Source organism: Sus scrofa, chromosome 18, assembly GCF_054392235.1.
Source record: "Sus scrofa isolate SSC_HxYL_T2T_F1_AM1 chromosome 18, Sscrofa_HxYL_maternal_Yorkshire_Landrace_v2.0, whole genome shotgun sequence".
NCBI lineage: Eukaryota > Metazoa > Chordata > Mammalia > Artiodactyla > Suidae > Sus > Sus scrofa.
The window spans coordinates 56,942,571-57,186,363 of record NC_139400.1 but is presented as its reverse complement, the minus strand read 5'-3'; the positions used below and the strand labels follow the sequence as shown (position 1 = coordinate 57,186,363).

Below are 243,793 nucleotides of genomic sequence, written 5' to 3'. Positions count from 1 at the left end.
CCCTGGGTCTAAGTCTATCTAACAGCAGGGGAGAGTGATGCTTAATTGGATTTTTGCAATCTTAGAGGCCATGACTGCTCTTTTCTTTAGAAGCTGTCTGTTGAGTTTCAGAGTTGAACCAGCTCAACTCCAGCATTGCGTCTGCCTATTAACTTCACAGGCAGTTAAATAGAGGAATATAAAACCCCGTGACTGCGCTCAGAGGAGCCGAAAGCCTGATAAGGCAATCTCAGAATCCTTTATTTCAGCACGTCCTTGGTGCTAAATACATTTCCAATAATAAGTAATAATGCAGTATTTCCCTTTGTCCGTAGCCTTTAGCTGCTCCTCACGCCCCATGAAAAAGCTCATATTTATTAATTGGAAAGAATCTTGAGAAGGCAATTTTGGAAGGCCTTTTAGAAGGAATTGTCACAGAGAACTTGGGAGGATAGGCCCCAGCAGAGGCCAGAAGAGAGAGCAGGAACATTCCAGACCTCATTAACTAACTTTAACTAACACTGCAGTCAGGGTGCTACTCCAGACTGACTAAACCAGACTCCCTTGGGAACTGGACATTTGTAATTGTCGAAACTCCCCAGCGGACCCTCATGTGCAGCCCAAGTTTGCGAGTTTGGCTGAGAGAGAGGATGATGGCTAGTCAAGGATTTGGGGCATCCGCCAGGCGTCTAGGTCTTTGAAAGCATGAGTGTTGGGGTCCTTGCCAAGGCGAGCGCCTGGAACCCGTGGAACCCCATCTCATGGGTTCCTAGAGCATTGTCTTCAGTTTGGAACTTCACGTCCCGAAGGGCAGCTCTCGCCTTCCCTCCTTCCCTCCTCCATTCCTCAAGCTACACAGCTCATTTTTTTTTTTTTTAACTGAATCGTTATTGGCAAAAAAGAATTATAATTTGCTGGTCCGTGAGCACTGCTGTCCTTGATGGAGTTGCATGACAGTGGGTACTGACGCCCGACCCCCAGTTTTCTCATCTATAAAGTGTAAATAATAATATATCCAAGTTAACTTCCTGAAGCAGGTTGTGAATGACAGTCCCCACCCCTGCCCCGCTGACATTTTTGTCACTGGGTTGTTGTAGGTGTCAACTGGCACACGAACCACTGTTCATTTGGAAATTGTCGTTATCCTGGGAGGTTCTAGCTATAACCTTCATGTCGAAGACCCGTCTGTTGGAGATCCTGAAATCACCGTGGGATTATCCAGGATGTATAAGGGAATGCATAAAGGCTAAAAGCCCATCCCAGTCATCACAGACCTGAGAAAGTCACCGTTGAGAGGGGAATAGAATGATGACTTTGGAAATCGAATAATAGAATAATAATAGAGAGTTTATCAGGTACTCTGTTAAGGACACCAATATAAACCCCCTTGGAATAATGTAATTTAAGGCTGGTAAATATATTCAGCCAGTGGAGGTGTGAGTAGTACGATTATCTAAATATGGATTCAGTTGTCTAGCAGGACTGAAAGAATGGTGCACAGAGGACCATTTGGTTTTGATAGAGAAAAGAGGGGGAAGAAAGGAAAGTGAGGGAGAGTCTGGCATATAGCCCTGCTTAAAAAATGGTGTTGGATGAGTGAAGAACTATGTGTAGGTTCCTAAGTTATTCCGTCACTCTTTTCCATGAATTTGAGCTCAAACAAGAGCAGTTAAAAGGATGTAATAGTATGTTCACAAATAACAGGAAAAATGTGGTTGCAGCTTATGTTATGTCATAATCTCTTCTCATTAAAACACGTTGGTTGGTGGGAGTTCCCCTTGTGGCTCAGCGGAAATGAATCCAACTAGCATCCATGAGGATGTGGGTTCGATCTCTGGCCTCGCTCAGTGGGTGGTGTAAGTCTCAGACGCGGTTCAGATCCTGTGTTGCTGTGGGGTGTGGCCTTAAAAGCAAGCAAGTAAAAGCAAGGCCCCCCCCCGCCCCCCACCACCGCAACCGCATTGGTTGGGTGTGAGCCAAGACAGGTGGCCTTCATCCTATGTGGGGAGGTGGAACCACTTCAAATGCCTTTATGGCTCTTCTTTGCTGCCTTTTGTATCCTCCCTATTTGTTCCCCTCTTCCCCTCCTGCCTCCCTTAGGTACCATAGTAGCTAAATAAAACAGGAAACCAGAGCAAACCAAAAAAGCAGGCATCTAGTGCTGAGTATTAAGAATCTTACTGCTGAGAGCTGAGCGAGTTCTCTCTCTTGGATGGTTTTTTGAGACAAGACAGGACACACAGGAGGTTCAGCCTCCAAGGGTCTTCCATTAACAGCCAACTTCTTACTTGTCATCCAGATTTCTTTATTTATTTTAAATGAATTAGGTCCTTGTCAATGGAGTCACAGGGCTGGCCAATTTTCTCTTGGAAGAGTGGCAGCAAAGGAAAGCCGGCATGCATTAATCATAAATGAGGCCATTAATTACAACTCTCCTTCCCCCCGCGGGGTCAGCACTGGCAAGAGTAGGCTCCAAGTTATTTAGGGAATTAGACACCAAAGATGCCCTGTCTAGCGCCAATTATGGGGAAATAAATTACTCTTTCCGATAACAATATGTTATTCTCTTGGAACACGTCGGGAGGGCTGTCGTTTTTGTCTCTGCACAGTCTGCAGGTAGTTTTCCGTGATAATTAATGCCCTTAAGCCATTTGCAGAAAAGCAAAGGTTTCTTTCTGGCTCTGCTTCTTTGGCTATAAGGATACTACATGCTTAGAAAACCCAGGGGTTTGTTTTCCTGAGTGATGTGTTGACATTTGAGTAGGTTACAAAGAGGTGTGACTGGAACTCCCAGCAGCTCTGGGAGACGCCTGGAAGGCAGGGAAGTGGTGTGAATCACTCCCTGAGCTTTTACTCACCCCAGGAGAACAGCAGGGTGGAACGTCTAAAAAACAGGTTTCAGAACTTACCGCTCTGCTGTAAATGCGGTAACGGGGAGCTGGGGGCGGGGTGGGGTGGGGGGGTGGCAGAAATAGGCGTGACCTGAGCTGGCGGCACCTTGTCCTTGAAGAGGGCTAAGGGAGGAAGCAGCCATCATCAGAAAGAGCCTGGCTGTCTACCCTCCCTCAGAGTCCAGCCTCTTCCTCTCCAGTCCTCAGCGACCCCTATCCTCAGCCCTACCTGAGACCTAACCAGTGTGGGGAGAAGGGAATGGGTCCAGATGTTCAGTGCAGTGTGGTTTGTAATAGTAAAGATTGGGAAGTATCCAGTGTCCCTCCAAAGAGGAGTGTGCAAGGACCACAAGGAGCCTTCTCAGCAGTGAGTATCTACAGCTGCTAGAAAGGAATCAGATGGAGCTCTGACTCCTACCATGGGGAATCTTCTAGGCATGTTGTTAAAGGGAAAAAAAGCTGTAGAATAAGGCATATGGTTTAAAGCATTTATATAAAGCAGCCACTATATTTCTATATATAAAGAACTATATATTTCTCTCTGTGTGTGTATGTGTGTGTTATTATATGTTGTGTGTTTCATGCAGTTTAACTCCAGGCACTGTTGCCATTTGGGGCCAGGTAATTTTTTATTGTGCGTTGCTGGATGTTTAGCAATATCAACTGACCTCTACTCACTGGATGCTAGTTTCATTTCCCAATTGTGATATAGCCAAAAATATCTCCAGATATTGTCAAATATCCCCCAGGAGAAAAAATCCTTTCCCTGCCCTGAGAACCACTTATTTAATTTAATATGTATAAATGGGGACAGGTACAACAAACTGATGAGTGATAACAGTTACTTCTGGGGAGTGGACTGAGCAAGGGGTGTTGCAGCTTTAGCTCATCCGTGTTGCTTTAACTTATTTTACAAGGAGACTACCTTCATGATTAGCTGTGAATGAAAAAAAATCAAACTGTGATTGTGTTTAAATTGCTAAGGAGTGGTGGGAGGGGCCGTCTCACAGGAAGTGGCAGGAGGGAGCAGGAGGTGGAGTTCTGCCCTCTGCTTGCTGCTGGCTTGCTCATAGTCCTTTGCTTTACACTGGAGTTTTGATAAGGACATTAACTGACTCTGCCTGAGGGCTTTCCTCTCCTGGGGCTGGAGGAGGGGTGTTTGGGACCTGAGTTGCTTTAGAGAGAAAGAAGGAAGAATGAAGAGCTTCTAAGACCCTTGGGGGAAAATAAAGGAGTGAGAAAAGCTACCAAAGGCGCAGATGTTCCCAAGTTCCAACAAGTCGGGGCAGGTGCAAAGATGACCCAAGCCGACTGGGTCAGGGGTAGGTATCCAAATTGAGGCAGGAAGGAAATGTGAGGCCAGAGAAGGGAACTTAAGCATAATTCAATCAAAAGGAAACTATGTGTGTGTGTATGTGTGAGTGTGTGTGTGTGTGTGTGTGTGTGTGTGTGTGTGTGTGTTGGTGAATGAACCTAGAACCAGCGTTTGCTATTTGGGACAGTAGTTCTTAAACCTGGCCCCACATCAAAATCACCTAGGGAAAGTTAAGAGAAATAGGTTTCTAGGCCTCACTTCTGACTGATTCAGAACCACTGCATAAGGGCTCTCTGGGACCCCTTTTATAAAGGCACTAACCCCTTTCATGAGGGCTCCACCCTGGTGACCTAGTCACCTCCCAGAGGCTCCACCTCCGAATGCCCTCATGCTGGGAGTTGGGATTTCAACATATGAATTCTGGGGAGACATCAACATTCAGTCTGTAACAGATTGGTTGTGAGGTGAGGCGGATCTTCATATATTTCATTTTTAAAAGTTTGGACAGGGGCCAAACTTACACTGCTAAGTCATAATGAGCTATTCTTCTTGTTCCAAATTGGTGTTTCATGATATTGGAAGTAGGGAGAAGCACAGCTTGACTCATCTGACAGCTATTTGTTGAGCACCTCTGACTATGGACCAAAGTATAAGAATCAAAGATGAATGAGAGTCTGGAGAGTCCCCAAGGAAACAAGTGTCAAACATCTCTTTGTACCTAGAGCAGGAGCTCATTAGGGTTGGGAAGGAGATAGAAGGCCCCTGCTGTGGATCCACCAGGAAGGGCACTGAGCTCCCTGTGTGAAGCTTCAAGAAGAGCTGAGTAGGCAAGTTCTACGTTTTGCTATCATTACTACCCTGCTCAGCTCTGTTTTGTTTCAATTTGATATACAGGTGGCCAGAACATTTATAGAAAAACTGGCCTCCTTCTATGTTTTTGACTTTTTATTATGAAAAATTTCAAGTGTAGAGAGGTTTAAAGAATGGTATAGTGAACACCCAGAGACCATGCATGCAGATCCCACAACTGATAAGTAATATTTTATCACATTTGTTTTGTAAGTGTACAATTTGAATGCATTTTTAAATATTGTAACACTTTATCCCTAAATATTTTTCATCCTTCTCCTAAGAATAAGAACTCTTTACTATTATCTTACTTTAAGTTAACAATTTCGTAATATCATTTGATCTATATAGTTCATATTCATATTTCCGCTATTGCTCCAAAATGAAAGAACCTACAGCTTTTTTTTTTTTTTTTTTGAAATAGGTTTTAGGCTAAATTCAACTTTGCATTTGATTATGTCTTAGTTTTTCTTTGAAGAGTTCAGTTGGATTTTTTTTTTTTTTTGTCTTTTTGCTATTTCTTGGGCCTCTCCTACGGCACATGGAGGTTCCCAGGCTAGGGGTTGAATCGGAGCCGTAGCCACCAGCCTACGCCAGAGCCACAGCAACCGCAGCTCACGGCAATGCCGGATTGTCAACCCACTGAGCAAGGGCAGGGACCGAACCCGCAACCCCATGGCTCCCAGTCGGATTCATCAACCACTGCTCCACGACGGGAACTCCTCAGCTTGATTTTTTTATAGAGTCTTAATTTACCCATTTCCTCATGAAATACCTACCTTGTTCTCTAGTCGTGCTTATTTCCTGCAAACTGGTGGTTAAGTTTAGAGGCTTAACTTGTAGACTCAGGTTAAAAACATTTGATGAGAGAATTTAAAATGGAGACGAGTCAGTTTTTAAATCGTATAACATTAGTTCTTCCAGGTTTTTTTTTCCCCCTGAGTTTTAAGGAAAAGTAGGGATATATAGTCAGTGCCTGAAATCAAAGACCTATTTTGAGGTGTTGGACTCATTTTAGTACAGAAAATTACCAAATGGGAGACCAGTGTATATTGTTACACTCTCTTGGGTTTAGAAAGCAAGGTTGTAGCTGATGGAACACTACTAGATGCGTATTTCATTGTTTGGGTGTCTGTCTATCCTCAGACTAATTGAAGACAGACTAATTGAAGAAAATGTAGCCAGATTCAAACTGGACCATATAGAGACAGACAAATTTCAACGTGCGCTGGAAACCAGCCAAAAACCAGAGTGAACAGAGAGGTCTCTCTTGACTTCTCTGCTCAGAAAGTGGGAAAGAAGGAAGGACCAGAAAAAAAAAAGTTAGAAAAAATAAGTATTAACAGCTGTCATATAAGACTGCTTCTGGGGATTTTATAATTAAGGAAACTTTACTGTTTTTAATTTTTTTTATTACAAAAGACAATTAATAGACAATATTTTATTTGGGGCACTTTGCATTTACAGACCTTTAACTTTGAGGTAGGTTAAATATTAGCATTGTGTTTTACAAACTAACACTCAGGCAGAGATTATATCACTTGCTGCAGACCACAACAGAGGTCCTACCACGGTGAAGAAAAACTTGGTCTCCTTCAGAGTGCTCTTCTCTGAGTGTGAATTTCATGGTGATAGCTCGCACGTGTTCATAAAACGATTAGGCAGTACCGAAATTCTACTTTGGAATATTTTAAAATTCTTAGCTCTACCCCACAATGATTATACATGCTGTGGAATAGCCTGCTTGTTCCCATTACAAATCTATTTGTATATAACGGATCCTTGTAATAACAAATTAGCGCATCACTGTTTTTTTTTTTTTTTTTGTTTTCTACCTTTTGGGGTGGGTGAAGCAGGAAGATAACCAGCAAGCTTTCCTGCCTTTTTAAGTTCAGGTGCTATGCTCAATATACCATCTCTGTTAATGTGGGGTCGTAGGAAAGCACATATGCAAATGGAGCAAAGATCCAGAAAAGGTGCCTGGATCCAGAAGAGTGGAGGCCCTGGGCAAGTCAAAGACGAAGGAAAAAATGTGCTATCATCCCAGGCTACAGATCCTCATTTTCATGCTACAGCATCACAGCAGCTTAAGGGAAAAGCTCCTAAAAGAGCAGTAAACTTGTCCCAGTGGTCTGTTAATTAAAGTTCTTACTAACCAGGTGACCCACAAAGAAAATTATTTTATATTTTATTAAAGTGACATCTATAGCAGCAGAATATCTAAATATTTAATATGAATGTATTCCACCTATCATGTAAATTACTCCAATTGTCACAAGCTTAATTTACTTAGCTCATTATAATTACTTAAAATTCAGCTCATCTTGACATAGATTCCTGAGCCCGTATTTCCAAGCACGTGTTTAATTATCAAGTTCCTTTTATTTAAACAATTGTCAAAAATTAGTAATAATATAGGATTAAGAGTGGTTAATTACCAAGAAATTACAAGGAAAATATCACTATTGTGTTATATAGTTCAGCATTCAGCAGAGCAAATTTCAAGAGAAAGGATATAGACAACTATGCCTCTGAAAAGACTGAACGGCACAGCCCAGTATGGCTTGAGTCAAACAGTCAGGAAGAAAAGGAGGAGGGGCCACAGGAAGCCAAATATTTTATTCTAGTGTCTCCAAAATTGACTGTGGAAGTGAAAAAATTTCTACATTTAGAAAGTCTACATAGGAGTTCCTGCCATGGGGCAGTGGATTAGGAATTCGACGGCAGTGGCTTGGGTCACTGTGGAGGTGCGTGTTTGATCCCTATCCCGGCACAGTGGGTTAAAGTATCTGGCATTGCTATAGCTGTGGTGTAGGTTGTAGCTGTGGCTCAGATTCAGTCCCTGGCTTGGGAACGTCCATATGCTGTGGGTGCAGCCATCAAATATTAAAAAATATTTTTATATAAATTACATGAGTTGTAATTTTCATGAAAGTCAAAACAAAATGTTCTGCATAGCACAGAAGATATGCCTGAGCAGCATATCGTATTTGCACAAAGCCACACTGCATGTCATGAATATTAGGAACGAATGAAAAAGCTTAAGTCTATGGCACACTGAGCAAAGATTTCAGCTTGGTATTCTATAAGCTCATGATTGTAAGCCACTTTTATTATACGAAAGCTCTAAAGACACACAAAGTTTTGTGTAGGAATTCTTGTGCTTCTACTTTTTAATATGTGAAATTATACAGACATTTGTGAGAGGTGCAAAACTATTGGGTGGACAAAAATGGCACAAAAAAGAATTCAGCAGCTAAAGCACGTGCCCACTTCATTCACATTCAGCAGCAAAAGGTCTGCTAACTCTACAGAACTGAGCAAGAGTGCTGACTGCTATGGCAGCTGGTCAGTACCAGGACCACCTAAGTTACACCAGAATGGGAAAGTATAGCCCAGATGAAATTCTATTGTTAAAGCTGAAACAGATTTAAGGCTTTTCAAGTTCAAGCACAGAGATCCAACTCCTGCGGAGCCCCGTCTATTTGTGTTTGAAATATGTAATCTTTCTTCCAACTTGTGGTCTTAAACTTCTGTTTGTAAAATCTGAAAAGAAAATACAGAAGAAATCACTACCATAGAGGTTCCATTAAATAAGAGGAACATGCAAAGCTGTGATTACGATGAATTAAAGACAGCCAAACATTAGAATTATAAAACTTACCTGTTACTTGTAATCAGTCCTACACCAGGAGCTGGGTGTTATACACAATCATTTTTAAGTAGATTACTTCATGTTTTTCTAACATACTCTTTTCATCAGTGTACCATTAAACTAATCAAAGGCATACACATGTATATTCCCTTACGATAACAGTACACACTACTGCTACCTGCAAAGCTGTCATTCTCAAATGACTCAGCGAATGAAAGGAAATAAAGAGTAGAGAAGTAACACATTAAGGAAAAATAACGGGAATTAGGAGTTTCATGCTGGCCAGCTCGTGTAATCAGCCAGCCAGCTTGCTAGCAGCAAGAGAGGGTTTCTGTTGAGGAAGCTCCTGCCAAGTGGGAATGTGGTCACGGGTGGCCTCTGTCTTATCTTGGGTGGCACTGGGAGATTGCTTGTTCTTCGTTTTTGCTTTAGCCACGCTATAATCCCCAGACTCAGAATATTATTGCCCTTTCTGCAACTATTTCCTTAGGAAACCTGAACCTCCAGGCTTTTGTCCCAGATGGGAACACCTTGCTTTAACGTTGCTTCTTCAGTTTTCTCTGGACTCATCACTTTATCTTCCATTTCCTTCTGCTCCTCCGTGGAGGGTGCCTCGGGGGCTCCCACAGACATGCTGCTCCCTCTTACCCCGCTTCTCCACTGTGGGGTTTGATGAACTTTAGAGACAGTTCTTGCATGAAGAAAAAAGTGGAGTATCCGTCATATTACTCCAGTTTGGCTTCACTAGAAAGGCTGGATTGGAGAAGGTGGCTTGTACTGGAGGTGGAAATAGGGCTTTCTGTATAATACTCCCCTTGAACTGAATTGATACAGCCTCTGGGATGGTTAATTATATGTGTCATCTTGACTGGACCACAGGGTGTCCAGATATTTGGTACAACAACATGCTGGATGTGTCTGTGAGGGTATTTTTATGAGATTAATATTTGGATCAATAGACGGAGTAACACAGTCTCCTTCCCTAATGTTTTGGGCTCCCATACAATCCACTGGAGGCTTAAATAGAATAAAAGGCCAAGTAAGAAAGAGTTCTTTCTTTCAGCTTTACTGTCTTTGAGCTAGGACATAGGTCTCTTCCTGCCTTTGGACTCAGACTAGCGCTGAAACTTATATCCTTGACTTTCCTGAGTCTCCACTTGCCAACGACACGTCTTAGAACGTCTCAGCCTCCATAATTGTGTAAGCCAATTCCTTATAATGCACCTCTTCATATTATAAAGATGTTATTATATGATATAGAAAGTATAGGTTATATAATATGTATTGTTTATTACATAATAATGCATAATACTATATATTTCATCAATCCATCAATCTCCTATTGGTTCTTTTTCTCTGGAGAACCCTGAATAATACAGTCTTCCGCCTGCAGGTAGGAAAACGGAAGAGTTTTGCCTGGTCTGTTTCTGCATGGTAGGAAGGGGAGCACAAGCAGGACCAGAGCAGTTGTCCTCAGCCCGTGGGGATCAGAGAATGAGAAGTAACCCCAGAAAATGATAAACGTTCCCTCACCAGCGTCCTCCAAGAGGATAGGAAAATAGGGCATAGGGACCAACGTGAGTGCTCAGAGGGAAGCTGAGGAGAGGGGTTCCGTATGCCAGTTGATGATACTGAGGATTAGAAACCAGAAATCGGGACATCTTCAGTTCTGTCCTAAAAGAGAAGCTGGTCTGAGCTCACTCTAATAAGAAAACTCACTGGGGCTGGATTCGGCCAGTAGACCAAGAAAGACACCAGTTTAAGATACACTAAAAAACATCGAAACTTACAGTTTGTCCTGCATGGACACCTTAAAAGCGTTGACTCAAACTCTGAAAATTGCAAAGAACGTAAACAACATACAAAATAACTTTGGATTAGGATGCATTTGATTCCATTACACATCGTAAAAGCCTGCCTTATTGTGATAAATTGAGTCTATCAGGAAAGTTCAGATTATTAGTGATTCTGCATAAGGGCAGCCTTAAATATGCCTGGCCCTTTCTCTGTTGGAAATAATTAGATAGCTAAGAATCCCTGCAAGGACATTTAGTTTATGGACGCAATATTTTTAAATACAGGTGATAACAATAATAGCAAAAAATCCATATTTTTGTTTCTAGTTCTGAGAATCTTTAAGTAGGGCTAAAGGTTTCAAATGATCTTGTATTTCGGGAGTTCCTGTTGTGGCTCAGCAGATGGCCTCAGCTTTCCTGGGAACTGCATTCTCCCTGTCCTGACTAGGGAAATGATAGGGTCTTATTCACCTTGGTAAAGGACCCTGGTTGACTTACCTAGTAGGAACTGGGCTCAGAGCTCTGTACATCCCCTTGGCTCTTGGCTTTATATTTGATGGACAATTCTTCTAGCTGCAGAGGAGATAATTACACTATGGAGAGAACCACTTATATAGTACTGTGGAATTTACTGTAATTATCAGAAGAAAATTTTAGAAGGTAAAATTTGATGGTTTTTGTTTATGTGCAAGAGGAAATCACCTCGACAAACAAGAAGCTTTAGGGAGGGGTTTATTGAAACAAACAAAACCCACAGTAGTCAAATCCAAATGTATACTGAAGGCAGAAAAGGCTAAATTCATCAGTAGAGAAAATTAAATTAGTGATGAATAACGGTGGTTTTCAGTGCTTTTACAAACACGTTGTCAGCATCTTTCTTTAAGAAAAGCGTGTACACCAAATAAAGGTGATGAATGAGTCTCTGGTTGACGTGCACGTTGGATCTCAGATCTCCATCTATTACGCTTTCATCCTTGACCCAAATACTGGATCAAGGAGTTCTCCCGGACTTCCACCGAAGTTTCTCTAGAGCGCTCAAAACCACTGAGCTAGAGCATAAAACTGAGGAGGCCCTCCCGGAATACATGATAAAATGTTGAAAATGATGAGAGAAGTTGAAAGAGATGGGAGAGGGATCACGCAGTTCTAGCCTGTGACTAATAGACATCACTGGAGGAGAATGCATGATTAACTAAGGTAGAATTAATTTGTAATGTAAGTATAGTGGAAGAAAACTCCCTATTTAAATAACAAAAAACCAAATCAGAATCTAAAGCTTGAGAAAGCTCTTGCATTTAGGGCAAGATTAAGAGATTAAAAGGTCTATGATTGGATATGAATTGAAAGATCCATGAGTCGATATCCGGGTGAAACTTATGAATTTCAAGGTAGGCCACAAAGTCATGGAGCCTTTATTATGTGCAGACTAAACATTAGCATTCGCTACAAGAGTGGTGTAAGATATAAATATACCTTTATTCGGCAATGAAATGAAGTTGGATCTCTGAGAATTTACACAATCTCATCCACATCATACAGCTGAAGTAGTAGAGTTTAGATTTAGACATGGGCATGCAAGAAGATAAAACAAGTTTCCCACCATGGAAAACCATTTCAGGTTGTCCTTAGACTTTTTTGGCAGTCCAGAACACAAGAAAAATGGAAGGAATGCCTAGGACAGTGCTTCTTAGTATTGTCTTCTTATCAGAATAGCTTTGGAGCTTTATAAACATCATAGATGAGTAATAATCACTCTAGTCTGATCAAGCCTGGAAGCAGGATTCCATAGCCAAGTGTTGAGATCTGCTCTTCTGCAGAATTTGTCAGGGAAGAAAAAGACTGTGACACAAAAATTCTAAGCTCACTCAAATTTGTATGTGAAAGCAATAGAACGGCATTTACATATCCTTAAGTTTTTTAAGAAAATGCACCATGTAGGTATTCTTCCTAACAATGAATATTTGTATATGGCCATTAGTTCAATGAGAGAAGAATCCATATGAAATTGTGAGGAGTGCTAATAGAAAGAAAAAGATGTATGGAGAGCCCTGAAACATTGACGTATGCAGAAAGAGGTGTTATAACTGGTGTGAATATGGTTGCAAGGTTGAATGTAAGTAGGTAAAAAAATTTTAAAGAGCATGTTAAAGAGAAAAATGGTCATGGAATTTGGAACCCCAGATTAAATTAACAAAGACCTGGAATTTGCAAAGGATACCAAGGGAAAGCAAAAGCACCTTCCACAGTAGGAAACAAAATTGTTTAATTCTTGATCTTTAATATCTAAATAAATTCAGGTTTAAGAGTGGTTTTGAAAAGCGTAAAAGAAATCACTAAGAGAATTCAAGTCAGGTATATTACGTCAGTGCAGAAAACCAAAGTCAAAGTGGGTCGAGGTGAGAATCCGAGGAGACAACTTTCTCAAGGACTTTTACTGTGAAAATTAGCGGAAAATCGGGGCAGTAGCTGGAGGAGGATGTGGAATCAAGGGGGGATTTTCCTTTCATTGTCAAAGGTGGGTGCTAGGAGGCATAGCATTCGCAGGTCAGCAGAAAGGATGCAATAGGGAAGGAGAAACTCATGGTGCGAGAGGGAGGGAAGACAGTGGCTGGAGTGAAGTCCTTGAGGCGAGGAGGAGTGGTGGGATCCAGGGTAGAAGCAGGAGGAGTGGTGGGATCCAGGGTTGAAGCAGAGCGATCCCCTGACACGAGAGTGTGGACAGTTTGTCCACTGTTGCAGGAGGAGAATTGGAATGTGTGACTGTAACAACTGCCTACTTTGCACCCTGAGGTCATTATTCAGCTTTTCTTGTGCCTTCCTTCTAGTTGTGTGAAATGGAGAAAATGGTATTTACCCCAGGGCCTGGGGGTTGTGAGAATTCAATTAGTCATGTGTAGAAATTTTTCAGAGAAATACTTGGCAAATAGCAATTAATCAATAGAAGTTAGCTATTATTATTTCCTTCTAAAATGTACATGCAGATGGAAAAAGTTCTGGCGATGGATGGTGGTGATGGTTGCCCAACAACGTGAATCTATTTAGTGCCACTGAACTGTACACTTAAAATGGTCAAAGTGGTACATTTTACGTTATGCATGTTTTACATAAAATTATGTATGATTTTTGATAGGTTAAAAAGTGGATTCATTTACAGAGCTACACATTTCACAGGCGGAAGGCAATCTGTCTCAAAAGGTGAGAGCAGCCTGTGTTGTGTGTAATTTATAGTAAAAAATAAATGTAGGTGGGCTAATGGAGTTTGGGATGGCAAGATGAGCTAGATCTGGTCTGATTGCAACCATGTTTTCTTTGCGATGCATCACAGATGAGGTGGGGAAGAGGTCTGAAGAGGAAAGAGATAGATGTGAAATAATCTCTCAGAGACTGAGAATGTGAACTTACTAGGAAGATATAGTAGGACTTTCTTGGAATATAGAGTGCCCATTTGAAATCTGTGGTTATAAGTTGGAAGTAAGTTTTGTCACCAGGTGCTGCTTTGGCACAGGGATGGAGTAAGTGAGCTGTTGGGTTACCCCACCTGCTGTGGCCCCCAGGTGAGTTCAGTAAAGGGAGAAAGGAGCTGGGATGTTTGCAAAGGAGCCGGACCATGGGATTCGCCACTGTATAAGCATACAACACGGCCTCAGGCAGCTATGATCAGAAAGAAGCACGGATTAAGAAATGAGAAATAGGACAAAACAATACCTATTGAGGCCAGTGTTACCATTAATCAAAATCAAATGGCTATGGGATGATTAGATAATTGCTTAAAAATTCAGCTCTCCCAGGTCTGATGTACTTTCGTGTTTGACTGGTTCAGAACCCTAGACTTATGGAAGAAGTTTGAAAAGGGTTTTCTTTTGTTTGTGACAAGAGTCTATTGAACTATTTACTCTTCTCCTTTGCTGTCATATCAAACTTTGAGACCAGTTTGCCATGAGGGCCTCATGAATCTCCATTCTGTCCTGCAGCGGTGGGCAACTTGCAATGCAACCTCCAGTTTTCAGGAAAGTAGATTCAGGGTGACACCTTCTAGTCATACTTGATCTCAAATGTTAGCACTGGATCATGGGTGGCGAGTGCTGGAATGTGGTTAGAAGGACGGCTCTGGGAGTGGGGCTTCTCGGTGCCTGCCAGCTGACGGCTGGATGATGTGTCCTTGTTTCTTCCCAGAACTTGAAGTTAAGCTGAGTTCCTTAGTAATTTTCAGGGACACGACAACTCAGCTGCAGGGACTTGGATGTACTCATAAGCAATCGGTATCCTTAAGTCTTCTGAGGGAGGCAGCTGCTTGCAAAACGGATTGAAAAAATTTTGCATGAGTAAAGACCTCACAGAGGACTGAAGAAGTCACTAGAATCAAGGAACCATCTAGTTAGGAGAGGTCTGCCCTTCTTTATTAGCAAATCTGTCATGTGTCATAGGAGATAAGAAGAACTACAAAAAGTTATAGAGCCTATGGAATCTGACTCAGATTATTTTTTTTCAGATTTGGTGAGAGTGTCATTGACATATAGCATTGTGTAAGTTTAAGGCATCCCACATTTATATATATATATATATATATATGATTATCATAATAAGGTTAACGCATCCATCACCTCATTTTTCTTTAATATGAGAACTTTTTTTCTTAGCGCAATATGTAATCATGTTATTTATTTATGCATTCAATTTCTTCTTCCTGTTTTTTTTTTTTTTTTTTTTTTTTTTAGTCTTTTTAGGGCCGAACCTGCAGCATATGAAAGTTTCCAGACTAGGGGTTGAGTTGGATCTGTAGCTGATGGCCTACACCACAGCTGCAGCAAGGCCAGATCCGAGCCGAGCTTGCAACCTACACCACAGCTCACGGCAGTGCTGGATCCCTGACCCACTGAGCAAGGCCAGGGATCAAACCCGAAACCTCATGGTTCCTAGTCGGATTCGTTTGTGCTGCACCACGACGGGAACTCCTGGTTATAGAAAAACTTTTTTTTTCCGTCCCTTTTCAATCTTTGTTTTTTTTTGTTTTTTTTGTTTTTTTTTTTGTTGTTGTTGCTATTTCTTGGGCCGCTCAAGCGGCATATGGAGGTTCCCAGGCTAGGGGTCCAATCGGAGCTGTAGCCACCGGCCTACGCCAGAGCCACAGCAACTCGGGATCCGAGCCGCGTCTGCAACCTACACCACAGCTCACGGCAACGCCAGATCGTTAACCCACTGAGCAAGGGCAGGAACCGAACCCGCAACCTTGTGGTTCCTAGTCGGATTCGTTTGTGCTGCACCACGACGGGAACTCCTGGTTATAGAAAAACTTTTTTTTCCGTCCCTTTTCAATCTTTATTTTTAAAGGAGCTCTTGTATCAGTTAACTGGAAAATAAAAACTGAAAGCGGAGATTGATTCCTTTTCAGTTCCTCCCCCTCGTCATTCTCTAAGCAATTATTCCTCCTTAGTGAGTCACAGAATCCACGATTTACAACACTTTTCTGCAGAGTGATTTCTGTTACATTAGTACAAATTCTTATATTCCTCCACAGTTGCTTATCTTCAAGAGAGATTATGGTTTTTTTTTTTTAATTGATGGGTTGTTGCTTGGTTTGGGGTAAAGCATTAAAGATTAAAAAAAAAACAAAACAAAACTCAAGGAAAATTACCAAGAAAAAAAAAATGATGGGAAAATGATGAAAGTCTGTTAGTTTTCCTGAAAGATTTCTGGAATAAATTACCTTATAGCAATTATAACTCAATAAAAATTAAGCTACCAATATGTCCCTAAACATAAAGAAAAAAGGTTTGCTACCGTTTCAAGGTAGAATCGCTTTAAAATTTTCCCCTCGAGACACGTTGGCAGCTGCTGGAGAGTGTGTGTCTGTGTGGGTGAGTCCCCTGATGAGCCTGTCAGCCTACTAAGCAGACACAGATGATCCATGAATTTCTATCTTTTTTTTTGCACAGAAATGATGTAGGAAGGAGAAGGTAAAGGCCTGTAACCTGAGATGTGCTGTCCCCTCAAAACAACGGATCATCAGAATGGAATGTGTCTTAGCTTCTCCTGAATAGGGCAGGTTTCAAAGTGACACTATTTTCTTGGTGAGGATGTGATACCTCCGTGGTTGACATAAAATGCCTCTTTCCTGGGGGGCTGTAATGTGTCTCTGAGGCCCCACCACTCTTCCACCAGGTCCCTTCGATTCAGCCCGTGTGTCTGTAAACCCTCTAGCAGTTGCTGCATTCTGGGTGTCTGTCTTGTTGCTGAAGTGCCATCAGATATATGAGTCTTAACAATTTGTTATAGCTCCTCCAGCTATGCAGAATGCAAGAGGGGCTTGAGCCCCCGGCACGATTTATCTGTCTCTGTAATGCCCTTGTTATGGATGTTGTGTTGCTCTAGAACAAATTTCAACAAAGATGCATGTTTCTTTTTGCTTTTTCCATGCACACTGGCTGCTCTCAGGGCATCCTTCAGGAATCTGTATCTTCATGCCATGCCTGGACTCTGCAGCTGGGTGCCTGTGCCTAACTTGGAAAACTGCGGCGTAGCTGTTCCGAGTCCTGACCTTTGAGAATTGCTGGTGGAAGCATGAAAGCCTTGGCACCCCATGAAGCAACTGAACTTTCCTTTGTGTTTTCAAGGTGATTCACCCCATGTAGCTGTCGGGTTAAGTTTTGGGATGACACACGTGATGATTAAATTGCCCTCCCCTGTGGGGTGAGCGGGCTGGTCCCTGAATAGTTCTGCTGTTGCTCTCAGCGGCTGAAGGAAATTGTTTCTCTTCTGAGCCAAGCTTGAGTCTCCTCAGTCAGTCTCTGCATCTGGGGAGATCAAAGAAACCCACAGGGATGGAATGTTTTAGAAAGTCACTAATGGAATGGTTGGAGACTCAAAATAGACATGTGAAGGACACAACACATGCCAATATGTAAGCATGATGTGTAGAAGAGGCAGCTTCAAGCATGGATGGTGGTAGCAGGGAAAAGTATAGAGTAACCGGAGCTTGGAAAGAGAAAAGACGTGGGGTGGTATTTATGGACCAGCCAGAGCAAAGTTGAGAGGCAGGGATACGCAGCCTGCCTTACTGTAACCTGGGGACCGTCGGCATCGGCAGCATCGCCGGGGTCTGCAGTGGAAGGTAATGCAGGGGTGTTACACAGCAGGAGGAGGGACGCCAGATGCCTTTGGGAAGAGAGTTCGTCTCTAGGTAACAAGGGAAACATGATAAGAGAGAGGAAAGAGCAAGGGAACCGAGTGAAAGAGAAAAGATGGCTATGGCAGCGAACAGAAGTAACTCCCTTCCTTCCCCAAGCCCAGCAGGTCTTCAGGCCTTGTGATCTGAGAGTTTCATAGTCAAGGGGCAGCGGGCACTGGGCTGACTAAAGGGAGTCGCGTTCTAAGGAAGGCGCGGCCCAGGGCACCCAGCAGCCGCCCTCCCCGTCCGAGCGCAGGAAGTAAGTGGTGGCCTCGCTGGAGACACTCCCTCCCAGCCCAGTCCAGGCATCACAACAAGGGCAGTCACACGAACGGCCAGCTTCGCCAGCCAGCTACCGAACGAGTGCGTCTTAGGTTAATTCAGCCCATCGCTATAAATATATGCAAGCGTTTCCAACTCATAGCTCATATATTCTCAGGGATCTAGGTAGGGAGAACTATTAAAAATTGCCTCTAAGGAAATTAAATGACTACGGTTCTTCAACTAATGAGTTATAGGTGGATGCTGGGGCCCCATTTTTATGACTGTAAATCTAGTGACCCGTGTGGCCAGGTAAACAGGACAGCTCTGAGGCAAGAGAGTCAGTCTGCAAGCTTTTTCAACAAATGTGGTTGATATTGTTCTGTTTGCCAAATATTTCCAGTTCCTTTTCCCACAGGCACATGGCAGGGTTTTGCTTTCTGGCTCCCTGGTAGTTGGGGTGGGAGGGTGGGGGCACGAGAATAATTCACGTTGTGAGCAGATGTGTGTCACCTCTAGTGAAAGTGGTTGCCTGCCTGCTCGAGGTCCTCCTGAGGCGCTTACCCTCCGCTCGGTGACTGCAGCATATTCTGGACGGTGGCTGCTCCATCTACCGTGGGTCCTGGCCTAGGAGACACGGAGCAGGACCTCTCAGCCAACCCATAATGGACAGGAAACATGAGGGAGAAACCAACCCTTGTCTTGAGAAGCCATTGGGATTTTACGTTGTTTATGATCTGGCAGAACATAGTCTAACCTGGCTGATAGGCCAAGTGTGAGGTGTTGGCCGTCCGGGAAAAAGATGGAGCCAAGTCGGATGGGAAGCAGGAGAGCAAGCCTGAGTGAGACTGTGATGGGGGAACCTCCTGGACTTGGTAACTGATAGAATATGGTTGTGTACGAGAAGTCGGCTTTGAAGATAATGCCAAAGTTTAAACCCCAGATATGCAAAGAATGGCAGTCACTTTGGTTTGAAGAGAACAAATTCAGTATTCCTTCTCTTGAAATGAAAATAGCGCCTGACTAGATTTGAAAAGCAATATATATTGATTCGAAAGATTCAAGTAGTGCAGAAAATTATAAAGAAAACATTGAGAAATTGATACAATTCTAACCCCATCAGCAGTGACTATCTACCCTTTGCTTCACACACATACGTGAATATACTAATGTGGGTTTTACAAACATACTTTAAAAATCCTTAACTGCTGGACATACGAATATAAAACAGAGGTCCCTTTGAGGTACTCATGCATTAAACCACTATTTTTTGAGTATCTAGCATCTAACATGCAGTAGATTAGGTGCTGGAGTACAGATATGAATAAGTTACAGTTCCTTTCCTCAGGAGGCTTATGGACTGGTAGAAAAATTTCCCTTCGAGAAACAGGCAACGGGAAAGGTGGGATGTGGCTTCAGTGTGGTACAGATTCGGGAGTTGCAGGCAGGGAGCAGCAGTGATGGCCGGAGAATGATTGATTTTCGAAGAGAAAGAGGAAGAGGAAGAGAGAGAGGAGGACAGGGATTAGAGAAGCTCCGAGTGGTGAGAGGGGAGCCGGCCCGCGGGGAGGAGAGAAGAAAGGGCGCAGAGCTGCACTTGATCACTGCGCGCCAGATGAAGGCATCACCCAGGAAGTGATGTTCGGAATAGAGAAAAAGAAGTGTGTTTGGGGGATGGAAGGAAGATGCTCCTGGGGGGACGTGAAAGGTGCTAGCGAGGGAAGTTGTAGTGTAGGAAGTGGCTCCCTTAGGGGTTCGCCCGTCGGGAGGTTCAGTCTCCTGAGAGCTGCCTGGTTTTGGTGCCAGGGTGCAGTTGGAATTTAAGGTGCTTAATCCCTGAGGCCTTCCCTTTCCCAGGTTCTCGTCCTTGACTGTGTCTCTTTTAGCTTCTGTACTGAAAATTTCCCCCCATTGTGCGCGCTTAGCTGAAACCACCTCCCACCCGCAGAGACCCTTTTGTCCCCAGTGTCTCGCAGGGCATGGGGCAGGGGGATGGGAGGACATCCTTCTTCTACGCCGTCGTTTTCCGCCTTCCCAGAAGCACGCAGTTCGAACTGATGGCCACTGGGTTAACGATGCTAACACTTTGGGCCGCACAATATTTTATAAACTTTAGCCAATTCTTCATAACTGGGAGAATTCATATAAAAGTGGGGATTTCTGGCTTCCCTTGGAAAAACCAGTTTTGATGGCAGGATTAACCTTCCCGCAGGCAACCGCTGGTTCAAGGTGCGCTGAGGCGGCCACTTTTCACTCACCACAGTCCCCACGGCTCATCCAACACGCTCATATGCACCCCCCGCCTGTCCACCTGTTTATGTCAGCTGCACACTCCTTGTTCCTTTGAAGCTCCTCCTCTCATGAAATCACTGCCACGTCTGGAGCTGTCTGACCGGCTCCTGCTCTTGCATTCATGAATGCATGGGATCCTGTGCCTTGTTAGGGTTAAAACAGTACTTACTATGCCCCAGGCAGTGTTTTCATGGCTTTACAAATATGAGCTTATTTAAACTTCATAATAATTCTCTGGGCGGGTACTAGTATTTCCCTTATTTTCTAGACAGGGAAGCCGAGGCATCGATGTTAATAGCCAAGTCACACAGTTAGGATGAAAAGTGCTTATTTTATTCCAACCTCTTCTAGGAACTTGAGGTACTTCGAGGTCTACATAGACCCACCCCCGCCCAACCCGCACCCCAACCTCACTTACTCGTCTCTAGTGGACGTTTCTGTTCCAGCTCAGTCACTCACACGTGGACACCTTGGACCTTGTCAAAAATCACTAATAGATATGCCTCTGATATTTCAGTGCTGAATCCCATTCTGTGACTTCAGGCACCTGTTTTTCTAAGTCTTGAATATTCAACTGCACAGAAGTCTGCAGCACCTGACACACTCCATTTTTACCTGGTCTGTCTGTTCCTCTTGTGGTTTCATTTTTCCCTCCCACCAAGACGGGTTTCCATGGTGACCACATGAACCACTTTATCACTAATAACCACCCTCTCATATACCCCCCTTTTCCAACATGCTTGTTCAGCAAAACTTCAGTCAATTCCACAATCCCTCTGCCTCAATAAACCAATGAAAAACACGAGGCTGTTTTCAATTTAAGGTTTGTTGTTTCCACGGGACCGTGAACACGTCGTTCATTTGCTCATTCAACAAATATTTATTAAGTGCCTACTGTGTGTTCCCACTAGGATACACTAGTGAATAAACCAGATAAAAATTCCTGCCCATGTGGAGCTAATATTCTACAGGGGACAGATATATAATAGACAAGTAAATGCAATTTACAATAGAAAAGATGATAAATGTAGAAACCAGTGTAGAGAAAATAGGGTGAGAAGGGGTAAAGGGAGGGCTGGGGATGGATAGAAATTTTAAAGAGTGCTGACTGAGAAGGAGTTGCTGGAGTGAAGAACTGAAAGGTAAGTACACCGTGCAGGCCATCCGGGGGAAGAGAAAACCGGCAAGGGGAACATCAGGTGCCAAAGGTCTTGAGGCAGAAGCATGCCTGAAACAGAATGGAGTGACGGGGTGGCTAAGAGCAGCAGGTGGGGTCCGAGAGGTCGTGAGTGTCATTTTGTGCAGCACCTTGGCAGCCGTCGTAAGGAACTTTGATTCAGCTCTGAGATGCAACATCATTTGGAGGGTTTTGAGCAGAGGTATGGTTTGATCTGACTTACTTTTTCATTTTTATTTTTATTTTATTTATTTATTTTTTGGTCTTTTTGTCTTTTTAGGACCGCACCCATGGCATATGGAGGTTCCCAAGCTAGAGGTCTACTCCGAGCTGTCGCTGCCGACCTACACCACAGCTCACAGCAACGCCGGATCCTTAACTCACTGAGCAAGGCCAGGGATAGAACCCACATCCTCATGGATGCTAGTTGGGTTCGTTAACTGCTGAGCCACGATGGGAACTCCTTGACTGACTTTTTTAAATGACTGTTTAGGCTGCTGTGTTGAAACTAGTCTTGGGATATAGGGGCAAAGTTTTGAAAGAAAGAGACCGTTAAGAGGTCATTGCAAAAATCCCAGATAATACTTTTCTAGGTTGAGTGGGGTGAAGGTAGTGAGAAATTTCTAGTTGTGGGTATGTATTAGAGGTAGAGCCAAGAGAATTTTCTCATGTGGGTCTAGGAAAGAAAGAGGACTCCAGAATGAAGCCAAGGATTTTGGCCTGAGAACCAGGAAGAGTGGAGTTACATGAACTGAGATGGGGAAGGCTGAGGAAGAGCAGGGTTTGGTGGAGACCTCAGGAGTTGGGTTTTAGATCTGTAGTCTGACAATTTTAGACTTTCCAGTGGACTTCTTGGGCCTAGAAGAGAGGTTCTCATGAGAAGTACAATTCTGGGGGTTTTTAGCATGTGAGCTGTAGTTTAGAACGACAAGACTGCATGTGAAGCCTAAGGGAACAAAGAGGCGAGAAGAGAAGAGATCCAAGGATTGAGCTTATGGGCACTGGGCCATTTAGAAAACAGGAGGTTAAGTGGGAACCTTCAAAGGATCCCAGAAGGAGTGATCAGTGAAGTCGAAGGAAAACCAGGAGAATGCGGGGTCCTGGAAACCAAGCAAAAAAAGGACTTCAGGGAGGAGGATGACCTGTGTCAAATACTGCTCGCAGGTGAGGTAAGACGAGGCCTGAGATGCTGTCACGGGATGTGGGATAAGAAGAGGACTGACGGATCACAGCAGTTTCAGTACAGGCAAAAGCCGGACTGTAGCAGTCTCAAGTGTAGACTGGGAACTAAAGTACTGAGGTTTGCTACAACGTAGAGAGGTCCCCAAAACATTACACTAAGGAGCCAGACTTCAAAGGCCTCATGTTATATGATTCTGTTTATATTTAATGTCCAGAATTTACAAATCTACACGAAGGTAGATTAGTGTTTGTCAAAGTCTAGGAGGAGAAAGAAATGAGGGGTGACTGCTAACGGGTATGAGTTTTTTAAAAAAAATTCCAAAATGTTTTGGAGTTAGATAATGTGATGGTTATACAACCTTATCAATATACTAAAACCACTGAACTGTACACTTTAAAGTGGTGAATTTTATGGTCAGTGATCGTATCTCAAAAAGATAATAGGAGTTCCCGTCGTGGCACAGTGGTTAACGAATCCGACTAGGAACCATGAGGTTGCGGGTTCGGTCCCTGCCCTTGCTCAGTGGGTTAAGGATCCAGCATTGCCGTGAGCTGTGGTGTAGGTTGCAGACATGGCCTGGATCCCGCGTTGCTGTGGCTCTGGCGTAGGCCGGTGGCTATGGCTCCGATTCGACCCCGAGTCTGGGAACCTGCATATGCCGCAGGGGCGGCCCAAGAAATAGCAAAAAGACAAAAAAAAAAAAAAAAAAGATAATAAGAGGAATTGGAGATAATGTGTATAGATTATTCCTTCTAAGAATTATCTTAGAAGGAGAGGGGGAACAAAGAAGCAGATGTTGGATTGAAAAAGATATGGAGTCAAGAGTGATGGAAATTACAGTACATGTCTTTTTGGAATGATTCAGCAGAGGGGGAGATTGGTGATGCAGCAGAAGGAGGCATAGTCGTTTTGATAATGTCCTTGGGCAGGCAAGAGCGGGTAGGCTCCAGGGAATAATAAGTGGAGGAGCTGACCTTGGATAAGAGCAGGAGCAGTTCATCTAGGAACAAAAGGGAAGGTGCAACATGTGCTGCAGGTACTGATAGCTGAGTAGATGTGGTGGCAAGAAGGCGTGGAGGTTCTCTTTAACTGGCTTCCGTTAAGACTGAGAGTAAGGCTAAGAAGAAATATGGGAGACTTGAGAAGAGAGGTGAAGGTATTAAATATTCATCTAGGAGACTGGGAAATTGAATGGACTCAGTAAGGAGCATAGTATTATTGGGTAATACACAACAGCTGCTTAAGGTTTGTGGTCACGTGTTTATAGTCCGGTCTGCAGGATCATGTGGTTTTCTCCATCAAGACTTAGTTTGCAGAAGAAAGGGTGGGGGAAAAACTGTAATTGCAATGTATACTTGTAAGGATAACCTGACCCCCTTGCTGTACAGTGGGAAAATTAAAAAAAAAAAAAAAAGATTAAAAAAAAAAAAAAAAGACTTAGTTGGCTGGCATGCAGGCATAAAGTGAGTGGGAACTTGGATTTAACCAGGGTAAGGTTTTTTCCAGGTGCATGACGAGAAGCTGAAGGTACGTACAAGGACGTGATTATGATGGTGGACTAAGAAAGTTAAACGGCTGTCCTAGTCCATTCAGGCTGCACAAAATACCAGAGACTGGGTGCCTTAAAAACAGAGTTATAAACAGCAGAAATTTATTTATTTGTTTGTTTATTTCTTATAGTTCTGAAGCATAGTCAGGGGAGGCCCTCTTCTGGCTTGCAGGCTTCTGGTTGTGTCTTCACGTGGCAGAAGGGAAGAGGGCGCTCTGTGGGGTTTCTTTTACAAGAACTTAATCCCACTTGTGAAATTAAGCACCTCGCAAAGGCTCACCTCCTAATACCGTTCCATCGGGCATTAAGATTTCAACATATGAAAAAAAAAGATTGCAACATAAGGAGTTCCTGTTGTGGCTCAGTGGTTAACGAATCCAACTAGGAACCATGAGGTTGCAGGTTCGGTCCCTGCCCTTGATCAATGGGATAAGGATCTGGCATTGCCATGAGCTGTGGTGTAGGTTGCAGACGCGGCTCTGATCTGGCGTTGCTGTGGCTCTGGCGTGGGCCGGTGGCTACAGTTCCGATTCGACCCTTAGCCTGGGAATCTCCATATGCCTCAGGTGTGGCCCTAGAAGAGGCAAAAAGACAAAAAAAAAAAAAAAAATGAAGTCTGGGGAGACACAGATGTATTCAGACCGTAGTACTGAGTATGGAGGAAGGCGAGGGCATGAAGATACAGAAAATAAGATCTGGGCGTGGTCCTGGGGGATGGGAATGCTGTTGGGGTTGGGTTTCCTAGTGAGCAGGAAAGTGAGGGGTGATGGTCAGGGAGGGGGATGGTTGAGGCTGGGATAATGGAACGATATCTGTTATCAGTATTGCCAAGGTCCAGGCTATGACCTTGGCCGTGGATGACTAAGGTGGGGGAGAACGGGGAAGGTCATGGAGGGATGAAGTAGCAAAGCACCAGGCGTTAGTACATTGACCACGTGGAAAATGAGAAAATGAATTGCAGTAAGATTGGCTTAGAGGGAGCGGTAGTGAGCGAGGAACCAGAATCTTAAAAGACTGAGAAAGAATGACCTAGAAGGGAGGTGATAGTCTATTGACAAGAGAGCAAAGATCAAAAGATGCTGGTTTTTGTCTGTGTGTTTGTTTTAGGGAAGAGGGAGAATTGTGGTCTTGAGGCAGCAAGAGGAGAAAAGAGAACTGACGGAGGGCAGGGGCGTGAGAGGGCAGCCGGGCTGGAGCGGGTTGGAGGAGCAGCTCTTCAGGGGAGAGCCGGTTGCAGTAGAGCAAGTGGTGAAAGAAATGCTGGGATTTTGATGATGACTGAGCGTGGGTGAAAAGTCAGGGAAGGCGCAGCGACACATTGGAGATGGAGTCGGAGCGGGGGTACTGAGAGCTGTGTGGGGCATGAGAGTTCAGAGCCTGAGGGATGGCTTGAGTGTCCCGGATGGACTTTTGTGGCACCAGCTGCAATCAGGCAAAGTGAGCATACCTGCCAGTCAGGGCTGTGTGTTTGTGGGTATGGTCTTACCTAGAGCTCTGCAGTTTTTTAAGTAATTCTGTTTTTGCCCATGCTGCTTTTTCTTTCTCATCTGTCTGTTACAGCCTTCCTCACTGGGTCAGTTCCTGTTCATCCTTCAGCTACAGGAGATCTGTAGGAACCCCTTCAGTGCTCCTGTAATACTTTGTAAATAACTCTCTTAAAACTCTTACCACTTTATTCAATTTTCTTTTTTAGGGCTGCACCTGTGGCATATGAAGTTCCTGGGCCAGAGGTCAAATTGGAGCTGCAGCTGCTGGCCTAGCCACAACCACAGCAACGCTGGATCCTTTAACTCACTAGGCGAGGCCAGGGATCAAACCTGCATTTTCATGGATACTAGTTGGGTTCTTAACCCACTAAGCTATGATAGGAGCTCCAAAGGTGACTGTTTTTTAATTTTAATTTTTTTTTTTGTCTTTTTGCCTTTTCTAGGGCACATGGCATATGGCAGTTCCCAGGATAGGGGTCCAATTGGAGCTGCAGCCGCCGGCCTACGTCACAACCACAGCAATGCCAGATCTGAGCTGTGTCTGTGACCTACACCACAGCTTATGGCAATGCCAGATCCTTAACCCACTGATCGAGGCCAGGGATGGAACCTGCAGCCTCATGGTTCCTAGTTGGATTCTTTAACCACTGAGCCACGTCGGGCTCCTATTTTTAATTTTTGGATATACTTGCAGCATACAGAAGTTCCTGGGCTAGGGATCAAACCTGCACCACAGCTGTAACCAGAGCTACAGAATGGCAATGCCAGGTCCTTAACCTCCTGAGCCACAAGGGAACTCCCACTTACCACTTAACTGTTTATTTATTTATATATGTCTCCATAAACAGACTCTATGCTTCCTGGAGTCAGAGCTGGTCACTTTTACCCTTACGTCCTCTGTATGCTTCTTGGGGTCAGAGCCGGTCACATTCATGCTTATGTCCTCTGTACCTAGAACAGCACATAGCACAGGGTAGGTGAAAGGCACCTGCTTATTGAACTGTTCTCTGCATCCTTGGGAAGAGGTGTGGTTAGAGAGGAAGAGGGGAGAAGAGTGGAAAGAGAACGAGGTGGACACGTGGTAAGGAAAAGATGAAAATAAATGAGAGACTGGGCCAGATGATGAATCACTTTAATATTCTCACTAACGCAGGAGGCAGCGCCATCCATTTGGAGACTAAAGGGGGCCTTGGGAAGAAGGAGCACATCTGACGTCGGCACCATGGAGAGTTGGCTTGGGGGTTAGAGACAATAAATAGCAGGTGGACTAGATCTGCATAAGTGGCATTTTATGGCCTGAAGGAGAAGCAGAGAGCTCTTTGCCCAAGATGGAGATAAGCGTTCGAGACACTGACTCATGAGACCTCATGTGATCAGGGAATCGGAATCAAATTGAAGCCTGTCAGAGCTGTTAAAAATAGGGGGCTTCCTAATTGAATCACAGAGCTCAGGCAATTAAGGCCCTGAAGGGGGTGGCCCAGGTTCCCACAGCTTGTCGGTAGCAGACCAGGTTCTAATGTTGACGGCGTGTCAGAGTTCTATTGGAGCAACGGGAATGGACTCTGGCTTTGCCTAAGCGAAAGGAGCAGACCGGATGCTGGGAACACTAAGAATCAAAGGGAAACCTGCAGAACCAGAGCAGAGCAGACTCTGATTATTTAGATGCCACTTTGTGGTTTTGTCTCTTTTTTTTTTTTTACATTTTAAAAATTAAAGTATAGTTGATTTACAATTTTGTGCCAGTTTCTGCTGTAGGAAAAGTGACCCAGTCACATATAGCCATATATACATACATATACACACGTGTATGTATATGTATGTATATATATACACATTCTTAAAGAAAACTTTGATAGGTGGTCTTACCAAAACTGCATACGATGTAGGAGAGGCATTTTTTTCCCCCAGAATGGCGCTATTTTCGGAAGGTGATAAATGCAGAGCTGTGAAACTAGCAGGTATGCTGTTCTTGACAGTCATGACCGCGCTACAGCATAGCAGCTAAGATAAAGGACTCTAGAGCCAGACTCCTTCTTCTTCCTTAAGGAGCTTGGGGAAAGTACCCAAAACGCTCCATCCCTCAGTTTTTCCTTTTTCTTTAAAAAGGGTATTGTGGAATCTTACCCAAAAGGGTTGTTGAGATTAAATGAGTTAATACATGTGAAGTGCAGAGAGCCTACCCATTGAATTACAGTCGTGTTTAACTGAACACATACTCTTCCCACCCTGCCACGCAGTCGCAGTCACCATAGTGGACAGAGTGTGGAGGCTACTTCTATGGCCACTGCCCTTTCCAGATGCTTGTGCTCATGTAGCTTTTCATTCATCACCTGCTCCTTCCCCTACTCTCCCACCCCATCATGAGCAAGATGGTTGGTGCAGGCTAACGCCCAATGTTTGGCTAATGACAGTATTTCCTTCCTTCCTCCCTCTGTCCCTCCCTCCCTCTCTCTTTCCCTATCTTCCTTCTCTTTTCTTTCTTTCTTTCTTTCTTTCTTTCTTTCTTTCTTTCTTTCTTTCTTTCTTTCTTTCTTTCTTTCTTTCTTTCTTTCTTTCTTTCTTCCTTCCTTCCTCTCTCTCTCTCTCTCTCTTTCTTTCTTTCTCTTTTCTTTCTCTCCCCTTCCATTCTTCAACCTCGTAGCAAAGAATATCCCTTAGGCAACTGTGGTTTAGAGCTGTGATGGGAAAATATATAGATCTTAGAGTTTGAGGTTCCCTGGTATTTAATTATCCTTCCATGAGATCGTTCCCACCGGAGAAGCCAATTCTGCTCAGCCATAGGAGATGCAGGTGGTGGGGCCTGCATGCCAACTGGATACATCCCTGGAAGCTGGTATTTTTGGTGGCCTCCGCAGAGGAGAAAACAAGAAAGGTCTTGCTGGTCAGAATGTGCTCACCGTCGTGGTCAGTTAACAAGCAGCAGTCTGCGTTTGCACATGGGCTAGGTAAACGAAAGCAGCCGATGGTCACAGTGCCCGGGACCCTGACCGCGCTCCGTGTACTGGGCAGTTACAAAGGAATTACATTAGAATGTCATTGTGACATTTCCTAAGAATATTTCTATAATGTGTGAATCAGGACTATGAATAATTTGGTTTATAATAATAGTCTGTATTTGGATGAAATGTTTTTTAAAGTGAAGTATAGTTGATTTACACTATTAGTTTCAGATGTAGCTCATAGCGCTGTAGTAATTTTCACAGGTAATACTCCATTAAAAGTTGTTTCAAGATAATGGCTATAATTACCTCTTCTTTACATATCTCGATTATTTTATATGCAGTAGTTTGTATCTCATACACTTATGCACCTGTCTTGTAAGCCCATACACCTATCTTGCTCCTCCCTCTTCCCTCTCCCTTTTGGTAACCACTTGTTTGTTTATCTATGAGTCTGTTTCTGTTTTGCATACACATTCATTTGTAATATTTATTGAGATTTCACATATAAGTGATAGCATATGGTATTTATTTTTCTCTGTCTTATTTCACTAAGTATAATATTCTCTAAGTCCATCTATGTAGCCAATGGCAGAATTTCATTCTTTGTATGTGGCTGAGTAGTATTCCATTGTGAATGTGTATATATATAATATATATATTTTGATTGCTTCCATGTCTTAGCTATTGTAGATAGCACTGCTATGAACATTAGGGTGCATGTATCTTTTCCAATTAGTGTTTTCGTTTTTTGGGGGAATATACACATATACCAGGAGTGGAATTGCTGGATCATATAGTAGTTCTATGTTTAGCTTTTTGAGCAACTTCACCTGGAGGGCTTGTTAAACCACAGATTGCTGGCCCATCCCCAGAGTTTCTGGTTTAGGAGGTGTGGGTTAGAGCTGAAAATGGGCAGTTCTCACAAGTTCTCAGGTGTTGCTAATGCTGCTAATCTGGGGATCACACTTTGCAAACCAGCGTCCAAGACAGTTGCTGGCGGACGGTAAGTGCACAGTAGGTGCTTTGGATGCATGAATTCATGAATGAAGGGGAGGCAGATTCTCTTTTATATGACCCTGGGAAACTGGGGGAGGAAAAGGGGATTGTTTATCTGCCCCTTCTGCTTCCCTAGGATGAGGAGAAAGTGAGATTTTTACTGAAAGCACGTGGAAAGCTGCCGCACCTTTGCTGCTGCACCTTTGCTGGTCATGGCACTGCCTATTCCTTAGTCCTGAGGCTGTCGGGGAAGCAGGTTCAGGGCTTCCTTCATATGGGAACAGAGGAGACCAAACTTCAGTTTCCCTACTTGCTGTTTCGGGGCAAAAACAGTTAAAACTTTGTATTTCCTATTCCAGAGAGAGCTGTAAAGCTAGTTTTCTGTTCTCTATTACCGGCACAAGTCTTTAAGTTCAGTCTAGCCATTTTAAGGGGAGAAATGACTTCTCAGGTATTTTTCTAGTCTAACAAAATCAATCATAAATTAAAAAAACCATAAGCCAAGGGGAATAAATTAGTAGCTGGTTGAAAAAAATTTAAACTCTTTGCTTAAAGCCATATTGAATTAAAAAATTACATTCATGCAGTCATGTGTTCTATAGAGTTTTCCATGATAGCTTCTGATTAATTTCATGGACCAATAGAAATATGGTCTGTTTCAAACACATTATCAAATGTATATTGATTACTGTAACTGTAACATTGTTGTGTTAGCAATTTGTTTGCAACACATGGGTTTTTTTTTGTTTTGTTTTTAAGTTTCCTGGAGTCTGTGATGAGCCATCAGCTCTCTTATACCTGTTTTTCCAAACCGCTTGAAAAACCGGGGTGGTTGCAAATGGATCAGATGCAAAAGAAGGGGCATTGAGTCAGTGAGAAACCTACTAACTGAATTGTGGAGAAGGAAAGCAGTTGTTGGTTGGTCCTTAACAGTGAATTGGTAGTTGGGCTTTTGGTAGAAAACAGAAAGAAATTAATGGGGAAAAAATGATCAACGTGTCCAGAGAAAGAGCTACATGTTGATCAAAGCCGCGAAGGGGGAACTCAGAATCTCAAGTGGAAGGGAGGGTATTTGGATGTAGAAGGAACCCTTCTTTTGAGTCAAGAGGAAGTGAAAGTGGGCAAGGAAGATGGCAACGGACTGTTTACCTTGTAAAAGTTGAGAGACCTCATCTTAACCTCATTTTATGGCAGAGGAAACCAAAGCCCAGAGAGGGGAAGTGACCTGTGCAAGGTCACCTCATACAAGGTCGGTCCCAGGTTTAGTCCCAGGTCACAGTGCTCCTTCTTCACCCCTCTTAAAATTTCTGAGTCTGGCTAAAGGTTTATCAATTTTGTTTATCTTTTCAAAGAAACAGCTATTAGTTTCACTGATCTTTTCTATTGTTTTCTAGTCTCGAGTTCATTTATTTCTGCTCTGATCTTTATGATTTATTTCCTTCTACTAACTTTGGGTTTTGTTTATTCTTTTTCTAGTTCCTTTAGGTGTAAGGTTGGGTTGGTTGTTTGAGATCTTTCATGTTTCCCGAGGTGGGCTTTTATTGCTATAAACTTCCCTCTTGGAACTGTGTTCATTTCTGACTGTGTGCGTATTTTTTTTTAATATTTTCTATTTCCTGAAATTATTCAGTGTTAAATCAGTTCTTTCCCCTAATTCAGTCGACATTTTTATTACCAATGTTTTGAATTCTTTATCTAGTAAACTGCTTATTTCTGTTTTTTTCTTATTTATTTTCCCAGGTGTTTTCTCTTGCTTTTTCATTTGCGAGTAGTTCTGCCTTTTCATTTTTCTTAACTTTCTCTACCTCTGTGACTTTAGGTAAAGTAGTTACCTATCGTGGTCTTGAAAAGATGTCCTTATGTAGGAGAGAATCTGTACAGTCTGCATGTGCCCAGTGCTTTTGGTGGAAGAGCTGGATTTGATGTGGATACAAGTCCCATCTTTTTCAGGATGTGTTGGCAGCTAACACTGGTGGGGAGTGGGGCTGGAGATGGAAGGGCTGGAGCTGGCGTGGGGTGTGAGGGGTGGGTGTCCTCTGCTCAGGGCCATCCCTGTCCGTAGAGTTTGATCCCAAGTTGCTGGAGCAGAAGCCCTGAGGGTTGTTGTCAAGATGGCTCTGTTTGCTTTAAGCATGTGTTCTTCCTTCTCTCTGTACCAGGACGTTTGCCCCAGAGGAGGGCAGTGTGAAGCCAGCAGGGTCTGTGTGCAGACAGAGATCCCGTGGGCTGTCTGTGTGCGCATCTGTGGCTCTGCTCAGATGCAGCCTCTGGTGCAGGTTCCACCTGTCTCCACCTGTCTCTCGGCTGATCGCCGCCTGCCCCTCTGCTGCCCCCACCCACTGTGGAACTTCTCTGCAGGGCTGGTGGGCTCTGGGTGTGTGTTGGGAGACTGGCTGTGGTAGAGCAGCTGCCCTCAAAGATCTGGGCTGCTTCTGAAGTGCCACTCCAGTAAGTGCCAGCAATAGCCACTGCTTCCCTACCCAAGTTCTGCCTGAGGACTGGCTCACCTCTGTGTCCCATGGTTAAGTCTTTTCCCCCGTTGTGGCGCCCCCAGATCTAGTGCCATGCTGTGTGTGGTGCGGATTGAGTGGGGCTGGGGTGTGTGTGTGAGGTGGTCCCTGGAAACCCAGCAGCCGCTAGATTATACCTCTCTTTGCCGTGTCTCCAGGGCTAGCCAGCCTTGAACACACCTCACAAGTAGGGTCCAGGCTTCCCCAGTCCTTCCCTTTGCCCCAGCAGTCCTCCAACCAGCCCCGGGGTTTGTCTCCTCTGAGGACTGGGATGCCCAGTTTGTGGCTTGACCGGCTCACTCCTCCGGGTGGAGTCACCTGTACCCGGGTCATCTCCCTTTTCCTCTGAGTCTCCTCCAGGGACACAGAGCCTGACTTGACTGCTTTTCTTTTTTATGTGTGTGTACTTCTTACAGCCTTGGTTGCACAGGAATCCGCTGCCAGCTTCCAGTCAGTTTTCAGGGAGAATTTTTCCACATGTGGATGTATTTTTGATGTGTTCACGGGGAGAAGTGGGCTCCATGTCCCCTTTACTCCACCATCTTGTTCTCTCTTTGGATCGAATGTAGTTTCGATGCATTTCCTTACTTCTCCAATGAGGAGATTGGATGGGGTTGTATGTCCTTGGGTGAGTCATTCCACTGCTGAAAACACATTTCCTGATCTGTAGAGAAGAGGGGGACCAAGCATCTATACGCTTCTTCTGATTTCTGAACCTCTTCCTTGTCCCTTTTGAGGTACTCATGGTTATTTTGTTTTCTTTCTTTCTTTAATTTTTGGATTATCACACTCACTTGAATGTAAGTTCTGTGGAAATTAGGACCATGACTTTTTTGGTCCGCATTCTATCTAGCCAATGCTTCTCACATAGTAGATGCTCAATTATTATTTCATGAATAATATTTTTGGGGGCTAATGAAGAGGAGCTATAAATTTTCTGGAGGTTGGTGGGTTTATGACTATTTCGTGCTCATGGTCTTGATATTTTCTGGTACACATGGTACTGCTCAGCAATGGTATTCACTTGATATCTTAAAAAATACCCAGCCCTGAGTCTGTGAAGATACACCATGATTCAGTGGTACATTTGTAGAAGGCCCGTATTAAAGATAAAGACATGGAAATATACATGTCTTAGCCTGGGTGCACTTTGCTGAGCACATGTATGTCAGAACACTTGGCTTCTGCACCTGCGCTCAACCACTAATATTTGAGAATGTTATATTCAGCTTTTATATTTGGCATTTGATGTATGTGTGAGTACTTGAGCTTGTGCCATTGCGTGGTCTGTAAGAGGAAAATGAAATATAAATACATTGACTCTGACCTTGAGTTCATCAATGAAGCCTAAACAGGTTTGCAAAAGAAGCTTTTAGTTTCTTAAAGATATTAAGCTTGCTTAAAGCACTAAAACAACAGAGGCCCAGACCAATTACATCTTATTTTATGAGTCCTGGCAAAGATATATATTTGATTTTTGTTGTTTGTCCTCACAGAGTCCTTTTTTTCTCATAAATTAAGACTGATCAGTCATAGGAACATGAAATTCCATTTATATTCTTAGAATGGCTTGGCTTTTGGTCTTTTAGTTCAAGTTCTGGTGAAATAGAATGGTAGCTATATATAATTAGCAAGTGGACCTTGTCAGGTCTGGTCACATGCACACCCACAGGGGCTGAACCTGAGCCCCAGCCACCACTTTACTTTTTAAAGGAGCTAATAATAACCCTGGCCATGACTGGGGGAGACTGGGAGGCTGTCCCTGACTTCCTAAGGTGCACCCCAAGCCAGCAGAATAAGAGTCTCTGATGCAGAGTGACAGCGGTGGGACTCTGGTAGTCTATAGTTTGTAGAATAGACTTTTTCCAAAGGAGGGAAATGTCTATTGATGTTCTGTCTGATGTCTTAAAGCCTATATCCTTCTTTTCAATACCCCTCATTCCAACGTCAACGTTTGTGTAATGGGTTTCTTAATATAATTTGTGTAGATGGATTCCAAACCTGGAATATTCCAGATAGACCTTTTGAGCCCAGGGAGGAAAAACAGGAAATACGTAGTAAGATGAAAAGACAAATCGGTTGCAGGGCATTAAAGGTTAACATGAGAAAACAATCATCTGGAAGTAAACCCATACTTTGTTGTTGGGTAGTCAAGGCAACAGAATTGCATTTTTTGAGGTTAACCATTCAGTCATAACAGCTTTCTAAATTGTCACAGTCGGAGTTTCCTGTCGTGGCGCAGTGGTTAACGAATCCAACTAGGAACCATGAGGTTGCAGGTTCGATCCCTGCCCTTGCTCAGTGGGTTGCCGTGGCTCTGGCATAGGCTGGTGGCTACAGCTCCGACTGGACCCCTAGCCTGGGAACCTCCATATGCCGCGGGAGCGGCCCAAGAAATGGCAAAAAGACAAAAATAAATACATAAATAAATTGTCACAGTCTAGGAACCTCCAATCCCAGCTCTATTTCTTCTGCTCTCTCTTGGCAGGAAACTTTCTTTAGGATGAGAACAGAAAGGCCCTGGCTCCCGGGGCTGTACACTGACCAAACAGAGCTGGCTGGCGGTGGGTGTTAGCAGAAGAGATGTAAACATTCTTTCCTATACTTTACAACCCAGTACCTACAACGTACTTACGACTTCTTAGGTTCTAAATGTTCTCCTTACACTTGCTTGTGAGGATAGGTCAAGCTAATTTGTCATATTTATTGAACACCCTCTAGGCATAAAACAGTTTGTGGGAGGAGGAGATGACATGAGGAAGTTCTCTAGAAATGATCCATTTTGTTGAGTGAAACCGATACGTAAGCCTGAGTAGGTCTACATTTCAGAAAGGTCACCCTGGAATAGAGGTGAGTTCAGAAGCATGAAGACTATGTCAGAGGCAAGAATTAAAGGTGATTTGAATGAACTCGGCAGCACAAGGGTAGATGGTGGAGCAGCCTGATGAGAGGCTTTTGGGATGGACTCACCAGATGTGATTCAGTGAAAGTGAATCAAAGAGAGGAGTCAACTGAGCTTTCTAGCCATGGAGCCGTATTCCAAAAGGATGAGCATGGAGCCGGTTTAGGAGAGGGGACTTGAATTTTGATTTCAACATGACTGCGGGACATCCAGGTGGTGCCAGAAAGGCAGATGGAAACAACTATTCAGAGCACAGAAGAAAGTTAGAGGTAAGAGAGAAAGATTTAGGAGTCATCAGAGCAGTGGCAGAGCAATGAAATAACCATGCTTAAAATGGTTGTCACTGGAGTGTTTTCCCCAAATGGTGGCTGTGCTCATAAATTTTTCCCTTTGTCACTAGCTACTTCTCGCTAAAAGATTATGAAAAGGGGGGACACAGAAACAAATAAGCCAAAACAATCAACAGCAGAAGTTGGAGTTGTGATTATTATCCATGCATGATGGCACTGGAACTGATTCAGCAAGCGTAGCCTCTGGCTGATGAGGACACTGCAAAGTGTATGCTATGCTGGAATCTGCTCTGGATTAAGCCCACATCTGTGGAATAAGTGTCTTGTAAAAAATGCTGCTGCTTTGACCATAGTCTCTATTATTCCAGGAAGCTAAGGCATTGGGAACTCAACTGGTGAGAGCCATTTCCCTCCTCCTGCTTGGGGCTCTATTGTCCTTCTCGGGAATGCAAACAGGTGCTGAGATTCAGTGCTGATGTGCTTGTGGGGCATTCGGGCATAGGGTGTCAAAGCATTTCTACATGCAGCAACTTTCTGGAGGTGGGAATGCTATCAAAATTTTAATAACCCACAACACTGGACCCCAGTTGAAAGTGAACAGTCCTCTCCTATGTACCAGGGACAAACAGCTGAATTCCCTCTCCATCTTAGACTTGAAGTTCTCTCAATATGTTTTCAAAAGAAAGTAAAAGATTGCTTTGGGGTCTGTTAGGATTTTCAGGTCTTCAAACCTATTTTCTGAGATTCATATGATGTGAGGTTTATTTTAAAGGAGTCTTGGCAAAAGGGTCCTGCTATTCTGACAATACACAGTGCCCTGAAACTTGCCATGCAGCAATCCCTTGCTGCTGCTGCTGACCTTGAGGGACACCTTGGATGAATGCATAGAATGATGGACCATGCATCCCTCAAAATCGTAAGCATTGTTTGGGGTTTAAGCGACTGCTTTGAAGGATTCACTGATGAAGGTAGCATACCACCTAAAGTTCCTGAAGTGGTTCTCCAGTAGGACTGAACGGGACTCTCAGGGGGGCCTCCCAAATGACACTGCTCTCCTCAACAAGAGGGCATCTTCATGTACTGCAGAAACTCAGGGGCACTTCTAATCCAAAGGCTGTCCACCCTATACAGCTTACAAAGCCAGAGGACTTTGGAAGTACTGCTGCCGATCAGGTTCCACGAAGTACACTTGGTGACTCTCGGGGCTGCCTTAGGGCTCTGGGTGAAGGTGACTTGGTTCCAGGGAACTGGGGCTGAGGAGCACATTTCAGCGTTGTTTCCTCTGAGGGACCCAGGCAGGGCTGCCTCAAGGGTGACCTTTCTGAGACTGCAGACAGCAGAGAATCTGTGTGGCTCCCAGACCCTGGCTCTCTTCAAAGGTTAAAGAAGAAACAGGAGACGGGGATCAATGTTTATAGGGTAGAGCGCGTCCTGTTTAGGAGGGGCATCAGAAATCTCCTTGTCTTAACCTTTTCATTAACCAGAGAGATAAAGTGACTTGCCTGATACTGTCTAGACAGTGGCAGGCCTGAGACTAGAAGTGTAAGCGGCTCCTTTGTCAGCTGAAGCTCGCCTGCTCTTCTAAACCTGATTACAGCAAGAGAGTAAAGATGAAGGCGTATAGGATTGGAACTGGGAAACGTGCATAAAGTTCTGAGTTACTTCTAGCTAGACCTGCTGTAAAAGTGGGTCTCATTTGACTTGCGGAGTTTGTACCTCGTAGATTCACCAAATGGGGACAAGGGGCTTATTTTGGAGGTGCCATTTGCTGAATCTCTCTCAGACCACTTGTCATGGGCATTATAACAAAGTGTTACACTGATGGTATCAAACTGCTTGCTGCCAAGAGCCAGGGTACCACTGCCCAAGCAGCTTCCAAGGGCTGGCAGGGATGAGGTGGTAGGATCTGCTTGGAGTCTTCTGTCAGGTGGATGCTGCTCTTACTGGGAGGACCAAAAAACCAAATGATTGTTCTGACTCAGTCACTCTTGCTGCAGGGTGTTTCGGTTTGTTTGTTTTGTAATTAACCCTTAGGAAATGATCAAAAAAGTTCTAGAAAGAAAACCAAATGTTTTCCTCTTTCACACTGCATTTGTTTGGAATAGTTGGAGAGACTGAACTATGGTAAAAATAATTCAAAGTATTTTATTTATTTTCCTTCTTTCTTCTTAGGGTTGTACCTGCAGCACTTGGAGGTTCCCGGGCTAGGGGTCGAATCGGAGCTGTAGCCATTGGCCTACACCACAGTCACAGAAACACCAGATCCAAGCCGTGTCTGCGACCTACAACACAGCTTACAGCAATGCTAGATCCTTAACCCACTGAGCGAGGCCAGGGATTGAACGTGCATCCTCATGGATGCCAGTCAGGTTCGTTTCTGCTGAGCCATGACGGGAACTCCAGAATCAGAATATTTTAATGCACTAGGTCCTTAGGGGACCCTCCAGGATACCTCTGAACATGACATCAATGGTTTTGCGTTTTTTGTGTCTCCACATGATCTGCTTTCGCTCTCCCAACAGGCTTCGTCAAAAGCTGTCCTTTGTTACAGGGGCTGAATGCTTGTTTCTGAATGATATCTTTTCCCCCCACCTTATCCATGCTGACTATGGCTATGCTTGCATGACAACACTTGTGCCAAGTTCGGATGTGCTACTTACCAAGCTACTTAGGAAAGCCCATCCGTTATCTCCATGGATGCAGCCTGAACACAGAATCCCTTAAAAACCTGTGTTTTTGTGCTCAACTTGCCATAAGACAGCTGCCCAGATCTGTGCTGCTTCTGATGGTGGGTCAGTTGCACCAGTCTGCAGCCGGAGAGAGGCTGGCTCTTGGGACACAAGGACCTTGTGTTGAATTGCACCTGGACCTTTATGAATTCACGTTATTGGAACCGAAGTAGTTCTACCGCTGTTCTAGAAATCATGTTTTCATTCTTGCCTAATGAAACAAGCTCTCAATTGCCATTATTTTTCAGCTTTAGGTTTTGAGGTATTTTATGGTAGTCTTTAAGGTGTATTTAGAATTTATAGCAGCAAAAGGGAAGGAAACTAAAAATCATTGTCTGTCATTTGCTAGTTCACAGCTGTTTAATATAGGGCATAACTACTACTGCTTTCTTTAACTTTTCCTTGGCAGACATTGCTAATCGATCCTAGCACTCTTTCACTGAACCTGAATAAGACTTCACAGTCTTTCTCAGACCAGGAAACCACTGGTCTGAATTGAACATAAAATGAAACCCTTTGTTATTCCAGTGTGAGGTATTTAGTATGTATTTCATTTTGTTCTTGCCACAAAGATTCAAGCAGCCCATATTACTCCATACAGTTGTACAAATTGAAGCTAAAGTTATTTATGTCACTCAATCACATTTATCTTATCTAAATCTAGGTTTCTTAGACAAATTCCATGTTGTCTGTACTACACTATACAGATTCTCATCCAAAGACATGGTTTATGGGGCTTCTGGATCAAAACATATTATCAAATACAGACATCCCCTAACTTTTGAGGAGGTTTTGTTCCAAAAGTTCAGGTAGTAATGGTAAAAATCAACTCCTGTACCCCACTTGGTATCTGCTTTCCCCGAGCTCTGGGAACAGGCAGTTGCAGAAGAAATCAGCCACATCTCAGCCTCTTGCTCCTTGGCTTGTCTGTTCATTTATTCCATAAATATTTACCGAGTGCTTAGCGCCATGGCAGGTGTTAAGTAGAGAGTAGTGAATGAAATAAGTATGATCTGAACTTGCACAGAACTTACAAGCTAGTAGGGCAGACTGACATTAAAACAAACAAACAAATATATAATTTCTAACCATTGCGTATTGCAAGAAGATGAACAGACCTGTGATAGAATATACAGAAGAGAAACTTAAGTTTCATGGAATGACGGCTTAAAATAGCTCCATGGCAAACACATTTAAGCTGATCCCCAAAGGACTGGCAGGAGTTAACGAGAAGAAAAACGGGGGACACGTATTCCTGAAGAGGCAACTGCATGTGGGAAGACCCTGAATTGGCAAAGAGTTTGGCTTCGTCAGGAGGGTCTTGTTTGTTTCTCTAGGAATCTTGCCTTCGTCTTGCTAGTCCTTGGCCAGGGAGAAAGTGATAAATCTACTCAGATATTTTCACAGATGTTGGCAGAAAATGTCAAAGGTAGCCATGCTTAGAAAACACCCATGACTTCACGTAACACTCATAGCCTGCGGAGGTTTTCTATAGAATGACTTCTCAGGAATGTGGTCAGATAATCCAAACTGAAGAAGATGTTTTGAGCCAGGCTGCAGTCTATCTGGTGCCCCTTTGTAAATAACAGGGTACTCTGTTCCAGATTTTCAGGAGCAGATCCTATAAAGTGGTTCAACAAAATCAGAGAGAAAAAGTAACTCTGACTGTCCACAGCCTCTGTTCTCTGTTCATTCTGCTTCGTGTACCAAATGGATGGAGCAAACAAACCCTCTCTAGCCCTCCACAATAAAGACCAAGGGGTGGGATGGATGATGCCCTAATTAGCAGGGAGGAAAGCTAGAGAGCCAACCAATGCCATCTTTTTGTGTGAGGGGAGGTGCTAGTAACAGACCTTCCTCTGAGCACGTGTGAGTTAAAAGAGGGCAAATATAAAATATATGCTAGATATTTGAAAACAGTCGATGACGGCATACTTTTGAAGACTCATGCCATGAAACAGAATGAAATCAGAGGGAAGAGCTAGAAAGAATCCCATAGGCAATGCAATAAGGCAATTAAATAAGAGGTAAGCTAACTAAATACTTCAGCTAAGTCATTAAATAAAATATAAAAAACTGATAAAACTAGAGATATAGATACAAAGGAAGCCTTCAGGGCTTAGAAAATCATCTAAGGAAGCAGTACCATTTGTAGAATTTAAAATGGCAGCAGAAGCAATAGAGAAAACAAACTCTGATCTTCTAGAAAACTATACGCGGATACTAAGTTTATGCCCAGGGACGTATTTATCACTTGGATGCTGCCAGTTAAGGAGTGGTGCCCGGGAGAGTACCAGGTATGTGGAGGTGGGAGAGAGGCTTCTCTAAAGATGGAAATATCCAGAGCCTCAGAGACTCTGGGCTCAGAAAGTGAAGGATTGCTCAATCTGTGTTTATTAGCGAGCATCACACGACAAATATTACGTTAATAACCATGTGGGTAAAGTGGATTTTAGCTCGTTGAAATTTTTACTTAGATAATCCATACGCAACTGTTAAAAAAAAAAAAAAAAAAAAAAAAAAAAAAAAAAAGGTAGTACAGAGAAACTTTGTGTCCCCAGTTCTCCCCATTGGTAGCATCTTATAAAGTTCAACCAAATATTGACTTCGATACAATACACTGATCTTCCCTGTGCTAATGTGGATTTAAAGGTTCTGGAAGCAACACATAAAAATGAGGCTCCCTTCCTTGGACTGGCTTCAGATCTAAGAACCTCCACTGAGTTGAGCATCAAACAATCCTGTCAATATACAGATTCATGATTGTGAAAGTGCTTTGGACAACACCGGCTTGGAGAAGGAACTTCATGTGTATCAGCTCAATCTCAGTCTGAAAACCCCTTGGGCATGAAAAATATGCTTGATAACAGTTGTCAGCAAGGGTTCCTCGAGCCTCGAAACCGTACACATTGTCCAAAACACTGAGACCGTTGTGTTCTGTTCCCTATTCAAAGTAGATCATGGGATGGAAAACAGGGTAGCATAATTTTTCCATTCCTCAGAGAGTAACTAGCTGTTTAGTATGGCCCAAAGCAAGGTATAAACACTGATCCAAGACTAATTACCCTCACCTTCGAGGGGCATTAAATCATTGTAATCAAAGGGCACAACAAGAACAGAGTGGTCAGCTGCTTAGTCGTATCACACAAACAGGGTTAAGTGGTAGCTCGAGACACAGTGTGCAGTATCGGGAGCTCTTTACGACGTTCTGCTGTGGCCCCACCAAGAAGAGAGATGGAAATTGAATGTTCGCAAATGGCCTTAATTCAGGTGCTCAGTATGACTCGTTCTGAACGTTGAAAGGAAGGGAACATTGAAAATAAATTTCCAACGCAGGAAATCGCAAATATGCTGGGGAATTCACGGATTCTGCATACAGGATGGCATTGTTAGCAACCAAGCCCTTGATTCATGTTCTTGTGAGTTGATTCACTGGTTACCAAGGTGCATCTCTGCTTGGTTGAGGGACCCCTTTTGAGAGTTGCACATACTGAGTGTGGGCTGTTTTTCAGTGTTGGGTCTGTGACTGGTAAAAAATGCCAAGCCAAGTTTAACCGAAAGCCTTTAAGGAATAGTTTCTCTCTCAAAAGTATTGTTTCTCTCAACGGTTGATTTCACCGTCCCTTGTGATAATCACAAAAAGCCTCGCTTCCGACGGCATCCACCTAAATCTGATGGGAACCCCCTCCTGCTTTTCCCCTTTCCCTGCCAGTCAAGAAGATTCTAATTGCTGTTTGTATTATAAAAAAATAGTAATTTTTTTTTCATTTTTAGACCAAAAAATTACATTATGATATTGCCTGTGCTCCTTGACTCAGTTCCAAAATTATGGTTTAGGCTTTTGAATTCTGGGTTTTGTGGTAGCCTACAGGAACACAAGCACAAGCTGAGCACTCCAGGGAAAACTTAAGCAGGCTGTTTCCACTTGCCTTGTTTGGCTGAGCTAAATGGTAATATTTCAGCTCACATCATCTCACTGCATTTCCCAGGAGCCCCTCTCTGATCAATAGGCAGTTCCTTGACAACAAGGTTTAATGTAATATCTCACTGTGGCCATTATTCTGGTGTCAAAGAAAATATGACAAAAAAATACAACCCACTGTGGTTTTTTCTGGTCTTTTTTAGGGCCGCACCTGCAGCATATGGGGTCAAATCAGAGCTGCATCCACCACCCTACTGCAATGAGGGATCTGAGCCGTGTCTGCGACCTGCACCACTGCTCACAGCAATACTGGCTCCTTTACCCGCTGAGCAGGGCCAGGGATCCAGCCCTTGTCCCCATGGATACTAGTGGGGTTCGTTACTGCTGAGCCGCAACGGAAACACCGGAACCTACTATTTTCATTCATCTGCATAAATTTTCTCTCTGGCTGGCACTAACACAAAACAAAAACTGCAGTATCAGCTTCAGGTCTATAGTCCATGTGGGTAGACTCAGAGGGTTAGTCTTGGAAGGGCCTTAGGAATCTATTTGAGTTTCCTCATTTGACTGATGAATAAATGAAATTAGAACCCATGTTTTCCTGACTGCCAGTCCAAAAATATTTCCAATATATCAAGGATTTCCATGTGTATTTTTGATGGTTCATTTTATTTAATAAACAGATAAAATTGGAGTTCCTGTCGTGGCGCAGCGGTTAACGAATCCAACTAGGAACCATGAGGTTTCAGGTTCGGTCCCTGGCCTTGCTCAGTGGGTTAATGATCCGGCGTTGCCGTGAGCTGTGGTGTAGGTCACAGACTCGGCTCGGATCCCGAGTTGCTGTGGCTCTGGTGTAGGCCGGTGGCTACAGCTCCGATTGGACCCCTGGCCTGGGAACCTCCATATGCCTCGGGAGCGGCCCCAGAAAAGGCAAAAAAAAAAAAAAAAAAAAAAGACAAAAAACAAAAACAGATAAAATTGAAATGGATACATAACATTTCAAAACATGTCCATAAAAGTGCTTCACGAGAACTCTGTAAGGTAGAGACTATCATTTCCCTCATTTTAAAAATAAGAAAATGAGGCTTAGATGGTTTATGAGACTCTCCAGGAGGTGGCAAAGCTGAGACTGACCTGAGGTTTTTGACTCCAAAAACCTTAGTCTCTCCACTGGAATGTGCAGGAGAAAAATCAAGCAGATCGTTTCAGGCATCTTGGAACACGGTGTCTGTTTTCATTTGCAAACCATTTGCATTTGTCCACGAAGTAAGCAGCAGGTCTTGTTGTCCATGAAGGCAGCAACATGACTTTGTAGGCAATTCCACCTCGTATTATCACTACAGGTTGCGAAGTTGCCATAGACTCAGTGCTGTCACTTACTAGGTCTGTGATCTTGAGCAAGATCTTTAGGCCTCAATTTCCTAATTTGACAAAGTGGGACACTAACATCCAGTGCACAGGGTTTTTATAAGGACAAAGGAGATGACACGTTTAAAGAACTGGCACAGTGCCTGCCCCGCAGCAGACCGCAGCAAACGGGACTTATTTCCGATTCTAAGGGAGGGAGGGAAAGGCAGTACTTCCGGAGTTTCAGGCTGAAACTGTGCTTTGGAGCAAACTTTTTCTGAGGTTATGAATTCTTAGTTACTAACCCGAGTGGTAAAAGGGCCAAGAGCAACCACCCTAAGAATGTAAACAGGACTTGTAAACATTACATCAGCAGACTAAAGGTTGATGATCCACCAAAGGCAAGCAGGTATAGCAAATGGAAAATATGAGGACAGCACATTCAGGAAAGTGGAATAAACGGAAACTATGATGCTAGAAAGGAGGAATAGTAGGATGGTGATTAAAATCAGTACAGTTGGGTTAAACTCACGGTGGTGGGGTGAAAATTGTACCATGAAGATATTCACATCCTAATGCCTGGAACCTGTGAATTTTACCTTGTATAGGAAAAAAAAAAAAAAAAGATTTTTGCAGATGTGGTCAAGGATTTTTCAGAAGGGATTACTGTTCTGGATTATCAGGTGAGCCCTAGGTGCAATCATAAGGGTGCTCTTATAAGAGAGAGGTAAAGGGGGAATTGATGCAGAGAGAAGGGGAGAAGGCAGTGTGACCAGGAGGCAGAAATTGGAAGAGTATGGCCATAAGCCAAGGAATGCCAGCAGCCCCCAGAAGCTGAAGGAGGCAGGGACCATCTTAAGAACCTTGATTTTGAGTCAATGAAATTGATTTCAGACTTCTAGCCTCCTAAACTGTGAGATAATAAGTTACCACGTTAAACCACCAAGTTTTTGGTAATTTGTTCTAACAACCATCAGAAATGAAAACACTCACAAATTAGAAAAGAGTGTATCTTAGCAAAAAGTTAAAAGTTTGAATTCATAAAAATAATTTTCAAATTTGAGAGTATAATAGACTTGATAAAAGTCAAAGAATCAACATTGTGCAGTCTATTTTTGTTGATTGCAATGCAACAAGAATAGAAACTAATCAGACAGATATGGCTAAAAATATTTCCTTTATCTGGAAACTAAAGAACCTATCCCCAAATAAGCCTTGGGTTAAAAAGGAATTATAAGAAAAATGACAGAATAGTTTGAACTGAAAGACAATAAAAATATTGCATGCTAGCTTTTGTAGAACATGACTAAAGGAATCCTTACAGAGTAATCTATAGTTCTAAACATTTTTATCAGTAAGAAAAACATTAAGCTAATCTAAGCTGAAAATTCAAGAATTTTTTGAAAAGAATGAAACCCCCAAACCAAAAAAGAAAACAAGGGTAAAAAATGATGAACAAGAAAATAGTAACAAAAATAAAAATAGAGGAGTTCCCATAGTGGCTCACTGGTAATGAACCCAACTAGTATCCATGAAGACACAGGTTTGATCCCTGGCTCCGCTCATTGGGTTAAGGATTCTGTGTTGCTGTGAGCTGTGGTGTAGGTTGCAGATGCGGCTGTGGCATAGGCTGGCAACTATAGTTCTGATTCAGTTCCTAGCTTGGAAACTTTCATATGTCATGGGTGCAGCCCTAAAAAGAAAAAAAAAAATAGAGAAGATTATCAAAATCAAAAGCTGTTTCTTTGAAAGAATTAGTGAGTGAATGGATATGGCAACTTCGATCAAAGAAAACAGAAAGTAAAGTTGAGGTCTGGAATGTTCCAGGGAAAATAACCACAGACAGAACAGACAGTAGAAAAATAATAAAAGAATTATGGACAACAAAGTCAATAGAGAAAAAATCAATTGTTTAATAAATCATGTTAGGAAGCTTGGCTTACTATTCGGAAAAAAAACAACACCAACCAGATCTCTCCTGACACGTTTGGACTCCGTGTTTCTCTGACTTCACATTAAGGTAAAACTGTGAAGAGAATACAGATTATGTTTTTATAACCTAAGGATGGGAGAAGGACGTCTCAAACCCCCAGGAGGTAATTCATAAAGCAAAATTCCCATAGGTCTGATTATATTTTTAAAAATAAGGATTTCTAAGGAGGAAACTATGGCCAGTGTTAACAAAGGACAGATTTGGAGACGATATTCGCAGTTTCATCAATTGACAAGCAAAGGCAGTAACCTCAAAGGAAAAACGGGCAAAGGTAATACACATGCACTTCACAGGAGATGAACTGCTAATGGCTGAGATGCTTACAAGGAGATGCTCAAACGTCGTGTTTAGGGAAATGCGAGGGAAGGTAGAATGAAATACTGCTTTACCGTGTATCAGAGGGGCAATAACTAGAAAGTTGGATTATGTTAAACATGGGAAGGAATGCGGAGCTATAGGACCCCTTGTACACCACACCAAGGGGTGTACACCCCTTGTACACCCCTTGTACACCTTGTACACCACCCCTTGTGGCTGTGTGAGCGCAACCTGGCAGACTGAGCCGCGGTAAGACGTGTATCCTCTGTGACCCAGGGGTGCTCTTTCTGATTAGACAGCACTCCGGGAAGTGCGAGGTAGTCTAGTGTTACTGCATCAGGTCTGGCTGCTGGCCACTTGGAAATCAGGGGAGAGGGGGAGAGGGGGAGGGGAGGGGGGAGATGTTGGTAGAAAGGAAAGTTGCTTTTAATCAGAATGCTGGCCATCTGGGGAGACGGTGGAGTCTCTGTGCCCCAGAAACCACCTCTGAAGTTGCCGCTCGGCTGTGGAAGTTTTTAAAGGGAACAAGGGCAGTGATCTCACTTGATCGTTGAGCTATAGGGGGTCAGAGTCATCGCCGACCCTCTCTGTGTCCAGGCTCACGTGCAGGCTTGTGGACTTGTGATTTTTCTTTAGATGCTGTCTCATTCACAGTTTGTTCATGAGCTTCCTGAAGGGGAAGCTGGGGAAGAGACCGGTCCTCTGTTGGTCATTTATGCTTCATTTCTACTACTTTGATCTGCAGGAAGAGCCGTCAGGTTAGGCAAGATATTGTGTAATCGAAGGATCTGAAGAGTGTGCTAAGAGCTGAGGGTGAGTAGAGTACGCTGTGTGTGTGTGTGTGTGTGTGTGTGTGCGCACACGTGCGCCTGGGTTACAGTTATAGCGACAAGACCAAAGGGGTGTCCTGCAGAGAGCGCTTTCCCACAAAGAGCTCCTTCCTGCCCAAAGCTGCTTCCACCCCGTAGCCCTCCCTGGGGTGACAGGCGAGTAAAATGTGCCTCGTGGGCAGTAGCTGCACATGCGCAGACCAGACGCCGGCGCAGAAACGCGGATAAGCCTTCCACCGAATTCGCTCTCCCTGGTGTCTTCACGGCTGGCTGCCTCTCCTGGTTGGGATTCAGTATAAATCCTGCCCCCTCAGAGAGGCCTGCTGCGGTGGATTGAACACGGCCACGAATGCTCTGCTTCTCCCCTCCCCGAGCCGGGGAGCTGCTGAGTAACAGGTCCCACTCGGCGGGAACACATGCTGGGGGGGAGCCCGCCGTCTGTCCATCATCTCGGAGGAGCTCCCGCCTCACCGGCCAGCCCCCGCTGCGCTCTCATTGCAGCCACAGCGGGAGCCTTGCTGAGCCCATGAAATACAATAATGCCGCCTTCTAGGCTGCTGACGTGGGGCGTTTGTTGTGCAGCCACATCCAGCGGGATACGCTTCCATAGTCTTTACTTAAATGTACACCCAGGGCCTGGCAGGGCGTCTGCTTCTGATATAACATTTGTTCAATAATTGAGAAAGGTTAGTTGGCCAAAATTGTCTCGAACCTTCTTCTCTGATCTCCCAGTTCTGAGGTCTGACTCTCACCTACAACATCGGCCACTTCAGACACAGAGGGAGCACTAGCCACATGCATTCTGGAAACTCAGGGTTTTCTGCAGTGTGGTCACATCCGTGCAACTTGGGGTCAGGATACTACCAGTTCTCCTAGCGATTTGCCATTGCCCCCCTTCTCCCCACTCACCCTCCTCCCAAGGCCCATCATTCTTTTGCTGCCAGAAGCTGAGGAGAGGCTTCCCTTGCTTGAGGTGTCTCGTGGATGCCATGCATGGTCTCTGATGGCAGGGTCACTCACTGTGCTGTCTGCAGCTGGTGGATGCGCCTCAGCTACGGGCAGTTAAGGGACAGTTTGTCGGGAGGAGTTGGTGATGACTCCTCACCATTTTGGTGGACCCCTCTCTTGCTTGACGTGTATTTTATTGAGTGAAATCCCTTGCATTCATGGGAACAAATGTAAATTCCATTGTTCTCATCATTTGGTGACAGGCAGTTTCCTGCTGAACTGAAAAGTTATTTAGAAGACTCAGAATGTCTCTAGGCGTGACTCATCCCTCGCTTTGGTTTTGCACATCCCTGACATGCACTGTGCTTGTGTGTGCACATTTAGTCTCTGCTGGATGACAGAATCTTGAGGGCAGATTCCAGGTTTTATTTCTTTTTTTTTTTTTGTCTTTTGTCTTTTGTCTTTTGTTGTTGTTGTTGTTATTTCTTGGGCCGCTCCCGCGGCATATGGAGGTTCCCAGGCTAGGGGTTGAATCGGAGCTGTAGCCACCGGCCTACGCCAGAGCCACAGCAATGCGGGATCCGAGCTGCGTCTGCAGCATACACCACAACTCACAGCAACGCCAGATCGTTAACCCACTGAGCAAGGGCAGGGACCGAACCCGCAACCTCATGGTTCCTAGTCGGATTTGTTAACCACTGCGCCACGACGGGAACTCCCCAGGTTTTATTTCTTTTTGCAATCCTCAGAGCACCAGCGAGCCCTGTCAACATAGTGGGTACTCTACAAATATTTGTGGATTTCAAAAGCATAGCTTATCTTTCATCTTTTGATGTCTTTCACATCTATGGATACAGGGAGTGGTTTTCCTTTTTTTTTTTTTAATGAGAGTTTTGAAGAAAGAGAATTATGGAGGCATTTCTGGTATGTATGAGAAGGTGATGGGAGAGGAAAGAGGATTTCAGGGTTTGCTGAGGGCTCTGCCTTCTTTGCAATTGAAAGGAAAACTCAGAATGTAAACAAAAAAGTATTCTGAAATTACCTTTTTCTTACAGCACATTTTCTCTTGACCCTCTAAGATGGGGTTAAAAGATGTAACTTAGTTTTAAAAATTAATTTACTTATTTTTATTAAAGTATAGTTGATTGGCAATGTTTCATCAAGTTCTGTTGTACAACAGTGACCCAATCTTGCTCATTTCCCTGGGATTCCATTGCTCATCCATCCCAAATATAACAGTTTGCATCCTTAAAACCCCAAAGATGCCCATCCATCCCTCTCCCTACCCTTTCCACCCGGGAACCCCAAGTTTGCTCTTCTTGGGCATAATCTGTTTCTGGTTTTTTTTGCTTGTTTTTTATTTTTAGATAGGATCATCTGTTCCATATTTTAGATTCCACAAATAAGTGATAATTGTCTTTTTCTTTCTGGCTTGCTTTACTTAGTATGAGAGTCTCTAGATCCATCCATGTTGCTGCAAATGGCATTGATTTGTCTTTTTCATGGCTGTGTAAGATTCCATTGTGTGTATATACCACATCTGCTTAATCCATTCCTCTGGCGATGGACATTTAGGTTGTTTCCTTTTCTTGGATATTGCGAATAGTGCTGCTGTGAATATAGGGGTGCGTGTATCTAAAAAAAATGTAACTTAAATGTTAACAGAGTTTGCTAGAGTGGTGTGTGAAATGAATGACTTAGTTTTGAGGGGAACCTGTGGGGCTGTGCTATGCACTAAGTCATGTGAAAAAATCCCATGAAAAAGTTCATTGACTTTTTGTCATCCGTTTTAGCTTTTAAAGAAAACTTACATCCAACTTATGGGTAGTGTTCTAGGTAAGTTTCTGGATAAAACCTTACGGAGAAGTTATTGTATCATAGTTTTCCATTGCTCCTGAAAGAAGTTTCTTTTCCAGATGGGTAAGACTTTTTGTTGTCACATGGAACCACTGGTGAGTTCTCAGTGTGTGGCAGGACCTGCACTGCTGTTGTAGTAGGTGAAGGCTCTCCCTCCCCGCTTCCTTTTTTTTTTTTTTTTTTTTTGTCTTTTTGCTATTTCTTTGGGCCGCTCCTGCGGAATATGGAGGTTCCCAGGCTAGGGGTCGAATCGGAGCTGTAGCCGCCGGCCTACACCAGAGCCACAGCAACGCGGGATCCGAGCCGCGTCTGCAACCTACACCACAGCTCATGGCAACGCCAGATCGTTAACCCACTGAGCAAAGGCAGGGATCGAACCTGCAACCTCATAGTTCCTAGTCGGATTCGTTAACCACTGCGCCACGACGGGTACTCCCCTCCCCGCTTCTGATTGGCCCTGGCATACGGTGTGGAGAGAACTAAAGGTGCAGAGTTAAGAGCTGAGTTTTACTCCTGTAACATAATATCCATGTTGTGTGCAGGGAATCACTCTTTTTCCCCTAGTGTTGCGGGAACTCAGCCTCTGCTCACTGGTGCTGAATAGAAATGCGGAGACAGAGTTTTGGGTGAAAGAGGAAAAAATAGCTTTATTGCTTTGCCAGGCAAAGGAGGGTCACAGCAGGCTAATGACTTAAAGACTGTGCCCCCACCCCTCTTAGGAGAGCTTGGAGGTGGTTTTATAGTTTTGGGAGTGAATAGGGCTGCCGATGATAGGGATGAGTAGGCACAGGTCGTTGTCAAAGTCCCAGTAAGGGACCGTAGATAAAGAGGGGAGCCTGGGGGACTTGGGGAGACCACTGTGAGTTAATAATTGCTCAAGAAAGTCATCAGAACCAGGCAGGCTGGCTTGACTAGTGGCGGTGCCTCAGGTGGGGGATGGGGTGAGGTCTGCATTTATGTTCAAACCAAGGGCAGGAGTTTGAGTTCTGCCTTTCTGCTGATTTGAATACACATCTTACCGAATACCAAGGAGGAGCTACTATTCCCAGAAAGGAAGAGGCGGTCTCTTCCAACCCCCGACTCCCCTTGGATGATAAAACTAGCCCACCAGATCCTGGGGCAGAGCTTGCATCACTCACAAGCGTCCTAGCCTAAGAAATCTATTTCTTGCCGATCACTTTGTCTCTTGCTGAATTCCTTCTGCGTGGAGGCGTAAAGAACCTGAACCTCAGTGAGTTCAGACATTGGATGAGTGATTCTAATTTAAAATGTGGGTTCAAGTCCCAACCTGGGTTTAGGCTGGGACCCAATCAGAGTCCTGGCACCTTGGTTCAAGTCCCAGTCTGGGTTCTGGATGGGTTCAGGCTATTAATGCCGTCAGTTTCACAGGTAAGGATCGGTCGGGGTAGAGGCGAGCTTTAATTGTTTTCAAAGCTGGTGTTCAGTGGTCCGGTGGTCTTCTTTCCAGAGTAAAGACTGTTTTATTAACATCTTCCATATATTGGGGGGTTTGCCTCTACAGGAGAACTCAAAGATACCTTTATCTGTATTCCCTGAGGAGGCACCAAGACCCTGCCCCCAAGCTGCACTATTGTTTCTTGATCGCTCCTCTCTGGCTGATCCCTGCATCTCCTCCTTTCTCTGATTAGTAACGGTTTGAACCGGCCCTTTGAAACTCAGGGAAGGTCATGGAGGCTGAGATTTATTCCCTAAAAACAAGCAATGAAGGACCTAGAGAGGCTTGTGTGCCTGGGAGCACTGCAGGCACTAGCTCGGTTACACCAAATGGTTTACTTATTTGTAGAAAGGATGGACAATCCAGGAACTGTATGCTTGTCATCAGAAGAACATATAATGTGTCTTAATCTCTCTTTATAGGATACTGACACCTGTCCTGGCGATGACAGGCCAGGCCTGACATTGGCTGTGCACGGGACTTGTTGACTGGCTGAACTCCTTCCCTGACTTAACCACCTTGACAGCAGGAACAGAGTTTTGTTCAGAATTTTACTCTTGGTGTTTAATGCCACATCCAGGAAATAAGAGGCATTTGATCATGATTTGATAAATGAATGAAAGATGTGCGGACTTGGTGGGAGACTATATGAGAAAATTGCTTTGGAGAGGTCAGGTGTTTTAGTTAAGATCCTTATTCAACTTCTCTTGTGAATTCTAAATTTTGTCCTCTGTCTTTATAACTAGATTTTCCCAGCTTTGCCAGAATAATCAATGTTTCTTACAATAAGATTGTATGTAAATTTCACATTCAGAAAATTTTGAACTTTTATCAGAGGCCTAATTCTCAGTTTAAAAAAAAACGCAGTTGAGATCAAAACCAAAGTTCCTAAATGAACAGATGACTAGCCCTCAGCAAGAGCCTCATTAATTAATTCAGTACATGTTAAGCCCTGAATTATGCTAAGTACTAAGACTACAACAACGAATGGGGTGCATTCCTGACTTTTAGGTACCTAAGATCTGGAATTTCGGGATGAATCGTGTTCCCTTAAAATTTGTATGTTGAAATCCTAATCCTCAGTATCTCAGAATGGGACTTGTTTGGAAATAGGGTCTATACAGATGTAATGAAGAGGGGGCCGTAAGGGCAGCCCCTACTCTATTATGACTAGTGTTGTAAAAAGGGTAGTTTTTCAGACACACACCCGGAGGGCAGACCATGCAAAGACGGGAGAAGAGAGCCATTCAAGGCCAAGAGAGAGGCCTGGAGCTTTGCCTTGCCTCACAGTCCTCAGGAGAGCCAACCCCACCTGCACCTGAGAGAAGGGATGGCGATAGGTTTTCTGAAGAATGGGATTTTCTCTGAGACGGGAATGATGAGAAGGAGCTCCTGTGTGGAGCTCTGCCCTGGAATGGAGAGCACAGAAGCCCTGGGCAGAGAGTGAGGTTGGAAAACGGGAGAAGGAGAAGGCAGGCCAGTGTGTTTGGAGCACAGGGACCAGTGAGGAGGGAGCACCTGTAAGATGAAGCTGGAGGGAGAAGAATGTCCCGGGAAGATGCTGACTCATAAGTCAGGGTCTATTCCTGTATATTTGTGACAAGTTCCTTTCTGGTACATGTGAAGGCATTTTATGTATGTGAGAAAGTGGTTCCTCTCGTGTTTTGTTGTTGTTGTTGTTTTGTTTTACTGGTTTTCATAGCTATTTTTCCTTCCTTGGTTTTTATTTGGATGATTTAAGGCTAAACCATGTTGTGACTTGGTGGCTTAGCAGAGCTGTCTGTGGAAAGCCTGTCATTGTGAACGTCTGCAGGTCGAAGGAGTGAAAGGAAGGCCCTCAGCTGGCGGACGCCCTCGGGAAGCGGAGGCTGCGGTGACATCAGAGGTCTCTGCTGCTCTTGTAACTTAATGTTCTGGGCAGCCCAGGTTCCCATTTATCAGGAAGGACAATAAATTGCTAATGACTGCTGGCCTCTGCCTATTCTTAAGTTATCCGCTAACACAAAGAGACGGATTCATTCAATTTGGAAAATGGTTGCAAGATGGCAAAAATGTGTTTCAGGGAGAATAAAGGGAAAGGTTTTTCAAACAACGGTATCATCCTTTCTCAAATTGAATTCCAGCTGTCCCTGTCTGTGTAGGTGAATTAAAAGACTATCAAAACCTGACATGTGTCTATTAACCCAATTAAACAGTGTCTGAACAGAGAACTGGTAGAGATGAAAGGTGTTCATAATCTACCAAATGAACCTCGATGACAAAAGATAATGAAAAAATTGCTCCCTTTCTCCTAAAAATCAGTTCCAACACTTCGATTCGACACTTTGGCTAATACTGATTTTCTAGGATTTGGGGAAGCTGCTCTAAGTAAGTTGGGCTGATTTTTTTTTTTTTTTTTACTTTACAGGGATGGATTATAGTATTTGCAATGTCTAGATTCTTGGTGGTGCTTCTGTTTGTCTCACCACCCTACTCCCCCCCCCACTGCCAGAATTTGTGAGCCCTGTCACTCTGTCACCACTTACTGAGAGCCCACTATGCAGAGGGAGGAAAAGCTGCATAGTGGGACAGAACTCAGTTCTTTTTTAAAAGTTTTTTTTTAAATTACTCAATGAATTTATTACATTTATAGTTGTACAATGATCACCACAATCCAATTTTATAGGATTTCCATCCCACACCCCCAGCACACCCCCCCCACCCCCTGAACTGTCTCCTTTGGAAACCTTAAGTTTTTCAAAGTCTGTGAGTCAGTATCTGCTCTGCAAAGAGTTCAGTCTGTCCTTTTTTTTTTTTTTAAAGTTGTAAGAGTTTCACGTTGTTGCAAAAAGAATGTTTGCCATAATTGCCCAAACTGAAGTTTGGAGGTTATAAATATTTCAATGATTTCCTTCAGGCCCAAGTAGTAGTGACTATTCTTACAGAAAAAGTCTCCCAGACGGTGGATCCAATAAGAAGGATGTTGAAGATACTATATTGTGTCATGGCCTTTGGGTGAGGATCTATGCGGTAAATTATCTTTTGGAATTTTATGAAAGGAAAATGTTCTCCTCTCCCAAAGAACTTATTTCTGTAAAGATTTATTTTATTTATTTATTTTTTGGTGCTTTTTTAAAATTAGGAAGTGAGCCATTTGTAAAGCATCTTATTCTCTTTTGCCTTCGCTTCTAGTGCCGTAATTAATGCTTAACAGGTGGTTTAGTGATTGCTTATACGTTTATTAATTTCTCTCCTTTTCTACACAGGTGTTTATATGTATGATTCTTATTATAAACTCCTTGACATAGTTTTTGGAAGTTGACCAGAAACAAGTGAAATAAACACGTGCATATGCAGTATTCGGGCCCATGCCTGCTAGAGAGACTTTTCTACTGGATTTGTATTTTTTTTCTAATACAGTTCACTATGGTAGTGATTTGTTGTGCTTGTTGTACTTGTTTTCTCTGCGTTCTCACATTTGTAGCATGATTCCTTCTTCATCCTGGGAGAACCACTCGGGATGATATTTCCAAGCAGATTATTTGATGATATAGACATCAGTCATAAGGACTTTAAAAATACCCTCATTCCTTTTGATTTCGTACTGTACATTATCACGAGGAGAATTATGGCCATTTTAGTGGGCATGCTGGCGATCAGATAAGATTTGGCGTCTTGATTCAGGCAGTTGGGCCATAGCAAAGCTTACCTCTCCTGACAGTCATGTAAACAACAACTGGGTGAAATAATGCAGCGCTTTAGCTTTTCTGTACATTGATTTTTTTAAAAAATGGAGATGTCTCGTAGGTATCAGATAGCATAGTTCTGATAACTCAAGTGTTCAGTGAGTCAAGTGGCAGCCCCTCTCTATCAAACTACAGGAAGTGAGTTTAATTTTTATATAACGATTTGTATTTTTTTTCCACTCTGTCTGGTTTACAGTGTTCTGTCAATTTTCTACTGTACAACATGGTGATGCAGCTACACATACATGTATACATTCTTTTTTCTCACATTATCATGCTCCATCGTAAGTGACTAGACAGAGTTCCCAGGGAAGTGAGTTTAGAATGGAGCTGAATTTGTTATGGCAGCTGCCTAACCCACTAATGATTCATTGGCTAAATTGTGATCTTATAGTTTATTATTGATGTTGAGAATTCATGAAATAAGCTTACAACTTGTGACAACCCAAACAGTTGTGGCTCAGCTGCCTCAAGGGTTTGGGGGAGCATAGCAGAAAATTGTGGTTACTTTTTCACTAAGAGGTCGGATTTCTCACTGGATGGCTCCCTGATAAAATATGTTCTAGCCTATGAATGATGAGACAAGAGAAAGTTTGGGCACATTTTCCTAGCTGGAGGTTAAGCTGGAGGAATGGTCCCTCTCTTTGCGTTTTCGTACTTTGCTTCTGCAAACGAAAGGCACCTGTTTTTGAATACTCTCACCCAGCTCTGCCTAGAGGTTTCTGTTCCTTTCTCTTTGTCTCTATGTGTGTACGGGTGATGTGTGTGTGTGTGTGTCTGCCTTCTCTTCATGCTTCCTTTCCCATGCCTTCTCCACATCTTCCTATGCTGCTCTAGATCTTTCTTTCCTTCTATCTCATTTCTTAGTAAGGCAGCTGAGCTTCTCTAAGATACATCACCTTATGTGCTCAGCCAAAGAGCCAGCATCCTCTGCAGCATCTCCCTCCCTCAGACGGTGAGGGGGGACGCATGTACATAACTCGCAACTGAATTGCAGTCTTGAATATTCTTCCTTTATTTTTTGAGCATCTTGAAAGGCCTTTAGCTTCTGACTGTATCTGTAAGATAAATTTTTAAAAACCATCTTTCTCTATTCAACAAGTTGTCTCTTATTCACAAAAAATCTCAGAGAAAAATTTAAAACCGTATGTTCTTTCTTTTCCTCCTCTCAGTCCCTGACCCACTTTCTCCCCAGCTCCATATCTTTCAGGATGTGTGTCTCTTTCTCATACTTTCTTCCTCACCTCTTATCTTTACTTCATCTTTCTCTCTTTTTAAATGATGGAAATTACAAGGCTTTCTTTCTTGACAGTTGTGATTAAAGGACTGTGCACCTGCGCAGGTAGAATAAGTGGGGAAATGCTGAAGCACGTATTTATGCTAATATAGTCTCCTTTTTTGCCTTCAAAAGCAAGCCAGCAACTCAGAAAACCCGCCCCTTAAATAAGCACACAGAAACCTTTTCCATTCATGCTCTCTGATGTCAGGAGAAGTCCTTGCATCTCAGCTCCATGAGGCTTGTTGGGGCACAGGTGTCATTTCCTCAGAGGTGAATGGATGCTTAGCTCACAGGAAAAGGGAGAAATTTTCTCTTCTTTGTGAGAAGGAAACAAGAAGAAAAGCAGAGGAGAGGGCAAAGACAAGAAGGGTTTAATAATAAATGGTTTAGAAACCCTCCTTTCCCTGCAAGAGCTTGCAGACTGCAGGGTTTCTAGGTTGGATTTTAAATACACTTTAAAATTAGAGTGCCAAATGCTCTTTAAGTTTGCATTCTCATTTGCAAAGCCCTCTCTGACTCCACTTCTTATCTCGTTTTCCTACTCTAAGGGGAAGAAGCCGTTCTGCTATGACAACTAGTTATTTAGTAGGTAAGTCTCATTGAATAAACACAGCCTTTTCTTTAAAGGACAAGTTACTTACAAAGAGGACAAAGATCTCATCTCTCTGTTCTTCCCTCCCCATTTCTTGCCACTCCCTCTCTTTCCTTTGCCCTCATAAATAATCCAAAAAAGTTTCATCTTTCCAGCTGGTTAATGTGTCTCTTAAGTCTGATTCCCCTCTCTATTTCTTGTTTTTTCTTGCAATTTTTTTTTTTTTTTTTGTGAAGGACTTGCTTGGTTTGTCCTGGAGAGGTCTCACAGTTTGGATTTTGCTGGTTGCCTCCCTGGAGTGGATTTTAATATATGCTTTATTCTTTGCATTTCCTGTAAACTGATAATAGGTCTAGAGGCTTGATCAGATTCAGCACTGAATTTGGGGGGGACAAACTATGCCATAGGTGGTGGTGTGTGCTTCCAACAGAAGCTATGTCAGGATGTCCGGTTGTCTTTCTGTTTTGAAGTTTAAAGCCACTGATGATCATTGCTTAGATTCAATAATTCTTTACTGGCTGCAAATGATGATATTTAGTTTGATCATTTCTCCATCTATTAGATGGAAGACTTCTATAAAAAGACTTCTTGTCAAATTTTTGTTAAGGTAATTTCATCTTATAGAGGATAGGCAGGATAAATGCTTATTTCTTTCTTCTGGGCTATAGGTTTTTAAAGTAATGAGCTGTACCATATGACCCAGCAATCCCACTCTTGGACATATATCTGGACAAAACTTTCCTTAAAAAAGACACATGCACCCACATATTCATTGCAGCTCTATTCACAATAGCCAAGACATGGAAACAACCCAAATGTCCATTGATAGACAATTGAATTAGGAAGATGCAGTACATATACACAATGGAATGCTACTCAGCCATAAAACAATGAAATAATGCCACTTGCAGCCACATGGATGGAACTAGAGACTCTCATACTGAGTGAAGTAAGTCAGAAAGAGAAAGACAAATACCATATGATATCACTTATATCTGGAATCTAATATAAGGCACAAATGAACCTTTCCACAGAAAAGAAAATCATTGACTTGCAGAATATACCTGTGGTGGTGGGAGGGGGAGGGAGTGGGGTGTTTGGGTAGCTTGGGGTTATTAGATACTAACTATTGCCTTTGGAATGGATTAGCAATGAGATCCTGCTGTGTAGCACTGGGAACTATGTCTAGTCACTTATGATGGAGCATGATGATGTGTGAAAATAGAATGGGTCACCATGCTGTACAGTAGAAAAAAAATTGTACCAGGGAAATAACTATTAAAAATAAAAATAATAATAACATTCTGTTTACACACAAAATAAAATAAATAAAATAAACAAAATGTAACATCAAAAAATAATAATAATGAGTTGTTTCCTAGCAGCTTTGAAGGTGACCATCTTAGGTAGGTTTCTGGAAAACCAGGTTCAGAAACAGGGATTGGAAGGGACAGGAAATGTGGAAATAAGACAGAGACAGAAGGCAGCCCAAACAGGGCACAATACTGAGTCAGCTAGCAGAGTGTGTGAGTGGTGTGAAACCTGCCTGGGGGACTGTGGTGGCTAGAATAGACTGCTTCCATGTTGTCCCTCTTGAGGGGCTGGGTGGACGGATGTGTCATACCCTGTCTCTTCTATCCTGTTCTGAGCTCTAGGAGCTGGACAAAGCTCTCAGGAAAAGAAGCACCTGGCAGTTGAATGTCAAACCACTATGCCCCAATACAATAATGGTGAGGGAACATGGATGAGGCACTGACAGAGACCACTACAGTCCACCCCTTTCTGCCTTCACACTGACCCCGTTCAGTTTAGTTGGCCCTGCCACAGAGTCTTCAAGGTGGTATGACTGAAAAAACCAAACCCTCAGCAGGAAGGTGGGAAGTCTACATTTCTACTGCTACGGGAAGACGCGGACACTGTTGATGAGGGAGCAGAAAAATAAAAAGAATGGAGGTCCTTGACGGCGCTAGGGAATCAACCAACACTGAAGTCTGCCTAACCCTTGAACTACCGAGTATGTGAGACAATAAATTATTTTATGTTTAGTCATTTTTGAGTTGAGCTTTCCGTAAATTGCTTTCAAAAGTACTATCTACTGTAGAACTAGTATCAACTCTATTTAACAGATGAAAAAATTGAGTCACAGGTTAAAGGAATTTGCCAAAGATTGATAAGGACAGTTAGGTGACTCAGCTGGCTGGTGCTTGAGCTCAAGTGTGTCTGCATCTAAAAATGTAATTATGTAATCACTATGTCCTTTATAGCAAGATGCGAATCTCTAAGAGGAAGATAAGGCCTCTCCGAAGGCATTTCCTTGCCTCTACAAGCACTCCCAGGAGCCATGTGCACGAACAAAACCAGTGAAGGATGAAGCCTGTCTACCCAGCCAGATTCTAGTCGTGTGAAGACATCCATGAGTCACCAGCTAAGAATCCTGAGATGACTTTGTTGATGGGCCGAGGGTGTGCACAGGGTCATGTGTAAGACGTGCATGGAAAATGCAGCTTGGACTCAAAGCCGAACTGTGGTACCTGCCCTACTCTTACCTCCCCAGAACTCTGGCCTGAGAGGCTCGCCAGTGGGGAGGGCCGACCTGGTTGAGTAGAGCCTTGTCCAGCATGCGGGCTCATAAACTCACCCGGCAAAGCAGGGCCTAGACAGGGCGAGGGAGAGAGCTGACCTCTCCCTTTGAGGCCACGTAGTGCCCGCCAGCTCTCACTATGTGGGACGGGGCCCAACCTAGGGTGCTTCTCACCCATCGTTAGCCATTTGTGGCCCAGGGCGAAGAGTGAGAGAGAAAGTGAAGCTCTTTACCCAGCTCTTCTCCAAGAAAGGACCTGTGTGGCTGGGCTGAGGCGGGAATTTAAAGGAAGTATTTTCCCTCAGGTCAGCAAGTTTTTTTCTGTAAAGAGCCAAATCGTAATATTTTAGGTTTGGGGGGTGGGGTCACACATGGTCTATGTTGTATATTCTTCTTTATTTGTTTGTTTCCCCACCTTTAAAAATGTAAAAGCTATGCTTAGTTGGTGGCCAGTCCAAAAACGGGACACAGGCTAAATTGGGCTGGGACTGGGGAGAGTCTGTCCCCTTAACCCACTCATCACCAAACCTGGGGCCGATGTTTGATGCCCTCTGACATGGCTCAGGATGGGACTCTACTTCAAGCAGCTCCAAGGCCACCCTGTACCCTAGGCCAGAACTTCATTCTCTTTTTCTATATCCTAAATGCACTCACTTCTCTTGCCATGCAGTTAAACCTGGTTCATCAGCGATGATTGAAGGAACTTAATTGCCAGTCAGCCTAAATGTAGCTCAGGTGCGGCAGTACGTCAGGGCCTCAGATTTGAAAATGTATTCTCTTTTAAAGTTCAAAAACCCTTCAAAATTAATCTTTGGTTTGTGAATTGAAGCTCCAAGATGAACGCCCCAATTCCTGCTTTGCTGTTTTGCTTTCTCTATAGTAAGAGGAGTCTCCTTCTGCAAAGGCTGGCTTCCCTCTGCAGCCCTGACACCCGGGGCACACACCAGAATGCCCTGTCCTTTTCAAAGCTGACTTAATGTTATGCAGTCGGCAGGGCTCACAAGATTCTCATGGCACCAGCCCCAAGCTCCAAATCTAGAGGAAACACTTGCATGAGAGTCGAAACTTTTCTTTCTGCTAATGAGCACATCCCTCCTTTCAAGCTGGCTCAGGGGCCCCACAGGGGCTCCATGGTTGAAACAAATCCTGCCACTTTCCTTCTCCAAGGCAGGTAGTTCCACCAGGAGGTAGGCTCAGCCTCTAACCCAGACCAGGACTCAGCCTGTCATTATCTGGCCGGGCTGCACTTTATCAGGTCAGCTTTCCTTCCCCGTGTATCTCAGGCACATTTTCTCACCGTGCAGCCCGGGTCGGCCTCCAGACCCTGAGCTTCACTCACTAATTCCCTAATACTTCATCCTGGTTTCCCCGGTCTTTCCTTCTCAAAGCAATGCAAGTGTCCTGTGTGTCTCCTGTTCGTGTCCCCGTCATCCCCTTGTTCTTGTTAATTTGCCACCTGCCCCTTGGAAAAGGTGGCCCTGCAGAGGGTCCTCAGCCCACTTTCCCTCACCCGCTGTGGTCCCCCGTCTTCCTCTGCTGGGTCACCCATCACCCCCTCTGGACTCTACTCATAACTCAAATGTCCCACTCATCTCTGACTGCTGCTTTTCAAGCACTTCGTTCAGAGTATAGCTTTTCCTCCTTTCAAATCTGTTTTGAGATCTCCAGGCTTGTGGTCTCTCACTTTCTCTGACTTTTCTCCTAAGGCAAGCTTTCATCCCTGGAGTTTAATCAGTATGTCTTTATTTTTTGTTTTTCTTTTCCTTTCCCACAGCCAGTGTTCTGACTCAAAGCCTTAAAATTTGTTTCTTAAGCTGATCTGATTCTCCCTTGAGTCCCTGAGTAAAGCTAATTTGTAAAGACAGCCTGTTCCTGCTAAAGTCTTTTTAATTCCTTTCTAAGACTCTGCGTTTGAAATAAGTTCCATGGACTTCCCTGCCCCCTGATTTTCTTTTTAAGAAGATGACTTATTTCCTCTCTGATAAACCATTCCACCCCTCTCGTGTTAGCTGTCCAGTTCCACTGTACTTGCTCGTTGATAAAATCTCCCACTTCTCGTAGACTTCCTGTAGAAGGCTTGCAGGACCTAAGGTGGAGGGACATAGTTTGGGGCAGCTGGTCTAGTGCCTTCTATGATGCCCAGCACTAAGGGTCTGAAGGTCAGAACAGTGATACTCTGTGGCTCGTGGGGGAATGTGGGCGCTCTTCCTAGTTCACAATGGTTCTGGCTAAGACACATTTAAAAGGAAAAAAAGCATGCTCCAATCACAAAAATTATTCCATATAACCTGTAGTTAAAAAGGCTGCATATTATTAAAGCTTCCCTGTTTGGAGGTAAGCCTCTGCCCCAGGGACATACCTCCCCAGCTGGGTCTGCAGTACCCGGAGCCAGGTCCAGCTTCTCTCCAGACACAGACGGAATGTCCACGTGCTCTCTGGTCATCTGCTCTGGCTCCAGCTTGGCACTTGGTATCTCAGAAACTGGCCCTTGTATTTGCTCATAAGATTTCCTCCATAGGTTGGATTCTGGGCTGCCAATCACAGGCCTCCTCCTCGTTAAGTTTTGACCAATTGAGATCAGACACATGGAACCAAATGAGGAACAAACAGCAGCGTCAGCTTGCGTTCTAGTGTGGCAGGTCCCTTCAAGTTCATAATTGATGTGCCACTTCCCACTTGACATGGTGCAGATGCAAACCTCTGCAGGAAGCCAGTGAGAAACAGAAAAGCAGCCTCTGGATCCTGGATGCCAGGCTGGTACTACTGGTTAGGTCTTGGTGTTCTCCTGTTGAATGTGAACAGTGTCGGAAAGTCAACAGCAAGGTGAGGCCACTCTGGTTGTGATGGATCAAGACAAACACAAGACCACTCTACAACCAGTCCAGCTCCTGAAAAACACGAACATTGTCCAGACCACACAATGTCAACTTCCCCTCTTCGGGCTCATATAAGTGATGGCAGTTCTTTACCCAGTATGACTTTAGCCTTGGTCTAGGCGTCCCTCTTTCCAGATAAGATTTATTAATACACCCTAAGATAGGATTGATTCACTTCCACTTCCAGCAACAGCCAGTTCAGAGAACTCTGCTTCCTTAAACCCTCCTCCAAATCAACTAACACAAACCAAAATCCTACAAGAAGTTCTTTATAACCCCTATTTCTGAGATGCATCATGCATAGTGGTTTCCATGCCTTGGCTATTGCCAGTAGCGCTGCTGTAAACATAGGAGGGCATGTATCTTTTTGAACTGTAGTTTTGTCTGGGTATATGCTTGGAAGTGGGTTTGCTGGGTCATAAAGCAACTCTATTTTTAGTTTTTTTAGGAACCTCCATACTGTTTTCCATAGTGGCTGCAACAATTTATATTCTCACCAATGGCATAAGAAGGTTCCCTTTTCTCCAAACCTTCTTCATCATTTGCTATTTGTAGACTTTTTAATGATGGTCATTCTGACAGATGTGAGGTGGTAGCTCATTGTAGTTTTGATTTGCATTTCTCTAATAATTAGGTGTGATGAGCATCTTTTCATGTACCTATTAGCCATCTGTATGTCTTCTTTGGGGAAATGTCTGTTTAGGTATTCTGCCTATTTTTCAAATTGAACTATAAGAGCTGTTTGTATATTTTGGAAATTAAACCCTTGTCAATTACATCATTTGCAAATGTTTTCTCCACATTCTTTGGGTTGCCTTATCATTTGATGGTTTCCTTTGCTGTGCAAAAACTTATAAATTTGATTGGGTCCCATTTATTTTTGCTTTTATTTCTGTTGCCTTGAGAGATTGACCTAAGAAAACACTGGTACAATTTATGTCAGAGAATGTTTTGTCTGTGTTCTTTTCTAGGACTTTTATAGTGTCATGTCTTATATTTAAGTCTCCAGGCCATTTTTATTTTATTTTTGTGTATGATGTGAGGCTGTGCTCTAACTTCGTTTATTTATATACGGCTATCCAACTTTCCTAGCACTACTTGCTGAAGAGACTTTTTCCTACTGTAAATTCTCGCCCTCTTTGTCAAAGATTAATTGACCAGAAGTGTGTGGGTTTATTTCTGGGCTCTCTATTGGATTTTATTGGTCTGTATGTCTGTTTTTGTACCAGTACCACACCGTCTTGACTTCTGTAGCTCTGTAATATTGTCTCAAGTCTGGGGGCGTTATGCGTACTGCTTTTTTTTTTTTAAACTCAGGATTGCTTTGGCAATTCTGGGTCTTTTATGGTTCCTTATAAATTTTAGGACTTTTTTTTTTCCTAGTTATGTAAAAAATGTGGGTAATTTGATAGGGATCACATTAAATCTGTAGATTGCTTTGGATAGAATGGTCATTTTAACAATATTAAGGGATTAACCTTCTGCCAATGACTTTTAGTGCTTCTTCCTTCCCCTTTACCTTCTTGGCCTCCCACCCTCTATGGTTCTGAGTGTCTCCAACTTATGAGTCTTTCTGAAGGTCTGCAGTGTGAAGTGGCTTGATTCCCATTTCATCTCTCTCTGATGACGACATTCATATTTACTTTCCTGTCTCTTCTAATTCCTTGATCCATATTCCGGCTTCTTAGTTTTGTGGACGTCTCTCATCTTCTCTTCCTCGTTATCTTTGATAAGTGGGTTCAACCAATCATCTTTCATAATTGAAATTGAGAGCCTGATTCTTCCTCCTTCTTCTCAAAATTTTATTTTAAAACTAAAGTCTGCTTTGGGTTTTCTTCAGCTCCTGTGGTCCGCAGGGTCTTAAAAGGGTCTCACAGGGACCCTTATGGACTCCTAGTAGCACCAGTAGAAAACTCTCATCTACTCAGGCTCCTACCAGCAAGTGTGTCTGCACCTCCTGGAAAGGGCATCCTACCTGTCCACCCTCCATGCCCTGCAGAATAATACAGCTTGAGACGTTGCGGGCTGCAGTTTTAGCAAAAGTACTTTGGAGGGTGGGAAGACAAGAGGAAGGGGGCTGGCATGCTCCAGGAAATTAAAGAATGTCTGAAGAGTGAAGCGACAAGATGGTAATCACCAGCAGGCTGGCTAATTGAGACTTGGCTTACTGGGATGACAGCAGAGGAAGAATCAAGATTAACGGGAGAAAAAAAGATCTAATTGGCAGCTGCATTAACTTTTTGAAAACACATAATGGCTGAGAGACAGGGTGACTCTGTTCATATAGACAGGCTCATAATGGAAAGGAAATAGAAGATTAATCCACTGTGGATTCTCTTCGCTCGGGCTGGTTTAATATCCAAAGACCTCCCCTGAGCCTGCCTTCTCTTTCCTGCCTCTCAGGGTTGTTTTTGAACTGGAAGGGAGGCATTTATGTCGAAAGAAGCTGGTGGAGCTGAAAAGGGGTGATAACTTGGTCGTGCCAGAGAGATGGCTGCGTGTTACTGCCAGGTGCAAACGGCAGAGGCTCAGAGCTCCTCAAGCCTTCCTAGGACCTTGGAGCAGACATTCTCACGGGCTATAAGAGGGCGATGGCCTACAGTTACTGCTGAGCCAGGGTCATGGGACCTGAAACAGGTTCACAAGGAATTTGTCAAAATCACTTCGCAGGAGCTACAAGTAGAAGTGTCGGGATTTTAAAGATAGAGGGAAACCACAGAGACGAAAGCATTTAGAATAAGACAAGAGCTTACTTGCAAAGAGCCTTTGCAAGGGAGTCCTTTTAAAAGCCACTCTCCAGTAAAATACATTAACAGTTATGAAAGGAAAAGAAATGTTACCAAGACTACCATAGTAAGTTCATGATGGGAAAACAGCATTTGTCTCACTTGACTGTCAGGTACTCAACGGTGATCTTGTATCTGGAAACTTCAGGGCTTAAGAAGTTGGGAATAAAATCTTTTGTTTTATATATATATATATATATATATATATATATATATATATATATTTTTTTTTTTTTTTCTTTTTGGTTGCTCATGTGGCACATGGAAGTTCCTGGGCAGGAACTGAACGCGCACCACAGAAATGACCAGAGCTGCTGCAGTGACAAAGCTGGATCCTTAACCCACTGCATCAGAGGGAACTCCTGGTTGGTGTTTTTCAGGAGTCATGACCTAATGGCTCAGGGTCTCGCTTATAGGCATACTTCAGAGATATTGCAGCTTTGGTTCCAGACCAACAGAGTAAAGCACACATGACAATAGAGCAAGTCACATGAGTTTGGTTTTTTCCTCAGTGCATGTGAAAGCTATGTTTACACTACACTGCAGTCTATTAGGTATGCAATAGCATTACACCTTTAAGAAGTTACATACCTTAATTTAAAAAATACTTTATGGCTGAAGTTGCCATTGTGGCTCAGTGGGTTAAGAACCCAACTAGTATCCATGAGGATGTGGGTTTGATCCCTGGCCCCACTCAATGGGTTAAGGATCCAGCTTTGCTGCAAGCTATGGCGTAGGTTGAACCTCGGATCCCACATTGCTCTGGCTGTAGTGGAGGTTGGCAGCTGCAGCTCTGATGGGACCCTTGGCCCAGGAACTTCCATATGCTGCAGGTGTGGCCCTAGAAAGAAAAAAAAAACAACCTTTATTGCTGAAAAGTGCTAACCATCATCTGAGCCTTTAGTGAGTCATACTTTTGCTGGTGGAGGGTCTTGCCTATATGTAGATGGCTGTGGACTGACCAGGATAGTTGTGGCAGTTTCTTAAAATAAGAAAAAGTTTGCTGCATCGATTTTCTCTTCCTTTCACAAATGATTTCTCTATAGTATGCGATGCTTTTGGGTAGCATTTTATCCTCAATAAAACTTTCAAAATTGGAGTCAGTCATTCCAAATTTTTGCAGCTGCCTTATCAACTAAGTTTATATAATAGTCTAAATCCTTTTTTTGTCATTTCAACAATCTTCGCAGCATCTTCACCAGGAATAGATTCCAACTCAAGAAACCACCTTTTTTGTTCATCCATAGGAAGTAACTCATCTTTTATCATGAGATTGTAGGAATTCCGTCACATCTTCGGGCTCCATGTGTAGTTTTAGGTCTCTTGTTATTTCTACCACATCTGTAGTTACTTCCCCCACTGACGTCTTGAACCCCTCAAAGTCATTGATAAAGTCATTTCTTTCCAAACTCATGTTAATATTGATATTTTGATCTTTTTTCCCATGAATCACAAATGTTCTTAATGGCATCTAAGAACAGCGAATCCTTCCCAGAAGATTTTCACATTACCTTGGCTAGATCCGTCAGAGGAATCACAATCTACGCCAGCCATTGCCTTGATAGGTATTTCTTAGTAGGACTTGCAAACTGAAATTACTCCTTGGTCCTTACACTGCAGAATGGATGTTGTGTTAGCAGGCATGAGAGCAACACTAGTCTCTTTGTAAATCTGCATCAGAGCTCTTGGATGACCAGGTTCCTTGTCAATGAGCAGAAATATCTTAAAAAGGGATTTTTTTCTAATAGTAAGTCTCAATGGGGGGCTATTTTAATATTTTAATAAATATTCACCAAACCATGTTGTAAATGGATGTGCTGTCATCCAGGTGGTGGTGTTCCATTTGCAGAGCCCAGGCAGAGTAGATTTAGCATCATTCTTAAGGGCCCTAGGATTTTCAGATGGTAAATGAGCCTTGGTTTCAGCTTAGAGTTATCAGCTGCACTAAGCCTTCAACAAGAGGGTCAGCTTGTTCTCAGAAATTTTGAAGCCAGGCATTTTCTCTCTGCTATGAGAGTCCTGGATAGCATATATATATATATATATTTAAACCAAGAAAGGCTGTTTTGTCTACATTGAAAATCTGTTGTTTAGTGTAACCACCTTCATTAACGATCTTAGCTAGATCTTCTGAGTAGCTTGCTGCAGCTTCTATATCAGCACTTTTGACGTTTCCTGGCACTTTTATGTTATGAAGACACCTGCTTTCTTTAAACTTCATGAACCAACCTCTGTTAGCTTCAAACTTCTGCCTCTTCCTCATTTCTCTCAGCCTGCACAGAATTGAAGAGAGTCAGAGCTTTGCTCTGGGTTAGGCTTTGACTATAGGGAATGTTGTGGATGGTTGGATCTTCTATCCAGATCCCTAAAGCTTTCTGCATATCAGCAATAAGGCTGCTTCGCTTTCTTTATCCATGTGTCCAGAGGAGTGGTGCGTCTCATTCCCTGCGAGAACTTTCTTGACATTTACAACTTGGCTGACTACCGCAAGAGGGCTAGCTCTCAGCCCATCTTGGCTTTCGACGTGCCTTCTTCACTAAGCATAATCACTTCTAAACTTTGACTTAAAGTGAGAGACGTGTTACTTTCCCCTTCCCTTGAACACTTAGAGCCCATTGTAGGGTTATTAACTGGCTTAATGTCAATATTGTTTTGTCTCAAGGAATAGGAAGGCCTGGAGAGAGGGAGAGAGATGGAGGAACAGCTGGTCACTGGAGGAATCAGATCACACACAGTATTTATCAAGGGTGCCCTCTCCCATGGCTGTGGCTCATGATGCTCCCAAATAATTATAATAGTAGCATCAAGATCACTAATCCCAGATCACCATAACAAATAGAATAATAATCATGAAAAGGTTTGAAATATTGCAAGAATTACCTAAATGCGACACAGAGACAAAAAAGCGAGCAAACGTCGTTGGAAGTATGGCACCAGTAGGCTTGCTCACCACTCAAAAATGCAGTATCTTCAAAATGCAATAAGGCAAAGTGCAATAAAATGTGTGCCTGTATTTTTAGGATCTGAGCTAAAAAGGGCAATCCTGGTTTCTGGTTTTGTTTCTTGTTTTGCTGTTGTTATTGTTGTTCTCAGGTGCAAAGTACGTTCTGGCTGGGGGTGGGGTGGGAGGAGGGCATGGTTGCGGTGACTCTTGAAGGAGGGGCCGAGCAAGACGTCAGTTTTGCTTTCAGACCCTCCTAGTCCTTCCTTCTCCAGCAAAGTTCCTGATTTGATCACATATGTTTGCTTAGCAGTTTTTTTTCACATCATTCATCTGCTGTTTTCTTTTCTCTGGCTGCTCCTTATGATGTGGTTAAGAAAACTAGAGCCATGGGATACTGAGGCTTGCGAGTTAGTTTCTGTCTGAAAGTTGTATAAAGACTTCAGGGCTGAATCTTTATCCTTTTTATGTGCTGAGTGTTTTTATTGCCTTTACTAATTTGTCTGCTGAAACCCAGAGCCGTCCAATTCTCCTTTCCCAGGTTTCGTCTGCAGTGCCGATGACTGTAGGGCCTCCTGCAGTGTCTCACTGTTCCTGGCCAGCCAAGACATGACATTCTTTGTCATAAATAAAACTAGGATTTCACAAGCCATTAAAGAGGTTCCAGGCGAGTGTTTTTTGTAGAAAATGTATAGGCATCATTTTCACATAGGATGTATAGTTCCTACTCCTTAATCATAGGCTTATCATACCCAATTAAATGAAATTGGTTTCTCTATGTTATACCACGGTCAAGATTATAAATTTAGTTTTTCCAGTTATATTCTGGTAGAAAGGAGGGCATATTCTTACTAAAAAATATGTAAATAACATGATCTTAGTTAAAAAAAATTAGTAAACACTTTGCAAAATATTTACTCATTGTTATGCCCAAATGAGTTATTTTGTAGGAAAGGCTGATCAATTTATTTTTTCCGGAATCACAAATCTTAGATTTTTCAGAATATTTATTACCTTATAATCTCATTAAGATCTTTCCTATAACTTTTTTCTGCATTTTGAGCATTTGGTTGAAATTAAGATACCATTTGAAGAGTATTTCATTCTAATATATGCATGTACATATTTTTATATATATAGCCTGTTAAATTGAGGTTTAGAGAGCGATCAAGAAGAAATAAAAAGGATTTTCTCGTATGCTCATTAAAAATATGCTCTTAACCATGCCTGAGTCAGTTTCATTGGTTCCTAGGCGATTAATTCTTGTTTTGCTGATCTTGGGGTAGAAGCCTACTTTCATGAATTTATCTGCCTCTGGACCAGGAGTCCAGACTTAGGCCTTTGGTACAGACTGATGGATGTCAGCTCCTGATGACAGTGTCAGCCTAACCTGGGAAGCCTACGCTTGCTAGTCTATGACTTTAATATTCCTAGAGACCATGGGACATCCTGAGGCTCTCTTAATATTCCTCGCAGAAGACTCAAAGTTCTCATCTGTAGTTTGTAGCAGGGGCCTTAAGGAACTTTGAGGAAAAGCAAACACTCCCGGTCAGTGGATAAACATCCCTGTCGGAAAGAGGGCTGATGGGCTCCTCTCCTGGTGTGTGTTACGTTATGGAATTTACAAGGGGCTGATCAGTGACCACCCTGACACTAAACTGTACTGTGGACAAGGTGGACATCGACCAATTTCAGGGCCTTTTAAGTCATACCATAACGTGAGTTTTATCATTGTTCCTGATGAGTAAGGATATTTAAACCTACAAATGAAATTTTAATTTTTGGAAAAAACACATTTGTTGGGAGTTACTGTGCCAGTCTTTGAACATGACCGTCAGTATATTTCTATCTAGTCTGAAAGATATTCAATTCCAACACACGTTTGTATGAATCACATTTTATGTGTATATAATTAGCTTAGGAAGGTTGAGCTTCCTTTTTGATGTGCTAGCGCTTTTATTACTGTGGGCTTTGATAAACAGTGTGGAGGTATGTAAAAATGTGGAGATCATCTGACATCCAATTATTTTTAGTAATTCTTCTTTTATAAAGAGAGGGGGAAATCTTTGATATCCTCCAATGTGGAAAATCCCAAAAGTTAGTATAGGTTATAAGGATGAATTTTTTTTTTTTTTGGTCTTTTTTTTTTTGCCTTTTCTGGCGCAGCTCCTGAGACATATGGAGGTTCCCAGGCTGGGGGTCGAATCAGAGCTGTAGCTGCAACCTACACCACAGCTCATGGCAATGCCTGATCCTTAACCCACTAAGCAAGGCCAGAGATTGAACCTGCAACCTCATGGTTCCTAGTTGGATTTGTTAACCATTGAGCTACGACGGGAACTCCGGGATGAATTATTTTGAATGTAGGGCCTGAATTGGGAAAGGCAATAGCCAAAATATTTGTCAGATGAAGTAAGATATGAACTTAAGTCATAGGTAAATAAAGGCAAGAAATGGTTAGTCTTAGACAAAACAGAAAATAACCACAACAAACAATAATAATTATTAGAAATGTTAGCTTTTTAAAAGTAGACTTTTGTTGAAACTGATTCAAAAACAAACTAAGCAAATGCAGAGAGTTGAGAGGCTACTGAGTGCGAGCAGGTATAGAATGTCTTTATCGTTGCTTGTTAAGAGCAAATAATTACTCAAAGATCAATCTGTCATTTTCGCAGCAAGAGTACTAAATTCTAGTTTTACTCTTTTCGTATGCTACCCATGTCATATTTTTTTCTTTAAAGAACTGAGAGTCCTTTATCTGTCTACAGGGTCCACAAGCTGGGGCCCAGGGGTCAGATCTGGTCACATCTATTTGTGTACTCATCTCTGGTTTCTTGGAGGCTCCAACAGGAGTTGAATAGTTGCAACAGAGACCTGTGGCCCACACAACTGAGTATGTTTACTATCTGACCTTTAATAAAAAAGGTTATCCTTGAATCCTACCTTACAAATAAATCCATCAAAATTAAGCCAATTTTGTTAAATATGTTATTTTATTTTATTTTTGTCTTTTCAGGGCCACACTGGCAGTATATGGAGGTTCCCAGGCTAAGAGTTGAATTGGAGCTGTGGCTGCGGGCCTACACAATAGCCACAGCAACACAGGATCTGAGCCGCTTCTATGACCTACTTACACCACAGCTCACGGCAATGCTGGATCCTTAACCCACTGAGCGAGGCCAGGGATCAAACCTGCGTCCTCATGGATGCTAGTCAGATTCGTTCCCGCTCAGCCATGACCAGAACTCCTTGTTAAATATTTTAATACTTCTTACAAATTCATTATGTGCAAATAGTATGAAACCAAGGCAAATATAATTCATTTCCCCTCTAATCTTTCACATCTCATTGTACACCTCAAAATTTGATTTTTACTTTTTGTATGCTACCCATGTAAAATTTTTGAATGACCAAATTTTAGGACAAAATTAATCTTCTTTTTCCTTTATAAACCAGCAGGCAAATCACATCTATTATTTATAAATGATTTCATCTTGCTTTGTAATGGTTTTGCCTAGTGTAGCCTCAATCTCTTATACTAGTTTCAACATTTTTTTTTTTTTTTTTTTTTTGCTTTTTAGGGCCACACCTGGGGCATATGGTGGTTCCCAGGCTGGGGTCAAATCGGAGCTACAGCTGATAGCCTACTCCACAGCCACAGCAACACTGGACCCGAGTCACGTCTGCAACATATACCACAGCTCACGGCAATGCCAGATCCTTAACCCACTGGGTGAGGCCAGGGATCGAATCTGCAACCTCATGATTTCTGGTTGCATTCTTTTCCGCTGCACCATGACGGGAACTCCTGGTTTCAGCCTTTAACAGAGGTAATTGACTTCTTTCTACAGGTGCAGAGGCTTCTGGGAAGCAGACAGCCGAGACTAGTTCATCAGCACAAGCACCTTGCAGACCAGCAGAGCTCCAGCCTGGACCATGGTGCCTCATTTGCCTGTCATCACTGGCATCCATCTCATAAGGTAGGAAAAAGAAAAAGTGTGTGTCATCACACAATCACACACAGCCTTGTTCACCTGTCAACTGATAGCATCTCTCCTTATGTATAAAAAGATATATGTGTATGTATATATATATATATATAAACTATGCTTGGTATTTTTGTATTCATGTTATTTCTATGAATTTTAATTTTTAAAAGGTTTGTTCAAGTAACCAAAAATTTCTTAATTTAATATCAGTCAAATGTCCCAAAGTTAAATTGGAATTTTTGGAAATTATGTTTATACATTTATTTTTATACAATAAAGAAAAACACAATTTCTATTGATATTACAAATTTACCAGAGAGTTGACATTTAAATTTTTTGGTACAGATGCATAAGAATTCATTTTTTTTTAAAGACATGGCTTACTCTAATTCAATTTAGAATTTATGCTTTTTTATTTTCTATAATTCTAAATATTTTGTGGAAATGATTTCTTTGACCCATAAAATTATTTTAGGGAATTCATATAGCTTAAAATATTTAGACTTTTCATGGGAAAATAAAATCGAGTTTTTTGTAAAGTAGATTATTATGTTAATATTTTTATGCCATGATAAATCTGGTAAAAGTTTACTTTGTCAAAGATTCACCTTGATTAGAAATATTTTCTGAACTTCATCTTATACACATATTTTAAAACTCTTTAACTTTCGTTGAAAGTACTGAAGTTACTTTAGAATTATTTGCCACCTGCAACTTATATTACTTTGCTTCTTATTTTGGAACTTGGCAACCAAGGGGAATAATTTAAATTAAAACTAAACTCTTTGCCTGCCACACATAATTTTTTTTCCCTAAGATACTGTTTCATTAAGTGTCTGAAGCTTTCTCAACAGACTAGAAGATTTAAAACATTAGAAGTTCCAATAATTGTTTATTTTCTGGAAAATCTTGATTTAAAAAATTTTAAATGTATTTATGTGCTTATTACTCTTTATAAGCCAGTCAAAATGGAGAGCTGCTTAATTTTAGTTTATATCCTAATTTATCGATTTCAACTGGAGGCGGACAAGATACCCCAGAATGTTTGTTCAGAAAATATTTCAGTTACCTGACTGAAGAATATTGTAAACTCCTGGGCAAGTTAAAGTTTATAGCTGGATTTCTCTTTGTTTTATTGTATTCTATATTCTGTTTTTCATGTTCCCTCAGATTGTGAATGAAGTTAAGGACTAAACTCTCAAGTTAATTTTTTTCTCTCTTTACTTGGTTCGTTTGGGTTTTTCTGTGTAATTATCTGTATTCTTTGGACTGAGGAGAGAAGAACGTGTTCATGCAGAACCCTCTGTTTTCTCTGGATGCTGCAAAGCATCAGACAAGCCAGGAATTGTCCATTCCAACCCAGATTCTGGTTCATTCATGTAGTTGTTATCAAAATTGTACAAACTACTCAAAGCTACACAAAATAATTTTTGTTCATTTAAAATCCTTGTGTGCATTTTCTTCCCTTGATGGTAGTGCTGTCTGGTTGAATTATATACCCTACAGCTTGCCCACCTTACAGATTTTGATGTCCACTTACTTTCCTAGGTTTTGAGAAAGAGGGCGAGGGGGCAAGAGAAAGCGCCATTACTACCAGACGGATGTAGAAAGGATTACATTTATTCATAAACCATTAAAAAAGAGGATAATTACCCTCCCTTTGTGAAGCAGGGAAAAGACTATTCATGTACACACACAGCCAGAGAGAGAATAAGCAGCCTCCGTGTCACACCTGCAGCCTGGGTTTATAAAACTCACTGGTAACTTGCAGCTGAGTGATAAGCAGGGACACACATGGATTTCAAAGCCACCGAGTTAGCCGTTCCTTGATTCAGAGGTTCCTCTCCATCTAGTGGAGTTAACATTTTTTTCCCTTCTTAAGTGACTTTAATTCATAATGACGCAAACACAATGAACCACAGGAGACAGCCAGGAGATGTCAGAATCCTCAAAACAGATAGACACAGAGACAAGATTTCTTGTCATCTGCCATTGAACAGACAGATTGTTTATCCTCTGCCACTCACAAGAGACCAGATTGTTGGACCATATAATCAAACCAGGCTTCCAATGAAGGTCAGAAAATATGATACAACCTCACAGAAACATCAAAAAAGAAACCTGAATGCAAGAGACTAAAAGCAGTATCGTGGCACAAGAGTCTCCACAGGAGCTGGAGAAGATGTGCTTCCCATAAAGGTCCCACTTAGGATGCACCTGTCCAGCAGGGCAGTAGTTGGTGCTCTCGAATGATGCTCCAGGGCGTCTCCGTGAAACCTGCAAATCATTTGTACATTGTATGTATTTTTATGAGACTTTAAATTTCCCATGCATTATCTGGGACCATGCTTTTAAAATCCGAGCCTAACATTTCCTGCTACAGGGGATAATTTTCAATTCACTGTTTTAGAAATGTTCCCCAGAACAGTGATTCCAGCCTCAGGATGGGATGAAGAATCATTGTAAGGGATCCATCGGCACAGACATATATCACATGTTGGCTGTGAACTAAGTAAATAAGAGGCCACACATGAATTAACCAACATTTTATGCTGACGTGATGAATAAAAACCAAATTAACTTAGAGACTTACTGACTTCACAGACCCTTTTGTGGTCGTCATGTATTTTGACGCTCAGTGAATACGCTGCAAGTTGATGTCACAAGGCAGGAGTAAAGGGGCGAATAGGGCTGTGAACAGTTCTTACGTGACGATCTTTATACAGGCGTTGAGAGAAATTAATTGGGGGCGGGGAGCTATCATAAACAAACCTCTCTTTCTTCTCTTGTTGCAATAAAGATTGGAACAGGAACTGATCTGTTGCTTGCTGAGGTGGCTCCCCTTGAAAAGATGAGGCCCTGGGGGGAACTTTGATTTTCCCATGCGAAATTTCTTGTGCAGAGAGCGAGGGTCCTGGGGTAGAGAGGTAGCCCTTGTTCTTAGTCTGGAAGATGAGGAAGCCAGCTCCAGTTCCGCATGCCTCATGTTCTGGGAGGGGCTGCCTGTCAGCTGAAAGGATGGTCTCTGGAGTTTTCATCATCCACGGAAGAAGCTCAACCCAGATGGGGTGCAAGGACGCTGTGATTAGGTTTGGGGTGAGATTAGTCTTTCTCAGAGGATTTCCTATGAAAGAGCTTGCTCTCTCCATGGGAAATACATTGGTAGTGGATGAAATCTGAGTAGAAAAGGAAAGAAAAGGAAGGAAAGTAGAAAACGAGGAATAGGGAAAACGCACCAGGAAGTGGCAGCTTGAGAAGATGGAGTGGAATTAATTGTGCTGAATAAATAATGAGAGAATAGATTACTAACTTATGAAGATTTATGCTGATGTGCATGGGAAGGAAATTAAAATACCCAGGGGATATTTGCATATAACAACACTTCTAAACAGTCTTGCTTTCATACTTCATTTTCCCAGCCCTTTTAGGAAATTCGGTATTTATGTTTCTAATACTCTCTTGGAGCCTAAAATGGCTTCATTCCTATGGCATCATCCCAATTTACTTTGCAACTCTGACTTTTCCTATCCTTCTGCCTAGCTCTCTTTCAGGGTCAAATACCCACTTTTGAAGAGCTCCCTGTGGTCTCAGCGTATTTTTCCTTCTGAGCTTTCTACCAGTCTTTATCTGTAATGCACTCTGCGGGTTAGCAAAATTTCCTAAATGATCCAAGTTGGAGTTTAATCCAAATGGACACTTAATTCCTTTGATCTAAGGGAAGGAGAACATTTTTCTGAAGTCTTAACTAACTCACTGTGTATATCCACTGGGGAAAATAGTTTTTACCTTTGGAAAAAATTTGAAATCCAGAGAAAGCCTTTTTTTTTTTTTTTTTTCAGAGAAAGCATTTTTGAATTGTGGACAGTTGTTTCAAATTAAATTGAGAAATGATGTGCAAACATTTAAATGTATACAGTATTAGAGCTAATGAAGCAGTTGATTGCCGTACAATTTTTTTTAACTTAAAAGCTTTAATTTGTCTAACAGTTTTATGTTGGCTTTCTTTGAGTGTACAAATTATAGACATTTTAATTTGGACCATGTAATTTTCTAGACATAACTTCTTTTTCTTATTATTCTATTAATAAAATATCTTCATTTACATATACAATTTAAATATTATGTATGTTAAATATGCAATTTAATCTAAATAGAAGTTTATAAGTGAAGAAAAATAAACCTCCCACTGATATTTAAAATTTAAACTGGGCAGCCCTCGTCGTGGCTCAGCGGAAACAAATCTGACTAGCATCCATAAGGACACAGGTTTGATCCCTGGCCCGCTCAGTGGGTTAAGAATCCGGCGTTGCCATGAGCTGTGGTGTAGGTCGCAGATGCGGATCAGATCGCATGTGACTGTGGCTGTGGTGTAGGCCTGCAGCTACAGCTCCGATTCGATCCCTAGCCTGGGAACCTCCATATGCCATGGGTGCGGCCCTAAAAAGACAAAAATAAAATAAAATAAAATTTAAACTGAAAAAGCTACTGTTCAATTTTTGCATGTGTTTGTGAGAGGGAGAGGTGGGTGATACAAATGGAAATAGGGGAGGGTTTTTTTCTCTTTTTAAAAGCTTTTTATTTTTAAATAATTGCATATTCACAAGAAGCTATAAATACATATAGAGGGAGGTTCTTTGTATCCTTTAGCTAGCCTCTCCCAACATTGATGTTTTGTGTAATTATAGAATAATATCAATACCAGGAAATTGACATTGTTATAGTGGGTAGAGCTTATTGTGATTTGACCAATTATACAAATACTTATGTATGCGTGTGTGTGTGTGTGTGTGTGTGTGTGTATCTCTATGCAGTTTTATTATACGTATCACCAGCTCCATGTAACTGCCAGTACAATCAAGATTCTTAACTGCCTCATCCTGTAAAACTCTCTTGTGATATCTCTTTACAGCTCCTCTCACTCCTTCCCTTGGGAATCCCTAATCCCCCGGCAACTGTTCATTTGTTCTCTATGACTATAATTGTGTTATTCCACGGATGTTACATTAATTAATCATGCAGTATGTATCCTTTTGAGATTGGCTTTTTCTCACTCACAATTTCCTTGACTTTCATCCAGCTTGCTGTGTGTGTTAGTAGTTGTTCCTAGGTAAGGCTGCGTAGTGTTACAGGATACGGAGGTACATGGTTTACTTCCCCATTCCCCTGTGGACAGGCATTTGGGTAATTTGTAGATTTTTGGATATTGTGAACAAAGCTCCATGAACATTTGCATACACGTTTTTGCATGAAAAATAAGCTTTGATTTTGCTGGGATCTATACTTGAGTACAATTCTGAGTTGTATGGTAAGTCCAGTTTTAGCTTCCAAAGGAAATTGCCAAGCTATTTTCCAGAGTGGCTGTACCATTTTACATTCCCAACAGCATTGTATGGGTGATTCTGTTCCTCCACATCCTTACTGGAATTTAATGTCACTTAATGTTAACGATATTGTTTTTTTTTTGTCATTCTGATAGGTGTGTATTGATATGTCACTGTACTTTTAATCCTCCAATGGTTAATGATTTTGAACATCTTTTTCTGTGTTTATCTGCTATATGTATATCCTCTTCAATGAAATGTTTGTGCATATCTTTTACTTGTTTTCTAATTGGATTCTGTCTTTACTGCTGAGTTTTAAGGGTTTGCTATGTCTTGCAGATAGTAGTACTTTGTTGGATACATGGTTGCAAATACTATCTTTTACTTTGTAACGTATATTTTTGTCCTCTTAGCAGAGTTTTTTTTTGTAGAGCCAAAGTTTTTAAGTTGTTGAAATTCAGTTTATCAATTTTTCCTTTTATGGAGCTTTGTTCTCCCCCCAGAATAATTATAGACTAAAAGATCTTGAAAGGGCTTTGTAAAGATTCTTCAGAACAGTGTTTTGTAACTTTTTAGTAATATTTTAAACTTTTATTTTGAAAGAAGTATAGATTCATAAGACATTGCAAAGATATTACAGAGAGCTCAGGAGCCCTTTATTCAATTTCTAGCAATGGTTACATCTTATATAACTGTAGCACAATAACATAACCAGGAAATGGACATTACTGCAATGTGTGTGTGGTTCTATGTCAACTTATCGCATGTGTAGATTTGTATAACCACCACCCTAATAAGACATAGAACTATTCCCATCACCACAAAGATCTGCCCCGTGTTACCCTGTTACAGGCATAGCTACCTCCTCCTGCTTCCTCATCCCTAACCACAGGTAACCACCAGTTTGTTCTCCATTGCTATAATTTTGTCATTTCAAGAATGTTCTATAATTAGAATTATACAATATATGAATTTTGGAATGAGCTTTTATTTCACTCAATGTATTGCCATAAAGACCTATGCAAGTCATTGCATGTATCAGTATTTCATTTCTTTTTATTGTTGAGTAGTATTTCATGGTATGTATGTACCCCAGTTTGTTTAATCATTCACCCGTTGTAGGACATTTTGGCTATTTCCAGTTTTTTTGTTTTTACAAATAAAGCTGCTAAGAACAAGTATACAGCGCAGATTTTTGAGTGGACATAAATTTTCATTCTGTGAGATAATTTTTTTTGTGGTTGCTGGATGGTTTTATAAGTGTATGTTTAATTTTTGAAGAAACTATCAAACTCTTTTCTGGGGTGGTTGTAGCATCTTATTTACTTATTTTTTTATATAATGGTTTTAATTTTTTTCCATTATAGCTGGTTTACAGTGTTCTATCAATTTTCTACTGTACAGCATGGTGACCCAGTTACACATATGTGTACACATTCTTTTTTCTCACATTGTCATGCTCCATCGTAAGTGACCAGACATAGTTCCCAGTGCTATGGTTGTAGTATTTTATATTCCTACTAGCAATGTATGAGGGATTTTGTTTCTTTGCACTCTCGCAAGCATTTTATGTTTTCACTATTTTTTATCACAGCTTTATTGAGACATAATTCACATACTATGAAATTTACCCTTTTAAAGTGTACAGTTCAGTGGTTTTCATTGTATCCATAGAGTTGTACAACCATCACTACTATTTAATTCTAGAGCATTTTCATCCCTCGGAAAGAAAGCCCCTACCAGTTAGCAGTCACTGTTCATCCCTTATTCCCCTCTCTGCCCAGAGCAAGAAGTAATCTATTTGAATGACTTTTGCTGTTCTGAATATTTTATATAACTGGAATCATACAATATGGCATTCTGTGTCAGATTTCTTTCACTTGGCAGACTGTTTTCAAGGTTCATTAATGTTGTAGTATATATAAGCACTTCATTCCCCCCTTTTTAAAATTTTTTTTTATTTTCCCACTGTACAGCAAGGGGGTCAGGTTATCCTTACATGTATACATTACAATTACATTTTTTTCCCCATCCTTTGTTCTGTTGCAACATGAGTATCTAGACAAAGTTCTCAATGCTATTCAGCAGGATCTCCTTGTAAATCTATTCTAAGTTGTGTCTGATAAGCCCAAGCTCCCGATCCCTCCCACTCCCTCCCCCTCCCATCAGGCAGCCACAAGTCTCTTCTCCAAGTCCATGATTTTCTTTTCTGAGGAGATGTTCATTTGTGCTGAATATTAGATTCCAGTTATAAGTGATATCATATGGTGTTTGTCTTTGTCTTTCTGGCTCATTTCACTCAGTATGAGAGTCTCTAGTTCCATCCATCATTCCCTTTTAAAGCTGAATAACTTTCCATTGTATGGATATACTATATTTTGTTTATCCACTCGTCTGTTGATGGACACGCAGGTTGTTTTTACTTTCTTGCAATTATGAGTGAGGCTGCTGTGAACATTCTTGTAGAAATGTGCGTGTGGATGTATGTTTCCACGATCTTTGGTATATACCTAGGAGTAGAATTGATGAGTCAGATAGTACCTCCATGTGTAGCATTTTGAGGAACTGTCAAACTATTTTCCAAAGTGGCTGTGCCACTTACACATTTCCATAGCAATGTATGAGGGTTCCTGTTTTTCTACATCCTTTTCAGCATATATTACTGTTTTTTTTTTTTTTTTTTTTTTTTTTTTTAATTCTAGCAGTCCTAGAGACTGTGAAGTGATAGTGTGGTTTTGACTTGATAGTCATTGATAGCCCTAATGACTAATGATGCAGGGCAGTTCTTCATGTGCAGGTTGCCCATTGTGTGTCTTATTTGGGGATGTATCATTTAATGTCTTTTGTACATTTTATAATTTATCTCTTTTTCATTGTTGATTTATAGGAGTTCTTTATATATGAATTCAAATTCCTTGTCAACTATATTATTTGCAAATATTTTCTCCCCATTGCGTAGGGTGTTTTTTCTCTCAGAATAAATGCTACAGATGATACCAGTGTCAATGTCGATAGTGTCCTTTGAAGCACAAAAGTTTTACATTTTGATGAAGTTCAATTTATCTGTTTTTTTCTTCTGTTACTCATGTTTTTGGTATCCTATCTAAGAAATGATTGCCTAATCCTAGGTCATAAAAATTTATTCCTGTGTTTTCGTCTAAGTGTTTAATAGCATTAGCTTTTATATTTAGGTCTATCATCCATTTTGAGTTAATTTTTAGTGTATGGTGTGATGTAGGGATCCAACCTCATTCTTTTTTATGTTGATACCTAGTTGTCTCAGTATTATTTGTTAAAATGACTGCATTTTCCCCCACTGAATTCTCCTGGCACCCTTGTCAGAAATCAATTGGCCATAGATGAGTGAGTTTATTTGCAGATTCTCAGTTCTGTTCCATTGATCTATCTTTATCCTTATGCCAGCACCACCCATTCTTGATTCCTGTAGCCATACTGACAGTGTTCGAATAAGGAAGTGTGACTCTTCCAATCTGTTCTCTTTTCTAAGATTGTTTTGGTTATTCTGGGACCCTTGCATTTCTATATAAATACGATAATCAACTTGTCAATTTCTGCTAAAAAAAGATGCAGCTAGGATTTTGATAATATTTCCTTAAATCTTTAGATCAATCAAGACTATCAAGTCTTCTGATGCATAAACATTTGATGTCTTTCTGTTTATTTAGGTCTTCTTTAATTTCTTTAAATAATATTTCATAGTTTTCAGTGTACAAGTCTTCTTTTGTTAAATTTGTTTCTAAAGATGTCACTATATTTTGTGCTGTAGCAAATGGAATTGTTTTCTTAATTTGATTTTAGATTTGTTAATTGCTAATGTATAGAAATACAATTGATTTTTGTATGTTGATCTTGTACCCTGCACTTGTTTAGTAATTTTTGGGAGGATTCTTTAGGATTTTCAATATAAAATCATATCAGGGAAGGCCTCAGAGATAAAGTGGCATTTGACAAAATTTATTTCAAGTGAGGACAAGGAAGGGGAAGAGGAAGGACTTGAGATGGAGCACATTTGATGGCTCTTCAAGGCACAGTGAGAAGACCACGTAGGTAACAGTGAAGACTTTGGACTTTATTCTGGGGACGATGGGAGGCTGTTGGGGGGTTTTGAGCTGAATAGTGGCATGAAATGATCCTCTCTGCCTCATCCTTGCCTCTATTTCAGCCACACCGCAGTAGCCATTTCCATCCCAAGTTTCACCACAGGTGCCTCACCACAGGCTTATGCTTCATACCTAGTGTCCACTCCTCTGAACCTGCTGTATGGGTTACTCCATCAGAACCCCCTATGTGCAACCCAGCAGGCGAAGTGGGCTGGGTAGGCAAAGGGCCCTTGATCATGGAGGGGCAGAAGCCAATGCTTCTTCCCTCCTTCCCTCCCAGCTGCATGGCTTTGAGACATTTCTCGGTGCTCCTCACAAGGTCCCCAGAGACCAGTCATCCATTGTTTGAGTTACACTTTCTTGTATTGACTGTACCTCCTTTCCCATTTCAATGGCCCTCTCTCATTCCTGCTCCACGGGACCACATTCGCAAATGAAATGTACACACAGAAGTTTTTGTCTCTAACTTTGCCTTCAGGGACTGCAGGCAGAGACATACAGGTTTCAGAAGAATCTCTCCAGTTGCTATACTGGGGATGGTGGAGGAGCAAGAGGAAGGAGAAAGCAATTAGAGAAATGATTCAGAGAGATGATAGCAGCTTAGCCTAGAGAGGTCTGTGAACGTGGGAGGCATGGTTGGTGGTAGAGCCAGCAGGATTTGCCAGTGGATTGGATGTAGGACATAAAGGAGCTGAGTCAAGGGTGACCCAAGTGTCCGGTGAGCCATGGTGGCATGGGGTTGCCAATGCCATCGATAGGACTGATCTGGGGAACTTGGTTCAGGACAGTTAGCCTTGAGAAGACAATCGGGCATTCAAATGGAGATTCCTTATGTTACCAATGCTGTAATGGAGACCAAGGAAGGTGAAAAAAAATCACTGAGAACTATGTCTAGATACTTACATCGCAACACGACAGTGGGAGGAAAAATTATGTATACATGTATGTGTAACTAGGTCCCCATGCTGTACAGTAGAAAACAAAAAACAAAAAACAACCACCACCACCACCACCAAATCACCTGGTCCAGGTCATATTGATAAGGTATCAAAATAAAAACAGGAAGTAAGGCAAGGAAAAGGCAAAATAAAAACCTTTGTCTACATATTATATCAAAATATATCCTCAATGTGTCACCTCCTCTTTCATCTGACCTTAATCTGTTCCTGGAAATGTGGGGGAGAGATCAGTCTTCTGGGGCAGATGTGTGCTCTGGGCATGAAGCGGTCTCAGGGGCTGATGGTAGGAGAAAGTGTGTGGTGATCCTGGCTGTCATTTCACATCCTCCTGAACATCCTTTGATTATACTACTTATTTCTCAGAACAGCCGAGAGGTGGTGGTCCAAAATCCTTATTACCACTCAAAGGGAGAGAAGGGAGGCTCAGAAAGGCTGAAGTGGTTCGTCTGAAATTGCATAATTAATTCAAGTTGCTACCTAGGATTTATGCCTTGGAGCTCCTCCAAGCTGGTTGCTCCGAATCCTCTCCTGCCTGCTGGAATATTGCAGCAGGGTCAAAACCCTTTCCTGATCATCTTGCCTGGCTCCTCATACTGCTTCCTTGACAGACTCCTGAGCCACCATGGAGCCCCAGGACCCTGGGCTGCCTTACTGAGAGGGATGGTGTCCACAGATATTTGTAAACTGCGATCCTCTGTGTAGTGTCTTGACGAAACCGTGCAACTAATGGGGCAAAAGACCCTTTCATTACCTTGATATTAACTGAATGAATGAGTGAGTGAGTTCATGGGCCCAAGGTCAAGTTTAGCATCAGGTGCATGAAAGCTGTGAAGAGAAGATAATGCATTCTCGTCTTCAGGAAGAAGAGGAAACGTATTTCTCTCTTTCATCGGTAGCAAAGTTAGCAACTTAGCAGTTGTCTGATCTTATAAAGCTGAGTTGAAACTTCAGTGTGCATTTATTGCCTTTTTAATTTTTGGTACAATAATGCATTTTTATTTTGTTCTGTAAAGGGTTGGATGTCTTTGTTCATCACCTTCCATATATGAATCGTCTGTCCTATATGCATTACAGAATGCTTATATGATATGAAGTGCCTAGCTTAAATTTGCTGTTGATAAATGGTCAAGTGTAAGGATGAATTGCTTTACTCACCAAAGAGAACTAAGACCTTGAGACCATCCTGGAAAATCGTAAGAATGAGATTTGGCCTCACAGGCAGGGTAAAATTCTAAGGAATAGAACTAACCATGTGAGGCATAGAGAACAGAAGGGGAAAAGGTATTTTAAAAGTTTCTCTATCCAAGGAGTTCCCGTCGTGGCGCAGTGGCTAACGAATCTGACTGGGAACCATGAGGTTGCGGGTTCGGTCCTTGCCCTTGCTCAGTGGGTTAACGATCCAGCGTTGCCGTGAGCTGCGGTGTAGGTCGCAGACGCGGCTCAGATCCCGCGTTGCTGTGGCTCTGGCGTCGGCCAGTGGCTACAGCTCTGATTCGACCCCTAACTTGGGAACCTCCATATGCCGTGGGAGTGGCCCAAAGAAATAGCAAAAAGACGAAAAAAAAAAAAAAAAAAGAAGAAATAAAAAAAATAATAAAAAATAAAAAAGTTTCTCTATCCAAAGTATTAAGCACCTTGATAACTCCACCCAATGGAGGACTCAAACACTAGGCTTTTTATGTTCAGTGAAAATGTACACCCTGGTGCAGAAAGCCTTGATGGTTTCAAAAGTGACAATAATTATTGTGTCCCCTCACCACCTGGGGATCTGTGACCTGCTTCCAATACCAGTGACTTTCCACGATGGGGGCTTGGTTTTGCCTCATTCATAAAATAAGGTGATCAGCGTTAACTGTTGGCAGAACTGTGGAGAGGTGGACAGACACACAGATACTTGGGTAAATGTATCCGTGTGAAATAAACCTCGGGTATGGGTGTTACATTTGAGGGGTCGGAGGCCTGAACTCACCCTTCGTATTTGGCAGAGGTGGAGTTTAGACTCAGGACTTGTCTGCAGCAAAGCCTGTGCTCTCGATCCCAACTCATTCTGCTGCAACAGTCTTCGGTGCTCACTCTTCAGAAGAAGTGAAAACTGGAAGGTACACAGCCTTAGCTTTCTCTTAAGAGGATCATCTTTAAACAAAAATGCGGCTAAGGTGCACATGAGACAGGACTCCATCCCATCTAAGACTCACGTGGGTTGCAGAATCTTCTAGGCAGATAAGACTTTCAATGTCACCTGTCCTTCCTCCCTCACTTAATGACGTGCTGAGGCCCAGAGAGGAGTGACTTGTTCAGCCACCTTCAGCTTGGCAGGGGCAGAGCTGGGTCTAGAACCAACATTCCCTTCAGGGTCTCAGTATCTAATGATTGGGGGGGGGTCACTTTTTTATAGAGGTGCGGGCAAAGTTATGGACATCTGCAAAGAAGGCACCCCCAAACGAGTGAAAGTAGGAAGCCATTGCCTCCTCTAGGCCTGAAGCTGCACAGGGCATGACCAGTCTTAAGAATATCCATTGAGGATAGGACCTTGGAAAAGGAGGAACCTGACCCTCTATCTTGCAGGGACACAGTCATGGCCAGAACTGTGGCACCAGTGCAGGGAGAATAGGAGAAAGACATCCTCCAACTTCTCTTTTTCTTGTGCTTGTATCTGTTGCCACTGCCTCCCATTGGGCAAACCCAACTAGAAGCCAACCTACAGAGAAGTCGGGGTGCTACAGCATAGAGAGCCCAGCCTCTTGGAACTTGGAATAGGGCAGAGAGGGCAGAGGATAAAGCTGAGGTGGGGACAAATGGAGAAGAGTCAGAATCCTGAATATCTCAATTTCCCGTTTAATATTCTTCCTACATCATCTCCCCCAGACTCTGGGAATTGGGTAAAGTAGGTTGAATTTAATGCTCTGCCCTAAAGGGTAGGAAGCATTGATCCCTTTATTTTAGGAGTAGAGATTTTCTAGTCTTCCTTCCTGCAGTGTGAATTCCTTTCCGCTCACTAATGGATGAACCCAAAGTTGACTGTCCAGGTTTTGAAATTCGTACATTTAAATTCCATTTTTTTTCTGAGTACTCTAAGGAGTTCTTTGGAGCTACAGACTGTTAGCATCCTTCTCAGTCTTTCTTTTTTTTCTTTATCTCACATATGGGTGGTCAAGGGTGTCTAGATATAGGGTTTGAATTTACCCATGTGACAGAGATTGGATAACTTTGTGGGATCCAGCTTTCTGGGCTCCTGCCTTCCCTGCTTATAGAATTTTGTTCCTGGTTCCTGAATTTCCCACTGGAGCAAGCCATATATAAAGACAGCACAGAAGATAGAGTGAAAGCGGAGTTGAGGGAAGAGTATATGTTTATTTATCTATTGCTTTTTAGGGTTGCACCTGCGGCATATGGAAGTTTCCAGGCTAGTGTGCCTACACCACAGCCATAGTAGCAATGCCAGATCTGAGCCACATCTGTGACCTACACCACAGCTCATGGCAATATCAGATCCTTAACCTAACCCACTGAGCAAGGCCAGGGATCAAACCCATATCCTCATGGATACTAGTTGGGTTCTTTTCTACTGAGCCACAGTGGGAACCCCCGAAGAGTATTTATTTTTAAAATTTATTTTTCTTTTAAAAATTTACTAGCTTTTTAGTGGAAAGATGATACACGTAACTTCTGTGCATAATATTATACCTTATACATTATGTATGGACTTGATTTTCTTTAATGCTTTTTTGAGGTTTATTCTTATTGATAGATGCATGTTCATCAGGTTATTCATTTTTAACTGCCATATAATATTCTAGCATATGAATTAAACCGTTTAAGTCTACATTCCCTCCCTAAGACAAGTTAAGTGGTTATTAACCTTTCACAATTATAAATAATGCTGCATTGAGCATCCGTGTGCCTGGCTCTTTGTGCAGGTATGAAGAGCTTAAGGGATGGTGGGGAAGAACAGGCAAAAAGAAGCGTATTCCGGCAGAGCGGGCCGCTGATAATGCAAATTCCTATTTATAGGTTCAGCAACATTGATCGACCAGTTGCTATGAACGTGGCATATTCAAAGGAAGAGGGAAAAACTGAGGTGAATAAAGAAAATGTGGGCTTTGCCCTTCCTGAGTGTACACTTTGTTGAAAGGGATATTAACTCCAAATAACTGGAATTCAGCGTAAGTTTAGATTGTGAATGCTATAACGTAGGTATGACTGTGGAAATAAGAAGAGAATGACTAAATCTGCCAAGGGAAATCTGGGCGACTACCTGGCCTGGGACAGGGAAGATTATAATAAGGAGAAGATGAAGCAGAGGCAGCAGCACAGATAGAAGTTACGAATGCATGAAAATGTTCAACACCTGCAGGGAACTAAGTCCAAGGGAATAGAGGCTGAGTAGAAAGGATCTTAGAAATGCTGTAAATTTTGTAGCCAATCAGTCGCCTTGGTGGTCTAGAATGCCACCTACCAAAACTCACCGTTTCACGTGTAGACCCAGTTTATAGCCATACCCCTGTTTGTTTTAAAAGAATTTCTTACTTAGGTCTGAGTTTTTATCTTCTGTATTTTATGTATCCCCATTGGGTTTCCAACATTTTTGCAGGGTGTTGGGGATTAGATGGGTTAAAAACAGCAACAGTCAATAGATGCTTAAGTAATAAAGACTAAGATATTTTGCCCATTGCTTTTGTCCTGTATTGGGCCCGTCTTTCCTGCTCCTCCTCTCCCTCCCCCTCTTCTTTTGCAATTGTTGTCACAGAGTGTAATGTACTTACATAATTGTAGTTGATTGCTTTAATTATGCCTATTAAATGAGACTCTTATTGCTCATCACCATCCAGCCTTCCCTACATTCCTCTTGCCTTTTCTACCGCCCTGCTGCTCCTGTGTATCTATGAGTGGTCCTCTTCAGTGGTAGAAGTTTGGGGCAATGCTCAATGCCAAGGATCAAAATCTAATTGGTTCAGAACTGACTTGACATTTTAAAAAGTGGGAATAGATTTAGGTTTCTGGAAATGTACTTGAATTTTCCCCGAAAAGCTAGTGTGGCAGAAATTATTCCTCTCTCCCAGTATCAATAGATCACAATAGATAAGAAGTATCCCCTTCTTCTTTTTTTTTTCCTTCTTCTTAGGGCTGCACCCATGGCATACGGAGGTTCCCAGGCTACAGCTGCTGGCCTATGCCACAGCCACAGCAACACGGGATCCAAGCTGTGTCTGCGACCAACACCACAGCTCCACAGCTCATGGCAATGCTGGATCCTTCACCCCCGGAGCCAGGCCAGGGATTGAACCCCCATCCGCATGGATACTAGTCACAACGGGAACTCCACAAGTGTCCCCTTCTGTCTTTTGCTATTACAACCCCCTCCCTGGGCGTTAGCGGCACCGATGGGCGCCCCAGTTGGACACCATGTCATTGAGTGGAAATGACGTGTACAACTTCTGGGGCATGTTCTTAAAAGGAATCAGTTCCTTGTCTTTCTCTGGTCTTTAGGGACGTTGTGGGGCCTGGAGCAGTCACTGTGATACACAGACGGAAACCTGTGTGCAGGAAGGCTGGGCCACCCCACCAGCTGGGACACCCGGGGTTACTCATGGAGCAAAGCTGCCTGCAGCCCTGGACAGTCCACCTATGTCTGGTCTCAGACAGACACACTTTGGTCTTATTTAAACCACTGACTTGTCAGGTTTTTTTTTGTTATGGTAGCTTAACCTAGAACCTAGCTAACACGTCTGGTTTTAAAAACAGAGGATCAAACTCCCACTGACTTGTCAGGTTTCTTTGTTATGGTAGCTTAACCTAGAACCTAGCTAACACGTCTGGTTTTAAAAACAGAGGATCAAACTCCCACTGACTTGTCAGGTTTCTTTGTTATGGTAGCTTAACCTAGAACCTAGCTAACACGTCTGGTTTTAAAAACAGAGGATCAAACTTGTCTTTGCAGAACATCAACGAAAGTGTCAGGTCAGCAGACTTGACTTTTTAGCAACTTTTAATGCCTTTTTTTCTTTTCCAGGCTGAATACATTTTAATGAAAATGATTCTCATTTCCCCACAATCCCTACCACGCTCTATTTTCTTAGATCTTCTAGATTCACACATTTATACTATCCTCCTGACTTCTGTGGGCATCTGAGCTTGTTGTGCCTGGGAACAATCCTAACATTTTTTGGCAAAGCTAAAAAAGCCTCATTTTAGTATCTCACCATATGATAATAAGCAGGGTTGCTTTGCAGCTTGGACACGATAATGTAGATCAGATCACAACCCACTGACAGTCACTGCGGCCTGAAAAGTAACTGTTACAAGCACCGTGCTGCTGGCACTATCTTAGTGTTAGATACACATGCCAGATCTCGCCCACGCGTGCGCCTGGCAGAAGCAGATAAGAAACCAGATTGAGTGGGGTTCACCCAGGGGTGCGAAGATAAAATATGCCACCGTTCAGGCAGCAGAAAAGTCTCAGGATTGCTCTCCGTGTGACACTACATTTAATGGGAGAGTGGGTAAGGAAGCTTGAGAACTCAGACATTCCAGCCCCTTAAACCAGCATGGAGTGAAAGAAGGCCACTTTTATACCCCCCGAAAGACGTGCCTTTTTCTTCCATGCTTGCATTCATCTTCCCTTCTTTGCGCAGCGTTTTAGGAAGAACTGTGGAAGCGAGGGAACACCTGGGGGAGGTCTTTGGGAACCCCGGGTGGAGCGTGGTCTTCAAGGTCCGGGAGGTCCAGGGGTTTCCTTTTGGGCAGTTATGGGGGTAGGGATAGAGCTGGATGTCTCAGATGGCTAATTGGAACTTGGGACTAGAGGCCTTGACGTGTGGAAACTAAAAGTCAAAACAAGTATTAGTTGATGCAGGGCATAAATTCACATAAAATTTCAAAGAAGCGCTCAACAAAACAATTGCGGCCTCAATTCTCTGTGCCAAAGCAGCGAAGCACAACTGTGTGGGATATCTGTCTTACTTTGCAGAGATGAATGCACTCCTAGAGGGACCAGCCCAGACTGAGCAGAGGAGAAAGGGGCTGAAGGTTTAAAATGGCCAGAGCAGTGTTTCTCAAAATTTGTTCCAGAGTCTCCAGGGATGTTTGTTCAAAATGCAGGTTTTTGGACCCCAACATAAAATGAATGAATGAATATATCCTGGAGCTTAGAGGATATTTTTAATATTTAATATTTTTCCTGATTTTTTTTTTATTGATTTTCCAGGTCTGTCAAGAGTTAGTAGTGGGTAGTTGAAAAGAGGTTGACCAGAGAGTCCCGAGCTGCACTGAGGTTCTAGGATGTTGTCAGTCTTTATGGGGCTCCTAAGAGGTTCCAGGCACTGTGTAAAGTATTGAAGATACAGCAGTGAACATGAATGTTAACAGTGAAGAGGCCGGAAAAGAAAATGAAGAATTTCAGTATAACATGGGAATGGCGTCTACAGTAGACGTAGGTAGAAGGTGCTATGGGGCCCTGCCTAGAGAGGAGAGGAAACCTTCACAGGACAGGGAACATTTGAGCAGGGTCTTAAAAGATAAAACAATGTTAGCTGTGGGTTCATCAAACATGGCTTTTGTTATATTGAGGTAGGTTCCCTCTATGCTCACTTTCTGGAGAGTTTTTATCAGAAACGGGTGTTGAATTTTGTCAAAAGCTTTTTCTGCATCTGTTGAAAGGATCATATGGTTTTTATTTTTCCATTTGTCAATGTGGTGTATCACACTGATTGGTTTGCAGATATTGAAGAATTCTTGCATCCCTGGGGTAAATCCTGCTTGATCATGGCGCATGATCCTTTTAATATACAGCTGGATTTGGTTTACTAACATTTTGTGGAGGACTTTTGCATCTATGTTATAATATCACTTATATGTGGAATCTAAAATAGGGCACAAATGAACCTGTCTACAAAACAGAAACAGACTCACAGACATAGAGAACAGACTTGTGGTTGCCAAGAGGGAGGGGAAGGAAGTGGGATGGACGGGGAGTTTGGGGTTAGTAGACGCAAACTATTGCATGTAGAATAGATAAGTAATAAGGTTCTACTGTACAGAGCAGGGAACTATCCACTCTCTTGGGATAGAACTGATGGAGGCTGGTATGAGAAAAAGAATGTGTATATGTATGGCTGGCTCACTATGCTGTAGAGCAGAAATTGACACACACTGTAAATCAACTATAATTTAAAGAAAAGATAGTGAGATTTTTTTTCCCAGATAAAGAAGAGCCACTCCTAGCATGCCCTGGGTGGAGGAGAAGAGTCTATATGAGTCTATATGAGGAGAAGGTCTATGTGAGTGGGAACAGCTGGGGACAGTGGGCCCAGGAAGCCAGATTTTGACAATGGTTTCAAGAGTGACATGTCAAATAGTGAATGTGTTTTATTGTCTCAGGGGAATCTGAAGAGTATGTGCTTAGGTCAGTATTTCGGTGGATTTGTGGGGTCTCTGGTAGCAGAGGTTCTTTGTGGCCATCTTGATTTTTCCCTGGGAGAGGATCCCATAGTGAAAAAGGCAGATGGGCCCTGCCCTCTTAGAGTTTTCAGTCTGGTGCAGGTGGACAGAAAGTAAACAACTATACAGACTTTTTAGGAAGTAGTAAGGGCTATGAAGAGAATAAAGCAGGGATTTCTCTTTCTGAGAATGTGGTCAGCTAGCTTATTTGGATAGATCCTCCAGTGAAAAATCTTGAAAGTGTGGAAGAGTTGCCAAGGTGGTAAAACCAAGGGAAAGAACCAGGAGAGGCAAGTGGAACAATGGAACTGCTGATGCTGGCAGACTTGACCTTGGGGAGACAGACAGACATGGAGGTTAAAGGCTTCCCAGGTAGAGATTCTAAGAGGTGCCTCCAAAGGGCTGCAGCCTTAGGAAAGGGTCGAACTAGACCTCCCAGTGCCACTTGCTGCCTGTCCTCTCTGAGGCTTGGTTATTATTCAGTCTTCTTCCTTCTATCCAGTCTCTTGCCAGTAAATACATTTCTTTATTTTTCAAGTTGGTTATTATCAGTTCCCTTGCTTTCAACCAAAGATCCCGAATCAGCACATTCTATTTCACATTTTCTCTTTTTATTCTGAAATCATTTTGAGCTTACAGAAATCTCACAAGAATAATATAAAGAATATTTATTCTCCTTAAATCATTTGTAAGTTGCAGATCTGATACCGCTCTTCTAGAATAATTTAACATGCATTTGCCACATACTAGAACATTCTTCACATAACTATAATTTGACCTTCAAAATCAGGAAAGGAACATTTGTCCATTACCACTATCTAATCATCAGACCTCATTCAGGTTTCACCAATTATCCCAGTAACGGTCTTCATAGCCAAGAATCCAGTCTGAAATCTTGTCCTGTATTTACCATCATGTCTCTTTAATCTTTTTCAGGCTGAAGCAATTTCCTGGTCTTTCCTTGACTAGTATGACTTGACCCTTTAGAAGATTATAGAACAATTAAATTGCAGAACGTCCCCCAAATTGAGTTTGTTTGATGTTTCCTCCTGATTAGATTCAGATTATACATTTGGAGAGAAGGTTGTGAGCAGGAGTATGATAGAAATAAAGCTGTGTCCTCACTGGGTCCCATCAGGTGGTACATGACTTTGATTTAGCCCATTACTGGTGATGTTGCCTTTGATCACTTGATGGTGTTTGTCAGGTTTCTCCACTATAAAGTTGCATTATAAGAATGCAACTTTTTGGCATTAATAAGAATTTTGTGAAGAGGTACTTATTTTGAGGTTATGTAAGTATTCTATTTCTCATCAAACTTTCATCCAATAATTTAAGTAGCCATTGATGTTTCTTGGCTTAACTAATTATCACTATCATAGTTGTCATTGGTGATTTTCTAATTCTGTCATTATTGCCACATTTATTTATCAGCTGGCATTACAGCATAAGGAATAGCTCTTCCTTCTTCCTATGGGTTTCTTTTATTTATATTGTGGATTATGATTGTATTCAATAGGTTATAATCTACTCATTTGTTTTGATGCTGAGATCATTCCAGATTTGGCTTGTGAGATCTCCTTCAAGCTAGATCCTGTGTCCCTTGGGCATGTATCTATTATTCTTTAAGTTCTTCCTTACTTTCTGGCATAATACGATGCTCCAGACCAATCTAATACTTCCCTGACCCAGCCCTAGAATTCAACATTTCTCCAAGGAGCACTGACTCCTTTTAAGGAGAATGGTATTTAAAAATCAAGATCTGATCACTAGGTCTCATTGCTACACAGACACACAGACACACACACACACAAACACACACACTCTCACACTCCAATTATCTCTTTACAGTGAGACCTATGAGTTCATGCTAATACTTCTAATTTCAATCTAACCCTGCGCTTGTAACTTCCTTATTCAAGAACAGGAAATTTGGCTTCAATTATCCTTAACATAATTTGGTAATTGGATCAACCCTCCCTGTGTGTAACCAATCTCCTATAGTCATCACTTTCTCTCACCCTTGCCCCAAGCAAATGCCATCCTGATCTTTCTCAGGCTCTAATACCAAACTCTGGGCTCCCACAGCCCTGTCCCACCTCAGAGACTCCTTCCCTACCTACTTTGCTCAGTCTCCAGGGCCCCACCCTCTAACTTGTGCAGGAGTCCTTGGCATCCCACTGAGGCTCTAACACCTGCCTTTGGCCGTGACAGAACCCCACCCTCAACACAGATGTCTGCTTTGTGTCATCTGCAATAGCTTTGGACTGTATTATTTAGAAAGGCAGGAATGTAGCCAGGAAAGACAGAATGTAGGTAGGCGGTCAGTAAGCTGATACGATCTTGTTGGAGATACTGTGTAAACTGGAGAATGGTCACAGATGAAGTCAGTGAAAGTACAAGGTGAAGAGGAAGTGAATATTTATTTAATGAAGGCTTGGATGTGGTCAAGGATAATGGAGACAGACCTCAGAACTGTGCAGGGTGGGCCATCAGAGGAGCTGGGAGCTGGGCGGTATGTAAGGAGAGGGAGAAGGATTGCAGTAGAAGCAGTGATATGAGGTTATTATGGACAGAGCTGAATCTACATGGATGAGGAGGGGATTGTGAGCTATCCAATAAGAAGGTTGAATACAGGTTATCAAAAACTTAAAAAAAAAAAAATAGCCAGGTTATTCTGGGCTCTTGGGAACGAGGCAATTTCCCAGAAGCAGGATGTAGGAACTCTGAGTCATAAGACCCATTATTGTGCAAATTTCAGCAACAAAGCAAAATAAATTTATAAACACCCCATTAAAGCTCCAGGAGAAGTAAGCAAAAAAGTTTTTAGTAAGTGAGGAATAGTTTGCGGAAATTAGTAATGCAGCACCTGTTGTTACTAATTTAAGGTATGTAAAGTGTCATTCATATTTTTTTTTGATTTAATGGACTTTTAAAAAATACTTTACTTTTTAGCATACTTGTAGACTCACAGCAAAATTAAGCAGAAGGTGTAGAGATTTCCTTTGTACCTTCTGGCCCCACACACGCCTAGCTTCTCCCATACCAACATCCCCCATCAGGTATATTTGTTACAATTAAAGAACTTACCTGGAACCATCCTTATCATCCAAAGTCATCGTTTACCTTATGGCTCACTCTTGGTTGCGTACATTCTGTGGGTTTGGAAAAATGTAGAGTGACATGTATTCACCATTCTAGTAGCATGCAGGGTAGTCTCGCTGCCCTGAAAATCCTCTGTGCTCTGCCTATCTTCCTGCTTTATTTCATGACAAGAAAGACTATCCACAAAAACTTCCGTTGCGTCACTTCCAATATATTTCTACATTTCTGTTTTGTTATATATTTCTCAAATGCAAATTCTCTTGCTAAGGGATTTCTCAGAAAGTTAACCCTATTACTGGGAAGCAAATACTGTGATACCCAAAAGACCGATCCCAGCTGCCATGAACTCCACAACCCAATCAAACCAACTTAAACCTTCCCACCATCTGATCTTTACCTGGTTCATGTACAAATCTGTACTCCATCAGTTTTTTTTCAAGGTCGTCTTGATATCTCAAGTAAGTCCTTAAGTTTTAAACTATTTCTTTAAGGAGTCAGTTCCTAATAGTTCTAAGGATTGTAAGCTATGCACAGTGTCTGGCTCTAGAAGTTCTGTCATGCAGTAAGATCTTTTAAGAATATCTATTAGAAATAGAATGGAATAATTGACTCTTACAAAAACAAATGTTTTGAAGAATTTATCACTTACATTTTAATTTAATATGTTTATTTCTCATTATTCAACATTAAATTTATATGTAATGGAATTTCCAACAGCTTGATTTTATGCCTTTGTTTTATCTCATAAAAGGGAGCAGTCTTGTTTTAAAAGAAGAATAAGATGAAGAAGGAACAATTTAACTGTTTAAATGTGCCCAGGAATGGCAAGGAATCAAGATGATATATTCTTAATTAGCAGCTGCTTTATAGCCATTATTTTTCTAGTAACAGAAAATGTAGAAATACTTTAGCATTTACAGAGGAACTATTTGAAACAAAATTATGAGTATTTTGTATGTTTTACGTGGATATTAGAAAAAACCCTCTCTTCCATTTTTCTAGGTCTCAGAAGGCTTCAACATCTGTAAATCTAACACTGCTCTTAAAATAAGGTGTATTTTGTGAGATATTTTGGAGGACTCCACAAGAAAAATGAAAATGTGATAGCCAAGGAAAAATGTCATAGCAGCAGATTCAGAAGGAAATTAAGACAATGGATAAAAAGGATCACCTCAGGAATTGTGAGAAAGGCAAAGAGGGGGAAATCAGGTTTAGAGAAATGATGCTCCCTGGACTGTGGGGTCAGCCACCTGAGAGACCACTCTGCCCACCTCACTAAGAATAAAATTGAAGGAAAGGGCCTGACGAATCACATAGTTCAGTTTTGCAGTATGAAACCCAAGGAAGCTGCAGTTCAGCTTGACTGAGATGAGGGCAGGATCGCTAGGGGGGGCAGCCACCTGTCCTCGTACCCCCTGCCTAGTTAGTGAGTCTTTCCTCAAATTGTTCTTGGTTGCCCTTTTCAACTCAAAATGTATCATGATTCTAAAGCAGTCAAGGCACAATCCCTAATTAATCATTTTGAATTAACCTTGTGTCATGATAAACCAGCAGCAAATATGACTAGTGAGAGGGGGATGGTGGATACTGGGCAGGGAGTGAGGGGAGGTGGGAGAAGGGGTGTGTGCATGCATTGTGACTGGGAGAGAATGTTCCAGAACACGGGAACTGCTGTGTGATGTAGGACGTGTTGTTGCAGCCACCCAGTACCCCTTGTTTTAAATGGTTGGCTTTTACGTAATAAAACAATTCTGGCTTGGTACATTACATAATAATGATTATCACATAAGAGCCAGCAATAGGCTTTATGTACATTGCAAACTAATTAAAGAGCTTGTGCAGGCACATCTTCCTTTCTTAGACGCTCTGTTTTTTTTTTTTCCCCCCTTAAATACCTGAGGTGAGGAAAAAGCAATTTTACTGACAAATGAAGACGGGGAAGATTAAAAGCTGAGCAGGACGTAGTACCTCTGAATTCCCTTCTGACCTTTATGTGGCAGCCACTGCTGGGTACATGTTTTGCATTTTGCATTTTTCTCTTTCCCTTAACTTCATATCAGGTTCCCACAGCTGGACACAGTCCACGAGCTTCTCATACTAATGCTGCCCTGATAGATGCCCATGCCAGTGACACTCGAATTCCATCCACTGGCACTTGGATTGTTTCCAGGTTTTGTCATTGCTGGATAGCTCTGCTAGGAGCTTCTTTTTACAACCCACCTTGGCCGTCTTTTAGCTTAATTCCTAAGGATGTACCTTGCAAAGTGAAATTTTATTTGATTATTTTTTTACAAAGATGACCAACAATTTAATAAAGTATCAAAGTGAAATTTTAAAGTATCACAATATAAACATCTTCTAGTTCTTCTTCTGATATTACCCGATTTCTCTTTGGGCTGAAACTTATAATATTGACAATACTAATCACATTTTTTCCATAGAATTGTGGAAATATTGGTGTTTATTATTTTTACAGGTTTATAATGTTACCCCCAGACCTTTAAAAGCTGCGTTTCCTGAATTGTTACTGAGACGATGGATTTTTTTACAGTGTGTACTTTTTAACATGTATTTCCCTTTTCCAACTATAGAATAAGGTCTTACGTATTTGTATCAATTATTTATGCATGTCGAATGCTAAGCTTGAGTTATATTTATCACATTTCCCTCATTCTATTGCATTCCTACTTATGTGACAGGTTTTTTTTTCCATATTTTGTTTTCATTTTTAAATTTATGAAAATATCCATCGTTTCTCTGAAGACTTCAAGTATTTTCAGTATTTAGAGTAGTTTCTTCTCTTTACAGAGAATCCATGTGCTTTCTCTAATTTTATTTTAGTTTTTAATTGCTGAAGTCTTTCAACCCAGCTGGAGTTTACTTCAGTTATATTGTAATATTGGATTCAGATTACATTTTTTGTTGTTGTTGTTGTTGTTGTTGTTGTTGCTATTTCTTGGGCCGCTCCCGCGGCATATGGAGGTTCCCAGGCTAGGGGTTGAATCGGAGCTGTAGCCACCGGCCTACACCAGAGCCACAGCAACGCAGGATCCGAGCCGCGTCTGCAACCTACACCACAGCTCACGGCAACGCCGGATCGTTAACCCACTGAGCAAGGGCAGGGACCGAATCCGCAACCTCATGGTTCCTAGTCGGATTTGTTAACCACTGCGCCACGACGGGAACTCCAGATTACATTTTTTTAATTAAAAAAAAAAAAAGACTGACAGTGAGCCTTTCTCTGTGTCCAGCTCTGTACTGGGAATTGGAGATATTAAAAAAAGGTAATATCTTAAGGGAAATTCCTGCCCTCGAGGTGCTTACAGTCAATGGGCTACACAGGTGAGTGTGTGTATAGTGTTAGGATGTTAAAAGGGTGAGGCTGTGGAAGAACACCAAGCAGGGTTATTGAACCCAGGCTTGTGGAGTCGAGGAAAGACTCCTGGAAGGAAGGGATGTCTAATCTGAGACTTGAAGACCAAGTAGGAATTGGTCAGGTAACAAGGAAACAGGGAGAAAGACTGTTGCAAGGATGGAAAAAAACAAAGCCTGAAGCAGCAAGACCCGACACTTCTGTAAGGAAGTAAGAAGAGACCAGGGGCCGAGCATGCTTCCTATGCACTGAAGCACTTTGAAAAGGAAGCCAACATAACCTTGTACTCACCTACCATTGCCGACTGCCAAAACGGGTTAGTTTCTAGCCTTGCTACATTTTGCTGCTCTAGATCAATAAAGCCCTGGGTTCCGGGTGCCTGTAGCCAGCCTTGGGCAGAAATAAGACTGTTTGTCTCTTGCAACAAACTCAAAGAGAGCAGGAAAACAACAGACGTTTGGTGCCTTGTCTGGATTTCTCAGCCTCTCCCAAATAAGCCACTGAGGTTAGAGGATCTGGCTGTGCCTCAAGAAGAGTCCCTCGCATTGTGTATCTCTTGCCATTTCCATCCCAGAGAGAAAGCCTGGACCTAAGGGTGGAAATACAGGGCAAAAGATGATTTGTGCCAATCTTTCCTGTGAGGCGCTGAGAAATGGGCCTCTTTCTTAAGAACCTGGTGCTAAAAGAGCTAAATTCAGTTGGCTTTCATGAAGGGACTGGGAAGGACTCAGGATGTCTGGAATAGAGTTTTGGCAAACGGCAAGGATTTGAGCATACACTGCAAGGTGAGGGGAGAGGGGACAGGTACTGTCTAGGAGCATTCCTTCTCGCCCCCCCCTTTTTTTTTTTTACTTTTTAGGGCCGCATCTGTGGCATATGGAGGTTCCCAGGCTAGGGACTGAATTGGAGCTATGGCTGCCAGCCTCCACCACAGCCACGGTAACACCAGATCCTTTAACCCACTGAGTGGGGTCGGGGATAGAACCTGCATCCTCATAGATCCTAGCCGGGTTTGTTACCACTGAGCCACAATGGGAACTCCCCTTCCTTTTTTTTTTAACATTCATGGAGCTGGGCACATTTTAATGCTTTAAAAAAAATTCAGTTTTCCTGATGACGGGAGAAATGTGGCAGGTTAAAATTTTGACTTTTAGTTTTTCTTAAATACATGTTATATGCTAGAATATTTTCAGAGAGGAAACTGTCTTCCATCTACCCCCCTAGATTCTTTGCCTGGCACCCTACACATCAGACTGACAAAAGACAGATTAACAAGAGAAAAACAGAAGTTTATTAACACATGCAGAGCGCATGTATGTGGGATGAATTCAGCAGAGTAACTCCAAGGGGTGGTTAGAACTTCAGGCTTCTTTAAAAAAGGACAATCAATTTGTAGAGAAGTGATAAGACGAAAAAACGAGTTTAGGCTTTTAGGGTACCAGACTGTGGCAAGGTATATATATGGAAAACTAATGAAGGTTAAGGGTGATTTTTAGTAAAGTTTTGTAGATGCCTCGGCTGATAAGAGTTTAAAGTTGTCTCCAGCCATTAGAGGTATCTTCCCTCCCAGTAGAGAGGATGAAGACAGCATGTTTTTCTGTGTTGGCTTCTTAATTGCCTTCAGGCCAAAATAATCCTTATATCAAAGTGGAATATTTTGGGGTGGCGTATTCTGATCTCCTATAATATCCAATTTTTGGTGAACCTTCCAAGGATATACCTGAAAATACTTTTAGTTACATGAAAGTCTCCCCATGTGCTGTTACAGAATTGCCCATTGTATTGTTCAGCTTCACAGTCTGTATTAAGTGTTTGTCTTCTTGACCCACTTCCTATCATCAGCCGTGACTTTGGTCTGTATTCTCGTATATGTCTCCTCTGAATGGCTTTCATCTGTTTTCTAGTTTCCATTGTTTCTCTTAATGATCCTTGTAGATCAAGACATTGTGCCAAATTGTTTCAGTCACTAGGTCTTGGGTGACGGTCCTTCTTTTAGAGAGAAGAGTCAGCTGGGTTGGTGTGTGTGCTGATCTCCTGTTTTCTGATCTGTGGATTTTCTCCCCAAGTCCCTCCTCTTCTCAATTGAGGCAAAGTCATACACTGTGCTTCCTCTCTCTGCTTTGTGATTTGTGAGTAGTTACGTGTCTTTAATGTCTAAAGCTTGGAAGGCTGTTCTGTTGAGAGGGGTCTTTGAGGATTACTCTTGAGTAGAATGCATTGCCTCTCCCTGCTTCTAGTAAGGCTTAGCTTTCTTTCAAGCCAGCAAAATCATCTGCTTTCTCCGGCCGTGCTCTCCACGTTCCTGGCCCTTTCACATCCATTGGGTCCTTCAGTTACAGGTGGGAGGGCTTCTCTTTTCCAGGTGCATGGGTTTGTCTTTATTGCGGTCTTCTGAGTGAGTAGTTTGCCTTTGGGCTTGCCCTGAAGGGGCATCTCAGGAGGGCTTCTTCTTGGCTGTTTCCACACTGAGGGCTTTTCCAACTCCTGCCTTAGGAGACTGCCGAAGCTGCGGAAGTTCCTGAGATCTGTACAGAAGATACCAGAGAGAAGAGCACAGGTGGAGGAAGTGTGCCCTAGCCGTGTCTCAGGGGAGGGCGTGAGAAAGAAAAGATACTGAAGGGGTGAAAGGGCAGTTAGAGGGAAGGAGGCCTAGCAGTGCTTCACTTTCAGGCAGGGGGGCCCTCCACACCTTGGAGTTATGACTAATATGATGTTTTTCCTCAGAGGAAAAGTATTTGAGACCCTCTCGACATCCGTATCTTTTGAAAACAGAGGTCTCCAAACCCTATCTCCTTCCAAGGACTTATCGATTGCCTGTGCGTGCTCAGGGTCCCTTGATGCTTGTGAGAGTCTGGGCTGGGGAATGTCTAGTCGGACTCAATCCTGTCTCAGTTCTGTGACTGTGAAGAGCAGAAGCCTATCTTGGATAATTGTGTTTAAATAGTAGTGGGGTAAAGACCCAGCTCCCCCAGTGGCCCTAGGTGTCAGGGCTCAGTTCCTGGTGTCTCAGGACAGGGAGGTTGTGGAGGTTTGAGCCATGGTGAACGAGTGTCCCAGCTGGTTTAGAAACGCTGGGGAGAGGGGTGTTAGGTGTCTTCAGTGGCTGAGACTCAGGGGTAGAGTGAGGTCCTTGGCTAGACGGAGGCGGTGCCCATCTGTGCCAGTAAAGCAGCCTTAAAATTAGGGCTCAGACCCCACTGGTGGAGACTGGTCCTCTCCTCCTATGGATGGTCCTGGGGCTAGTCCTCTCCCCGCATTTCCTGGAGAAGAAGTGAGCTTCCAGAACCACACTTAGGTGTGGGCACTCAAGGCCTGGAAGGCTGGGTGCTGGTGACAAGGGTTTTCAGATGCGCACAGGGCCACCTGGTAGAGCCAGAGCAGAAAGCAGAGGTCCCCAGTCAGGATATGGCCCCATCAGTACACCCCTTCTCGCCTCTTTTGTGACCATACTGGGTAGTTGCCTCTGTTTGATACATCTTATCTCTGGTTATAACCTATCTCATGAAAATCTCATAGTCTTGTACATGCGCCTATTAGAATCGCCCCCTTCCCCAGGAATACACTGATTGGTCCAAGTCCTACAAACGTGTCGGCAAGGGCCTCAGAACAGGGATGGGCAGGTGGTATACCGCACAGTGCGGGGATACCAGTCACGATGTTAACAGTGTCCCTGCGAGTTGTGAAGTACACAATCCACACAACCATACACAGCAGCCCTGATTCTAGTGCTGTTTTGAAGCAAAGACATTCATGTGTGTTCCATTGTTTATTTGACTCAACATATGCCTTTTTTGTCTGCCAAGGTTGGGGAAATAATGCATCTGTCTTCTCTCATTTATGGCCAGAGTATAACTATGATTAAGAAATAAATAATGACAAAAAGTAAATCTTATAAACATATCACTGACAGTAATAGCCATCTAGAGGAGAACATATGGTGATTGGCTGAGTATGGGATAATAAACACACAGAGAGAAATTCAAGGTCATTTAATGTAATGATTATCCATTGGCTGGTCATACATAGTTTTTTTTTTCCTCCAAGCAATATTCTTTGCTTCACAGAAGTAAACAAGGCTGAACACATAAAACATCTTGCATAATCACAATCCGGTGGAAGCATTAAGCGTGCTTGAATTTAATAGCATTAAAGCCATGGGGGGAAAGGTAACAATTGTTTGTAGAAAATTCATTTTGATGTGTATTAACGTCCCGATATATGTTAAGTACAAAAGTTAAACCGATGAATATACATAGAACATCAGTGAATGAAAAATAACTTAATCCAAACTCCTCATTTTGCAGAAGAAACCGAGTCACGATAAGTCATTTGCTTAAAGTTACGTAACTTGTCCATATTGAAACCAGGGATAGAAGATTATCTTCAGATGCTATACAAGGTACAACTGCCAGCAGTTATGTATAAAAGCAGATTTTTACGTGTAAAAAGGCCTCTAATTAAGAGAGCTTAAAGGGATTGTTTTGCTAAAACTAAACTAAATCCATATACATCCGACTTCGAGCAAACATGACACGTAAAATCCCAGATCTACACAAGGCGTACATTAGAGGGTAACTGGTTTTGAAGATGATTATTCTCCCAGTTATAAAACATAGCTATTGGATTCTTTTAAACAGCAAACCCATTCTCTCTCTCTTTCCCATATAAATGCCATCTGACTGAAAAAGCACAGTTAGCACATGTATTTTTAAAAAAGGAATCTATCATACAAAGCCAGGTTTATCTCTAAGTTATCTAATTCGTAATTTTTTAAAATCACATTTTTTTTTTTTGCGTAGACCATAAAAAGCAGCCAAGCACTGATAAGGATTTATTCGTTTTCCCGAATATCTGTACCATAGTAAAGATTAGCGCTCAGGAGTTGGCAAGTTTGAGGCTCCTAATTAGGACTTTAGCTGTAGTGAGATCTGAATATTCCACTTCTGTTTCCTGAACCTCTTGCATGTGAGTTTTTCCTGAGTGGTAAATGCGTGTATAGAAGACGGGTGTTTTTTTCATGTGGACCTGATTTAAGTATTAGAGACACAGTGGTATTAGAGTAAGTTCCCTTGCCTGAGGTCTCATGGCAGGATTCAGCCCCCACTGAAGGGAGTCCTGTGTGGCTGTCTAGAGCGAAGCTTGTGAGGACGGATGGAAGTGGCCTCAAAAGGGTTTGAATCCCATTGGTGTGCAGGGTGTTCTGAAATTTTGCTGAGGTTTCCTGCACTATTGAGGGATGGATGCACAGAGAGGGATTTTATCAGAAAATGAATTCCTGCTGACCTCACAGGATTGTCGGGAGAATCCAATGAGGTGATGGGAGCCCATGCGCTTTGTAAATGATAAAATGCTGCATTAAAATGCCGCACAACCAGATTAAGCTTCAGCCCTGTGGTGAGTAAGCAGAAGCTTTAGGAAGGAAATATTTGAGGACTTGGAGAGTCACTGCAAGCGGTAGTGAAATGACTTCACCCTCTTTGTTCTGACTTTTTGGGAGGGCAGGAAAGTACTCTTTGTGGTGGGCAGTCCACGGTCGGCTGGTGGTGGGGAGGGGGAGGCAGGGGACTTTTTGCAATTAGAAGATCAAGTCTGGGGGGAGGGATAAAAGGATAGTGTGAAAAATTCTTTGCTTTTCTGTTTGAGTTGCCTCTCAATCTGCTTTGAGCCAACTGCCTCTCTCTCCTGCATTTCTGCTCTCCTCTCTTCAATCCCATCCTTTCTTTCTTTCTTTCTTTTTTTTTTTTTTTTAATGTCTAGTGTTTTATTATGAAAATCTACTAGCCCTGAGGCCTGGAATTTGTGGTGGTGGTGATTCCAAACCTGAGAAGTGACTCCTAGCCCTAACTCTCCTGGGGCAGTGGAGGAGCTGCTGTGTTCACTGTGCCTCCTCTTGTGTGCAGCTTTCACCTGATTTCCCGGAGGGGGGAGGACAGAAGGAGAGGCTTTGAGGGACTGACTCTACGCCACTTTTTTTTTTTTTTTTTTTTTAATATGGGCAGCACCCAGGACATATAGAGGTTCCCAGGCTAGGGGTCAAATCGGAGCTGTAGCTGTCCGCCACAGCCCTGTGGGATCCAAGCCGTGTCTGTGACCTAGACCACAGCTCATGCCAATGCTGGATCCTTAACCCACTGAGCGAGGCCAGGGACTGAACTGATGTCCTCATGGATGCTAGTCGGATTCGTTTCTGCTGAGCCACGATGGGAACTGCCCCCATGTCATTTTTAATTTTGACTTTCTCTCCTCTTTCAGTACCATTTGAAAAAGTGCCCTCATTTCTTAATGCCTCTCCATCTCCCCCCTAGACCATCTGTCATCCTGCTGCCTTTGCTTCTCCTCTCCACGGGGCTGGCGGTGGAGAGGCTGTGTGTTCTCAGGGAGGAGGGAGGAGGCAAGGGGCCCTTTCTGGTCTGGCCTGGGGCTGGCATGGTAACAGGGTAAGCGTTATAAACGTACCCAGGATTTGTCTTAAGCTGGTGTGTTAAAATTCACAGACAGGACTTCCCATTGGTGACACAGTGGAAAAGAATCCGACTAGGAACCATGAGGTTGCGGGTTCCATCCCTGGCCTCACTCAGTGGGTTAAGGATCCGGTGAACCCGTGAACTGTGGTGGTGTAGGTCGCAGATGCAGCTTGGATTGGCATGGCTGTGGCTGTGGCGTAGGCTGGCAGCTGTAGCTCCAATTTGACCCCTAGCCTGGGAACCTCCATATGCCGCAAGTACAGCTCTAAAAAGCAAAAAACAAACAAACAAATGCAGGCAAAAAAGTGATTGTCATGAGGAACAAAATTTACACACAGCCCCCTGGAAACAGGAGGTATGGCAGCCACACAGGGCCACAGGCAGAGCACCACGGTTAGAAGCAGGGAGGAGTGAGGGGAAAACTGGGCAAGAGGCTTTAATGCGGTTTGCCTGGGAAGGAACAGGTGCGGCAGGTGCGCTGGTTTAGGGTTGGTAGTTGGAATAATTTCAGATGCTTTGGGACGCAGGGCTGGTCCTAGGTGTCTCGTACTTGGCTCTGGGACGATTAGGGGGTGGAAGCCCATAGAGGAGGTGGGTGGAGGTGTGGGCTCGGATTGGTTGGTTTGCTTATGAAAGACAGCCTCTAAGGTGAGCTATTTACTGTCATTGGGAACTGGCTAGCCCTGGGAGGCGTAGGCTGTCCAGGGTCAGCCACCCCAGATGTCAAAGAAGGACATGTTTAATATGAGAGAACCCTTTAAATGAACATTTATTTATTTATGTTTGCATTTTAGGACCACACCCGTAGCATATGGAAATTCGCAGGCTAGGGGTCCAATCAGAGCAGCAGCTGCCAGCCCACGCCACAGCCACAAGGGATCTGTGACCTACGTACACCACAGCTGGCTCCTTAACCCACTGAGCAAGGCCAGGGATCAAACCTGCATCCTCATGGATACTAGTCAGATTCCTTACCGCTGAGCCAGCGCAGGAGCTCCTAGATGAATATTCCTGTTGCTGACATTGGCGGCCTTTCCACACAGCCTCCATGCGTGTACTGTGTCCTCCTGAGAAAAAGCCTGTGTCCTTTTGAGAAATCCCTTTCTCTGATCCTGCCTTGCGATGGGTTGGAGGGCTAGAAAGGGAGGGGGCCAAGAATACGGAGGAGGCAGGAAGACACACCAAATAGTGGCCTAAGCAGCAGTGGAAAGTCTGAAAAGGACTCCTTTGGGACACTTGGTTTGGTCATTAAGTGACATCATAACCTGCTTTCCTACCAATTTCCTAGACACCCAAGAAACCGCTGACTCCACCGGACCAGATTTTCAAAAGCATGTTCATCTGGGTACTATGCTTGGGTGCAGTATTCGGCAACTATAGCAAATTGTATTTTTCTTACTAGAAAGATCGTTCTCCTGCTTCCTTAAAGGTCCCATAGAGGAAATGTGGGCCCTTGTTCTCTTTGGCTGGGCTGTCTTTAAGAGGAAAAACAGGCTTTCTCTACTCAGAATGTATGGGGTCAAAACCTCACAGAGAACAGCGGCATCCTGCCCCAGAGAACAGCAGTATCCTTTATTTCCTATAACTAGACTGGGAACAAACCCTCCTTCTCCTTGCTGAAGATGGTGGCATGGCCAAAGAAATTCAAATTTGCCATTTGAAGATGCTTAGCTTTTTTCTGCAAAATAAAAAATTCTCCTTTGAGCAAATCACCTGTATCGGTGTCGTGACTCTCCCTCCCTGCCCTTTCCCAGCCAGGATGGTGTCTGGATGCAGAAGGGAGCTGGACCCCGGTGCTGGTCTCTGCGGTCCTCTGGATTTCTCTTCCTCGCTGGGGATGTCCCTTATCCCTCTCGTTACTGGGCACCCTGTTGTTAGCTGCTGTCAAAGTCCACTTGGATCTGCTGGCATGATCCAAGACCGTTGCTTCATTTCGTGCTCGTTCTCCTTTGAAATGCTCTCTTTTCCACCTGCAGGGCTTCTCCTTCCCACCCTGCCTCTCCCTGTTCCCTTTACCCCACCTCGGCATAGCCTTTCTTCTGTCCTTAGTCAATGGATGTCCCTGATGTAGGCAGGTCCCAGCCCTTCTTCTTGGTGTGCTAATCCTTATAGCTCAGGTCTTATATGGCTGCTGGGACCACAGAGAAAAAGCAGCTTCCTTGCGTGTAAACATATTTAAAAAATATGTTACTGGTACATAAGCACTTAAATTGAGTCAAGTTACTGAAGAAGAAAAAACTACCTTCGCTTAAAAAGAAAAAGGTACGATGAAGCTTCTCATTTTTGATGCAGCCATCTCATCCTTTCGTATATGAGTGAGACTGGCCAGAATCAATTCTCTTGAGGCTCTCAGGCAGTGGTTCTCAGACCTGGCTGCTGAGGGAATTCTAGGATGTTGATGCACATTCTTAAGCCCCACTTGCAGCTCTTCAGAATTTGGGAGCTCGGGGCCTGAGCTTTAGTGGGGTTTAAAAAGCTCCCAGGTGATTCTAATATGTGGCCAGGGTTGAGGATGACTACCTGGTCCCTGGGGCCTGCCGCATGGGCTTCACCTGGGCACTTTATCAGCCATGAATGGCTTGGAGTTTTAACCAGGTTCCCAGACAATTCCTACGGGAAACCCTGAGAGTTTGGGGACGCCCCCCTGGAGGAGTCTGGACCCAGCCTTCGCTCTAGGGCGCTGGACACACCCAAACCACCCCCCGTCTTGTGTCATAGGTGACATCAGGTTAAAACACACATCGCTTGCAGCCTCAGTGATGCAGACTGTCAATCCAAAGCACAGAGAGGGTGCCAAGCCTGTGTGCATGGCACTGGTGGCCATGGGGTCAACAGGAAAATGAGCACATGCTTGTGAGCCCTTGTGTTTAATAGGGGTTCTGCTGGCCATTGGCTCATTGGAGCCCCAGGCACCAGAGCCACTTCCTCTGGACCCTCCCTCTCTCAGTTTTCTGGAGCAACCTGGCTGTAGAAGCTGTACACACCGAGGCGGGGGGTGGTGGGGGAGATTAAGAGAAAATGCACAACTTGAAGGCAGACAGAGCTGAGTCTGAATTCCAGCTTCCCCGTGTGACTTTGGACGGTCGCAAGTCCCACTGAACTTGCCGTGACTCAGCCGTACTCTGGAAGGAGCACCGTCCCCCTTACAGGTATCCGAGCAATGCTAACTGTGCGACAAAAAATCCACAGTCCGTTTGTTCATAAACTTGGGCAAGACCGCCCTTCGCTGCTCTTTCATCTCAGTAGAGGTTCAGCGGTGTTAGAAAGGAAAGTGGGTTTGCAGAACAAAAAAGGAAACGTCGGGACGGTGTCTGATCGACAGCGACAGCCCAGGAAACATTCTCTTTGGGCTTTAGGCACCTTGACAGCCCTGGTTGGCTGCGAGGGGCACGGGAGCAGTCAGGGGCCTTTTCAGAAGAGGCAAGGCTGTTGGGTGGTGGGGCGGAGGGTTTTCTGGGGACAACTACTGCCCGAAACAAGTGGGGTTGGGGGGCTGCTGTTTCAGAGTGAGGATCTTTGGAGGAGTGCACTGCGGGGGCGCTGTCCTTTCTCTCGGGATCTCAGGAGGACATCCTTTGCCTCTCGGGTCTGGACATTGTAGGCAAACCGTATAAAAACTCGTCTTCCCATGGCTTCATCCTCTAGGCACAGTTGGGATCCAATCACAAATCCACTTTCGTTCTTCTTCCTGAGAACACAGAGCTGGACTCCGGGGTTCAGGGTTGGGTGTTTGAACTTGGGCTTCTGCCCGCAGTTGGGAAAACTGTTTGAAAGTTATTTTCTAAACAGATTTTTCTTCAAATGAACCTCCCCCCCGAAAAAAAATGTGCAGTGAAACATTTAATGGCAGCAAAGCAGCACTTTTTTTTTTTTTTTTTTCAGCTGGGCCATTAAATCCCCATCCTTTTGGCTGAACCCGTGTTAAATTACATGTCATCCAAGTCATAGAAATTATCCCCAAAGATGGATGAGCCACTTCTGGCTTTCTAAGTACTGGTAGCCATCCCTGCTGCTATGAAAGCAGTGAATTGCCTTTTGATGGAAGTGGCGTGGGACTGCCTGTCCTCAAGTTAGCCTCTTAATCGACACGGCTGGCTGAGAACTGGGAGGGAGCTTAAGGACTTTGCTGGATAGGAAATGCTCTCAAATGGGTCTTTGGAGCCTGCGGAACCCCACATACGTGTGTGTTTCCCAAATCTCTTTTCTTCCTGCGGCTTCCAGGAAAGCTAGGCTTTTACAGAGTCACATTTGCCATGGCGAATCCCCACTTTAAGACAAAATCATTCCCTAAGTCTGTTCATTTACAGGTACTGCTATTGACTCTGAACATGTCTCCCCAAAGAATTGAATAACTCCCCTTCCCTCCCTGGTCTCCCGCACCCCCCACCCCACCCTCCTTTATCCGACGCTCCTGGCTGCTGTCACCAGCTGGTTGCTCAGGGAGGAACCTGGAATCAGAAGGGAGGGAAGAAGTTTCTAAACTGGGAAGAAGGAACGCCCATCCTCCTAAGAAATGAGGACTTTAAAAGAAGTCTAGCATGCCTGGGGCAAGAGTAAATGACTTTGTGTGTTTGGAAGGAGGGTAAAACAGATCACTACGTGAATGCTTGCAGAGGTGAAGGGCAGGGAAGGAACACGTAGGAACCCACTCTGGGGGGAAGGCCACCCTCTAGTAAGTCCCTGTCCCCACTGTATAAGCAGGTCTGTCCATGAGCAACCTGGGGCTGGGTCATACCGAAGAGACCCGTAGTGTAGCCATTGTAAACCCATAAACAGTCATTCAAATTGTTGTTCAGTCTCTTGAGAAAATATATTCTTTTTTTTTTTTTTTTCTTTTTAGGGCCACACCTGTGGCATATGGAGGTTCCCAGGCTAGGGGTTGAATCGGAGCTGTAGCTGCCGGCCTACACCACGCCAGATCCGAGCCGCGTCTGTGACCTACACCACAGCTCAGGGCTGAACCCACTGAGCGAGGCCAGGGATCGAACCCACAACCTCATGGTTCCTAGTTGGATTTATTTCCACTGCGCCACGGCAGGAACTCTACAAAATATATTCTTAATGCAGTGAAGCCTCTAAAAGTTTTTCTCTCTCTCTTTCTCTCTCTCCCTCTCTGTCCCTCCTCCCCCTTTCTCATGCTCTCAGCCATTCTCAGCGAATTCTGTCTACCCAGACCACTGCTAAACACTGAAGCTCTCTTTTCTACTCGCTCAACCCTGAAACCCAAACTTCCTGAAACCTGCCTCTTCTTTCCTCTGTCCATGACTCATCATTTTTAAATCTGTTTTTATGGTTTCTACTTCTATTTTTTTTCTGTTTCTACTATTCTGTTTTCCTTTTCAGTATGAATCTTTTATCCATCTTCTGTCCACTGCTTCTGACTCCAGGGTGCACAGTGACGTGAGGAGGGGAGAGGCGGGGAGACAGGAGACAGCCAGGCCGGGGACAGCAGACTGTCATGTCCTTGAGGGGGAGGAAACAGGCTGTCAATTTCCAGACATTTGTAATTTTTGTCCTTGTCTCCTCACGTTGAGAGGAGGAAGAGGATGCATCAACCTCAGAGGAAATGTGGGGTCCAGAAGGATGCAGAGGGAGGAGCGAGGGCAAAAGGGCAAACGGGCAACCCAGCTGATTCGTGGTAGGAGAGGGCCCTGCCTGGTCAGGTGCTGCTGAAGGCAGGAGGCACTGTCTGTGGCTGGGTGATGGTGGGATGGGCAGCTCCTCCCAAACAAGGATGCACTTGAACATTAAGAAGGAAGGTCATTGCTCTCCTGGTGACGAAGTGCTCTTTGAGCAGGAGCTCTGCGGTGGCGCAGAAGTAAGAGGGAGGGCAGGATAGGGGGAGCAGCCTGGGGTCTGAGGCCGTGGGAAATACTGTGTAACCTGGATAGAGCTGCAAGTACTTGGATGAGGCCCTAAATCCCATCACACTAATCTGGAGAGGACAGACTATGCGCCCATAACTTCTTCTTCCGATAATTGGCTTATGATCTGAGATGCTTCTTCCCTCCCCAACTTGTTGAAAAGCCCCGTGGAGCTATTGTTCCCAGGACAGTGTCTCCAGCCCTTCTCATGGGGGTTAGAGAAGGATCTTGGGACTTAAGAAAGTGAACAGAGTGAGAAGTCATGTATTATTCTGAATCTGCAGCAGTACTTAAGAAGCCCGCCTTCCTTCCATTCCCCAACTATCATTACTTAAGTGTCTGATGTGTCAGGCACTGTGCTGCTCCAATTCTGGACGGGAAGCTGAGCCTCAGAGACGCCCAGCAACTGACCACTTAGCCGTGAGCAGAGCAGGGACTAGATCTCAGGTCCCCAGATCCCTGGGTCAAGACCCTCGCTATCCCACCCCAAAGGCCTGTCTTAATAAAGTCACCTTGTCGACTTTCAGTCATTTGCATGTCTTCTCTCCTCTGTGAGCACAGAGGATCCTGGCCTAGCCTAGGATGTCTTATCCTTGCTAGCTTAGTCATTTTCCATTCTTAAACCCAGTGGACCTTCCCAAGATAGGAGCTATTGAAAATCTCTTCTTTAATTAAAAAGTTTTCCCTAGAATGAGCATGGCTCTGTGGCCATTGCTCATAACATGAGTCACTGGTCAAGTTCAAGAAACATATCCGTGGTGTCTTGTAAGTTGTACACCACTTCTGCTTCTGTACGCCAGCCCCAGTCAGGGCTGGGCTCTGGACCATCCGTGCATGTTAGTAGCTGCAAATTCTGACCTAGGAAATAGTCCATTTGTTTAAAACAACAGTGGCGTGCACCCCGAGGGTAATGGGATTCCTTGACAGGGAGGCAGGAAATAGTTCAGCCAAATGGCAGGACAGACGCAGCAATAATTTCACAGTCGGTCGTCCCAAGGCCCTTTCTGTTGCAGTGTGTCGGGGAAGCCTCTAGGTGTGCAGTAATGCTTCTTAGTTCTTCAGAAAATACGCCCATGAAATCTTTGAGTCTTTTGACAATACATTATAAAGGATGTGTATTTTATTTCTTCTTTTGGAAGGAAAAATACTCAAGACTGGGACATAGAAAAAGGAAAATATTTTCTTTTTTATAGAAAACAGTGACAAAATATTGCTTTGAATCTAAATGTGACTCACATGAAAAAACAAACCCTCAGACTGGACTCTGAATTATGTCAAGTCCGACCTTACCTATGAAGCCCTGGCAGGGTGAAGGGAGGGGAGAGGCTGTGTTCTCTTTTGTGGGGGTGAGATGTGTGATTATATGAGGCTGGGATGAAGAACCTCCAGCCTTTCTTCCTCCCGACTCAATGACGTAAAAGTCCTTGAGGCTCGGCCACAGGCTAGACCTCTGACGGTCCTGCCCCACACAGGCGGGTCAGAGGACGCGGTGGGGACAGAGGCCCAGGAGAAAGTTTCAAGGAGCCAGTGTCTCAAGTGCCACAGGCTGAGCAGACCCAGGGGCCTGGAGGCAGGGGATCTGGATCCAGGAGGGGAATCTGTGTCCGTGTGAGTTACCGGCAGTGAATTTACCCGGCAGTGCTGGTAGCGGAGGGAAACCAGCCTTTGTTCCTCCCTTCCTTCGCCAGCAAAGACTTACGATGCCTTCAGTGTTCAAGGTGGGGGGGGGGGTATGCTAGTTTAGAGAAAGTTCTCCACTTCAGTAGCTAAGTTCATATGTTAGTTTTCTCGGAAGGCTTGGAGCAGCACGCCTTGGCCAAGCATGCTTTTGACCCAGAGTCCTGCACGGGATCCTCTGCTTGCAGGGACGTGGTCTGCCAACGTCTGGACTGACCGGGACACCTCTATTCTTGCCCTGTCTCTACCCTTCTAGCCTCATCCTGAGGACTCACCCGAGTGATGTGCTGGCTTTCCTTTAAGGGACTCTTGCAAATATTCCTCCCCCGGCTCTAGGGTAAACGTCATGTTGGCAAGTCTCCCTCCTCCGGGAGGAGAAAGCAGAAGCCCAGACCAAGCAGTGCTTCGCCCCCACATGCCCCCACATGTCCCCACAAGTCAGGAACTGGCTTCTCGGGACTCCTGAGGAGCCACACTCAGCGCCTCCCCCCTGGCGGAGCGCACGGTCTCAAAGAGAACATGTACACAGCCAGAAGAGCCGACGGCCAGGGCTCAGGGATAAGGGGAGGGATCTTATCCATAATGGGTAGAGCCCATACTCTGAGCCACACTGCCTGCCTTCGACGTCACCCTGCCCCTTGTTAGCATGTGAACTTGGATTAGTTCCACAAGGGGTCTGTGCTTCAGTGGCCTCATCTGTAAAATGGGCTTAATGACAGCACCACCTCACACAGAGGTTAAACACCCATGTGTAAAAAGTAAAACAGTGACTGGTGCCTAGTAAATGCTGCCTCATGGTATTATTATTGCAATCTGCAAGAGCACATGGATTTTTCTTTGCTCTCTTTCTCTCGTTTCCTAGCTGGTCTTATAAAGAGAGTGTGACCTGAATAGTGGTGCAGGGAACCTTTAGAAACGGCTTCCACATCTTCCAAAGGCCAGACCTCCCCGTGCTGCTCCACTCCTCCTTGCATAAGGCCCTTGCACTCACGCAGCTGAACAGGTGGGTCCTCCTGGCTGTGCCATGTTGTCCAGGGACTCAACCAGCATCGTCCCCAGTCCTTCTGGACCCCCGAGTAACTCAGTCTTCAGTGCTGTGGTTCCTTCCCTGGATTATTTCAAAACACACTCTGTATACCATTTGGGTTTCTAACAAGCAGGAAAGGGCTCATCAGACTGCAGCCCTTACCGAGGCTCCATGCCTTGGCCTGGAGATGCCTTCCTGTCTCTCGTCTCCCCACCCACCTGCAAGTCTTTCCACAGCGTGTCGCTGTCCATGGCTGCCTAGCACACCATCTCCAGTCTTCCCAGGGGCTCTTCTCAGAGAATCTGAGCACCTTTCATCCCAGATACCCCTCTACCCCTTCACAGGGTGTGTTTCCAGTGTATAAATCACATGACCTCGAGATAGCCATGGACTAATCTTAGAAAGCTTCCAAGTATGTCTGTTTGAGAGGACAGAAAGGAGACACGACAGCCAGCTGTTGAAATGTCTGTAGGGTGAAATCAGCCAGGGCGGGAGAATTGACCTCATGGAACCTGGCAAATGCAGAACTCTCCCTACCCCCTTTTCTGGCATTTCTGGCAAAAATAAGAGAGAACTTGGAGCCAGAAGCAAACCAGCAGTGTGATCTCTCAGCTGTCTTCTCGAGAGGCTGGCTCTGCTCATGTCTGTAGAATCCAAGCCTGTCCCCTTCCTGTCACTTCCTAAAACAATAACTATAAGACCTTTTAGATATGGGTAGATTTAAAGAAAACAAAACAGGCTATTTTGCAGACACTTATCTTTGTCGCCCTACTAACCAAGCTTCCCAGGGAAGTTCCTGTTGTGCCTCAGCAGTAACAAACCCGACTACTATCCAAGAGGATACAGGTTCGATCCCTGGCCTTGCTCAGTGAGTTAAGGATCTAGTGTTGCTGTGAGCTGTGGTGTAGGTTGCAGATGCAGCTTGGATCCTGTGTTGCTGTGGCTGTGGCGTAGGCCGGCGGCTACAACTCTAACTGGATCCCTAGCCTGGGAACCTCCAGATGCTGAGGGTGCATTCCTAAAAAAATAAAAAAAGAAAGAAACCTCCCTGCATAACCAAGCTTCCCAGGAAACTCCAGCCAGATGACAAAGGAGATCAACTCAGCAGAGGGGTGGAGTCTCCCAGGATAAAGAAGCCAGTGGGGGGTGGGGAGCAAAGGCCACTATAACGGAACAGGTCCACCCAGAGGCATCTAGCACCACTGTCGGTGGGGATCCCCCCAGAAGGCCCGGGGCAGCTGGAAGGGTCCTGCTCCCAAGCCTGCGATCCCTGTTTCTCTCTTTCTCCGGCCTGAGTAATGCCCACACGGCTTCCCTTCTCCCTCTTCAGATGCCTCCTGAAGAGGAGCAGCTGGGGCTGCTTCATTTAACAGTTGGCTTCGCACTGACCCATATATTGCTCTGCAGACTGGGCTCAGGTGCAGCGCAGCCACCTGGATGTCACATCCCGTGTCGGGGACCTGGTGAATGGAGTGGAATGTCAGTCCTGGCCCAGAGCAGCTGCTTTGGCTCATGTTGTGCCAGCCTGGGCTCCCCAGCCAGAGAGGCTGGCCAAGTCTGCCATCGAGAGAGGCCCGGATCTGTGGAGTCAGCCCTGGAAAGTCGGCCTCGCCTACGTGTTAGAGTCACCTGAGTCAGTTTTTTCAGCTCCGGATGCTGAAGATGCCATTTGAACCAATTAAATCAGACTCTCTGCAGGTGGCACTCAGCCATCAGGGCTTTTGAAATCTCCCCAAGATTGAGAACCAACACACCGAAGAGGGAGGGCAAATGCCCAACACAGAGCCAGCCAGTGGTTCTCATTCTAGGGGGACACAAAACCCCTGGGGGACACTGGGAAATACCAGAGGATGTTTTTGTCTATTACAGCAACCGGGGCTACTACTAGCTTTTAAAGGGGAGTGCGCCAGGGATGCTAAAAACCTCCTGCGCTTTGTAGAATGAATGGTTCTTCGCAATGATAAATGTCAAATCTCTGAGACACATGTGAGCCCGTGTGTGTGTGTGTGTGTGTGTGTGTGTGTGGATTGTGAGAGACACTGAGTACACACCTCCTCGTCTTTTGTGTGGAGGAAGATAGCCTGGTCACTCCCGGCTTGAGATCCTGGTAATGCAGAAGCAAGATGTAGGTGCTTTCCCTGGAAAATCAATAACCTGCTTGCCAAAGCCCCTCCTCAGTCATTTGTCTAGAACACTGGCTGTGTCTCTTTGTGTGTGTTTAAAGCAAATGGCAAAATTCTTTATTATTGTCTCCCAGAATCTTTGTGAATATTAAGGTAGATCATGGCTGGCAGTGGGTGCTGAGGGGCTGAGTGGGTGGGTGGGTGCGTAGAGGAAGAGGTATTTTTTGGAAATGGCATTGGCCAGGATTGACTGAGATGGCGGGGGTTTCTTAATTTGGCAGATTCCACATGGTCCCCTTGGTGTCCAAAACAAAAACAGATGACACAAACTGGCCATCACCGTGACGGTTATGAGATACATATGTGATCTGATGTTACAGGCAGGGAGTCAGCTCCGAACTATAAAAATGTTTGTCCACATTTTATTGACCACCTGCCCTGCCTGCATGGATCGGCCAGCGTTTCTGTGCTATTTCAGAATCTCTCCTTATTGCACCACTTCACCTTGCACATCATGGCATCCGTACCTCATCTCCACGCACGGCAGGTTTTCGCCACAGCTGGCATCCCAGGGGAGAGTGCAGCAAAGATGATGGAGCATTCAGCTAGACCAAGAACCGAAGGTCCGAGGGTGTGTTTCTAAGCTCTGTCTCATGGGCTGGGATCATTCAGTCCTAAAGGAGAAGAACCTGCTTTTGCTGAAATCGCCATCAGCTGATTTTTTCAAGAGTGTTGATGGACCATTTTGCTAAAAGTCACAGAATGCAGAAGTATGAGAGTTTTATGACATGGAAGTGAAGGACCAGACTAAGGGTCTCCCTCCCGTCTGGGTTAGAATCCGCTGAGGGAGCTTTAAAAAAATACCAGTGTTGGGTTCCCACCCTAGACCATTTGAATTTGTGATTTCTGCCCGGGGTTCAATATTTATAAACTCTCTAGGTATGGTATATAGACTTTAGGGTGTTCCTTAAGGACCAGTGAGTCAAGTCCATCAGCCCTTGGTCTTCCACAGAGGACAGCTTAGACGTCTGCAGGGTAATTCAAATCAGGTAGCATCATCATATGGGGACTGGCCAGAGGGTGAAAGGAAAACCATTCTTTCTACTAAGGGGACAGTCTGCCCCCCCCCCCCAAGCAAACTGAACTATAGTTTAAATCACAAGTTTTTAGGGACAACATGGAATATTTAGATTATTGAAAAATGGAAAATAAGTCAAACATAACATCTGTATCTCACATTTCTCTAGTTTTTCTGTATCGTCCACACATTCATCTCAACTAGATAGAAATGCCCTTTTCTGCTGGAACCTGCTCACCATATACCTGTCCTGGAGGGGGTATCATGCTTCCTTCTGGTTGTTGGAAAACCATCTCTCTGGGGCATCAAAGAACATTACTTGGCTCCAGATAGTTGAACCAAGGCTCCAGAAGGTTGAAGGTTCCCAAACAAATTTTTAGCCATCCGTCACCCAATCATATTATTCATGATCTTATGGGGTTTCAGCTTTCTTCTTTCTAAACGGAAGATGTCCAAGTCTTTAGTTGCTAAAGAGCTAAAGCATACAGCCATGTTGTCTGCAAGAGCCCCCAGCTGAGGGCATAAATGGGTTCTGAAATCTCCACTGAACTGGCCAAGTTGGACATTGGGAGATGGGGTTACGTTTGTCTGAATTCTCCTTCACCCACAGGCACTATATGGGCAGAGTTTCTGCTATAACTTGTTCTCACATGGTAGTCAAAAATGGAAAATTTCTCTTTAAAAATAATCAATTCATAAGTCAAAGAATGTTTAAATATTTACCTTGGCTGAAATAACTTTCTAGGCCCATGATGGAGACACTCCTGTCCCAGGGGTGCCAATCAGCCAATGAAATTTTCCCAGGGGTGCCAATCAGCCAATGAAATTTAGATAATGTGCGTGTCCCTATAAATGCTCCATTGACCGGAAGTATAGTGTATCACACATGCGGTAGGATATCCCGTCGCCAGTCTCCAAGGGCCAAGTTAACTCTGGGCTCTTCGCTTCTCTCCTTGTTCCTTCTCACTCCAAACAAGGTTGACTATGTGCCTCCAGCCATCAGATATGTTCTGTTTTCTTCATCCTTGTTCTTTATTCTTTACCCTAGAAAACCTTTCTGCCTTCTGCTCCATTTCGCTGTTCTTCAAATGGAGATTTTTTTTCATGAACTATTAAGGAAGGTTTGTTTGTGTCACCTAAATTATCTTCTTTAATCATTTTTTAACAGCCTATTTAAAGAATACTCCATCTTAGAGTTCCCACTGTGGCACAGAAAGTTAAGAACCTGACTTCAGTGGCTCAAGTCGCTTTTGAGGCATGGGTTCAATTCCTGGCCTGGAGCAGTGAGTTAAAGCATCTGGCGTTGCCTCAGTAGGTTGCAGTTGTAGCTCAGATTCAATCCCTGGCCCAGGAACTTCAGGTGCTGCAGGTGCCCTGTCTTGAAGGAAATCCCTCCAAATCTCCGCCTGTGTTAGAAATACAGCACAGGAAGTCGTGTCAACATGCTTCATTTTCCATGGAAACAGTATTTTCAGGTTAAAAACCATCTTATCTATGCTCATGCTCATGTTTACTTGAGTGAATTTCACTTTTATCTCAGCCATGTAATTTGGCTGAGAAAATGGTGTTTCTATAATGATTAGTTACAAATTATATCTAGCTACATAGTCTCCAAAGTAACCAACCACTATTGAGAAAATGATTAAAAAATTGGCTTGCTTTTTTCTAAAATAGCACCCCGCCTCCCAAAAAAGTAATACTAGGAGAGGTTACATGTACTAGTTTTGTGAAGATGTTGCTTTAAAAAGCATTGTTCCCTGAATTGATTCCTTTTTAAGAAAGTAAATAAGTATATGAATTGACCCCAATGCTAAAAATTCCTCTCTTGTCATCTTGTTTCCTAACAGATATAAAGCCAAAGAATGCTTTTACTCCATATCTCAATTTATGGCCTTTTTTTTTTTTTTAAAGACAGGTTTATTGAGGTATAGTTTCATCCAGTAAATCTTTTTAGATTATAGTTCAATAACTTTTGGCAAACTCATCTCTCATTCCTAAATATTTATCCAAGAGAAAGGAAAAGTCAAGTCCACATAAAAACTTGTATATGAATGTTTATAGAAGCTTTGTTCATAATCACCAGAAACTGGAAATGTCCCAAATATCTTTTAACTGGTGAGAATAGATAAACCAACAGTTCTTTCCAAGGTGGCTATGGGAGCTTGCACCCCCATCAGCGATGAAGGCGAGTTCCAGTGGCTCCACATGGCACTGTCATTAAAAAAATTTTCTTTAGCCCTTGTAATGGGTAGGTAGTAGTAACTTTTGTGGTTTTAATTTGCTCTCCTTTAACGACTAATGCTGTGTGCATCTTTTCATATGTATATTTGGCATCTGTATATCGTCTTTGGTTGATAACTGTTGATTCTTTTAAAAGGTTTAGTTATTTTCATGATGTTATGTATTGGGAGTTCTCTACATATTCTGGATACATGTTCTTTATCACGTGGTGATTTCCAAATATTTTCCGCAAGTGTATGGCTTGTATTCTCATTCTCTTAACAGTATCTTCCACAGAGTTCAAGGTTGTAATTTTAATAAATTTCAGGTCTTTTTATTTATATATCTGTCCCTGTCAATACTACACTGTCCTGTTACTGTAGTTTTATAATGTCTTGAAATTGAGCAGTGTGAATTGTTTAACTTTGTTCTTCATTTTAAGAGTGGTTTCAGCTAGTTCAGCCTTTTTTCCCCTTTCCACATATATTTTGTATCTCTCTCTCTTTTTTTTTTTTTGTCTTTTTAGGGCCACACCCATGTCATATGGAGGTTCCCAGGCTAGCGGTTGAATTAGAGCTGATGCTGCAAGCTTATGCCACAGCCACAGCAACGTGGGATCTGAGCTGCATCTGCGACCCACACCACAACTCACTGCAACACTGGATCCTTAATCCACCGAGCAAGGCTAGGGATCGAACCTGTGTCCTCATGGTTACTAGTCAGATTCATTTCTGCTGAGCTACACCAGGAACTCTGCTTTCCATATAAATTTTAGAATTGGCTTGCTGATCTCTATAAGAAATCTTCTTGATTGATATTGTCTTGAATCAACTAGAGAGAATTGACATCAGTATTAACTCTTTTAATACATGAAATGGTCAATCTTTCCACTTATTTAGATCTTTGGTTTTTTTTAATCGGTGTCTTTCACCAATGTTTTTAGGGTGTAGATCTTGCATTATTTTGTGAGCTTTACATCTAATGCTTCATTTTCCATGTACTGCTATAAATGGTATTTTAAAAATAGACCAAATTCCAAATGCTCACTTCTGGTGTATGAAATATGATCGACTGTTATGTATATTGATTTGCATCCCTACTAATCTTATTCATAAATTCTAGAGCTTTTGGGTTGATTAGTAGATTAGTTCCAGGAGCTTTTCCTGTAGATTATTTGGGGTTTTCTACAAAGACATATATGTTGTCTGTGAACAGAGATAGTTTTTTTTTAATTTCTTTTTTCATGTTCTGTTTGCTTTTTGTTTCTTTTTCTTCCTTTTACATGGGCTAGTGCTACATGCAGTATTAAATAGGAGTAGTGAGAATGGACGTCTTTGTCTCGCCCCAGCTGCAAGGACAGCCTTCAGCCTTTCACTCTCAAGTACAATGTTACCTATAGATTTCACTGAGAATTTTTGTCAAAAATGGAAATTGTATTTCATCAAATGATTTTTCTGCCTCTGTCGATCTGATCACTTATCTTTTCTTCTTTAGTCTGTTAATATTGTAAATTATACTTGATTTTTGAATGTTGAGCCAGTTTTGTATCCTCAGGATGGATGATACCAACTATTCATAATGTATTACCCTTTTCATATATTGCTGAATTTAATTTGCTGTTTTTTTGAGGATTTCTGCATCTATTCATTAATGAGGATAAATGAGAGAGGAGTCTGATTTTGGTGTTAGGGTAATACTGGCCTTGTAGAATGAGTTGGGAAGTGTTTCCTTCTCTTATATTTTCTAGAAGAGGTTATATAAAATTGGTATTACTTTTTCCATAAATGTCTAGAAGCGCTCACCAATGAAACTGAGTTGGTGTTGTTTTCTTTCTTATTTTTTAGAAAGTTTAAAATAAAATCCAGTGTCTTCGAAGGATACAGGGCCGCATCCCTGAGTCTCCTAGGCAGGGCTTTTCATCTTTCTCCTCCTTCAGTGGGACAAGTTCTCTAATATTCCAGGCCAGGACAATTTCCTAACCCACTCTCAAGAATAGAAGTGTTTTTATTTCTCTTTCCAGACTATGAATTTTTCTTTTTCAGACACTACAGATTTTCTGTGCTCCGAGGCCACAGGCTTGGCTCCCCTTAATTCAGAGGGCTTAAGTCTTTTTTCTTTCTCAGAACTTGTGCATCTGTTATGAACACGGTGCTATCCCCAAAGGCTGCATGTGATACATAGGTGTAATCTCATCCGAAGATGGAATCGCATACCTCGCTCTAGCAGGGAGAGAGGAGTAAAACAAATGGCTTATGAAGGGTGAAGTGAAGTCAGTTCTGCACGAGATATAATCAAGGGGCTCTGGGCCTTCAAATGTAGGAAAGCCTTGCTCTTTCTCTCTCTCTCTCTTTTAAAATGCCTTGGCCTTAATTTTTTTCTTCCGGTTTGATTGAACTATAATTGGCATAGAGGACTGTATACGGCCAAGGTGTACGCTGCAATGATTTGACTGACTTGCATCTTGAAATGACTGCCTCAACGAGCTGAGTGGCCATCCACCACCTCATGTGTGTACAACATTAAAGGACGAGAAGAAAATTGTTTTGTCCTTGTGATGAGAACTCGGGATTTGCTCTCTTAACGACTTTCACGTGTAACGTACTGCAGTGTAAACTATATTATTCATGCTGTACATTATACCCCTGGTACTTGTTTATCTCATTACCGAACATTAGGATCTTTGGATTTACTTCATCCACTTTTCCCCTCCTAAGCTACCCACTTCTGAAAACTACCAATCGGATCCCTTTTTCTATGGGTTCGTTCGTTTGCTTTTGAAGTATAATTGGCTCACAAAATATGTTAGTTCCTGGTATACAACATAGTGATTCAATATTTCTATCCATTTCAAAATGATCACCATGACAGGTCTCGTTACCGTCTGTCACCATACAGAGATATTACATAATTATTGACTGTATTCCTGGAGTGTACATTTCATATTTGTAACTCATTTATTTTGCAACTGGAAGTTTGTAACTTTCCATCTCCACCTATTTCTCTCATTCCCCCATACCTCTTCCTCCTGGCAACCACCTTTGTTCCATGTATCTATAACTGTGTTTCTTTTTGATGATGTTTGTTTATTTGTTTTCTTTTTCCTACATATAGGTGAAATCATACATTATTTGCCTATCTCTGTCTGACTTATTTCCCTTAGCATAATACCCTCTAGGTCTACCCATTTTGTCACAAATGGAAAGATTTCATTCTTTTTTTATGGCTGAGTAATATTCCATTGTGTGTATGTATATGTATAATATACATACATATATATACACACACATATATATACATATACACACATAATAGATACATACCACATCTTCTTTTTCTATTCATCTATTGATGTGCACTTAGATCGCTTTGATATCTTGGCTATGAAAAAAGAAGTGCTGCCGTGAATAGAGAGGTACATATCTTTTTGAATCAGTGTTTTGTTATTTTGGGATTAAAAACCCAGGGGTGAAACTGCCAGGTCATGTGGTAGTTCCATTTTTAAGGTACAGAGCAATCTCCATTATGTTTGCCATAGTAGCTGCACCAATTTATACTCCTACCAGCAATGCTCAGTCATATCATTTTCTGCATATCCTTGCCCACACTTGGTATTTCTTATCTTTGTGTGATAACAGCCATTCTAACAGGTGTGAGCTAGTATCTCATTGCAGTTTCGATTTTCATTTCCCTAGTGATTAGTGTTTTTAGCATATTTTCATGAACCTATTGGTCATCTGTTTGTCTTAATTGGAGAAGTATCTATTCGGTTATCTGTTATTTTTCTTTTCTTTTTGCTTTTTTTTTTTCTTTCTTTTTTAGGGCTGCACCTGCAGCATATGGAAGTTCCCAGGCTAGGGGTCAAGTCGGAGCTGCAGCTGTCCGCCTCCACCACAGCCACAGCAATGCCATGCCTGTGATCTACACCACAGCTCATGGCAACGTGGATCCCCAACACACTGAGTGAGGCCAGGGGTCGAACCCACATCCTCATGGACTAGTCAGATTCATTCTGCCGTGCCACAGTGGGAACACTGATGTTTTTTAATTGATGTTTTTGATATTGAGTTATATGAGTTCTTCATATATTTTGTGTATTAACCCCTTATCAGGTATGTTGCTTGCAGATAACTTCTCCCACCGGTCGGCAGTTTCTTCATTTTGTGGATGGTTTCATTCGCTTTGCAAAAGCTTTTGATTTTGGCATGGCTTCCATTTTGTTTGCCTGAGGAACCATATAAAAAATATTGTTAATAATGATGTCAAAGAGTATACCTCCTTTGTTTCCTTTAAAAAATGTTATGGTTTCATGTCTTACCGTCAGGTCTTTAATCCATTTGGAGTATATTTTTGCATATGGTGTTAGAGAATGTTCTAATTTCATTATTTTGCATGGAGCTGTCCTATTTTCCCAACACCATTTATTGAAAAGGCTGTCTTTCCCCCATTCTATATTCTTGCCTCCTTTTTCATAAGTTAATTGCCCACATAAGCACTGGCTTATTTGTGGGCTTTCTATTTAGCTCCATTGACCTATTCATCCATTTTTATGCCAGTACAATGCTGTTTTTTTGTTTTTGTTTTTTTGTTTTTTCTGTCTTTTTGCCTTTTCTAGGGCTGCTCCCATGGCATATGGAGTTTCCCAGGCTAGGGGTCTAATTGGAACTGTGGCCACCGGCCTACGCCAGAGGCACAGCAACGTAGGATCCAAGACCCATCTTCGACCTACACCACAGCTCACGGCAATGCCGGATCCTTAACCCACTGAGCAAGGCCAGGGATCAAACCTGCAACCTCATGGTTCCTAGTCAGATTCGTTAACCACTGAGCCACGACGGGAACTCCAGTACAATGCTGTTTTGATTACAGTAGGTTTGTAGGATTGTTTGAAATCAGGGATCATGATACCTCGAGCTTTGTTCTCCTTTCTCAAGATTGTATTGGCTATTTGAGGTCTTTTGTATTTCCATCCAAATTTTAGAATTAGTTGTTCTAGTTCTGTGAAGAATGCCATTGGTATTTTGATAGGGATTGCACAGATCTGCAGATTGCTTTGGATAGCATGGTCATTTTAACAATATTAATTTTTCCATTCCATGAGCACAGTGTATCTTTCCATTTGTTTATGTCATCTTCAGTTTCTCTTAGCAGTGGCTTATGCTTGTCTGAGTATGAGTCCTTTACTTCCTTAGTTAGATTTATTCCTAAGTACTTTACTATTTTTGATTCATTATAAATGAGATTATTAATTTCTCTTTGATGGTTTGTTGGTGGTGTATAGAGATGAATCAGATTCTGTTGATTCCTTCCAGGATGTTTTCACTTCAGTTGTTGTCTTCTTCAGCTGTTCAGTTCCTATAGTTTCTAATTCTTCAGTAGAAACTTCTAATTTCTCACTGTTTTCGTGCATCCTTCTCCCAGGGTCTTTGCATTTTTAGGATTGTTCCCTGGAACTCCTTACTGGGGACATGACTTACCCTCCATTTCACAGAGTTCTTTGTATGGGGTTTTATTTTGTTCCTTCAGTTGGAATGTGTTCCTCTGTTGCCTAATTTTCCTAATTCTCTATTTTTATTGCTCTGGATTTGGTAGGTTGAGTACATTTCCCAACGCTGGAGAAATCATGTTATGTAGGAGACATGCTGTGGGGTCCAGTAGTGTGCTCCCTTCTCATCACCAGAGCTGTATGCTCTAGAAACGCCCTCCATGGAGGCTGCCTGGGCCCTTCTGTTGTGGCTGGCTTTCTACTGGGGGTGTGCTGGCAGATATGGCTGGCCCCCAGGCTGGTTGGTGCCAGGCTCCACCTAGCGTGGAGTCTGCTGGCTGCTGGTGGGTGGAGCTGGGTCCTGGAACTGCTTGTGGTCTGGGCTAAGTTATGAGGTGGCTGGCTCTGGAGGCCCAGAGCTCCTGAGACTAGTGCTGGCCCACTGGTCATCGGAGCCAGATCCTGAGGTAGCTGACTGTGGAGCTGGGGGTCTCAGAGCTGGTGTTGACACAGGGGTTCTGGGGCTGGTGCCTCCCTGCTGGAGGGTGAGGCTGGTCCTAAAGTCTCTGGTTATGGGGCTGGGGTCCCAGAGCTGGTGCTGGCCTGCTGGTGCCTGGCCTGCAGGAGAGTCAAGTCTTTTGTTCCATGGAGAGAATGGCTCTGGAAGGGGTGTCTGCCTTTCTAAATACGTGGTCCTTCCCCAAGCCCAGATCTGTACTACTGTGGAGGCTCTCTTCCATCTACCGTCTTGCCTTCCTCTGTGCATGGAGAAGAGCCTGCAAACTACCCTTGTATCTGTGGCTCTTAGGGTTTCTCTTCTCTCATGCTAGTCTGTATTTAGCTTTTTAGTATTTTATTAAACATGTTTAGGAGTTCTCGTTATGGCTCAGTGGAAACAAACCTGACTAGGATCCATGAGGATGCGGGTTCAATCCCTGGCCTCGCTCAGTGGATTAAGGATCCAGCATTGCTGTGAGCTGCAGTATAGGTCGCAGATGAGGTTTGGATCCCATGTTGCTGTGGCTGTGGTGTAAGCTGGCAGCTATAGCTCTGATTCGAACCCTAGCCTAGGAACTTCCATATGCCTTAGGTGTGGCCCTAAAAAGCAAAAATAAATAAATAAATAAGTTTAATTGCATTCTTCTTACCTACTTGTGTGGTGCTTGGCTTTTTTCTTTCCCTGCTTTGCCACTGGTGAGTCTGCTCATGTCTCATCTATTCTTGGAGGCATGTGTCTTTCCTTAGACTTGATTGTCTGTGACCTCAACTCTCTGATAGTTTCAAGAAAATGTGGGTATTTTTTATTATGTAGATGTTCCTTATTGCGAGGGTAGTATCAAAGAACTTTACAGCTGTGTACATCCTGAGCAGGGGCTGGAACTCGCAATCCATGTCATCTTGACCAGTAATAAAAGGCAGAATTAAGCACTATCTCGTTCATGTTAATGTTATTTTCTCACCTCCCTAGTTCAACTTTCCTGTTCAGTTTATCTTCTCTTGTCTGCAAGCCACATTTTTATTTAAAAATTTTTTTATTATATTTGATTTATAATGTTCTGTCAATTTCTGTGGTACAGCAAGGTGACCCAGTCATATATGTATACACACACACACACACACACACACACACACTCTTTTTCTCATTTTCACATTTCTTTTTCGCATTTTTAGTAGCAAGGATATCTAGTAGTGATTCTCAGTCCCCATTCTCAACTGTGAAATCATTTGGGGACCTTTAAAATGTGATGATGCCTGGGCCCCACTCCAGGCTAATTGTATCAGTTTTGTGGAGTTCCAGGGTCCACATGTAAGTATTTGTTGTTAATGCGTCACTAGTGATTCTAATATGAACCTGAATATTAGTCGTCTAGATACTTGATATGTAGATTATTTGCCTCTGGAATTTTTTTTGCAGATTAAAAGAGAATAAGCACTGTGCCTAGAGAGTTACTATGACAGCATTTAAGGTCTCTGTGGCAAGCTAGGAGGGGAGATATTTGGAGGCAGGGTGGGGAGTTGCATGCTTCTCTGGGCATCTCTAGGAAAGGAAGATATGCCTGAGGAGAAAGAAGGAAATGACTCTTGAGAGAAAGTGGGGGAAGACCAGGTAAGCTGATTCTGGTGTTACACAGGTTGCCTCCCCAAGGCAGAGATGAGTTAAGACCAATAGACCAGTAGCAGCTTTGCAGGTTAATTTGCAAACATAAGAAGACACTACCAGGTAATCTCTTTCCCGTTTAGGAGACCAGTGGTGCAGTCTGAGGGCAAATGACCTGGAACAGAATTCCTGGGGTCTTCTCCAAAACCTCCCGACAAAATGGCGCCTTTGGTCTCTTCCTTGGGGGCACATTGGGTTCACCTGGGGGCATAAAGAACTGAATGATACTGGATCCCACTGGAGAGATTCTTGCCAGGTAGTGGAGGACCAGGTGCACTTTGGGAGGTTTAAAAGCCCTCAAGATGATGTAAAGGTCCTGTTTTTACTGAGATTGCATATGTGAGATTCTCTCGGAACAGATAAATCATAAAGGAAACTGATTGTTCAGTTGTACAGTTGTGGTCATCAGAGAGGTTGTAGGGAGATGTAATGAGGGAATGGGCTTTTAAACAGCTAGTCCCCTGGAAGAAGGCAAACCTGGGCATGAGAAATTATGATTTGGGAGTTCCTGTCATGGCTCAGTGGTTAATGAATCTGACTAGGAACCATGAGGTTGCAGGTTCGATCCCTGGCCTTGCTCAGTGGGTTAAGGATCCGGCGTTGCTGTGAGCTCTGGTGCAGGTGGCAGATGTGGCTCAGATCCTGTGTTGCTGTGGCTCTGGCATAGGCCAGCGGCTACTGCTCCGATTAGATCCCTAGCCTGGGAACCTCCATATGCTGTGGGAAATGGCCCTAGAAAAGTAAAAAAGAAAAGAAAAAAAAAAAAGAAATTATGATTTGGTATCAGGCACACAATGTGGGTAAGAGGAAGTTTGTTTTCTCCTCTGACCTTTAGGAGATAGATTGCAGATAAGGGGATGCCCATTAAGGGAAAAGGAGAGAAGCCAGCCCCGCCATTGTGATAAGATGAGGGCTGCTAAGTGAGGTTCCCAGTTAAAGACTCCTGTGGAAGGGCTTGTGCCTGTGGGTTCTAAGAGCAGCTAGCTATAGCTAGTATCGAGTTTTCTGCAGCCTAATTGCTTCTGTGTCCCCAAATTCCTCAATAAATCTTTGTTCAAGACTCCAACTCCTTTATAAAAATGTTGAATCACTCTGTTGTATACCTGAGACTAATACAATATTGTAAATCAACTATACTTCAATAGAAAAAGACTCCACTTCCATCGCAGCTCTGCCTGTGTTCACCCTTAAGATCAAGCAAAGCCAGCAGTGGCACAGTGTCAGGGGCTGATGATCTGCAGCTGGAGCAGTGCTCAAGTGCCAGATGACCGAAAACCACCAACCAGGGGGATGTAATGATGTGTTTGAGGGCAGAGATCTTTAAAAAGTGGATCTGCTGCCATTTGAGCATCCAAGGAAAATATGACCTTTGAAGTCCCCACATGTCTCGAATCTTAGAATTTTATGAACTCTAGGTGGAAAATTGTTTTGACTGGTAGGGATCTCGATGTCATAAGAAACAAGATAAAAATGCTTCTCCTGATACTGTGCTCACCTCTGATCACTATGTAGTAGCAATTAAGCTGTTCTGTTCCCATCTGGGCACATATGATTTACTTTGTTCAAGGAGATGTGAGTAGAAGTGACATCTGCCACTTTTTGGTGGAAGTTCAGAGCCAATGTGTCAAATCTGCCGTGTTTTCTTTTTCCTTCTTTCATAGCAATGGGCACTGTCCATACAGGAACAGCCAGCTCGGAGTCTAGAGTGGGGTCACGGAGCAGAGGCCCCAGCTTATCCTCTGTGGACAGGTAGTGTAAGTGGAAATAAAAATGCTATACACCACTGAAAACTGGGGCTTGTTCGTTATTGCCACGTAAACCTAACTCATCCTGACTACTACCTATTAGGAAGGAATAATTGATATTTACTGGTTGTTGAATCCTAAGGAAGAGTTTACTAGAAGTCCCTGTAATTATTACAATGCTCTCATTTGGCTTATGTCGCCAGACAAGGCCTGTGCAGAGGCCCTTCTGGAGGCTGTTTTGCCATACTCCGGTGTGCTTCCCAGGCTGAAAGCAGAGTGATTCATACTGACCCCAAATTGTCCTTTGATTCAGATATATTTTAACTGTCATAATAGGATCCACCTGTTCATTTATTGTTTGGGGATGTCTCCGTCAGCTTGGGCTGCTGTAACAAAACACCAGCGACCAGGTGGCTCACACAACTGGAATTTATTTCTCACAGTTTTGGAGGCTGGGAAGTTCAGGATCAAGGTGTCACTCGATTTGGTTCTTGGTGAGGGCCATCTTTCAGCTTGTATGTGGCTGTCTTCTCTCCCTGTCTCCTCACCCAGCAGGGGTTCGGAGAGAGAGAGGGAGGAAGAAGCGGGGAGTGAGTGAGAGAGACGGAGAGAAAGAGTTCTGACTTCTCCTCTTATAAGGACACTAATCCCATCACAAGGGCCCCACCCTCATGATCTTCTAAACTTATTTGCCCTCCAAAGTTCCCCTCTCCCAGCATAATCACAGTGGGGGTTAATACTTCAACAGGTGAATTTTGGAGAGACGGAATTCAGCCCAGAACAGGGGAGAATTAAAGGCTTCAACCTTTTTCCTGGACGTGTGGGATCTGTGCTGCTCAGGACAGAATACAACTGTATGCTTAAAATAGCAGGCTCACATCTGAGAACCGTTGGCATTTTGTCTGTTTGTTTTCTTAAAAAAAACAATAGATGTTGTTTAATTTTGGCATGAGAAAACCAAAGGAAGGCTAGATAAAATTAGGGAAGGATGAAAACCTATGGAGACCCTGGAAATCTCCCCTGTTTTGAAGCAAATGTGTTTTTCCTTCACTAGTTTATGCTTTTCAACATAATCTTAGAAATAAAGATTTTATTTGCCTGAGTTTAAAGAGGCTTTCTTTCCAGGACGGGTGGCATGTATAAGGGTCTTTTTCATATATTTTTAGAGGAACCTGGTTGCCACTGCTTAGATAGCCTATGGACCCAGAGAATGATACATGTGCTGACGGTAGCTGTTGTTGAGAAAAATAATTCTAATGACAGTTCCTTATTAGGATAGCCCTGCACATACGATTTACAAAGATGTTTATAGGTATGACTTTATTGTATAAGAACCCTGCGAGATAATTAGCTTAACTATTCGGATCTCCACTTTACAGCTAAAAGGAAATTGATCCTCAAAGATATTTAACGTCTGAGTGACGTCAAGGGTGGAAAATGGTAGACTCACTCTGTGCCTTCTCACTGCCATCACACTGGACCGCACGAAAGCTGAGCATTTGGGGGTCTCTACAGATAGCTCAGGAGTACTTTTTGTGGTGGGAGGCAGGTGTCCAAAGTCCACCCCCCCTCATCAGCTCTACAGGCTCAGTTATTACCTTGATCAACCTTTCCACTGAGCTTTTAGCACTTTAAGTGGCCAAATGGCCTAAAGAAAATTTTCTCCTTTTATTTGTTCACTTTGGCGTTTAGATCCTCCATGGTGATGCTGACAGCATACAGCAAAACCAGGCATTCTCAGGAATGAGAGAATCAGAGACCTAGAGAAGCTGCAGACTGGCAGTGAAGGGTGGAAAAGCTAGTGTGCTCTTCCTAGTGTTTGTTCGACTAAGCGGAGCAAACTCAGTGCCAAGCACAGAGAAAGGGCGGTGAGGCCACCATCCCTGCCACCACGTCATCAGGACACCCAGGACACAGCCTTTCCAGTTCCAGCGTCCTCTTTCTTTTTGCTGTGGCTGCACTGCCTTGATACAATGTCACAAGAGTTAGGAAGAAATTCGCAGGACCCTTGAGGTTCACTCCTACTGTTCCGCTTTTACTTGACAGGCTGTGAGAGGTCACCGATGGTTCTGTTGGTTCTGCTGAAATAGGAAGCGGGTGTGAAGCTTCAACCCCTGTCAGAGGGGACCTCTGGAAGGGTGATGGAGGCAAAGGAAGGCCAGCTGTAGTCTGGAGAGGGGCAAACCACCAGAGAGAGTCTGTGTTCGGGGCCACAAGACAGCACAGAAGGGTGAATGCTGATGCCCATTCTTTCAGCCGTTTGCTCATTTATTCAGGAATTCGTGGTGCGCGTGTGTTATGGGCAGAGGTGGGAGCATTGCTAAGAGATGCTCCAGTCTTGGGAGGAGAGTCATATATTTAAAAAACAAACAAACAAAAACACCCTGACGTCACCAAGGAGAGTGACAGCTGATGTATTTATACTCAGAGGACCCAATTCCGGAAGAGAGGCCGGGTTTTGAGAGCTTCACTGGGAGTCATGATCGAATGCTTTCTCATCACCCTTACAGCCTGATCTGAGCCAGTCTGGTCACACTCCTGCCCCAAGGACCTTTTTTGCAGTTGATGCCAAAGAGGTGTGAGGTGGGTGGGGGCTTGCCAACGGCCCACAGCATGACTTCTGTGAGATATGGAAGGGAGACTCAGACCACATCCTGCCACGGGTAGGGCTATTTATAAAACAAACATGTATCAGCTGGCACCCACCAGTTAACCTCCTGTTCCATACAGTTGTGAAAGTTCTGGATGTCTCAGAAAAACCAGAATCCTCCGGTCTTAGCCCATTCAAGCTGTGTAGTAAAATACCACAGACGGAATGGCTTACAAAGGGCAGAAAAATTTTTTTGTGTGGTTCTAGAGGCTGGCAGTCTGAGATCACAGTGCCAGCACGGTTGGGTTCTGGTGCGGGTTCTCTTCTGGGTTGCAGACGGCTGACTTCTTGTTGTGTCCTCACGTAATGGAACGGGCAGGGGAGCCCTGGGGTGGCTTTTTTATAAGAACATTAATCCTACAATGATCTAAATAGCTCTCAAAGGCCCCACCTTCTCGTACCATCACATCAGGCATTAGGACGTCAACATATGAATTCTGGGGGAACACAAACATGCAGACCGTAGCTCTCCTAAAACGGCTAGATGCAAGACCATCTAGGGATTAGAACTCAGGCACCGTTTTAAGGGTGCAGGTGATAGGGTAACTAGACTCTTATGTCCTGTTCATGTGATAAGGGTAGGTGTCTCTAAATCATTTCAACCAATCCATGCTTCTCATTTAGTTTTTAGTATTTTTGTATGACGGTGTGATTGTTGTATATTGCATTAGCTTCAGCGGTACAACATAAGGATTTCCTGTTTGTACACATTGTGACGTGATCACCACAATGAGCCGAGTTAACCCCAGAACCACACACAGTTACAGAATTTTTTTTCCTAGTGATGAGAGCTTTTAAGGTCTACCCTCTTAGCAACTTTCACAATATGCAATATGGTGTTACTGCCTGGCGTTGGCCTGCTCTGCAGTATCTCTCTGTGACTTATGGCACAACTGTCATTGTGTACCTTTTGACTCACTTTACCCTCGTCACTCAGCTCCAGCCTCTGGCAACCACCCATCTGATCTTTGTATCTATTAGCTTGGTTGCTTTTTTTTTTTTTTTTTTTTTTTGCTTTTCTTTGATTCCACATATAAGTGAGATTATGTGGTATTCATCTTTCTCTAACTTCACTTAGCATAACGCCCTCAAAGTCCATGCATTTGTTTGTTTGTTTGTCTTTTTGCCTTTTCTAGGGCCGCTCCCATGGCATATGGAGTTTCCCAGGCTAGGGGTCCAATTGGAGCTGTTGCTGCCAGCCTCCGCCACAGCCACAGCAACGCAGGATCCGAGCCGCGTCTTCGACCTACACCACAGCTCATGGCAATGCCAGAACCTTAACCCACTGAGCAAGGCCAGGGATTGAACCTGCAACCTCATGGTTCCTAGTCGTTAACCACTGAGCCACGATGTGAACTCCATGCATGTTTTCATAAGTGGTAAGATTTCCTGCTTTTTTATGGCTGGATGATATTTCACAGTATCCTATACATATACAGCAACTTCTAAAACCATTCATCTGCCAGTAGACAATTAAGTTGTTTCCAGGTCTTGGCTATTGTGAATAGTGCTGCAATGAATACGGGGTTGCATGTATCTTTTCTAGTTAGTATTTCTGTTTTATTCAGATAACTATTCAGAAGTGGAATGGCTTGATTGTATGATAGTTCAATTTTTAATTTTTTGAGGAGGCTCCATATAGTGTTTTCCAGAGTGGCTGCACCAATTTATATTCCCATCAACAGTGTAAAAGGGTTCCCTTTTCTCCACATCCTTACCCGTCCTTGTTATTTCTTATATTTTGATAATAGCCATTCTAACAGGTATGAGGTGATATCTCGTTGTTTTAATTTGCGTTTCCCTGATTAGCGATGTTGAGCATCTTTTCATGTACCTGCTGGCCATCTATATGTCTGCAAAAGTGTCCGTTCAGATCACCTGCCATTTTTAAAATCAGATTTTTTTTCCTGTTGAGTTGTGTGAGTTCTTTATATGTTTTGACTATTAACTCCTTATCAGATATATGACTTGCAAATATTTTCTCCCAGTCAATTTGCCTTTTCATTTTGTTCATAGTTTCCTTTGCTTTGCAGAAGGTTTATAGTTTGATGTAGACTCACTTGTTTATTTTTATTTATGTATTTATTTATTTTTTTGTGGTTTCAGTTAGTGTTTATTAAGATGCTTCCCAAATTCTAATGCTATTTCAAAGATACAGTCAGATGATTTAATTTATGAGAACCCTGTAAGAATCAGAAGAGATAAGGCAGTGATTGAATGGTTTTAAATAATACATTTTACCCAGATTTAATTCGTATGCAACTAGTGATTCTTTTCTCTGTTTTTAATACTTGTCATTGTTTGTTTCTTTTCTAGGAAAACCATTACGTTCTTTTTTTTTTTTTTTTTCTTTCCCCACTGTACAGCAAGGGGATCAAGTTATCCTTACATGTATATGCTACAATTACATTTTTTCCCCCACCCTTTGTTCTGTTGCAACATGAGTATCTAGACAAAGTTCTCAATGCTACTCAGCAGGATCTCCTTGTAAATTTATTCTAAATTGTGTCTGATAAGCCCAAGCTCCCGATCCCTCCCACTCCCTCCCCCTCCCATCAGGCAGCCACTCACTTGTTTATTTTTGATTTTTGTTGCCTTTGTTAAAGTAACAAATCCATGTGTCTTGAAATACTTTTAATTTTTACCAGTGAAAGCCCATTTCTGACATTTATCATGCTAATTAGCAACTCACTATTTTCATAATAAAAAGACCAATTCTGATGTTCATTTTCTAATTAACAGAGCCTCAAGTATTGATTGCTGTTTGGATTGCTGAAGCACATACAGTCAGGTCCCCAGCGGGTGGCATTTCTTATATCCTGCTGGCTGGCCACCACGAGAACCTTGGGTCCTCTGTTAGGGCAGTTGACTGCTCTCAGTGTCAGCGTTTAAGCTAATCAGCTATTCTATAATGTCACACTATTTATGCTGAGCCGTGTTTTAGGGTGACACCATGAGGAATACGGGTACCCTTTGTTGAATATTTTACTGCTGAGTTGTTGGTTTAGTACCAGTCTCTACTCCAACCCTACTTTCCTGGAAGTTACTCCTCCCCACCTCCATCCTCATCGTAATTAATATGGCCTTGTCCTCTCTGGACACACTGATTAGTCCAGGATGGGATGATCCAAGCATGGCCAATTAACTTACCTTTCCCTGAAACTGGAACTTGATCCTTTTGCTGTCTGGCCCATTCAATGGAAGCCTGGTTTGTGTGTGGCATGGAAGAGCAGAAGAAGGCGGTTTGGAGATAGAAGAAAGAACAAAGGACAGAAAAAGCAGAAAGAGACCTTGAGAGAGAAGGAGGGCTCTCAGGCTTCCCAAAGGCCTTGGATTCCTGATTTTGGTGACCGTGAAAATGTGCTCCCCAGATGTCCTTTTAGGGGAAGCAAGTTGCCTGATGGCTCTCGCTTTTGTCCTCTGAATCCACCAATACCCTGGCTCCAAAGCCTCTTTCCCATGGGCTTTTCCTTGACAGTGACCATGCACAGCCAGGTGGAAATGCAGGCTCATTCTTGCAAAACATGGGACTCCTCAACCTGGAGACTTGATTCAAAGGCTCAGCCTGTCCAAGATGTTCTTGGAGCTCTACTACAGTCCAAGCCTCTTCCTGCCCAACCTTGCTTCCCTCCCCATCTCCTTCACATGTGTCAGACGAGGACTGTGGTCCAAAGGCCCTTCCTGTCTTCTCCAGCTCCCTCTCCTACTCCTCTTAATAGGCATCTCCTCCATTCAACTCTTGTACAACTAATCCCACATTGACATCTACTTCTTGGAGGACCTGAACTAACACACTGGCTCTAGTCTCTTACTAAGGCTTGATTATATTTCTCCTCTTGGGTTTTATGAGCCACCTGTGTCATCTAATATTAAACGACCACTTTTAATCCTGAACCCATGTGGCGGTTACTTTTGTGTCCACTTGACTGGCCATGGGGTGCCCAGATTAGATGGTTTTTTCTTTTTGTATTTGTGAGGGTTTTTCCAGATGAGATTAGCATTTGAATCAGTGGACTCATTAAAGTAGACTGCCCTCCCCAATGCAGATGGGCATCTTCCAGTTTGTTAGCAGCTTGAATAGAACAAACGGTGGAGGGAGGAGGAATTTGCTCCTCCTTGTTGGTGGCCTCATTGCTTAAGCTGAGAAATCTCATCTCATCTTCTCCTGCCCTTGGTCTAGAACTTATATCATTGGCTACCCTTATTCTCAGGCGATCAGATTCAGGCTGAATTATACCACCAGCTTTCCTAGATCTCCAATCTGCAGACAGCAGATTGTGAGATATCTCAGCTTCCATAATTGCATGAACCAATTTCTCATAATAAATTCTATCTGTCTGTCTATCTGTCCGTCTGTCCGTCCGTCCGTCCGTCCGTCCGTCCATCCATCCATCCATCCATATATATCCTATTTGTTCTGTTTCTCTGGGGAATCCTAAGAGAACTCAAAGGATTTACTGTTATTTACAATGAAAGGAACACATAGTTTCCAGGTGCCAGGCATCTTGCTACACTCTATAGACATATTTTCTCACTTAAGTCTTAAATATTCTGAGAGGTATATCTTATTATCACTGTTTTCAAGATGAGGAATCAGTTTTAGAGACTGAGTCATCTGCCCTGGATCGCACAGTGGGCAATGCTAGAATTTGATCCCACAACTTTCAGACTCCAAAGCCAGTATTCAGAGCCATGCTATTTTGTTGGGTGCTAGACACTGTTAGTTGAAAAGTCAAAACTATCCAACTTGATATTGAACTTCGCTTCCTAAACCAAACATTCACATAAGTCCCTGCCATATAAATCTGTATTTCTTGGGATATTTTGTTGGACTCAGATAACTCATCGTCCTGTCCTTCTTGCCTCTTAATCATCAGTCCCTTCATCCTTGACACTTGAAGCAGGTGCCATTTGTGAACTAGAAGATAATTGGCTTCATTCCTATTGCAAATAAGGAAAGGTGAAGCTTCAGATTTAATGGCTACCATCTCTCTGCCATCCCCACAGAGCCCTCATTTCCACTGGACTCAAATTTAGAGGAGATAGAACAAATTACGTCTTGTGAGGGGACAGACATAATACAAAATGCAGAAGGAATTATAAAGAGACTTTTATGTGTTTTGCAATTGTTCAAGTTAGGAGAAATTTGGTGGCTCTATAAATTTTTTTTTTTTTAGAAATAATAATAATAAAAAAAACAACCTAAGTAAATAGTTTGTCAGATTACTGAGAAATGCTATGTTCTTGAGCCACTGATGCAAGCTTTTTCATACCCTTTAAACAGCCCTGAATTGGGCAATATAAAATATGAAACTACATCTGAGAATGAAGTACAGAATTAATACAACGATGAAAATGGAAAGCAGTCAAGCCTGAGTTGTCTCTTTCTTGGGGGAATTGCTGCAGGTCAGATGTAGGCTCCCTGCCTGGGAGATAATGCCTTCCTCGTGCCCCGCTTCTTAGCACACAGCCTGCTGTGGGGCACAGAAGGCTGGTCCCCTTACCAGAGTGGGGACTGACCCTGCGGTGTATTTTATGTCCCAGAGCTCTCTAAGGGACCAGGCTGAAGCCGGACTCCTACTGAGATCACACACCTGCTTAGCTCCTTTCTCCGCCTCATCCTGATTGTTTCCTTGCCCATGGGAAAGCCCTCAGCCAATAAGTGCATCTCTAGGAATCCTTGCCTCAGGCTCTGCTTCTGGGAAATCTACTCTAAGACAGTGGCTTAAAGGAGTTTTACTTTGGAAGAGCTAGACTGCAGCCTAGACTCTTGGATACTTTCTTGGACTCTTGGGAACGTTGAAGAACAAGTCTGTGGCTAGTGGGAGATCTTAAAGGAAAGGGGGAAAGAGGAGAAGGGTGAATCCTGAAAAGTGAGAGAAGGTAGGGAAGAAAAAAATTCCTGACCGATTAGAACTTTGTGGTGTCATTGATTCGATTCCTAAGAATATGTGAAAATGAGCAACACTTTTCCAGTGTGTCCTCAAACTGGAGGATGAGCTATTTGCAGGCTGTTGCACAACTACTCCTCTTGGATCTCGAGTTCACCTTTCCCATGCTTCCTGGCGTGGCCTTATTTTGAAACACCAAAAAGACTTTCTCCAACTTACTTCCAGTCCTATTCCATAGGGGCTTTCAGCTACTCAGTGGAGATTTTGCATTTTTCTAGCTAGCAGCTGGCATTGATTATTTTTCCACAGGACAATCAGAGTGCTGGCATCTGTAAAATTATTTGCCGTAACAGCTAAAGGAGGATCTAGGATTAGTCATTTCCTTTGTTTAGCACAGTCTCAGAGCTACCATTTAAGGAGGACACACCCTGAGCTCTGGGAGGCATGAAGTTCATTGGTAGCACCAGAGCGGTTCAAAGCTTGGGATCTGTGGTCAGCTTCCCCCTCCGGGGTTTGTGATGATTCAATGAGACAATATGTTTAGAGCGCTTAGCCCAAGGTTGGGATGAAGTAAATGCACAGGGACAATTCCTGAGCCTCTCCAGCACAGTCTCTCTTTTTTTGCTTCTTTTCTCTTCTCTAGTTGCTAACACCTTAGAGGTCTCAGAGTAACCCCTGCTTCTGAGGCTGGTGCAGATTCTCTTTGAATCCCAAACTCTTCACTCCTGGTTTTTATGTGATCGACTCCATAATACTCCATCTCAGCTTCTGTCCCCTGTTAGGGTACCCCATGCCCCTAGTTTCTGCTTTGGGTAGCATGTACCTGGCCCTTCTATTCGGCATTCTTGCATCTTCAGGTTTTGAAAATTACCATGATTGTGGGTGAGAAAAATTGCCTCCACATTAATGTGTAAAGGACTCACACAGAACCCCCTCAGCTGAGCTTGTCTTCCCAGCCCCTGAGTTGGAGGGAGTACAGCTGGCTCCTTTTGCTTTAGGTACGGACAAGAAGGAACTTGGGAAGAAAGAATACTACAGCCCAGTCCTCTTCCCCTCGCCTTCAACCCTGGATACCAAGACAGGGGCTAGATTATCAGGTGATATGTCGTTAGAAACTTGTGTTTGGTGTTAACGTATTGGACCTAATTGCTATTTTTAGACCCATTTGATTGGAGACTCATATACCCTACTAAAAACACCTCAGTGTCTGGTTGCTTTTGAGGCCAAATGCTCCTTTTGAGTGCCGCATTCCCACTGTGATGCCACGGGATGGGCAGCGTCTCCGCAGCGCCAGGGTGGAGGTTCGATCCCTGGCCCAGTGCAGTGGGTTAAAGGATCTGGGGCTACTGCAGCTGTGGTGAGTCGCAACTGTGGCTCAGATCTGATCTATGGCCCCGGAACTCCATATGCCACAGGGCGGCCAAAAAAGAAAAACTAACAAATGAATAACAGAAGTACAGCCTGTCATGACAACATGTCAGTGCTTTGTGCCTAAAGAGGCTTGTGTTTGGGTAATGGGAGACGGTGGTGGTCTCTGTTTAACCTTCACGCCTAGAACCCTGCACTTGGCATTCCTGGTCTTGGAATTTCTCCAAATTTTCTACCTCGGAGAACACACTGAGACGTCCTCCCTCTCCGGTTCCCCATCATTCTGCTTTGTGTGGGATGTGGGGAAACTTGGCCCAAAGCAGCTTTATCTTTTTTTTTTTCCAGGAGTATTTTATTTTTTAAAGTTTTTTTTCAATTAAAGTATAGTTGATATAGAATGTTGTTCCAATTTCTGTTGTACACCAAATTGACTCTGTCATATATATATAATATAAGAAAGGGAATGTGTGTGTGTGTATGGAAGATAGTATATATGTATGTATACATTACACATACATAATATGTATGTATGTGTGTATATATACTTTCCCTTTCTTATATTATCTTCCATCATATTATCAGGCCATCCCAAGAGATAGGATATAGTTCCCTGTGTTATACAGCCGAACCTCATTGCTTATCCATTATAAATGTAATAATTTGCATCTACTAACCCCAAACTCCCCATCCACCCCACTCTCTCCCCCTCCCCCTTGGCAACCACAAGTCTGTTCTCTATGTCTGTGAGGCTATTTCTGTTCTGTAGATAGGTTTGTTTGTTCTATATTTTAGATTCCACATATAAGTGATATCATATGATATTTGTCTTTCTCTTTCTGACTTCACGTAGGATGACAATTCCTAGTTGTATCCATGTTGCTGCAAATAGCATTATTTCATTCTTTTTTATGGCTGACTAGTATTCCATTGTATATATGTATCCAGTCTTAATCCATTTATCTGTTGATGGACATTTAAATTATTTCCATGTCTTGGCTATTGTGAATAGTGCTGCAATGAACACATGGGTACATGTATCTTTTTTCTTTTTGTCTTTCTGTTTTTTAGGGCCACACCTGCAGCATATGGAGGTTCCCAGGCTAGGGGTCCAATTGGAATGGGAGCTGCCGGCCTATGACAGAGCCACAGCAACATGGGATCCAAGCTGCATCTGCGACCTACACCACAGCTCATGGCAACACTGGATCCTTAACCTGTGTCCTCCTGAATGCTAGTCGGGTTCATTAACTGCTGAGCCATGATGGGAACTCCCACCTGTATCTTTCTCAATGAAAGTTTTGTTGGGATAGATGCCCAGGAGTGGGATTGCTGGATCATGTGGTAATTCTATATTTTAGTTTTCTGAGGAACTTCCATACTGTTTTCCATAGTGGTTGTACCAATTTACATTCCCACCAACAATGTAGGAAGGTTCCCTTTGCTTCGTACCCTTTCCAGCATTTGTTATTTGTGGACTTATTAATGATGGCCATTCTGACAGTGCAAAGCAGCTTTATCTTGAGCACTCAACACTACCTGAAAGGGAGTTAGTCTTCATGGATGGATCTAGAGACTCTCATAACTAAGTGAAGCAAGCCGGAAAGAAAAAGACCAATACCATATGATATCACTTATTTGTGGAATCTAAAGTATGGAACAGAGGGTCCTATCTAAAAATAGCAAACAAATAAACAAAACAGAAACAGATCCTGGCCAAGAAGAGCAGACTTGGGGTTCTGGGGGGGAAGGGGAGGGAGTGGGATGGAGGTGCATTTTGGGGTTGCTTTTGGATACAACTGTTATATTTGGAATTGATGGGCAATGGGCTCCTACTGTGCAGCACAGGGAAGTGTGTTTGATTGGGTCACTTTGCTGTACAACAGAACTTGCCAAACATTGTAAGTCGACCATACTTCAGTAATAATAATAAAATATAAATAGAATCCCACGAAAAACTAAAATACTTAGGAATAAACTTGACCAAGAGGTGAAGATTTATGTGCTGAGAACTATAAAATACTGTTTTTTTTTAAATTTTGTATAGTTGTTTTACTATAAAACATTATGAAAGGACATTAAAGATGATTCAAAGGGGAAAAAAGGGAGTGAGTCTTTGAGCATAAGACAAATAGAAAGTTGAAAGCGCTCTAGGAACTTCCTTGTCTTCTTTATGACAAATAGTCCAGTAATGTTGGGGGTCATTTTTATGGGTTTTCTCTCATTATTTTGCTGAGAGACAAAGGTCCAGGTTCTAGCTCAGCCTTCTCCATGTGGTAACTGAACCATAGGCCTATGATAGTACCTAGGTAAGATTTTGGTTCTGCTTCCTCAGAATGGGGAATTGTAACCACCTGATGGAGTTGCTGTGAGGACGCACGCGCCCGGCACATGCAAGTCATCAGTTAAACAGTGGATGCTGTCGTTGCCGACTGTGAAGACTAGTCATAATATCACAGAAGGAATGGGACCTTTACTGGCTAAAGGCTTGAGCTTTTCATGAAAGAAAACAAATATATCAGATGCTGCATTACTTTTCCCATAACTTCCCATAACGTAAAGGTATTCAGTATGATATGAGATCAATATACAGGCAGAGGAATAAAGACTTAATGTCTAAGCAGGCTTTATTCATGTTTATAGGTTACAACAGATATAAATATTTTGCTCCCCCTTGTTTCGTATGAATCCAGAATTTATTTCTAAATATCCATTGGATACAGAGGATGAGAAACAGGCGAGCTTTGGGTTGGAGCATGTTTAACTTCAGGTATGTTTAATTCATGTTTGTGAATTACTAGTACAATAAATGCTGATTTCATTCATAACCAAGCGGGGCTATTTATGTTTGAATGAAAAAGCGCATACATTTGCTCAGACAAAGCTCTATCGTGAACTAGAAAAATCAATTTTTATTGTTCAAACAATTGTGCATTAACCAAAGGCTCAAAATGAGTGTTCTGAGAGTCATGAGCATAAACTGGGAAAGCTAATGTATTCAGTTTTTTACATGGTATCATAAGGTGGGTTAGGGCTTAATAGAGGTGACCAGGCTATTTTCCAGTGGCTTCAATGCTGGTCACTGAGGCTGTGTTATTTTCCATGCGTGAATCTCTAGCATGCTAGAGGATGAGCTCCTGATTTCTTCACAGCTTCACGGAGGATGAGAAATGAACAGTGTCCAAAGCAGTAACAGCAGCAGCTGTGTTTGTGGACACTGCTTCACTTATAGGTTTGAGAAACAAACAAGTGCTGCAAGTACAGAGCCAACAGGTGCTTTTGGAATTTACCCCAGACTGAAGCTCTAGCGGAATTAAAGAGGGGCCACTGGCTTAGTGCCTTCTCCCCAGGGATGGTTCCAAAGAATGGTCATGATGTGTATGGCATTTTATGCTTGTATATAAGACCTCTACAGGCAAAGAACAGCTTTAAGTAACTATTTTCCCTAATTTCTACGAAGAATACTTATAAATTGGAAAAAATTTTAAAGTTGAAAGAATAAAATTAGCCCCTTAAATCTCCTCCAAAGAAAGCTACTGTAACATCATGATATGAATAAATAGCATATGCAATGTACTCAGTATAGTGCCTAGAACGTGATGAGTTCTTAATACATAACAGCTAAAATTTTACGTATATATATGTGATTTTTCTTTCTTTTCTTTTTTTCATATATTTATGAATTTGTTGAATAGGTAAATATCCAACCATATTCACTGAGGACCAGGACCTGGCATTGGCTAGAGAGGGGAGGAGAGCTGCATTAGGGCTGACAAGACATAATCTTTGCTCTGAAGTTAGTCCCAATTCCAGGCACAGAAGGTGACAGGAAATGAGTGTTTCTGAGTGATGGGGAGGCAACCTAGTAGGCGCTCTGTGGAGACCAGCACAGGCTCCTTAACCTCACTGAGGGCTTCCTGGAGATACCAACGTCCATCCTCAGCCCTGAAGGATGAACAGGGGCTGTTCAGTCACTGGAGCAGGAATCTCAGCAGACTCCTGCCGAGAAAGTACTGCTTGTTAGGTTCCTAGAGCAGAAGTGAGCATGGCATCTTCATGAAATGCAACAGAATTCTGTGTGGCTGAAGAGTATACAGCTGGGACTGGAAGGACTGGTGGGGGGTGGGAGGGTGGAGCAGGATGGGGGTGAGACTGGGGAGGAGTCAGCAGGAAGGGTGAACCAGGATGCTGGAGGAGTGGGCAGCGCTGACGGAGGATGCTTCGCAGGAAGCCCCCTGAAAGCTGAGATTTCATCCTGAGGCTGGTGAAGAGCCACTGATGTGAGAGACACAATCAGATTTGTGCTTTAGGAAGAACACGTGAAGTCAGGGGAAAAAGGTTGCTGGATAATACATAACATCATTTAATATCTTAAAGATAGACACAACCAATACATAAAATAATTGGAAAAGGATGAGCAGAAGACAGTCTACTTTAAATTTTTAAACGTGCTATTTTTTGGATAAAGAGTACGTTATAAATCATAAAATTTAAAAAAAGAAATAACACTGAAATTACTGGATTTTGAGAGCTGGGATATGAGGCACTTTAAAATGACATTCCAGGCAAAACTTGCAGCCATAAAAGTCTTTACTAGAAATAAATAAAAAGGGAGAGTGAGTTTTGTAGGGTAGGAAAAAAATAGAAGTTTAAGAGTTGTTTGGTAGAAATAAATATTCAAATGTACATTTATTGTTGGTGAAAAATACTTAGAGTTTAGGAGTAATACATTTCTAGAAGTGTCCTTTACTGACCCTCACCTTCATCTCTGATGTTTAGGGTCTGAGTGAAGAGAGAGGGAGGGTGTGAGGTTTGGACCAGTTTTCGGGGACAAAGGAGGGCAAAGAGCACTTAGCAACTACCTGTCATGTCCCGGTGATGCCATGTGTGGCCAGGGAGGGTGTTATTATCCTATTTCATGTGAGTCAGGGGTTCATACCATCGAGGTCACACAGTGTGGATGAAGTGAGTTGGCTTTTGAATCCCGGGCTCTCTTTCTTTCCACTGCACCTCCTCTTGGCCACTTAGCCACAATCAAAGTGACATTTTTTTTCCCAGATACTCTATTCTGAACCCAGAATATCTGAGATGGAACAACTTTTCTGCAATCAATAATCCCTACAAGCTGCTTTCTGCTCTGGTTGATAATCTTGGAGCATCTAAAGGCCAGTTTAGACCTAGAGTCCTTTTCCTCTGGATAGTACATGGAAGCGCCTTTCAAGGAAAAGATGAGCCTGGTGTGATGAAAATCATAGAGATTTCAGAAAGATCCAGCCTTTTCCCTAGAGCTGCTTTTACTTCCTGACAGCTTTATCCAGACGACTGGCTCCAGGCACTTAACCCTCTAACTCAGCCCTGCCGTTTGTTAACAGGCAGTCTGGTGGGGCCCGCCTCTAATAGCCATGGGAACCAATCATTCTGTGGCAGGGCTTGGGGCGCGTGGAAGCATCTGTGTGGACCACATGGGCTCTCTCAGCTTGTAGGATGTGTGGTAACTTGGAGCCATTTGCTGTAAAGGTCTATTTGCTTTATCAGCAAAGAATATGGAAAACGGCTCAATTTCAGCTGATTACCCACTGAAGTGCCTGGGAGCTGCTCTGCAATTTTCATCCTTGCTTGCTGGGCTCTTCAGCAAAGTTTGCAGGCGAATTTAATGGAAGGCATTCAGCCCTGCTGAATGGCAGACAGAGAAGGCACCAGCTTCCTGTTCTCTTTGTTTGAAAGCATCTGTTACCAGAACATAGTAAACAGTTTTTTAAGCTGTTTTGGGAACAGCCATCTGTGAGACACCTCTCCAGTGTGGGCTTAGGTCCAGACTTTGATTTTCCCACAACTTCACCCAGAAAGCATTATCTCTGTTATCTAAGGCCAGCGAGACTGGCTCTAACAAGGATTTCTAGGAAATGGCTCCTGGCAACCTCGGTGGATAAACTCTCCCAACACTAGTTAGAGTCAAATAATGAAACTCTAGCCCTGTGGCGCAATCATGCAATGCTATACTCGTGAACCAGTAAAAGGCTGTTGTAGACCTCACTTCTCACAGTTTAAGGTGCTTATGAATCATCTGGGATCTTGTTAAAATGAAGATCTGATTCAGGAGGGTTGGCATGGACCTCAGGTTGCACAGTTCCAGTGAGTTCCCAGGTGATGCCATGCCGTTGATCCTTGGACCACACTGTGCGAAGCAAGGCTGCAGAAAATTTATAATTGCATGGAAGGCGGTCGTGGCTCCAGGAACTTCAGTGTTTCTCTCCATCTCATTGCCTCTGGATAAAAATTCTGTCACGGGTTCCCTTGTTTTTCTGCTCACTTTAGGCTATACGTAGTCCCACAATTACTTAAAGCTACAAAATTAGTTTCAATAGAGTGGAAAAAAGGCAAAGCAACAATCCTTTGTGACCCCAAAAGGATCCTTAAATTTTTTATTAAGGTATCATTGATTTACACTGCTCCTTCAATTTGCTGTCCTACATCAAAGTGAGCCAGTCACACAAGGATATACATTCTTTTTTTTTCATACTATCGTCCATCATGTTCTACCCCAATTCTGACTTAGCTTTCAGTGTTCCTGCCTCCCTGAGCTGGGATCTGGTGTTAGGAAAGGTAGGTTGCCCAAACAGTTAGCCCTCCTCCCTCTGGATTTCCTGAGGCGACTCTGACGCCCTTTGGGTCTGGTACCCATTCACTGGTGCCTCAGATGAAACTGAGGCAGGAAGAGCCCCTCCTAACATCCGGTCCATGGGGACAAATATAGGTTGTTCAGTGGTTGCTTCTGGAGAGTGGAGCTGATGATGGGAGGTTAGGGGAAATAGACTTTCATTTTTACCTTACAGTCTTGTATAAAGTACATATGTGTGTACATGTACCTATACACATATGCACACAGACGTGCGTATAGACACTCCTGTGTATATATGTACTTATGCACATAAATGCATATACGCATAGACATACAGACCTTGCCACAAACAGGTGCCATTTTTGTAAGTTAAAAAAAAGACAGATGTGACTGTGTAAGAAAAATAGGGAGGGGTAATCTAAGTTCATTAACAGCTTTCTAATGGCACTTGAGATATATAACCAATAGCCATCATTGAAATGGAAACTTTTTTTCATTGTTGCAAAAATGATCAATGAATACCTTCATTCGTTTTTCCTACAAGAGGGAATATTCAACTTTAAACAACACTGAAAGAAAACCATTTACTCTGAAAACACATCCTCCGGGTTCTGTCTCCTTGAGCTGCTCAGGGGAGCCCCGACGATTCTTTGACGCCTGTGGCCGTGGGGGGTGAACACCTGGGTTTCCAGTTTGAACCGGTGCTGGATTAAATCAGACTGTAGCCATCACTCTGATACAGGAGACGGCACAGAGGCCCGCTCGCTCCCCTCTCTGCAGACGTGTTCGATGGTCTGACTCTTGGCTGACAGTCTTCGGCACTGCCCTGTCATAGCTCAGAGACATCCTTCTTTTGAGCTGTCGCATCGTTGCTCCACAAACTGTCAGCGAAGAGCTCATTGGGAGGGCCCACACCTGGACACTCACCTGCCAACAGCAAAATTCTTCTCCGGCTCTTTTACTTCCACCTTCTCTCGTGTGAGAAACTTCTAGAAACCCCACCCTCTGGTTGGTGCTGAATAGTCTCCAGGTAGATGGAGATCAGCTGAAACCAGTGACTGAATTAATGGCTAGAAATGCTCCAGGTTTCTGTGCCAGCCTTCGCTGTGCAAGAACTTCCATGCCTGCAGCCTCTGAGAAGAACCTCAAGGAAGACCAGGCCTCGTGGGGGTGCGAAGAGGACCAAATGATGCTGTGGATGGAACGTGTGAGCCCAAGGCCTGCCTGCCAAGAGACCTCGCAGTAAAACCCCGCATCTGCCAAACGCCTCCTTTGTGTCCCAGAAAAGGTGCAGACTCCAAGAACCTGAGCGTGGAGACTTGAAAATATGATAGACAGCTGCAAGTTCCAAATTCAAACATGTATCCTCGTTCATAGAAATGAAGAATCAAGGACTTCACGGAAATGAAGATATTCTGCTAGATAAGCATTATGAATGTGTGTATATCTATGTGTGCTTTTATCTTAAAAATCTGTATTTCTCACCAAGATTTAGGAGGCCTGACCCTGCTTTCCCTTCTGCATCCCAGCTCACCTGCAGCTCTGACTTGCATCCCATCCTCTCGCCCTTTTGAAGGTCACTCTGTTCTAGAGAATTTCTTCCAGGTCTCTCTTACCTGTTCTGCCCCTCACCTTCTTCCCTCCAGGCTTCCCCTGGCCACGTTCCACGTGTTTCTTCTGTCTCAGCACACTTACCACTTAGTCCTGGACGGCTTGGGGGCTTCCAGCTGCCCTCTCTGTGCTCCGTGCAGCTGTCCTTGCCTAGAACAGCCTGCGGCACCCGGCATCCCCGCAGCTATGCACAGGGCAGGGCGGTGAGCCTGCCAGCCCTGCTCCGAGCTGTGCCCGCGGTGTCTGGCACAGCCTCACACTCTGCACATAAGCGCTCAAGACTGTTTCAAATCACATGGAAATTGAATATACGTTTCTGAACCAGTAAGGTGGGATGATGGGTCATTTAGTTCCTCACTTTTTCTTATAATAAAAGGAAAAACACTGATTTTAAAACTATCATCGTACCCTATTAACAAAATAATCCCTTTTGTACTCCCTTTAAGATTTTGTCCACATACTTGTTTTGCTTAAATGTTGTACGTTGTGTTCTGCTTTTTTAAAATGATTGCCATTATTATTTGAGTTAATAGTATATAAACAAATTGCAGTTTTCTACATAGCTCTTTTTTTTTTTCTTTTCTTTTTCTTTTTTGTCTTTTTTAGGGCCACACCCTCAGCATATGGAAGTTCCCAGGCTGGGGGTCGAATCGGAGCTATAGATGCCAGCCTATACCACAGCTCATGGCAACTCCGGATCCTTAACCCACTGAGAGAGGCCAGGGATTGAACCTGCTTCCTCATGGATACTAGTTGGGCTCGTTACCGCTGAGCCATGGCAGGAACACCTACATGGTTCTTCATATTTATACTTTTGTTGGTTATATTGAGTTGGTCTATTATACTTGTCTGTCCTCTGAATGCTGTGATTGGATCAGGCGTAGGGAATTCTCTATGTTCAGTGAGGTAGCGCTATCAGCTCTTTCTCATTCTCTTCAGTCACCACCTCCCTTTCCTGACCTTCCGTATCTTGGGATGATCCCACAGCTTCAGAGTCATTTCTCATTATTAAAAAGGTCTGTCTGGTTCAGTCTGAAGTCCAGGCTCATGTCTTCTCCCTTCCCTCTCTGGCTAGATCATGCCCTTGGGATCTGTAGTTGGAGGAGACGGGTTTTGCCAGGAGTGCTGGGTGGGAGGAGAGACTTGGAAAGCGGGGATAAGCTCTACTGCCTTCTCTTTCCTGCTGGTCATGGGCAGCAGCCCCAGTCTTTGACTGGTTGTTTGGTGGGTTACTGGGGCTCTGCTGACGTGGTCTCTTTGTGTCATGCGATCTTTCCAAGCATATGTTCACCTTCCCTCTGGTCCCTCTGTCACCCTGTTAGAGAGGAAGCGTGGCATCCCTTTCAAGCCATGTCATTGGCTCACAAACTCCGGTGACAACAGGGCCTCCCCTCACTTGGCCAGTGGGCAACAGCTCTTGCCTCTCCCTCTGCCTCGGCTCCTTTGCATGGAGTCATTTTCTCTTCTCTACCCTCCAGGGGTTCTGGGACACTGTGGGATGGAAGGCCATTTTTTTGTTTTTTGGTTTTTGTCTTTTTGCCATTTCTTGGGCTGTTCCTGCAGCATACGGAGGTTCCCAGACTAGGAGTCGAATCGGAGCCTACACCACAGCCACAGCAACGCAGGATCCAAGCCGCGTCTGTGACCTACACCACAGCTCACGGCAATGCCAGATCCTTAACCCACTGAGCGAGGCCAGGGATCGAACCCTGCAACCCCGTGGTTCCTAGTTGGATGCGTTAACCACTGAGCCACGACGGGAACTCCTGGAAGGTCATCTTTTACAAGCATGTTGTACCCTGATTCCTTTTCACTGTTGTACAAGCTGTTCCAGCATGTTCCCACTCTTGGAAATCTCCAGCCAAGATGCTGGCCCCAAAGTGGGCCTGCAGATGCCACAACCTGGCAACTCTGCAGTTGGTGGATCGGTGCCCGTCTCCTCTTGCGTACAGGTACCTTCGTTCCCTATGAGTGACTCTTTGGAGTCCCAGTGTCTTAGAAGTGGGAGGAGCACTGTTAGGCACAGAGGGGATGGCAAAGCCCCTCACCGGGAGCAGTGACTCCCGACGGCCCCTTCCACCCACCTCCCTGGGTGGTCAGCTGAGGTCTGGGATGTTGGTTCATGGATGTACATGTACGTTAAACGTTATTACATTTTATACTTGATGTGCACATCAGTTATATCTCAGTAAAGCTGTTCAAAAATATTGGGGCAATTCACTGCCTGTTCATCCTCTTGAACTTTTAGTTATAGTCCTGTAAATAGTACTGCACGACCATAATCACGTTTATAGGGTTTTTTTCCTTTTGATGCTTCCTTAAAACAAATTCATAGGAATTGGATTACTGGCTAAAAGAAAATAACCCTTTTTATAGCTTTCGATACATATTTCTCTATTGCCTTTCCAAAGAATTGTGCCAATTTCCAATGTAGCTGCAAATATGAACACACTAATTTAACAGAAAACTCCAAACGAGTTATTTTTAAAATGTTCCTAGTTATAAAAGAGTGCATTATTTTTTATTTCTTAGATTAATATAAAGGATAACGCATGCGTGTCTCTTTGGCCAGTTTATATTTCCTCTAGCAGAACTGCCTGTTCTTATTCTTTACCTGCCTACTGGGATTTTAATGTTCTTTTATTTTGATTTCTATGAATGTTGTTTGCGAAATAAAACAAATGTTTTTGTCAAAAGCAATGTTTATTCCCATGATTAGAATTTTAGAACAAACTGACCAGGGTAAGTACAAGTGGTGGAGCTCTGTCAACTGCCTCCTCTTGCTTCTAGAATAAGGGAACTCCCTCTGTCTACGCAGGTGAAATTGGTTTTTCCAGGCAACCTAGTTTTGCACCAGTAACACAGTCTCCCTGCTTGTTATCATTTCTGATCTCTGAGTTTTCTGGAGCCGATCTTAGAGCTACATGTTTCCTTTCAGGGCAGGGTTTTTAAACTGGGAAAGTGGTAGGAATAGCAAGTGGAACAGAGTAGTGGCAAAGGCATGTGCAATTTTAAAAAAGTCTTTGGGAAGAGTTCAACCCTCCTGTCAAAGCAGTCAGAAGGTTTTATTTAAAGTCTTTTGAAATTTCAAGTAGTGTAAAAAGATTTATGCACACTGTGTACAAAAGGTTTTTTATAAAAATCAACACTGAGCAGAGCCTAAAAAGATTGAGAAATTCTGCTCTCTGCTTCTTTTCAAGATGGTAATATGAGTTCATGTTTTCAGCTGCTTCACAATAATGAAACATTTAAACACAAAAACCAAGCTAAAGGTCTATGTTGACAAAAATCCAAATGGAAGGGTCCAGCCACCAGTGGGGCTGAAGTGACAAGCTTGCTGGATTCTGACCATGGAAGTACCCAGGGTGAGCCTGAACTTGGGTTCCGCGGTAGATGAGATCAAGAGCATCCCATGTGCAAGTGGGTGGCATTCAGTCTCCCAGAGTGATGCCAGGGGCAAGGGTGGGGCTTCTCACACACGGAAGGACCACTGACTGGGCCACAGCTTCTATACTGTTAGTTTAACACTGGCAATTTAAAAGAGGATTTCTGTTTGTTTAAAAGAGTAAATACAAGTAAAGCTGTATTTACCACTGAAACATCTGTGGTGGCTAAAGGAAGCAGAGAAGGCAACGGAGACAGAATCTATAGTAGGACGTCTGCTGAGTCAATGGCTAAATCTGTGATATTGCTCTGAAGTGAAAGCCCTCAGCTGCTGACATAAGACCTGTTTTCAAGTAGAAGTCCTAGGAGCTGGATAGAGGCATAGCAAAGCCACTAGAAATAAGGGAGTGAATGAAGAGAGAATGAGGAAATGCTACCCTATTAAAGAAAATAACAAAGCACATGAAACCAGCTTTAAGAGAACTAGTCATTGCATCAAGAACCCAGGAAATTTAATTATTGAAAAAAATAAAAATAATTGAACAATTCCCAAAATGACTTTAAAATATGTATGTTTAAATTATTTAGAGATGAAGGAACAACAACCATAAAAGTTTTGTGAAATAAAAACTGACATCAATGGATCAAGGACAAATGGCTAACATAAAACTAATGTAAAACACCTGGAAATAAAAAATATAATACTTGTGAGTAATAAAAACTCAACAAATTGAATAAATTTAAGTTGGTAGCAATCAAAGAGAAATACTGAATTTGAAAATAGTACTGAAGAATTTCCCTAGAAAGAACAGAGAAATGAAGAGTGAAAAATAGTAAAGAAATGCTCAGCAAAATAGAAGATGGATTGAAAGGCCCACATTTTCCCCCAAAATACATCCCACCACAAATCTGGTTGGGAGAACTACTACAGAAACTTCACCAAGAAAAGAGGAAAATCCAGAATAAAGAAATGAGATGCAAGAAACAGTAATGAGCAAAGGAGCAGATCAAAATGTATTGGTAAATCAAATGAAATTTGGCCACATCCGCAGCATGTAGAAGTTCCATGGCCAGGGATCAAACTTGTGTCATAGCCATGACCCAAGCTGCAATGACAATGACAGGTCCTTAACCCACTGAGGCACAGGAGAACTCCAAATACTGACAATTTAAGATAACATTTTTGTTTGTTTAAAAGTGAGTTAGGAATAAAATTTACACAGTGAGTGCAAAGAAGATGAAAGAGATGAACTCTCATGGCTGATGCGCAGAGTCATCGCTTTGTTTGGAAGGGTGAGGATGCTGTGTAACTTTGGGCTTTGTTAGATAAGATCGAGTTTAATACATATGTTAATTACCAGAAGAAATGCAATCTAGAGCTTCCAAACCATTAGAAAAGGAAAAGAGAGACAAAAGCAATTTTAGCAATCTAAGCAAAGGAATGAAAGAGAGGGAAAAGCAAAAACAAAAACAAAAAACATGGTGGCAAGATGAAGGTATTACAAAGAAAACAGTAGAAATTAATCCAAATATATCAATGATCACAATAATCATTCATGGATTGAACTCAGGTTCTCTAAAGAAAATGATGGTCAGATTTGATTAAAACAAATAAGAAACGTACAGCCAATATCATATTTAGTGGTGAAAGACTGAATGCTTCTCTCTAAAGATGAGGACCAATACAATTAGGTCTGTCTGTTTTTAGCGCTTCTATTCAGCATTGTATTAGAGGTTCTAGCCAGTGCAACGTGGTAAGAAAAAGAAGAAAAAGGCATCTATCTTGCGAAGGAACAAGTAAACCTATCTTTGTTCACAGATAGGATTGTTGATTTAAACATGCAATGGAATCTATGAAAAAAAGCTACTAGAACTAAGAAGTGAGTTTGTTAAGCTGCAAGATACAAGATCAATTTACAAAAATTAATTCTATGTCTATATTCTAGCAATCAGCAATATGAAATTCCAATTTAAAAATAATCCCAGGAGTTCCCGTCGTGGCGCAGTGGTTAACGAATCCGACTAGGAACCATGAGGTGGCGGGTTCGGTCCCTGCCCTTGCTCAGTGGGTTAACGATCTGGCGTTGCCATGAGCTGTGGTGTAGGTTGCAGACGCTCGGATCCCGCGTTGCTGTGGCTCTGGCGTAGGCCGGTGGCTACAGCTCCGATTCAACCCCTAGCCTGGGAACCTCCGTATGCCGTGGGAGCGGCCCAAGAAATAGCAATAACAACAACAACAACAACAACAAACAAACAAACAAAAAAGACAAAAAAAATAAATAAATAAAATAAAAATAATCCCATTTACAGCAACATCAAAAACTACCAAATGTTTAGAGATAAATCTTTCAAAAGATTCATCAAGATATGTATAATGAGAACTAGAAAATATTGCTGAGCAAAATTAAAGGAGAACCAAATGAGAGAGATTCTGTTCATAGGTCAGAAGATGCAATTTTGTTAAAGTGTCAATTTCACCAAAGTTGCATTTAATCCCATAGATTAAAAGCAATTCCAATAAAAATCCAGCAGCCTTTACAAAAACATAATTTTTTTGTACAAATTAAGAAAGTACAAACAACACTATAGCAAATTTGGCAATCGATTAAATTATAATTTTTATTTTATTTATGTCATTATTCGTGGTTTTATAATTGCAAATTTGCCTACTTGCTAAATTTCTTTGTCACCCCCCAAATCAGTACTCACAGTCCTTTCATGGTCACTCAAAGGCATATGCAGAGCAGCAAAAAAAATCGGAGTCACTCGAGGCACATGTTCCCAGCTGAAGTCCAAAAAGATGATGCTTTGCCTTCTTGTTTCAGTTCTCTTCCTCTCAGTATCCTTTTATATATATTTAATTCCAGGGTTTTAGCATTTTTTTGTTCATAATTTCATTTTTAATATGGTTCCAAACGTGGTCTGAAATGCTGCCTAGTGTTCCTAAGTGCAAGAAGGCCGTGATGGTCCTTGGGATATCTCAGGCATGAAGTATAGTGTTGGCCGTGAGCTCAATGGTAATGCATCAACAATATATTAAACAAAGTCTTTAAACAGAAACACACACAATGCAAGTTGTGTATTGATTGGTGATGAAAATGCTGCGACCAGAGTCTCGCAGGAACCTACCCCTGTATTTCCCTTGGTAAGAATGAATGGTTCCGTAGAAGAAAATAAGAAGTAAAATACTGAAAATAAGGACAGAAGTTACTGAACTGGAAAAAAGATAATCTACAGGAATGTTAATAATCAAGTTAGTACTTCTGTAAAGGCTAATAAAAGAGATACCTCCAGGCAATGCAGGTTAAAGAAAAAAGTGACAGAAGCAACAGAAGAAATGGTGAAATGCTACAGATATCTAAAAGCTTATGAGAGAAAATTGGAAACATCCTTTTGCTAATAAAATTGGAAACATACGAAATGGACATATTCCTAAAATATATCTAAGTTTGATCCAAGAAGAAAAAAGAATACCTAAAAATTCCTATGTCTATTAAAGTCATTAAATCAAGGGTTTAAAAGCTTCCGTAGGAGTTCCTGTCATGGCTCAGTGGTAATGAACCTGAGTATCATAAGCATGTGGGTTTGCTCCCTGGCCTTGCTCAGTGAGTTAAGGATCTGGTGTTGCTGTGAGCTGTGGTGTAGGTCGCAGATGCAGCTCCGATCTGGTGCGGCTGTGGCTGTGGCCAGCAGCTGAAGCTCCGATTCCACCCCTAGCCTGGGAACGTCCTTATGCCATGGATGTGGCCCTAAAAAGGCAAAAAAAAAATCTTCCTACCAACATCAGGATAGTGATTATCCCCAGAGTTCGAGGAAACAGGGATGGATGATGGGGTGGTACCCAGAGGGCTTCACGGGTATTGCTACGTCCTCTTTCTTAAGCGAGGGTAAAAACATGCCTATGCTTTTCAGTCTTCTTCTTTATATTTTGTATATCTGTTAGCTATATTATTTAGTTTGCATTGTATTTTTAAAGATTATATATACTAACTCAAAAGCAGTGCTTTAAATCTTTCTCTAAACCAAGATACTCTAATACCTATGTTAGCCCCAAGACGCTCCCCAAGGCAGATTCCTGTATTAGAAGTATTGGAAAGGATTCATGTGAAGAATTTACCATATAAAGGGCTTTGAAACGGATATAAAGGGCTATATGACCAGCACGGTCTTCAGCGTACATACATACACACCAGCTTCCATGGAACGATTCTGCAGGAACACGGCTGTGCTTTGACTTCAGTGTCGGGCCAGAAAACACCAAGGAGTTTAACCGTCAGGATTATTTAGTGAGGTCCTTACCACATCCCCATGAAAACAGATGTTCGTCTACTAAAATAACTAAAGCCAGTACCACGTATGAATTTTTCTGAGTATCCAAAAGTAGAACTGCTGAGCCAAAGGAAATAGAAGTTTTCAACTTGATTAGATTTTGTCAAACTGCTCTCTGCAGTGTTTTTACCAATTTAAACTATCACTGGGGTGCATGGAAGTTCCTGCGTCCTCACATCTTGAAAACAGTTTGTCGGAGTATAAAATGCTTGCCACTCTGACAAGCGTGACATGTTTCTGTTTATTTGCCTTTCCAGGTTGTCTGTCAGTATATTTTGTATGTTTATTGTCTGTACACTATGTACATGGCTGTGTGCATGCGTACACACACACACACAGGTGATTCTTGTTACTTATGGTAATTACAGCCATAAAGACACCTCAGATACTGATGGTTATTTCTGAATTTTGAGGCTATTTTTTTTTTCTAAAGTATTCAACCTTAATTTTTGGAGAAGTTTTAGGTTTACTGAAAATTGAGTAGATAATACAGAAACTTCTTATATACCTTCTTTCTCTCTCTTCTTGCTCAATCTCCCATATTATCAATATCTCGCATTCGGGTGGAACTTTTTTTTTTTTTTACAATTAATGAGTCAATATTGATGCATTGTATTAACTAAAGTCCATAGTTTGTGGTTCACCCCTTTGTCTATGGGTCCTGTGGGTCTTGATATATATACATATAACATCATGTATCTTTCATTACAGTATCATATATAATAGTTTCACTACCGTAAAATTACCCCTGTGCTACAGTTATTTATTCCCTCTTCCCAAAATCCTAGCAACCATTGTGTGTGTGTTTTTCCTGTCTTGATAGTTTTGCTTTTCCAGAATGTCAGATAGCTGGAACCATACAGTATGTAGCCTTTTCAGACCAATGCCTTTCACTCAGCAATATGCATTTAACCTTTCTTCATGTCTTTTTGTGGCTTGATAGCTCATTTCTTTTTATCACTGAGTAATATTTCATTGTCTGGATATACCACGGTTTTTTTTATCCACTTATCTTTTGAAAGACATCTTGGTTGCTTCCAATTTGGGCAGTTACAAAGAAAACTGCTATAAACATTTGAGTACAGATTTTTGTATGAACATAAGTTTTCAATGTATTTGGATAAACACCTAAGAGCTTCATTACTAGATTGTAAGATGAGACCATGTGTGACATTGTAAGAAACTGCCAAACTGGCTCCCAAAGTGGCTGTGCCATTTTGCATTCTTACCCGTGATGAGTGAGACTTCCTGTTGCTCCATACCCTTGCCAGTATTTTGTGTTGTCAGTGTTTGGAATTATAGCCATTCTAGTAAGTATGTCATGCCCAGAAATAAATCCACGCACCTATGGTCAAGTAGTCTACGACAAAAGAGGCAAGAATATACAATGGAGAAAAGATAGTCTCTCTTTGATAAGTTGTGCCGGGAAAATGGGGCAACTACATGTAAAAGAATGAAATTAGAACACTTTCTACACCATACACAAAAATAAACTCAAAATGGATGAAATACCTAAATGTTAAGGCCAAATACTGTAAAACTCTTAAGAGGAAAACATAGGGCAAACGCTCTCTGAAATAAACTGCAGCAATATCTTCTCAGATCCACTTCCTAGAGTAATGAAAATAAAAACAAAAACAAACAAATGGGATCTAATTAAACTTAAAAGTTTTTGCACAGCAAAGGAAACCATAAACAAAATGAAGAGACAGTCCACAGAATGGGAGAAAAATATTTGCAAATGAAGTGACTGACCAAGGATTAATCTCCAAAGTATACAAACATCTCCTGCAGCTTAATATCAAAAAAGCAAACAACCCCATCAAAAAATGGGCAGAAGATTTTATAGGTATTTCTCCAAAGAGACATACAGATGGCCAAAACGCACATGAAAAGTTGCTCATCACTAATTATTAGAGAAATGCAAGTCAAAACTACTGTTTTTGTAGCAGTAGAGTACCACCTCACACCAGCCAGAATGGCCGTCATCAAAATTCTACAGACAGTAAATGCTGGAGAGTGTGGAGAAAAGGAAATCCTCTTACACTGTTGGTGGGAATATAAACTGGTGCAACCACTATGGAAAACAGTATGGAAGTTCCCCCCAAAACTAGAAATAGAACTGCTATATGATACAGCAATCCCACTCCTAGGCATCTATCCAGAGAAAACCATAATTCAAAAAGATACTTGTACCCCAATGTTCACTGCAGCACTATTTACAATAGCCAAGACATAGAAGCAACCTAAATGTTCAACAACAGTGGAATGGATAAAGAAGATGTGGTACATATATGCAATGGACTAATACTCAGCTATAAAAAATATAGAAATCATGCCATATGCAGCAACATGGATGGACCTATAAATTATCATAATAAGTTAATCAGTGAAAGATAAATATCATATGATATCACTTATATGTGGAAGGTTAAAAAAAAGGATACAAATGAACTTATTTGCAGAACATAAACAGGCTCACAGACTTTGAAAACCTTATGGTTACCAAAGGGGACAGGTGGGTGGAAGGGAGGGGTGGACTGGGGGTTTGGGATTGGCATATGCACACTGAGGTATATGGAATGTGTGGCCACTGGGGACCTGCTGTATAGCACAGGGAACTCTACCCAATATTCTGTGATAGTATCTGTGGGAAAAGAATCTTGATGTATATACATGCATAACTGAATCACTTTGTTATACAGCAGAAATTATCACAACATTGTAAATCAACTACACTTCAATAAATCTTTTAAAAATTCACACATAATGAAAAAATAGATATGTAGTGGTATTTCATTGCTTAAATTTTCAATTCCTTAATGATATATGATGTTGAGCATCTTTTCATATGCTTATGCTCTCTGTATGTCTTTGGTAAATTTTACTGATATTTTGCCCATTTTTAACTGAGTTGTCTGTTTTCTTATTGTTGAATTGTAAGAGTTCTTTGTATATTTTGGATAACTGTCCTTTATCAGGTATGTATTTTGCATACTTGTCTATGTTTTTTGCCTATGCCAAAAGTTAAGCAGTGTCAGTCTTCCAGCCACCTTTGCTTTCTCCTTTTATATTCTGGTCTTTTGCCTTTACTTGCAAACTTTAGAATCAGTTTTAAGCATCTGCCAAATAACTTGCTGGGATTTTGATTGCGATTGCATTGAATCTATAGATCAAATCGGGAAGAATTGACATCCCAGTAATGTCAGGTCTTCCTATTCCATTTATTTAGATCCTAATTCTTTCAGTCAGAGTTTTTTAACTTTCTTCATATAGATTTTGTGCATATTTTATTATATTTATTCCTGAGGTATTCATTTTTAGGTACTAATGTCAGTGGTAGTGTGTTTTTATTTCTAGTTCGAGTTGTTCACCTGTTCATTGCTGGTATATAGGAAAGCAATTAAATTGTGTGTACTAATCTTGAATCCCAAAACTTCTCTATAATTGCTTATTAGTTCCAGGAAAGTTTTTATTCATTTGTTTTTTTTTGTTTTGTTTTTTGGTCAATTCTGTGAGATTTCTGTGTTTTCTTTGTTGATGTAAAGTTTAAAGCTGTTTTGTCTGTTTTGATTAATTGAAAACTTTTTCATTATTGGTCACCTTATTCATCCTAGAAATACTTCTTTCTTCAGAGTATCTTTATTACTTAAGAAAGCAGACATTAGGAGTTCCTGTCGTGGCTCAGTGGAAACGAATCTGACTAGCATCCATGAGGATGCAGATTTGATCCCTGGCCTTGTTCAGTGGGTTGGGGATCTGGCGTTTCTGTGAGCTGTGGTGTAGGTTGCAGCCTGTGGCTTGGATCCTACGTTGCTGTGGCTGTGGTGTAGACCAGGGGCTACAGCTCTGATTCGACCCCTAGTCTGGGAACTTCCATACGTGGCGGAAAAGAAAGTAGCCATTAGATCTTTTGTCTAATATATGCTTTTCAGTTTTTTTGTTTTCAACTTTTCTGAGTCTTTATGTTTTAGGTCTGTCATTTGAAAACAGTACAGCGCATATCTGTGTGATTGCGTATGTGGGCACCCTCACCAAATATGACCATGTTTGCTTTTTAACTGATTTATATTTATTGTGGTTAAGTTCTAATTTAAATCCATTTGGTCACAGTACATACTTTATATGACTTTAATCCTTTCAAGTTTATTAATAGTGGTTTTATAGTTTATCTTGATAATGTTCTTATACACTGGAAAACAATGTGCATTATGTTCTTTGGGAGTGGAGTGTTCTATAAATGTCAATTAAGTATTGACATCTCTAAGTATCATTGTGACTCTTTCTGTTTCTCATAGTTCCATCAGTTTTGCACCAAACACTTTGAAGCTCCATTATTAGGTGCATGAATTGTTATCTTCACCAATGAACTGACCTCTTTATGATGATGAGAGGACCAACCTTATAATATTCTTTGCTTTGAAATCTACTTCATCTGATATTAGTAGTCACTCTAGACTTATTTTTATTAGTATTAGTCTGGCACATTTTCCATCCTTTTACTTTTAACCTATCTGTATCTTTTTAAACATTGAAGCATAATTAATATAGAATATTATAGAAGTTATAGGAAAACAATACAGTGATTTAAAATTTTAAAGGTTATACTCCATTTATAGTTATTATAAAATATTGGCTATATTCCCCGTGTTGTGCAACATATCTCGATAGCTTATTTTATACCTAGCAATTTGTACCTCTTAATCCCTATCCCTGTATTGCCCCTCCTCCCCTCCCCCTTCCCTCTGGTAACCGCTAGTTTGTTCTCTATACCTGAGCTTGCTTCTTTGTTGCTCTATTCACTAGTTGGTTGTATTTTTTAGATTCCACATAAAAACAGTATCATACAATCTTTCTCTATTTGTGTCTTTACGTTTAAAGCACACGTCTTATGACAGCACATAGGGAAGTCCTCTTTGTTATCCAGTCCGACAACTTGGGTCTTTTAACTGGAGTGTTCCAAGCCTTTACCTTTAACGTGGTTATTGATAGAGTTAGATTTAACCTGTCACCTTGCTATTTGTTTCTATTGTCCCATCAGTCCTTTGTCCCCTTTCACCTCTTTCTGGCTCCTTTTTTTTTTTTTTTTCTTTTTCTTTTTCTTTTTAGGGCCATACCTGCAGCATATGGAAGTTCCCAGGCTAGGGGTCCATTTGGAGCTACAGCTGCTCGCCTACACCACAGCCACAGCAACATCAGATCTGAGCCATGTCTGCAAACTACACCACAGCTCACAGCAACGCCAGATCCTTAACCCACTGAGTGAGGCCAGGGATTGAACCTGCAACCTCCTGGTTCCTAGTCAGATTTGTTTCTGCTGTGCCACAACGGGAACTCCATCCTTCTAGCTCTTTTTGAGTACAGTGTTCCTTATTAATGATTCTCTTTTATCTCCTTTGTTGCTTTATCAGTTATAACCCTTTGATTGCTGTGCATCACTAACTTACCTCAGTCAACCTTCAAATGACATAACACTTCACATAAGAGTGTAAGAACTTCACAATAGTGTACTTATCGCTTCCTCTTCAGTTTTTGTGCTGTCATTAAATGCTTTATTTTTACATATAACATAAATTTCACAATACATGGTGATCAGTTTCGTTTAAATAATAAATTTCCATGAAAGATTTCAGATGATGAGAAGAAGTACATAGTAATCTACATATTAACAATTTTCGTTTGTGTGTGTGGATCTGTATTTCCATTTGGTATTTGCCTTTGGTCTAAAAGGCTTCCTTTAACATTTCTTATCCTGCAGGCCTGTTGTTGACAAATTCTTTCAGACTTCGTATGTTGCCTTCAATAGCTGAGTACAGACATACATATTGGCTTTTTTTCCCTTTTAGTTCTTTAAAGAGATTGCTCTGATGTCTTTTCATTTATCTTATATCTGAAGGGAAATATGCTGTCATCCTTATTTTTATTTCTCTGTTCATAACGTGCCTTTTTTTCTCCAACTGATAACGTCTCTTTACCTTTGGTTTTGAGCAATTTGATTGTGATGACTCTTGGCAGAATTTTCTTCATATCCCTTATACACAGGGTTCATCAACATCTTTGGATCTCAGATTTTATAGTTTTTTATCAAATTTGAAAAATTTCCATAGGTCATTTGTTTAAATATGTCTTCTTTACTCTCCTCCTCCTCTTCTCCTTTGGCGAAGCCAGTAAAACTTACATTCGGTTTCTTGAAATTGTCCCTCAACACCGAAAAATAATCTTGTCTGTTCATTTTGAATAGTTTCTACTACTGTGCCTTCAAGTCAACCAATCTTTTCTTCTGCAATGTTTACTCTTCTGTTAATCTAATCCAGTGTATTTTTCATCTCATATATTGTAGTTTTCATTACTAGAAGTTCAATTTGTACTTTTTTTTTTTTTCCGCTTTTTTTTTTAGGGCCACACCCATGGCGTATGGAAGTTCCCAGGCAAGGGGTTGAATTGGAGCTGTCGGCCTACACCACAGCCATAACAACACAGGATCCGAGCCACATCTGCAACCTGCATCACAGCTCACGGCAATGCCAGATCCTTAACCCACTGAGCGAGGCCGGGGATCAAACCCACATGCTCATGAGTCCTAGTCGGGTTCGTTAACTGCTGAGCCACGAAGGGAACTCCCTGCACTTTTCTTATCTCTATCATTAACATTTTTAACATATTGAGAACAGTTGCAGTAACTGGTTTGCTATCATTGTCTGCTAAGTCTAACATCTGTTTTAATCCTCAGTTCTCCATATTATGGGTCATATTTTCCTACTTCTTTACATGTCTGATCATCTTAGATTGGAGGCCAGATAGTCCAAATTTTTCGTTGTTGGGTTTCTCTATGTTTTCGCATGTCTAGAATTATCATTGACCTTTGTTCTGACCTGCATTTAGTTACTTAGAAGCAATTGGGGCCTTTTGAGTCTTGTTTTTAAGATTGGGTGGAGCAGTATTTAGTCTAGGACTGATTTTGCCCCTGACAGAGACATGACCCTTCTGAGTGCTCTATGCGGTGCGCTGTGAATGATGAGGTTTTCTCGTCCAGCTGGTGGGAACAGGGTGCTGTTCTGTCCTCTAGGGTGGTTTCCTGGCGTGCACACACGGATCCATGTGCCCCTGAATCTCCATGTGCTCCTGACCTAAACCTCGATGCATAACCTTGGAGGAGGACCTTGTGTAGCTGTCTCCTCCCCGGTACTCTGTCCTGCCACCTCTAGCCTCCTTTCTTTGTCCTGTCTCCTACTTCCTCATACACTCAGGGAGCCCGTCAGGCCCTGCCTGTATTTCTTTCTGTGCCACTGCCTGGAACCTCGGCAGGCAGCAGGCTGGGGAAGTCAGTGTGGTGCTTCTCATTTGTTTATCTCTCAGGGATGGTTCTTTCATTCTCAGCTGATCTGGTATCTTAAACATTATTTCTTTTATTTTATCCAGTGTTTTTGTTGTTTCAGATTAGAGGATAAATCTGGTCCCTATTATTCTGTCTTGGCTGGAAGTGGAACTCCTTTCCCCATTGGTTGATCAATGATATATTTTGAATTTTCCTACTATTTTATTTTGTGCTTTCTATTTATCCTGATTTTTCTGGTTTTTTTTTCCCCTATATATTTCCCCCTCCTTCTCATGACAATAATCAAATATTCCATTTATCGAGTGTTCATGATGTACCGGGCTCTGTATTTCGCATAAATTTCCTCATTGAGTGCTCACAGTGACCCAAGGAGGTAGCCATTATTGGCATGCTTCTTTTTCTTTTGGGTAACCTGAGTCACAGAGCTTTTGCTGACTTCCTCCAAGGTTATACATTGAGGTTTACGTCCGAGCCATTCTCTAAAATCTGTGCTTTTTCTATCTGGTACTGTCTTACCACCAGCTGAAAGGTAATGTGGTAAGTAGGCTAATTTAAGACTTTGTTTTAAAGCAGTTTTCTTGGATTGAGGGGTCAGGGCTCTGGCTGTCTCACTAACCTTTACTTTTGTTGTCTGTGGAGCTAATCCAGAGTAAATTCTTGGCTTACACTTTCAAATAATTTGATATTAGCAGAATGAGTTATGCTGTTAGTAACAATATGAAAATACCCTGCAGGAATTAACCATGAGGTACCTTTGGGAATGAGCCTGTTGGTTTGGGGGAGGGTGGACTGTAATAATAACTAATTTAAAAATCATCATTTTCTCTCTCTTTGAATGGAAAGCTCACACTAGATGTCCTGTAGAAATTATCGCCTTGAATTTTAATTGTTCATTTCTGATTCCTTGAAGGCTTATTGACGGTCTTGGCTTGGGAGCCTGGCACAAGCCCAGAAGGTATGAGAGGGCAAATGAATAAACCTGTTTTCGGGATGCCCCTGCTTGTTCAGTGCCAAGCCTTCACGGTTGGCACACTATGCCCACCTCCTCGATGGGGGAAGAGCAGCCAGGGCCCAGGCTCTAGGAATTCTCTTGGCCACTCTGTGCACTATTCTTTGTCATTGTTATAATTTAAAGTACTTTAGCCTCTGTCAGTCCCGCCATGCCGATCAGGGAAGCTGCACTAGGTTGTAACAGGAATGTATGACTTCATTCCATTAAACATTGATTCGGTGATTTTCAAATGTACCCGAGACCAGTAATATGACGGAACAGTAATCCACTGAAGGTAAAGGCAGTTAAAGTCCTTGCGAAGCAGTCCAATGGCACATAGTGTGTCATGCACCTCCTTACCGAATTCTAAGTGTGTTCAAATCTTTGAAATTTGTGGTATAATAAACCCAAACCACCTTTAAGAGCATGGGAAAAAATAGAAGGTTCCGAAACCGCTCAGGCTTCTTAAGTCACTGCCATGTATCATATTGGGCAGGCATAGCTTTGCAGACAAAGATGGAAACGTGTAGCAAGACCACAGGCACAAGGCTGCTTCCTCCTAGTGCCTCTTGAGAACAAAGGGGAGGAATGGAAAGTCGGTACCACGTGGTGAAACTCATGCCAGAAACGTCAAGCAAACATAGTCCATTTCGTCCGGCTTCACAAACTGTACATTAGACATTTGCTATAGGGAATGGCCTTGGAATTGGAAATCTCTCACGCTAAAGAAATGACAGGTTTTTCTTTTTTTTCCTTGAGAACGGTTCTTATTCAGAACTTTCACACTCCACGCTTTCCAGTGTAAGGAAGAGGTGAGCATTGAGCTCTGTAGGTCTGCATCCCTGCAGCAGGGACCTGAGTGAGGAAAGAATGTACTTCCGCGTTCAATGAACATTTATGGAGGACGCAGCAGGTGTTATGCATCACGTGAGGTGCTACAGGTGGGCACGGGATTGAGGAGGATGCAGATATGACCTTGAAATGTGAAGAGAGGTATGTGAAACGTGTAGGTAGTGATGGAGAGGGGTGTACAAAGCACATGGGCGCAGAAGTGCGCGGCGCTGCCTGGGAGAGTGCGATAGCTTTGCAGAGGAGGCGAGGTTTGCGCTGAGCTGAAAGGATGCTGCAACATAGAAAATGGGCAGAGGAGAACATCTGGGAAGAGGTGGCAGCACATACAAAGGCGTGGAGGCCGGAAGGGAACCCACGGCTCTGCGGGAGCTGATGAGGAACCTGGTCCCCCGTGTGTAAGAATAACCGGAGGGGCGCGCCCGTCCTGGCGCAGTGGTTAGCAAACCTGGCTAGGATCCATGAGGGTGTGGGTTCAATCCCTGGCCACGCTCAGTGGGTGAAGGATCCGGTGTTGCCATGAGCTGTGGTGTAGGTCGCAGACGCGGCTCAGATGGCGCGTGACTATGGCTGTGGCTGTGGTGTAGGCCGGCGGCTACAGCTCCGATTAGACCCCAAGCCTGGGAACCTCCATATGCCACCGGTGCGGCCCTAAAAAAGACAAACAAACAAACAAATGAATAACCGGAGGAAAGAGAAGCGTAGAATGTCAGGATGAGTATGGGGAGGAAATTGCCTGTTGTGGATTTAAAGTCGGGGAATTACCAGCTCAGATGTGTATTTAGGAAGGTAAGGCTGGAGGGAGCATGGAAGGGACACATGGAGATGAAGGCGGGCCTGGCGGGCACAGGCTTTAGGAAGGCAGGTGTGCTGCGGGGGAAGATGCAGGTTGTGCTGGGGTCTCTGCTGTTATCTGATAAGTGCTCTCCGCCAGAGGACATGTCCTTGGCCCCTACTTGCCTGGCTCCGTGGCTGGAGGGAGCTCTGGTCTTCTCTTGTCTTTTGTGATTTTGCCCAAATCCGATAAAATCCCGCTCTGCTTGAGTGTCAGACCCGCCTACGTTTGCATCCCGCCTCTTCCTCATTTCAGCTGTGTGCCGTTAGGGAGCAAATTGGCCTCTCTGGCCTAATTTGCTTCATCTGTAAAATGAAGTCTAGGTATTAGCTGCCCAGGTGCTGTGGTCTGTTCATCCTCACGGCCACTGCAGGTCGTGTGAGCAAGGAAAGGAGTAGGATTGCCTAAGCCTGTGACTCCTTGAAGGGTGACTAAGTCATACATTTTCAGACGGTGCTCATGCATGGGTTTTAATTGACTTGTCTTGACTCAAAGGATGCCTTCGAGTGAGGGGTTTAATCTCTGGACTGCTCTGCATAGTCTGCCTGCTTTCATCGTTTCGCTTCAGTGTGGTCTGAGAAATTGTTAATCTGGACTTTCCTGTGCATTGTTGGGTTACGCGGTTACATTCTGGAGATGCGTGTAGATATCTGTTAAATTTTCTCCCTCATTTCTTTTTCCTTCACCCAGCAAACAATGACAGAGTGTGCAAATGTGCCAGCTATTGTGCTAAGCACGGGCAGAAGTGAATTAAACCAAAACCCTGTCCTTCAGATGCCTAGAGCCTCTGGTTAGAAGTAAGCACGTGATCTGTAACACAAAGAACCAAGGAGAGGAGAGGAGAAAGTACAGCTGTAGTGAACAGGGTGAAAACACGAGTTCACAAGGAGCTGACCCTTGAGCCAAATCTTGAAGCCTGAATCCATATTTACGAGGCCAGCCTTGCAGGTGATGGAGGGTCGGAATTCCAGTTACTTTTGGCATAGTAAAACCCCCCAAAATAAGGGGCTTGAAGCTACATCAGTGCTTTATTTCTCATGGTTCTGTGCAGTGATAGGGCTCAATGGAGCTGGTCTTCTCCAGGTGGTGCTGGTTGGTGTCTGTAATGCTAGGAGCTCTGATGGGCCTGGAAGGTACAAGGAGGCTTCGCTCACATGTTTGTGCATCAGGTGAGGTGGCTGGAATGACTACACTCTGAATCTCTCTCTCTCCTTCTCAATCCCCCCTCACCCTCTCCATGGGGTCTCCTGTCACTCAGCTGTCTAGTCCAAACTCCTTTACATGGTGGCTGGATCCCAAGAGAGTAAAGCTGCAAGCTGCAAGGCCTTTCCAGGTCTAGACCCAAGAGTCACACAGCATCCCTTCTGCCCTTTTCTATTGGCCAAGGCAAGTCATGAACCAGTTTTTGTTCAAGGAGAAGAAAACATGCTACCCCTTTAAGGGAGAAGTAGTGTACACGTGCAAAGATGGGCAGGACTGTTGGTGGCCAGTTTTGCAGACAAAATTTGCAGGAGGGGCCTCTATGCTCATTGTAAGGAAGACAAGGTCAAGGTCAGCTGCTGAAAACGCAAGGGCAAGAAGAGGTCAGCGATTAAGGAGAGCGCAGGTGTGAGACAGGAACGTCAAGAAGGCTTATCGAGCCACGTTGGAGGTCACACCACCCTGCAGCAGCCCTCGTTGGCAGCAGGAGTGGAAAAGACTTGTGAGGAGTCAGACCCAGGAAGAAAAAAGTTCCCTCGGGTCACTCAGTGAGACTGTGCCGAACCAGGAGTCAAATCCTAGTCTCCTACCACCAGAAAGTTCTGGGCTTTCTGTGCAGTGTACGAAGCTTTCTCTGATACGTATGGAGCTGCAGACTGCTGCTTCATCACTGCGGCTTCACTCCTTAGATTACCTAGGATGGTAAACCCAGCCAACCCAGACACGGATCAAAACACACATGTTCAGGACGAGAAGAGAGAAGCTCCGTGGTGGAAAGGCAAGGGAAAACAAAATAATTTAGCCTTGAACCAGGAGGTCTTATTGTGGCTCAGGGGGTTAAGGACCCGACATTGTCGCTGAGAGGATGCAAGTTCGATCCCTGGCCTCACTCAGTGAGGATCTGGCATTGCCACAAGCTGCGGCATAGGTCATAGAAGCTCTGATTCGACCACTAGCCTGGCAACTTCCATGTGGTGCAGGGGCAGCCATAAAAAAAAGAGAAGAAAACAGAACTAAAACTACATATCCTAGAGTCATGAAAATTCTGAATATACAATAGAATGTCAATGTTAAACATCTTAATGGATTAAAAAAATCAAATGATAATAATGAGTGAAAATTAGGAGTTGGGATCTGTTCTAGTTACCTTTCATAGCAGAGAATTAATTAATATCTGAAATTGAAATATACATATGTATAAATATGACCCTAATCATTAGATTTTTTCTTAATCTTATTTTCTTAATCCTATAGGAAATCTCCTGCAGAAGACTTACCCAAAGACCAGTAGTTCCTTTACTTGCATTTTTTATTATTAAAAGCAAGTAAAAGTTCCCATCGTGGCTCAGTGGTTAACGAATCTGAGTAGGAACCATGAGGTTGCAGGTTCGATCCCTGGCCTCGCTCACTGGGTTAAGGATCTGGTGTTGCTGTGAGCTGTGGTGTGGGTCACAGACACAGCTCAGATCTGGCATTGCTGTGGCTCTGGCATAGGCTGGCGGCTACAGCTCCTATTAGACCCCTAGCCTGGGAACCTCCATATTCCGTGGGTACGGCCCTAGAAAAGGCAAAAAGACAAAAAAAAAAAAAAAAAAAAAAAAGAGAGAGAAACAAAAAAAGCAAATAAAATATAATTTAATACACTTTGTTTCTGAAAAATCATTGTATTTTTTTTTTTTTTCTGTCTCCTGCCTATGTGACATCCAGCTCCAGCTAGGTGTATATGAATCTAATATTACTATATATTTTTTTGCGTGGTGAAGATGATTTTGTTTTATTATTTGTACTTTTCTGTATTGATTGATTTTAAAAACAACCAGTATTTTCATAAAAATACTATTGTTAAAATTTTGAAGGGGAGAGAAAGAAAGAAAAAAAGGAAAAAACAAAACAAAACACCTTTGACCCGTTACTCTGAGACATCTGGCAGATGTGTGATGTGGGGCCTGAGCGTCCAGGCTTTAGCTGAAGTGTTAACGCCACCTGTCTAGACCTCAGTGTCCTCATCTGTAAACGGGTAAATAACAGTGCCTGCTTCTGAGGGCTGTTGGGAGGAGCCAATGAGAAAATGCCTGTGAGGCGCACAGCACAGTATCTGGCTCCTGATGAATTTAATACACATTAACTTATGAAAAGATAAAACCATATGATGTTAGAATAAAAAGGAACTGTAGTGGTTCACAACATTTTAGCCATAAAAAATCGAAGCTGGAGTTCCCGTCGTGGCGCAGTGGTTAACGAATCCGACTAGGAACCATGAGGTTGCAGGTTTGGTCCCTGCCCTTGCTCAGTGGGTTAACGATCTGGCGTTGCCGTGAGCTGTGGTGTAGGTTGCAGACGCGGCTCGAATCCCGAGTTGCTGTGGCTCTGGCGTAGGCCGGTGGCTACAGCTCCGATTAGACCCCTAGCCTGGGAACCTCCATATGCCGCGGGAGCCAAAGAAATAGCAAAAAGACAAAAATAAATAAATAAATAAATAAATAAATAAATAAATAAATAAAATCGAAGCTACAAGAAGTATGTCCAAGATCACTCAGCTGGGTGGCAGAACCTTTGTTTTCTGCAGGTCAGATCCTTGCATTTCCCATGTTCTTTTCACACCCTATGAGAATGAGAACAGAGACATGTACAATATACAACAACAAGTGCTTGGACCAATACTCACCTTACTTTTCAATGTTCTCAGAGCCCACAGCAATCGTTATATAAGGGGAGGTGTGCCTATATGCCCAGTAGGCTAGGGAGAATATAGCTTGCCATGAGCGATAGCCCCAGAAATTGACCATGATGGGAAATAATATTTAAAAATGTACATGTATGTATGTATGACGGACTGACTCAGTTTGCTGTGCTGCAGAAATTGGCACAACATTGTAAGTTGACTATGTTTAATTAAAAACCATAGGCCCCAGAAAATTCCAGAGTGTGGCATGGATGTGCTTAATTAAGCAATAACTATAGTTAGTTGGCCCTTTTATCCTCATCTAGCAAGGGTTATTCTTGTCTTCATATTTATCTTCTGCCTTGAGATGATAAGCTGAATAGCTGGCTCCCAGTTACTCAATTCATTGAACTTCTTTTCTGCTGCCATTTGATGGCAACAAACGCGGGCATCTGGATAGAACCTGCCACTCAAGTTCTTTCAGAGTCGCTGGGAAAAGCCTATTCCATCATTAATATTCATGACAGGGTGGGCATCAAATTAGGAGACCTTGTAGCAATTCCACATGCCATTTATACAAACTAATGAACATCGGTGATTCTTAGAATGGATGAGGTTTTGCAAATGGTGGGAAAAAGACAGGAAAAGTCCAAGAGCATTTCGGGAGCAATTTTAGCCAAAATGACATCAAGAAACAGACTCCCAGGGAGAGATGTGATTGAGTGTCATTGTGAAATTCGTTGGGAGAAAAAAATTGTCTAGAGTTGCCAGCATCACAGCCAGAGCAGTGATGTTCTCATTTCCTGGTGCATTTTCTGATCAGTGGTGCAATGAGATGAGGGCAAACCGGGCTGGGTTAACACTCTAAGTAATAGACCCAGACTGTCCAGCTTCCAAAATTGATTAATGATATGCAAATGGAATTTACAGACGAGAGTCTTCCGTTTGCTTCCTCCGGGCTGTCGGTCTTTTCCTAACCTCACTTCTTGCCTGAGCTGGAAGGAAGAGAAACTATTCTGAACACAAGTTAGGTGGCGAATGACTTTCTCTTATTCAATCTCAGCTTTCTGAGCTATGATTCAAGCCATCAAAAGTCTATCTCCAGGGTATGGAGAAATGACACATTCATTGGAGCACATGTTACTCTTCAAACTCTTGCTGCCGTCATTTCAACTAACCTTAATTTAAAATACTGTCTGCATCAGCTAGAACCCCTAACAAATGGAGCGGCTCATCACCATACTAATGGAACGAAAAAATGTGCCATGATTTAAATACCTATTGCCTCATCATTTCCCCAGTCTTTGGCTTCCATTTTGTCAGGCATGAAGCTGGTGATTAAACCCAAGGCATAATTATTAGCCACAGAGGAACTGTTGTCTCATCGTGCTGTTTCCTGACCAGGTGCAAGCTCCGCGCTCCTTGCTGAGCAAGTCTGTCAGTCTTATGAACAATCCCGGCAGAATCAGTGGCTGATTTTCTCTTTATCATCACGGAGGCGCTTTACAGTAAATTGTCACACTCGACCTCTGCTTCTGAATGGCGTAATGAACCTTTCTCTGTGCGGAGACGTTTGTGTCTTGAAGAAGGTGTCACGGTTCGAACAAGGATGCTGAGGTCTTTCCTCCGTCCACCTCCACGCCTGCCGCCCACCACCCCGGCCTCTGTCGCTTCGGACAGTTGTGTGACATGAGGAAAGGACTACACAGCAGGGTCCAAGAAACCTGCTCACAAGTCCTGGCTTTGAGTGAATGTAAAACACACCCCCACACACCCCCCAACCCCAAAAACAAAAGCAAACGAAAACTCGCGTGGGCCCTGCAGCCCTGTGTCTAGGAAGGGAGTTGTGGTGGAGGGCGATTTCCGAGGGAGAAGGAGTATGAGGTGGGTTCAGGAATTGGAGAAAGAACTCTTTTTTTTTTGTTGTTGTTGTCTTTTTGCCATTTCTTGGGCCACTCCCGTGGCATATGGAGGTTCCCAGGCTAGGGGTCGAATCAGAGCTGTAGCTGCTGGCCTACACCACAGCCACAGCCACGCAGGATCCGAGCTGCGTCTTCAACCTACACCGCAGCTCACGGCAATGCCAGATCCTTAACCCACTGAGCAAGGCCAGCGATCGAACCCACACCCTCATGGTTCCTAGTTGGATAAACCACTGAGCCACCATCAATGCTGGATCCTTAACCCACTGAGCAAGGCCAGGGATCGAACCCGCACCCTCATGGTTCCTAGTTGGATTAACCACTGAGCCATGATGGGAACTCCAAGAACACTTTTTAACGGCACATTTCAGAGGCAAAATAAGCCCGATTTACTTTGGACTTGAGTGCTTCGAATTTTCTGGATCCAATAGCCAAATGTGTCTGCCAAGTTATCCAAGAGAGAAGATTCCCTATTTGAGTTTGAAGAAGGTACCCTCGAGGTGTTTGTCTTCCTCTGTCTACCATTAGATTTCAAAGTTGTGGCTGGTTCCTCTCACTTCTCCAGAAGTAGAAGCCCTGGGTGTTGAGAGCCTCATGCTTTGAAACTTAAAACCCAGGTACCTGCAGACTTGCTACAGCCTCTGCTTATACATTCCAAGTTCTGGGCCTTTGCCCGAAACAAGGATGCTGTTCTCCTCGATAGACTCCTCTGGCGACCTCTTCTTTCAAAAGCTTCAGCATTACTGACAGTCATTTACGCTGAAGGTACATGAAAAATGTAGAAATGTCCTAAACCCCAAATCTGCCTGGCCAGAGCCTTTTCGTGTGCGTTTAGGCTTCCTTCTCAGACCTCTATGCCTACCCATGTTTTTCTTTCTTTCTTTTTTTTTTTTTTTTTTTTTTTTTTGTCTTTTGTCCTTTTAAGGGCACACCAGCGGCATATGGAGGTTCCCAAGCGAGGGGTCTAATCAGAGCTGTAGCTGCCAGCTTACACCACAGCCTTAGCAATGCAGGATCTGAGCTGCATCTGCAACCTGCACCACAGCTCATGGCAATGCCGGATCCTTCACCCACTGAGCGAGGCCAGGGATTGAACCCAAAACCTCATGGTTCCTAGTCGGATTCGTTTCTGCTGTGCCACGACAGGCACTCCCACACCCATGGGTTTTGAGGCTAAATTCATGCTCCATTCCAGAGATATTATTCTCCTTCTTCTGAACTGTGAAATTTGCAGATAACCCTAATTTGTGGCTGTGAGTATATCAGATATATATCTATAAACAATAAAACGCACAAAAAGAACGTTGTCTTTCTAATTTAAATTTTAAAAAGGTGAGTCCTAAAAATGCAATTTTAACATAAGTAGCCTAAGGCTCTGGTGACTAATTCTTGGTTATTTTAACTACTGGAAATAATTTATGTCATGCAGAGAAGTATAGCATGTCCACAGAGGAATAGATCATTGCTAGGTGATTTTGAATAAATCCTCATAAATGAGATTTCCACTATATTAAGCTGTGGATTCCCACCCTCTGCTGAAAGTTTCAGGTACTATTTTTTCACGTTTTAAAAATTTTTTTAATTAAAGTATAATTGACTTACAGTGTTGTATCAATTTCTGCTGTATAGCAAAGTGACCCAGTTGTATATATACAAGAATAGTGTGTGTGTGTGTGTGTATAAAATATTCTTTTTCTCATGCCGTCTTCCCTCATGTTCTATCACAAGAGATTGGATATAGTTCCCTGTGCTGTACAGCAGGACCTCACTGCTTATTTATTCTAAGTGTAATATTTTGCATGCTATTTTTGATGTTACATTTATATCCATCCAAATTTTGAAAAACTATTTCTTCTGTGTCGAGTTCAAAGGCAACTGGAATGTAAAATGCCAGAAAACTGGGTGTAAAGATGAGAGAGTTCTGATTTAACCACTCATTCAACACATTTGTTAATCGTCTGTGGAAGGAGGGGTCGTGTGGCTTTGGGACTCCTTTCAGCTTTCAAAATTCCATCAGCTGACTCCCTTAGGGCTTTGCAGAACAGATAATACAAGCTGCCTGCCCTCTGTTTGCTAATCACATATTGAAAATTCCACCAGGATAAAGAATTCAGTTGGCACACAAATATTAATTTTGACTTGGAAATAACAAGATAGTGGGTGACAAATACCCACTGATATAGAGAAAAGACTCAATACAAGGCACGCTTCAGCCAAGGAGAACTTATTTTTCTTGTGTGACAAGGTACAGCTTGTGTGATGAAGAATGCAGAATCTTCTTGCATTCTAAGTGAATTCACTTCTCGTTACGGGAAACGCAATGTTTTCAAAGCTGATCTTAAACTCAATAGAGTCTGGAATGCATTAGACTTCACTGTAGATTCTCAGAAATTATTGATGGCAGTGATCAATAAGTGTCGAATAAGGAAGGAGGAAGGCTATACTTAAAACAGTGGCTTATTGATGGTGTAGTTTAAATAGAGTACCTTGTGAATATTTGTGCCTTGAAATGTGCTAAGGTGAACTGAGTCACAAATAGATGCCTTCGGAGTTTTTTAAACCAGCTCGAACATGAGAACCCGTCTTACAAGGCTTGTTGATCTCTGCTGCCATTATGGTGGTACAAAAGTCATTCCAGGACGCATTACACCACGGCAAAGGATTTGATCCCTCTTTACACCTTGACCAGAAGAAATATTCCGGCCAGTTGCTGAGGGCGGAAGGCCCTCTGGGGAACTGCCATCCCCAATCCATCCTTCAACCCTCAGTGGCATGAGCCAGAGATATGGGGAATGTCCCCCTTGTCCTTTGGAGTTCGGTCAGTTCTAACTGGTCACTCACGGTAGCATTGTTTTCCAGAAGGTTGCCACAAAAGGAGCTGGGACAGTGGCCCTGGTTTCCCCACATAGGCAGGTCCCTCTTCCTCTCCTGTGGCTCAGACCTCAGTGTTCCTGCGGGTTCAGGCTGTTCTCAGTGGAGTGCACGCGCCAGGTCCCATCTCTAGCTCTGCCCCGCCCTTCACAGGGCAGGTGGTAGTCAGACATAGCCCCCTGAGATCGCCCCCTCTCTAGTTACCTCCCAAGGTTTCACAGTCTTGATTCACTGCATTTCATTGGGTTCTCTATTTGCCTGCTCCTCCCTTTCTCAGAATCACAGCATGGCAGTGTATATATGTTAGGAGATTCAGGTGCAGCGAGTGTGTAGGGCAGAAAACAGGGAGGGATTGCAAAATAGCCGGCGACACAGGGCAGCCACAAAAGCTCAAGTGTGAAAGAATGAGTGTGTATATCCAGGGCAAACAGTCTATCATGGCTCTGGCTCTTTATATTGAAGGGTGAATGAAAGGTTCTTTAAAAGAGCCAAGATTCAGTACTTTACTCCCATTCCACACAATGTATCTTTGTGAAAGAGACAAGCCTTGAAAGAGTGAAAGGGGGAGAGAAGGGGAAGCCAATCTCTCAGGCACAGGAGGTGTATGCAGAACAGTAAGGAACTCCCCTCCCCCACGCTTGGGTGGGTGGGGGTCCTTTTGCTGACCTTCCCCAAGGACACAGAATTGAGGAAGATTAGAATCGCCTTAGAGAACAACCCCTATCCATACTCTCAGATCAATCTCTTTCCTTATGAAACCAATAAGAGCAAGATTTTAGAAGAGACAAAACTGGTAATAAGGGGAATTTGCTTGTTTTCAACAGCTCCGTCTGTGCCAAGATCCACTTCTAGGATCTAAGACTGTAGGAATGAAATAGTTTCTGACTTATATTCTGCATACAACTAAGCAAATAGACATAAATGTAAATATTAGGTTCTACTAAGTGCTAAGAACAAAAATAAAGCAGGTGAGGAGAGGAAAGTTATGTGGCAATTGTTTTAGACAGCAGGGAAGGCCTCTCCGAGGAGGTGACATTTGATTAGAGCCGGAACAAAGTGAGGCAGCAAGCCATATGGAGGTCTGGAAGCAGCAATGCCAAGCAGGAACTCAGGGCAGGACTTGCTTGTGCATGTAAATAATATCAGGGAGACCAATGTGGCTGGGACGGAGACGTAGGAAGAAGACAGGAGAAAACCAGGGGTCGGGCCTGAAGGCTTTGGATTTTAAATGTGATGGGAGCCATTGGAAGATTTCAAGCAAAGCCGTGATGTAATACGATGATCTTTTGAAAAAGATCAGCCTGGTGTCAGTATGGTTAATAGATGAAAAGGGGCAGGAATATAAGCCTGGAGACATGGTAGGTGGTTCAGGAGAGAAACAATGGCTACAAATGGCACAGACCACACATTGTCTCAGCCGGAAGCAAGTCTAAGTCTCTTCTCCCTTCCCTTTTTCTGCTAGAGGAGAGGGAAAGCCAGATGCTGGATTTCCCAGATGCCCTTGCAGCTCACAGTGACAACATAATATGGTTCTGGCCAGTGAGATAGGAATGGTAGTCTGCTGAGAAGGTTTTGGGGAAATCTGTTTTCTTGGCAAGAAGGTTGACTGAGTGTCCTCCCCCACCGCCCTTCTCTTTATGCTACTCCCTTCTTCCTACCTGGAATGTGGACGTGGTGCCTGGAGGTGCAGCTGTCAGTTTGTGACCACGAGGCAATAAGCCAAAAACTAAAGAGCAGAAAACTAGAAAGAGCCTTTTCCTTCATGATCTTATTAGGCTACGGCACCAATCTTTGATACATACCTTGGGAAATATATATATATATATATATATATATTTTTTTTTTTAGGGCCACACCCATGGCATGTGGAAGTTCCCAGGCTAGGGGTCGAATCCAAGCTACAGCTGCTGGTCTATACCACAGCCACAGCAATGCAGGATCCAAGCCACATCTGTGACCTACAGCACAGCTCACGGCAATGCCAGATCCCCAATCCACTGAGCGAGGCCAGGGATGGAACTTGCATCCTCATGGATATTAGTTGGATTCATTTCTGCTGTGCCACAATGGGAAATCCCCTCTGGATATTCTTTACATGAACCTAATAATGACCTAAGTTTGACAGGGTTCAGCAAACTTTCTATGAAGCACCAGATAATAAATGTTTTAGGCATGGTAAGGTAGATAGTTAGATTACAACTACTCAACCCTGCTATTGTAGCCATAGACAACATATAAAAGAAGGAGGAGTTCCTGTCATGGCTCAGTGGCTAAAGGATCTGAGGTTGCTGTGAGCTGTGGTGTAGGTGGCAGACATGGCTCAGATCTGGTGTTGCTGTGACTGTAGTATAGGCTAGCAGCTGCTGATCCAATCTGAACCCTTGCCTAGGAACTTCCATATACCACAGGTGTGGCCCTAGCAAGAAAAGAAAAATGAAAATGGTTACACTCCAATGAAACTTTATTAATCTAATTAGATGGTGGGCCAGATTTGGCTCAGGGGCGCTACTTTGCTTATCCTTGGTTTAAGCTACTGCAGTTGAGTTTTCTATTACTTTCTACTTTAGCCATTCTTAATCATACACTTAAATCAGGGTGGCACCTATTGGGCTGACAAAATGTCATTGAATTCAGAATATATTTGTCAAGAAGGTCACCAAGTTTTGGGACTTAAAAAACTAACTGAATTCTACCATTTTTTTCACACTTTTTTGGACGACCCCTAGCACATGGAGTTCCCAGGCCAGGGATCAGATCCAACGTGCAGTTGTTCTAAGCCACAGCTGCAGCAATGCTGGATCTTTCACCCATGGGTGCTGGTGCAGGGATCAAACCTGCATCTCAGGGCTCCCAAGACACTGTCAATCCCATTGTGCCACAGGGGGAACTCCTTTTGCACAATTTACTGAGATAAAGAACCCTAGGGAGGATTAGGTTGAGGGGAGTGGATGGAAAGTAATAATTTTGGTTTGGACATGTTGAGTTTGAGATGCCTACTTGGCATACAAAAGGAGATATTAAGAGGGAAGTTGAAGGGAGATACTGAGGCTAGAGAATAAAAGTGGGAGTCATTATTGAGTAGTTGGAATTAAAGCCACAGGACAGAATGAGATCACCTAGGGAGTAGGTGCAGATAAAGACGTTCAAGGATTGAGCTGTAATGAATTCTATCCTTTAGATGTTAGGAAGAAGAGAATGATTCAGAAAGGCCAACTCAGAAGCAATAGTCAGATATTTAGGAGTAAAACCACAAGAGTATGATTTCTTAGGACACAAGTGAAGAAAATACGTTAAGTTCTTCAGAGAGATTAAGATGGATGAGAATTAAGAATGCTATCATTTGACTTGGCAACGTGGAAGTCACTAAGGCCTTGATCAGAGACAAAATCATAATTAGTTGTGGGTTCAAAGGCAAATGGGAGGTAAGGAATTAGAAGAATGAAAACACAAACTCCCTGAGAGAATTTTCATATAAAGCTGAGTAGAAAAATAGGCGATAGGAGAGAATAGCTAAAGGAGGTCACAAGAGATTTTTTTCTAATGTGGGATATTATGGCCTATTTCTATGCTGACAGAAGTAATCCATTAGAGTTTCAGTCATGAGAAACCAGATAATTTGAACCTAATATCCTACTGAGATCAACTAGAAAAACTGGAATAAACTTTAAGTCTGCTTGAAAGCACTAGAGAGCTAGAAATGTAATGAAGAATTATGGGACTAATACCTAGGAAAAGATAGAAATCCAGGGAAGTAAGCCTAGCATTTGGGGCTGCTTCAGCCCTGCTGACATGTGCTGATCCAGATGATAATGTCTGAGAAGCTGAGCAGTGCTTTTGAAAACCTCATGTTCCAGGAGGACAGGTGAGAGTTCAACTGTGATAGCACCCCCTTCCCTTCCTGCAGCCTTCAGATTGAGGCTCTGAAGGTCTATGTCCTAGTCACAAAGTGGAAATCACCAATGCTCACAAGAATTGTAGCCTACCTTTGAGTATATTAATTCCTGTGGTGGATGAAGATGATGGATTGTTAATTCCTACTGAAGACTGACAAAAGAGAATGAAACTGTTCACCAAGAGATGATAAAATTATCCTAGGCTTCAAATACCTTCCCAAACAATTTTTCAAATAGAATGTCTGAAACACAATCAGAGAAAACTAGACACAGGAGGGGACAAAAAAAAAAATAAAATGAAAACCAGCACAAACAACAGAAAATGGAAACAGACTTGCAGTATCTCTAGATATTGGAATTATAAAACACAAACTTTAAAAGTGATGTGCTCATAATGTCTAAAGAGATAAAAGTGGAACTGGAGACCTGGGGATTACTTTTAAAAGTAACAGAGCAGATTTTTAAAAGAACCAAATAGAAATTCTAGAACTGAAAACATAATAATTAAAATGGAAACTTAGTGAGTGGGCTTAACAGAAGACTCAAGAGAATGCTATTAAAATGGAACATAGGTCAGAGGAAAATAGCAAGAATTAAGCACAGAAAGGCAAAGAGAATGGGGAAAAAAGAGAGATTAGTAGCATAGCGATTATGATGAGAATAACCTACACATAATGTGCTGAAAGAAATAACAGTCATCCCAGAATTCTATACCCAGCAAAAATATCTGTTAGGAATAAAGATGAAAGAAGATATTTTCACACAAAACTCAGAGATGTATCACCAGCAGACCCACAACAAGGGAAATGATTAAGGATATTTTGATATTTTTAAGGTACAAGGAAAATGCTCTCAGACCATGATTAGAGATGCAGAAGGAAATAGAGATGCAAAGTGAGAGTAAACCAGTGCTCACTACAGTTCTTGTGAGCACTGGTTTACTTCCACTTTGGGATTAGGAACTTAACAAGCTACCCATAAAATTTATAAGAAAATGCAAAGGATCAATAAGAGCGGAGATGTTTTTGAATAAAAAGATAAGAGGCCTCACTCTAAATGAAAAACTGCCAATAATTAATTATTAACTACAAAGTTACAATAGTTAACAATTTGGTACTGATGAAAGGATCAACAAACAAATCAATAGGACAGAATAGAATGCCCAGAATCAGACCTATGTGTATATAGACTCTTGATTTATGAAAATAGTGTTACTGACAGCAGCAGGATAGAATGGTCTTTTAAATAAGTGATTTCTGGGACATTTAAATATCCATGTGAAAAAGATAAAGACTTCATACTGCACACATGCACACATACACACAGAAAACAATTACAGGTACATTGTAGACATAAACACAAAAGACTAAATAATAAGACATCCATAAAGTAACACAGAGTAGCCTCATGCTATTGGAGAGGCAAATGTTTCCTAAACAGAGCCCAAAGCATGAATTGTAGGGAAATAGATTGATAATTTTGATTACATTAAAATTAAGACCTTCTCAACCACATGATTAAGAGTGAAAAATAAAGCCACTGAGAGCAAGATATAAAATCTAGAGTTTCAACCCAGATTATAGAAAAAATCCTACAAGTCAATAAAAAGACAGACAACCTAGGGAGTTCCCTTCGTTGCTCAGCAGTTAACGAATCCAACTAGGATCCATGAGGATATGGGTTTGAGCATTGCTGTGGCTGAGGTGTAGGCTGGCGGCTATAGCTCCGATTAGACCCCTAGCCTGGGAACCTCCATATGCTGTGGTCCGGCCCTAGAAAAGACAAAAAGACAAAAAAAAAAAAAAAAAGAAGAAGAAGTAAAAAAGAAAAACACAAGTAAAGAAGTGAGAGAAACAGGATTGGCGAGAGGGAGAATTTAAATTGCAGTGCAATTATAACAAAGACTTTAGCTGATCTATAGCAAATTCTGGAGTGGGGATGGGCTTTAGAATTATCCCCCATTGAAGCAAGGTGGTCAGGCCTTTTTATCCCCATATAAGTCAGTCAGTGGATACAGGCTTCCTCGAGGGAAGGGACGTGGCTGGAGTGAGGCAGCTCCCAAAGGAGAGCATTTCTGGAGGAGGGGTATTTCTGGTAGCTGGAGAAAGGAGTGCCTTTGTCCCGAAGAAGGAATCATAGCATTCACCACATCAGAACAGTGGTTACCTCTGGTAGGCAGGTTGGGTTAACTCAGCATCTCAATAGCATCAAGAAGGACCAGGACTTTCCCTCTCTCTGCCCTGCATCTCAGTGTGCTGGCTTCTCCTCAGAGGCTGGCTGCTCTGTGGCACCAAGATGGCTACCGTTCACGCAGACATGAACTTCCAAAAATGATAAGACCCTCTCTTGTGAACCTTTTTAAAGTGAGGAAGGTATTCTCAGGAGCCTCCGCAGACTTCACCTCATATTTCACTGACCAGGATTGTATCACTTGCCCATTCCTAACCCAAGTCAAGGGAAGGAGAATGGAGAATGGAATTACCCATAACTGCCTTAGACGCATCAAGATTCCTCCTCCGGGGGTGGGGGCGGGGGGAAGAAGACTGGGTGAGGGGGGTGGTTCAGTGCAGGTTCCCTTGAGACACGCGGCCGACTGACACCAGAGCAAAATCAAAGTTTCTGTAGCAAGATAGAATGGCTCTTGGGTAGGCAACCACTCATATCTTTCAAGGGATAAAACTGAAGACCCTAGACTCATGTCAGTTGGGTGCAAGATGGAAAAAGAATAGAAAAGCAGGGGTAGCAAGGAATAGACACATCCGTATTTAAATCGGCTCCCTACTCAGTCATGTCTGTGGGCTAGGACTTCCCCAGTGCCTGGACTGGCTAATGCGAGGATATCAAATGGTTTCTTGACATTGAGTCTCACCAAAGCAGTAGATGCTCAATCTTTAAAACATATGTAGAGCAAGAGACTATTTCTACTCTCTTCAGCATAACATCCTTTGCTGTACTGCTTATTCAATGCGATTTTGTACTAAATTTTGCCAGATCAATCTACGTGTTAATGTCGAATAAACATCCAGTCTAGAAATCAGATCTGTTCAGAGGCCAGAGAAACACATCCACGGCATCCTGTGAATGTGCCATGCTGAAGAAAATAATCTATGAGTCCTTTTCCCCTGTTTTATTTTATTACGTTGGTAAAACTCTATTGCCTATTATTTCCCGCTGTTTCTAGACACTAGCTTACTGATGTGGGATTCAACTAATCAGTGACCTTTCCAGTACATCCTGTGTGCCCCTGAAACAGAAAAGTAATTCAAGGATACCCTCATGGTCATTGTGTGCAGATCTATTTTCTTCTCTCTCAGCTTCTTTCAAAACATGCTCTGTTACATCAAATACACTGGTAGGTACACTCTAAATACATTTGAAAATACGTTAAAGCATATCACTCTAATCTCCTGTAATGCACGGGTGATGGTACAGCTCTGCCATTTTGGTCATTCTGTACAAGAGCCCCTGAAATGGATCACTTAGAATTACTGAGCTCCCACTGCATTCGAGCTGCCTCTTAAGAAGAACAGGGAATTAGGTAGTGTTCCCCACCAGCAGCATACAGTTCTCAGGGAGAGTCAAAGTGCTTAAAAACGATATATAGATTTTCATCCTATGGGGTTTTCGGAGAGATCCAAGTATTGTTTCAAGTGACATCAGAACAGAAATATAAACTAAACAGGAATAAAAGAGGACTAAATTATTGGGGAGGTCGTTTAGGCCATTTAAAGATAGATCTAGATAAATCCTGACCTATCCCCTACTAGGTAGTTTTTTCGAATTACTTAGAAGAAATGGTTTGTGACTTCTAAGAGTTCATTTTCAAATTGACCAAAGGGCTTCCAATTTAAAGGACAGGTTCATTAGAGTAGCATAATGAGTCACTTTATAATGATGAGGGCCTTTGGAACTAGCAGCTGCCCCTGGAGGCCATTAACAAATGCACGCGTGACCAGGGTAAGGGTGACATAAAGAAAACTTGAAATAGCTCTCGCCAGCTTTCTCTGGACTGGCAGGAAAAGCTGAGCCCTGGGAACCTCATTGGCAACTGCGGGGAGTGTCAACCCACTGTCCTAAGCAGGCCACTTTTCAGTTGGGTTGCATCTAACCTCCCCTCACCCAGCTCTCCTCGGATGAGACCTCAGATGAATCCTTTGCTCCGAGACCTCAGATGGTCTGGAGAGTGACTCAGACTTTGCCTTGCGACTGTGATTTTTGCCATTGTTACCTTTATTAGTATTGTAATAATAATAAGCATAATGTTTAGGCTTATCTTTTATGTTCTCTTTTCCACCCACTGTTTGTTATATGCTGTGTTGTCTGAAACCTTTTATAAAATTCTCACGCTGTGTTTTTTAATTTGCTATTGATTTTCCTTTGAGTCATTAACCTGTCCAATTAAAAACCCTCTGATTTACTTTTCCCCACTGGCATCTATTTGCCCTGCTCTTAGGTACCCTTGGCTTCTTACTATAACCTGTTATATTTGTCTGCAAAGACACTCCCTGTAGAGAGAGCTCTGTTTCTCTCCCTTTGGTGTCCCATAGGCCCTGTGATTCTCTTTGTCTCCAAAGACCAAAACTTCCGGCTCAGAGGGGCCAGCGCAGCCTGGAAATAGCACAAAAGGCTCCACTTTCTTTGGTGAAAGGTGACTTGATGGTTTGGCTGGGCATTCAGGCAGACTGGCGCCAGAGCCGCCGTGGGAGAGGAAAAGTGTGTCTGCGGCCAACCTGCCATTTGCCTCTACACTATCCATTATGACCCTTCTTGCTTACCAACAACTGGATCTGCTTTGGGGCAGTAATGTGCCAGCTAAAATGGCATCTTCTAAGAGTGCTTCTGGGGCTCCTGGGTCATTGATGACATCACTGAGCTGCAACGCAAGCTCTGGCCTGGCAGCCCCTCTACTACTTGTTGTGAAGGAGAAACGAACCTCTAGATTATTTGGGTCATTGCAGCTCTAAGGTCACTCGGGTTTTTTCTGTGGCCTGGGGTTGAATGTCATCCTAGAAGAGCAGGGCTTCCTCCCGCGAATAGCCATGACCTCGTCACTGTTGGCGTTTTGACCTGGATGATTCACCCTGAAGGGTGGGGCTGGGGGTGTTGGACATGGTAGAAATATTCAACCTTTTCCACTCAATGCCAGGAGCACCCCCTAGTCGTGACAACCAAAAATGTCTCCAGACATTGCCAAATGTACCCCCTAGGGACAAAATTGCTCTGGTTCCTGGAAACAGAACCCCAAAGGCACAGATGTATGAGTCCATCTCTGTACTTGAGCAGTTTGGGTTTACAGCATTTTTGTTCAGATATATCACTGGATATTTGCAGTGCAGCATCTTTTATGGTTTCCTTTTTATAGCTTCAGTGTTTTTATTCCTCTAATGTTTCCAGTTTTTCTATGGCATTTACAAGCTGGGCTTTGTCTTTCTGAATCACTGTGCATTTTCCTTTGTCAGTTCCTGTAGCCTCTTTAATAAAAATTTAGCATAACTCATCTTTATTTAAAAAAATAATAGATTCTGCTTTACTTTCCCCCTAGGTACCTCTGTCAACTCTTTATATTTAATTTGATAGAAGTTTGGAGTTTAATTGGTAAAACCAGGAGGAATTATATGTATTTTATAAATAATATTTAATATTTATTTATGAATGTCCAAAAAAAACAAGTACCTAAATTAAACTGGATCATACTGTCTGCAAAACTCCACAGCTTGATTGATTTCTTGATGCAATTCCTGTTCTTGATTCTCTCTGTACTGTTGGCACCACCAACAGACACGTTTGTCATGTGGTATAAGGAGGAAAGAGTGTACGTGAACCTGGGTTACCTGGTCCTACCTGGGGGCAGAGCACACAGGTGTGTGACTTGGCAGCAGATGGCACCTTTGGGTAGAAGCAGCCCTATGCCAGGTGGCTTGGTGAGCAGAGTATTCGGCCCCAGTAGGCCTCAGCCAGGGACCCAGGGCACTGAATGTCCAGCATGATTGTATGTGGTGGCCTAGTGGGCACAGAACACAATTTGCTGAGATGCCAGTTCTACAAGGCTGCTATGGCTTTTGCTACCTCTGAGAAAGAGGTTCCAGAACAATGTCCCAGCCTGCTGCCCCACGAAAGCACCACCTCAGGTTAAGATTAGTTCCTTTATGCTGGTTTCCAGAGTTCAGGAGGCTGGGCATCCCAATTTAATATTTTTAAAAATTATAGACACATGGAGTTCCTGTCATGGGTCAGTGGTTAACGAATCCAACTAGGAACCATGAGGTTGTGGGTTCGATCCTTGACCTTGTTCAGTGGGTTAAGGATCCGGCGATGCCGTGAGCTATGGTGTAGGTGGCAAACATGGCTCTGATCTGGGATTGCTGTTGCTGTGGCTGTGGCATAGGCCAGTGGCTACAGCTCCGATTAGACCCTAGCCTGGGCACCTCCATATGCTGTGGGTGCAGCCCTAGAAAAAGACAAAAAAATTAAAAAGTGAAATAAAATAAAATAAAATTACAGACACAACCTCCAGATCATGGGAGAAATAACCTGTCACTTCCACATGTCATCACCAGTTTCCCCAGTTTTCCAAAACAAAATACCTGCAAGTTTCTCCAAAAGGCTCTTTAAAATTATTCTTGTCCTTTCCACTGTCTTTGTAACTGGAAACAGAAATTTCTTCTCAGTGCTGAGACCTCCTGGTTAAGTTCTACCAAATGGATGCACATTTTTGTTTCTAGTGAAATTGATGAAGGATTTTTCCATCTTCAGGCTTGATTCTGATACCCCAAACCCATGCTAAACAGAATGGCTGATCAAATACCATGTATTTTTTGGGGCGCCCTCTGAACTCACAGTGATGATACCCTTGGGAAACCGTAGCAATCAAAGACCTGTGTGTGAGCCTCTGGTTACATGTTTCTTATTAAACAGAAAATAATAGAAATGTCAGAATAATGATCAACCCAACTGGGTTATACTAGCTTGCATCTACCTTAGGCTAAGATGAAAAAGCTTGTTGACAGGACGTTACCGCTCTTGAAATGCAGAAAGAAAAATCTAGAAGGATTACAGGAGTGAAGGTCTAGGACATCTTTGTTTCAGAAACAAGAGATGTAGAAACTCTTTCTCTGCAGGGTAAGAAGAACACTAGGGAAGGGGCTCCTTAGGGCCTAGGAATGGTCCTTTTACAAGGCAAGGTGGGCCCTTTTAGGGCCCAGGCTCCTCAGAAGGTGGGTTAGAACGTGCTGTTTAAGCTTTTTGGTTGTTTGTTTCATAAACAAAGTTAAAATCAAGCACTTGTCCAATCCAAGTCCAAAGTGAATTTAGTCCCGATTGTGTACAGCAGATGTGGGGACCCAGTTAGAAGCTGGTGCCTCGACTCAAGGCAAGGGTGGCCTGTGACACCGGACTTTGAATTATATTAGTCAACACACATGTACACACGTGCACACACACACATGCATGTAAAATTAAATAATAGCTAGATTTACCTCTTTGTGTTATTTAATTTTAACACTAGCCTTTATTCATACTTATTCAAACAATCATCGTGTTCATATATTTTGAACCAAAAAAAAAAAAATCAGGATATATTCATCAACAAAAGAGTTTCATTTTTCTTTCTCATTTGTGAATGCAATAATCTGAAGAGACAACAGCAGGGAAGAATCTTTGAAAGTGAGACTATCCCAGCAAATCTAAGACAAATAAATGGTTGCTATAAACTGTCAATATTAAAAAAATATTAAAGGAATATTGCCATTCCTCGTTGCTGGTTGCTTGAAAACTATGCAGAATACGATTCCTCTCTTCTTCTTTGTCATTTACTTATTTATTTTCTAAAGGAACGTGTATATCTGTTTTCTTCTTTAGAAATAAAAGTCAGGAGAAAAGGGACAATTAGCCATCAAGAAGAATGAGTCAGGTTGACAAAGACGCTGAGGACACAACTGGTCATTTCTCCCAGAATCCTCATAAAAAGGACGGTGCATCAGCAGATGGCTTGGGGTGATGAGCTGCAGGCACTGGACTGGGGGTGGCGGGGAAGAATGGCAGACAGGGAAATCAAATACAGTTTCCTCATAAAGCAGAGTAGCGAGGAAATTAATGTCTTATTGAAAACAAAGCAGCAATCTGGTGACTGCTCTCTGGAAAGCCTCTCCCCCAAGCCTAGGGCAAACCAGAAAATCCAATAGGAAGTTTTTATCATTTAATGGCAGGAAGGGGCCATTAGCCTCCAATACGGCAAGAAGCGCACCAAACAGACATATTCCTTAGATTTGTAATTAACTCTTCAAAGTGCTAAGTCTGCTATTAAAAAGAAAGCCTCCTGACAGTTGAAGGGTGGGAGCAGTGCTTTTTAAATGTACAACGTATCAAGCTCTACCAGGCACAAAGAAACTCTCCAGCTGATTAACATCCTGGGATGCTGCTTTAGTGAAGGAAGGTGAAATGGGCAGTTTCATTACATAGGCGTATGTATCCTTTTTCCTCTAATGTTTCAATTCATGGGTCTGCAGATCAGCTTGGAGGAGCACAGCGCAGAGTAGCCTAACATCCGAGCAGGGGACCCTGAACCTCTGAACCCATTCGTCCCGACATTAAAAATAAATGTAAGTCCTGTCTATGGCTTTCCGTCTAGGAAACTCTTCCTCTACACAAATGGGGCTTTACTTTGAAAAAACTCCTGGAAATAGAGCAGAACGTACAGGGGTCTTGCTCAGTAGGGCACTGTTTTGGACAAACCTGAAATGCGAAAGGCAATATCGGGTCCTGGGAAAACACAGACATACAGGGACCTCTAGAACAACGGGTAGGTATGTTTTGCTGATGAAGATGCAGGCAAGATTCAATCGCGGATTTTACCTCACAGCATGAAGATGAGAAATACTCATGCTCTGACTTGGCTCCCCTGGGCTTGAAGGCTCCAGTGCATTTCGTTGGCCTGCAGGCACTTACCTGCGGATGGGAGACGGCTGTCATTTTCATTTAACTTTATTCTATTTCACTTTATAACCCTACACGCAAGGTTCTGCATAATCCTGAAGAAACAAACCCCATGGTGCCATGTTTTTATTTCATTGGCAAATTGGAGATCGGTTTGATGTGCGTGTCTCAGTAGGCTGGGAACAACTTTCTTCTTTTTTAAAAAATATAATTTCACAGTAACCATGTCACATTTGCATGAACTGGTAATCCTTGCCAGCAAGCGTTAACAGTTGTTTCAGGTTAGATCCAATAACCAGTATGTTTAGCGTAGCAGGTACTCGCAGGGGTCTATCGTGACGTGGAGAAAAGGGAACTCTAGTGCGCTGTTGCTGGGAGCGTAAAATGGTAATAAAACAGACCAAGCTGTGAAGGTTTATTAAGCTATAATATAACTGAAATAGAATATGATCAAAGAATTCTTGATTTATCTTGACTCCTTGTGCTTGAGGAAAATCTGGTTTACCTGGCAAGGCAGGGGGGGCTTCCGTATTCTAGAAAAGGTCTCCTTGGCATGTTGAAGGACTTCCCCTGGGCTGCTCCTCCTTCTGTCTCAGCATCTGTCAAGGCGTCCGGTTTCCTTCCCTTCATGTGTCTCTGGCAGATTTTTATCGTTTGTTCTAAGAGTTGAGAGCTTTTCCTCCCTAACTCATCAATCAAAGAAAAGCAGAGGAAAACTGTGGGGAAAGGGAGGTTATGAGAGGGAAATAAAGGAATTCTCTTGTCATGCAGCTGGTTAAGGATACGGCATTGTCACTGCCATGGCTTGGGTTGCTGCTGTTGGTGTAGGTTCAGTCCCTGCCCAGGAACTTCCACATGCCAAGGGCATGGCCAAAAACAAAAACAAAAACAAAAACAAAAAAACAGAAAAAAGAAAAAAAAAAAGAAGAAAAAGAGAGAGAGGGGAAATGGAAGCATAGGATGCCTTGAGATGGGTTTACTTATTTATTTATTTATTTTAAGGCCTCACCCGTGGCATATGGAGGTTCCCAGGCTAGGGTCCAATCAGAGCGGTAGCCACTGGCCTACGCCACAGCCACAGCAACACCAGATCTGAGCCACATCTGTGACCTACAGCTCACGGCAACGCCAGATCCTTAACCCAGTGAGTGAGGTCAGGGATCGAACCTGCGTCCTCATGGATGTTAGATTCATTTCCGCTGAGCCATGCGGGGAACTCCAAGATGGGATTATTTAAAAGTGATAATAGGAAAGAGAAAAGGGGAGGTAACTTGTACACTTTGCTGTCTATAATGAGGAAGGCAGGGCCCCAAGTGGTTACAGACTCTGGCCTCAGATCAGTGGGTTAAGGACCTAGCGTTGCTGTGGCTGTGGTGTAGGCCAGTAGCTACAGCTCGGATTCGACCCCTAGCCTGGGAACCTCCACATGCCCTGGGTGCAGCCCTAAAAAAAGAAATGAATCCCAGAGGAAGTCAGCAAGTTATCTTTTAGGAATGTAATTTCGGAGAGAGGTCATGAGAGGCACTCCTGGCAGGCTAGTGATGCTTTATATCTCAATTTCCACTGTGGCTAATTAGGTTGTTTGCTTTGTAAACATGCATCAGGCTTACTCTTTAAGATTTGTGCCCTCTTCCTTAGATATGGTATATTTCAATAAATTATAAAGTTTGGATATTGAGTATATATTTTACTATAGAATTGAGACTTGACTTTGCGTTTGAAAATCTTTATAAAATATGATTACTGTGAGCCCATGTGTGCTGGGCAATAGAAGGAAAACCAGGATGGGCACGCGAGGGTTTGACGGGGCGCCTTGGTGAGCTGGGTCATGGGCACATCTGTCCTCAGCAGCCGCTGGAGAGAACCACCGCTTACTCAACTGACTTTTCTAAACTCAGCATCTGGTCATGTCCCCCTCATTTGTAGGCTTTCCATTGTTTACATGAGAAAATCCAAAGCTCCACAGCAAGATAGACCAAAGCATTCACTTTCCAGTGCAATCTTAGTCCCAGAGGCACCTGCCCGCTTCCGTGTCGCATTCCCCCACCCCCCATCCACGCCCTAATCCTAAGCGCCCCTGAATGGGCCAGCCAGGGGGAAAGGCTCCAAGGCAAGGTTGTCTTGGTGTCTTTGCTGCTCCCTCACCTCACTTCAGCCCATCAGACTCCTATGAGGTCTTTCAAGTTGCAGTTCAGGAGGCCCTGTGGTGGCTCAGTGGGTTATGAACCCAACCAGTATCCATGAGGATACAGGGTTCGATCCCTGGCCTCGCTCAGTGGGTTAAGGACCTGGTGTGGCCCTGAGCTGCGGTGTAGGTGGCAGATGGGACTCAGATCCCGAGTTACTGTGGCTGTGGTGTAGGCCAGCTGCTGCAGCTCCAGTTTGACCCCTAGCCTGGGAACATCCATATGCTACAGGTGCAGCCCTAAAAAACAAAAAACAAAACAAAATAATAATAATAAAAAAGTCAATAAATCAAGCTGCAGTTCGTATGTCTCTTTTTCTCTGAAGCCTTTCTTCTTCTTTTTTTTTTTTTTTTTTGGTCTTTTTTTTGCTATTTCTTGGGCCGCTCCCGCGGCATATGGAGGTTCCCAGGCTAGGGGTCCAATCGGAGCTGTAGCCCCCGGCCTACACCAGAGCCACAGCAACACGGGATCCGAGCCGCGTCTGCAACCTACACCACAGCTCACGGCAGCGCCGGATCGTCAACCCACTGAGCGAGGGCAGGGACCGAACCCGCAACCTCATGGTTCCTAGTCGGATTCGTTAACCACTGCGCCACGACGGGAACTCCTGAAGTCTTTCTTGATGCACCAACCAGAGTGGAGCCCCTCTTCTTCATACTAACGCTTTGCCGTATAGTTGCCATGGCTCGCGCTATTTTATTTGTTTACATGCAGCCTGCCTAAGCAACATCTTTAATCCTTTTAAAAAATAAAACTATTGGCAATAAGGTTACAGTCTTCTCTGAGCACCGATCCCAGGCCACATCTCCTCCCCTCCCGCGTGCCTGGAGGTAACCTCGGAGTTTGGTGTGTATTCCTGCCGACTTTTCCTCCAAGACGGTATGTTTCAGAGAGCTGCCTGCGTGCATGCATGCAGAAACAGAGTCTCCCTCCTAACTGCTGCATTGAATTCTGTGGTATCCACCTACCACACTTCCTTCAGCATGAATCGTATTGATGGACATTTGGGTTGTTTCCAAGCTTTTTTCTAGCCCAACAGTGCTACAATAAACCGCTTATTTCTGTATTTTCTGCACACATATACAAGCATTTCCCTAAATAGCTCTTGGAAATTGGAATTACTAAGTCATAGGATAGACAGAAGTTTTTATTTTTTATTTTTATTTATTTTTAATTTTTTTTGTCTTTTTGCTATTTCTTGGGCCACTCCCACGGCATATGGAGGTTCCGGGGCTAGGGGTCGAATCAGAACTGTAGCCAACAGCCTACGCCAGAGCCACAGCAACTCAGGATCCGAGCCGCGTCTGCAACCTACACTACAGCTCACGGCAACACCGGATCCTTAACCCACTGAGCAAGGCCAGGGATCGAACCCGAAACCTCATGGTTCCTAGTTGGATTCGTTAACCACTGCGCCACGACAGGAGCTCCTCCAAGACAGAAGTTTTTAAAATCGTTCTTTCTCAGCTAACTAGATTGGGAGTTACGGTATTTGTTTTTGTAATCTTCAGCTTAGCCCAACCTGTGTCTTACACATACCCTATGACCCGGAGGTCCTACTCGCTGTAGTAGGGAGCTCAGGGATGAGGGAATGAATCAACAAATGAAAAGACGAACAAGTCAGTGGATGACTTTCAGAGTAATTGCTATGAGAATTCCTGCCAGAAATGTGAAAACTAATAAGGATCAATTAAATGGAAAACAGAAACCCTCTGAAATGATGCCATTAGTGAAGTGGGCATTGAATGCATTTTAATGAGATGATTTTAAGGAAATGAAGTATTGGACTCTAGCTTTTAGGGGGCAAGACCCGTGCCACAGAATCTAACAGGTAATGGTGACAGAGCCTGGCCTTGGCAAGGACGGTGCATAAAGCCAAATGCAGTGGACGGCAAGGCGGGTGCTTGCTGTCCCTGGTCTATACTGACAGCTGGAAAGCCAGCCCTGTTCTTTGTGGCTCGAATGCGCGTCATGAGTTCCAAGAACAAGTGAACACGAGTGGATGTTTTCTCAAATGTTCTCTGATTTTTAAATTCTTCCCAGTTGCTCTGTAAACATTTAAAAACACATTACTCAAGAGGATCCTGACGGAAGTAGCCTATTCCTGGTACCAGAGCTGCCTCCCCGGGGGGGCGGGGGGAAGAGAGCATCCAGGGAGAAGGTACAATGTCCTCCAGGAGTGTACCAGGTACTCATTTGGCTTTTGCCAAATAAGAGAGTCAGAGTAACAGAAGGATTCCAGGGTCCTGGAGGTGTGGGGTCTCAGGTGCAAACCCGAGTCCTTATTTATTAAGTTGGCAGTATTGACATTTCGGCCAGATGATCCTTTGCTGGGGTGGGGCTGGGGGGCTGTCCTTTGCACTGAAGGGTGTTTAGCAGTGCCCTTGGCCTTCATTCAGAGGATGACAGTAACACCCTCAGTTAGGACAGCCAAAAACGTCTCCAGACAATGCCACGTGTCTCCCGGAGACAAAACACCTCCAACTGAGAACCGCTGCCTTGACTCTATTTTCCTGATTCCTTTAAAATCCTTTGAAGAGTCCTTTACAATTGTGACATTATTATTTTATTGCTGGCCTAGCATATCTCAGTTTACAAGGTCAGTTTTACAATAATTTTTTAGTCATATGCTATATGGAAGAAGGTTTCTCCATGTACCACTACCACCAATAACTGAGCATGTTTGGTGGATAAATGTATACCTGACTCTGCTATGCCTTTTTTTTTGTCTTTCTAGGGCTGTACCTGCAGTATATGGAATTTCCCAGGCTAGGGGTCGAATCAGGGCTGTAGCTTCCAGCCTACACCACAGCCACAGCAACTCAGGATCCAAGCCTTATCTGCGACCTACACCATAGCTCACGGCAACACCAGATCCTCAACCCACTGAGCGATGCCAGGGATCAAACCCGCATCCTCGTGGTTACTAGTCAGGTTCATTACCGCTGAGCCACAACGGGACTCCTGCTTTGCTCTTATGTTATTCAATTCATAAAACAGTCCATTAAATAGGTGCTACTATTATCCTCAGTTTCCATTTGAGATACTAAGGCACAGAGAGGTTAAGCAACGTGACCCAGGCTACACAGTGCTTATGAGTGGTGGAGTCAAGGATGTGAACCCTGGCAGCCCAACTGTCAAAGGCAGTTTAAGCAGAGGCATCACCTTCCCATTCAGTCAGAAAAAATGTATTGAACAGCTACTTGGATTCAGGCACTTTGCAAGACGCTGATTGCAGAGATGAGTACAATTTGGCTTTTTCTTTCACGGTCCAATGGGAGAGACAGATAAAACCAAGTCATAGTTATACCAGGGGATAGGCACCCCCATGAAGATAGATCCAGAGAACACCGAGACACAGATGTATTTGAAACTTGATCCTAATCTTAAGCATTAAGTTCTAAGAATCAGTCCAAGTTCATGTGGTGAATTTCAGGGCTATAATGTGGGTGCCTGCTTCCCAGTCAAAGGCTCTACCCATGAAACCAGATCTTCCTGCTTCTCTCAGCAGTCTCCATAATCACCTCCATCCCCGCCCAGCCAGAGTCTCTCCTGTAATCGAGAGGCTGCTGGGGGTATTGCCTAACAACTAGACTCACACAGTCTAGTTTGGAGTTTTCCCCATTGCAAAGTCCCCTCCAGTAAGGAGAAAAACTCAAGCTGTAGGAAATCTGTAACCATTAGGGTTCCAGCAAGAGACATGGTGCATGCAAAGGGTTGAACTCAAGAGGACTAGTGGGGTCTGCCATTACCACTCCAAGCCTCAAGGGCGGAGGGGAAGGGATGCGTTGCTGGAGCCTGCAGAGAGCTGGGTGTCCTAGAAGGACCAGCAGGTCAGAGCAGCTGCTGTGGGGCGAGACAGCAAGTGCCAGGTCTGGGGCAAGACATGAGGTAAGATGGGTGACCAAACATGCTGCCCTCATTCTCTTCCCACACTCTGGTCTTCTCCGGGCCTCTCCTACCTGGCAAACCAATCCGACAGCCCGAAAGCCAGGGTCCCTTGGTGACACCCCATGGGGATCCCCTTCTAGGACACAGGGTAGGGGCAGTGACAGATGGAGTTTCTATAGGATTCTCTGAAAACGGAGGATAACCAGCAGAAGTGGGCATGGCTCGGGTGTGGAGGGCTGGGCTTGTCCTTGAGGAAAAGTCCCTGTGACATCCCCAGGCTGGGTCAAGAGTGAAGCGTGGTTGAAGGTGGGAGTCCGAGGGGGTCACTGGAGTTGCAGGGCTTGAGGATTAAAGAAAGTGAGGACATTTTGAGCACAAGGAGTGCGGAGAAGTGGAGTTTTCCTGAAGGCTGCACAACAGTCAGGTCTACTTTTAATGCTCAGGAATGTGTTTCCTGGAAACCCTTCGAGTCCTTGCGGGCTGAGCTGCTCCACGTTGGTGGCTGATAAGCAGACTCCATTTGGGATTCAAAGTCAATGACTTTTTCAAGTGGCCTGGAACGAAGCTGCCTGGATTAGTAGCAGGCTACATCCAGCAGCTGCTGCTGCTGCTTTTTTAAAAATAAGCCCCCAGTGTTTGATGTGATTTGAAAAAGTGCTACTTACTGGACTGGTTCTCTCTAGGTGTGTTTTATGGTAGCATTTCTATTTTGTATCTTAACCACTGTCCCTCCCTGAAAGCTGGTGTTTGGGAACTCAGAAGCCGAGAAATGCCTGTTGTTTTCTTTGCTTTCTGCTTTCTGTTCCCTGAGGGAACCGTGTGGAATGTCTGATGATCGAATGGAGGAGGGTCAAGAAGTAGAGGAAAGGGAGTTCCCGTCGTGGCGCAGTGGTTAACGAATCCGACTAGGAACCATGAGGTTGCGGGTTCGGTCCCTGCCCTTGCTCAGTGGGTTAACGATCCGGCATTGCCCTGAGCTGTGGTGTAGGTTGCAGACGCGGCTCGGATCCCGCGTTGCTGTGGCTCTGGCGTAGGCCAGCAGCTACAGCTCCGATTCGACCCCTAGCCTGGGAACCTCCATATGCTGCGGGAGCGGCCCAAGAAATAGCAAAAAAAAAAAAAAAAAAAAAGAAGAAGAAGTACAGGAAAAATACTTCGAATGAGAAACAAACCAGTTATATCAAGCTCTGTTTTTATTCGCAGACTGTTATTAGGCTACAAAGACTCTCGCTAGTCCCAAACCCTTGTCCAGATTTTATCCCATCCTGCACTGCAGCCAAATCCCACTTCTCCCTCCCCGTCTGCACTCCAAGCCTTTGCTTATGGCGTCTGCTCTGCCCAGGATCTCCCTCCTCTCATCGCTCCTGTCAAACTCCTACCCATCCTTCAAGGCCCAGCTCAAATGCCCCTTTATCTAAAGCCTTCCTCAATCCCTGCAGTCAGTATACTATGCCTCTGTGATCCCAGTTTGTCCTTTGGCCTCATGCGATGGTTATTTCTTTGATCTCTTTTCCATAGGGTGTAAGTTCCCTGAGACCGGGTCCCATCCCATGAACGGTCTTATCCTTGATGAGGCTTTGACTCTTGTGAGAGGGACCATTTGAGCCCTGGGATAGTAAGCAACTGAAACGGGCTCTGGTTAGATTGAATGGAATAATACTGCTCATCAAAGAGCTAGCAGAGCACATGAGCCACCTAGGCTCTCAAAGGGCTGCTCCAGGGTCCGCAAGTAGCCTCAGAGGTCAGAGGACCTCCTCTCCAGAGCCCCGCTGGGAGCAGGCTCCACGGCGCCGATCCCGTGCTGTGTGCCTTTCAGGTCCCAGCTTCATGTTCCTGGAAGAAAAACATGGCTAGCTCATTTCAGGCCCTGGATCATCCATCATAAGGCTCAGGGGCACAGAGTCATGTAGCAGATGTTGGGGCCACCCCTCTGTCGCCAGGGATGGTGTGTGTGTGTTGGGGGTGGGGGGTAGATGTCAAGCTTCAGCTGTTCCAGGATGTGTCTCCTGCAAAGCAGTCCATTAAGGGTGAGTGGAAGAGAATTACAACAAATGCAGAAGCCGAGAATTAAGGCCCAGCTCGGAGTCACCCCGGTCTTGGGGAGTTCTCCTACCACGGGAGAGGGACTCGTGGGGCAAGAGTCTAGGTCTTGACCTCAGAGAGTCAGACAGTCTATGGATTAAAAAACATTCTATCCCTAGAGCATCAGGTGAGACCATCTTGCAAACATTTAGCATATTTACATGCTGCTTATTTTGATTCTCTTATTCATTTAAATGCTTTTTACACGTGAATGTAGTTTTTGTACATGAATCGATGCTGAAAGGCAGGGAGCACTGCAGAGCAATGCAATATATTTTCAGCAGACCCTCTGATTTCTGCTTCTGTGACTGAATTCATCGCTTAATGGCTCCGAGCCTTAGTTTCCTCATCTGCAAAATATGGATAAGGTGCTGCTTGCCTCAGAGAGTGGTTGTAAGGGGTACATGAAAGGGTGTGGGTGTGAAGTTCAATGCTTGTTGTTTCTTTTCAAAGTCATCATACCTTTCAAAAATAAATGAAAATAAAAGTCCTAATAATTGTACAACTCCACACACACACACATTACCCACCGATTGGCAAAAATACATCATGACAAAAGGTTACCATGAACTCAGTCAAACGTTTAAAAGAATTTGTACTTGCAGCAGAAATTGACAGAACATTATAAGTCAACAACAATAAAAAATTTTTCTAAAGAATTTATACTTGGGAGTTCCTGTCATGGCTCAGTGGTTAATGAACCCGACTAGCATCCATGAGGACGCGGGTTCGATCCCTGCCCTTGCTCAGTGGGTTAACGATCCGGTGTTGCCGTGAGCTGTGGTGTAGGTCGCAGATGTGGCTCGGATCCTGCGTTGCTGTGGCTCTGGTGTAGGACAGCGGCTACAGCTCCGATTGGACCCCTAGCCTGGGAACCTCCATATGCCACCAGTGTGGCCCTAAAAGACAAAAAAAAAAGGAATTTGTATTTGAAAAGTAATAGCATATTTAGCAGGCATTTTGCACTTCTTGTTCAATAAATAGGACAACACTTGGGGCCCTTGGGTGTCATTCCATAATCCTCTGGGGCTTTGCGAGCTTCCCCCCCAAGGCTAACTGCGGGACCCTAACTTGTTTACCCTGTTGTTTTTCCTGTCTTCCAGCTGGCACACTTCCATCAGGAATTTCTCCTAAGCTGGGGGGCAGCCCTCCCTCCACCCCAGGGAAGGTGGGAGACAGAAGCTGCTGCCCTCATTCCTGCTGAGGAGCCCCCTGCGGGGAGGGAGCGGCTCAGGACCGGACCTGTGCTCTGCTCTCCTTCTCTCTGAGCTGCCCGTCTACAGGCCAGGATGTGGACGTGTCCTTTGGGGGTACGTGTTCTGAGGCTAGGTCTCTGGGACCCCAGGGGGCTGCCTGCATCTCCCCAGATGGTCTGCCTGCCTTTGCCTTTAGCCTCAGGCCCCAGCTTCATTCCCCACGCCCCCCCTTACCTGATGGGACCTGCCTTTTGGTTCCCTTTTGGACCTAGAACTTCAGAGGATGGACCTGGGTTTGGGGAGGGTGGTGATGAACCTGTGATAGTCTGTCCAAGGCAGGTCCGGGACCAAATGCTGTCTGTGGCTTGTCCAGATCTTGTCACCACTCACCTCTGCTCCCTGAAGGCTGTTTACCTTGGGCACTCTCTGCTCGCTGCCCAAGGACTGCCAGTCCGCATGGAAGGAGTCAGTGCCCGGGAGGCGGAAGCAAGCACATTGGAGGAGGCGGTGGTGGATAAACTCAGCTTCTCGCCACTCCGTGGGGAGGAAGCTCCTGCCTCTGGAGGTGCCCCGGGGATGGAGCGCCAATTGCCGCACAGTAACAGCCTCAGCCGCGCACACTTTGCTCCCTTCCCTTCCTGCCTCATGTCCCCAGACCTGTCAGTGTCTCCTGGATCAGCTCCCAGCCCATCTCAGGATGGGCTGCTGGGGGAGCCCAAACCAAGACAAAGGAAGGCTCTGACTAATTGGCTCCCTCAAAACCACATTGCTATTTTTTTCCAAGCAATTTTGGATACAGAAAAATGCTTTCCAGATTTAACTATTAACTTGGGAACGGAGCAAAGCCAGCGAAAGGGAGCTGAGGTTAAAGGAGTAGCTAGTGTAGGCCCTAGCTGCTTTGTAATAGGTAGGAGACACGAGTGATAAAACCAGGCCTTTTCAAAGTTGGAGAGAACCTACTCTACGGTCTAACCTAACGGGCTCATGTTACAGAAATGGAGATGGAGGGGACAGGTCCCACAGCCTCACCCTGGCCTCCCAGCTCTGAGCCCGTCTACTGCCCCCGAGCCCAGGCGGTGCCCTGATGTCAGCATCTCCTGCCCAGGGTCCACCCTCATTTCTCTGTGCATCTCCTTCGGTCTGTTGCTCTGCCAGCCAGAGAGCTGGGCATGGGGCCAGGAGCCGGTGCCACTTTGTTGGGTGTATCAGCTGAGGTCTACTTGCTTTACTCTCATGAAGGACCCAGAACTTCAGGGGATGGACCTGGGTTTGGGAAGGGTGGTGATAAACCGGTGATAATCCTATCCAAAGGCCCTGCCATCTCCAGCTCCTGACTCCCCCCTCCCCCACCACCTCAAAGAGCTTCCTGTTCTTTCAGTTCACAGGCTGCCCCCCCAGCTACAGCCGAGACTACCCAGGCTCTGACACCACCCCCGCCCCTCCCTTTCTCACCCGGACCCAGAAGCTTTCAGGAGAAGCTTGTGTGTTTTGCCTGTAGCAGAACTCCTTAAACGAATCTCTCTCTCTATCCCCTGAAGCTTGGATGAGCTAGTTAATAGCAGTAATTTATGATGGACTGTGGGTGGTTTTTCTATACATTCATCCAGTCTGGGCTGTAAGCTTCTTATCTTCCTGTGGCTTGATCAGATCGTGGAGATTTTCCTCCCAGCTCCCTTTTTCCTTCTTTCACGCAAACTGTGCCAAAAAGGAGACACATATTCTTAAATGATGCTGTCGCTTCTCACTCAGAGGAAGAAAAAATATGCCCCAAAGCGTTCACTTCTCGTTCTGGGGAACACCTGGGACATTTGAGAGCTAGCACTTTATTGACGCCAGAGGGAAGTTAATCATTTAGTTTGATGTACTGAGAAGTTCTGTGTTGCACCTATAGGCTGAGAAGAGAAAGATGACAAAAGAGGTTTAGGACTCTGGTAGAACGGCCTCTTAAAGCAGGGTCTCAGCCTCAGCACTGTTCACACGGTGGGGAGGGTACCTCTTGGCTGTGGGGTGGGGGGGACGGGGGCTGTCCTGTGCAGGGGAGGGTGTTCAGCAGCATCCTTGAGCTCCACTCCCCAGATGCCAGTAGTGCCGTCCACCCAGCTGTGAAATCTGAAAATGTCGCCAGACGTTGCCCAAAACCTCTGGGGGGCAAAGCTACTCCCAGATGACAATCATTGCCTTAGGGGCATCTGATATGGATCGTTCTGCCGCCCTGTCACCAAGTAGCCTTCTGTTCCATCTCAGATTTTCCCAGTAGGACTAGCCCTTACCTGAGGGACAGTCACTCATTGATTAGCAGACCTGCGTCTTCAGCTGCATCTCACTCCCCCTATAAATTGATACATAGGTGATGGAACTTATATATTGGTTGTTGGTGTCTCTTGGGGGGAGTTCTTCTTCCAGAGACTCCTACAGCTCAAGGTCAAATTTGTTTTTAAGTTTCTCAATCTTTACAACCGATCCTCCTGAGAGCTTAGGCTGAAAGACCTGAAACAGACCTGCTCTTACACCCTGAGTAGGAAGAGTGGGCTTAGGGAAAAAGAGGGACTACCAGACATCTAAGCTGAAGATTACTTGTATCCTATCCTGACTCAGCATGGCATGTGTTTCCATAAGCTAATTAGCTCTAGTGAGATCGCGAAACAGAGAAATGATGGCACTGTGGCATGGAGGCTGGGCTAACTCACGCGTGGTTTTTTCCCCAGAGCAGGGGAGCCAGAGAGGAGAGGACAGGAAAATTAAAACCACCAACAGGAAGCAAAGAGCCCTCTTGGCTGTGGGACTGGAAGAGCCCTTTCAGCTGTATAATATTATATCTGAATGCAAATGCCTGTGGTCACGGGAAAAGGAAGTGCGGATGGCGGGAGAGGTACATCCCCCATCCACATGCCTTCACCTGTTAGCCAGCTCATATCTACTATCGTGATTCCCGTCGGGGCGCAGTGGTTAACGGATCCGACCAGGAACCATGAGGTTGCGGGTTCGGTCCCTGCCCTTGCTCAGGGGGTTAAGGATCCGGCGTTGCCCTGAGCTGTGGTGTAGGTTGCAGACGCGGCTCGGATCCCGCGTTGCTGTGGCTCTGGCGTAGGCCGGTGGCTACAGCTCAGATTCGACCCCTAGCCTGGGAACCTCCATATGCCGCAGGAGCGGCCCAAGAAATGGCAAAAAGACAAAAAACAAACCCAAACAAACAAACAAACAAAAAAACCCCATATTTCTCTTTAATTAAAGCCAGTGACATCCCTTGAAAAACATGTTTTTTGTTGATCATCAGGTGAATATTTTACTTTAAATTCTACGTTTCTTCAAGTTATGATTTTTCCCTCTGAATGTGAACAGATCCCAGAAACCATTGTCTTAAATGCTAGATACGTTTTATTTATTTATTTTGCTTTTTGCTTTTTAGGGCCGAACCCTCGGCCTATGGTAGTTCACAGGCTAGGGGTCGAATCGGAGCTGCAGCAGCCGGCCTACACCACAGCTCACAGCAATGCTGGATCCAAGCAATGCCTGTGGCCTACACCACAGCTCACGGCAATGCCGGATCCTGAACCCACTGATCGAGGCCAGGGATCAAACCTGTGTCCTCATGGATCCTAGTCAGGTTCATTACCTCTGAGCCACAGTGGGAACTCCTGGATATGGTTTAAATAGATGAGCTTTTGAGAGCAGGCCTCCTAGTTTACAAGCTGATGGAGTGTGTTCCAGCCTGTCCCATGTGATGGAACCAGGCAGAGTGAGTATGACCCTGCTTCACGGGGCCCAGCTTGAAAGATACAAGGGGCGATCTTATTGGTAACCGGAAGAGTCAGGTACTCAAGGGAGGGGGGAGCTGCCAGTGATAGTTTTCAATTCTGAAGCACCTCCTCTGTGCCCCACACGATGCTTCTGCAAGTTGGGGGGGCGGTTATTCCCATTTTACAGGAATTGGAGGCTTGAAAGGACTAAGTTCCCAAGGAGGACACACTCCAGTTTCCAAGCTCTTCAAATTATATGCTGCCCGTGAACAGTGGGTCTGCGTATGGGCACATGGGGCTGCTGTGAGTAGGGGTAAAGGCTGAAAGAAACATCTAGCGGGAATGTCATGGCTGATGAATCGGCAGCAGTGACATCAGCCCGTCAGGGTCCTGGTACGCGTGAGTACTAGTGATTATAGACTTTTCTCCTTTCTTCTATCATTTAGGATATAAATGAAATTTAAGCTATCTTTGGCCCTCAGCAAGTCATGCCTGGATGACAAGAAAAAGATGAGCCATGCTACTCTCTGAGCAGCTGGTGCAGGAAACGGAGACTCATCAACGAGGGAATCAGGGCATCTTTGGGAAAGCTAAGTTCCTGTCTCTTCTCATTGCATATATAGTGTGATGTGGACAGCTCCTGGTATCACACTCGTGTCACTTTTACTAAGCATCATATCATAACGTTATGATCCAGATGGTGACAATCTGTGGCCGGAATGCCCCTGGGAGTTGGCTGTAGGGAGAATAGAGAAGTTTCAGACAGGTCGGAAGAAGGGACTGTCATTCGTGTCAGTGTTGACATAAATTCTTCCCAGTGCCCGAAACACTGCCTAGAGAGTGCGTTCTTGATTAGCTGACATTCCAGTAACCAGAATTCTTGACAAACTGTCACGTCTGCACATCTGTTCCCCAAATGTGATTGATGGTTGTGATGAAGAAGCTGTGGGATTTCAGGGGAGACTTTATAAATCACCCGTGACTGTGTAAATAAGATTGACAAACATTATAGGGTCTAACTCACTTTTTTTTCTAGGTTAAAATTCTTGAAAATTGGTATTCTAGGGATAAAGCCTATGCAGGGATGCTCATAAACTCTTCAGTGACAAAGAAGGATCTCTCCAGTTGTAGGTTTAATTTGATTATTCAAATGATTGGAAACTAGTCCCAAAGTTCTTCTCTTATCATTATAGCCATGATGGATCAACTTGTGGCTGTAATAGTGAAGGAAAAATATGGTGATTCCTGGAAAGAAAAATAGGGGATTCCCTGCTGTTGATTTTCACTAAGAAAGGGATGAAAACCGAGTACAACTGAGGCGGTAGAAGTATGCACCCTGAATCATTGTGACAAAATGTGGAATTTAAGGGTCTGATGTGTGACCTGAGGCCTCACGCATCCGTCTGAGTGATGTGGATTGTTTCTACTGAGTTCTATACGAATTAATAAAGAGAATCATGGCCATGACAACTGGAATGATGCCTTCTCAGCCAGTGCAAATACCAAGCATTAGAACACGCAGGGTTGGAGTTCCCGTCGTGGCGCAGAGGTTAACGAATCCGACTAGGAACCATGAGGTTGCGGGTTCGGTCCCTGCCCCTGCTCAGTGGGTTAACGATCCGGTGTTGCCTTGAGCTGTGGTGTAGGTTGCAGACGCGGCTCGGATCCTGTGTTGCTGTGGCTCTGGTGTAGGCCGGTGGCTACAGCTCCGATTCGACCCCTAGCTTGGGAACCTCCATATGCCGCCGGAGCGGCCCAAAGGCAAAAAAAAAAAAAGAACACGCAGGGGTGGATAGACAATGGTAAGTATTGTTGTATCATTGACAATGGCCAGGAGAGAACAATGGTCTCCAGCCTCAGGGTTTGGAAGCATGATCCGGGCTCACTGCCTTACTTTTCGTCCTTTATAAACACCGAAAACTAAATGTGTGCAGTAACAGCACCTACCTCAGTTCATCTGAGTCCACCTGCTGTTTCTATGTCCAGCTGAAGGATCTGGGGAGTCAGGAAGGTGGCCATAGGAATGTCTACAGAGGATCTGAAACTGACAGCACTTATGACTTGAACCCAGCCAGAACCCAGACTGGGACTTGAACCCATGTTCCGGGACTCGAACCCAGCCTAAACTCAGATGGGACTTGAACCCATGGTTTTTAAAGTAGAATCATTCACCTGGTGTCTGGACTCACTGAGGTTCAGGTTCTTTGTGTGTCAGCACAGAAGGAATTCAGTGATGACAAAGCGATAGGCAAGAAAGAGATTTATTAGGATAGGATGCTTGTGAGAGATGCAAGTGGGCAGGCGAGGAGGCTTTGCCCCAGGATTAGGTGGGCTATGGTTTTATCATCCAAGGAGAGTGGGGGTCAGAAAAGAGTGCCTCTCTCTCTTTCTTCAAGTAGTAGCTCCTCCTTGGTATCTGGTAAGGGAACAGTGACCCTCTAAGGTCAAACGAGGACTGTCACGGTGCTTATTCAAACCAGCAGAAAGGGGGTCCTTAAAGTCCTGCCCTTGGTCTGAAGCTGAAGTCAGGTCTCACCCCATCCCCCACCCAGCCATCTGAGGCATATCTCTTGTCTCCACTCGTCAAGCTAGACTGCTTCATTCCAATGTCCCTCCTGAGCAGTTATTAACTTACAGTGATCTCCCAAAGTCTCCTAGATTTCCCTCCCTATCTGTGGTCCCTTACTGGAATTTCTGCAACTACCTGTGTGACTATCCTGCTCCATCCCTATCAGGTCCATTTTTTTTTCTCTTGTGCCATGTGAACCGGTGGCATAGATGGAACACTTAGAGGCTCCAGCTGGGACTTCAATTTCCAGTTCCGCATGTACAGAGCTTAGTAGTTGCCGCTGCATCCTAACAAGTTAAAAAGCTGAAAAGGTTCAAATAGGAACAACTCTTCTTGGATATGTCAGAGAAGGGGAGACACAGGGCAAACCACTGCCCCCAAGATTGGAGAGACAGGAAAATACCAGGAGTCACAGCTCCAAGCAGAGACTCACAAGCGAAAATTCCTGGGGGGTGGAGGGGAGCCAGGGCTGTGGCAGGAAAACTTGAGCTGTCATTGGCGAATGGCTGGAGGCTCAGTGTGTACAAGTCTGAGAGTTGAAAACTCCCGATGGACCCAGTCGTACGGGGCCCCTACAATCATGCAGGATTTACCTCCAGGGGCTTGACCAGATTCCCACAACAGACATGGGAGAAAAATCCCCTCATGTTTCTGGCAGAGGGAGAGGAAGGGAACCTTGTTGAAATACACCAGAGCATTCTATCCTTCTAAGCAAGCCCACCTTCAGGAGAAACTAGTGAACTATAGGCTAACAGCTCAGGGGCTATCAGAGCCCAACTGACCTGGGGGAAGGGAAATACCCAAATCTGGCCATCCCGTTCCACCTAATGAGAGAGAAAAAAATCTGAAAAACACTTGTGAAATTCACAGTCCAGGGGCACAGGCTCATTAAGAGACCAAGACCTCATGCTAGGGCTGTAGAATGCCTCCTCTCCCCCAACACCACCACATCACTAAAGCCTATGAATAGCAGCTCCTGTTGGTACATCCTGTCTGGCTATCAAGAAAAAATTACAAGGCAAAAACAATTTAAAGAAACAGCAAGCATCAGAAACAGATGTGGCAGGGATGTTGGAATTATCAGACCAGCGATTTAAAATACGACATGAGTAATATGCTTAGGGCTCTAATGGATAAAGTAGACAGCACGCATGAACAGATGGGCAGTGGAAGCCGAGAGAAAGAAATCCTAAGAAAGAACCAAAAAGAAACACTATAGATCAAAAACACCGAAACAGAAATAAAGAATGCCTTTAATGGGCTTGTTAGTAGACTAGATACAGTTGAGGAAAGAATCCCTGTGCTAAAGGATATATCAATACAGGCTTCAGCCAACAGACCTCTCTTGTGAAGCCCCTGGCTTTCTCTTCTTAAGAATAGTTAACAATATATTCCTCTCTAACAGAAGAGTTTGGAGGAATAATTAATAGTGAATTGTGCCAAAGCTAAGCACTAATCATAAAAAAAAAAGCTTATCATGGTAACCATTAGCTTTAAGCATGCACTTCTGGCAAATCACAGAAAAGTGCCACACTTTTATCTTGTTTAAATAATGAAGGTTATCTGTGCTCACAAAGTGTGCACTAGAGGCATTTTCTTTGACTGGCGACTCCTGGAAAATTTTTATGTTAAAAAACTGTTTCTGAGTAAGCATATTCCATCATGCATCTCCCACTGAGTGCAGCTATGACACCTAAAATGAATGCAATGAGGAGCTGCTGGAGGGCTCTGAAAAGTAAGTGCTATTTAGAGGAAAATTTACACCATTGAATGCTTATATTAGAAAAGAAAACAAAGGTCTAAATCAATAAACTTTCTCCTTCAGAAATGAAAAAACAGAGCAAAATAAAACCTAACCAAGCAGAAGAAAGGAAATAATAAAGAGCAGAAATCAATGACATTGAAAAGAGGAAAAACAAGGAAAACCAGTGAAACAAAAGCTTGTTTTTTGAAAGAGCAATAAAATCGATGTCTCAAGCAAGACTGACAAGAAAGAAAGAAAAGAAAGGAGGAAAGAAAGAAAGGAAAAGACAGACAGAAAGGAGGAAAGAAGGAAAGAAAGGGGGGAGAAACAAATTACCATTGTCATAAATGAAGAAGGGAAATCATTCCAAGCTTCACAGACATTAAAAAGGTAAGAGGCAATACCATAAACAACTCTACGAATAGAAATTCAACAACTTAGATGAAAGGGAACAATCCCTCGGCCATGATGAAATAGATAACTGGTACTATACCTGTTTTAGAAATAAATTTTTAGTTAAAGGCCTTCTGAAGAGGAAATCTGCAGGCTGAGATGATTTCACAGGTGCAGTCTATCAAACATTTAAATAACATTAGTTCTACACACTTTCTCCCAGAAAACAAAAGAGGAAGGAATATTTTCCAATGCATTTTATGAGGCCATTGTTACCTTGATACTGAAACCAACGACAATACAGGAAAATTGCAGACCATTATCCCTCGTGAATACAGCCACAAACCTGCTCAACAAAACATTGCAGCAATATTCATCAACAGAATCAAATTCAGCAACATATTAAAAAGAACCACATACCATGGCAAGCACAGTTTGTCCCTAGAATGCAAGGGCAATTCCATATTCAAAAAGCAATCAAGGTAAGCCATCAAATTAACAGTCTAAAGAAGAAAAAACCACAGGATCATATTAATTTTTGCAGAAAAAGCATTTGACAAACTAACATCCATTCCTAGTAAAACTCTCGGCAAACTAAGAATGAAAGGTAACTACTTCAACTCGGTCAAGGGCATCTATAAGACACCCACAGTTGACACCATAGTCAGTGATGAAAGACTGAATGATTTCCCCCTAAGATCAGGACAAGATAAGAATATCTGCTTTTATCATCCTAATGGACTTCAGCTAAGGAATGGATAAATGAGCCATGGTAGATTCATACAATGAAGTACTATTCAGCCACAAAAAGCAACAAATGACTGATACATACAACGACTAAGATGACTCTCAAACACCTTATGCTTAGTGAAAGAAAGCTAGTCTCAGAAGGTTACATACTTAACTTATTTGACATTCTCAAAAAGACAACATCAGGGTATTTGTTGGAAGACACATCAGAGGGTGCCAGGGGTTAAAAGTGGATAAAGGGAAGACTACACAGGTGTAGCCTCTATTGATGTACCGAGGTGATGGAACTCTTCTGTGGGGTGATGATGGCAATGGCACTTATGGGAATCTATACATGTGTTAAAATGTGAAGCTCTGCGTATTTTTAAAAAGTAAAGTAAAAAAAAAATCTCTGCAATATCATTTAGGCCACCAGCATTCTTTCACGTGGGATCACGTGAAAGGAGCTCAGCTAGAATATATGACTGAAGAAGGAGAGTCCAGGGTCTCTCTTGGTGACAGTCCCAGGACCAAGCAGCCCTGGTCTCCCTTTTCAGCAGCCGGTTTCTTACCTCTGGACTTCCTGCCGTCTATCTCTGTGTATGTTCATCTTTAATTTTGCTCCTGGAAAGGGTTCTCATGTCAGCCTCCAATGTTCTCCAGTGTTCTCACTGGATATGAGATGAGTTACCCTGTCCCAACAGGTTTGCCTTTTAAGTCTTCATTCTAAAGACAGAATAAATGTTTCTTTCCCCTTTCAAGGGATGTCTAGCACTTAGCAGGAAGGATTTCTTTGGGGGACATCCTTTCAGCATCTCTGAAACCACATACTTAGGCAACTGTTTGCCCATGAATAAGATTGGCTTTAATTATGCCTATTTGGGAATCTTCTCAGCCTTGCCTTCCAATGGAGTCTCTTTTACCTCATGTCACATGTGCAAGCCCGTTGACATCAAGGCCCTGTGTCCCCTTATTCATGTTTGCAGGAGAAAGAATGTTACCTCTCCTTCAATGGTAGAATGTAATTTATTCTTTTCAGGAGACCCTAGAACAGATGGCCATCTCTAAACCAATGACCACTGCCAAGGGACCCAATGCACTCAATGGCTTGAATTCATCAATAGCAGGGAAATGTCCCCCATAGCATCCTTGTTAGTAGAGACAGCAGTGATTTTTGGCACCTCCCAGACCCAGGTCCTAGTCCTGATTTTCTCCTAGCTATTTTAAAGCTAATGATTTTCTGTTTAAAATATATTTTCAGAAGTTATGCATACAGAATTTAGTAGCTGGGAGGTAGTTCATAAATGATAACGATTTAACTGTTCCAGGACCAGCCCCGTCTGCTGCTAAAGCCAGAAAGCATCCTAGTGATGGAAATAAGCATGAAGGGGAAAGCAGTGCTGTGACATGCACGGTGGAATTTGAATGGGGAAAATAAGATCTAATTCATTATTCTCTAAGGTAAAACTTGAGCCAAATGAAATATTTGTAGTCCATTAGTCTCTGAATTTTTTTAGCAGCCTCAAGTGTACGAAACAGATTAGACAAATTGCTTTTCTGTCCACTCATATGTATAGAAATACATTAGTAGGAGGATCCTGAAAGACTAGTGAGTCACAGAAATCTGAATAAACAAGGAGACTTGCATTTTCTTTCTTTGGCCTGAAGGGGAAAATAAAAACTATCTACAGCAAAGGCTTCCAACCTTGGCTGCCCATTAGAATCACCCGGGGAGCTTTTAAAAGCCCTGAACACCAAGACATATTCCAGGTGAATAATTTCAGAAGCTCAGCATGGGAGCCAGGTGGTCACAACATACAGCCTCGGTTGAAGGCCAGTGCTCTCCAGATATATGGACCTTTTTGCTGTTGGAGTGGAGCAAAAATGCAGGAATGGACAACATTATTAAGAGCTTGCACTGAAGTCATCGAGGTGATGTATTGTCGCAACAGCTAAAGACCCTTAAAACCATATTCTACTGGGATCCTCAGAGACAATGGAGCCACAAATAGTTTTCAGGTGACCTTGAGCAAGCTAAATGACTATATTTCTGGTTCCAGTGAATAATTTCATATTTTCTGCTCAGTAGGTGTCCCATCACTCTTTCTGTGACTCTTCTCTATTTGCTACCCATGAGTGAATTTTACATCCCAGAGCTGAAGTCACAAAAGGAACATCCTGAGATTGTGCAGAATAAAACAGAAAACCCTATGATTCAAGCAAGCATGTAGAAAACAAACAAACAAACAACAACAACAAAAAAAACAGTCACTCTAGCAACTTCAGGGAGAGAGAGAGTGTGGAAATTAGTCATCAATATTTAATTTCGAATGGAGAGACTCCCTCTCTCACACACTGTCTTGCTGGAGGAAATGTATGTCTTAAATATGCCAAGATAATTCAGGCCTGCCTTTGTAATTGTGAATTTAAATAACCACAGCCTTAGCAAAACATCTCTAATTTTCTCACTTTCACTTCTTCCCTGGAAGCCTATTTTGAGATTTATCAAATTCATGTCTTTTTAAGTAATTATTGTTAGTACATTTTAATCATGGGTCTTTAAACAGTTTTGCTGACTTATGTGACTGCTTTAATTTTACTAGAATTATCTGCTATAATTCTACAGATAAAGCAAGGCAGGAATAGCTTAATTCTTTTTCTACTACATTTTCACAACATTTTAATGAAGGCAGTTACTACAGCAAAAAAATTGCATTTCTATAGAATTGCCCAAACCATTACAAAATGTTTTATATAAGGAAAGTCAGGATGTTATTGGGTTTACCTTGAGAAAATACTATGTGATGCAAGAAGAAATGTTAAAAGAAGCAGAAAAGACTCGCCAGTGGACACTAAGGATGAAAATTTAATGAGAAACTGGATATTTATATAGTCTCAAATACCTTCCCAATTATTCCTTCCATTCCTTCCCTTTAATTTCAAGACAAAAAAAAAAAATTACAGTGGAAAAACGTGGTAGACCACACCTAAACGGAACAAAGATAACACCAGTAGTGGAACAGACACAAATCATGTGCCTCCTGATATGATGCGCTGAGAACATGACCTCGGTCTGTGGTATTCTTCCCCAAAATGCATCATGTAAGTCTAACCAGGAGGAAACATTCAGCAAATTCAAACTAAGGGGCATTCTATAAAATAACTTGCCAGTACTCATCAAAACAGTTAAGTACGTGAAAGATGAAAGGTGTCTAAAGAGATGCGGACTGGATTTTTTTTTTTTTTGGCTGTAAAGGACATTACTAGGAAAAATGGTGAATTTATATAAATAGTGTAGATTAGAGAAGAGTATAGTATCAATTATAATTTTCCTGATTTTGTAATTTAGACTGTAGTTATTATAAAAGAATGTCTTTTTAAAGAAAAATACAGGTTGAAATATTTAGAAGTGAAGGGAAGGAATTCTGTAACTTAGTTTCAACTATTCATTAAAATGTATCACTTTATGTTAGACACTCGTATATGTCCACAGAAAGAATAATAAAGAAATTTTGGTAGAATGTCAACATTTAGAGAATCTGGGCAAAGGGTATTTAGGCATTCTCCGTAGCTGCTATTTTTTATGACTGTAATTATTTCAAAAGAAAAGTTAAAAGATAAAGAGGCCGAATCTTCCATGCTTTAAGGGCACAAAGATGGGAAGGCATAAAGGCAATCACTATAACCCTTTGCCATCTGTCACTGCTGGGAGTGTAGGAGGGTCTTGCTAAGTTGGGGAGGATTTTAAGAGGAAAGCTTGACCAGTGCACAGTGGAAGCTCATGAGTGTAAATCTTTTGATTTAAAAATCAAGGTTCTGAGATTTCATGACTCCCTGGGCCTTGTGGAAATTTGAACTCAAGTTGCTACAGCTATTCTCATTCTATACCTCCAGCATTTTTAGTTAACATTTGGATTTTTGTCCTAACACATCTTTTTTTTTTTTTTTTTTTTTTTTTGTCTTTTTTAGGGCTGCACCCATGGCATATGGAAATTCCCAGGCTAGGGGTCAAATACGAGCTACAGCTGCTGGCCTACATCACAGCCACGGCAACGTGGGATCCAAGCTGCCGTCTGTGACATATACCACAGCTCATGGCAACACAGATCCTTAACCCACTGATCGAGGCCAGGGATCAAACCCTCATCCTCATGGATGCTCGTTGGGTTCATTAACTACTGAGGCAAGACAGGAACTCCTGCCCTCACACATCTTGTTTAGATTATGTCAGTTAAAATACTACGGTGAATTATATAAGACACTTGGACATTTAGAAATAATGTCACTTTTTGCTGTTATTATTTATGAACATCTATGTAAGTATAAGATTCAATAAGTAAGAATGTTATACCAGCCAGTCATGGCCTATAGAAATACAGTCAGTAAAATAAATGAAATTATTTCTTTCTTGTACATATTCAGAAGATATTTTTATCCACTTCTAGAGAGCACTTCTGTGCCCACCTTATTTTCTAGTTATTTAAATAAGTTCCTGTCATAGAATTGACCCTAAAATCTGTTCGGAGATGTTGTCTTAGGTGTGTACTCTTTTCAGTTGCCTTAGTTGGAAGCAGTAGGGACCAGTTTCTGGATGAAATAGGTCTCCATCCAGTGGAAAAGCAACTCAGGTGCTGAGAAATTGCTCACTGATTGCAACACCTGTGTGTAACCTTGATTCTTTATAGACCTGTATCACCCTGTCTTTCTCATCTAGGCACAGCTGGCAACATCATCCCAAGCTTTTTATGCAAGAGATTTATGACGGGGAATATTTAGTTTAACAAATATTTATTATTTGCTTTGGGCTTGTCATTGTGCCAGCTTATATGCAGTGTGTTTATATTTTTAAAAATCATTTAAAAAGGAAAAGAAAAAATATGCTATACCTAGAATAGTTAGCCTCATGTGCCAGCTTTTGCAGATAGAAAGTATAGCTTCAGGTATCCACCAGGTATTTGCCAAGCCTGGAAATAGAGGTTTCCATCCGAAAAGGGAAAGGCAGGAGGGGGGTTACACCAGCGGAGGGGGGAAGAGAGTATACTGGCCAATGCTATATCATCAACCCCATGGCAGGGTCGGGGTCGGGAGACATTGCAGAAAGGGAAGAAAGAGTGGCATGCCCCATGGAGAGTAAAGTTGGAGAAAAAAAAATATATATATTTTTTTTTGCTGGCATACGCCACAGCCACAGCAACGCGGGATCCGAGTTGCGTCTTGACCTACACCACAGCTCACGACAACTCTGGATCCCCAACCCACTGAGCAAGGCCAGGGATTGAACCCACATCCTCAAGGATACTAGTCAGATTCGTTTCTGCTGCTCCACAATGGGAACTCTGAGAAAAAAATATTTTTTGGTATAAGACAAAACTTACTCGCTTAAGGGTAGTCTCTAAAATTTAAATAAAGTAGCACAACGACCTTATGTGACCAATGGAAGAAATTTGGCATATTACAGAGAATACTTGGGCCCCAGGCCCAACTGAAATTTTAAGTATTTGTTGCCTGGGGAGAGGACTCAATACGCACCCTCCTCCGCCCCAGGTACTAATTTATTGAAGGTATTTAAACAGGAACTAGTAACAAATAGGTGCCCCAAACAGCCAAAGTTCCAGCTACATCATTCGCCTCCTCTCATCTCTGTTGAAACCACAATGAGATAAATGAGGAATGTATTTGGAGAAAGAGGGGAGTTACTGGGCTTCCTGTTCCTCTAACATTAGGCTTGCAGGCAGTGTGCTTTCTGGGTAATGCCTCACGTCCTAAAAACAATAAACAAACAAATAAAAAAACTGCTCGGGGCTATTGTGCCATCAAAAAAATTATATTTAAGCCACGTAATATGTGATTCCTGAAAGCGCTCATGGCCATGAGCAGAGCCCTGGTTTGTTTATAGTATCTTTATTTTTATGTTTGTCACAATTTACTCTCATATGGAAATGCATTTTTGATAAAGGTAAACCTACTATTTCATCCACATGAAGGCTTTATCCGTGGAGCTAGAATTGCTGAGTGGAACTCTAAAATTACTCATACATAGAACTCTTGCATTAGTGTAGCCGGCCTGCAAACCCACTCACCCGGAAAACGGAAATTACTTGGGGCGGAAAGTCCTTCTGCTGTAAGGATGAACCTTTTTCTCATTTCAGCTTTCTCTTCCATTTAGCTTTAGTGCCTGTATCTTTGAAAAGCTCTGTTAATTTATTTTTAAATCACCAAAATATAATGACTTGAGGTACTCTTCCCAGAGGTGTTTTGTCCCCAGTCCCATAAAATTTCCATATGTATGTGCATTTTGTGGTCAATGGCCAAAAGCAAACTTGGCTGCGGGCAGTCTGGAATGCAAAGGTGAACTTCCTCTCTTCGTTAAGGAGTCAAGGGCTTCTCTCTCTGTTACAGTAGGTAAAGAAGGAAGAGAAGCTCCATCGAGGCCACCTCAAGAATTCTTCATATGAGACCTGGGACTCAATATGGTGGGAAGCAGCTTTGATGCCATATCCTCCCGGGGAGCCCAGGCCCTGGTTAAGAAACTGGCTAACTCTCTTCCTAAAGTGTCTGTCTTTTGCTTTCTAGATGGGCTATACATAGAAAGCTATTTAAACCAATTCCATTTTAAAAAATTATTATTATTATTTTTTTTTACGGCTGCACCTTTGTCATATGGGAGTTCCTCGGCTGGGGGTCGAATTGGAGCTGCCTCTGCTAGCCTACCCCACAGCCACAGCAACACCAGATCTGAGCTGCATCTGTGACCTACCCTTCAGTTCACAGCAACCCCGGATCCTTAACCCACTGAGCGGGGCCAGGGATTGAACCCACATCCTCACAGACACTATGTCGGGTTCTTAACCCACTGAGCCACAACAGGAAGTCCAAATTCCATTTTTTAGTTTGATTATTTTTACTTTTTTTCTCTCATATTTTAATTTTGGGGTAAATGAAAAAAGAATATGTATGTTCTGCACACTAGGACAAATCAAAAATGGTTTGGATCCATTCCCACTCCTCTGAGTTAAGTGTAATAAAATTCCTCTTGCATGATCAAACAAATGTACAAGCATAGGGTGATTTTTTTTTCCTCCAAATTAGACTCTGTTGTGTGTATATATTATACCACAGCATGTTTTGTTTGTTGATCATAATTTTATGTACATTTTCTAGCTATAGCTTTATTTCACTTAAATAAAACAGGTGCCTAATATACTATGGTCTATATTATGTGCTGTAATTTAGTCCCCAGTTTCCATTCTCCTACCAATACAATGTTACCATAAATACCCTTGTGCAGAAATGCTTAAGTTCTTACATTCTCTTTTCTTTCTCCCTCCTAGATTCTCAAAGATGGGCTTGCCGAATCAGTAAGTATAAATACTTTAAATATTAGTAAATACCTTACAATTCTTTCCCAAAATGTTATAAAGATTCAACTTCAACCAGCAAGCTGTGAAAGTATTTGATGTCTCATATCTGAGAAGTGCACCTGCAACCGATTAAGCCGAACGGTTTTTTTATCACTGTGGCAGCGAGGAAGACTAAGGGTGGGAGGGGCGGGGAGGGAGGCATCTCAGGAAGAGGGTGTAGGGACTTGGGGCTCTGGTTGGATAATTTGGGGGCAGGGCTAAGGAAATTTGTTCTAGATTAGGTGTTGTCAGAAAACAGAGCCAGTGCTCTGCTTGAATAGCTCCTAAATGTTATCTACAGGGAAGGCAGATGAGCGGTAAAGATAAAGCTGAAATTGTTCAAGAAGCAGAAGTCACTGCCGCCAGAGGGGAGCGTTTGGTATTTTGCGGGTTGCGTGGCAACTTTGTTTGAAGAGGATGTTCTGTGAGATATTTTTATGTCCAACAAGAGAATGACACGGCTCAGCCGTAAGCCTTGGGTCCATCTGTAGTGACATGAGTTCTGGCTGCGAGTGTCAGGTTATTCACGCCCATCAGAGGCTGCTTGTTTTCCAGGTACATAGGTAGGCAGGAGGGGAGCCAGGTGATGCAGAAAAAGAGAAAGCCATTTTTTTTTTTAATTAAGAAAGAAAAGAATGGAGTTCCTGTCATGGTGCAGTGGTTAACGAATCCGACTAGGAACCATGGGGTTGCGGGTTCGATCCCTCACCTCGCTCAGTGGGTTAAGGATTTGGCATTGTGGTGAGCAGTGGTGTAGGTCACAGATACAGCTTGGATCCTGTGTTGCTGTGGCTCTGGCATAGGCAGGAGGCTACAGGTCTGATTAGACCCCTAGCCTGGGAACCTCCATAGGCCGCGCGAGCGGCCCTAGAAGACAAAAAAAAAAAAAAAAAAAGAATTTCTTTTCTAATCTATCTTTTGTCTTCACCTTTGTTCCTGGTATTCTTTAGCCTACAAAATATTCAAATTTCTGCAAAGTCATATATGTCTACTTTTCTTGATGGCCTTTGGGTGTTCTGCTTTGCTTAAGAAAACCCCCATCAACACGTTGTTATATGAATTTTCTTCGAAATTCTTTTTACTGTATTTATTTTTTAATTTGAGATTTATTTAATCTGCAATGTATGTTTTACCATTTTTGTCCTATGTTAAGATCCCACAGAATTCTGGATCTATTTCTGGATTCTCTATTCTGTTCCACTGGGTTGTTTGCCTGTTCTTAAGCCAGTGTCCCCCTGGTTTGATTTCCTTAGCTTTCTATGACATTTTAATGTTTGGAAAGGAAGGTTCCTCCTCAGAAGTCTTCTTTTCCAAAAACGTTTTCTGCTACTCTCAGTCATTTATTCTTCCGTGTGAACTCCCAAATCATTTTTTAAAAAATTTTGTTGGGGTGCCGTTGACTTAGAATGTTTCACTAGTTTCAGGTGTACAGCAAAGCAAATCAGTTATACATATAAATATACCCATTTTTTCCCCATATAGGTTATTAAAAACTATTGAGTAGATTTCCCTGTGCTATACGGTAGGATCTTGTGAGTCATTTGAAGCGTATTTTAAATGGCATTTTACATATTTTAATGTAATTCCGGTATTACGATATTAACATAATACTGGTGTTAAACGTATTTTAAATGGTTTTCAATGTATTTTAAACGGTAGTGGGATATGTCATTCCCACCCTCCCAATTCCTCCCTCCCCTCAATGGTTTCAACTATGGTAACCAAAGATTGGTTTTGAAATCTGCGAGTTTGTTTCTGTTTTATAAATAAGTTCTTTTGTATCATTTTGATTAGATTGCACATATAAGTGATAGCATATGATTTTTAGGCTCTGGTCAGAACAGAAAAGAATCAAATCATTTTATATCATTCCCCAAATAATCTATTTGTGATTATGATAGCAACAACAATAAATTCATTTATTAATTTGGGAAGTATAGTATGCCTCTTTGTGTGTTCAGAACTTATGTCCCTCAATGAGGTTTTATAATTTTTTACATACTTTACAGTTTCTTTTTCAACTTATATTGATATTTTACTGTTTCTATCACTGTAAAATATCTATAGGGAATAGAACTCACCGATACCTTCACTTTTTTGCATCTAATTTAGCATTTATAGAGCAGACAATTGCTATGGGTTTAATACATCAATTCATAATCCTTTCTCATCTATGCTTTTGGAAGCATTAAGAGAAGCCCAAACTTGATTTGAAGCAGCATATGGAGGAGTGAGTAGGTAAAACACCTTCAAGAAAGAGGTAGCTTGTAGCAATTTTCATAAATAGAGAAATAAAAGTTGAGCCCTGACAGCTAAGAAGGAAAACTATGCCCTAGAAGAAATGAAAAACGTAGCAGAACTTCCAAATTAATTTGGGAAGGAAGAATAGAAAGAAATAATCCCTGGATCAAAAATAAAGTTAAGTAGAGGTGATGTATAAGTAACTTATAGAAAAGATTATCAGCACAAATGAAATTCTAGGCAATGGAAATTTTAGAGCTGCAAAAAAAAATTCAAAGAAAAAAATAAGAGGAAATTAATTATTCAACCATAAGAAGGTATAAAAAGAACAACCAAATAAAACAAAAGAAACTAGAATGTGGAAAAAATAGATATAAAAGCAGAAACAAACAAAATAGAAAACAAAACAAAAATAGTAGGAAGAAAAAAATACAACAAAAATTGGTTCTTTGGGAAGAACAATAAAATAATCTTCTGTTAAGCCTGCTTAAGGATAAAAAGAGCAAAAATATACTACATAAGAAATGAGAGGAGTTCCCGTTGTGGCTCAGCAGAAATGAATCTGACTAGCTCCCATGAGGATGCAGGTTCAATCCCTGGCCTCACTCAGTGAGTTAAGTATCTGGTGTTACTGTGAGCCGTGGGTCACAGATATGGCTCGGGTCTGGCATTGCTGTGGCGGTGGCACAGGCTGGAAGCTGCAGCTTCAATTTGACTCCAACCTGGGAATCTCCATATGCTGCAGGTGCAGCCCTAAGAAGACAAAAAAAAACAACAAAAAAAAAAAGTGAGAATATGAGACTGAATCCTGGATCCGGAAAAGATTATAGAAATTTTAAAAGTATATATGCAATATATGTAAGTGTATATAAATATAAGGAAATAAATTTGAAAATCTAGGGGAAATAGATCTTTTTTTAGTTTACAAACTACTAAAAGTTATTGAAGAAGCAATACAAAACATGAATAGACCAACAAAAACAGGAACAATAATTTAAGATTATTTATTAAAAAAAAACTGGAACCAAAGATTTTACAGCTAAGTTCTATCTAATCATTAAAGGACAAATCATTCGATATTTATTTAAACCATTTCAGACCACAAGGACTTACTATTAAAGTCTTAAAAAGATGGAACATAAATAGGGAAACACAGAACAATTTCACTTACGAATAGAAATGCAGATTTGCAAAACAGAATAATGACGTATCAAAGAATAATAATCATGATAAAATAGAATTTGCTCTGGGAGGTAAAGGTAGTAGTTGTTAAGAACTAATTCATTATATCAGCAAATTAAAGGATAGAAACTGCATGAAGGATACTAAAAATATATTTGGCTCATTATTTCATTTTTTAAAAAATGTACAAAGGAATAAAAAAAAAAAACTACAGTTCTTAAAATTGAAGAAGACCAATTATCAAAAACAGGCAGCAAAAGTCATATTAAATGAGGGAATTTTAAATCAAGACTAGAAGAGACATCTTGTTATCCCTAGTATTATTCAGCATTATTTTTAGAAATTTTAACTACTGCAATAAGAAACATACATCATGTTTCATACATACATGCAGTAAACATATAGAGAAATCCAAACATTACATTTTTGTCATTAATATGATTATTCACCAAGAAAACTATCAGGAGGCCAAAATCTATTCAAATTAATAAGATAATTTAGAAATTAGGTGCTAATAAATTACATTGCTATTTTTAAATCCATAGCAATCGTCTGCCCTAGAAACGATAAACTAGAAATGCGAAAGTGAGAATGAGGGAGAGATCCTGGGAGTCTTCTTTTTTCCCACTCTTCCTCCCTCTTTCTCTCCCTGTCCTCTTTTTTGCTCCTGCGCCGGGGATGGAACCCACACCACAACAGCAGCCCAAGCCACTGCGGTGACAACACCAGGTCCTTAACCTGCTGCACCAGAGTGGGAACTCCATCTCCCTTTCCCCTTCTGTCAAAGTGTGTAAACTTGGAAATAGCATAGAAACTGTTACCTTTCCCTTATTTCTTTAACAGAAAAGCACAGCATTTAAGAGTGCAGTTACAAAATCAGACTCTCTGGTTTAAACCCAGGCGTTGCCTTTGTGCCAGCTCTGTGACCCTGAGGGTAATATGCGGAGATAGGTACCCAGGTTTTCTTTCTTCTCCGCATTGGTATGTGTGGATGTGTGTGTCTGTTGTACTGATTTTGCCCTGGCTGCCCTTAAGAGATGGATTTCGGAAAGGAGCAGATTCATTTGTTCAACAGTGTTTATGGAGCACCCATCTGTGTACAGGTGCTGATTGAGGTGCCAAAAATACAGCAATAAACAAGACAGATAAAGTCCCTGCTCTCATGAACCTGATATTCTAGTGGAGGAGACATGCATAGTAAATAGCCGGATCATAGATAAGTGGATGATACAGAGATAGATACATACATATATGGGGCGTAGAGCAAATAAATAAGAAGAAATAATCAGATAGTGATAAATGTTATATGAAGAACTGAAATCCTGTCGGTCCTGATTGATCACGGATACATACGTCCAGGGCCCAGAACCGCGTTTGGTTCAGCTAAGGCATTTACGGAATGCTTGTAGGGAGAGATGAATGAATAAATGTTAGCATTTTTATCCTTATTAATATTATTATGAGTCTCTTGCCGTATCCTCTTGATTCTTCCTTCTAAACATCTCTTTATTTATACCTTATTTCCATTCCCTCTGCCACCATCTGATTCCAGGCCTCTGACTCCACACCTGACAACCTCAGAAGCCTTCTCCTCGGGCTCCAGAGATCTAGTTACTTTTCTTCTCCAGGCATCTGCGATGTGACCACAGCTGCCTGGTCACTCTTTCTGAAACCTCGCCTCGTTATTTCATGTCTCCTTTCTCATGGCACGAAGTCTAATCGCGGTGGCCTTGCAGTCGTTTCCCTCAGGGCTGGTCCCTCTCCATCTTCCTTTCCAGCTCCATCTCCCTTTACTTCCTCATATGAACTGTTGCTCCTGACAAATTGCTACGTTGGCACTTTTCCATGCCTGTGAGTTGATCCACGCCCTTTGGCCCATCTATCCCAAACCTTCCCTGCTAGTCAGAGTTGAGCTCAAATTTCAGAAGCCTGGGCACTGCCTCAGGAGCAGGAGCTAAGTAGTCCTGTATTTACTTCCCCCTGCCCCAATTTGAACCTTGTACTGGCTCCGTCATACACTATACTGACCATACACTTTTTTTTTTTTTTGTCTTTTTAGGGCCACACCCACGGCATATGGAGGGTCCCAGGCTAGGGGTCCAATTGGAGCTGCAGCCGCCAGGCTAAGCCCCAGCTGCAGCAACGCGGGATCCAAGCCACATCTGCAACCTGCACCACAGCTCACGGCAATGCCGGATCCTTAACCCACTGAGTGAGGCCAGGGATGGAACCTGCATCCTCACGGATGCTAGTCAGATTCATTTCCGCTGAGCCACGACGGGAGCTCCTGACCATACCCTTTGTATATGAATATATGGGTAAATTCAGTACCGTTTTCACGAATATAGAGCTGATATGTCCAACCTGTACACCTTAGCTTAAGGCTCTCGGTTATAGTCCTGCTCTTTCCTTTTACTCTGTGAGATTGGACAGATTCTGTCATCTCCAAATGTCTGTTTTCTTTTCGGTCAAATGGGAATACTAATCTCTCTCGAAGTGCTGTCATTAGAATGGAATGAGTTCAAGTCCAGTGTGTAATACGCACTGGGCCTCAATTCATGGTTATTGTGTTTTGTGTTTCCCACAGTGACGCTTCATAGTGTGATTGAAGGGTTGCAAACAGGCGGGAAAGTATCTGCAATGGGCATTATACCCCCGGAGAACCCGCTCACGCCGATCCCGGCTTTAACATAAATGGAAATCCCTGGTGCCTCCCTCTTCCCGCCTTGGTTTGGATAAAACTGTTTTGACTTAATTCATGACACCTGAGTCCACCGGGGTGGCACTAAGCTTTCCGTGGCTGTCCCCACCCCGTGGGAGCCCCAACCACTGTGTCTTTCCCGCAGGAGGGAACTCAATCGTGCATGCGGAGAGGAGTGATCCCTTTTGCAGCCAGAGTTCTGGAAGGCAAGTGATTCAAGCAACGTGATTCCCGAAATAAGCTTATCTGAGCAGCATGACCATTTGCCAGGGTTGACTCAGGCGCACATCGTCTAAAGGTCTCTTCCCCATCGTCCTAAGTTCTGGTAAAATCAGCCCAACAATACTGAGCAGGCTCCCTCCTGGCCCAAGGCCCTCTTTTCAGTGATGTTATCATGTCTATTTTTCATTCTTTCTAATTTACCCTCTGCTGTCTCAGCAGTCGAGCTGCCGTCAGAGGTCTTGCTCCGTCCCTCCCAGGCAGGGAGATAATGCACAGGAAGCTCTGTGCCCTTGGCTTTGTCTCTGGGTTTCACTCTGGGCGTCAGTCTGCACAGGGGCTTCCAGGCCGGTGCTCCGGGTCCCTGGGCGGGGGATGTGCTGCCGCGCTGTCCCATCTGTCTTGAAGGAACCAGTGGGCAATATTGTTTTCTTGGGTTTCCCTCCAACACGACAGAGGTAGGATGGATGGGTTTTCATTCAGGACCCAAGTGATGCTTCGGGTGGGGCGGGTCTGCCTGGTCTCCGCAGCAGATGGCACACGCGGATGGGGAGTTGAGCCCCCGGGAGGAAGTGCTCCCCCAGGGCAGGCAGGGTCACACGAAGTAAGGGCATCACGCCAAGGACAGCAGCCGTGAGGGCGCTTAGGCCACCGGGTGAGGGAAAGGAGGAACAGGAGCCGCCGTCACCTGCAGTTTTGCTGTCCAAAAATATCCAGCGGAAAATTCCCCAAGTTAGCCATTCCTACAGTTTAAGGTGTGGACCATTCTGCATATAGTGTGAGGAAATCTCGGTCCCACCGCCCCATCCAGGACATGCGTCATCCCTTTTGTCCAGCGTGTCTGCCTGTTCGTCCCTTAGTCACGGGGTGACTGTCTCCAGTCTTGCAGTGCTTGCTTCGGGTCACCCTCGCCTTAGGTAGCGATGGCCCCGAAGCACAAGAGCAGTGATGCTGGCAATTTGGATGCGCCGAAGAGAAGCCGTGAAGCGCTCCCTTTAAGTGAACAGGTGAGAGTTCTCAATAAGGGAAGAGGACAAACCCGAATGCCGAGGTAGCAACGATCCGGGGAAGGGCGCATCTTCCACCCTTGAAATTGTGAAAATCCGTGCCTGTTTTGCTGTCGCACCTCAGACTGCAGACTTCCCGGCTCACTTCATCAGAACACAGTGACAGAGACCCACACGCCCACAGCTTTTATCACAGTGTGTTGTTGTACTTGTTCCGTTTTGTTATCAATTATTGTCGTTACTCTCTTAATGGACCTGATGTGTCAATTAAACTTCATTGTAAATGCGCATGTGAAGGTGAAAACAGTATTTATAGGGTTCAGTATTCTCCCTGATTTCAGGGATCCCTGGGGGGGTCTTAGGGCTGTATCCCCCACCATAAAGGGGAACTACTATACGACCAGAACCCAGGGAAGACATCTGTAGGTCTAAGAGGGGCCACCTAACAGACGCCCTGTCCTCAGTAGAGGTGACTCGAGCTCACGGTAACTGGGCAGGGAGCAAGCTGGAGGAAGTGAAATCTCTGGCTTCTTCCTCTTCCCCCTATGAGAGTGCTTCCCCACAGCTGGACCCACAAGAACGGGAGCCAGAGGACAAGGTGCATGTTGACGCTGTCTGTGACACTTGGTTCCTCAAGGCACAGAGCAGGTGGTAGACCAGAAGCGTCGCGCTGGGTCTTTGGGGGCTGGGGAGAAACGCTTTGCAGATGGGGTTGCTGCTGTAGCTGTTGGCGGGTCTGATGGATCAGGTGCCCAGGCCTGGCAAGAATCGCTTTGAAGGAGCTCATGTGGCATTGGGTCTCCGGTATTGGGGGCTCAAAGAAACAAGGGTGGGACCTTTCATGAGGAAGGGGGTGGGGGAGGGTACAGCCTGATGTCTGGCTTGAGGGTTCGATGAGCTCCACCCACCGACTCAGGTGGGAACCTCAGGAAGCAATGGGCTGGTGGAAGAGGCAGAGGTGACTCTTCACGAGGGAAATATCCCGTCCCATCACCTTTCCCTCATTCAGTGTTACCTACCCCTCCCTTAATCCCTAGAGCCCAACTTGACTCTATGAGCTGAGGAAGCCCCAGCTTCTGGAACTTGGTATAGACCAAGGAGAGAAATGTGCTCCCTGTTTCACTGCAGGGAGGTGGAGAACTTCAGGAACCGGGCACTTCCCTGGGCAAATGGGGGTTGGAAACACAGGAACTTCAGGAGATAACCTTTGCTTCTCAGAAAAGGTGCCCTGAATGGGGACAGCGATGGATCATCACCCACCCCCCTTCCCAGAGTCTTCTGGGGCAGAGAAACTATTAACAAGAGTAGCTAAAGAGGAAGAAAATGAGAAGACTGTGAATGAACTCATATAAGACACTTTCCAGAATTCCCATAAAAACAGATTTGGGGGAAAGGGGAGACACAGCTAGCAGATACAAGGGAAATGCAGTTGTTAGGTCACCCCATTTATACCCACAGGCTACTGAGGTCTGGAGCAATACATGTTTGATTGAAATAATTTTTAGGAGTTCCTATCATGGCTCAGCAGAAATGAATCTCACTAGTATCCATGAGGACGCAGGTTCAATCCTTGGCCTCACTCAGTGAGTTAAGGATCTGGCGTTGCTGTGAGCTGTGGTGTAGGTCGTAGATGTGGCTGGGATCTGGTGTTGCTGTGACTGTGGTGTAGGCCAGTGGCTACAGCTCCAATTAGACCCCTGGCCTGGGAACTTCCATATGACACAGGTGTGCCCCCCCAAAAAAAATACAAAAACAAACAAAAGAAATAATTTTCACACATTGGTTTATGCTTAGTTATTTTGACTGTAGTTAGCATGGTGATCTGTCTAAATTTTAAACTGTGTTTTCCCCTCATCTCTGTTCTATATAAATGTTGTCAATTACTCCCTAGGGCAGAGGTTCTTGAACTTATTTTTGTGACATAAACTGCTTTGGTAGTCTGGTGAAACTCTCCTTAGAAAAGTATTTTTAAATGCACAATAAAAAACAGGATTCCAAAAAAGTTTTAGTATCAAAATGTAGTTATTGAATCTTTTAATGTGACATAATAAGATATATGCTTTACTAATGTATTATATAAAAAGATCTAGTGGTGGCTCTAGGAAAGTGATGAGTCTAATAACACACTTTGAAGTTTCATGAGTGTGGGGCTATTTTGAGGTTTATGCATTAACTTTAATGTGATGTGAAATTTGTAACTTCTACTGTTGTCAAAGTTAGAGGTACCACTATTATAGCCATGGCTGCTGCCCACTGAAGGAAATACTCAATTTTATTTAGAGTGGTGGCAACAGAGATGCATTTTCACTCAAGTTCACAGACACCCTGCATTCTATCTATGAGCCCCTTATTAAGTACTCTTGCTAGGATTTCCTAAGCCTTTCCACAACTGAAACAAAAACAAAGGCAGCATGAGACTAGAATGTTTAGACACCTAGTTTCAGAGGAATCTGATCTATCCTACCTCCTGATCCCTCCCCTCACACCATAGAAAATTTTAGACAGAGAATAATGGGCCAGAGAGGAAGGAATGGAGCCACTCCATATTGAGGGGGTGAGAAGAATATTCTAGGAGACTCCCAAGCGTCCTGGAGAGCTAAGTCACCTCCAGGCTTTCCCTGAAGCCATGGCTATGGTGAGCCATCCCCACTGCAAGGTCAGCCTGTTACCCACTAAGCATGGTGGTCTTTGGAGACACATTCTCTGGCCCATCCCTCAGTAATCTGCCTTCTGCATCGCTCTTCTCCTATGGACCACCCACTAGAAGAGAGGGCTTGAACATCTTCCAGTCCTGGCCCGAAGGGAAAGTCCTACTCTCTGATCCAAGTTGACTAAACAGAATTAACATGACCAACCACTTTCTACCTGTGCTACAGGTAAAGACGCCTGGGCTGAAATGAAGTCTAAAGGAGACACCAATGACAACAGCTGCAGAAAATATCTGAAAATTAATCACAAGCCCCCTACCCCTAGATGGGTAACAAGTTATTTATTCATTTATTATCATCAGTATTTATTTATTTTTTTTAGTTTAAAATTTTTTTTTGTGATTGTTCTGCAATGTTCCACCAATTTCTGCTGTACAGCAAAGTGACCCAGTCATATGTATATGTACATTCGTTCTCTCACATTATTCTCCATCATGTTTCATCACAAGTGATTCGATAAATAGTTCCCTGTGCTTTGCAGTTTGGAAGCATTATAGTAGCTGTAATCGATGGCATACTTGAAAACCCCCACCTTCAGTGGTGCTGCAGGATTCTGGACAGTTAAGCAAGTCATGGGAATATTTTACAGGCTAAAGTAGGTGCTGTGCTTACAGGTGTGGGCCTAGAAAAGCCTTGTTAGGTCAAGAGTGGAGGCTCTGGCTCTAAGGCAGCTTCCTGGGCCATGCTGGACCAAGAGGCAGTTAAAAGCTGGCAGATGATACCATTTCAGTGGCTTGACCTCCCTGTCACTCTTGTGATTCCAGAGGAGCCACAGTTATCTGAAGGGGGAATTGTGATTCTAATAGCAAAGACTGGACTAGTTCATTTTTGAAGGCAAAAGTCACATGGGGGCAATGAGAAATATAGCTTACTACACAGTTCCCCAAATTCCTTTCCATTTCCCCTAAGTGCTGGGTGGTCCTAAGAGAGGGCTGGGAGAGATGGGGAGATGAGGATGATGAGCCACGGGCCCCTCTCTGAGCCCAGCCCCTTTGAGCCCTCATGGGACCGTGGATGAATGCTGGTCTAATACTAGACATTTAAGATCCTACCCAAGAGGGAAAAACAGAAGATCGAAGCCTAACTTCTCTACTTTATAGGTGAGAGACTAGGACTCAGGTGAGATGAGTCTCCGGAGATGTAACATTTTAGGATAAATAAATCTAATATGCAGGCTTTTCTGATTTCTAACCATTGTGCTCTTCCCATTATTTAGAAAAAAATTATTAGGAAACTACAAAAACTGTTTACATCTTGGTCCTCGTTGCTGTAGCTCAGCAGCAGAAGGGGAAGTGACAGCTGTGGTCTCTCAGTGATGAAGAACGAAGACCAAACCTGGAATGGGTCCAGCCAGATGCCAGAAAGCACAGACCTGCTAAGAACACGTTGTAAATTGGCTCACTCGAAGCCCATCTGCATGCCCTCCCATGCCTTCCTGTGCTACAGAAGCTGGAAAGCTAAAAAACTCCTTCACGGACTCCCTTGCAGCTAGAAGAGACCAGGTGAGATTTCATGAATAAAACATACGTTCAAGTCTGCTGGTTCAGTATCTGCTGTTCCCCTTTCTCCCTGATTAGAATGTGCGCTTGATGCTGGAGGTGTATCCACCATCCTCAGGATGATGGGGCAGGAGGAGAAAGAGCCCAGTCCCTTGATGGCATTGTGAGGTGCTGTGCTAGCCCTGATTTGTGAAACCCAGACTTCTTTTCACAGAGAGTAAATCAATCCCTTCTTTGGGTAAGTCCACGTTCATTGGGTTTTATGGCACTTGTGTCAGACATAATCCTAACTTATATTTCAGTCTGTGAATCAAAAGTGAACTCAAGGATGGCAAATATATGCTAACCCAAATTTCAGCAGGTCAAATTCATGTACTGAGCTTAAAGCTCAATATGCTGCAAGTTAGCAAAAAGACCTAGTACAAGAAGGTAAGAAAACTTTCTAGATGTGAGATGCTCTTTTCTATGGAGTGGTTTTGAAAGCCCAGAGTGTGACCTGTGGACGTGCCTTAGTTGGGTAACTCAGCAACATTCACTAATCAAGGCACCATGATTCAAGGATGTCATTACTTCATTAGGGGCCATCTATCCTCCTTCCTCTCATGAAAATAAATGGTCACAAGAGGGTGTGGGAAAGGAAATACTGAGGCAAGAACATGCCTGCAAACCAGGCAGCTCTAGGAATGTTGTCCAAATTGGGCCTGAGGTAGCCTGCGGCCTGTTGGAATAAGAGAGGATAAAACACAGGCATTAGAATCAAGCCTTAGAATGAAGTTAGAGAACTTTGGTTTCTTGGCCTAGTTTCACCCCACTGGAGATAACTATCTTATGAGGCAGTATTAGCTGTAGCTGTTTTTGGAGTTCCTGTTGTTGAGCAGTGGAAATGAATCCGTCTAGGAACCTTGAGGTTGTGGGTTCGATCCCTGGCCTCGCTCAGGGGTTAAGGATCTGGTGTTGCCATGAGCTGTCGTGTAGGTCACAAACATGGCTCAGATCCTGTGTTGCTGTGGCTGCTGGAGTCCAGCTCCAGCGGCCAGGGATGCGCACCCTGTTGGGGATGGACGGTGTCGGCGAATGCCCACGGAGACAGCCTCTTTGTCTCTTTTTTAGAGTGCTGGACTGCTCGAATTTTATTGGCATAGGTAGCAGTTTATATAGACAGCTTAACTGTAACTTACATCACAGTGCTTAGATCATATTTTTAAAGGTGAAACTTTTAGATTTTATCCCTTGATTACACGGTACAGTAGATATGTGTTGTGTTCTAAGAATTTTAACTAAAACTCATGGATACAATACGTCATGTAAAACTATAATGGGTACAAAACATCATGTGGAAAAAACATCATTTGAAAATAAGGCGATTTGGTACAAAACATTTTGTGGTTGCTTTTAGCAAGCACCACCCTTTATGTTTTAAGCTAATCTTTAGCAGCTAGAAAGGTCACAAGCACAAGAATTTGACATTTACAAAAATTTGTTTTTTTAGATTAAAGCTTGGGGTACTAACTTCAAAGTGTCATGGTCAGGGGACAGTATGAGAAAATATTTTTTTATATCAAAGCAACTTAATTTCCTAAAACTTAAAAGCCTCCTACACAATTCATTAAAAGCAAGATTATAATTATGTTTTTCATCAATAATAATGTATGTCTAACCTATTCTAACCTATTGTACATTCCACAATTACCTAACTCTGAGGCCTATTTTTACTTGTAACTAATGAATACTTTATTTTTTAACTAAACTAGATTTGAATAGGGGGAATTCCACCAAGGTGAAACCCTTATTTATTATTGTTCCAATCATATTATTGATCCAATTTTATTGAGTCACAAATCAATACAGGAAAATAACAAGGAATAACAAACAAATAACAGGAAAGACTGAATAATAAGTAAATAACAGGAAAAACTGAATTTTCCAAGAAGCGATTTCCATTCTTGCACTGTTGTGCAAAGCCGTCACTTTGTTATTGCTACCATTGTTGTCAGGTTAGCAGGTGAGCCTCATTGTTTTTAGAACTTGCCCTTGGAACTGGAACCGTGCTGCCGGGAAAGCCCTTTTCCCTATTTCTAAACCTGCCCTCGGAACTGTGCCGGCGGGTTGGCTTCTTTCCTGGGTTAGGAACCCATCCTCGGGCTGTGCCATCCAGCTAGTTCCCTTCCTCGGCCTCCTGCATCTCCTCAGCTCCCTGCATGTGGCATAGGCTAGCAGCTGTAGCTCCAATTCGACCCCTGGCCTGGGAATCTCCATATGCTGTGGATGTGGCCCTAAAATGCAAAAAAAAAAAAGAAGAAGAAGAATGTTCTTGTGGGTAGACTGCCGTGGTTTTCTGGGTCAGAGAGAATCCTCTGATGGTTTGGTGAGAACAGCTGAAGGTGCATAGAGTGTTAGCTTCCTTCAGTTATTCCTGAATGGGCTTCTCAGTTGGGTTTAAATTATCTCCACAAGGGGCTAGCAAAAGAAAAAAAAAAAAAACTGAATTGAAAAAGAGACTTTATTTGTTTATTTATTTATTTTTTTTGTCTTTTTGCCTTTTCTAGGGCTGCTCCCATGGCATATGGAGATTCCCAGGTTAGGGGTCTAAGCAGAGCTACAGCCACCAGCCTACGCCAGAGCCACAGCAACGCAGGATCTGAGCCGCATCTGTGACCTACATCACAGCTCACGGCAATTCTGGATCTTTAAGCCACTGAGCAAGGCCAGGGATTGAACCCGCAACCTCACGGTTCCTAGTCGGATTCGTTAACCACTGCACCATGACAGGAACTCCGAAAAAGAGCCTTTGAACAATTAAAATGAATGTTTCCAAATGTAAAATCAAAAGCTGTTAATTTCTCAAGAAAATGGGAGGAGTTCCCACTATAGCTCAGCAGGTTAAGGACCTGACATTGTCTCTGAGGATGCAGGTTCAATCCCTGGCCCTGCCAGGGTTAAAGATCCAGAGTTGCCACAAGATGCAGCATAAGTTGCAGATATGTCTTGGATCTGGTGTTGCTGTGGCTCTGGTGTAGGCCTGCAGCTGCAACTCTGATTGGACCCCTAGCCTGGGAACTTCCCTAGGCTGTAAAAAGAAAAAAAAAAGGAAAGAAAACAAAAAAGGAAATTGAAAATCAGGTTAGGAATATCACACCTTGACATTCCTAGGAAAGCTTGCAAACTGATCTATATTTAAGGTGCCAAAGTACATATATAAAACCCAAGCCATTATTTTCCAATATTGCAAAAGCTTCAGGGTTCCATAAGGGGAAAAGTTGTACTTCAAAATTTAAACTTTAAAGTTATTTAAAAATAAAAATAACTTTCTGGAATTCCCTTGTGGCACAGCAGATTAAGGATCTGGTGTTGTCACTGCAGCTTGGTCGCCTGCTGTGGCACAGGTATGGACCCTGGCCTGGGAATTTCCAGGAGCTCTGGGTGTGCCCCCTCGAGGGGGTGAGGGGGAGAACTTCCCTTGAACTAACCCTGAAGCAATTAGAACCAAAGGTATTTTGAAAAACACCCATAGTGAGCTCATCAGAGTTCTGAAAGGTTTGTGAAAACAGCCCTAGGGTAACTCCTATCAGCTTAATAGAAACAGCAGGAATTCTCTAGTCTCATTTTGGTTCCATTCATTAACCTGTTCAGATTTGTGACTCAGTTGGTTTTCTCTTCCTTTGGGTTCCAGCCTACTGAGGACCAAAAAGTACTTTTGGCACAAACAGGAAATTTCACTTTGGAGAGCTCCTTCCCTCTTTTCCTGAGGCCAGATAGAGGAACCTGAAATTTGAAGCAGGGGCATTCCTCTGCTTAGCCTCGGGTACCTCGGATCCACCACTCACAGACGCACCCCTTCCACCTCACTCATAAAAGCACACACTTTCTTTTGGAGAGCATGCGCTTTCATCATTACTAATTGACACATCTTTTGGGAAGGCAATATGGCAAGAGCTATCAACGGTTCAAATGCATGCTTTCTTTGACCAAGAAGTTCCATCTCTAGGAATCTAAGAGTTGCATCTGCACACAGGAGCAATGACAGATATCCAGAGTTACTTATTGCTATATTTTTTTGTAATAGGAGACAGAGGGGGAAAAGGAAATATTCAGCAAGAAACGACAGAGTAAATAAATTATTTTCTTTAAAAGGGTGTCAAGGAGTTCCCATCATGGCTCAGTGGAAACACATCTCACTACTATCCATGAGGACACAGGTTTAATCCATGGCCTCGATCTGTGGGTTAAGGATCTGGCTGTGGTATAGGTGGCAGACGCAGGTCGAATCCTGCATTGCTGAAAATAAAACAAAATAAAATAAAATAAAAGGATGTCAATATGTCTGGCTGCAGTCAGAGTTTGGGCTAGTCTCTAAGTCGAGGCCACCCTACCTAGATAGTGGAGCAAACCACAGAAAGAACGTGAGTCTTGCTGACATAACTGGGCTCTCAGTAGTGACGCTCTATATTTGAGCTTCTTAGTTTGTGAGATTCCAAGTTTTCAAGATTTAGACAACTGAACCCGAATTCTCTCTTACTTTCAGCCAAACTGTCCCAAGAGGACATCCTTTGTGAAGGAAGGTTAGAGAAATGCCCTGAGGTGATGTTCCTACAGGTAAGGCTGAGGGAGGCCCATGGCTCTGTATGCACCATCCTACTTTGAGACACAGCTGCCGTCCCAACACCTTCTGTCTCTGAGAATGATACCCTAGTTCCCCACATGACCATTTTCCATCATTTTATGTTATATTTTATTTTCGCTTTTTTTAGGGCCACACCACAGCATATGGACGTTCCCAGGCCAGGGGTCAAATCAGAGCTGCAGCTGCCAGACTATGCCACAGCCACAGCAATGTGTGACTTGAACCATGTCTGTGACCTACAGCATAGCTCAGGGCAATGCTGGATCCTTAACCCACTAAGCGAGGCCATGGATTGAACCTGTATCCTCTTGGATGCTATCAGGTTTGTCCCCACCCTGCCGCAATAGGAACTCCCTTGTATCATTTTAAATGGATCCAGGGAAGTAACTGGACAAGAGAAAACACCTCACAGAGGCCTGCATTTCTGATCTTTGAGACTCGAGAGACATAATCTGTGGCAGCAAAATGCCTGCATTAGCACTAGGTCTGCTATGGTCCTGTGGGCAGTCAGAGTTCTTAGTCTCAGGTCTCAGACTCTGTTCTGGTTACTGCACGCAGACAAGGATATAATAAAAGGCCGACCCTTTGGGGGTAAGCACTAAAAGAGTAGACTCTAGGCTGGTCTTCCAGAAACAACTGCCCGAACCTCACCATAGAACCAGGCCACCAGGAGCGCTGCTGTCTTTGCCTCAGTCAGGAAGCTGCAGGATCTAGAATCGTCCATCAGGGCCATCTGCTCCAGGCCACACTGCCTCTGTCTGTTTGGTCAGGAAGAAGCCGTTCACAGCTTGTTTCTCTCCCCACATATCTTAGTTGTTTCCTAACGTGGTGGTTCAAAATTTTTTTGTGCTTCATACTATACCTGGAGAATATGGGACAAGCGGTAGCATCAATAACTCAATTTCGAATCAAGATCTCAAACAACTGCGTAGGAACTAAGCCACGTATGGACCCCAGAAGCAAGTGAGGCTGGGAAACTGATGGCCACATGCCAGCCTCTGGAATCCTAGAGGCTGGAGTGTCCTGCAGTGGGTCCCTAGGGACATCCAATCCACAATCTCCACAGCCCCCCACATGGAAACCACATATATGTAGCCTTGCACCAGAAACTGAATGGTCTTCAAACTCAACCCTATCAGATATGAAGACAAGACTCTTCCAAAAGCCCACTGGGTAGTCGGTGCTATCACCTGAGGGGCAGGTGACTCTACATAGTGTTTTAACCATCTCCGCAAAAGGAAATCAGTATCTTTTTAGAAAGTCTGCCTTTCATTTGGTGAAATGTGCTTATACTCCTGTAATCATATTTAGGGTTCTCTTCTTGGCAAGATACGTGTTCTGCTAGTACATGGGTTGTTGTGATGAGAAGCATGGGACTTGAGCTAATACTAATAACAATTGATTTAAAAATTGTGACTGGTCAGAAGAACACAAAGCTAGCCTCAGCTCAGCACTGTGGCTGCTATTTTGGAATCTTCGGTTTCTTCCCGCACATGCAAAGTGGAGAAGAGAATTGCAGCTATTATCAGAATGCTTTCAAATTTAAAAAATGATATTTTCCTGCAATTATCTAGATGTTTCAGATAAATTTGAGGGTAATTTTGGTCCTGATAATCTTTATAATTGCCCTAATTCTCTTATACATGTACTTCTAGACACAGCTAAAAATACATAGCAATTCAAGCAGTCCTGTTGGTAAACTCTGCTTCAATTTCACAGAGAAACTAGGAAAGGAATATAACATCAAGAAACTTCTCTCTTCTCAAATGTAATAAAGCGCACAAAATAAGTAAGACTGGCAAAAAAAAAAAAGCATCCAAACTAAGGAAGAAGCACTGCATCATAATTTAAAAATGAGAGATTTTTGAAATTGACTGTAGCATCTACTTGACTCCTCCTGAAGCAATACAATGGATAAAAATGTGAAGAAATAAAGTTCTGAAAAAACTAACTGATACCCCTAATTTGGAGGGCAGTAGGCCTATGGCATAAGGGATGGGATATGGAAATGAAGCTCAAAAGAAAAGTACCAGGAATCTCTCTCTCTCTCTGCTTTTTTTTTTTTGGGGGGGGGGGGGTCTGTTGTCCTTTTAGGGCCGCACCCTCGGCAGATGGAGGTTCCCAGGCTAGGGGTCCAACCCGAGCTACAGCTGCCAGCCTATGCCACAGCCACAGCAACGCCAGATCTGAGCCACATCTGTGACCTACACCACAGCTCACGGCAAGGCCAGATCCTTAACCCACTGAGTGAGGCCAGGGATCAAATTCCTAGTCAGATTCATTTCCACTGAGCCACAACGGGAACTCCCAGGAATCTCATTAAATGGTTGCCTCTCTTGTCAGAATAGAAAAACTGACTCATTCATTCGAGATGGGAAGAACTACTAAGAAGTGGCACTTTTGTTTGTTTTACTAAGAGAAACACAGGATGTAAGCAGGGAAGGGACAAATGTGCTGAATTCCTAGTTTGCCTATTTTTTTTCCTTCCTTTTCCACCCATATCTCAGAGGAGAGCAGGAGAGACAAGCAGGGATGAGGGAAGGAAATTACCACCTAAGACAACTTGTCTTTGAGACAAGAGAAGGCTTTGGCTTCCCTGGCATCTGGTAAGTAACCTGAAAAAACCAAAGCTTTCCTCATTGGATCTGATATACCCTTAACTATTCAGAGTAAACCTTAGTACAGAACTTTGAACTAAATCTTAGAGAAAGTCTTGAGTGAGAAAGTCTCCCAACTGTGATACCCACAGCCTCAGATCCTCTCTTCCTCCTTAAACCCTGCTCTGTCCTATTTTTGCCACCTTCTCAACCAACAGAAAAGCAGATGTAACACAACCCATGGATATAACAGACTTGAGTTAGGCCTGGGGGTGTGTCAAAGAAAATGCATTACAAGTAGAAAGATAAATATAAGGCTCAAATAAAGCTTGTCCTTATAAAAAAATAAATATCTGAAAGTGAAAAAGAATAAAATACCAAAAGTAATAGAGGAAAAAAGTAAAGAAAATCAAGAATTAAAAATGGAGTACGAATTAGGAATGTTTTCAGCTGCAAGTCATAGAAAACCTAGCTAATGGTAACAAACTTTGCAGACATCTGTTGTTTACTTAAGGAGACATCCAGAGGAAGGCAGTCCCAAGATTGGTTTGGCAGTTCACTGATTTCGTCAAGAATCTGGGCCTTTTTGATCTTTGCATTTTGTCACCTTCCATGTATTTGCAATATTGTTCCTCGTGACTCCAAGATGGCTGCCACGGCTCTAAGATTCTCATCTGTACTCCACAGCATCCAAAGCAGAGAGAGAGGGGAATCATGGCAAAGGATATGCCTCTTCCTTTTGAGAGAGGAGGCACTTTCCTAATAGCCCAAACGTGTTTATCCTGGTATTTCATTGGCCAGCAATGGATCATGTATTCACCCCTAAGCCAATCACTGGCAAAGATAAAAGAATTACCATAATTCAGTCCTTTGGCTGGGAATATTGATGTCAGAACCAAATCAGGGCTTATTAGCAAAGAAGGTAGGAGCAGCAACTAGGTGGGCAGTCAAACGACAGCCATCGTTCGATTCAAATTATTCAAGTTTGTTATGAGAATCACTAGAAGAAATAAAGCAGATCGTATACTTTACAAATGGATAGAAATAGGACATTAAAAACTATCACAGTTCATAAAGCAAAAGATAAAATACAAAGCAAATGGCAAGGCTCTATTAAAATAAACAAAACCCCACAGTGTAAAATAAGATGATAGAGGAGTTCCCATCATGGCGCAGTGGTTAACGAATCTCACTAGGAACCATGAGGTTGCGGGTTCGGTCCCTGCCCTTGCTCAGTGGGTTAACAATCCGGCATTGCCGTGAGCTGTGGTGTAGGTTGCAGACGTGGCTCAGATCCTGTGTTGCTGTGGCTCTGGCTTAGGCTGGCGGCTACAGCTCCGATTGGACCCCTAGCCTGGGAACCTCCATATGCCGTGGGAGCGGCCCAAGAAATGGCAAAAAGACAAAAAAAAAAAAAAGATGATAGAAAATTACAAATACATCCAGCCTAACAAAAAGTATTACTTTTAAATCAAAACTTCTAAACAGAGAGCTTGGATGGGAAATATGGAGGAAGCCTTAACTACACATTAACCCGTATCATTAAAGCAGTTTGGTACTGGCACGTGTATAGACAGAAAGACCAGTAGAACAAAACAGAAAGTCCAGAAATTGACACCGATTTTTATAGAAATGTATCACTCTGTATGTTAAAGATGGCATCCCAAAGCTATGGGGAAATTACAATAAATGATGTGAGAAGAAGAATAAACTGCCTAGGGTAATCCAGTAGGGACATATTTATTAGGTTTGTATTTCATGTTAGGAATGACACTAGAGGTACAGACGTAAATTAAAAATGCATCGTTTCTTCTCTTATGGAGTTAACTGATATTAACAAATATCAGTACAGGAGTTCCCCGTCGTGGCACATTGGAAACAAATCTGACTAGGAACCATGAGGTTGCAGGTTTGATCCCTGGCCTCGCTCAGTGGGTTAAGGATCCAGCATTGCCATGAACTGTGGTGTAGGGTGCAGACGCAGCTCAGATCTGGCTGTGGTGTAGGCCAGCAGCTGTAGCTCTGATTAGACCCCTAGCCTGGGAACCTCCATATGCCGTGGGTGCAGCCCTAAAAAGAAAAAAATATATATATATCAGTACAATAACTAGATAATACATTGAAAATATGACTGTAGATTAGGGCAATTAATGAGATGTTCAGAGTCCTCTGAGAACTTATCACAGGGCATCTAATTCAGCTTGGAGGACTAGGAAAATAGGAATAAATAGGTAACACCAGGAGGATGTGTATGTGTTGGCCAGGTAAAGAGTGAGGAGAGAACATCTCACATAGCAGAGTGAAACCCAAGTGGAAAAGATTCTTTAAGGAGCACAAAGGAAGCCAAAGGACAGGAGTATAGGGAGTGATGGGGAAAATTAGGGGAGATAAGCCTAGGACAGGTAAGGCTCAAAATATGTGAGCCTTGCAGTTCAATTTAAGGATTCCAAAACATAGTTTGGACTCCATATGGAATTTATGAATTAGGAATTTAGGAATCAGAAACATAGGAGTTGATGTTAGTAAAAGCTCTATCTTTGGATAATCTAAACTGAGGCTTAATCAAGATTTTCGGAGTTGGACATGTAGCCTGGGATTCCAGGTATGAGCCCTTAGCTGGAGGCAGAGATTTCAGGCTTGTAAGCCATGGGAATAGATGAGTTTGCTTGCTTAGTGTGCACAGAATGGAACGGTTAAGGCTGGGGCTTAGGGTACAGAAGGAAAAGTTAGCAAAGGAGATGGTAGCCAGTTCAGGAGAAAGAAGTAACCCAGAGGAAAAACGTGCAAAGGTCAAGAGAAGTCAGATAACTCGTTAGAGGTCCATGCAGCAATTAGATAGTAGGTTCAGTAGCTAGATTAAGACAGAACCTACATTGCCCTGTGTGTATGACCACATCAATGGTGAGAAGAAGAGAAAATGAGTAGAAACATCTTTTTTTTCCAAAGCCTTACCACGACACTTCCACTTTTGGTTAAGAATATAAAATTTACAATGCCTGTAATCTGTCCCAGAATTATCAGGCAGACAAAAAGGACAATACAAGCCACAATGAAGAGACAAGCAATCAATCCGAAGGAACACAGAAGTGACAACAAGGCTAAAAGTAGTAAACGAGTTATTATTAATGTATATTCAAGAAGCTAGAGAAGGAGTTCCCATCGTGGCTCAGTGGTTAACAAATCCGACTAGGAACCATGAGGTTGTGGGTTCGATCCCTGGTCTTGCTCAGTGGGCTAAGGATCCGGCGTTGCCAGTGAGCTGTGGCGTATGTCGCATTCTCGGCTCGGATCCCGTGTTGCTGTGGCTTTGGCGTAGGCTAGTGGCTATAGCTCTGATTAGACCCCTAGCCTGGGAACCTCCTGTATGCAGCAGGAGCAGCCCTGAAAATGGCAAAAAAAAAAAAAAAAAAAAAAATTAAAAAATTAAAATAAAATAAATAAATAAAAGCCAGAGAAAAGATTGGACACACTGAGACATGAAAGGTATAGAAAAGATCCAAACTGAAATTCCAGAGATAAAAGGCTATATGGTCTTTGTAGTGATTAGACAATGCAGAAGAAAAGATTAGTTACTGTGAACACATAGCAATAGAAAGTGTCGAATAAAACACACACAAGACAAAAAGCAGAAAACATACAAAACAAAAGGTGAACTGTAGGACAACATACACCTACCATGTGACCAAGCCATTCTGCCCCCAAGTATTTCCCCAGGAGAAATAAAAGCATGCCATACAATGATTTATAACAATTGTTTATAGAAGCTTTATTTGTAACAGATCAAACTGAAAACAAAGTCCATGCGCAGTTGAATGGATTTTTTTTTAAGTTTAAAATATATCCATATAATGAAATGCTACTGAGCAATAAAGAAATGAATTATTGATACACACAACAGCCTGGGTGGATCTAAAAATAAAGATGCTGAATGAAAGGAGGCAGACAAAAAAGTACATACCATGGAATTGAATTATGATACAATTCCAGTAAATGAAAACAAGTTCTGACAGAAGGCAGATGGATGGAAGAGGGGAGCAGGGAGAAGCAGGAGGCAGAAATTACAAGGGCGCATGAGGAAGCTTTTGATGGTGGTGTATATGTTCATTTCTCTGAATTGTGGTGATTTCCCCCGTCATCCATCGCATCTATGTAAGAATATACCCAGTGGAATATTCTAAACATTTGTCCCTTAGTATATAGCCCTGGTTTCTCAACAAAGCTGTTAGGAATTAACATATAAATAAACAAACTTGCTTTTGAAACAAAGGAGAGAAATGGTTCAGCAGCTAGAATCGCCTCTCTCCTTATCAAGAATGGGATCAAAGTTAGAAAGTGTTTTGCTCTGACTTTACCAAAGGCTCTTTCACCGAAGCCGACGCCTAGAGCCTGGTATTTGTGTTACAGGCATTTGTGTTTGTGTCATGCGTGTGGAAAGAGGAATCACCTAAGAGAAAGGGATGCTGATCTGCAAAACCTCTCTGTCGCTCACACACACACTTGCTTGCTGCCCATAATAACTGCTATTTAATGCTGTCCCAATGGCACCCAAACCACATTTCAGTTTAACACAGTCACTTGCCATTTTCGCATCAACATGACGTGTGACTGAACGTTTTAATCTCCTAACATTTCATTTAGTCAGAAAGCTTCAGACTTCTAGAAGCTTTCCTTTGGGGGAACTTTAAGACCTAGTCCACTGCATGAGATCCTGCTCCTGTAAAAATAGTTTATGTGTGTCTGCTCTTCATTCCACAGGTTTAATGCGCTGTGCCCATTACTGGTGATCAGGTGTTTTGACCTGTTTCATTTCAATCAGGACCCACATTCTCAATCAACGCGCATGGACCTTTTTGGGACCAGGCAAAGGCCAGCAGAGAAAAGAGAAATTGCTGTTCAGTTAATTACCCAGTAGCTTTGGACCAACATTTTTCGTTTGCTCTTTAGGGGGTCTCTCGGCACATCAAATGGCGCTCTGTTCCGGCAAACCCATACAGTGTCCCGCCTGGGAGTTTTCAGGTGCCGAGCGGGCTCCGCGTGTTTGGCGGCGTTCTTGGGGAGGGCTGATATCCGCGAAAAACAGGTTGAGAAAGGAGCGAAGCCTCAGAAGCCTCTCCTCAGCCCCTGGGAGGAAGGGGCCGACGGGACCCTCTAGATCGGGACTTCGGGCAGGCTCCTGGGACCTGCTTTAAGCGCAGAAAAATCTGGGCACCACGTTGTCTCCCCCGAAAGCGCACAGGAGGAGTGTTCCTGCCCTTGCCGCCCGGGTCTCCCGCACAGGCTCCACCAAGCAGAGGATTCGGGTCCCTCCTACCCCGGCGCCCGGCTGGTGGGTAGTCCCGGTGTCAGACGACAAAGATGCTCTGGACTGCTCCTGTCTCCGGCAGGATTAGACGGGGCGTGGGGACAGCGAGGCTGGGCTGCTGCACCAAGGCAGGAACTTGGGCTTTGGCGTGGTCCAGCGCCCTCGGAACGCGCTGCCTCGCTCGCATCCTGCCAGTCACCCCCCTTCCCCGGGCAGGGCGGGCAGAGAGTGAGTGGCTCTGGGAGTCGACGCGCCCGCGGCAGCCGCCACAGCCCCCTCCCCCACTACCCCCCCCCCCCGCCCGCCGCCGCCACTCGGGGGCGGGAAGTGGCGGGTGGGAGTCACCGAGCGTGACTGCCCGAGGCCCCTCCTGCCGCGGCGATGGAGCGCCATAAAAGCCCTGCTGCGACCTGCTCTCGACACCCCATCCGCCGGCTCTCACCCCTCGGAGAGGCGCGCCGGACAGCAGAGCGCCCGTCGCCCAGCCACGCCCGCCGGCCAGCCCGCCACCACCGTGAGTGCCACGACCCTCTAGCTTGGTCCCAGCTAAGGGCGGGTGGGGAGCGCCCGTGAACTTGCCCCGGGCGCCTGGGGAGCTGGAGGGTAGCGCCTCGCTTCCCAACCCCTACGCGCCGCGCTCTCTGCGCTCCCGACGCGCGCCAGCCCCTCTTGGCGGCTCGATTCCACCTGCTCCGCCTCGTCTGCTCTAAGGGTGCATCCGCCCTTCTCTCCAGCCGTCCCGGGGGGGCATCCCTCTGGGTTAGCTGTTGGCAACTATGCAGGGGCAACACGACCCTCGGGGGTCGCTGCCTGCAGGGAGGTGGCCCAGGCTGCGCCCCTCGATGAGGAATCCCCGGAGCTTGGAAGACCCGCTCTCTGCCACCTCTCGGGATCCTTGGGATCCGATCTGAGGCTGGCTGGCCCCGGGAACAGTTCTTTCCCCTCTCCCCCAAATTGCCACCCTGAAGTCCTCTCAGCCATCACCGCCGAGCTGCTGCAGCCGGGCCGACCAAAAGTAGAAAAGAAGAAACTTCTTCCCTCTGACCAGCGGTTTGGGGAAGAGGGTAGGAACGGGATAAATCCTCAGCACAGCGGGAGGAACTTCTAATCTGTTTTTAAAGTGTAAAAACTGGCGCTGGGGGGCCCCAACTGTGCACCTCTCACCGCAGCATCTTTGGCTCTGCAACTTGACCGAAGTTGCTTGGAGTTCTCGGGCGGAGCAGAGGGGCTGGGCCAGAGTAGATCTTGGCCTAAATCGCCACGCTCAGCACCCCTCTGTGTGGAGGGGTGGGGGTGGTAGCAGAGAGATGGGCGCGGGGATACAGAGGAAAGAGGTGAGGGGCGTGTGTCCTCTGAATCCGCTGCGCCTTCGGTGTCCGCAGATGCTGGGTAGCAAGCGACTGGGGCTGTCCAGACTGACCCTCGCCCTGTCCCTGCTGGTGTGCCTGTGTGCGCTGGCCGAGGCGTACCCCTCCAAGCCCGACAACCCCGGAGAGGACGCGCCGGCGGAGGACTTGGCCAGATACTACTCGGCGTTGAGACATTACATCAACCTCATCACCAGGCAGAGGTAGGTGGGCTACCGCGGGGTGGGTGAAGCTGGGAGCGCCCTGCCTGCGTACCCCAGAGATCCTGGGGGCCTTAGAGAACAGAGACCTTTCTTTTCCTTCTTTGTGTCCCATGCAGGGTAGTTATCAGACACACACATACTCAGCTCTCAGTAAATGCTGTGTGGCTGACCATCTCTCACTACCTTCTTTTTTTGTTGGGTGGAGGGGGGGGTGCACTGTTTGGAAATCTAGACAGGAGAGTACCCCGAGAAAGGCATCAGGACGGTGCCAGGGAGGTACTGTAGGGAGAAGGGTGAGCTGGGTGTCTAGAAAAACAACAGCACAAACCAAGGAGGAAACAGCTGGGTCGCCAAAGACAATGCCAGATTTTCCAACTTGCCCAGACCAAACTGAATAACTGTATTCAGGGAAAGACAAATAGAATTGGTTTTATCCCTCCTGTAGAGTATTTTATTGCATTCTCAGCTCCTTGCTTGAAAATCCTGGTCCTAATAAGTAGAAATTTAGCATGTAAACAGTTGATCTAAAATGCTGAGACTTTTCCCATTTCGTAGTAGGTGAGTTCTGAAAAGAAAATGCCCACTTGATGCTTTATTAAGGAGAAACTTAACAGTGGTCTATTCACTCTCGGGTGCATCCAGGGATCACATGTAGTTTGAGGAATTGTCTTTATTCTGAATTCCCGGAAAGCTAAGAATTTCACTCTCGATATCAGATCTTACGCAAAAAAATCAAATCCAAACGGTTTTACAAATAACATAGGATTTAAAATTTGTTTCCAAAATTGGTTCATCTTAGTTTTGAATCATTCATATCCTAATTTAATTACTGAGATCAAATGACCTTAATAAACTAAAAACAAGGTACCCTTTACAAACATTAATGTTACTGAACAATTTTAAATTGTTTTATGAAGCATTGTTTTGGTTTTTTTAAACCCTATTTCAGGGAATAGTTGGAAAGGATCCCAAGTGGGACAGAATTTATATTTCTTAAAGTTTTCTTTTTTTCTGTTTCATCTAAAATCTGTTTCAACCTGAAAGTCTTTTTAAAGTACTGATTTATATAGAAACAGAAATACAGGAAAGTGCCAGAATTAAATAGTATTGGTTTATGATCCCTGAAGACTGATCATTTTCACGAAATATCTTAATAGACTTTTCAGAAAGTTAATTGCTTTGATTCCTGCGTATGCTATCATACAGGTCAGAGAAAAGAACCGTACAAACAAAAAAAGGTATTGTTAATTTTTTCTAGGAAAGTGTTTGTTAGCGATTTAGTCTGTTATAACATACAGTAGAACTCATTTTGCAAAGATGACTGCTGTAAACCTTTACCTGTAGAAAGCGCTAGCATTTCGAAATTTTCTTAGGCATTATTTTGGTGTCTTCACCTCAAAGCTTTGAAATGAGTATAATCATCTCCATTTTATAGATCGTGAAACTAAGAACATTTCATGAAAGCTTTTTTTAGGGGTGATTACGCTGGAGCCCTCATACTGATCTTCCCTAGATGTTATCACCGCCGCCAACACTGTGTCATCTCCAACACCCTTGATGCGGGGAACATAAAGGGACTTGAGTTTCAGGGGAAGAGATTCCGGTTAGGTGGGAAGGAGTTGTCTCATCTTCCTATTAGTCCCTTCTTAGAAACCCTCAGAGACTTGGAATCTGTACCCATCACCTCCTTTCTGTAGTCTCTTCATCTTCCCACCACACATCCACTCATCTGCACATGTAGTTTTGAAAATTACATTTGTGAGCATGTATTTACATTTGGCAGAAGTGGCACTGTGATCTCGTCCTCTTTCCTCCCCTTTACTCAGTCCCTGCTCTCAAGCTCTGTACTCCCGGTTGTTTTGGAAGGTGGCATCATTTATTCTAGAGCGTAGATCTACCACGTCTTACTTGTGCAGTCCCTTAGATCAGTGGTTCTCAGCTGGGGCTGACCTTATGCTTCCCAGGACATGCGGCAGAGTCTGGAGGCATTTCTGGTGTCACAACAGGGGGGTGGGTGCTCCTGGCATCTAGTGGATAGAGGCCAGGGATGCTGCTAAACATCCTACAGTACTGAGGACAGTTCCCCTCCGGCAGAGAGTTATCCTGCTCAAAGTGTCCACAGTGTCCAGATAGAGAAGCCCTCCTGGTGGCACACTGTTATCACCTAGGGAGCTTTTACAATATACTCTTCCTGGGCTGCACCTCAGAATCTCCTGGAGGGGGTGGGGTGGGGTGGGGCCAGGGCTTTACCATGATGGTAAAAAGTTTGAAACTATTTTTCCTACGATCTTTGGACTCTGAATGTTAAAGCACTGTCGAGAAGAAGGATAATCCAGAATTAATACGAGATAGAAGAACAGGGATCACTGCTGCTCTGAGCACTACTTTCTGACGATGCCAATTCTGCTATTACAGACTTAGTTTCTCTACTGGGAGATTGGCGAAAATGCCACAAGCCAGTTCTTCAGTTCAGTGGAGCAAGGTGGAGATACATGAGTTAAGGTTGCCCAAGAGTTATACGATTAGTAAAATCAACTAACGGACAGAGTAAATGCCTATAAGCAGCAGCCTCCAGTCTGATAGCACAACTCCAGAAAATCTTTGAGGAAATCTTACCAGTGTTAGGGGCGGGGGAGTTGGCTTTGTTTTTGCATCCCTTGAGTCCTAGCAAAGGAGAAATAAGAGGAAATCTTTCCCCCGAAGTTAGATTTAATTGTGCTTGCTAGGTAGTTAGCATATACCCTCTGTCAGCTTTGTTCCGCTGTTTCACCTGTTAGCTAATCAGTCCACGCCAGGCTAATTTTTCATTTGTTAAAAAAAAAGTGGCTGTCGGTGTCCAGTGCCTTTTCTGAGTAAGGGGAACGTAGCCTCCTCAAAAAATACAATAGATTTGTCAAATTCTTTAAGGTGGGGGGGAGGAGGAGGAAAGAGTCGCCACTCACTTGGAGCCAGCGGCGTACACTACCCCGGCAGGAAAACACAACCCCGAGTTCATTCATTTCTATGGGAGGAAAGACCAAGGAGGTTTCCAGGAGCCAGTAGGATTCCTTTCTATTTTCAGGGCAGATTAAAATCACAGCATGAGAGAAGGCTTTTAGCTTTTGACACCCCAATAAATATGGAAAATAAAGGAACCCAGGATCTGTTGGTGGCTGTGAGAATGGGTGCATTTCAACAGCAGTCATATGCGTTTTTATGCATCACTTTGCCACTTTCAGAGCATTGTGGGAGTTCCCATCATGGCTCAGTGGTTAACGAACTGGGCTAGTATCCATGAGGATGCGGGTTCGATCCCTGGCCCTGCTCAATGGGATCCGGCATTGCCGTGAGCTGCAGTGCAAGTCTCAGAGGCGCAGATTGCAGATGCAGCTCAGATCCTGTGTTGCTGTGGTTGTGGCATAGGCCAGTGGCTACAGCTCCGATTGGACTCTTAGCCTAGGAACCTCCATATGCTGCAGGTGCAGCCCTAAAAAGACAAAAAAAAAAAAAAAGCATTGTGATTTATGTTGGATATTCATCAAGACTCTAAGTAGGAGTTATTTTCTTTTTACAAATGGAAAAGCTGAGATTCAAGATACAGGTGAGCCTAGAACTTGAGTCTGCTGAGTTTTTTTCTAGTCCTGTTCCTGAAATATTGTTTGGACTCTTTGTTAAGATTTAAACTGATGTATATCAGCAAAACTATAACCAACCAGCTAATTATGGATACATTTAAAATCATACTTCAGGGAGTTCCCATCATGGTGCAGCAGAAACGAACCTGACTAGTATCCATGAGGAGTTGGGTTCAATCCCTGGCCTGGCTCAGTGGGTTAAGGATCTGGCATTGCTGTGAGCTGTGGTGTAGGTCGCAGACGCGGCTCGGATCTGATGTTGCCGTGGCTGTGGCTTAGGCTGGCAGCTGTAGCTCCGATTAGACCCCTAGCCTGGGAACCTCCATATGGGTGAGTATGGCCCTAAAGAAGCAAAAAATAAAATAAAAATCATACTTCAGTGTATTTTATTTCCTGTCACTTAGTTATAAAACTGTATATATGAATTATTTGCAATAGTATAAAAAGACAAGAATTTGACTAGGAATTTGGTTGGGTTACTCTGCTAAGTTATTTATTAAGTGAACAAAGTTTAAAAAATATGTTTATGAGTTGAAATCATATTTAGGTTTCTGTATTGTGTATGCTTCAGACACCTAGATTACTCATTAGCAGTTGATCAACTGAAAATCATTTTTTATATTTAATGCCACACATCTTTTTTTTCCTAAAGGTGTTTATGGTTCTTCCAAATTTGCTTTAAAGGGCTTTTACTCACTCCCCAACCTTCCTTTCTTTCTTTAAGATACGGAAAACGATCTAGTCCCGAGACACTGATTTCAGACCTCTTGATGAGAGAAGGCACGGAAAATGTTCCCAGAACTAGGTATGAAAAGGCTTGTGTGGGGACATGGTTGCAGAGCTCATGGTGCCCAGGGGAGAGCAATCAGAGAGGGCTGCCTGGAGGAGGCCTTGGAACCGAGTCTTCCAGACCAGATGGGATTTGGGCAGAAATGGGGATGGGGGGGCAGGGCAGGGAGGCTCTTTCTTTTCACATACTCACTTGCAAATCTCTAAACTTCTGTGAGGTGATATTTTCTGGCTCAACTTATTTGATGTTCCTTTGAAATTTTTAAATATAAGTGACTTTCCCCTCAGAAATAACTCTACAAAGAATTTCTAACTGGGTTAGATTGGGGAAGCATAGCGAAAGCCCCCATGTCTATATTAAAATGACCAACCAGTCATCTGTGACTCAGGTAGTCTTTAGTTCTTAGACTCACATCCTAGGAAATGGGTCTCACGTGGGTCTCACTCTAGTCTCTCCGGTTTTACATGAAGCTGTAGATAAACTGAAGGGGGCTTCTCTATACTTTTTTGATGTATTTTAGTTCAGCTGGTGTCACCTCAGTCATCACATTCAATGCATGAATGTTGAACCATGTATTATTCTGAGGGACTTGCCTGGAGCCTTGCAACTTTCTTGGATTGTGGAGCTGCCATAGGAAGACTACCCTCCAATATCTAGGTGCCAAACATTGGGCGGGTACCTTCTGAACAAAGAGTGCTAGGGAAAAGATGCCTGGTCCTCCTCTATTTCCATAACTGGCTCTTCAGTCCCAGGCCCCCCGGCCCTACGCCCAGTAAGATCAAGTGCACATGGTTCATCCATTTTTGTGCTGGCTTGTCTGCCTTAAACCCAGACCACCACAACATCAAGAACCAGGTTCCCCAGAAGAGGTCACTAGAACACTTGCTCAGCCACTGAGACTGGCACATCATCCTTCATTGGGCTCCCCCTGGGGAATGATCTAATGACCTGCTGAGCCCCCCCCCCCCCGCCGCCCTCCCCCGCCCCGTTCTCTTGTGAACTGGCCAGCAGAGTGAAGCTCCTGGTCTGCAGTTGTCAGGTATGTTTTTATTGAAGGGAGCAGCAGTTTGGACTAGAATAAAACTCCAGTGCTCTTGTCCCTGGAGGCACTGGCCCAGACTTAGAAAATGCAAGGGAAGGAGTTCCCATTGTGGCGCAGTGGAAATGAATCCAACTAGGAACCACGAGGTTGTGGGTTTGATCTCTGGCCTTGCTCAGTGGGTTAAGGATCTGGTGTTGCCGTGAGCTGTGGTATAGGTTGCAGATGCAACTCGGATCCCGTGTTGCTGTGGTTGTGGTGTAGGCCGGCAGCTGTAGCTCTGATCGGACCCCTAGCCTGGGAACCTCCATATGCTGTGGGTATGGCCCCTAAAATAAAATAAAATAAAATAAAATAATAAAAAAAACAAGGAAAGTGGAAGGAAAACTCATAGGGTGGTTTTCAAATAAATCAATAATTGATTTCAATAAATGCTTTTTAGTGTTTCATTGATACACACATGATATTCGCTACCAGAAAAAGTTTAGGATATTCTATATCGACTTAAAATTAGAAATACAGTCATCCAGACTGACTTGATAACCTTTACTGCTGCTCTGTTTTGTGGCCCAGAGTTACATGTTAATTGCACCCTGCTTGAAAGCCTCAATCATGTGCACTCAAAAGGAGACAAAACTTGACAGCCTTGAAGTTGCCTGTGAATGCTGCTTGGTTCAAAAGGGCTCTTTATAGTCTAATAAGTAGCATCTTGCTACATAAAAAGCCTTGCAGGAAAACACAGGAGGCACATTCAGAGTCGAATAACAATAACTTTCTTGTTTCGGTTTCGTGTGATTCCTGCAGTTTTGATCTTCAGAAATATGGCAGACTCCTTCAGCTTCTTTGATAAATACAGAGCCTTTTACATACTCCCTCTGAGATCTGCCGTAGATTCCCATTAACATGAGTGAAAGCTATTCAGCCGGGTCTCTGTACATGTGTCACCTTCTCCGCCTCTGATAGTCTGCATGGCTTCCTATCAAGAATGCCAACAGGAGCCTTTGCAGCAGCTTCTGAGCATCTTGCCGTTCAGAGCTGAATGTCTTCCTCTCGCAGATCCCGCCTAGGAAGTTGGGAAACTTCTCTTACGTGTTTTGCTTCTTGTGTTTGACAGGCTCGAAGACCCTTCTGTGTGGTGATGGGAAGTGAAACTTGCTCTCCGGTCTTTGCCTATTTTTCAACCCCCGTTTTATCCTGTAAGACTCAAGTCTGCTGGCCCTCCCCTTGCATGCAGCCCCTCTGCTCCCGTCCTCAGACTTTCCCTTGGTCGCCATTGTATATACGTGCATTTAAATAAAGTAACCATGCATTCAAAAGTGTACGCTCCTCAATGCGAAATCAGCTGGTGCAAGGGTGAGAAGTATCTGAAGTTATTCACGAAATCACAGTCTCCCTCAAGGTGCAGACCGAAGGGTGCTTTCACCAACACGAAAGCAGTGGCTATGGAAGATATAAAGATATGATTTATGATGACCAAGACTCTGTGTGTGTGTGTGTGTGAGAAAGCGCAAGTGTTGGGAAGCCTTGAGCAGGGCAATGCTCATCTGGGACAATTTGGTGAACATTTCCTTTTTTTACCCGGAAACCTTGTTAACCCATCAGCCTAAGCTGTCAGCAGAAAGGATTGCTCTGCAGTAGAACTTTCTGCAAGATGGCCTGTATCTCCTCTGTCAGATATGGCAGCCTCAAGGCACACGTGGCTTTCGAGCATTTGAACGTAGCTTGTGCAAGTAAGGTGTTATTTAGCGTATCTTAAATAGCCATGTGTTTGCAGGGGCTGCTGTGTCAGCTCAGATCTATACATGTAGTTAGGCCACGGCTCCTAGAATTTGGGTCCTAAACAGAAACACACTGATTTGGATGAGTCTCTTTTCGCACCGCAGGGGGTATGTTAGTTAATGTAGCGAAAGGTCATGAACCTTCCCCCTGCCCCCCCCTTCACATTCTTATTTGCATGGGCTTCGTTTACTGTTATTAGATTCCTATAGGAAACTTTTAAGGCAAAGAAAATGGGTCTCATCCTACATTGGTACTTTGAACCACACTCTAAGAAATATTCATGGATATTTTATGTGATGTCTTCCAAAAACCCTGTACATCGTCAGAAACAGAACTCTTGGTTACACGAAGCAGAGCAGACAGCAATCATGTCGATGAACCTTTGCCGGAATTTCATTTTCGGCAAAAATGTAAACCTCTTTTTCCACCAAATCTAAATGCCAGAAAGGCTAACCGTTGAACAGCCTGCATTTTGCTCAGGCCCTGATCTCTCTTTTCTTCACTGCATCTTACTAGAAAGAGGACTGAAGCTTCGTGTCATGTGAGCTCTGGGGTCCTGACTTAGCAGCTGCCAGGTGCTCCATCCTTCAAATCCATGAACTTTCTGATTTCTCACTCATAAAACGGGGATAATAAGTTCCACGCAGCTTTCCACATATGTCTACACTGGGACCCAAATTTGAGTTAAGATAATATTACAAATAAGTAAGAGAAAGAAGGGAAGTGGAAAAGAAGGTTTTGATGATGCCTGGGTCGGATTATAGATCCCTTGCCATACACTGAATGTTGACGTCACTCCAAATTCATATGTTGATGTTTTAATCCCTAATGTGCTAGTGTTTGGAGGCGGGATTTAGAGGTAGGGGTGATTAGGTCATGAGAGTAGAGCCCTCGTGAGCGGGATGAGTGCCCTTTTCAAAGGAACCAGAGAGGTCCCTTCTTCCTTCCATCATATGACGACCCTGCAGGAAGATGGTTGGCTGGGAACCAGAAGCAGGTTCTCACCAGACACTGAATCTGCTGTGGCCTTGATCTTGGGCTTCCCAACCTCCAGACTGTAAGCAATAAATCTGAGTTGTTTTCAAGCCATTTAGTCT

At 43.3% G+C, this 243,793-nt stretch overlaps 1 protein-coding gene, 1 long non-coding RNA gene and 1 pseudogene across 4 annotated transcripts; 2 read left to right on the top strand and 1 right to left on the bottom strand.

Annotated features, from left to right (window-relative positions):
• Positions 1 to 2,979: 2,979 nt before the first annotated feature.
• On the top strand, positions 2,980 to 201,431 carry LOC146395072 (uncharacterized). Of its 3 annotated transcripts, XR_014834019.1 has the most exons (5): positions 2,980 to 3,237; positions 16,918 to 17,096; positions 71,271 to 71,399; positions 193,163 to 193,369; positions 197,439 to 200,788. It is a non-coding gene; the product is annotated as an uncharacterized LOC146395072 (long non-coding RNA). The 3 variants fall into 3 exon arrangements; XR_014834021.1 differs by lacking the exon at positions 16,918 to 17,096 and having other exon boundaries at positions 2,986 to 3,237; positions 197,439 to 201,431; XR_014834020.1 differs by lacking the exons at positions 2,980 to 3,237; positions 16,918 to 17,096 and adding an exon at positions 45,981 to 46,361.
• Positions 8,985 to 9,352, bottom strand: LOC100523877 (cAMP-regulated phosphoprotein 19 pseudogene; annotated as a pseudogene).
• Positions 201,432 to 234,236: 32,805 nt separating the features above from the next.
• NPY (neuropeptide Y) lies at positions 234,237 to 242,162 on the top strand. The gene is given in 4 exon segments (NM_001256367.1): positions 234,237 to 234,418; positions 235,287 to 235,474; positions 239,813 to 239,893; positions 242,032 to 242,162. Coding segments are annotated over 3 exon segments (294 nt in total). The 5' UTR covers positions 234,237 to 234,418; the 3' UTR covers positions 242,057 to 242,162.
• Positions 242,163 to 243,793: the final 1,631 nt, after the last annotated feature.